At 40.2% G+C, this 288,358-nt stretch overlaps 4 protein-coding genes and 1 long non-coding RNA gene across 17 annotated transcripts in view; 4 read left to right on the top strand and 1 right to left on the bottom strand.

Moving 5' to 3' along the window:
* The window catches only part of arvcfb (ARVCF delta catenin family member b), a 240,004-nt gene extending 165,437 nt beyond the window's left edge, over window positions 1–74,567 (top strand). For 6 of the 7 annotated variants that reach the window (XM_061816537.1, XM_061816532.1, XM_061816531.1 and 3 more), the window contains 14 exons: window positions 4,461–4,966; window positions 23,206–23,389; window positions 30,331–30,448; window positions 30,559–30,730; window positions 32,940–32,957; window positions 36,635–36,706; window positions 63,453–63,580; window positions 64,835–64,985; window positions 65,667–65,859; window positions 67,037–67,148; window positions 67,606–67,693; window positions 68,707–68,798; window positions 70,712–70,824; window positions 74,438–74,567. In XM_061816537.1, coding sequence (XP_061672521.1) covers window positions 4,461–4,966; window positions 23,206–23,389; window positions 30,331–30,448; window positions 30,559–30,730; window positions 32,940–32,957; window positions 36,635–36,706; window positions 63,453–63,580; window positions 64,835–64,985; window positions 65,667–65,859; window positions 67,037–67,148; window positions 67,606–67,693; window positions 68,707–68,798; window positions 70,712–70,813 — 1,936 coding nt within the window. In that variant the 3' untranslated portion in view covers window positions 70,814–70,824; window positions 74,438–74,567. The remainder of the gene's footprint in view (window positions 1–4,460; window positions 4,967–23,205; window positions 23,390–30,330; window positions 30,449–30,558; window positions 30,731–32,939; window positions 32,958–36,634; window positions 36,707–63,452; window positions 63,581–64,834; window positions 64,986–65,666; window positions 65,860–67,036; window positions 67,149–67,605; window positions 67,694–68,706; window positions 68,799–70,711; window positions 70,825–74,437) is intronic. The other variant, XM_061816533.1, reaches the window with a different exon arrangement.
* Window positions 74,568–77,450: 2,883 nt separating this feature from the next.
* On the top strand, window positions 77,451–122,995 carry txnrd2.2 (thioredoxin reductase 2, tandem duplicate 2). Of its 3 annotated transcripts, XM_061816541.1 has the most exons (19): window positions 77,451–77,683; window positions 77,783–77,906; window positions 78,340–78,405; window positions 78,499–78,555; window positions 78,655–78,799; window positions 80,157–80,231; window positions 86,634–86,712; window positions 86,908–86,970; window positions 88,586–88,656; window positions 103,689–103,708; window positions 104,091–104,182; window positions 104,263–104,437; window positions 108,398–108,460; window positions 110,990–111,126; window positions 117,785–117,880; window positions 118,287–118,379; window positions 120,465–120,536; window positions 120,689–120,786; window positions 120,865–122,995. In XM_061816541.1, the coding sequence occupies exons 2-19, from the start codon at window positions 77,831–77,833 to the stop codon at window positions 120,986–120,988; spliced, it is 1,602 nt and encodes a 533-aa protein (XP_061672525.1). In that variant the 5' UTR covers window positions 77,451–77,683; window positions 77,783–77,830; the 3' UTR covers window positions 120,989–122,995. The 3 variants fall into 3 exon arrangements, 2 of the variants coding, with proteins under 2 accessions (XP_061672525.1, XP_061672526.1); XM_061816542.1 differs by lacking the exon at window positions 108,398–108,460; XR_009794528.1 differs by lacking the exons at window positions 108,398–108,460; window positions 117,785–117,880; window positions 118,287–118,379; ... (1 more) ...; window positions 120,689–120,786; window positions 120,865–122,995 and adding an exon at window positions 105,741–106,006 and having other exon boundaries at window positions 110,990–111,110.
* A 3,473-nt stretch (window positions 122,996–126,468) lies between these two features.
* On the top strand, window positions 126,469–126,997 carry LOC133499247 (uncharacterized). Its single transcript, XR_009794602.1, has 3 exons — window positions 126,469–126,570; window positions 126,672–126,719; window positions 126,900–126,997. It is a non-coding gene; the product is annotated as an uncharacterized LOC133499247 (long non-coding RNA).
* A 13,964-nt stretch (window positions 126,998–140,961) lies between these two features.
* On the top strand, window positions 140,962–206,107 carry gnb1l (guanine nucleotide binding protein (G protein), beta polypeptide 1-like). Of its 4 annotated transcripts, XR_009794698.1 has the most exons (9): window positions 140,962–141,100; window positions 164,695–164,849; window positions 169,867–169,992; window positions 170,085–170,247; window positions 177,936–178,028; window positions 190,493–190,708; window positions 202,180–202,375; window positions 204,422–204,467; window positions 205,983–206,107. XR_009794698.1 is itself a non-coding variant. In XM_061817773.1 (8 exons), exons 2-8 carry the CDS (start codon window positions 164,740–164,742, stop codon window positions 197,491–197,493), a joined length of 912 nt encoding a protein of 303 aa, XP_061673757.1. In that variant the 5' UTR covers window positions 140,962–141,100; window positions 164,695–164,739; the 3' UTR covers window positions 197,494–197,627. The 4 variants fall into 4 exon arrangements, 3 of the variants coding, with proteins under 3 accessions (XP_061673757.1, XP_061673758.1, XP_061673756.1); XM_061817773.1 differs by lacking the exons at window positions 202,180–202,375; window positions 204,422–204,467; window positions 205,983–206,107 and adding exons at window positions 197,202–197,352; window positions 197,441–197,627; XM_061817774.1 differs by lacking the exons at window positions 204,422–204,467; window positions 205,983–206,107 and having other exon boundaries at window positions 202,180–202,471.
* tbx1 (T-box transcription factor 1) lies at window positions 202,486–212,512 on the bottom strand. 2 transcript variants are annotated; one of them, XM_061817770.1, is made up of 9 exons: window positions 212,374–212,511; window positions 211,965–212,253; window positions 210,399–210,780; window positions 208,924–209,025; window positions 208,653–208,824; window positions 208,097–208,252; window positions 206,666–206,733; window positions 206,026–206,126; window positions 202,486–205,227 (listed from the first exon to the last, which is right to left on the bottom strand). In XM_061817770.1, the coding sequence occupies exons 2-9, from the start codon at window positions 212,146–212,148 to the stop codon at window positions 204,845–204,847; spliced, it is 1,548 nt and encodes a 515-aa protein (XP_061673754.1). In that variant the 5' UTR covers window positions 212,149–212,253; window positions 212,374–212,511; the 3' UTR covers window positions 202,486–204,844. The 2 variants fall into 2 exon arrangements, with proteins under 2 accessions (XP_061673754.1, XP_061673755.1); XM_061817771.1 differs by having other exon boundaries at window positions 210,399–210,729; window positions 211,965–212,512.
* Window positions 212,513–288,358: the final 75,846 nt, after the last annotated feature.

Genomic DNA, 288,358 nt, shown 5'->3' with positions numbered 1-288,358 from the left:
TTGCCTGATCACCCTCCGGCTCAACCTGAAATGAACAGCATTCGGTGCTGCCAGGGGCTTCTACTCCTAAAAACTACAGCAGGCGTCAGGCACATTCTGGATATTTAACGTCACTACCAAGAATGCACTGTGATTAAAAAACAATGGCGGCCTATTTTGAAATTACTATTTGTAAAAATACATAAATCTGGGAATGATTATCAAATGTATCTTATTGTGTCACTTACTTATTGTGTTATTCTTATTATGTTACTCAATTCGAAAGAGATCATATCTCCCAAGCATGTAGTTGAAAACACCCATCCATCCATTATCCAAGCCACTTAACCTCACAAGAGTCACAGGAAATAGAGTCTATCCCAGCTACCTTTGAGCAAAAGGCAGACTACACTCTGAACTGGTCAGCAGTCAGTCGCAGGGCAGATACCAACATCATCACTGAGTGGGAATCAATCCCACGCTGCTCACACCAAAGGCAGGTGTGTGTACCGCTACACTATCAGTGACTCTTCATTGAAAACAGTTAGCTTTAAATAAAGTTGGTTTCATTAGGCTCAGCTGGGAAAATAATTATGAACCCAGTCTGTGCTTAATATGTATAATAAACTCAACAGAGATGAGAAACAACAGATCCCACAAAGCATGCACATTTATTTAACTTAGTTTCTATATCGTATGCTAATAATTTGGAACCGTGTTTATCCATTTTGCCTGTAAATTGCCACTTGAAGAAGATCACTCATGCATCTGTTGACGAGTCCAGACACAAATAACCTATTTAACAGCCTTATCAACATGAAGAGAATGATCTACTGTAATCATTCTAGAGCCAAAAGCCCACAGCCCTTTCACATCCTGCTGAATACACCCCTGTGTACACACAGTGGCGCCAATTTAAATGCAAATCCTGACATTCCCATCACTCAGCCGCATGATGTCTGCTTTACCAAAAGCCCGGTCATTTCATCCAAGATCTTGGTAAAACTGAGAGCTGTGGAACTGTTCATCTCATCTATGTTTAAAATATGGGGAAACGAAGTTGAAAACGGCGGCGAGCGATATTGTGTGCTCAAAAGACTCGAGTGAATCATGGTTAATTCGTGAGGATCCTGAGAATGTTTTGTGTATTATCTTTCTGAAATAACATCAAAGAAATAAAAACTAATATTTTTTTTATGACCTCTGACAGTGGAAGTGTGGTTCCTCAGGAAACTCTTAGTGGCAGGATGTATTGGAAGGTGTTTTCTAAGTAGCCAACCCACAGAGTTGTAGGCTTTTAAATGATGCATTGCAGTAATTTGAATCAAGTATTACTGGCCCCTCCTGTGGCTACCCTTCTATTTGTGCTCTCTGAGTTTTTTTTTTCAACCTACATGTAAAAGGTTTTGTCATTGTTTTTTTTTTTAATCCATAATAGAATCTCGTGTCTTTGATACGATGACATAAAATGCATTATATGACAAAATTCAACCATACACAACATGCCCTTATCGATCAAAGAGTGCTGCATTTTAACATTGGATGTGATACCCAAATTTGTCCACAAATTTATTCGTCATTCTTTTTTTTTTGGTTCCTTTTGGATGCATTTGAACTGACTTGTATTAGTTTTACCCTCATTATCTGGTAATTCCTTTTTTCCATTGAGCTAAATTGAGGATATACTATTGTGTTTCATTGGTCAACCAATTTGCATCGTATCAATTCCCGCAGCAGTGTAACCATAGAAGCTGGTGTGTTACTGTGGGACTCCCGAGAGAAATATCATCTAGAGGAATACAGATTTTCAGCAAGATGACACATGGAGGTCTTACTTCTTTTTTCCCAGCATGCCAGGGAAGAAGTATGAAAACGCATAACTAACAAATTCATTGAAGCTTGTGATCTCACTGGAATTATGTGCCAACCACGACCGTTGGCCAACATTTTGTCACATAACAAAACCATCACACATCAAAGATATACAAAATGCTGAAAACAGTCAATGGATTATATAATTACAGTCTCAAACTGTGGGATAAGAATCAGAATCAGCTTTATTTGGCCAAGTGTGTAATAAAACACCTTTTTTTTTGCTTCGTTTCCCCACTTTAGTCTCTAAGATCGTCGAACAAATGTAAATATCATACAAATATAACATAACAGTATAATAATGTATAATAGTTTTCGGTGGAACATTGGGGCAACTGGTAAGAGTGTTGGCCTCACAATTCTGAGGACTGGGGTTAAAATCCCAGCCTGCCTGTGTGGTGTTCGCATGTTCTCCCCGTGCCTGGGTGGGTTTTCTCCAGGCACTCCGGTTTACTCCCCCATCCCCAAAACATGCATTCATTGGAGACTAAATTGCCCCGTCGGTGTGATTGTGAATGGGACTGTTGTCTATCCCCATGTGCCCTGGGATTGGCTGGCAACCAGTTCAGGGTGTACCCCGCCTCCTGCCCGTTGACAGCTGGGATGGGCTCCAGCACTCCTCGGACCCTTGTGAGGAAAATTGGCTCAGAAAATGGATGGATGATTAATGATAATACTTTTTACAGCACTGTAAGTCACATGTCACAAAGTTTTCTTCAGCTGTTACACAAACAGTGATATGTTTAGGTGTTTATATGAACCTTTGGATTCAGTGACTGCTCAAGATGTGTCAACCAGTCAAAAGGTTAAATACAGGATGAAAAAATAAAATAACAAAATCAGGCCTGCCCTTTGGAACTGTGATATGAATTGTGATGTGAGACCTTTACCTGTCAAGCCAATAACGCTGAAAATTGGTTTGCTGAAGTCAACATCATAGTCAACATCATATTGATACCTTGTGCCGCTGTGCTTATGGTTTATCAACAGTTAACTTTCCCATATCTCTGCATGTGTTATGTAGGGAACACTCAAACACACACAGTTCCGAGTGCTGTTTTAGCAATGTCAGCGACCAACTAACCTATTTAGCTCCAGCCCACAGATCTGCTAGCTCGTAGACTCGCAGGCTAGTGAATGTAATAAACAAACAACAAAATACATAAATAAATAAAGTTAACTTTGCTTTTGTCCCAGTCATGTGCATATATGGAACAAACGTGACACAAGTGACACGGTGGGTGTTAACATAACACTGAAAGTTTATCGAGTCCAGAAAATACTCTGGTGTCCATTGTATGGAACGATAACCCGTCCTACTCTGTGTCTGATTAACTAGCACCAAAGGCTCATACTTTTGATTTGCTGCATGTGAAAGTTCTCCCCCAACACACATACACGCACACACACACGGGAGGTCTTCAACCACGTGACTATGCACACAAAATGTGTTAATTTGCCCTGCTATTTTTTGTGCATCTCGGACACGGGACACGCATCAAACAAGATTCCTCCTGATAACTCTACTTTGTGACTTTGATGAAGCTCACATTCCATTTCAAAGCAACTCTAAAAGTTTCGCATGCCAGTACATTTTCTTTCAGGTGCATTTAAATGCCGTGACACATTGTGCTAAATACATCATCCACTTTCATCCTTGAACTTGTTGCAGCAATTCAAATACACTATTATTTAAGAGCCTCAAAATTGAAATGCTAGGCAGCAGATAAAAATGTCTGCACATTTCCTTAAAGATGGAAATGGACCCGTTTATTGTTGCTATGTGGAGTCAGTGTGATTGCCATACAAGAACGCTAGAAAATGGTGTGCTTCGTTGAAGGGACCCATCAATGAACCTTCATTGAAAACTCCCTTATTCTTCACCCAGAAGACTACTTTCACCGACATCATGCAGTTATTAGTTCCCTTGCCTTTAGGATATTAATGGTAATGAAGCTAACACTAGCAGTGTAAGCCTGAGAGATGTATTGATTAAAAATGCTGTAATTCTTTTGCATGCCAGTCTGTGCTTTATAATGATTCCTGGAGGACAGTAGCCTTAGTTTCTTCAGCCAAAGAAATCAAATCCCTTCAACTCTGTTAATAGCAAGAGAAAAGGGAAAAGAGAAACTTGATAAGAATACAAATTCAATTTGATGAATCTTATTCTTAGTTCTATAAATACTACTAACACTAAGAGACTGTTTTTGTGTTCACTTGACAATGGACCGACATTCATGTTAGCATACTATTTTCATTCGTCCTTTGTACTAGCAATGGGAGGGGGGAAATATTTTATACATTTCATACTCTTTTAACCGAAGAGTAAAGGATTCACAATCATATGTGCTAACCATTTATTCCCATTATACTTTTCTATTTTCCTTTTAAAACCAACTAATTTCAAACTGTTCTGTCTGTTTCTCTCAATGCACACGAAACCTTCCTAACACCCACATTATTTCACCTTACTTTCACCCCCTCGTTAGTCACTGGTCTCAGTTTCTTTCTTCTGCCGCCACACTAATTCTGGTGTCAGATATACAGTATTACTCTGTATCCTTCCCATCCCTCTGATGATCATTGTCCTTTCTCTCTGCATTTTCCAGAGGATACCCAGATGAACCCATTGATACAGAGCTGATAGATGAACGCCACCCGTACATCCATGGCATATATTCTGCACCACTGGCCCAGCCAGAGCGAGGGAGTATGGCCAGTCTGGATCATATGGGTGGTCGACGTTCACCTTCAATTGACAGTATTCGTAAGGATCCACGCTGGCGTGACCCAGATCTTCCAGAGGTCATTGCCATGTTGGGCCACCCCATTGACCCTGTCAAGTCCAATGCCGCTGCCTATTTGCAGCACTTGTGTTATGAAAACGATAAAATCAAAAAGGATGTGCGTCAGCTGAAGGGAATTCCTGTCCTGGTGGGGCTTCTGGACCACCCCAAGTCTGAGGTCCACCGCAAGGCCTGCGGTGCCTTACGCAACATCTCCTATGGCAAGGACAATGACAATAAGGTGGCAATCAAAAATTGTGATGGTATTCCTGCCCTCATCCGCCTACTGAGGAAGACCAAAGACATGGAGGTTCGAGAGCTTATCACTGGTAAGATACCTATGTACTTTTTCATTAATAATGCAAAAATGTCGAATGATGAATTGTCTTTTACAAACCAAGCAAATCACGTGTCAATGGGCATTTGAAAAGATCCTTCCTCTTTTTAAATAGAGTAATATCTAATATGTGATGTTAACTTTTTGTTGTAACAAGCTGAATAATTGGTTTACATCATTCCCAAATTAGTTATTTGTTTTGGGTGTAGCAGATTACAATGGAGTGACAGATGCTTGCACTTACAAATGAATGAAAGGTTAAATAGTTCATCAAATTGCCAACATTCATTTATTGCCCCTTGGAGAGTTCGCTCTATTCTTAATTCAATTTTGGTCCTTGGCTTGTGAACACAATTTAGATATTTTCTCCAGGTTTCTTAATGCTTCCAGTGAAATGTACAGTAAGTGCAATAAACTGCATCTGTCAATCTGTGTGTTTATATATCTATCCATCCATTTTCTGAGCCGCTTGTCCTCACAAGGGTCGCGGGAGTGCTTGAGCCAATCCCAGCTGTCATTGGGCAGGAGGCAGGGTACATCCTGAACTGGTTTTCAGCCAACCACAGGGCACATGTAGACAGCCAGTAGTCGCATTCACAATCATACCTAGGGGCAATTTAGAGTCCCCAATTAATGTGACATGTTTTTGGGATGTGGGAGGAAGCCGCAGTTCCCAGAGAAAACCCACGCAGGCACGAGGTGAACATGCAAACTCCACACAGGCGGGGGCCGGGATTGAACGGATTAGGCTATTTACAAGTAAAATGTATTTCTACTTACAAAAGTTTCACGTTTGGAAATGACTTCCGGAATGGATTAATTTCATAAGTAGTGGGACCACTGGCGGGGTTAGGTTAGGTTCTCTCTACACTCTACAGCTGCTCCACTGTGCCATTATATATATATATATATATATATAATATATATATATATATAGAGAGAGAGAGAGAGAGAGAGAGAGAGAGAGAGAGAGACGAGAGAGAGAGAGAGAGAGAGAGAGCTCGAGAGAGAGAGAGAGATCTCTCTCTCTCTCTCTCGAGAGAGAGAGAGAGAGAGATCGAGAGAGAGAGAGAGAGAGATGAGTGTGTGTGTGTACGTGTGTAAACAGCATAGAGACAGATAATGCATCAAATCATTTCAATACACACTAAGGAAATTAATCATTGCTCAATGTAGTGGAGCTAATAATCAGAGCCCTCAGAAATTAACTTATTAACTTAATAATTTATTGTGACAGTGTTGTTAGATTTCATTTGCGAATTTACAACACTTAAACTAATTGAAATTAATGTCTGACTGACCTTGTCTGAATGTCTGCGATTTAATCACATTATGATGCTGCCAATTCATAAAGGCATGCATATATTTAATTAGGACAGTGTCTTTTTTTATAAATGTTTTATCTGTAAGTATTGTGATACTTACTGGTAAGTAGTTTCCTGCATGTCAATCCCCATGTTGCCTTCTTCTTTTGTCATGCTTTTCCAGGCTTTCAATGCAGCCTCTTTCAGGTAATTGTTATTTTTAGGGGTTCTTATATTTAGTTTCTACTACCAAGTAAAATGTATGCACTACAGATTTTAATTCTGGACATTAACTTGGCATGTAATATCTTCTACTTCTTTCCCCTAATGAACTCCATTGTTCTTTCAGACATTTAGACATTATCTTGCTGAATGGTGAACAATTGAGCAGTGATTCTGTAGACTACTCACTTTAGTTTTCTGCTGCCATCATGTTGTCAATCAAGGGTAATTAACAAGCCGATCAAGGCCAAACCATGAAATGACATCTGAGTTTCATCAACTTTTATTTTTGGGATCCTGAGCAAGAAAATACTTCTCCAAACATAAGACTTTTCTTTACTTTTGTTTGGGTTAATCTTTGGCTCATTAGTCCATGAAACTTTGTCCAGCAACTGTGAGGCTCATATCTGCACTTTTCTGGAAATACCAGGCTGGCCGTCCTATTCTTCTGAATGATGTGTGGTTTACTTATTGTAGTCTACCATCTGCACATTTGTTCATGTTCATGACCTTCACTCATGCCCTCTGGATGTTGTTCCTGTTATCACTAGCAGTTGTTTTGTTACTGCTCTGAAAATGTCAGAAAATGACATCAATGACTGTAGTTTTCCTTGATATTTCCCTTCTGACAAATGTTACTTGTTATACCAGTATTTTTATTTCTTGTTCAGAACATTCCAGTTTGTTGTATTGGCATCAAGCTATTGTTTCTGATTGATGCCGTATCTTCACAACAACTTACTTTCTTAGCTTCACGAGTTGTTTTTCACCCATTAACAAAGATGGTACTTCTAAGTTGTGTATCTGATTCCAATAGAATGAATGTGGTCGGAGGGGCCGTGGGCACAGAATGGACCTTTTTGACTACCGATCTTAATCTCCGCCCCCTGAGCTACAGTTGCTCACATCCAAAATGGCGACTGAACAAAACAGGTTTGAAGTGGATTCTCTATCTCGAATTCCAGATAATATTGTGGTATCTTTTTTGCCAAATGCATCAGACTTGTCCAAGAGAGTTCTACAGAGAGGTCTCAACTATTCCACGCAATGATATGTACACGGAATTAAGATTTTGGACGGAGCAGGACGGAATGTCAGAGTTGCAAATGGCGATCGATGCAAAAAAGTTTGACAGCTCACAAAGTTCATATTGAAATCCAACAGGAAAAAAATTGTGGAATTGTACTGCACATGTGTACTGCACAGGGTGAGTAGTTTTTACTTCGAAAGACCAAGTAATATCATTGTAGTCTTTATAAATTAGTTAGGTATTGGATCTGGATATTGATCTGTAGGTCCATTTCCCCCAACAAAATGCTGCAATGCATAATATGTTAGTACTTTAATATTTTCATTACATTAGCCTTTTTTGGGGGGCTAAACTCTCTACTCGACAACATTCTGATTTAACTCTTCGTCACCTAGCTTGCACTGGGGTAGACACGAAATTTAGCCCACTCTTTATGCCACGTGTACATTATGCAAATAACTGGATGTATTCATTTGACTTGACTCGTAATTGAACCCAGTACTCTGTCTTAAAAGTCCGTTGTGATACAAATGGGAAATAGACATTTCTCTTGCATCGCACATTTACCCATCACATACTACCTAATCTACTGTATGTTAAAGTTAGGGTCAGATTAAAGCAATCACATCAACACAGTCAGCACATTAGGTACACAAATCACATACTACCTGTGTGAAAATATAAAGGACATGGCAATTTAGGATATGTGGATGGAAGGGAGTCAAACCACAATGGCCCTCACTCTAGTAGCTGAAGGTTGAGTCCACGTTCGATGTTTGGTCCTTGTTGTATACTCTATGTAGGTAATGTTGTTAGCCCGCTAGGCTAACTTGGGCCGAGCAGCTTCAACGCGAACGATGCAGCACAAATTTGGGAACTAAAATGTACTAAGATAAGACTTGTTAAATTTCTTATAAGTCCTCACAGTCCTCGTCGTACAAGTTATGAAGTTACTCACGTTCAATGTTTCTTCAACATCCACAAATTCATCACAAACGCGTCTCTTTGTTAGCAAGCTAAGGAATACTAGGAGATAAGCGAATTTAAGTTTGTAGTTCCACTTGCCCAACCTCTTATGAGTACTCACTATCCTCGTAGTATATGTTATCTAGGTTTTGCAGGACTAGCGTTTGATGTTTTCCTTCTCAGTAAATATTAGAAAACAGACCCGTTTTGTTGTTAGCGGTCTAAGCTAGGCTATCTTAGGCCGAGCACCTCCGACGCGAACGATACGGCTCCAATTTGAGTACTAAAATTCCAGAGATAGTGATTTTAGACCATTGAAGTCGTCGCCAGGAGCGTCCCACGTCGAGTATTCGCAACATTTTGTCCAAATTCAGCATTATTGAATTATAATCGGGCTGGTCAGAGCCTTCAGTTTAAGATGCTACCAGTTTGAAGACCAGAAGCAAGTCATTATTATTATTATTATTATTATTATTAAATAATTACCTGAAATTGAAAGATGAAATTGGTGATCTCTTGTCACATATTCATCTTCATCCATCCATCATTTGATGTGAAATGCATTACTTTACATTTTTTGGTTTACTGCAAAAATAAATAAATTTGGCATCACTGTTCCAATATTTTATTCAGAGTGTCTATATTCAATTCTCACATATTCTCAATATGTTAATCACGCAATCTTGGATGACCCATTCAATGCTCGTAAGTGGTTGTCAGTGGCCCTGTCAGAGTGACAGCTGTTGTCAGCATCATAAAGATACATTTCTCCACCTGTTTGGCAAAAAAAAAATGAATATGGAGAACATAGCTTGGATAGGCTCCAGAACTCCCGTGACCCTTGTGAGGATAATTGGCTCAGATAATGGAGGGATGGACTGATAATTGCAGGCAATATTTTGGCTGAGTGGTGAATACACAGTTCTGAAGTTGTGGATCTGAATCCGGGCTATGGGCTTCCTGAGTTTGCCTGTTCTCTCTTTGGTTTTGTAGGTTTTCTCCCACATAAAAAACAGGCATGTTAGGTTAATTGGATACTCTAAATTGTGTTTAGAATGAATGTGAATGTGAGTGTAAATGTTTGCTTGTGTGTATTTGCTCTGCAACTGGCTGGCAACCAGTCCAGAGAGTACCCAACATTTCTCCCAAAGACAGCAGATAGGTCACCATTGACCCTAACAAAGATAAGATTTAGAAGATATAGAAGGTGGATGAATGGAAGGAAGGAAATAACACAACCACCTCAACTGTGTAATGCCTTCAGTTCAATCAGCATACTGTTAACATTCATTTTGTTGGCTAATATTCATTACCAGGCGGCACGGTTGCGCAGCTGGAAAGCGCTGGCCTCACAGTTTTGAGGACCCGGGTTCAATCCAAGCCCTCCCTCCCTGTGTGGAGTTTGCATGTTCTCCCCATGCTTGTGTGGGTTTTATCCACACGTTCCGGTTTCCTCCCACATCACAAAAACATGCAACATTAATTGGACACACTAAATTGCCCCTCAGTATGATTGTGAGTGTGGCTGTTTGTCTCTATGTGCCCTGCAATTGGTTGGCAACCAGTTGAGGATGTACCCCACTTCCTGCCCATTGACAGCTGGGATAGGCTCCAGCACTCGTGCGACCCTTGTGAGGATAAGCAGCTAAGAAAATAGATGGATGGTTATTCACTGCCAATTCAGTAACAGATGGAGCACATCCTTTATCGCACTATTTCTTTAATTATGAATGTAAGATGCACTTTATTGTTCAACCAAGAGGGACTAAATAAATATTTTTGTGGTGCCATTTTTCCAATAGTTTCCATTGTATTGTTCACACAAGAGACTTGTAGTATCTCATTTTGCCCTTTCAGGATAGTTCCAATGTGTTTGGCAGGCATTCAATATGAGTAGAGCAGAATTGTTGTTTTCTCCATCAATGGTATTTATCTACAATATGTGGTTCAGTTCACTATGATCGGTTCATTTATTTATTAGAAATTGACGTAACGCTCGACTAACCAATGATCAATCGTCTGTAAAAATGCCTCAATTATTGGTCTCTTTTTGGAATTGAAAGAGGAACATTCAGTTAGTTGTCAATAGTGGCATTAACTTTCAACAAAGACTTGGCTAACGTAATCACGACAACTTAATACAGTATGTCACTTCAAGATATCCTTCAGCTCCATTTATTGCACTTAGAAATAGAATAAAATAAAAATAATCCTGTGTAGAAAGATTACGGACAGAAAAATAATTGATGAGATATACAGCAGTTTACTATTTCAAAACGTTGCTTCCTGTCAGGAAATGTTATGTTATAAGTGTACACTTAGTGCATATCAGATTGTGTGTGACTCCATATCTCACTTTTCATTGCTATCTGAAAACAGGTTTTAGTTTTCTGTGTGAGAAATGTGAACCTGATCTTTTCAAATACATTTGAATACAGCAACCATGCAATGAAAATGTTACTGTTCTCTCAACTGTAACATTTCCATTGCAGGAAGGGTTTTTGTTGCGTCCAAATGTATGTTGATTGTGAAGCTGTGTGGAGCTCAAGTGTAGATTGGGGAAAATAATGAATTGAATTGGGATTATTTGCAACTTCCTTCGATCTACAGAGTTGTGGCATGGGTAGTGATATCCAGAAACAGTTGCCTTCTCAAGTGTACAAAGTGTGCATGTGTTTGCACTTTGACAGATGTCATGGTGAGCGATGGCTTTGGAACAGCAGAAATGATTGCCTTTACAACACCGCCATTGCATTTGCTAAAAATAACCCTGCAGCACAAGAAATACTAAAAGGAATACAGTGCAATCTTTTTTCCTTTCTCTCTCAACCCCTTTGTAATACTGCGGTCTTTTTCTACTCCAATTCATTTTTGACACTGTTGAATCCTTGAACTGTATTGATTTTTTTCCCCCCAAACACCCTCTCATTTACTCAGTCTCCATTTTTAGGTTTCTCTGTTCCATTCTCCAGTTTGCTTGTCCCAGTCAAAAAGGCTGGTCACAATGCAAGCTGAGCTCATAGCACCAGCCAATGTGGTGAGCATTCGCCAGGTTTTTCTACAATTACATATAATTGAGGTGTTTTAAATATAGAAACCTTTTTTTAGTTCCCGTTTCATAAGAATTCATAAGAATTCTGTCGGAGTGGTCTGTGACTGTAAAACCACAGAGTTATCCTTTTCCCTGCTGGAGAAAAATGATGATGTGGTTGTTTGTGTATTTTCCGCATTGGAGGAATCTTTTTATTACTGAGTTTTGTCCATCTCATTTATGAAAGTTTTTATCTCCTTAGACTTCTGTTCATTTCATTCCCACCCTATTCTTGTTTTTGGATTTGGGGACAGATGCGGCATCACGGTGGATCAGCTGGTAAAGGCTTGGCCTCGCAGTTCTGAGGTCCCGGGTTCAATCCCAGACCCACCTGTATGGAATTTGGATGTTTTGCCCATGCCTGCGTGTTAATCTATGTAAAATTAATTGGACACTCTAAATTGCCCCTAGGTGTGATTGTGAGTGCGGGTGTTTGTCTCTATGTGCCCTGCAATTGGCTGGCAACCAGTTCAGGGTGTACCCTGCCTCCCGCCCGTTGACAACTGGGATAGGCTGGGACCTCAAAACTGTGAGGCCAATGCTTTCCAGCTACGCCACCGTGCCGCTCAGAACAATTTAAAAAATCCAAAATAATCCCATTCCATACAATAAAAAGAAGACACAAAAACAAGGAGAGAGTTTCATGCTCTGTTAAAGGCAAGGAATAAATGAAGTTTTAAGGTGGTTTATTACAAATTCACAGTGAGGGGCTTGTCGAATGTGCACTAGGAGGTGACTTCATGGTATTGCTCAAGCAACAGTAAAATCTCAATCCCCTCTGTAAATTGGCTTGGAATTTGGTCAGAGCAAATGGCCAGGTGACTTGCAACATCCGGCAGGAGTGTAGGAATGGAACTCGTGATAATGCAGGGTATCGCAAAATCTTTAAATGAACTCTTATGTGCACAGGCAGCCATTCTTTGCTCATTCTTTCCTATTCCAATTAAAAGATGAGCAGAAACATTTTAAAACAACTAGAAATGTTTAATGGAGGACTTGGAGTGCAGAGAGAGAGTGCATTTCAGTTGACTACCCAAGACGTGATGAACCCATCTAATATTCTTTCAAAGTGCTGCCAGGTAAGAATAGGCTTTACCATTTATTTAGTGTCACATGAATCTGGCTGTCAAGAATAGCTATGGAATGCTTTGTCAAGACAGAAACCAGTAGCAGCAAGTGAAAGAGAAAGAGTGGCTCTAAAATAGAACCTTGTGGAACCCCATAATACAGCAGCGTAGATTGTAAATGAAAAGCTAATTAGGCTAACACACATAGTTCTGCCTGTCATATACTGTAGAAACCAATCCAGAAGGCTGTGATCCATAGTATCAAACTGCACATCATTGTCAGAGCCGTTTGCCAACAGTATGTCATTGAAAATTCTTCATAAAGCTGACTGTAAAGTACAGCATATTAACGAGGCTGGAAGACACTATACATTCATGAATGTCTTCAACTGAACGTGCAAAGCGTCTTACAGAGTTTGTCAAATGAAAGGTAATGTTTAGATTTGTCTAAGAATGGCGCGTATACTAAGACCTATGCCATATTTCTGAAGCAGGATTTCCACTGCAGCGTGTTTAAAACTTTGGGGACCAACCCAGATAATAGACTGCTATTAATAATGGGTATGACTGACAGCCCTATATGAGGGGAAAACTCCTTACAAAGTGTGAAAAAAATCATAAGGATATCCCAATGGCTTGATAGCCAATTCCCAGAGATTACTTCTCACATTCACATCCCAATCCTTCTTTCTACACCCTGGAGAAATGTGATGATTACCTCATTACACTGGCAATGATCAACTTTGCACCATCATCACATTCCCAACAATACAGATAATGAAACATGCTTGCTTTTGATTGGCGAGATCATGCTCCAGTGCAGAGTATTTTAATGCATTCACAGAATGTGTTATATGTTTACAAAAGATCTGTAGTTTCCCTTCGTCTACCAGCATGTCTCAGGGCACGAGTGAAAATGTATTTTCCTCCAAGGAGGAATTAAGATATATTTATTCAGAAATTACCTTTGACCCAGAGCTGCCTTTAAATTTACTAAGTACTTCAATAATAAACAGTTAAACATTTTAAAGGCCTCCTGCTTCTTGATCATTTACATGATTCAAACCTAATTCATCATCTTTACTGAGATGGATGATCTTAGCAACACAATTCAACATAATTGCTTTGATACTTATGTTCCAAGATGCTAAAAATGGGACAATCATGAACTGTACCTTCTGTAGGAATCTGGCACCATTGTAACAACATCGTTAAAATGATTATGCAAAGTTCTTAATTATACAAAAAAGGAGAGAACTAACGTGTTTCTCTTAATTCAAATGTCCTAGCCGTAATACTCTAAAAACCTTGAATTTGTTGCAAAAAAAAAAAATGTATTTACATCTAGCCTATCTATCTTGTTTGTAGTATTTGTAGTAATGGGTTCATTTCCTGTTTACCACTGAGATAGAGTCACTTAGGGAATAGGTGGGGGGGGAGAACATTAATAAGCAGGACAAACTTAATAGCCGAGCCAGAAGAGCATAATTTCTGTCTGTGCTCCGCAGATAATGTAATAAGTCGTAATCTCAGCTCCAATTCAGTTCCTTGCCCCATGTTCATGCAAAGACCAGGCATTAAAGACAGTGCAGATGTAAAGAAAAAGAAGTAAACATCTTATGTCCACTTTAGTTTTGCCTTTCTTCCTGTTTACAGTCACGCACACACATGTTGTTTGTATCTAAATTTAAACAAATTATTAAACAGACTGTTTACCCTTACAAGTGTTTTTCCTAAGATAAACCAGAAATGAATAATTAGAGCTTTAAAGGAGTATGTGTAACATACAGAAACTGTATTTCGACCCGTTACTCTATACATGAGAGACTTCTTGTGTGAGATTTTCATCTCTCCTCACCAAAGCTCTAATGATGGCAGATGAAATACAGATTAGTTCATCTAGAAAACACAGCTTGATTCATTAAAAAAGCACTGATAGGTGTAAAGGTAGGAGTGTTGTTGATTTATTTCAAGATAGTATGATTAAATTGTTACAATATGGGGTTTGATTTCAGAATTGACAAATTTTGATTGATTTCACAAAATTTTAGCTTCAGTCAACGTGTTCATGTTTACATTACAGTGTTGTTCACTTATGAGAACATTCATTTATTAAAAATTATTTATGTGATTTCATAATTCCAAGTTGACAAGCTTCAACTGGATACTGAACTACAAGATTACAAAGAGGTACCTGTGACTCGGTAGCCTGTTCAAACAACTCTGCCAAATTTGTCTTTCATTTGTATTTTTCCACACTTTTTATTGTTTAGTGTTTGTTTTGCATAATGCTTAACACTTTTGGACTATTTAGAGCATTTTAGTGGTGACAGTTGTTGATGGAGTCCCTGGATAATGTTGTGTTGGCCTTTTAATCGGCAGCCCATTTCCAACAGCTCTGTTAAGGTTCTTCAGGGATCTCGTTTGATGCGTTACCCAGATCTGAGACCCAGAAAAATGAGCAGTGACGTAGAAAGCACAGTGATTCTGCATCCACAAACGCACAACATTGCTGACCACCATACGCGTGTGTTGCCGAATTGCTTCAATGGATCATTAGCCACTAAAACTATAAGTCTCATCTCAGTGCTAGCCAGTGAAAGGCAGAGGAGGGCTGATTATCGTTCTATAGATATTACTGACATTATAGTTTTTTTTTCTGGACTAGATACATTTTTGTTGTGCTGGTAATAGCCAGCACTCCGCTCATGACTCAAAGAGCCACTAGCGTAACGGCTTTGGGTCTATAGATACACACGTGGGACACCTGAGGGAAAGGTAGCTATTTATTAAGTTCGCTACCTCGAGAGCTAACTGTCTAGCAAGCTAAGGAGCTAAACCGCTCGCTTTGGCTCACTCGATTGCTTCTGGACCTAGAAGTAATCCCATTCATACCCACACTATAACCAAAAAAGAATGATTATGATTCAAGACATTCAGGCCGCCGCAACAGACTATAGGCTTTACATTAGTGTTGAACAATACCAACAAGTTCAGCAACCCCCTTTCGGCAATTAAATCTGTTTCTTAGGTTGTAATCACTGATTGTGTGAAGCCCTGATGCAGATGAGGAAAAACATAGCGGGTAAGGGAGAAAGACACTTAAGGTAGAAGTTGAGTTAAAGAAAAGGAAGTAAACATCCATTTGAACCACTTATCCTTATTAGGGTTGCCAACATGCCAGTGTCTATCTCAGCTGTACAACCTGAATTGGTTGCTCGCCAATCATTGGGCACATATAAACACACAAACACTCAAACTCACATTCAAACCTACGGGCAATTTAGTTTTCAATTAACCTACCATTTTGGGGATATGAGAGAAAACCAGAGTATACTAAGAAAGCCCAGATGACCTAACCAGTTGTCTATTATGCCGCCTCATCAGAACAATTTTAACAATAATTGCAAATGGTAGTACTATAAAATATAAAATCATCCGTCCATTTTCCAAGCCACTTATCCTCTCAAGGGTCGTGGACTATTGGAACCTATCCCAGTTGACTTCATGCGAAAGGTCGACAACATTCTGAACTGGTCGCCAGTCAGTTGCAGGGCACATATCGACACTATCACTGAGCAGGAATTTAACCCACGCTGCCTGCACCAAAGGCAGCCATGTAATATCAGTTCATAATATATTTTTGTTTGTTTTGTATGTTGTCTGCTTCCTGTTAAAAATATTACAGTCAAAAATATCCACCAGTGAAAAATATTTTCGTTTTAGAAACTGGAATGAGATGCGTTTTCATGACTCAGGGTGCTGCCACGTTGACTTGTTTACAGTGTCGTTTGAACAGCGACTCTTTGAAATGGATGTGATGCATTCTGTCAAAAAAACAAGCATGGTTCTTATTGTGGTTTACCTTGAAAAAGTTTGCAGCACATTTTAAAGTGGGTTACATTGCTGTTGTTCACAAAACGTGGACATGGCAGATAGTCTGTTCACAACAGCATGGCAGGTCGTGGTCCATTTAATTTTTAATTGCATTTTAGAACAGTCTTTATCATTGATGTATACCAGTATTTTTAACATTTTACACAAAAACATTTTCACAGGTTTCTCACCGTGCCTGCATGGGTTTTCTCTTGGCACTTCGGTTTCCCCCCACATCCCCAAAACATGCATTAGTTTTACAGTTTAAATTTCCTTTAAGTGTGATTGTCACTGCGAATGCTTGTTTGTTTCTATGTGGCCTGCAATTGACTGGCAACCAGTTTATGCCCGAATTTAGCTGGGATAGGCTCCAGCACTCCCGCGACCATTGTGAGGATAAGCGGCTTAGAAAATGGATGGATATATTTACAGGGTTCTACCTTCGGGACACATGAGGAACATCATTTTCGAATGAGATCCTATACAAAATCAGAAATGCACCCTTTGTATAGATAATGCCCAATTTTTATTGAGAACGTGTAAAGCCAACAAGTTACATGTTAATTACATGTGTATTATAGTACTGCGCTGTAGGTATTCATTTTACTACCTTTTTAACTGCACGATTGGGTAAAAATGTGGTATTTAGTTCAGTTTGTGCTACATATACGCTATGTTCTTGGCAGCTACAACAGCAGCCCAATTTTTTATTTTAGCAATTTTAGCAATTCTTTCCCCCTGTCTGTTTTCAAGTCAGCGATGCACCGAATTTCAGCCACCAAAGGACTTTTGTAGCTGAAACACTACCAGCATGGGCGTGTGCTCCGTGGGCAGTCTCAGTCTAGCTCTTTAGTGGCTGCGACAGTCTATCAGTCTTAAATTAAAACAGTTGTGGACATTCAACGCAAAGTAATATTTTTTATGCCTTTTTCTCAAGCTCACTGTTGACACATGGCATATTTATTCCTCTGAAAGTGGATGCTTCTTATTGCGTCCTCACAGTCCACTTACACGTATTCATGTGTGTACTGTGCGACCTCAGACTCCTGTGAACATCCGACATGTGGATTAACAGGATGGGATACTGCCTCTCTGAGCTAACACTGCAATCCCCAATTGAGCCAAACTAGTTCACATGACTTAAAATTTAAAAGGCAGTCAGCACAGGCTGGGCTGGGTGATAATATGCATTCTCATGTAGAACTTTAGACAGACATGAAACATTTAGATCTAAAGGTTAAAAGCAATAGGGAACATTTAAGGTCCGATTCATATTGTGATACATATCAATATCAACTTATGAGAAAAAAAGATTCACTTTTTTATGTGGGGTGAGTATATAGTAATAAATGCAGTTCTACTAATAATTGGTATAATAATTTCTTTCATTATTTAGATTTTTGGCCTTGGTTACTTCATTTTTTATTTCGGCTAAGAATTTTCATTGAGGTGCATCACTGATTCATGTCATGTCATGTCATGTCTAAATTTCTGTCACGGTATCTGTGACGGGCTGTGGAGGGAAGGGGCTGCTAAGTCCCGCCGGCCCTTACTTGTCCTTCTCATCTTCTTTCACTGCTTTTCTTCCTGAAGCCAATTGGTTGCTCATATGTATACTGCATGTTGAATGGTGCTTGTCATAACTAAAAGTGATGCCAGTGACACGACTGTGGAAGTAATCAAGCCCAGCAGGCAAGGATGAATGTTTGTTTGTCATCATACTGGCAATGCCCACAAGTGCACATTCTTATTTACATTCAAGTTTAGATGATAATGCCCAATAACACACACACCCAAATGCATTTTGAAGAAAATATCAACTTTGACTTCAACACACACACACACACCACACACACACACACACACCACACACACACACACACACAACACACACACACACACACACACACACACCCACGCGCACACATACGCACACACATACGCACACATGCACACACGCACACATACTCCAATGACAATAAGCCACCAATTGTGCAAGTCCTCCCACTTAGAAAGATGAGAGAGGCCTTTAATTTTCAACGTAGATATACCTCAGCTATGAGAGACAGAAAATACCATTTTTTAAAAATTTATATATAATTTATTAGTGCGGCACGATGGAGCTGCTGTAAAGATTGGCCTCACAGTTCTGAGCTCCAGGGTTCAAGCCCAGGCCCCGCATGTGTGGATTTTGCATGTTCTCTCCATGCCAGCGTGGATTTTCTCTGGGCATTATTGTTTCCTCCCAGTTCCCAAAAACATGCAACACTAATTGGACACTCTAAATTGCCCCTAGGTGGGATTGTGAGTACGACTGTTGTCTGTCTCCATGTGCCCTGCGATTGGCTAGCAACCAGTTCAGGGGGTACCCTGCCTCCTGCCAGTTGACAGCTGGGAAAGGCTTCAGCGCTCCCCCGACGCTTGTGTGGATAAGCGCCTAAGAAAACAGATGGCGAGATGGATGAATGGACAATTTATTAGCAAATGGTGGAAAATAAGTATTGTTCAAAAATAAAAGTTCATCTCAATACTGTTAAAGGGCCACTGTCATGAAATACATGATATTTAGTATGTTATTAATGAAAAAAAACGGCAGCTGACATGGACGCATGTGTTTTTTCACCACAAAACATGATTTTGACGTACACGCCTTTTTGTAACTCCTGGCATGAAAATCCTCTCGAGGGATTTGTTTTCGAGAAGAAGCAGGAATTGGCGTACATGGCAGGACCGCCCTTAAGTGGACTCGTTTGTTTCTATTAGTTTTACCTCCGGAAAGGTAGCTCGTTGTTCCTTCGTGTTAGCCAAAATGGCGCCTCATTGCATTGCTGGACATTGCTTGAAAACTCAGGAGGATGGATTTACCCTTCATAAGTTTGCAAGAGACCCAGTTCGTTGTGAAAAATGGATTGCACGGGTGTAATGGACGAGAACTTCGTGGGTTCCAAATGACAGGTAGGTGTTTATAGAGCTACTAAAAATAATAGTTTGGAGCGGACCACGTATTTGGTCTCTCATAACGTAACAAAAGATCCACGCACGTATGACAGCCGTGCTAAATGTGTGGACAGGCGTGCTAAATTTGTCGATGTGCGCGTCGGACAGCGTCAGGCTCGCCAGCGAAGGCTATTGCGTCGCCTCGCGCAGCCTTCGGGCTTGCGGACGGTGGCGGCTCTGAAGAACGCTGCGAACAACGCCGCACTCAGTAGCAGGCGACTACAATGCCGGAAAGCGCCCCGGCTCGACTGTGTTGTTCATCGCGGACGGCGGCTACGACCAATCCTGTAAAGCAGCCCGGCTCGGCTGCGTGATAAGCCACCTCGGCACCAAAAATAAGCCACCGTTGCCGAGGCACCGCGTACGCCGTTCACAGCCTCGGCGAACGCTGCGCGTCGAGCTCGCGGTCGGCGGTGCCTCTGAACAACGCTGCCGACAATGTCGCAATCAGCCGTGTTTGTATTTCAGCCATATATATGGTATGTAAAACGTGCAATAGATGCTTAGTTGAGCCTGAAGAAACCTCAAAAGTGTATCAAACTAGTAGCCCTTCGTAATAGTAACCAAACAGTAGCTGTGTGTGATCACACTTAATTGTTTGTTGTTTTGTTTAATTGCTAAAGAATATATATAAAAAAAAAGAATTATTGGTAAATAAACAGTAATTGGTGGCACGGTGGTTCACCTGGTAAAGCGTTGGCCTCACAGTTCTGAGGTCCTTGGTTGAATCTTGGGCCCACCTGTCCGGAGTTTGCATGTTCTCCCCGTGCCTGTGTGGGTTCTCTCTGGGCACTCCAGTTTCCTCCCACATCCCAAAAACATGCAACATTCATTCAACACTCTAAATTGCCCCGCTGTGTGATTGCGGCTGTTTGTCTCTATGTGCCCTGCGATTGGTCGGCAACCAGTTCGGGTATTCCCCGCCTCCAGCCCGTTGACAGGTGGGATAGGCTCCAGCACTTCCCACAACCCTCATGAGGATAAACGGCAAAGAAAATGAATGGATGGATGGATAAACAGTAATTCTGAAAATAAATAACTTTTAAATTAATTTCAATGCTCAGTATATCTATCTGGTTATTTGATAACTCCAGGGAATAGTCCCTAGAATCATGAATTCTAAAAATATTTGTTCGTGGCAATCCTACTTCATTTTAAGAATTTTTTTACATTTCTGCAAACGTTCCTATTAATAAAGTCAGATTTGCATTTACATTTAGTTCCCCATGGCCACGGCATCACCGTTTGCCTTCAACATATTGCAGTATGCAATATTGGCCATTTTTGTCTCCATGTTTAAGTCTTGTTAGGTCTCAGTTTTCTGCCTGATGGGGCGTGAATGGAAAGCTTGGAGGCTCAACACGTTAGGCCTATGCTCTGGCACTGATGTTACTTGTTCCCCAACTGACCACTTTAATAGGATAATTTTCTTACACGTTATTCATACGCTCTTTGATTATCATCTAGTTGCCAGGTTGCTTGGGAGGTTAGGATCTACAGTATATAAAGAGGGTGTAGTGCTCAGCACTATACTGAGTTCTGAGTATATTGTCGCCGCGATGGGGGTGGTGGTGGCGAGCGCATTGCCACGAATTCCGTGGAGAATGCAAGAGGCAGATGGTAAATAAGATCTCAGTTTGCTAGAACACGCATTTATGTGCACATATGCAGTGACATGTCAAAAACGGCCAGGATTGGTCAAACCTACTGTCAGTCAATCAATGCGCTGATCGACATATTTCTCACAATTGAATGAAGCGACAAGATGGTTGGTTAGCTGATGTCTTTTTTAGGGGCGGTGGGGCACACGGTGATGCGATCAACCAAATCTGGCTCATAGATCAACTGGTAGATAGCGATCATCGCATTGGTTATTCTTGGGTTAGCACATCTGCGTCAAAGTTCTGAGGACTGCAGTACAAATCAAAGCCCACCTGTGTGGAGTTTGCATTTTTCTATCTCGGCCTGCGTGAGTTTCTCCAGGCACTCTGGTTTCCTCTCACACCCCAAAAATGGTAGGTTAATTGAAGGCTCTAAATTTCACGTAGGTGTGAATGTGGGTGTAAATCAGGGGGGCCCAATGGGTCGATCGCAATATACCAGTCTCCGAGGCAGTTGTGGTCGATTGCGAAGGTGCCCCTCCCCCCAAAAAAGGACGTCATCCATATTATCTCTTGAGTCAGGTGTGGCCAATATGTCAAGCACGTGGGTGGATTGATTGACATTCGTTTATTCCAATCCTGGTCTCTTCTGACCTGTCACTGCTTATGTACACATAAAGGCTTGCATGTGCACATACAGTAGGGTTAAAAAAAGTAGCAGTCTGCCATTGACTTTACAAACTCTGAATTATTTCATACAAACCTTTTTGTTTCTAGGATTTACCAATCCTTTGAATCTAATATTTAGTTGTATGGCCACAGTTACACATAAGTAGCATGGAGTCAACTAACTTGTGGCACCTTTCAGCTGTTATTCCACTCAAGATTCCTTAACGGCATTCAACAATTCCTTTACATTTCTTGGTTTTGCTTCAGAAACAGCATTTTTGATGTCACCCCACACGTTCTCGATTGGATTAAGGTTCGGGGATTGGGCTAGCCACTCCATGACATTAACTTTGTTGGTTTGGAACCAAAACTTTGCATGTATACAAACGTGTTTAGTGTCATTGTTTTGTTGAAACACCCATTTCAAGGGCATGTCCTCTTCACCATAAGGAAACATGACATCTTCAAGTATTTTGACATACGCAAACCGATCCATGATCCCTGGTATGCGAAAAATAGGCCCAAAGAAACAACATAGTAGAAGAAATATGCCCATATTGCGATGCTTGCACCACTGTGTGCTGTGGATTGACACAAACTGTCTGCAGCCGCTGGAACCCACCCTTAAAAAAAAAAAAAAAAACATTTTTACTCCCATCAGTGCACAAAATGTCCCTCATTTCTCTCTAGGTCAGTTGATATGTTCTATGGCAAATTATAGCCTCTCCTGCATATGCAGTTTTTTTTTTTTTTAAAGAGGGGCTTTTCTCGCTGTCAAAGCACTTAGAGGTAACTCCAGACTGTCTTTGATCATCATGGACATTGGCTGAGCCTTTGCCATTCTGATTATTTTGCAATCCATTTTGATGGCTGTCTTCTGTTTTCTGCCATGTGTCTCTGGTTTTGCTGTAGACAAAATGTTTTTTCTAGATGGATATTAATACAGACACTGCTGGTTGTATTTTTTTAATTACATTTACTGAACTTTATTATATAAAGATGATATCAAGAAAGTGCAATTTGTCTTCTATGACCCATTATTGATTACAGTGTACTGGTCGGCAGCTAGGATCCCCGGAGGAAAAAAAAAGTAATATAACAGTGTTGTTGTGGAAACAAGGTAACATCACAGCACACTTATGAGCAACCTGTCGTCATGTGTAATTGGATTTTCATGCTTTTGAGTGTGATCATAAAGTTTTCCTTTCTGGACAGCTGTTGTATCAATGTCACTTAGTTTCAGTAAATTCTCCCTAATCTTATTAATATTTTTTCTTTCACTTGCAATCAATTTTTTTATCCTTACATGCAGTCCCTTTAAATTCCATGTTTCATTTGTAATCCTCTATTGTGCATTTCTTTTCACACATCTTTATTATCTGTTTCCTCTCTTGCCCTTCCCACTTAGGGACACTTTGGAACTTGTCCTCCTATGAACCATTGAAGATGGTCATCATCAACCACGGCCTCAAAACAATGACCAATGAGGTTATTATCCCACACTCTGGGTGGGAACATGAACCAAATGAGGACTCAAAGCCACGTGATGCAGAATGGACCACTGTCTTCAAGAACACCTCTGGGTGCTTGAGGTACAGAGAGCAGTTCTTCAAAAATCGGTCTGGTATTTGTTGTTTTGTTCATTTACATTTCTCATTTTTTTAATGATTAATGAAAACTAGTTTGGGCAGTAGATCATCTTTCAGGACTTGGGAAGACGACTGCAGACTAAAATCAAATTCTATGTTGGGAAATGTTGGCTTGTCTACTTCCTGAATACTGTTGAGGTGCCCTCGAGCAAAGTACAAAATCGCTTTATCTATTCCGAACCAGGAAGCAAGGGCTCAGCCTGTTGATCTAATGTAGTTGTAAAAATGTGCACCTGTTGACACAAATCTAATGTGAGTTTTTTGCCTCTTGTGATTTTTTTTTGAGCAACAAATGATTTATCTCGCCCACCCATCTATGGGCATCTGAAATATTTTGGTTGACTGTCTGCAGAAGGTTTACAGGCTGACATTTGAAACTAGGTTTTACACGATCAGAATTTTTGAGGCCGATCAGTTGTGGTTGTCATGGCTGTGGCATTGAGTGTATTCGTCGCATTTCAGTTGACATTATAAAGATGATCGTAAAAGACCAGATGCAGTGGTATCGGAAAACAAAATATGTCACATTGCTGATGATTTTTTTAATAACTTTAATTTGCTCGCTAATATTTACATTACATTGACAAAAGACACATGACAAGGCTAAAATTTAACCAACTTTTAAATTCAAATAAGATGTACCCGGTTGCAACACATAGTAAATGCAGGAACCAATAACGTGACTTGTATTAATGTTTCTTTCCGTGATATGCCAATCTGGCTGTATTTTTATTTATTTTATTTTTTTTTTTTAAATAAAAATCCGTGAAGCACTGATGCCTCAAAAAGTGAAACGCAAAGTAGCGAGTGAACCCTGTACTTTACACATTAATGTCACTTTTTGATACAGTGTCACCTGAGAGATCAAAGGTCACAGGAACACGATGTTGGTTTTTAGCCTTGCCCCTTATATGCAGTGATTTGTCTAGATTTTCTGAACCTTTTGATAATTTTATGGACCCTGGATGATGAAATCCCTAAATTCCTTGCAATTGTATGTTAAGGAACATTGCCCTTAAACTGCTAACTTCTCGCACACTTGTTCACAAAGAGGTGAACATCGCCCCATTTTTACTCCTTTTCTACCCAATCATGGCACCCACCTTTTCTCAATTAGCATATTCACCTGTGGAGTGTGCCAAACTGATGTTTAATGAGCATTCCTCATCTTTCTCAGTCTTTTTTGCCACCTGTCCCAAGTTTTTTGGAATGTGTTACAGCCATAAACATTTTAGGTTAATTATTATTTGCAAAAAACATTATGGTTTATCAGTTTGAATATTATATATCTTGTAGTGTAGTTTGAACATTATATATATTTGTAGTGTATTCAATTAAATATAGGATGAAGATGATTTACAAATCATTGCATTCTTTTTATTTGTTTCACACAGCGTCCCAACATCATTTTAATTGGGTTTGCAAATTTATAAAAACCCACTGGATGTTATCATTAAATTTCACATTTTGTATTGAATCACAATGATATGATTGTTTTCATCTGTTTCTGTCATATAGATTGATTTTGTCAAGTCTGGTCAGTGGGAATGAAGTAGGTGACAGAGTTGACTTTCAATCAGCCAGTATTAACACTTTTCCATCTGAGTGACCACAGGTGTTGACATGAGGATGTGAGTGTGACTGTTTCACTTCATGTACCCTGCCATTGATTGGCAGCTTGTAACTTGCTATTTGCCCATAATCAGCTCGGACTGACTGCAGCTTTCCTGTGACCCTCAACAGATGGCAAAAAGAAATAGATGGGTCTGTTCTAGAAATCACTAAGTGTAGTGGTTCAATTCCCTGATTTACCTCAATTCAGTTCGTCCTCTGTGATGGTGTGAATGTAGTGTGATTATTATTAATATGTATTTTTTTAGTCTCAATATGTGCCCTGTGATAAAGTGGTGATAACTCCGGGAGTTGTCTGCCTATTGTCTAAAGTCCACTTCCCACAACCTTGTTGGATGATAGGGGGAGGAGGGGTTGTATTTTGTATTTATATTCATTTTATTACTGTAAAAAATCTTACAAAAAATAATCTTAAAATTATTTTATTCAGCCTACCTCCTTGTATGCTTGTAAGCAGTTTTCATTATTTAACACAAATGTAAATTGAAACTTTTAAGTAACCATCTCCAAATCACAAATGTGCACGTGTGTTTATCTGGATTATCATGCCTCATGCCTGACTGAAACCTGCATGAGAACATATTCCAGCATTCAATGAATGCTTCAGTTTACTGGTCTAACATTCACGACAGAATAATGTGAATTTTAAGATTAAAAGTACCTTAGTGATCTTTACATTTTGTTTGAGTTTGCTTCTATCAAACAGATGTTTTCACACTGCAGAAAGTGTAATGATAAAAACACAAAAACTCCCTTGCAGTGTCAGAATAAAATATCGAAAATACAGTATATACAATATTTTATAATACAACAGTAGTATTGATAATGAGCAAGGAGGGAATAATTGAAAGTGCAATATTCTAGTTAAAAATTCATGCAGTTGTTATTCCTTTTTAAAATGTATTTATGTGTTTAACATGAATTGTCCTCGCTGCCTTTTTGATGTTTCTATATGTGTCAGCTTCTCTAAGCACAAGCTCTCATCCAACCTGTCCATATGTTACTGCTGGCAGAAAACATAAGTCTTCCTGTCAATCTCACACACTTGACACCGAATGCAGTCAGTGGTGCCGAGAAAATGGCTCCATGGCAACTGGAACCAAGCCTGCAGTTTCCTACATGCAGGTTTTGTGCTTTGGGAAATAGTGCTGACTGGGGAGAGAATTGTTTACTCACACCAGACGAGATGTGACTTACTACTCAATGAGAGTATGCATAGAGTTATTGTGTTAAAAAGCAGCCGCTATTGGTGTGTTTGTGTCGCGTATAACTGTGAAAGGGAAATCAACACCGCGCTTCCATTCTTCTAAGGAGGCTGTCTGCAAGATTTTGGTGTGTTTTAGTAAAGTTTCTGTCCATTCATCCAAATTTTAATGAAATCAGAGATCTTTGATGCCTTAGTCTTTGTTTTAGTTCATCCCAAATATGTTTGTGGTGATGGTGGTGTACTTTGCCAAACTGTTTGCACAATATGAATGCATAGACGTATTAAATGTCTTGGTAAACTGAAGAATTAAGAGTGGAAGGCACCCACGTGTCAATGCAACCCCCTCATCAATCAACTTATTAAGAGTTGTGTCCTTCAAGACTTTTGTCCCTCTACTATCTGATTAAATAAGGGCTGTTTACCTTTAACCAGTTTGCATGAATCACGCATGCAATGTTTTTTGCACATTAACCTAGAGACGGATGGCAAAGGTCCGCAGGCGTTCCATCCATCACAATCAGTCTGCACCGGTGACTCTCGAGTTTATTCCCAGCTGCTGTTGTCTGTAGCAGTTGATAGCATCATAACTCAGAGGGACCTTCACATTTGGATTGCTGGTGAAACTGAGCAGATGAATGGCTTTGCCAGAATTGCAATGGTAAACTGCAGTGTACACTCACTGTCATTAGGTACACAAGCAGGATCTAATAAAATTCAATACCAGTACTTGAAAACCTCTTTTTTTTTCATTTCTCTTATTTTTATGGCACATTCTGAGTGGCATACAATATTTTAAGATTAATAATACAGTATATACTGTATGCATTGTAAATATAGGCTCAGAATGTTCTTTTGTGTGTTTTCTCCCAGTACTCTGGCTTCCCCCCCACATTCCAAAAATGTGCATGTTAGGTTAATTGAAGGCTCTAAATTGTCCACAGATTTAAATGTGAGTGTCCACCTCTCCTAAATGATGACAGAATAGAAATTGGATGGATGGATATCTAGATGGTGTTTTGAGCTTTTGTTGTTCTGCACTCACTGCTCAATATTAAAATAGTAATACATTTTCACTATATTAAAAGAGTAATGTACTTTAAAATCAGAATCAGCTTTAATGGCCAAGTGTGTAGAACACAAGGAATTTTTCTCCAGGAGTCGGTGCTGTCCTGGTACGACATACAGAACAGAGAACAAGGAACAACATAGCAACAAGAACAAAGAACAAGAGACATTTCTGTTTATAGGAATTATTCCTAATAAGACGTGCAAGATGTGAAATCTATATAGAGAAGTGTGTCAATGATGTCAGTTGTGCAAAGGGAGCAGTTTAAGTGATGGGTCATGCGGTCTGCAAAATAAATGAAGTTAAATCAATTAAAATGAAAAATATATATATATATATATATTACTCAAACTAATACTGATTGGACCAGCAGGGTGTGAGTGAATGTCCTAACATAGCACAAGGCAGAAAAATAATAGGTTCGCTGATCAAGAATTTAATGATTTAATTGGCAGAGGGAAAAAAAAATGTTCAAATGCCTGCTACTTTTGACTTTATTGATCTGTAGCGCTTTCCTGACGGGCAATGGCCAGGATGTGGAGGGTCCAAGAGGATCCTGCCTGCTCTGGACCTGGTTTGGTTTTGTGCAAGTCCTCGATAGTGGGTAGCGTGGTGCCGACAAGCCGCTCAGCAGTTTTGATTGTCCTTTGTAGTCTTTGTTTGTCCTTTTTTGTGGCAGCTCCAAACCAGACTGTGATGGAGGTACTTAGAACTGATTGGATAACCGCTGGGTAGAAGTGTCTCAGCAGCTCTTGTGACAGGCCGTGCTCCCTCAGAAGCTGCAAGAAGTACATCCTTTGCTGGGCTTTTTTGAGGATGGAGTTGATGTTCGCCGTCCACTCCAGGTCCTCTGAGACAGTAATGTTTTATAATTACTTGATAGACTCATCTAGCAGCTGTTGCCAAACAAATTTGGAATTTACCAAATGTGGCGCATTGATTTCCAAGTACTCACCAAACTGAAATGTTTGAAATACCTTTAGGTCCTGCCAGAGCTATAGAATCCAGTATGAATTCAGTATAAAGATTTGCAGTCATACCCATTCAGCCATTTTCCAAGCCACTTATCCTCACAAGGGTCACGTGCGTGCTGAAACCTAACCCAGTGACCTCAGGGTGAAATCCAGTCATACCTTTAGATAGAACTGATACAGCAATTTTCTTTTGTTGTTTTTCACAGTTGCACGAGACCAAGCCACTGACAAATGAGCTTTCCAATTGCAGTGAACAGTAAAAATGCTGATCCAGCCAGCTCACAACCTGCTTTGAGTTGGTGAAAAGAATTAAAAGCGTATATCTTTTCATCTGCAGCTGTGCTGCACCAGCTGCCTCATTTGCAGACAATATCTCTCAGATGCTGCACAACATAATGCTGCTGATACTTACTGTGCAATACGACACAATATCTTTAGATTAAACCAATATTTTAGTTTACATATTGAATCAATTCAAAATCACTGCACCCTATTATAAATACAATCAGAAGAAAATATATTGCGAGCGTTGCTTCAAAATGATTGCAGCTACCATATTCTGTGCCAAAATCAATAATCTTGGGTCTCCAAAGACTGATGTAACACCATCAGAACCTACCTCTTGCACCCCCAGGTCATCTCTCCAGGGACAGCAGCATCCTGCTGTCTTAACTGACAGATGCACTTTTCATAATCCTTACAACAAAGACTATGGTCCCCCAAAAGACTCCTGAAAATGAAACAGATGGCAGTAACACTCGATGCCTCTGCTCCCAAACACACTTGTCAAGTAAATCCAAGATGGGTACTCCTCTAATTCTTTTACAGGCGTATTTGAGAACATTGACTGACAGCTGAAGACTGTGCTTCATAGACAATTGAAGACATTGGCAGACACGCTTATACACACTCTGGCTAACAGATCACAGTAACAGATGATGTGGCTGTGATTTGGATTTTTAGAGTTTTGATACTGGAAGATTTTCAACTTTCAACTGCTGGTCTGTTATATACAGCAGAGCATATTTATATTGACCACAAACACACATACAGTGGTGTTGGATGTGATGCACCCTTCTGCTTACCTCTCTAGTACTGCCTGCAATTCTACAAGATTTTCCCGGGTTGGTCTAATGGGATTGTGTGTCTTGGATTCTTTTATAAAAGAAATCTCATTTGAGGAGCTGGGAGCTCAAGATATCCTTAAACTTTTTTCATTGTACCTTTTTTTTACTGCAGAATTGAAAACAACATCTCAGTCAGTATATGAGAGGAGTGGAATGCACCGCAAATTTAACTTTTACTTTCATGTCAGGGAGTATTGAAATGCCTTGCAAACATGACACGAATGACAACAAATATTGGAGTGTACTTGTACTGATAGTTTTTTTTTAAACCCTTATCAACCATCATCTTTTGGATGAAAATAAATTATATTTTCTAGCTATAATCCGTCTCAGACAATTTCAGTTTACACTGCTGTTATTGTGGTGTTATTGTTGTTTTGAAGAATTCAGACATGCAACAAATCTGGGTGAAGGAGGCACCCTTTGAGTTTGGGAGTGGGGATGATGCCTTGCTCAAAAGCACCATGGCAGTAGCCAGCAAGCAGACAAGCATCTCCCAGTTCTACTTTTTTTTTTACCTGTACCAGTTTCATTTCATTTGATTATTGTTTAGGAAACCTCTTTATTGGGATGAAAAAAAAAGTATAGTGTTGCAATTATCTTAAAATGATGAGTTGAGTTAATGAGATTAAAGGAATGTTTTGTGTTAGGAATTTTCATTTATTTTGAGTGTCAATATACAACATACACATTCTCTGTAGTAGTGGTACTTGGTAAAATTCGTAGTTCATGATGATTTCACAAGTATTATAAAACAGATTTATTTGATTATTATTTTAAATTCACAGCAGAGTGACTTTGGGAAATTCTTAACACATGGTAGCTGTATTTTGTTGAGTCCTAAATTTGTAATATTAGACTATGTGTGTGTTCTTCAGAAACGTAAGCTCAGATGGGGCAGAGGCTCGGCGCAGATTGAGAGAGTGTGATGGACTGGTGGACGCCCTGCTCCATGCCCTCCAATCAGCTGTAGGGAAAAAAGATATGGATAATAAGGTTCGACGTCACCCAACTTTTACTCATTACTCTTTTTTGAGGTGGGTTGGTTTTAGTGGGTGCATTTATACTGACAATGTTGCACTGGTTATTTGCCACATCCCTCCTAGTCTGTGGAGAACTGTGTCTGTATTATGAGGAACCTGTCCTACCACGTCCACAAAGAGGTCCCGGGTGCTGAAAGATTTCAAGACCCATCAGCACCACAGACCCCTGGCTCAGCAGGGCCGCAGAGAAAGAAGAAGGATGACGCTGGCTGCTTTGGAGGCAAAAAGGCCAAAGGTGAGGAAGAGAGAGATTTTGGACATCACTGATTAGTCGGCTCTGCTAAGTGCTGTATAGTTTGGTAGATTATTTCTGTTTTGTAACAATACCTGCCAAGACATTTTATACTGATGAAAATTGTTGTCATGTTGAAAAAGAACTGCAATTGTAGGATAATCAGCCCAACTCATTCTGTATTTTGCAGCCATACACAATGTGCAAAAAGTCTTGTCGACCATCGTACTTTATAATTCTGTTACAAATCAACTATTTTTTTGATAAATTAGATGAATCAATTCTGATCAGTGAAAAGTAAAAAAAAAAACATTTTGGCAACTGAACAATTTATTCTTTTAACAAAGTCAGAAACCTTGTTGTCTTGTGGAAGAACCATAGACCGCCACAACAGCCTGCCACCTGCTCCTGTGAACATGCTGGTCTGTGTGGGATGGCATTCCTCTCTGCTCAACAAGGAGTTTTCACAAGTCAGCACAAATAGCACGGTCAAGCTGATCCAACAAGTACACACTTGCGTTGAGGTTAGGACTATTGGCAGCCCGCTCTTTGAAACACTGCTTTTCAGGGGAGAGTTGTTGAAAAATCTTAATTTGATATCTGCCTGCATTAACATTGATTTAAATGACAATTCACGTATCATGACATCCTCCAGTGTCTGAGATCCTGCCATCAAAAGATGTCAGTCTATCCAGGCAGCAATTAGCACACTGCTGTCTCCTCTTTTCCGCACTTGAATCTTACTTCTATGATCCATGTTCCGTCACCATTCTGAACTTATTTCTAAACATATGCGTTCTTCCACATGTTCAGGTTCCAATGCAAGTGGTGCTGATACAAAAAACTACAAAAAAAAAAATAATAATCACTGACAAGCTGTGCATAAGCATAGTGAAGATGTGGCACATTACTCTATACAGTACACGACACATACTGGTATGTTGGGCTGCTCATCACACCAATGTCATTTCCCAAAGTACTACATTTATATCAGTAAGAGGAATTGTTACAACAGAAACTACCAAAAATTATATGTATTTTTTTCCCAAGTATTTTTAACAACTGGATTGCATTCCTTCTATTGTCGTGTTTTCTCTGTCCTTGCACTTGCATAACAGACTGGAAATGTGTTTCCATTTGTTTATAAAAGTCACTTTTGTTTTCTGTTTATTATCTAATCCTTTTATTTACCATCTAAATTTCGGACAATGTCACCAGACACGTACATTTAAATGACTTCAAAATTAGTCTTTGTCAACCTGCTATGTTGGGAACACGTTGTCATAAGCTCCTTGTCAGATATCATGTTCAGATGTGTTGTAAGCAACATCTCCATCTGCGCTCTCCTGAGCTCTCAGCACCACAACACCCTGTTATTTCCCTGCTGTGCAACAATAATGGCCGCCATTAATCAGACGGCCAATGAAGTGTGACTGCACGCTGGTGACCCCTGGTATCTAACGACTCTTTGGATAAATCCCCCCATTTGTGTGTGGAAGAAATGCACCCCTTAAATGTATACAGACTTCTAAAGAAACCAATTATCCACATGAACACTTTGCTGTGAATAATGAATTGTGTGTAGCTGCTGCAGCCCCTCAAGGTGTTCTTTCAAAAGGGAACATTAAACATAGCCATAAAGAAGCACTGAGCAATGCTGTTAAGTGACACTCTCGGCAAAATTGTTGGTAATTTGTTGCTCTAAGTAGGTTGCGTGATGCCTCTTCACTTTAATGTTACATTCTGTAAAAATTAAAATATATCATTACGAACAGTCCTGGCAGAACAGCTCTAGCTTTGATTAGTTAATGAGCAGCATAAAATTTTGATCACATCAGGTTTTTTTTTTCTTTTGAGTTCAAAAGAGCACGTTTATAAATCTTGCAGCTTGCACTGTTTATCTTTTCCACTCTCTCTCCAGTTTGATGATTGAAATTTATCAACACTAATTTTCAGTCTTTCATTTGACAGTTTGTCGCTCAACATTTTTTTCTCTGCCCTCTTAAAAGTACTTCATTTTTTTCACTGCTTAATTCATTCCTTCTTTTGTGAAGATCCTTTAATTACTGTTGACATAACGGTTTTCACAAAATGATTTCTGTTTTCATTTCTACACAGCCCTTTGACATGTGGGCATGGCTTTTTCACCATGCTCCTTTTCTCTTTTGTGTGCTTTGTCTTTTTTGGCTGCTGCTTCCTTGGCTAACTGTAGAGGAATGGTTTAATCAAGGTGAGTGCACCATATGATCTTCTTCGTTACCCTGCTCCAACCCATTTATCCCCGCTGTCACTCCATAGAATATAGTTAGTAATGATGTTGTGTGTACTGGCAAAGCCGGAAATTGGTTACCCCCATTTCACATGTATTGTTCCAATTTTTCACGTGTGTGTGTGTGTTTTTTTAGACCACACTTATTTTACTAGATTTCTCATTTGGGGATGCCAGCTGACGTTTGTCAAGGCGTGATTATCAACTGGGCTGCTAAAGAATCCTATTTGTTTGCCAAGTATGTCAAAAACGCTCAAGGAATTTTTCTCTGGTAGTTGGAGCCGCTCTCAGCGTGGTCAGGAATGTTTGATATTCGGCGAACATTCAGTACTCACATGCGCACGCTCGGCATCATAACTATATTTTCCTCTATACGATGTGTAATATAGTACATGTACACAACTAAATATTAGTTCAGTTAATCAAAGGATTGGTAAATCCTCATAACAAAATGTTTGTACAAAATAGTCTTGAGTTTGTAAAATCACCATCAAATTGCTTTTCAACAAATTGCCCAATTGCACGGGCTTAAGAGTGTGTATAACGTGAATGCTGGGTCTCGTTGGTTTTCTGAGAATTTACTGCACCTACTGGTAACTTGTTTGACATGTAACGATAAAAATATATAAATATACTGAAAACGTGGATTAATGTAGTCACTTACTCTGTACACTGCTGTATATAGAAATTAAAAACACTCATGTGTTAATCTAATGTCTTTTACGGAATTTTAATAATTTTAAGAAACAAGTAAACTTACGAAATCGCTAAGTCATACAGATGTTAGACAATTAACATGCATCAATTGCCAGAAGCTAACTCCACTGCATGGAATTCTCTGCCTCATCCCATGGTATAAATGTCTCAAACTTCCCAACAATTCCTCTGCTATAAAAAATACTTGGGCACATTTGAGTGTTATTTTAAATGCGACACTTGACATTTTCGTAACAAGTAACAAAGATACTAAAAGTACTGAACTTAGGTTGCTTCCGGTTTTCTGGCTTCATCTGACTTTCGATAATGGCGACGGATTCTTGGCAGCAACTGAAATTCTCTGCGTCTGTTGAGGTATACCGCTCACAGTTCATTAAAAACTTAAAGGTGAGGCCCTTGGCAAAATAATGATAACTGTGATTGGCTTTGGACTACTTGAGTTTAAGAGATTATTTCCTGACCAGAAGTTGTAGTTCAGGCTTCAGTTACAGTTCTATGGCTTCCTCCCTCTCCTTCTCTTGTGAAGGGAAATGGTATTTAGTTCTTGTTTCGTGTGCGTGTGTGTGTGTGCGTGTGTGTCTGTGTGTTAATCTCTATCCTGTCTCTTGGGCAATATCATGAACATGCAACATGACCATTAGTTGCGAGCAGTAATCACCACACCCTGTCCATTTCCTCTCATCCTTAGATTAGCTAAGGTGTTTCCTTCTCAGGAAGTGCTAATGTTATTGTTGTTTGCATGTGTATAACAATGAACATATCAATGTCATATTTAAAAGGCCAATGGAATAAAATAGCATAAAACCTTTTTGCTTGGACAAACACATCACATCATATTTAGGCCAATTGATTGTGTCTCATACAAATAATTTTAACATAACTTTTTGTCTAAATGCCACCAGAAATCAAATGGAGTATTAGATGTTCATCAACAAAAAAGTTCAGCAAAATAACAACACAAAAAAAATTTCATTTTTTTTTTTAATGAAATGTAATCGTATACTGGACAAGACTTCCAAAAGGAGAAACGCAAAAATGGATGTGGAAGGACTCAAGAGCACTGACCTCAGCTTTATCAAAGCCTTTTAGGATGAACAAGAACAGAAATAGTAAGTCAGATCCTACAGTCCAACACCAGTGACATATGTTCTTCTGGATAAATAAAATGTTTCCCACAGACCCACTCCCATCATCTTGTAGATCTTGTCCAGAAAAGTGCAAAATATTTTAGCGGCAAATAGGAGACATCCACAAGCTGCAGGGTTTTACATCTATAGTGAGACATTTTACATGCACACTAACAATGTCATCATTATCTGATATCCGTCATAATATGATTATTCAGTTGATCATGTAAATGGCATAACTCAATATGCTTTCTTGTGCTGCATAATGCACTACACTTTTCGTCTAGTTCTTATTATGAAGGTCTCACATTGGGTCTTTATTGGTCTACAGGGTTTGAACATGTATAGCATTAAGAGTTGAGGATAAATGGCCCAAATTTGATATAATACAATAATCAGACTTATGCTCCAGCTCTAGAGGCTGCTTTGTTTTAAACGTGAGTCTCCAATTTCCAAAATCCGTCTGGTTTTGTTTCACTACCCTCAGCCTTTCACTCTTTCAAAAAAAAAAAAAAAAAACAAAGCATTCTCCCACGTCGCAAAAATATGCATTAATTGGAGACTCTAAATTGCCCCGAGGTGTGACTATTAGTGCAACTGTTGTCTGTCTCTCCATGTGCCCTGCGCTTGGCTGGCAGCCAGTTCAGGTTGTACCCTGACACTTGCCCGTTGACAGCTGGGTCAGGCTACAGCACTCCCGTGACCCTTGTGAGGATAAGCGGCTCAGAAAATGGATGGATGGATGTCATATCTAGTGTAACAAAACCCAAGTTAAGATAAAGATCAAATCCTTTACCTAGACGAAGACCCAAAGCACACATGCAAAAACACAGGAATAGTTCAAAGGAAAAAAATGGACAGTTTTAGAATGGGCACCAACTTAGACCTGATCTCAGTCCAATTGAAAATCTTTGTGGGAAGCTTAAATCTGCCAATGGGCGAAAGAACCCTGCAAATCTTCAAGAGATTCAAGAAATTTCAAAGAAAGAGTGTTAGAAAATTCCACCAGGGAAGTATGAAAAACATACAGATAGATAGAATGAACATTTGGAGGCAATCATCACCGCCAGAGGGTGTGGAACCAAATGCTATGGAGGAGTGCCAATATTTCTGCTTTCTTAAAATTTACGATATGTAAGTTTAGAAAAAAACTGCCAGAGTTTCTTTGTTAAATTACTTTGGACCTCCAATGAAACGATCCTAACGATATAAATTGGGTGCATTACATTGACACAATTCCATTTATTTGTGAAGGTTATGAGTGTACAGGTTCTTCAAAAACTGAAGGGATTTCAGTCATGGTGAATAGGACTATATGTCAGATCCAACTGTTACAACTGTCTGATTACTCCACTCGGATGATTTAATGATAATTTAAACAGGTTTATTAGCCCTTTTTCTAACGAAACCAAACCCTGATAGTTCCTGGTAGCAAGAATTCCAGGAAATGGGTTTCTGTAAGCATATCCATTGTACCTCAACGTTCAGTGTAATTGAATTGTGTTTAAACAATCAACATTCATCAGCACAGTCAGCCCATCGAAAATTCCAGGTCTTTCTTAATCAGACACTTTGGAAATGCAGGGGTCGATTTAAAAAATTCTAAGGTAAATGGGAAAAGTTCCTAAAAAAGTTCCTGTGGTGGAAGTGGGGCTATGTCTTCTAGTTTAATTGGCCCAATAGAGTTTTTTCTTGCTACAGTGAGTCAGACTTGAAAGATATGTGTTTTGACTGTATTTAAGGTCTTATTTTCAGTCTTTTGACTGTGTGCCTTGTGCTCTCTCCCTCATTCAGGTAGAAAAAATGGTGAGAATGACAAACACTACGACACATTGGATCTCCCCAAGCGTGCTGAGCCGACAAAAGGTAGGGGCTTCACCATCCAGCAAAACTTCCCAAAACAGAAACTGAACGAGATCTGTTGTTAGATCTGAAACAGATCAATCGTCAAATCTGTGGGATACATTGACATTAATGTTTTGGAGTCCGGTCAAGTCAGCAGAGCGAGGTTTGCCCTGTGCGATACTGTGGTACTCACGCCTGAATTTTGGGCATACAGTGTGGGTTCAGTTCCTACTTAGTGATCATGCCAGTCTAGGGAGGAATGGCTGCCCGTTTGTTTGTGCCCCGTAATTGATTGATGGGTGACCAACTCAGGATACAGAGTGCCTTTTAGCCTGAAATGAGCTGGGCTATGCTTCACGTTTGTGTGTCAGTAAACAGGATAAGCAGTTCCAGAAAATGAATTGCTGGGTATTTTTGTTCAAACCTCACAATAATAAGGGAACTGCAAATAATATAAAATCACCATGTTGTCACATCTTGAGCAGTACTAAAATACCATCAGTATTTGGGGGGAATTATATAATAGTAATAATAGTTCATTTGCTTGTAAATGGGCTTTATGTACTGGATGTTTGTGTTTGGTGATTGCAGTGTTTGAAAACACTTTATTCACCCTATATTTTTAATGTGTTTTAGTAATCTTCAGGTGTGGTTCAATTTGCACTGAATATTATGCCAAAGCACATCAGTATTATTATTTCTTGTCCAGTTTCTTCTAATAGTCCATATTTGCATTGAACCCTTGTAAAAGCAGGTTGCAATGTATTATTGTTCCTTGTCAACGACACCATTGTCCTTTATCAGTCAGTTTGCAATTTTGCTATATAGTAAAGATGACAAATGAGAACTAGAGAACATAATTAACAATATTGTCCTAAATGTCATCAGTATGTACAGTAAGAAGAAATTCAAGTTTTAATGTGCTATTACTGTCAATTCTTCAATATGCGTAACACACAGAGGTTTGAAAATACAGTACTCAAGGCCCCACGGTGCTTGCTTCAAAAGACAATATCAATATTAAAAGCAATATAAAACTATGATATATACACTGTTGTACTACAGTAGCCAACAACAGCACAATGGCATTGTTAATAATGGTGGATTTACAGTGCTTTGTTCAATTGAGAGTTCTGCTTTGCTCTGAAGTGGCACAACGTGGATATGCATCATAGCAGCAAAATGACTATAAGACCACATGGCATAGGAAGTGATTGGGCTTCATCCAAATGTAGTTCAACTTTGTTGCGTATCTGTCTATATGGACACATCACCGTCAGTGCAAGCCGACGTCATCTAAACATACCAATTGATGCCATACACACACCCACATGAACAACTGCACAATTAACTAGTTAAAAAATGTTGTAAATCCAAACAGCAGAAAACATGGAGATTATTCTAGCTAGGACATTAGAGGTGTGTTATGAAACAAGGAAAATATTCCCTGAAGGGAGTAAGCGTAGTAATGTTACCCTCATTTCAGCCATTGAGGTTTCTGCAAATATAAATTCAATCATAGGTTATGTGTACTTTGAAAGTTACATGTAAATGAAGAGTCAAAAGAGATTGGATATAGGTATTTATATACAGTAGATAATGGAATTGGACATTTGGACCTATCATATGAATCTGGTCTAAAGTGTGGTACACATAAAAACAATCGAGCTCTTTTATAAGAATATTCCTTCATGATTATCCTTCCATCTGAGGCGTGTTAAGAGTGGATTTATCTAGTTTATAGCGAGTCATGCTATGAATTGTGACCTGGAAAATCATGTACCCAATCTAGAAACGCCATTACTCAGGGACAACGAAATGACCATTTTAGAAAATGCTTAGCTAATGTTGTATTTTGGTATAAGATTGGGTTCCGCAGATGCAATAATTATTTTCAAAATCAATTCGTTTTTTGATGACTGCCATTTTACACTGGTCCTGACACAGTCGGCAAACATTGGCGCATATGTGGTTATTTTTCTTCTTCCCTGGTTTGTGAGATCACCTGTGATCACATGAGATTTGTGCCTTGGAGGACTTGTTCCTAAATCGGTGGTGGAACAGAATATTTATCTGTTTAAATCATTGGAGCATACCACACAATATGACCGAAATTGTGAAAGCAGTTATTCCCAACCACTTTGGCGTGGCACATTAGTGTGTCAACTGTAGCCTGAGCGATATTCAGGTGTGCCGTGGGACTTTATCAAATTTGACTCAACTGCTCCAAAAATGATTGATTTACAAGAAATAATGTATCTCTATTTCTCCTCTATTTATGCCAGTCGGACATAATGACAGACAGAACAAATAAATGTTCTTCTACTAGATGGCACGAGGTACATACAATAATTACTCTATCTACGGGTTGTGACATTTTTTTGTTGGTGTGCTGTGAGATATTTGATGTGTATAGTCTGTGCTTTGGCGCCATAATGGTTTTTAACTGCCTGATTATTTTTTAAATCTTTGTGTGGTGTCTGTAGCAGATCAACATATTGATGTAAATCAGGCCCCCAAGTCACACTTTCAACGTGCGCTGATTTGTACTGATGAAGTTATATCTGTATTAATCTTAGTGGTTTTTTGTCTGGTACTCACTGTAGTCTGCCAGCATCAGCTTGTCAAGTTTGCAGAATGATTGAGCACACTCCTTATTTTCTCAGATGTTTGCAGGAGATATGGCAGATTTCATGTGTCCAAAGCTCATTTGATATATGAATTCATTTCTGAGGTTCAGCCTGGCAGTGCAAAATATATATTTTTGTACGGTTGTCTTGTCTTGTGAATATGGAATGCAAGCTAAACATGCCAGATTGGATACCCTTTTTTTTTCACAAGAGTTAATGTTATAGACCAGCGGCACGGGGGCGGACCCAAATTCAGGACTTCCAGGCATTGGCATAATGTTCAGAGTGGTTTTATTCCAAAAATAGGTCAATACCAAAAGGCAGTCCAAAACAAGGCAGAGGCGTCATAACGCTAGGCTAGGCAACATTAAAAAAACGTGAAACAATGACTATGAGGCAAACGAAGAAGCATAACAAGACATGATCAAACTAAAATGGCACAGACTCGCTGTGAAAAAGGATTGCTCTACATTAGTTTACCCAAAGTAGCGGAGTATCCCAGACTGCAGTGAAGCATGTACAATGAACTGGCGAATGCCGATGACATATTTACCACTTAAACCCCAACTGACGTGCCTATAAACATTCTAAAACAGATATTGTAATGAAAAATACAAATAACATTATTCACTTCAATGTCTATACAAAAAAATAAATATGAGCGGACACCATGTCATCCATGCGCAAAGTTGCGGTAGTGTCATTCGACGACATCCAAGTGGTAGCCATAGTGCCTGCAACGTCATCAGTAGACGTGACACTGGGACACACGCCATTGAAAACACGTAGTGGCACTTGCTATGGGAGAGGAACAACAGAGACTTTCTTTTGGGCGGCTCCTATTGGGCAGCTACTTGGTCATGCAGTTGGCTGGGTCTGTCTTTTCATGGTTGAACAGTTTTCCTGTGCAATAAAAAAAAATGTATATTCTGCCTGGTTATTCATACTGTAATGGATATTCATTGGAAAGAATTAGGTTTGACAGGGGACAGATGGAGAGGAACATTGGCAATAAAAACAACAGAATAGCGCTGTAACAACGGTACATAGAACTTTTATTCTATCTATATTATGCAAGGAAATGGATTCACACTTACTGTATATTGATGGTACCATTTGGTTTACTAGGCATAATCAACATAAATACAGCTCTAAGTGTATCCTCTATGGTAGAGGTATTCAAAAACTTGGTCTGCAATGGACATACAGTATACCCTTTCTATAAGGACGTATACTTTTTGGTGCTCCATGACTCTTTTGGGTTACAACAGAGACAGAGAATGCAAAGTGCCAAGAGTTATGATGTGTGATAACAAATGCAGCACCACATGAGATGGATTTTTTTTTTTTTGCCACTGTTAATTGAAACCTCATCTAAACTTTCAGGCTGGAGGAAAATTAGAAGAGGTAGGAGATGGACAAAGGAGAGCAACGCAGCATTATGTGCTCTTGCTGCTACTTGCTTTGAAGTGGTTTGAGTTTTGAGCAAATGTAGTATCAGAAACGAGTGGCTTGAAATGCAAAAGGCAAAATAAAACTTTATTTAGCCATCCATCATATTTCTATAAACATATTTCTGCCAATGGAAGTCTACTGTATAAATTCAACTTTTTGTATAGGTTGTTTTGGAAAATGGTTTCTTTCTGTTCTTCTTTTTTTTTTACACGAGGCTACCGCTCTTGACCGTGCTTGTCAAGGCAGAAGTGGTCTAAACAAGGCCAAGTTGTTGTGTGTAATACAATAGTAGATAGTCACATTCCCTTTTTCACATAGCCACATCTTTTTGTCTTTTCACACCCACACATAATGCAAATTTCAGTCCAAGAGGAAAAAACACTGCAGGCCTCAGGGGTCCGCATAACTGGCAATGAACGCCCGCATAAGTTAGACCACCAATTACTGGTATTTGGTTATTTTGAAAAGGGATTACTTTATATATCTCATAAAACAGCACAGCCTAAAAATTCAAATCCATCATTGCAGACAGAGTACATTATGGTAGATTTGTTGAGCAAGCTGTGGTGATTTGTTCTTGTCATTCACGAGTCCTTTGTTTTTATTTTACTGTATTTTTTTAATACCGTATATATGTAGATGGGCGGCACCATGAAGCAGCTGGAAAGCATTGGCCTCACAGTTCTGAGGTCCCAGGTTCAATCCCCGACCCGCCTGTATGGAGTTTGCATGTTCTCCCCGTGCCTGTGTGGGTTGTCTCCAGGCACTCCGGTTTCCTCCCTCGTCCCAAAATCTGCAACATTAATTGGACACTCTAAATTGCCCCTAAGTGTGATTGTGAGTGCGGCCATTTGTCTCCATGTGCCCTGCAATTGGCTGGCTACCAGTTCAGGGTGTAACCCGCTTCCTGCCCGTTGACAGCTGGGATCGGCTCCAGCACTCCCCGTGACCCATGTGAGGATAAGCGGCAAAGAAGATGGATGGATGGACATATGTAGATGTTATTTTTTTTTAAACTAAACCTAATCAAAAAAATCATACTCTACCAGACTAAACCATATAGCACTGGTGCTTCTTTATGGAAACAAGGCTTTAAAGTGTTTTTTTTTTTTCCAGTATTATGTGGTTGTCTTTCAATACAAGGCAGATTGAGTAAATATGGAAATATTGCCAGTCACACCAGCTCTTATAAACTTACTGTATATCTCATTGCAATTTGGTGCATTGGTTTAAAATGAGTGTATGCAGCCAGGATTGAGCATGCATGCTGGAATCCCACAGAAAGTAAAAAGGTATTATGTTAGAAAGGCCTCTGCAAGTTTGCCTTCTTGGTATTTGACTGTCCTCTTGGGCTCTGCCAGTTCAGGATTTTCAATGGTTCTGCTCACAGTCACACACCACTCAAATAAGAAAAACAAGGAGTGTTTTTCTTTTCTTAACAACAGCTGTAATGTATCTCAATGCTTTGTCTGGCAAGACAAGAATATTTAATTTGTGGGGATGTCTTAGCACAAACAAACAGTTATGTGTTTTATTGTACAACCCTTTATGTTATCGTCCTATGGGAGATCTCGATTTGTGGAATAATGAACACTCCTGTGCTACCAAACACTGATGAGCCCTCTGTTGCATTGAAAAGTGTGAGACTCAATTAAATTAAGAAAAAGTGAGTCAAACTTCTATTGTTCCATTCTGTTGCTGTTGCTGCGCAGAGTTAACTAAAAGACTCATTGGTATGAATCAGATTCTTCTGAACAAAATCACCACTCCCCACTCTCCCCCCAAGGCACAAGGAACGTGGTGCAGTGAGACCATTTATTCAAGCAGATCCTTTTTTTTTCAAGATAAAGCATGTTTGGGCCTTTAAATGCTAAGACTCCAGAATGGTACAGTCATAGCTCCAGAGTCTCCAGTTGATGTCATTTAAAAACAGAATATTGTAAATGATATATTGTGCATTGTGGAATGGTGGAACAGCTGTAGAGTGTAGTACTCATAGTTCTGAGGACCCAGGTTCAATCCCGGCCCCACCTCTGTGGGGTTTGCATGTTCTCTTCATGCCTGTGTGGGTTTTCTCCGGGTACTCCGGTTTCCTCCCACATCCCAAAAATATACAACATTAATTGGACACTCTAAATTACCCCTAGATGTGATTGTGATTGCGACTGTTGTAACCATGTGCCCTGCAATGGACCTTTCCGACCTGTCAATCACTTACACAATAATAGCCAATCAGATAGCTGCATTGGCTTAACCCATGGCTTGACCCGCCCCTCTCGCCGTATTGTCCCACAAACAATGCTGGTTTATCGGTTGCGTGGGGTTGGAAAACTTAATGTTACGAAGAAAATGGTCCTCAGATGCGCTTGGGGAACGTGCAATTATGGTGAAAGATATCCGGCTAGGTTACAAGGGGTCCGGTTGATTCATTTTCCAAAGCCTAAAACACAGTTGAGGAAGTCTCTGCGATGGATTAAGGCTCACGGAAGAGCACACGTTTTACAACTAACTGTGGACAATAACAAACACAAGGCTGTATGTTCGAAGGTAAGTGAGGGCGAAGTACCTTCTCTGAGTTTGATTTCATTATTATCAGTGCTTTATACATTGCAGGAGAACAACTTTCACTTTGTTAGTGTATCACTGACCTGCTGAATGAAGTGTGTGATGTTTTTATGCCGACGAGTTGGGTTAGTGATACGTAAATGCGCGATTTCATGCAAGAGAAATGTCTATTTGCCTATTTGACTTTTAAGACAGGGCACTGGGTTCCATTACGAGCCAAGTCAAATGAATACACCCACTCATTTATAAAGATTACAATATTTTACTCATGATCTTTCCAAGTAAAAAGTACTCACCCTGCTTTACATGCGCAGTACGATTCCACAATTTTATCTTGTTAGATTTCAATATAAAGTTTGTGAGACGCCAAACTTTTTTGCATCGATCGCCAACATTTTGCTGGAACTCTGACATTGCGTCCTGTCTGTCCAAAATCTTAATTCCGTCTACATATCCTTGTGTGAAATAGTTGAGTCCTCTCTGTAGAACTCTTTGGACAAGTACCCAAATATTATATGGAATACGTGATAGAGGATCCAGTTCAAACATGTTCTGTTCAATCGCCATTTTGGAAGATTGTGGGGCATGGCAACTGTAGCTAAGGGGGGCAGAGCTGAAGATCACCAGTCGGAAAGGTCCATTGGTTGGCAACCAGTTCAGGGTGTATCCTGCCTCCTGCCTGATGACAGCTGGTATAGGCTCCAGCACTCCTGTGCCCCTCGTGAGGATAAGCAACTAAGAAAATGGATGGATGGATGGATGATGGATGGATGGATGGATGGATGGATGGATGGATGGATGGATGGATATTGTGCATTTTAAATTCAGAGCAGCAGTCCCACATACTGTAGTTTGTGGGTAAACTTTAACACCAAGATGGTAAACACTGACATTGGGTCTTTCAGATGTATTGGTCGCCGCAGTAAGTCTTTCACCCTCTTGTTTAGCCTAAACATGCCACTCGTATATTACCAACGTCTTCCTAAATCCAAGTCTTCCTTCTCACTTTATGCTGTCAAATTTCTTAAAAAGGTGAGACCAAGTTACTACCGCTGCTGCATGAACACACCATACTTGACGTATGGATCAAATAACACAGGGAGCACTTTTTTTGTTGAATTACGTCTCACAGCACTTTTTAACAAATTTCTGGGTGCGGAATCCAAAACCGATGTCAGTTTTTCTCAGTTACGTCAGATTTTTTAACAAAGTGACAATAAAGTGGAACAAAGGAGATATATAGAGTATCTATGTAAATAAAACACTAAGACAGAAAAGTTACAAGCTTTGAAAACTAAAATAACGGTCAAGGAAGAGAGCAAAAGGTAATTACAGTACTTATTCCCAGCACTGTGGTGATGCATAAACTTCACACACTACATACCAGTAATAAACAAGTTCTCCAAACCTTCCCAACTTTCAGTTTTCTGCCCCATTATGGTAGGAATCCACAGTGGTTAAAATTGTATGGCTCTTGGGAGGATAAACCAAGTTTTGCACAGCTTTGTAATGAATATAGCAACAATAGCAGCAAGCATTATGGTTCAATTTGGGCTGCCATTGTATAGTTTAGATCAGCAAACTAACCTTGTGCATCAACTGTGAGTGATTACTATTTTGAACCACAACAGTTTCACATAATTCTAGAATGACAGACCGTTCAGCCATCCGTCCGTCCGTCCATCCGTCAATCCATCCATCCATTCATTTTCTTATCCAATTATCCTCACAAGGGTTGCGGGGAGTGCTGGAGCCTATCCCAGCTGTCAATTTGCAGGAAGCGGGGTACACCCAGAACTGGTTGCCAGCCAATCGCAGGGCACATAGAAACAAACAGCCACACTCACAATCACACCTAGGGGCAATTTAGAATAGCCAATTAATGTTGCATGTTTTTGGAATGTGGGAGGAAACTGGAGTGCCTGGAGTAAAACCACGCAGGCACGGGAGAACATTCAAACTCGCACAGGCGGGGCTGGGATCGAACCCTGGACCCCAGAATTGTGAGGCCAACGCGTCACAGCTGCTCCACCGGGCCACCACAGACTGTTCAATGAATTTTAAAAGGAGAAATTACTACTTCCAGACATTATTCAAGAACATGAAACACATTGATTTGGTGAATTTTGTGTTTTTTCGCTTCCATTCCAGTTTGTTGTCACACAGAAGTAGTGATTCTTTTTCAACAAATCAATGAACAGCGATGTGTCAATGGTGAGGTTCAAAACCCTTGGCAAATAAGTAACTGTGTTCAAACCTTTTTATACCCGGTGCATTTTCTTCCCAAACTTTATTGAACTGTGATGTTGCATGGTCTTTGCACTTGACCACTGTTTGGATTTGCAGTATGTGTTGTGGAATTGTACGAGAAGCCACACAGCACGCTTCTATTTGGCTTAATACATTGCTGTAGTTAAGCCAATGTCCACAGGTGGTCCAAATCTAGGGCTCACAAAATACATAAGGTTGAATTGGAAAATTCATTGTAGCACCCCCCCTGAAAATGGTTTAGGTGGTCTTAACAACAACAACATCCTAACTGTCAATGTTATTGTGGGAGGAGAAGAATTTTGCTACATGGCTGGATGTGCGTGTATAAGGAGAGAACAGCAGAGATTGTCATTCTCTACATAAGAGTTAATCCAAAGTATCCATCACACTTAAGCATGTTGTGGGTTGATGGGGCTGGAGCAAGCATTAAATGAGAGATCGTTGCTGACACCAATCCAGACACAGCAAATCCCTTCACTGTCAGCCAACGCAATAAGTATCATGCATTCTGGATGCTTGTTCTACTCTGAGGCAGCAGGACGAAGGGTCAGGCTGCGGTGCACCAATCCGGTAGCGTCAAGGGGGGATGGGGAACAAGTCTGCTTCTTAATCAGGGTTCAGTGTTTGTCTAGCATAATAATCAGATTCCTGCTGATTTTGTTACTCTAATAGGCATCAAAAGGCACTGTAGACTATAGTTAAACGCGTGTCCTGTTTGGGCACTTTAAAAATCAAACTGGGATTATATTAAATCAAGTAAATGTCTATTAGGGTTAAACTAAAAAAAAAAGGACTAAACATAAAAAAAAAATAGACTGTAAATAGATTGTCGATGTTTCTATGTCTTTCTGCAATTCTGCCAGTCTGTGTCTGGAATACAAATATTAAAGAAGATATTTTGTTGATGAACTTGTACATTTTATTTCTTTTCACATTGTGGACGTGACAACACCCAGCAAAATGTATCACATCAAACCATATTGTTTTTGTTCCCATTTTGGTCAGCAGAAAGCAAAGGGAAAGACTGTTGGACTCGTGAGTAAAATGACAATCTGCTAAGATAGAGTATAACACCAGAGGGTTGAAAAGCTTCTGTCAAAATGTCTGCATCAGACATAGCAGCAAATATTCAGCATTTTCATGATGACATGCTAACTGGATACATACAGTATGTAGGAAACATTTAATATTTAGTAAGTGGTTTCATCTGTTTTCATGTTTTCTGTTTTTACGTCACAGTTGACCAGTTGGATTGGGTCACGTGCTCAGCACAACTAAACAGAGCAGAGTTTTTTTGGACTACTACTGTACTAGTCTTTGACCACACTCAAAAACTCTAACCTACCAAGATTTTGTGTTACTTTCAAGTCATACAAATCACATATAAAATAACTTGGTTTGTGACAAATTTTCCTTGTTTCAAACTCGTTTACTTAATATACTTTTTTTTTAAGATCCCATTAGAGTAAAAAAAAAACCTTAACGGGTAACTTTTTTTTTAGGTAATTACTCTTATTTTAAATGTAATCAGATGAGTTTGAGGCTTTTAACTTGAAATGAGACAAATGTTCTTTCTAAGATTTTGAGTTTTTAGAGTGCCGTTTAATTGGTCCGTACCAGTGTTTGAATACATTGTTCATGTTTGACCATCAAATTGCAAATAAAGGGTCCTTCCACCCCAAGATTTTTTTATGCTTTGCAATTTTCTATCTAGGATTAGTGTTTAAAGGTGAACAAATGCTAAGCAGATCTGCCTCACATTTCTGAGTTTCTGGGTTCAAATCCAACCTTCCTATGTGGAGTCTACATGTTCTTCCCATGCCTGTGTTTGCACTCCATTTGTCCCACGTTTGCAAAACATGCATAATAAGTTAATTGAAGACTAAATAGTCTGTATGTGTGAATGTGATTTTGAATCATTGTTTGTTTATATGTGCCCTGTGATTGGCTGGTGACCAGTCCCGGGTTCACCCCACCTGCTCTCGCCCAGAGTCAAATGTGATAGCACGAGCATCCCTGCAACCCTAGTGAGGGTAGCCGGTATAGAAAATGTATGGATTAATTTGTAGTGTGTATATAATGTTTATTATAGGAATCACCTTGGAATCACAAACTGCAGAGCAAACTGGCATCCATTAAGATCTAGCCCTTGGGCCACATCTGCCACAATAAGGTTACAGTATTATATCTGTCTTCAGTTCCCATTCCATTCACTGCCATATGGCTATTACTTCCGCCCTCATACATACACGCATTCCCTACCCCTTTCTTGCTGTTTCTCAATATCCATCAGAACAGGAGCAAATTAACATATTTTCCACATCAATTGTAGTGCTGTTTTATGCATGTGCTGAAATTTGTTATTGAGAAGATGTGAGATAACACAGTAGTTATGTGATGCAGCAAATATTCTTGGCTGTGTTATTTCATCTGCTGCCAATGTATTTTTACAATCTGTAGTACAGTGTTGTATACGCTGTATTCAGTTGGCAGAAGAGCAGCACACCCCACCTTAGCTTTCAAATGAATAAGCTTCAAGAAATATAGATAATCAATTCAGATAGTTGTAAGTAGTAGTCGGGATTGATTCCTTCCTTTTAAATTTATCTAAATATACCTAAGAAAACAATTACATGGCCACAATACATTTCGGTCAGCACAAAAAGCATAGCAGGATGAGTTGATTGTGTTTGCAACCAAATAAAAGCACCTGCATGCAGTATTTACCATCAAAACATCATAAGATACCGCATATCAGTAGATGCCACAACCTGCCAGCATGGAGGGTGACTTGTTAGACGGTCTGCCTCACAGGTCTGTGAACCAGCGTTCAAATCTCAGCCTCACCACGTTCTCCCTGTGCCTACGTGTTTCCTCTAACATTCCAAACACATGCATTATTTGAAGATTCTAAATTGTGCGTAGGTGTGAATGTGAGTGCAAATGGTTGTTTGCATATATGTGCATGATTGGCTGGCAACCAGTTCAGGTTGTACACCACCTCATGCCTGAAGATACCTGGGATAGGCGCCAGCACTCCCGTGACGCTTGTGAAGATAAGCCTCTCAGAAAATGGATGGACGGATCGATGTATCAACATAAGCAATGACTGGAAATATATCCTTAAATTTCCCCTATTTAGCCTCATGCCATACAAGTCATTTATGATGATCTTAATTGTTGTCTTTACTGCCTTTTAAGGCAAAGTAAAGCAAAGGAAATTTATTTGTATGGCACATTTCACACACAAAGTAACAATCTGCTTTACATGATTGAAAAGGATTTGAATACAAAGATATTAAAAATAAAATAAAAGTACAATTAAAAACAGCGTACAGTGCAAGACATTAAAATTGAATATATTCTAATTAGCATGAGAAAGAAGAAGCGTTTTCAACCGGGATTCAAAAAGGATATAAAAACATTCACAATTTTTGGCTGACGTCGAAAAGTTATAGGCACATTTTACACTAAATATTTTAATAATAATAACAACAATTATATAAATAAAAACTATAATAAACAAACAAATACACAAATCAATAAATACGGTAATTAATTAATATGTGGCATGGTGGGGAAAAAAATAGTTCAAGCGTTGACTGGGGTTTAAATTCTGGCCCCGCCTCTGTGGAGTTTGCATGTTCTCCTCGTACCTTCGGGTTTTTTTTACAGGCACTCCATTTCCTCCCACATTCAAAAAAACTTTCAGCATTAATTGGATGGTTTAAATTGCCCCTAGGTGTGATTGTGAGTGTGACTGTTGTCTGTCTCCATTTGCCCTGCAATTGGTTGGCAACCAGTTCAGGGTGTACCCTGCCTCCTGCCCAATGACAGCTGGGATAGGTTCCAGCAGTCCCGCGACCCTTGTGAGGATAAAAAGATAAAATATATTCATCAGTTTATATCCATTTTCATCCCTAGTGAAATAAAAGATCAGAAAGTGTCATCACATGCCAACCTAATATTGTTTATAACATAAATTAATTAACAGATGAATATCAAGAGCAATCAGACAGTATTGCAGTTCATATACTCATAAACCAGCTCAGGGTACAAAAAATCTATTAAAAATATAAATATTTTTACTTCAGAGGCTTTATTTTACAAGGGTAGTCTTGGACTTCATCAAGGATGTTTGGACCCTCCTGTTAGTTTAAAGTTAACTTGCCAGTGTTTCTTTTGGCTACCTTCAACAATGTGTTCCGCTTGGTTAAAAATGAACTACTAGAATAGTCACCACAGCAACAGCTTGTCCAAATAGTTCCTTTTGTGATAAAATGGTCTTTTTATTGACTGGACATTTTGGTAGAAAATGCAAACGACACCTGATGTTGAAAAGCAGACATGTAGGAAGTCGGAGATAGGGGGTCTGAGCTGTCTATTTCTCTGTTTTGGGACTCTAAAACTCTTCTCCCAACTGTCACTTCCTCTCAACCTCCCCAGCTCACCAGGACATCTTTGTGACTCAAAGCTCATGGGCAGCTGTACAAGACACAAACTCACAGCCGCTTTCTTCTTCCCTTTCTCGCCATCCTACAAACTGAGGCCAACTGCAGTATGGGTATGCTAATGTCCCATGCCTTGGGGCTGGCAGTTGAGGTGCCAGTCAACAGAAGAGTCCAAATAGTTACCACGAGAGATAATGAAACTTCGACTCCTGGCTGCTGTCCATATGAAGGAGGGTGCTTTTGAATACCAACTGTGATTTTTTTTTTTTCAACATAAGCTTCTGTGAGACTTTCCCTCAAACTCTGACTGAGGATACTTGGATGGATGGTCTTAATTCAGCAAACTTGGGCTAAAGAGTTTTTATATAAACTCTGCAATCAAACAAGGAGCTTTACCACAGTAAAAATGATAAAGTCAAAGAGATTTTTGTAATTTAAAAGCACTTTTTTAAAATTCACTTCAAGCCTTAACATACATCTCAACTTTCCCACTCACATTGATTTATTCACACGGAATGGGTGGGTACCGATGCCGGGTATCTGTACCGGACCGATGTCAACCGTATTCCAAGGTATCGAGTACTCGTGAACGCTGCCAATACCAGACACGAATATGTAGGACAATAAAATCTGAGCTCAAGTCCTCCACGCATTTAGTTGATGCTACACTGTAGCAATTTACCACATTGGCGAATCGTCATGTGCTTCAAAAAGAAATGTCAGTCAATTTTCTGTCAATAATTTACTCTAAATTTTATGTCTGAGAAGTACTGCTAGGGGCAGCTGTAGAGCAGCTGTAGAGCATTGGGCTCACATTTCTTAGGACCAAGGTTCAAATCCCGCCCCTACTTGTGTGGCGTTTGCATGTTCTCCCATTGCCTGCGTGGGTTTTCTCCGGACACTCCAGTTTCATCCCACATCCCATAAACATGCAACATTAATTGAACAATCTAAATTGCCCCTAGGTGTGATTGCGACTACGACAATTGTGTGTCTCCTTTAACTAAGTACATCACATCTATTGTACAGTATATGCAGTAAAGATTAGTGCTGCATAGCCTGTTGCAGCATTATGTGCACTACATTGAAGGTTTACAACTATCATTTCGGAAATGCTTTTATACTCTAAAAACCCATAAAAACATCTCTTAAGATCTATGATATATTGAGGATACAAATGATAAACCGCTAAATGGATATGTTTCACGATAGTGGCAATAATTGCAGTATATTCTCTCATGTTCTATCACTGTGATGTATCTCAAGGTGATGTGGGTCAGATAAAAGAGATGAAATCTTTCCAACCCCTCTTCCAATTTACTTGGTTTTGTTTACAGGGTTCCACAGCTGATTGTTTGGTATCCAATGAACCTTGGAGGATCATTTTTAAAAAAGCAGCACATAGCTCCTATAATGACACTATAAATTGTTATATTTCTATGTCTCTGCCTTTCTCGGGTCTTCATCAGTTTTCCTTTGGGGTGCATAAACTGTAAACATAAAAGTGAGTTAATGGGGTCAAATGTGTAAGAGATGCAGATATGGCATGAGAGTGCAGAAACAGCAACTTGAGACTTTCCTACTGTAAGAATGCATAATTTAAAAAAAATGTGTGTGTGGTATGCACTGTTTCCTTTGATGTTGAAGTGTTTTTATTGTCTTTTCCTTCTGCCAAATTGAGAGAAAAAAACGTCTAAGGTTTTAGTTATCTTTAAGTCAGAACTGCAAAAAACAGGTCTGTACCAAGCTAGAAGGCCTATTTTGCGTTCTGTAATTTGTTTTCTATATTTCCACCTGACTCCACTTTGCCCCTCAAAAAAATGGGATTATTTTGTGTCTGAGGCGTATGCTCACTTAATGAGCATCAGTTTTTGACAATGGCCCTGGTGTTTGTGGCCATGTCTGTTTTTGTATTCTTGGAGATGTTTATCCAGGTGTTTTGTAATGCAGGCTCATAAACACTTATTTCCAGAAGAGGGAGGAACATATAGTGACCTACAAGAACGGAGGTAGAATCACGCAGGTGGGTTATATTTTGTGCAGACGATGTAATCTGAAGGAGGTTACTGACTGTAAAGTAGTGGTAGGGGAGAATGCAGCTCGACAACATACGATGGTAGTGTGTAGGATGACTCTGGTGGTGGGTAGGAAGATTAAGAAGACAAAGGTAGAGCAGAGAACCATGTGGTGGAAGCTGAGAAAGGAAGAATGTTGTGCGGCCTTTCGGAAAGAGGTAAAACAGGCTCTCGATGGACAGCAGAAGCTCCCGGAAGACTGGACAACGACAGACAAGTTAATCAGAGAGACAGGCAGGAGAGTACTTGGTGTGTCTTTTGGTAGGAAAGGGGAGAAGGAGACTTGGTGGTGGAACCCCAAAATACAGGGAGTCATACAAGGAAAGAGATTAGCAAAGAAGAAGTGGGACACTGAGAGGACTGAGGAGAGGCGAAATGAATACATCGAAATGTAACATAGGGCAAAGGTAGAGGTGCCAAAGGCTCAACAAGAGGCATATGAAGACATGTACACCAGGTTGGACACGAAAGAAGGAGAAAAAGGATCTCTACAGGTTGGCCAGACAGAGGGATAGAGATGGGAAGGATGTGCAGCATGTTAGGGTGATTAAGGATAGAGATGGAAATGTGTTGACTGGTGCCAGTAGTGTGCTAAATAGATGGAAAGAATACTTTGAGAAGTTGATGAATGAAGAAAATGAGAGAGAAGGAAGAGTTGAAGAGGCAAGTGTGAAGGACCAAGAAGTGGCAATGATTACTAAGGGGGAAATCAGAAAGGCACTACAAAGGATAAAAAATGGAAAGGCAGTTGGTCCTGATGACATACCGGTAGAGGTATGGAAGCAAATTTGGAGAGGTGGCTGTGGAGTTTTTGACAACTTATTCAACAGAATACTAGCGGGCGAAAAGATGCCTGAAGAATGGAGGAAAAGTGTTCTAGTTCCCATTTTTAAGAACAAAGGCGATGTTCAGAGCTGTAGGAATTATAGAGGAATAAAGTTGATGAGCCACACAATGAAGTTATGGGAAAGAGTAGTGGAGGCTAGACTCAGGACAGAAGTAAGTATCTGCGAGCAACAGTATGGTTTCATGCCTAGAAAGAGTACCACAGATGCATTATTTGCCTTGAGGATGCTAGTGGAAAAGTACAGAGAAGGTCAGAAGGAGCTACATTGTGTCTTTGTGGATCTAGAGAAAGCCTATGACAGAGTACCAAGAGAGGAACTGTGGTACTGCATGCGTAAGTCTGGTGTGGCAGAGAAGTATGTTAAAATAGTACAGGACATGTATGATGGCAGCAGAACAACGGTGAGGTGTGCCTTAGGTGTGACAGAGGAATTTAAGGTGGAGGTGGCACTGCATCAGGGATCAGCTCTGAGCCCCTTCCTGTTTGCAGTGGTAATGGATAGGCTGACAGATGAGGTTAGACTGGAATCCCCTTGGACCATGATGTTCGCAGATTATATTGTGATATGCAGTGAAAGCAGGGAGCATGCAGAGGAACAATTAGAAAGATGGAGACATGCACTGAAAAGGAGAGGAATGACGATTACCCGAAGTAAAACAGTATATATGTGCGTAAATGAGAAAAGGGGAAGTGTGAGTGGAGGGGAAAAGAAGTTTGTAATGCAGGCTCATGGGGAGCACAAGTCAATGGAAACTGTAGGTTGGCCCCAAGTGCAGCTAAATGCAGATGGTTGCATCAGGAAGAGCGTCCGTTTTAAAACTTTGCCAGACAAATGTGAGTATTCATCCAAAGAACTCCATATTGGATTGGTTGCGGTCCAGATTAACAACGCCCGCCACGAGAACTAACCTGGAGTTTTCCTTCTTTCTTTCTTTCTTTCTTTCTTTCTTTCTTTCTTTCTTTCTTCTTTCTTTCTTTCTTTCTTTCTTTCTTTCTTTCTTTCTTTCAGCTTGTCCTGTTAGGGGTCGCTACAGCGTGTCATCTCAGATGAATGCTCAGATTTGTTCGGCACAGTTTTTTTATGCCGAATGCCCTTCCTGACGCAACCCATTAAACTGCAGTGCACCGGTGAAAATTCAGCCACTGTGGGTTGACGACCAAAGACAAGTGTTACGCAGGTTTTTATGCATAAAAAGAAGAGGAAAGCATAGAGAACTGAATGTGGGGACTCAAAATGTTGGGACTACGACAGGAAAAGCTCGCGAGTTAGTTGACATGATGGTTAGGAGAAAGTTTAATATATTGTGTGTCCAACAGAACAGGTGGACAAGCAGTATGGCTCGACATTTAGGAGCAGGGTGCAAATTATTTTACCATGGTGTGGGTGGAACCAGAAAAGGAGTAAGGGGTATTTTAAAGGACGTGTTAGAAAGTAATATCTCGGAGGTAAAAAAAAAAAAAAAGAGTGTCAGATCAGTCAGTCTTTGTCAGAGTGATGAGGCTGAAACTTGAAATTGAGGGTGTTATGGCTAATGTGATTAGTGGCTAAGCCCCGCAGGTACGATATGACCGAGAGGTGAAGAAGCAATTCTGGAAGGAGCTAGATGAAGTAGTTCCCAAACAGAAAGATTGTTGCTATTGGTGTAGATTGTAATGGAAATGTTGGTGAAGGAAACCAGGGTGATGAAGACGTGATGCATACGTTTGGTTTCCAGGAAAGGAACTGCAAGAGACAGGTAGTGGTAGATTTTGGGAAAAAAAGGATTGTAAGGGTGTGATAGAAATAAATCCTTAACTTTCCCCTATTTAGCCTCATGCCATACAAGTCATTTATGATGACGATGATGATCTTAATTGTTGTCTTTACCGCCTTTTAAAGCAAAGTAAAGCAAAGGAAATTTATTTGTATGGCACATTTCACACACAAAGTAACAATGTGCTTTGCATGATTAAAAAGGATTTGAATACAAAGACATTAAAAATAAAATAAAAGTATAATTAAAAACTGCGTACAGTGCAAGACATTAAAATTGCAAATATTCTAATTAGCATGAGAAAAAAGAAACGTTTTCAACCGGGATTCAAAAACGTTATAAAAACATTCACAATTTTTGGCACAAAATATTTTAATGACAATAACAACAATTATATAAATAAAAAATAAAATAAACAAACAAATACACAAATAAATAAATACGGTAATTAATTAATTTGTTGCATGGTGGGGAAAAAAATAGTTCAAGCGTTGGCCTCACAGTTCTGAGGACCGGGGTTCAAATTCTGGCCCCGCCTCTGTGGAGTTTGCATGTTCTCCTCGTGCCTTCCGGGTTTTTTTACAGGCACTCCGTTTCCTCCCACATTCAAAAAAACTTTCAGCATTAATTGGATAGTTTAAATTGCCCCTAGGTGTGATTGTGAGTGTGACTGTTGTCTGTCTCCATTTGACCTGCAATTGGTTGGCAACCAGTTCAGGGTGTACCCTGCCTCCTGCCCAATGTCAGCTGGGATAGGTTCCAGCAGTCCCGCGACCCTTGTGAGGATAAAAAGCTCAGAAAATAGATGGCTGAATAATATATTCATCAGTTTATATCCATTTTCATCCCTAGAGAAATAAAAGATCAGAAAGTGTCATCACATGCCAACCTAATATTGTTTATAACATAAAATAATTAACAGATGAATATCAAGAGCAATCGGACAGTATTATATTATATTCTATTATATAGAGGAGAATGTGACTAGACATCATAAGATGTTGTTTTTAAAAGAGAAAAGTAGAGAGAACCATGTGGTGGAAGCAGAGAAAGGAAGAGTGTTGTGCAGCTTTTCAGGAAGAGGTCAGACATCCTCTCAGTAGAAAGGCAGAACTTCCAGAAGACTGGACTACTACAACTAAGGTGATCAGAGAGACAGGGAGGAGAGTACTTGGTGTGTCTTCTGGTAGGAAAGGGGAGAAGGATACTTGGTGGTGGAACCCCAAATTATAGGAAGTCAGACAAGGAAAGAGGTTAGCTCAGAAGTGGGACACTGAGAGGACCGAGGAGAGAACAAAGGAATACATGGAAATGCGACATAGGGAAAAGATAGAGGTTAATAAGAGGCAAATAATGACATGTATGCCAGGTTGAACAAGAAAGAAGGAGAAAAGGATCTCTACAGGTTAGCCAGACCGAGGGAGAAAAATGGGAAGGTATATGTGGCAGGTTAGGGTAATTAAGGATAGAGATAGAAATTTGTTGACTGGTGCCGCTAGTGTGCTGGATAGATGGAAAGAATAATTTGAGGAGTTGATGAAGGAGAATAATGAGAGCCAGAAGGAAGAGTAGAACAGGCAAGTGTGGTGGTCGAAGAAATTTCACTGATAAGTGAGTGGGAAGTTAGAAAGGCATTAAAAAGGATTAAAAATGAGAAGATAGTTGGTCATGATGAAATACCTGTGGAGGTATGGATGTATCTAGGAGAGGTGGCTGTGGAGTTTTTGAGCAGCTTGTTCATCAGAATTCTAGTTGGTGAGAAGATGCCTGAGGAATGGAGGAAGAAAAAGAAGATCCAGGTGTTTTGCAACAAACCTACCCTGTGGGAATGCTGATGGCAGGGTTTGTGTGCTGTGTGTTTATGAGAGAAGAGTCGACTTTCTGAGTGTCTTAACTCCGAGTCAGATAATCTATTACATTTTACCAGCCTGCCTCAATGCTGCACCTTGCAATTTAATTGCAGTCGCTACTAAAACGACATGAATTGTTAATGCAGGAACTTTGTTGTTGTTAGTCACTGTTGTCATATGCTTTCAGAAATTAAGTCAATTATTGTAACTTTTGCATGGTCGATAACCACCAAAAACATTTGATTTTCACAGGAACATTTTTATATAGAAGTTCTGTTCTGTTTTTTTGTTTTGTTTTTTGCCTGTCAGGAGTAGTTATCTTCGTTGAACTGTGTCAATGATACCCTATTGGGATGAGAATGATGGGTGTTTCATATGCTACTGTACATCTGTTTGTAATAGATAATTAAAGTGAAGAACACTGCCATCGTTTCTAATTTCCAACAATTAAATATTTTATGTTTTATGTCTTTCTCTTGGTGGAAGTTTTTTTTGTATTTTTTTCACTACATAGTTCAAGTGATTGATCTGATTTCGTACTATATTGTTCAGATTTCCTCCTCAATTGCGAAAATGTGATTGGCATCATGGTTGCATAAAGAGAAAGAAACAGATAAAATCAGATCTTGTCAGATTGGATTCAGGTCTCTTCTAAAGACTGATACAAATCTGATCTTTATAAGACATTTGACATTTAAATTTGCAAAACATGACCTATACACATCAACATTGTGCAAACACAAATGAAAAATGCAGCAAAAATGGTATATACTGTATAACTCATTAAACTACTGAAAGTACTAATCCAGAGTAAATGTATTTTATTTATCTATCATGCAAATGTACCTAAATTGAAAGAAAACATATTTTAAAAATTCTCAACACAACACACACTAGATCCCACTCGCATGTATGATTGTCTGTGTAGGAAGCCATTTCTGTACTGGGGTTGTCTTTGCGTGACGTCACACGGAAGCAGCTTCAACAGAGCCTGGGTTTGAAACAGATATGGGCGGCATTCTGATTACAAAGAAAACGTGCACTTTGGCGCTAATTTATTTAATTTTCAGTTGTGTTGAGAATTTGTAAAGTATTTTTAATGACATTTTAGCTACATTTGCATGATAGACAAATAAAATACATTTCCTCTCGATTAGTACTTTAAGACAAAGTCTCAAACCCAAGACCCGGAAGCCAGATCTGGGCCGCCACATAATTTTATGTGGCCCGCAAAGGCAAATCGTGTGTATCAACTTCCATGTTTTTTGTTCAATTTTGTTTCAAATTGTCATATCATAAATGACAAATTGATATGTTGGAAGCATTTCTGCATTACCAAAGATCAACAATAGTTTAAAAAGCCATTATCCTTGTTTTCTGATTCCAAAACTAGTTCATAAATTTCAGGTCTAAATATGATTAGGCGATTAAAGATTTTTATGGATTGAAAGTCATAACGGCCCTCTGAGGGCCCGCAAAGGCAAATCATGTGTATCAACTTCCATGTTTTTTGTTCAATTTTGTTTCAAATTGTCATATCATAAATGACAACATTGATATGTTGGAAGCATTTCTGCATTACCAAAGAGCAACAATAGTTTAAAAAGCCATTATCCTTGTTTTCTGATTCCAAAACTAGTTCATAAATTTCAGGTCTAAATATGATTAGGCGATTAAAGATTTTTATGGATTGAAAGTCATAACGGCCCTCTGAGGGAAAGCTTGCTACAATGTGGGTTGCGACAAAAATTACTTTGACACCCCTGAGTTAAACCAATGACAGGAGAGTCAGTTCAGACTCAGTTAATTTTGATTTCTTACTAAATGAACCCTTTTATATCAAAATTTGAGCCGGTTCACTTCCAAAATTAGGTAACCAAGCATAACATTCAACCACTAAAATGCACATGGACAAACCACAAATAATCTCATGCACAGATTCATCCACTTAAGTGAATGAATCAAGGATGGTACGGTGGTGTATCAGCTGGAAAACATTGGCCTCACAGTTCTGAGGTCCCGGGTTCATTCCTGTACGCGCCTGTATGGAGTTTGCATGTTCTCTCTGTGCCTGCGTGGGTTTTTTCCTGGCACTCCGGTTTCCTCCCACATCCCAAACGTATGCAACGTTAATTGGAGACTCTAAATTGCCCCTTGGTGTGATTGTGAGTGCAGCTGTTTGTCTCTATGTGCCCTGCAATTGTCTGGCAACCAGTTCAGGGTGTACCCCACCTCCTGTCCGTTGACAGCTGGGATAGGCTCCAGCACTGCCCGTGACCCTTGTGAGGATAAGTGTCTAAGAAAATGGATGGATGGATAATATCACGTTTTTGCAGCCATTTTCCTGACACATTGATGCATAAAATGTTGGTCATATAACACAAATGATAAAAAAGATCTGGGGTTAGTAGCAATGATGACGTATGATTCACATCCGTAACAATTGATTTAAAAAATTGTTATGATCATTTTAATACACAATGTGGCATGAGGTTAAAAAACTGTAATGTTTGAGGCCGCTATCGCTCACTTTCTTCACTTGTGGGAAAGCAATACAGTATTGTGAATAAGCCCGAAGGCTCAGACTAATATAACATTTTTACAGTTTTAAACTAAGCTAAGTAATGTTAGTTTGCTTGCTGGGTTTTTCAGTGCTAGAAACAAAGCCAATCCTTATTTTCTGCATGAAATTAGTCTTCACTACTTTGCTCATCTTTCATTTCATTTTGTATATACCAATATAAAGATGACTTCCTATCTGTCAGTTAGAACAAGTTAATTGGACTGATAAGTATTTTGTAGTTTTTTTTATTTCCCCCTGTTCACGCACTATTATTCTGGTCTTGAAAAGTACAGTATACAGTACCATTAAAAGTATTTTCCCCATGGCAGGTTGGATTTATTGGAGTCATTAATAAATTGAGTTGTCATTTGAAAACTCCACATTGTATTTCTCTGGGTTTTCTCTGAGTGATATTAAAATTGGTTTGATGATTTGAAACTGGTGATACGGTGGAGCAGCTGTAGAGCGTTGGAGTCACAGTTCTGAGGACCGGGTTTCAAATTTGCATGTTCTCCCCGTGCCTGGATTCTCTCCAGGCACTCCAGTTTCCTCCCTCATCCCAAAACCAAGCATTAAGTGATGACTCTAAATTGCCCCTAGGTGTGATTGTGAATGAGACTGTTGTCTATCTCCATGTGCCCTGCGATGGGCTGGCAACCTGTTCAGGGTGTACCCCGCCTCCTGCCCGTTGTCACCTGGGATAGGCTCGAGAATTCCCACGACCCTTGTGAGAATAAAAAGCTCAGAAAATAGATGGCTGGATAATGAACAATATATTCATCAGTTTATATAAATTTTCATCCATAGAGATATAAAAGATCAGAAAGTGTTATCACATGCCAACTTAATATTGTTTATAATGTAAAATTATTAACAGATAAATATCAAGCGCAATCAGACTCAGGCTCAGAAAATGGATGGATAGATGATTTGAAACCTTTATTTGTGATAGAAACAGACAAACAAAAAACAAAAATATACTTTTCACAGCACTGTATTTTTGAGAATTATTGATCGAGTCTTATTTGTTAAGGCTTTGGTGTACTTCAGAGTATTTTCATATTTTGAGGAGGGTTCTGGTAGTCTAAGTTAGAATGAATGACTGGGTTGGTGTTGGATTCAAACATGTCAGATAATAAACCACAATGTTGATCAACTGTAACAGGTTCAAGCTTATGTCAGTGACTATATATTTTTTGCTTAAAACATGAAGACATTTGCTCCTAAAAGAAGGCTAACCCCTGAACAATTGAACAAAAACACAGAGACAGAAACACTTCTGAAATGATCGCTATGACACTGTGTCTACAAATTGAAAAAACAAAAAGCCAACCAGCAGTGTTGAAGATGAACCAGACGACTGAAGATGACGTTGACACATCAGTAGATTGCTGACAGACTGTAAGCCCAGGCTAAAAAGGTAAAATGTAATAATAATATTTGGCCATGATATTCTCATGGGTCAAAAGGGAAAGAAAAATACTTTACAATAAAGGTCGAGTGGATTTCTCGAGTACTATTATCTATCTTTGTTTAATTGCAAATACAAATTCCTTTGACATTTTCAGGTGGTGCCTGACCAACACATTGCAGGGAGGAAAGAGCAAATATACAAATACACATTGTATTAGTCAGAATTGTATTATATTAAGCAGAATTAGGTGAATATCAGTACTGGTTGTATAATTACAAATTGGAGATGAACAGGATTGTTTTAAAAATGCTTTGCAGCTTGGTGTTTAGGCAGAGAAATGCAGAAAGAAGATAATTATGCATAAGGATTCTGAGGCCTATGCTTTCCACTTTGGTCTACTGCCTGTTAGAGAGTAGATATGATTGATGCTCTTACCTGGTCACAAGGCAGGATCACGTGCAACAATCAAGGTTCTGCTCCTGATTACATTCATTTCATTTTTCAGTTTTTGTGTGTGGTTTTTTTTTTTTGTTGCATGATAGCATCATGCATCAGCCATCTAGTAGTTTTGTATTGGGGTTACTGTTGCCACTGGCATTATCAGTGTTTCATCCGAAAATGATGTCATGAAACAAACAAGTCCAATCCAATTACCAATTAGTTTTGCTTCAACAACAACATTGTTGTCTGCAGTCTGCTATTCCCTAGGAATACCCCTTCCAGTTTTCAAATTACAAGTTTTGATTCAATAAGTCTCGAGCTCTAAAAATACAATTTCCTCTGCGGAAAGGGTAATGGTTAAAAAAAAATAAATAGAATAAAAACACTGTAAATATAAGACATGGGATACAAAAAGTGTTTTTTTTTTCCTGTTTTGAGCCTGGAGACCTACGACAAACGCTCTGTTTCCTCTTGTAAATAAAAGGAGGTTCATATTTGGTCAAATGTTTATTTCATTATATCTGTATCAGCAGTGTGTTGTCTGCACAGGTCTGCTGAAGTCATAGTTTCTTATAGCATTCGTGCCTTGGCCACACTCCAGTTTTTATTAGAGTAAATCCATTTGTTTTTCTCTTTGCTATTGATTCAGCGTCTGCCTCTATGAAACCAGAAACATACTAGATATGGATCTTCTCTGTGCTTTATTGTTGCTGCGGGGGACAGTTATATCCTGAGCATGTACACGTCGTTTCTGCATTTTTTTTTTTTTTTTGTCGTTGCACAGTAAATAATAAAATTGACTTGAAAAGACTAGTGTCATCCCTATAAACATTCTAAAATAGATATTGTAATGAAAAATAGATATATATCATTATTCACTTCAATGAAAAAATAAATGTGAGCAGAGAATGTACCATCCATGCGCAAATTTGCAGAAGTGTCATTCTACGATATCCAAGTGGTCGCCATAATGGCTGCATCCTCTGTAAGTGACGTCACCCGGACATTCGCCAATGAAAACACGTGGAGCTCCCTAACTATGGGAGACAAACATGCCCCTTTTGACACAGAAGCTCTTTTCGAAAAGGAGAACACCAAACAACCGAGTGACGTTACCGAGGCAATATTACACTATTGTTTCGAGCCCTCGGGGCAATATTACACTATTGTTTCGAACCATATTCAGATGATATCTGATCACGGCCAAACCGCATCCCCGTCAGATCCACTTCCGCGGCGGAGATGAGTCATCGTGGATGAGCCAGTGTGGCTTATGACAGAGCCGAGCCGTCCTGCTTTAGGGGGGTGTTCACAGACGCCGCAGTACTGAGCAACACAGTCGAGCCGGGGCGCATTCTCGGCTGGGTTCTTCAGAGCCGCCTCCGTCCCCAAAGCCCGACGCGCAGCCATAGCAGAAGCAGTGACCGCCAAACGCGGCGCCTCAGTCAGTGTGGCTGAATTTCGGTGCCGTGGTGGCATATAATGGAGCCGAGCCGTGCTGCTTTTAGGGGGATGTTCAAAGCCGCCACAGTACTTGTTGAACACCTTCGAGCCGGGGCGCATTACTGCCTACCTGTTATTTGGAACCCACGAAGCTCTCGTCCTCTGCACCCGTGCAATCCATTTTTCACAACGAACCGGGTCTCTTGCAAACTTATGAAGGCTAAATCCATTCTCCTGAGTGTTCAAGCAATGTCCAGGAATGCAATGAGCCGGCATTTTGGCCAACACGAAGGAACAACGAGCTACCTTCCCGGAGGTAAAACTAATGGAAACAAACGAGTCCACTTGGGGGCGCCGCTGTCCTTTACGTCACTTCCTGCTTCTTCTCGAAAACAGATCCCTGGAGAGGATTTTCATGGCGGGAGTTACAAAAAGCTGTATTCGTCAAAATCATGTTTTGTGGTGAAAAAACGCATGGGCCCATATTGGCTGATGTTTTTTTTTTTTAATAAAATACTAAAAATAATCCATTTCATGACAGGAGCCCTTTAAGCTCCCACTCACTAGTGTGATGTTTACTGTTATTGATCATGTCATGTGAACAGTTCAGAATGGCCTTGACAGAACTACTAACACGGTCCAAAATCTCACTTGTGTGTCACTTGGAAAATTACCGCAGGCTTTGTGATTCTGTGCCTTTTCCTGCTTGTGTCTACTTTGTTAAATAGAGCTCATAATGTAATTATGTTTCCATCCCCTAATGATTAACATTGGTGGATGTGTTATGTGCAAGCGAGGCCAAAACATCAAAAACTCTGGACTTCTTGGATCTATAATCTCCTTCTTGTGTTCTCCTTGTTTGTCATTGTCAAGTATTGACTGCCAATAATCTTTAATAATGTTCTTAGGTAGATGTTACATCAAAGAATGATAACTGGCATGTTCTGGGCAAGATCTGATGTCAAGTATGTCTTCAAGTGTCCTAACCAGGTGTGTGTTTCCTTGTAGGTTTTGAACTTCTATATCAACCAGAGGTGGTGAGACTCTATCTTTCTCTATTGACTGAGAGCCAAAACTTCAACACCCTGGAGGCTGCTGCTGGGGCTCTGCAAAACCTTGGTGCTGGGCAATGGACTGTGAGTGCAAGGCTGGGGTGGTACAGCAGTCACCAAGTTTGTCATACTGTATTTATTTTTACAACAGTGATATACAGATGGAGGGATCCTCAATCAATGTTTGGGATGTAACAAAGAGCAAAAGGAATACATGTAACTATTTAAAAAAATATCCCTGTGTATGAGATAAAGATAAACATATCTGAAATACAGAGTGTAATCAAACAATTCTAACAGCACTGGGTGGTTCGGCATGTTGTGGAACTAATGCGTACATCTCTGTTACATTTGCCTCTAATGATAAACGAGATGAGAGAGTCTGCAGTCAGCATCAGACATTTATTTCAATTAAAGCAGCAGGGGATGATATACTGAGAAGCTCTCTGGCTTGAAGGCAACTGTAAATTATCAGTAGGAAAGCCTAGGTTTTACATTCCAGCAAAAAATAAAAAATAAAAAAAACGTAGCTGTTTTTATACATGCTGTTTTGTATTTAGCTCACAGCAGCTATCAGGGCAGTGTGACCTTTCAGTCATTTGATATTGTCATCAGCAGCCACCTCCAGCTTCTATGAAAGAATCACACGAGTGGTTAATTGTATCCAGCCCCTAACACGTTTTATTTTCGCAATAGTTCAGCCGGAGTGTTTTGGTTATTTTGAGGAGGAATCCTATTCTCCTTTAAAACTTTAAATTTATTTTCCTGTGGAAGCTGATCAGTAGGTCCTCGGGCCAGATTCTGTAGCAAGAAGAGCTGCTTATACATTTGTCACATCTGGCTGCTAGACGAAGCCTGTACTTTCTCCTTTGACTTTTGCTCTTTCTCAAACCTTAAAACACCATTCCTTGTTGGTGCCGCTGGGTCTTGTTGAATTTTAAGGTGTACTACTGCCATCTTGTGGCTCCAATATATCTAATCAGTTTATACCTCAAGGATAGAACCCTTTTCATGTCCATGTCCATTGTCCAGAACGCTTATCCCCACAAGGGTCGCAGCACCCTTTCATGTCAAATCTATATTTTATGGAATTATGTCATTTTTATAATAATTATTATAGACAGTTTTGCCCTATGTGAGCCCCTATGTGGTATTTTGAGTTAGAATACTACGCAAGGAGACAGTGTGATTGCATTATTGTAGTGTTGCCAGATATACAGACATGGAATGTGGTCCAATTGTACCAAGTATTTTTTGTGACCCTCTGGCATGCCAAGAAAGAAAATGGTAAATATGTAGAAATGCACTCACACCTGGCCATCTCTCTGTCCCCCACAGTGGTCCAATTACATCAGGGCCACAGTGCGTAAAGAGAAAGGTCTCCCCATCCTGGTGGAACTTTTGCGCTCTGACTCCGACAAGGTGGTCCGAGCTGTGGCCATCGCCTTGCGCAACCTCTCCATCGACCGCCGCAACAAGGACTTAATTGGTATATATTATATACACTCACATTCAATACTGTGGGGATTTTATTTTGTTTTATTTTAATGGTTTTAATGCATCACTATCATCAAGCTGAGTCTCATTATAATAAAGGAATTTCTCTTGTTGTATTTGGCATTTAAAAGTAATGTATTTTGCATGTTAATGTCATGACAACATATGATACTGGGCAGCACGGTGGCACAGCTGTAGTGCATTGGCTTCACAGTTCTGAGGGTCTGGTTCAATCCCACCCAACCTGTGTAAAGTTTGCATTTTGTCCCTGTGCCTGCGTTTGTTTTCACCAGGCACTACGTTTTCCTCCCAGATCCCAAAAACATGCATGCTACGAATCTCAATTTCCCGTAGGTGTGAACGTGAGTGTGAATGGCTGTTTGTTTATATGTGCCCTGTGATTGGTTGGCGACCAGTTCAGGGTGTACCCCACTTCTGGGTCAAGGATAACTGGGATAGGCTCCAGCACACCTGCTCCGAGAGAGGAGAAGCTGTACGGAAAATGAATGAATGAATGATACTCTATATTACTATTTGGAACCACAACTAATTTGGGAAACCCTGTTGTGCACATTGTGCCTTGGGAAGAAGTCTACTGTCGTCCCATTTTCACCCAATTTCAATTATTTTTATTGGTGATAATAACTACTTTGTATTTTTTCTCCGTGAATAGGAAGTTACGCCATGCGGGACTTGGTCAGTAACTTGCCCAGTGGACAGCAGCGACCCGCCAAGAACTTAGAGGAGGACACCGTGGTTGCCATCCTCAACACTATCCACGAGATTGTCACAGACAGCTCTGAAAATGCCCGCTCTCTCATTCAGGCCCAGGCCATTGAGAAGCTAGTCGCTATCAACCGAACCAGGTGCCCCTTACATTTTTTTTTCTGTTCCATGAGTGTGGTGATTTATCACAGGCTAGACAAATTAAGTTGACGAAAATGTTGACAAGGCAACCTGTCAGGTACAATCCCAACTGTGCAATTGCTTTTTTTCCTCAGTCTGCTGTACATTCCATAATAGTCAACAGACTCTATATACTTCCAAGTTTACATTTCAAATTGTACTACTAGTCCATGAAATCAAAAATATTATTTGACACTCTATATTCCAATGGCCATTGGAAATATGATATTTCATTAAATGCTAAAGGGTTAGCATGCCACAACAGTAAATCTCTCTCTCTCTATCTCTCTCTCTATCTCTCTCTCTCTTGCTCTATCTATCATTCAGCTGTCAGGCAATTGATCATTTTGACAATGCTATATTCATTCATTGATCTTCCGTACCCCATATCCTCACAAGGGTCACAGGCGTGCTGGAGCCTATGCCACTTGACACTGGGCAAGAGGCAGGGGACACACTGAACTGGTCGGCAGCCAATCACAGGACACATATAAACAAACAGCCATTCACACTGACATTCACACCTACGAGCAATTTAGAGTTTTCAGTTAACCTACCACGCTTGTTTTGGGAACCTGGGAGGAAACTGGAGTATCTGGAGAAAACTCACAGTGGCACGAGGAGAACTCCACTCAGAAATCTGAGGCAAATGTGCAAACTAATTGTCCACCATGTCAAAAATGTTATATTAAGGGAGATATATTCAAAGCATTGTTTGTAGGTTTCCTATTCTAAACTGTGTAAAAGAAAATTCTGCCCCTCTTTTAATGCTTGCCCTTTTCAAAGTTAAATATTTTTTATGAAGGGTTATTGATCACACAAAGTGACACTCGAAATGATTAGAGAGATAGTTTATTCACAAACAAACTTGTGTGTCCTTTCATGTCTCTTGAGATTGGGTTACTTTCGAGTGAGAGGTTTATCCAGGTGTAATTGATGGGGGTGGTTTTCAAGTAGCTAATAAAAGGAAATGTGCCCGTGAAGTAAAACCAAAGACCCTGAAGCCACTCCAAGAGCGAGCACTATTGCTGCTTGTGCACACTCTCATCACTTGTGTGGAGTTACAGCAGAGGAACGTTTGCACTTTCTAGCATTATTTCAGGATCTATTTCTACTTTTTTGTTGTTGCCCCCGCAGCCAATCCACAAGAGAAACAAAGGCCGCATCTCATGTGCTGCAGACTGTGTGGAGTTATAAGGAATTGAGGAACGCCTTGACTAAGGATGGCTGGAACAAGAGCCATTTCCAGGTGTAGCATATGTCACTGGATGTCGTTTTTCAGTTAGCATGTTCTTGAAAATGAATTTAAGCATAAACCTGCCTAAACAAAATGGAATCTGTTCCAGATGGCACCTTAATGTATCGTTGTATTGACATCTGTAATTGTGGTCATTGCAGTTGGTATAATATATACTGTTTCAAATAATTGCATTACCTTACCATTTACTGTAGCTAAACAATCAAAATTGTGTTTTTATAGGCCGTATGCCCGATAGAGCTCTAGTTTTGGCTTTCATTAGCTTCTGCAGTTGTGCCCAATTAAGAACGGAGTGGGATCATGTGTTGTACATCTGCAAACACCTCCATAGTGAAAGAATTATGATCTCATGACTCCCCAAGGAGTACAATCAATTTACTAAATTTTGTTTAATTTGTCCATAAAATTAGCTGCAATAATGAACTGTTGATCAACAATTCTCTTTCAGCCCACGGTGACAGCAACCCCTAAAGGAACCAAGAACGGCAAACCGGGTTATGATGATACAACTCTGCCCCTTATGGAGAAGAACCAAGGTCGGACAGAACTTTTCATGTGCTTCGAGCTATTTGGCAGAATGAGGGAATGAGAACCACAACATTAGCTGGCAGTATTGAAAAATATATGACAGATTTGAAGGCATTAAGACCACATGATGGTCTCATTTCTAATTTGAAGCATGAATCGATGTTGCTGTACTGTGAGCAAATCCTATTAAGATGTAGAAACTTACAAAGTAAGCAATTTTGTTGTAATTAATACCATGTACTGTTTCTGAACAGGCAATGAATATTAACTTCCATTAAGATTCAATATAAACTGAAGGCCTTCAACAGCACCATAGCAGTTGTAGTTGTAATACTGTAAATGAACTACATTGTTTAATATCCCAAACACAAAGTCTTTACACAGACATTAAATATATATATTTACAGTACTGTATATATTTTATTCCTGATGGTCTGATTTGTTTTGTGGATGCACATGTTTCTGGAAGTATTGCGCCCATACCCTGTGTTCTTAAAACCTTATTTTTAAGCATCAAATTAGACATAAACATGGATAAAGAAGTTATTTTGAAAAAGTGTTCTATTGCTGTTGGACTCAAACTTTCTTTTTTATTATTTGTTCTGTTTTTTCCCCCCTCAAATTTTCAGCTGATCGGGGGTCAAGATGAGGCCATTAATTTGTTTTTTCCAAATTAATTAGTTTTGGTGGCATTTTCAAGTAACCCTGAAAAAAAAAAAACGTATCATTAGAAACAATTGCTTTTTGGAATGAATGAATAAATAAATACATCATTCAAGAGCTGAATAATACGAACAGATCCACAAAAGTTTAAAATAAAAAAAAACCTTGAGTGAAGGGTGTTAGAGACTTCCTACTATTCATTTTTAGAAGCTGCTGTGATGCCCATGAAATCCACAAAAGCCCACGCGAAGCACATGCAAAGTATTGGCTTCACTTGTGCTGTCCACCTTAAAGCAACTTAATGGATCATTTGTTCTTTCCAACAATGGAGTTGACCACCCTTCTCTGACCTCATTAGATGGTTACTCTACCATTGACCAGAGGGACAAGGACTCCAAATACAAGACGGGCGACAGTTCAGTGGACCTGACAGAACGGGAGCCACTAAAGGTACCAGCAGAACTTTTCTTGTCCCTCGGGGTTTGGGGATGGAGAACGATCTAATGATGTCCAATTGAAATATTGTCACATGCCCTCTTCCTTCTCCCCTCTCTCTCCCTTGCTTTTCTCTTCTCTTGGTTCTCTCCATGTTTTCTGTGGCGGTCTTTAGTGGAACATCTTAATCCTATTTATTCTTTAAAGTGGATGGAATTTGTTGTTCCCCTTCATTTACAGTATGTGTCTGTCTGCAGCTCAAGGCTTTGGATGTCATCAGATCTGTGAGCCACCAGTTAATTAAGTGTGAGCCTTTGGAGTCTGTAAAGTAATTTTGCTTGCACTGAATAAAATAGCTGGCGACAATTCCCTCCCTTGGAAACCAAGCCACGCTTTCAATGGCAATGAGAAGACTGAGGCTATTATCTAATGGTCTGCTGCTGATCATACTGACTGTTTTCAGTTAATTAATTTGAGATCTGAGTATTGATACGCCTAGTAGCTTTCAGATTACGCTATACTTCATATAGATATACTCTAATGTTAAATGATTCTAATTCACTCTGTTGTACTGTTAAATTAATGCCACAAACAGCCCTTCCATGTCCATTTAGCATACCCTGGCTGGTGTTTCCCAACCTTTACTTAGCTAAGGCACCCATTTTAAATGAGAAAAGTCTCACAGCATGCTACCAAACAAAAATGTCACAAAGTACTGAATTCTTGATGCTCTCATAATGTTTGAAATGTCTGCTGATAAGGCTGACATACTGCCAGGAAGACATGACATATTTTGTTGAATGAATAGCAAGAGGAGGCTACACACATTTGTTGTTCATTGTGCTATCTAAGGGCTCTCATTTAATTGTTCTGCATGTTGCTATACATCGCTGACAAAGCTAGGTGCACAGAGATAAAGTTAAAATTAATAATTAATAATTGGACAAATTAACTGTAAGTGGGTGATTTCCCACATCTCACAGCACCCTGGTTGGGAGTCACTGTTCTTGGCATCTCTTAGAGTTTAGTGTCTTATATCTTTGAAGCTGTAAAATACTATTTGCAACATTGGTAGAAATGCATAGGGATCATATTTATCACAAAAAAAATACAATGCAGGAAGACGTTTTTTTCTGAGTTACAGAAAGAAAACAACCAACGTAGATTTATTACCGACATTGCTCAATGATACCACTCACACTGAAATGTAATAAATGTAAGCAAATCCAACCTCAAAAGTACTGCTTTTATTCAATTAACATTTAACTCCCACAGGCTGGGAACATACCAACAGTAACATCTGTAATGAGATCTTTTAGGTACAGGTACATTAGAGCAGATTTTACCTTAAGGGCCTTGAAAACAAAAACTACTCCTGTATCCCTTTTTCTGACCACAGACTTGACAACGAAGTACACTAAAGGACTACTGACCTCGGATGTATTGTGAAATGAAAATTAATGTCATTTTAAGTTTTTATACACTGCAGTCTTTGAAAAAAAAAAGTGTGCTTGGTTGAGCAAATAAGGGAAATGGACTTCAACTGGGTTAACCTAACCCTTTTCGGAACTTTTCTTAAACATGCTCGTTTTAGCACAGCACCAGACAGTTGGTTTGACTTTCAAAACAAAGACTGCAATAGTAATCATGTTTACAGTGTTCAATCTTCTAACATTACTTAAAAAAAAATTATTCCATGTCTGCAATCTGTACCTCGCAAAGGTAGTCATAATACAGTACTTTGCTGTCCTTCTGTCTTTTGCATGTTGCTCTGTCTTCTTTGCCTTTATCGTTTATTGACAGTAAAAAAATTAACATTGGCTTCTCTGGACTTGGCTGCATGTCTATGTTTGAATGTATTGGTCCAATGTATTGACCTCCTTTTGTTTTATGCCTTGTGTTTTTTTTAACCCCGTCCTATTGCACAGAATGACACAAGTAGGAAACACTATATCAGGAGTAATAGGCCTGCGGTCAGTCTGGTGGACGCTTGTGATGTTAAGCCACAGCCTGTTGATTCCTGGGTCTAAATGCATGCATGGTAGGTCTGAAAAAGAAAAATCACAAAAAAACCATCCTCATCCCTGAGTTGGACCATAGCAGTCCTGTTCATTCCTCATGCATTGATTCCATCTATTTTCCTTTCATCTCCACACAATGTCATGCAGAGTTTCTGTCACTGAGCACTTGCATCTCATGTGTCACCTGGTTGCACTGCACACACACGCTCCCTTCTGTCCCTCACTGAAATGTATTTTAATCACTTGAAATTTTGATCACTTCCATCTAAAGAAGCTGCAGATAATTCATACTGACCTTGCATGCCAGATTTGATTACTACATATTGATATATAACAATGAGTAGATCTCCAACAACAAATAATAATGTAAACCAAATACTGCTCACATTGAGACCATAATATGTCGCAAAGAAAATTGGATATATAAATCCTCGGTTCAGGATTTCTCTCTTATATATTATATTTTATTGTGTGTACATATATACACTATATACCTGTACAGTGAAGAAAATTAGTATTTGAACACCCAGCTTCAGTATATTGCAGGTTCTCCTACTTAGAAATCATGGAGGGGTCTGAAATTGTCATTTTCACTGTGAGAGAGAAAATCTAAAAAGAAAACTCCAGAAATCACAATGTATGAATTTTTAATGATTTATTTGTGTCATACAGCTGCAAATAAGTATTTGAACACCTGGGAAAACTCTCCTTCTTTTCCTTTTTGGCTTGTCCCCAATGTTAATATATGGTACAGTAGCCTTTGTTTGCAATTACAGAGGTCAAACGTTTCCTGTAGTTGTTCACCAGGTTCGCACACACTGCAGGAGGGATTTTAGCCCACTCCTCCACACAGATCTTCTCTAGGTCAGACAGGTTTCTGGGCTGTTGCTGAGGAACACGGAGTTTCACTCCCTCCCAAGATTTTCTATTGGGTTTAGTTCTGGAGACTGGCTAGGCCACGCCAGAACCTTGATATGCTTCTTATCTTAGGAGCCACTCCTTGGTTTTCCTGGCTGTGTGTTTTGGGTCATTGTCATGTTGAAAGACCCAGCCATGACCTATCTTCAATGCTCTGACTGAGGGAAAGAGGTTCTTCCCCAAAATCTCACAATAAATGGCCGTGGTCCTCCTATCCTTAATACAGTGCAGTCGTCCTGTCCCATGTGCAGAAAAACACCCCGAAAGCATGATACTACCACCCCCATGCTTCACAGTAGGGATAGTGGTCTTGGGCTGGAACTCATCATTCATCTTCCTCTAAACACTTAGTGGAATTATGACCAAAAAGTTCAATTTTGGTCTCATATGACCACAAAACCTTCTCCCATGACTCCTCTGTGTCATCTAAATGGTCATTGGCAAACTTAAGACGGGCCTTGACATGTGCTGAGTTAAGCAGGGGAACCTTCGGTGGCATGCATGATTTCAAACCATGATGTCTTAATGTATTACCAACAGTCACCTTGGAAACGGTGGTCCCAGCTCTTTTCAGGTCATTGACCAAGTCCTGTCGTGTAGTCCTGGGCTGATTCCTCACGTTTGTAAGGATCATTGAGACCCCACGAGGTGATATCTTGCATGGGGCTCCACTCCGATTGATATTGACCATCATGTTAAGCTTCTTGCATTTTCTAATGATTGCTCCAACAGTGGACCTTTTTTCACCAAGCTGCTTGGCAATTTCTCCGTAGACCTTTCCAGCCACGTGGAATTGTACAATTTTGTCTCTGGTCTCTTTGGAACAGCTCTTTGGTTTTGGCCATGTTACAAGTTTGAGTCTTACTAATTGTATGGGGTGGACAGGTGTCTTCATGGAGCTAATGACCTCACACAGGTGCATCTGATTCAGAATAATACATGGACTGGAGGTAGACTTTTAAAGGCGGACTAACAGGTCTTTGAAGGTCAGAATTCTAACTGATAGACAGGTGTTCAAATACTTATTTGCAGCTTTATCACACGAATAAATTGTTAAATTGGATTTTTGGATTTGGATTTTTCTTTTTAGATTATCGCTCTCACAGTGGACATGCACCTGTGATGAGAATTTCAGACTCCTGCATGATTTCTAAGTTGGAGAACTTGCAATATAGCAGGGTGTTCAAATGCTCATTTTCTTCACTGTATACACAGTTTTATAGAGAACCAGCAACAAACTTAAAAGTCCTCCATCTTGATGGACCTTAACTCAATAAATGTATCTTTCAAAATAAATGAAACATCAAAGTTACTGTATTTCCATCGACAATAAGCATATTATTGCTTTTTATCATCATAACAGTCACCAGCCACAACGTTGCGTACACGCGTACAATCTAATGAGAAAGAGGAAAAATGTTAATATTTGGTTTGGAATGAAAATATCTGAGAGGTGTTAATTAGAAAATCTTTGTATTATTGTGGCTGTGGTTTGTAGTTGTGTAGAACTGGTAGACAACTGTATTTTGTTACCTCATAAATTTATTGTATAAGTACTGCATACATAATGTAGTGATTGTCCTAGTGGGTGTCCTTTTTGGTAATGCAGCTTATTCACTGACCTAATTTGACATCTCAGGGAGCAACTCTGCAGCACTGACAAAAAAAAAAGAACTTCTGGGTTGAGAGAAGGTAGAAGAAGTAAACAGGCTTTTAACTGTGAACGCAATTCTGCAGCAGCTCAGTCATTGAAATGTGCACTGAGATCCACTCGTTGGCTCCCTTGACAGCCTTTGCTGAAATTGGTAGCAAATGATGAAGGGGGATCATTTGTCAGCACTCCACACGGATCCTCCTAGGACAGCTTAAATCAAAAGGGCACGAAGGGATAAGACATGCTCATACTAATAACAAGACACACATTATAAATCACTCCTACGTTCTGTCATTGTTCAAATGACGGAAAGATAAGTTATTCATAAACAAATTGGTAAAAATTTGTCAGTCATAAAGTAACATGACACTTTACAAAAAAATGTTTCATCAATAAGGAGATGTATTTAAGATGAAAGAAAATCAAACATTTCTTGTCTTTCATTTAAAAACAAAAAGGCCTGCATATTCAGTGATTGGTTAATTGCATTTTCTTTTCCCAGAGTCCAAGTTGTCCTGATATTGTGGTTTATTGGGCTACACACATTTAAGCTGTTTTCATGGTACAAGTGTGTATTTTATACTTTCAACATTGTCTTTATTTGTGCTCCATTCTGTGTACTGACCACCTCACGTTTGTAACGTCATGTCTGTCATTCATCTTTTTCTCCACGACCTTTTCTCACTGCAAGAAATGAAATATAAAGTAGTGACAATATTGTTATTTAGTCTAAAATGAATAATAACAACAATTCTTGTTATTATATTAATTTAACTATGGGTTTGATCAGATTTGAACCAAAGGATGTGCAATTTATATTTGATTGCTTAAAAATGTATTTGACCAGCATTATCTGTTTTTTTCCTCTAAGACCATCATGGTGAGCTTTAATGCACTTTAATTTGGAATTAAAAATGGATGTTCTCTCATCCCGTTGTCATAAACGAATGTGTTTAATTCATCAGGGTGCCATTTTTTTTAAATCTTTCATTTTTTGTCATTTAAAGTCATCCGTATCTTTCTCCTAATGTGTTTTTTCTCATTTTGTTCATTCACTCTAGGCTTAAAACTGCACCAGAGTAACACCGCGGGAGGATCTCTCACATCACCACTGCCATTTCATACGGAGCTCGTGTTTGGAGTTGAACTTTGTACAGATAGAAGAATTAAAATAAATAGTAACAATTGTGGTCAGAAAAGCGACTACCCAGAAACAGCCAGCAGTTTTGCTTTAAAAAAAAATATGAAAAAAGATATGGAGTGACTATTGCTACTGCTTTTACATTTCTACATTCCCACTGGGCAGCATGTGAATTCTTCAGTGTTGACTCTTGTTGAGATCTACAGGTGACATCAAGGTATTCAAGGTTGACAATGGCAAAGTAATTGAAGTGAGAATAAGAAGGGGGGCCATAAATGGGGAGAGGAATGTGTATTGAAAGGAAACCTGAGGTAAGAAGGAGCACTTTTGTTTTGCCTTTACTTTAAATCTGGGAGGTTTCGTTTTCAAAGCCTATGGAATTTTGTCCGTGTTTTTCAAGTCGTTTAAGTTTTATATCTTTGATGCGGGTTGGTTTGATTGATTAAATGATGAAGTCACTGGATGTTAGTTTTGGTTTGGGTGCGGCTGGTGAAAAAAAAAGGAAGCAGTAGCGTAGTGGATAAACGTACTCCCAAAAGTCAGAAATCCACAGCCAATTTGGTTGTGTGTTTGAAGAAGACTGCACTGAAATGGTTTGGAATAAGAGGTTTATTTTATAAAGTGATTATTCAGCAAGTTGTGCTCTGGACAATAGAAGGTGAAAAGTGAGTGGCCATCGAATGGAGCAACATCTCAACAACTACTTGATGGAAACGAACATCAACGGATGTTCTTCACCATGGTAAAAAAAAAAAAAAAAAAAAAAAAGTAAGCGTGACGTAACAACAATCTCTTGGTTTTCCTGATCAGTGGCTCTTTGTCAGTGATATCTGTTAAATAAAATAGAGTGCAAGGCATTTTGTTCATAAAGATTTTCTTTTTTGATGGTGAAATGGCAGATCGGAACCATTTTTTTATTTTGTCAACTTTTGAATACATGTATAATAGGGTCAAAAAATGAAGAAAAAAAGCCAGGTTGTTAGTTTTGTATTAATATCACGTGTGGACAACACATTGGATTAAGGTTCACCATGTTTGGAAAAAGTAACTACAGTACTGTCATGTACATGTACCAGTTATTGCCAGGTTACTCAGACCACTGCTGACTTGTGTTTTGTAATTCAAAAAGGATGAAAAAAAGTTAGTACATTTTTTTCACAAGGCAAATTTATGTTTTATGACAACTCTTGCAGTGGGGTCAAGGGTCCAAAATCAAGAAATGAAACAGGTTATATATAGAATTTGTAATATTCCTTCATTTTTCTTCCTACTGTGTTTCAATCAGCACACATTATGTGCTTCTTAAAGAAAAATACTCTTGTGAGCATGAAAAATGTACAGATGTTCATATTTTTTTCAAGTGCCATTTTATTTCCTGTTTTTGTGATAACTAATCCATTGACATGCAACAAGAAAAAAAAAGCAGAATGGATAAAAGTTAAGGCAAACTGAATGGTCTCACTGTATAAAGTCAAGTATCAAAGGTCATATAGTATATATTTTTACAAACTTTCAGGGTAGACAACTTTGACTCGGAAAAACAGAGTGAGAGACAAGCTGAAAAGAAATGTACTTTTTATTGTGCTTGGTGAGACCACACACAGACATCTGTGCTCACGTCGGTCTCAGTGTCAGCATATACCGGAGGCGGAAATTCCGTATCACTCATGCGTCATCCTGGTGATTGGCATGTGCCTGCAATGACGTTTTTTTTCTTTGTGACGTGATTTTATAAGAGCTTGCGTTTACACCGTGTTGACAAAGATGTGTGTTGTGGTCAAATTCAATAAACTGCAAATAAATGTATAACTCTTAATTCCAGAGGTTACAACCATATTATAATACCTTGCATCCTTTTTCGTCCCCTGAACTGTGTGTTTTCATTGGACATTACTGAACTATCTGAAAGAAAGTGGGGGGGTCGGGGCAAGACATAACGGGCCGCCTCTGCAGCACCACTACCAAAGGAATATTATTCAAGACAGATTATAGAGTGTGTTGGCTTTCTGTGCATTGATTAAAAGAAAAGCCACACAATTGTGCTGCTAAAATACAAACTGGACACAGAAATACATTGATTCAAACCTACCTGTGTTGATCGAACGGATTCAAGTTTGTCAAAATAAAGTCAGTGTATATCTCAGTAGCCGATCTGTTGTATGCCTATCATGTGCCTTAATCTTTTCCATGGTAAATACAAATGTGTGTTTTGCATAACTTTATTCCTCTCCTCCAACTGCCATCTCTCTAGAATGGATCAGACTTGACTATTCCTGCTTTAATCTCTCACTGGTATCATTCTCCCACAATTTCCCCGAGCTTCAAGTTGTTTGGATTGATGTAGGATTTCTGCCTTGTAATACACTTTTACAAAAGTTAGGCTCATTCAAGATGATTTAATTGCCCCTGCCCTAAGAAGATTAAAATTGCTAATGCTTTAGTAGCCAGCAGAATCGATGCCACAGTGTCAGAATGTATTACTTTAATTTGACTAATACCCACGTGCAAATATTCAGCTTGTTGAACATAATAGAAACATGATGGTTTGTAGAATATAACATTTGGTGTGTGTTTTCAATAAATCATGTCTGGAAAGAATGCTTGTCACTTCTGTGCCTGTCTAGACTACATATTTTCATTCAGTTTATTGCGTTTAAAGTTGCTATTAGAAAGTTCCCAAGATTTTTTTTGGTAATAGAATAAAGGATTACACTTTAAAGAAAACAATAAAAGGTTCATAAAACGTTTAATTTTGAAGGTAAGTCTGGAAATAAAATTAAATAAATAAACAGAACTATACAATTGCTGGGCGAAGCATCTGGTTAGACTCGTTGACCCCACAGTTGTGAGGTCCAGGGTTTAATCCCGGCCCCGCCTGTGTCGAGTTTGCTTGTTTTCTCCGTGCCTGTGTTGGTTTTCTCCGGGCACTCCGGTTTCCTCCCACATTCAAAAAACATGCATTAATTGGAAATTCTAAATTTCCCCGAGTTGTGATTGTGAAGGCGACTGTTGTTGTCTTACCCGATGACAGCTGGGACAGGCTCCAGCACTCCCGAGACCTTTATGAGGATAAGCGGCTCAGACATGGATGGATGAATGCATACAATGGCTGTTCTTTAACTACGATACCAACTACTCTTTCTGGTATTAAAACAAGTTAAAACGGGTGAGGTATTTATTTCTCATGTCAAGGACTTTGATAAAAATAATATCATGCGTTTTGCTCTCAAATTTTATTTTTTTTTCTACGGTTATTCTCTGTCAGGCAAATTTTTGAACACCACAGCTGAAGCCGGGGTCCTTTCATGAAAACATGGCTACCCTTATTCGGATTAGGCACCGTTGGAAACGAATCAATTGGTGTCAAATTTTAACCAGAAACTTGTCAGGTAATGTTTTAATTTGAACTGCCGAGACTGCTAGCGTTATTTTACAGTCCTGACATATATTGTAACTTCTTTATCTTGCGTATTGGCAGGACTCCTTGAGACCCACTGACTGACCTGTCTTGAGACTCCGAATAAAATACATAGAACTCAGTTTTATAATAATTTTGATTTTGGTATTGGAGGGAAGCGCATACATATCAAAGCAAACTTCTCGGATTGAAATTTTGCATTGTGAAGTTTTATTGAAATTCGAAATAATTTTACTTGCATAACAAAATTGTATAACTAAAGCTGTCAAACTAACGAACAAAAACTGTAAAGCGTGTGTGTCTCCAGCCAAAACATAGATTTTGAATAGCGTTATACTTCGTCGATGAAATAATAAAAGGTGTCGTTTTGTATTTATGATCATTTATCCAACCTGTTTGTGCAGGGAAGTATGACTATGATGCTGTCGTTATTGGGGGTGGGTCAGGTGGACTTGCCTTTTCCAAGGAAGGTAAGTTTTGAAAGGAAGAAATGCTCTTACTTGATTTGCACAATTCCTTGTCTAGAAAGGTGCAACTAATTCAATGTGTGCCAATTCCAACAGCTGCACAAGTTGGACAAAAAGTTGCTGTTCTGGACTATGTGGAGCCATCTTTAAAAGGTGAACCTTTATTTACAAAAATCTTACTAATGTACTTACTACTCATTTTCTCCACCAACTCAAGGGCACCCAATTAAAATGTTATATTTCTTGGTCCAGGTACCAAGTGGGGTCTTGGTGGCACATGTGTTAATGTTGGCTGCATACCAAAGAAACTCATGCACCAGGCAGCTTTACTTGGGACTGCAGTTAAAGATGCTAAGAAGTATGGCTGGCAGCTCTCAGAACCAATTTCCCATGAATGGTAAGAACTGAATTTTTCATACATCAGACTTTAGTCCAACAAGCCAATGAATGATTAAACAGTGCCATCTGGAGACGTCTTTGGATTAATACAGAGGCGAGAGAGTGACTGTATTGGTAGAAGGGTGCTGAGGATGGAGCTGGTAGACAAAAGAGCAAGAGGAAAACCAAAGAAAAGGTTGATGGATGTTGTGAAGAAAGATATGAGAACACTGGGTGTTACAGAGGAAGATGCAGAAGATAGGCTTAGATGGAAAAAGATGACACGCTGTGGCAACCCCTAACGGGACAAGCTGAAAGGAAAAGAAGAAGTAGGTAATGGAAAGCTTCCCAAAGGTGTGGATTCTGACCCCTAGGGGGTGTACCAAGCTGAGAGGAGTGTTAATTAGTGATGTTAATTAGTGACCCATAACCGTTGAATACCTGAATGTATTGTGCAACCATGGTTATATAAGTTGTTTTTCACTAACTTGTTTTTTGGTCAAGATGTTTTGACCGTTTCAGTATCTTGTTCGCATAACAAAGAAGAACATTGTTGTGGGATGTCTTGACAGTTATGGCTGCGTAAGATGTTTTTCAGAGCCTGAAGGACACTCTTAAGTGTCAATACTAAATCAGGAAACAAACGTTGCGGCGCCAGGGCGGACGGGTAGGCCACCCGCCCTTCCTCTCGCGCGCAACTGAAAAGTATAACAGAGAGATGCAGAGTACAAACGGGTAGAGTCTGCTGCGGGTTGCGTACGGACGCCCAGCTGGTTGACAAGCGGAGCTCTGCCTGGGTGTGTGGCTCTCCACCTTCTCAGCATAGGTAAGGGGCTCATATGATGATTTCACGCAATGTCAACTGTGTTTTGAGAACTTGCATTTGGTCGAAATAAATATGCCAGTTATTGAGGCTAAATAGCATTTGGGAACGTTGGTCTTTTGTTGAGTGTCGTCTTTGTCTCCTGAGCGCCGACCAGCACCGATCCTTTCAATAAAACACAAGCTGTTGCAGGGTGGACCCAGAAAAACTTGAAAACCTTCATAGACCCTTCATTAATTGTATTAAAGCAAAGATAATAATACACAAAGTAGGATCTGTGAGAAAAATATTCTTCCCAAAGACCAGTTTCCCATGAAAGAATTTATGCTTGATTAGATATTTGACAAACAAAATCATAAATTGTTAAGCAGGACTGTCGTGTGCATTTTTTGTAGCAATTCAGAAAATTAGGTGTTAAAGGCATAAGTGATGCAGTTGTGTTCTTGAATTTATTTGACTGATCCCTTACTGCCACCTCCAAGATTTCATTTTTTGGTAACCACTGTTCTGATTGAGCTTTTGGTTATTGTATATTACTTTTTGTGTGCCGCAGGGTCATCATGGCTGAGGCCGTTCAAAACCATGTCAGGTCTTTGAACTGGGGTCACCGGGTCCAGCTCCAGGACAAGTCAGTGGCTTAAAATGATCAAAAAGTATTGTTTTTGCATATGTGTTACAACAGAACTTCTTTTGAGCTATGATAACTGGAGCTCCTTTCTTACTAACCACTGCCATTGCCCACATCTATGTAATTATCTTAATCCGGAACAGCTATCTGAATCTGCTTGACAGTCACTGCAGTGTTTGATTGTGTGTTCTGTCTGAAAGGTACAGACGAATAATGCCAGTCCTAACATTACCCCTCTAGTGTGTAATTTTGCCAAAAAGGAAAAATGAGCCTTTTGTTATTCAGATCCCTCACATTAAGCATCTCTGCTTTACTTTAATCAACAAATTTTTACTGTTATCCTTGCAAGGTCCAGAAATTCATGTTACCGGTATTAATGCTACATGGTGAAAGGTGGGATTTATTACATTTAGCCTATACTTTTTAAATCAGGAAAAAATACATCAAAAAAACATTTTATTTTCCTGAAGTCCTCAAGCTGAATGATACACCCCCATCCAGGACTCCAAATAGGGTGGGAGCTCTTAACTGCTGTTTGGTACATAGGCACAAATAGCAGTCTGGACCCGTCCCCTCACCTGAAGGCGAGAGGCTACCCTCGTGTCCACCAGGGTGAACCCCAACATACAGGCACCAAGCTGGGGGGCAATAAGTATACCTACACTTGCTCTGCACCTCTCACTGTGGGCAACTCCAGAGTGAAAGAGAGTCTGACCTCTTTTAAGAGGACAGATCCCAGAGCCAAAGTGGTGTGGGGAGGCAAGTCGAACTATATCTAGTCGGGACTTCTCAACTTCACACATCAGCTCGGTCTCCTTCCCTCCCAGGATGTTCCACATAATACTAACGCCGTTACTTTTTTTCAGTGACGGGTAATCTAACTAATTACTCTATCAGTATAACGCCGTTTCCATTATCAACACCCCGTTACTGCACATTACTGAAGCCGCCCAATAAAAAAACCGGAAACGCTGTCATCCGACTTCGCGCACACAGTCACAGGACTGAGGCGCAAGTGTGTGTCTTGTCGTGTGTGTGTGAGTGTTGCAGAGTGATAAGGGAGGGGAGGGTGAGATAATCGCCTAAGCAATGATGATTGGCTAAGGTATAGTAAGATTATAGGTCTTCAGCCAATCGAGAAATTAGGTGGGCAGGTGTTTACAGTGCATAGCGAGACATGGCGAGTGAGGAGGACTCAGACTTCGGTGGGAAGATGGCATTTGCCAAATGGAGATTCAGACACTACTTTAACCTCGTTGAGGTGAAAGGTAAAAATGTGCATGTCAAGTGTGGGGAAGCTGGTCTTCACACCAAAGAGGAAAAGACTCTCAGACCTCAAGTTTGAGAAGCTGCTTCTTCTACGATACATAATGTTGAGATGACTGGGTTGGGTGGGTCGATGTTTGGAGAGAGGAACCCATGCATGTTAAGAGTTGGATTTAACAAATCCATTAATGTTTTCAGTTAATTGTTAACGTGAGTTGCAATAAATTGAAACCTCTGTGGTACAGGTACATGTTTTTTGCTGTCCTGCTCTATGCATCTGGCTTGTGTGTGTGCTGAGGATGTAACGCAATAGTTATTTTTGCTGGTAACTAGTTACTTTTACAGTGGACTATTAGTAACTGTTACTTTTGGGGAGACGTAACTAGAAACTATAACTCATTACTTTTGCAAAGTAACGTGCCCAACCCTGCCGATGATTGGTTTTAGGTTTATCACCTAACTGGCTGGAATAATTGCACAAATAAGGGACAAGAAGTCATCTTTCTTCTGATCAGGAGGACGTGAGAGACAGGCCAGTTACAGTCTCCAAACACGTTCTGAACCAGCCTTTCACGTACTTTTTTTTTTTTTTTTTTTTAATTAGAAAACAAACAAGGTCAAAAGGAAGGGTGAGCAGATGAAATGACCAAAGGTACAGTTTTTGGTGATGATGTGGCACATTCTTTGGTAATGATGGAGTTGTCCTTGGCCACTTCTAGGAAGATACTGTTGCATCTATGTGTAGGCGCTCGTCCTTTGAACAAGACACTTCGAAGCAAGGATGATACTTTGGCTTTGTTGCAAGTCCATAATAAATATATTAACGATAACTCTTAACAATTGGATCGCCAAGATCCCTGCCTTCGGCCACCGCTAAGCTAGTGGGTCACGTGACCCCTATGGCCCCTTCCACAGGTGGTGAGCCCATGGGAAGGGGGACCCGTGTTACCCTTTTGGGCTGTGCCTCCGAGCCCCTCCTCCAGGTCTGGCTCCAGAGGGGGGCTTCGGTGACCCTCATCATGGCATCGGAAATATCTCGTTTTGAATGTCATCAAAACAAAACATGGTTGTGGACTTTCGCCAAAAACAAGCTGTTCTTCCCCACTTTGCATTGAAAGTTCACCTGTTAAGAGAATAAGAATCACAAAGTTTCTGAATGTGCACACTGCACATCTCTGATAGCCTCAACTGGCATGCGAACACCAGCCACATAGTGGGGAAAATATGGAAAACGTTTTCAGTTCCTTTCCAATGCAGCCCCATGGGGGCACAAACCGGTGCAATCTGTAGGCCGGTCCCAAGCCCGGATAAATGCAGAGGGTTGCGTCAGGAAGGGCATCCAACGTAAAAACTGTGCCAAACAAATATGAGCGTTCATCTAAAGAATCCGATACCGGATCCGTTGTGGCCCGGGTTAACAACGCCTGCCCCCGGCACTGCTAACCTGCAGGCCGTCGGTGGAAATTCAGCTACTGTGGGTCGAAGACAAAGAAGAGGAGGAAACTGGATCCATCGTCAGAAGAAAAAGAGGAAGGCACAGAGCCTACAACTGAGTGTAGGGACTTTGAATGTTGGGACTATGACAGGAAAATCTCAGGAGTCTGTTGACATGATGATTAGGAGAAAGGTTGATATTCTGTGCATCCAAGAGAGCAGGTGGAAAGGTAGTAAGGCTAGAAGTTTAAGAGCAGGGTTTAAATTATTCTACCACGGAGTAGATGGGAAGAGAAATGGAGTAGGGGTTATTTTAAAGGAAGAGCTGGCTAAGAATGTCTTGGAGGTGAAAAGCGTATCAGATCGAGTGATGAGACTAAAATTTGAAATTGAGGGTGTTATGTATAATGTGGTTAGCGGCTATGCACCACAGGTAAGATGTGACCTAGAGTTGAAAGAGAAATTCTGGAAGGAACTAGATGAAGTAGTTCTGAGCATCCCAGACAGCGAGAGAGTTGTGATTGGTGCAGATTGTAATGGACATATTGGTAAAGGAAACAGGGGCGATGAAGAAGTGATGGGTAAGTACGGCATCCAAGAAAGGAACTTTGAGGGACAGATGGTGGTGGACTTTGCAAAAAGGATTGAGATGCCTGTAGTACACACTTATTTCCAGAAGAGGGAGGAACATATAGTGACCTACAAGAGCGGAGGTAGAAGCACGCAGGTCGATTATATTTTGTGCAGACGATGTAATCTGAAGGAGGTTACTGACTGTAAAGTAGTGGTAGGGGAGAGTGTAGCTCGACAGCATAGGATGGTAGTATGTAGGATGATTCTGGTGGTGGGTAGGAAGATTAAGAAGACAAAGGTAGAGCAGAGAACCATGTGGTGGAAGCTGAAAAAGGAAGAATGTTGTGCAGCCTTCCGGAAAGAGGTGAGACAGGCTCTCGATGGACAACCGAAGCTCCCGGAAGACTGGACGACGACAGCCAAGGTGATCAGAGAGACAGGCAGGAGAGTACTTGGTGTGTCATCTGGTAGGAAAGGGGAGAAGGAGACTTGGTGGTGGAACCCCAAAATACAGGGAGTCATACAAGGAAAGAGATTAGCGAAGAAGAAGTGGGATACTGAGAGGACTGAGGAGAGGCGAAAGGAGTACGTCGAGATGCGACGTAGGGCAAAGGTAGAGGTGGCAAAGGCTAAACAAGAGGCATATGAAGACATGTACACCAGGTTGGACACGAAAGAAGGAGAAAAGGATCTCTACAGGTTGGCCAGACAGAGGGATAGAGATGGGAAGGATGTGCAGCAGGTTATGGTGATTAAGGATAGAGATGAAAATGTGTTGACTGGTGCCAGTAGTGTGCTAAATAGATGGAAAGAATACTTTGAGAAGTTGATGAATGAAGAAAATGAGAGAGAAGAGTTGAAGAGGCAAGTGTGAAGGACCAAGAAGTGGCAATGATTACTAAGGGGGAAATCAGAAAGGCACTACAAAGGATGAAAAATGCAAATGCAGTTGGTCATGATGACATACCAGTAGAGGTATGGAAGCAATTTGGAGAGGTGGCTGTGGAGTTTTTGACCAACTTATTCAACAGAATACTAGCGGGCGAAAAGATGCCTGAAGAATGGAGGAAAAGTGTTCTAGTTCCCATTTTTAAGAACAAAGGGGATGTTCAGAGCTGTGGGAACTATAGAGGAATAAAGTTGATGAGCCACACAATGAAGTTATGGGAAAGAGTAGTGGAGGCTGGACTCAGGACAGAAGTAAGTATCTGCGAGCAACAGTATGGTTTCATGCCAAGAACGAGTACCACAGAGGCATTATTTGCCTTGAGGATGCTCATGGAAAAGTACAGAGAAGGTCAGAAGGAGCTACATTGTCTCTTTGTGGATCTAGAGAAAGCCTATGACAGAGTACCAAGAGAGGAACTGTGGTACTGCATGCGTAAGTCTGGTGTGGCAGAGAAGTATGTTAAAATAGTACAGGACATGTATGATGGCAGCAGAACAATGGTGAGGTGTGCCTTAGGTGTGATAGAGGAATTTAAGGTGGAGGTGGGACTGCATCAGGGATCAGCTCTGAGCCCCTTCCTGTTTGCAGTGGTAATGGATAGGCTGACAGATGAGGTTAGACTGGAATCCCATTGGACCATGATGTTCGCAGATGATATTGTGATATGCAGTGAAAGCAGGGAGCATGCAGAGGAACAATTAGAAAGATGGAGACATGCACTGGAAAGGAGAGGAATGAAGATTAGCTGAAGTAAAACAGAATATATGTGCGTGAATGAGAAAGGTGGAGGGGGAAGAGTGAGGCTACAGGGAGAAGAGATAGCGAGGGTGGACGACTTCAAATATTTCGGGTCAACAATCCAGAGCAATGGTGAGTGTGGTAAGGAAGTGAAGAAACGGGTCCAAGCAGGTTGGAACAGCTGGCGAAAGGTGTCTGGTGTGTTATGTGACAGAAGAGTCTCTGCTAGGATGAAGGGCAAAGTTTACAAAACAGTGGTGAGGCCGGCCATGATTTATTGATTAGAGACTGTGGGACTGAAGAAACAACAGGAAGCAGAACTGGAGGTGGCAGAAATGAAGATGTTGAGGTTCTCGCTCGGAGTGACCAGGTTGGATCGGATTAGAAAAGAGCTCATTAGAGGGACAGCCAAAGCTGGATGTTTTGGAGACAAGATTCAAGAGAGCAGACTTCGATGGTTTGGACATGTTCAGAGGCGAGAGAGTGAGTATATTGGAAGAAGGATGCTGAGGATGGAGCTGCCAGGCAAAAGAGCGAGAGGAAGACCAAAGAGAAGGTTTATGGATGTGGTGAGGGAAGACATGAGGGCAGTTGGGGTTAGATAGGAAGATGTAGGAGATAGGCTAAGATGGCAAAAGATGACATGCTGTGGCGACCCCTAACGGCACAAGCTGAAAGGAAAAGAAGAAGAGTTTTCAGTTCCATTCCCTTTTTTCCATTCCATTCCATTCCCACCATTTCTGACTAGCTCCCGTCAGTGTGTGTTTTGGGAATTGCAATGCACGTGAACAAAAGTCCCTGCAAAACATAATGTGGAGAGGTGAAAGAATAATTTAAGTCACCAGTTCCACCCTGCAGTCTCTCTTCGTATGTAGTGCATAATCAAGACGTTTACTGCAAGGTCCTACACGAGCTCCTTTCCCCAAGCTGTGGCATCGCATCATAACTGACTGTCACTCAACTTTGATCCTTTTTAATGACACAAGAGAAAAACTCTGCAAGGTCACATTACATTTGTCATTACTCCTTTTAAAATCTACATTAATATCTAGCAAAACTGCTGGCTTGTTGTATTACTGCAGATAAATTGGGTTCTGTCTAAATTGTGTTTTTCTAATGGTCATAGAGACTTTGTGTGAATGTGTGTTGCATAAACTAAAAGCACAACGAGAATTCCGTTCTTGTATCTTGTATTATGTCTGTCATGTAGATAAATGTTTATATGAAAGAAGGCTCCATTTGTATGTGATGAGCGAGTGTAGCTGTTTTAAATGTCCTGTGTTTTTTAGTGTCTAGATCTGTACAGCACATTTCATTCTACTTCATATCAGTGGACTAAGTAATTACAGTAAAGTCCAGTTCTGATACATAAGATGCAGAGTGAATGACAAGTACCCTCAGTTCATTGTGGAGGGTCTTTCAAATAGTGTTTTGTTTTGCAGGAAGGTGAAGTATCTGAACATGAGAGCTAGCCTCGTGGATGAACACACAGTTAAAGCACGAACAAAAGCAGGCAAAGAGGTGGGTTGGCAACTCTTAAAATGCTTTTTTGAGTCTGTATATCCACTTACTGAACTATTTAAAGAACTGTAGTAGAAGACTTTTTGAATGCAATCTTTCCTTAATGTGGTAAAGGTTTTTTAGGCACCTCATGCCTTCATTTGAAATTTCCTTTTCGAACCGTGACTTCACACATCCATATGACCTCTCATGCAGATGACCTTGACTGCCAAGAACATTGTGATTGCTACAGGTGGCCGGCCCAAAATCCCCACAAATGTTAGTATCATTTAATTTGTTGTTACAGTTTGCAAGTATCTTCATTGTTTGCTTCAGTCACTCGCAGGATCTCTTTGTCTCCAGCAAGCTTTGTTCTCTCGTAAAAACAAGCAGAAACCATTGAAGTTGGACATTTTACATCGTTGTTTATGAGCTTTACTATGACGGTAGCACACTAAACAGGTTTTAAAGTGGACAGGTTATGGACAGTTAACATTTATGATTGCTTGTGTATGAGTGTATAGAAATAAAGAGATGGGAGTAAATTGGGACCTTAAATTTTGGGACAGATTTGCAATAGCTCACAGTGTTATTAGCGTTGGCCTCTGTTTTTGGCACATACGTAAATATTCAATAAACTTAAAGGTCCACTCTCATGAAATGCATGATTTTTAGTATGTTATTAATGAAAAAACGACAACCGGTATGGACCCATCCGTTTTTTCACGACTAAACATGATTTTGACGTATATGGCTTTTTGTAACTCCCGCCATGAAAATCCTCCCGAGGGATTTGTTTTCGAGAAGCAGGATGTGACATGCAGGGCAGTAGCACACTCAAGCGGTCTCATCTGTTCATACTAGTTTTACTTGCTGAAAGGTAGCTCGTTGTTCCTTCGTGTTAGCCAAAATGCCTGCTCATTGTATTGCTAACACTCAGGAGGATGGATTCATTCTTCATACTTTTCAAAAAGACCTGGTTTGTCATGAAAAATAGATTGCACGAGTGCAAAGGAAGATAGCTTCGTGGGTTCAAAATGAATGTGTATACAGATACTAAATAAAACAATAGATTAGTGGGGCGTAATCCTCTCAGAATGTAATAAAAGATCTGCACACCTAAGTCAAGGGTGCTAAATGTGGCAATGTACCCATTGGCGCCGAGCACAGCTTCGGCCGAGCCGCCGCTGAAGCCGTGCCTCGTCCGCCGTGATCACTGCTTTGGCCGGGGTGACTCATTCCGGCGCCGAGCTGCAGGTGGATCGAGCGGGGAGGTAGTTTGGCTACATGCGGTTTGGTAATGATCCGCATATCATCTAAATATGCCTCGAAACGATAGGGTAATATTGTCCCAGTCACTTCACTCGGTCGTGAGATGTTCTCTCCTTCGAAAAGAGCTTCCGTGTCAGAAGCAGCGTGTTCGTCTCCCATAGTAGGTGGGACAGCGTGTTTTCACTGGCAAATGTCCCAGTGTGACATCACGGACAGAAGATGGTTATTCTTATCGGTCCCTGAGTTACTTGAGACCAAGTAGCCGCTCACCGCCGGTTGTAGCTTTGTTGCTACATATTAGTAATGAACGTAGTAGTCGCTATTAGCCCTGCTCTTCGGGTGTGGTTAATGTATTCCTCATTCCTCATGTGCATGACACAGGAGTACCACTCAAAAGACACTAATTTCAGATACACTTGAGCAATAGGACAAAAAGAATTATTTAGTTTTGATCGTTGGATATGTTGATGATGCATGGTGGGAGCACAGTGTGTAAATGCACAGGGTGGGTAAAAATGCACATCTCCTTTTACAAGATCTTGAGAAAACTGTTTCAGGGCAGTAGGTTTTTTGTATTCATTAATTTGGTTAATCTGTTTACAGTTATAACACTTTATTCCAGATTCCGGGAGCAATGGAACATGGTATTACCAGTGATGACATATTCTGGATGAAAGAATCTCCTAGAAAAACGTGAGCATCTCTTCTCTCCAACTCAAATGAAATCTTTGTGTAACTACCTAAATTACAACACACTTAACAGCTTTTTTCATAATGTATATATTTTTTTATTTAATTAACACATTATTTTTGTTTGTGTGCACAGGCACACATTGGCAACTCGGACTCGCAAATTAGAATCAATTTGTTAGTCCTTTTACTTTTCCAAAATAAAGATGTCATTGTCCAGCAGATGAAACATCCAAATACATGACTTGGAAAATATGTACAGAGCCCTGGTCACATCTTGGTCGCAGTTTATTTGGGTGTCGTAAATTTAGTCACAGCAGCAGAAAGAGTATGCTGAGGCATTTTGGCTTCATTTTAGTTTAAAATGACTGACTTTAACCAGGATTCCTTGAGATATTGTGGCTGTTTCGTGCCATTCTCGATGCCATAAAATCTCTAAAGCCACGCTGGCAGACTGAACATCTGCTTCCGGTGCCCAATTGGTTAGCTGCTAGCTGCACTTAAATCATCTGCCACAATTTGTTGAATGAATCTTTCTCCCATAGATTCCGATTGTGCTTCCAGTCAGAAGTTTGTTTCACATTTTTTCCTTTTTTTTTTTTTTTTTTTTTTTTTCAATTGAACGGAAGGTTCCACAACGGAATTGGGAAGAACTTTCTGAAAATATTTGTTGTCACCCCAGCCCACGAGCGGGCTAGTATGGAATTCTTTGAATGTAAACACTGAAATATTTGAGAAGGATTTGCAAATCATAGTTGTTTATTTTGTATTTGCATTTTACACGACATCATCAACATCACTACATTAAAGTTTTTATAAGTAATTAATGAAGAATTGCTTAAAAAGGAAAAACACTCTTATTATTCTGGCATTTAGCAAATATTATTATGGCAATCATAACTGACCTAAAATAGTTAGTGTGTGTGTGTGTGTGTGGGGGGGGGTGCGTGCATGTGTGTGTATGAAAATTTTATACCTGCATTTTAAGACTTGAAACAAAAACATGACATTGGTGATCCCTTAATATACGTATTGTGTCGCAGTTGTTGATGCAATACATCCCTCTGTCACGCGCTATCATTCATCAGTAACAGTTTTTTTTCTTTTCTTCCTGTAAGCCTGTCTTCACCTTCACGATTCAAATTAATGGGAAGTATCCTGATTTATGACAAACAAACCCTTTAATCCAACCATATAGCACCTGTCATCGCTTGGTTAATTGGTCTATCTCAGACAGTTCCTCTTAGAAAGTGTGCAGACAGTAACTAGTGGTTGTGGCGTGCAAAGGTCCTTATGCTTGATGATGCACAGTGATGATGATGCTTGATCCATGGTAACAAGTACCGTGAAGTACATTTAGGTGCAGGCGTATTTGGACAATGACAGTTTTATATGATTTTGCTTCATGTGCCACCTCAATGAATGAAAGAAAACACACTTTGTGATTGATCTGTAGAGTTTAGGCTTTTAGTGATTTCACCGAGCTGTCTTTTACCATTTAGGTAATGCAGCTATTTTATGCACATTACATACATTTACAAGAAAAGAACAGTTCTTGGACAAATGCCAGTTGGATTTATTTTACCTTAAATTTGAATACCATAATTTTTGTAATGAACATTGAAGTCCTGAAGACCATGAACATAACCATAGTCTTTCGTCACTGGTGATAACATACAGTGCAAGGCCTTCACTGCATTTTAATTATTAACTGTGGAGTTTTTACATTCAAGGCAAGTTTATTTGTACAGCACAATTCATCCACAAGGCAAATTCAAAGTGCTTGACAGTGGCAAAAAAATTATTCAGCACAGAGCTTTAAAAATAATTCTTAAAAATCTCTCATTTGAGGATTTTGGTAAAGATGCACATACATTCCCCATATTATTCTTGATTTATGTTGATGTAGCGAAGGGGTTTGTCTTCACCAAGGAGCTTCAAAGTGCCATCACACTCTTAAGTATCTGACATGTTTAACACACGTTTGCTTGCTTTTTAAAAAACATTTTTTTTTTTTTTGCAACTTTTTAAACTAAAACTGAGCTACAGATTACAGTTATATCTTTGTGTAGTTCAAATCCATTGTGGCATATAAGGGCAAAATCATAAAACTTAATTTCATCTGTAGTAGTTGCATTTATATAAAGATGTGTAGTATGCTCCTTGGTCACATTTTGTCACGACTGAGGTTCTATGGATCGGTTTTGATTTATTTATTTATTTTTATTTATTTATTTATTTATTTATTTTTACAATAACCGTTATTAACACTTTGTTGTGGTTCATAGTTGTATCTTTTTTTCCCAGATTTACCTTCAGTATATTTTTATGTAATGCATTGTGTTTTTGAGTGTGTGCGCTGTCACCAGTCTTGAGCAATTAGCACCGGGGTATTCAAGTTTCACAAACCTTTTTTTAGGAAACACAATTAACCACTTAGAAATGCCACTTTTAGCTCGGGAAATCCTTTGGAAACCCAATGGATCTTTACTTTCCTCAGGGCTGAAAAATGTAAGAAATACCTTCATTTTCTTTAGAAGATACTAGTATCACGAACGCTACCAAGATGTTTTTCTGCAGAGCTGTCATGTCTGCAGGTGACGTCAGACACGCCCTTTCTGGAGGGAAAGATTTTGTGGGGGTTGAGGGGTGTCCAGGTAACTTATCTGTGTCTAACGGGCCTTGGAACACATTATACACCCAAGTGACAGATCTAGCCTTGCCCGGAAGCTGGCAACGGGAACAACACTAAGCATTTATCGTAATACTTTTTAATCTGCTATTAAAATGTACCTGGACTTCAGATGAATACAGTGATGGACAAACTTTGGTTTCCTATGTTTATTTTTGGTCGACATTAGACTATGAAAATGTGTTACAAATTAGAATTCACACGTTCAGGACTTTTGGGACCAACGAATGATTGAGTTTAAAAACGGATCACCATTCCGATCACAAGATGGAGCAATGGGTCTATTTAGTTCATTTACTATATGTACAAATGTACTAAAATGCTCCAAAAATATATATTTACAACAAATGATGTATCCTTGTCCATCTATATATGCCAGTGAGCCATACTGACAGACATAGCAAAGTAATGGTCTTCTTTTAGATGGCAGTAAATACATAAAGGCATTAATTAATCTATGCCTAAAACTTTTTGCGGCGTTTTTGTTTGTTGTGGTGTAAGTTTGTTCAGCTGTAAAGTATGTGCCTTGGGTCCAAAAAGGTTGGAATTTGCTGCTCTGGTCAGATCATGTGTTCCACAGAACGGCAGCATGCTTACACACGACTCCAAGCCTTAGCACTAAGTTGCTGGGCTACATAAAATTTTGTTGCCTGCTTGCAAGTCATATTGTATTATAAGTACATGAACATAGCTCTTGCAAGCCTTAAATGAACATCCTCCCCTGTCCTAAGCTTCGATGACACATTTTTTTTCCCTATTTTTATAATTCATTCGGTGTGATCCACTAGTGTTGTCGCTGCCATGATAACGAGTGTTTCGGTCATATTTGCGTTGACGAGATGGAGCACAATAATACAGTAGTATTATGGTATAGGAATACAATATTTTATTGCCGTAGTCTGACATAGTGAAAGTGCAAATATGTCATGTAGTCTGATCTGCGACTTACTTGTCACCTCTTAGCCGTCTTGTCTCTCCCATGCAGCTGGCGACTTTTAATTTTTTTTTTAAATAACTATTTGCTGTCAGATATTTAGTTGTATGTCAAGACACATGAACGTGGTAAAATAAAAAAAAATCTTGCTTTTGTATTCAAATATACTGGGCATGGTGGCAACGCAGTGTAAAGCAAAAAAAACTTTGTGTACCACATTTTATACACAAGGTAAAACTCAACGTGCTTTACATGATTAAAAGTATTTAAATACAAAGAAATAAAATATTTTGAACAGGGTGAAAATAAAAATTAAATAATTAAAAATGAAAATAAAAGTATAATTAAAACAACATACAGCCCAAAAAATGTAAATGAAAAGTGGAAATAATCTGAAAAAGCATGAGAGAAAAAAAAGACATTTTTAACCTGGATTTAAAAGCATTCACACTTGGGGCTGATGTCACCTTTGTTGTCAACTTATTCCATTTGTGTGCAGCATAATAGGTATGGTAAATGCAGCTTTACCTTGTTTGTTTTGGACTCTCCACTCCACTATTTGACCTGAGTCCCACTGGGTTTACTACCCTTAGCATTACTTTCATGTATTCAGGACCTAAACAACTTAGTGATTTATAGACTAGTAGCAGAACTTAAATACCTATTCTAAAACTGACTGGAAGCCAGTGTAAAGACTGTATGTGCTCTGACGGGTTTGTTCTGGTCAGAAACCAGGCTGCAACATTCTGAATGAGTTGCAGCTGTTTGATTCTCTTTTAGGGGAGTCCAATCAAAAGACCATTGCAATGGACCTTTCCAACTGCCGATCTCCAGCTACGCCCCCTTAGCTACAGTTGCCATGCCCCACAATCTTCCAAAATGGCGACTGAACAAAATAGCTTTTAACTGGATCCTCTATTGCGTATTCCAGATAATATTTGGGTATGTTTTTTGCCAAATGCGTCAGATTTGTCCAATAGGGTTCTACAGAGAGGTCTCAACTATTTCACACAAGGATATGTACAAAGAATTAATATTTTGGACAGAGCAGGACGCAATGTTAGAGTTACAGTGAAACTTTGGCGATCGATGCAAAAAAACTTTGACGCCTCACAAACTTCATATTGAAAGACAACAGGATAAAATTGTGGAATCGTACTGCACATGTAAAGCAGGGTGAGTACTTTTTACTTAGAAAGCTCACGAGAAATATTATCGTCTTTATAATTAAGTAGGTGTATTCATTTGACTTTACTCGTAATGGAACCCAGTGCTACAGTGAAGAAAACAAGTGTTTGAACATCCTGCGAGATTGCAAGTTCTCCCACGTAGAAATCATGGAGGGGTCTGAAATTTTCATCGGAGGTGCATGTCCGCTGTGAGAGAGATAATCTAAAAAGAAAAATCCAGAAATCACAATGTATGATTATTTAACGATTTGTGGGATTAAGCTGCAAATAAGTATTTGAACACCTGTCTATCAGCTAGAATTCTGATCCTCAAAGACCTGTTAGTCCGCCTTTAAAATTCCACCTCCACTCCATGTATTATCTTGAATCAGATGCACCTGTGTGAGGTCGTTAGCTGCATAAAGACACCTGTCCACCCCATACAATCAGTAAGACTCAAACTTGTAACATAACCAAGACCAAAGAGCTGTCCAAAGACACCAGAGACAAAATTGTACAACTCCACACGGCTGGAAAGGTCTACGGAGAAATTGACCCCTCCGTACAGGGCACTTAACCACGCCTCCTGAAGTGACGTCACGCCACGTGCGCTCACGTAAGACAAACAGTAAAAATGGCAAATACAATACAATACATTCTGAACTGAGACAGACTCTATGCTTCTGATTTCATTCAATCATTCACACATAGCAATGTTATGCTAGCGGAGAACGTCTCGTTCATTTATACGAGACGTGTATTAAAAATCAAATTTAGGGCATATCTTTGTGCAAACACAGTCTGGTTAAGCTTCGGCCGCGACCCAGCAAGAAAGCGACACATTTGTGCAGTCCGATCATCGCTAAATATCGCTCAACAAAGAATAAGTGTGTCAATCGTTCACACGTAGCAGTGTTATGCTAGCGGAGAACGTCTCATTCATTTATACGAGACGTGTATTAAAAATCAAATTTAGGGCATATCTTCGTGCAAACACCGCCTGGTTAAGCTTCTGGCCGCGAGCCAGCAAGAAATCAATACGTTTGTGCAGTCCGATCATCGCTAAATATCGCTCAACAAAGAATAAGTGTGTCAATCGTTCACACGTAGCAGTGTTATGCTAGCGCAGAACGTCTCATTCATTTATATGAGACGTGTATTAAAAATCAAATTTAGGGCATATCTTCGTGCAAACACCGCCTGGTTAAGCTTCTGGCCGCGAGCCAGCAAGAAATCAATACGTTTGTGCAGTCCGATCATCGCTAAATATCGCTCAACAAAGAATAAGTGTGTCAATCGTTCACACGTAGCAGTGTTATGCTAGCGCAGAACGTCTCATTCATTTATATGAGACGTGTATTAAAATCAAATTTAGGGCATATCTTCGTGCAAACACCGTCTGGTTAAGCTTCTGGCCGCGAGCCAGCAAGAAAGGGACACGTTTGTGCAGTCCGATCATCGCTAAATATCGCTCAACAAAGAATAAGTGTGTCAATCGTTCACACGCAGCAGTGTTATGCTAGCGAAGAACTTCGAATTCATTTATACGAGACATGTATTGAAAATCAAATATAGGGCATACCTTCCTGCAAACATATGTGTTCCGGTTGATATTAGATGGATTTAGTTGATGATGCGGTCTTCCACAAAGTTTGATCCATCGAAGGCATTTTACGTACTGGGTCTTCGGTTTTGGAAAGGGTACGAATCGAACTCCACCAACTAGCCTTTCACGATACCTGTCGTCACTATTACAAAGTCCGTGACTACACCTCTTAACCATATTTTTTGTTAAATAACCCAAATACGCGATAAAACGCTAACTAAACCTATACTGGACCATTCAATGTTGTCAGAGAAAATGGCGGGAGCAAAAATGGGCTTTGGTCTATGCAGATCTCTGGCCTCTGATTGGTCAGTGACGCGGATTGCGCAATATCCACGGAGGGGTCAATTGCCAAGCAGCTTGGTGAAAAAAGGTCCACTGTTGGAGCAATCATTAGAAAATGGAAGAAGCCAAACATGACGTTCATTCTTAATTGGAGTGGAGCCCCATGCAAGATATCTTTTCATGGGGTCTCAATGATCCTTAGAATGGTGAGGAATCACCCCAGGACTACACGACAGCCTTGTGAACCCTTTTTTTTAATGAATAAAAGTGCAAAATAACTTTAAACAAGCATGAGGGTGAAAAAAGCAGACGTTTTTTATTTGCACAGAAAGTACATAACGTACAAAAAATTTAACTTGCAAGTAGAGGTAGGATGAATGGAACAAAAGAAAAAAGCAATGCAAAACAACTGTTTCAAATGTCTTCGGTGGAGGTGACTTCCCCCTTTCTAACAAAGAAAGACTCTAATGTAGACCGTTTTTGCCGTCTTTTGAGAACCTTCCTGAAGTGGCTCACAACAACGTCATTGAAATTTTGCAATGCTCTGCAAAATTCTGCTTTGTTAGGGTGATGGAGTTCTACAAAATTATGGATGTCGTTCCACTTGGCGCAGATAGCTTTTATATTGGCACTTGAGACGTCCTTCCTGCCTTCAGCCTCATCTGATCGTCGATTTCGACATCCCATACTTGTTCGATAGCTCAGAAACACGCACACCAGATTCATATTCGGCTATCAAATCTTTCTTGAAGTCGACAGTTTCACACACCACTTTGCTTTTTTCAGCACCAGCAGTTCCACTTGCCTTCTTTGGAGCCATGCTCGGGGGTTAATATTGCTCAATTGGAAGAAAAAAAAGTCACTACCGGGACACATCCATGTGTAGAAGAGAGTGTGGGTCAAATAGTTGCGTCGTGCGCAATTGCGCGCGTTGTCGTTTCTGTTTTTTTCGGGGGTGCATTCGAAAGCACAATTACAAATCGTCGTGGGTCCGCTTGTCAAATCAATTGGGATTACCAACATTGTTTCTATTTGTTAATTCAGGGAATACACACGCGCACACACACTCATAATATAGGTTTTTTTTACAAACATGGACAGTACAGTCACCCCATGTGTGCCCTGGCTGTATTTATTTTATTTTTTTATTTAGATTTTAGTAGTTAAATATAGTATTCTACGTGTTACAGTACTGGTTCTTTTAAGATATACTTAAAGTTGAGTTTTGGTAGTACATAAATACTAAGTTTCAAAATAAATGAATCATTTTTATTATGTTTTTTTAAGTATTCATAACTTTGGATAGATAGAGGGATACTAGATAGATGTCTAATTACTTCATTGATGGATACTAGATTGGTTAGATCTCTCCATATACACAAGTACATATACTGTATATATACATTAGGGCTGCACGTTTTGTTTGAGCATCGTTATTGCAATGTATGATCTGCTGGTGTTCTGTAATATACAGAAAATCAGCTGTAATATTAAAGATGTCCAGCAGAGGGGCGTGTTTGGATCTGCTGTGTTTACCATGTCTCCAGGAAGAAACGACTCAAGCCAGGCTCATGCCAGCTGCGTGAGTGAGAATTCATTGACACCGGTAAATGGTAGTGTATGTATTCTAAATTTAATACATTGCATAATTGTAAATGTTAATTACTCAGAAATTTTGCATGTTCTCCATGTGGTTGCGTGCGTTTTCTCCGGCCACTCTCGTTTCCTCCCACATACCAAAAGCATTCATTTATGAGAGACTCAAAATTGCTCTAAGGTGTGATTGTGAGTGCAAATGGTTTGTTTTTATGTGCTCTGCAATTGGCTGGCTACCAGTTCAGCGTGAACCCTGCCTCCTGCCCATAGATAGCTGGGATAGGCTCCAGCACTCCTGTGACCCTTGTGAGGAGAAGTGGCTCAGATGGATGGATGGATACAATGGCTGTTCTGTCAGTGTGGTAACTTTTGTGTGTGTGTGTGTGTGTGTGTGTGTGTGTGTGTGTGTGTGTGTGTGTGATATAAGATTAAATTTTAATATTGTCTCAGCCAGAACTGCAAGGAATACAAAGTTCTCAATGTCCTTTCACCATTGTTCCTGTCATACGGATGTGTATTTTTGTTTGCACGCTAAATCCACAAGCCCTGTTTTTGTTTTAATTCCTCGTTTAAAAAAAAAAAAATGCCAATCAAAAGTTTTTCCCTCATGGTTTAGAGCTGAAAGCTGCAGCTGTATATTGAAATATATAATGCAGTCATTTGTTTCCAATATCATGCAGCCCTTATATACATGTGTAAAACAGAGGGAGTCAAAGTTTTGGAGACACTTTTTCATTCAGTAGAATGAAAACATTTTTAGCTGACTGGTATTGTATATTTTAAAGAAACATATAGAAAAATAATGGATATGTACAATAAATTACAATGTTAATACCTCTACGATATATGTTCATGCACTCTTGACAGTGCTCTTAGAAACATATACTGTAATTCTGTACTAAAGATGTATGTATTTGGTTGCACATAAAATCCAAGTGTGTGGGATATGACTTTTGTATCAAGGTCTGATTAATACATTTCTGGGAATGTTTACATGAATAATGTTTTTTTTGGTCCAATTTTAATCATTGAATTGAAAGCTATTTCACACAGGTCATTTGGATAAGTACTTACTCTAATGAAACTGAACTGGGAAATTATCTCTAGGATTTTTGAAGGCTTGCCAAAGGTTTTATTGGAACTGATGGAACAATGTTGCAAATCATTGTCATTGTTATTCAACTTTTTCGCTTGTCCCGTTAGGGGTCACCACTCTGTGTCATCTTTTTCCATCTAAGCCTAACTCCTGCATCCTCCTCTCTAACACCAAGTGCCCTCATGTCTTCCCTCACAACATCCATCAACCTTTTCTTTTGTCTTCCTCTCGCTCTTTTGCTTGGCAGCTCCATCCTCAGCACCCTTCTACCAATATATTCACTCTCTCGCCTCTGAACATGTCTTAACCATCGAAGTCTAGAGTCTTAAATCAACCTACCACACATTTTTGAGAAGTGGGAGGAAACCAGAGCACCTGGAGAAAACCCACACAGGCATGGGGAGAACATACAAACTCTACACAGGCAAGGCCAGATTTGAATTCTGGTCCTCAGAAATTTGAGGCAGATGTTTAGTCACCTGTCCTCCATTGTGGCAATGAATTTACAATGAATCGTAATTATTAAATATCTTAACTTGCTGTTCATGTTTGTGCAATGTTAATTATTCTAATATGTAAAATTTCCCCATAGTGAAAATATTTCAGCCTTTGGTTTTAAAAAAAAAAAAGGTAATTGCATGACTGGAATTCCTGGGCTTCATACATTAGTTAAGTGGAATTGACCTGTGTACAGCATGTGTGTCACAATAGCTGAAAAGGGTAAATTAGGTTATATACCTCACAGTAGACAAGCTGTAAAGACTCACAACCAGGAAGGTACAGAATCAGGCACGAGAACAAATACAAATGGGTAGGAAAAATTTGTTTTTCACAGATGAAAGTATCGAATCAAGATAAAGCCTTTTCCCCTGCTCATCTTTAAGCCACTCACAATATGTGAAAAGTGCATCTGAGGATTACACAGACATGGGGCAAGGGGCATTGAGGCTCTTAGAGGTTAGTCTTAGCGTGGACAAGGACAGGATTTGCTGCAGGAATTCTGAACTGTCAAGTACATGGTATACTGGTATAAACAAGTGAGAGCAGGTTCTCCTGTGTGCAGGTGATGGGCTTCACTCAGCAGACTTGTATGTGGATTTGAGCTCTCAACATGGCAGTCCCCATCCACAGGGATTACTTAAAATGATAGCTATTAGGGCTCCTCACTGCAATAGAGTTTAGTGTTGGATTAGATATGTTATTTACCTGGACCACACACTAAATAACCACATTAGCCACCGTACACCAGCACAATATAATACCTTTCAATACAGAAGCTTAAAAACAACAATTTGGAGCTTGACAAAAAAGTTGGAGTGTCAGTATACAGTAGCTACAGGGGAAAAGTATTTGTATCCTTTTGTAAATTAAAGATTGTCAGTACAGTTAACACGCTCATATTTGTGGTATGGCATTCGTGAATTCACCTGCTCTGCGATTTATTTATAAAGAGGACCCTCATTTTTTTATGCTCTTGCCAAACCAAAACCAGTTTTTTTTTTTTGGTGTGATCTGGTAGCTTCTTATTGTCAAAGAAGTATGTCATTGAAGTCAGGACTTTAACATCAAACAATAAGTAGTAACTACGATCTTGTGGCATCCATAAACAACTGCAAACTTTATGGGGGAAATCAATCCGCTAAATGCGGGATTGCACTTGAATGAACCTGGAAAACAGGTTAGTGGACTTCATCTTAAATTGGCTGTAACTAGCATAACTGGTTGATGACATGATGGTTTGAATCTTTCTATCCCACTGAAATGCTTTCTTTGTGGCTGGTGTATCCGGGCAAAAGTAAAAAAATAAGTAGCACATACATATCATGTATCTATACAAATAAATCATACAGTTTAAGCACGAACAAAGCCTAAAATTAGATGCAGTAATCCCTTGTTTTTCAGTTAATGGGGACCAGAACCCCCGTGAAATGTGAAAAAACCGCAAAGTAGGAATTCCCCCCCACTTTACACACCAGGAATTTTCATATAAGTGTGTATCTGGTTACCAGAATGATTAAAATAATTAAACGGTATTTATACTTTATATATTTGAGACCAAGATTACAACAGTACACAGATTTACTTAAATCTTTAATTATAAAACCTTTGTTAATCTTTTGTGCAACAGTCGCCTGACCGTCGTCAGGAAACCCAGGGGAGACGCCTTGGTGGCGGGAACAATAATGGTACGAAACATTGATATGCTGCTCGGAAGGATTTATTTGGTCCTTAAAGCACTCTGATTCAACGTGTCCTCTCTTAAACACTACACATCCCAGGTGCCCTCGCTAAACCTGTAAACTGTACACACTAGCAACTATTCGCAGTGCGTTTCTATCCCTTCTCACCCTCACTACTCCACACGCCCCTTGCAGTCCCGTCTCACTCGCTCTCGCTCTCTCTCTCTCTCTCATCTCTCTCTCTCTCTCTCTCTCTCTCTCTCTCTCTCTCGTCTCTCTCTCTCTCTCTCGTCTCTCTCTCTCTCTCTCTCTCTCTCTCTCTCTCTCTCTCGTCTCTCTCTCTCTCTCTCTCTCTCTCTCTCTCAGGAGAAGCTCATAGAGGCTTTAAGTTCCCTCACTTGCAGTATTGCAACATAGTAATCGTTAACACGGTTCCTGAAGTATGCAAAGCCGTCCTCTTCTAAAAAAGGCCTGTTTCATCCATGTTAAAAACTTCCCGCCATCTTTCACTAAATGAGGTTAGGAAACTCTTCCTCCACGTAATGACGAGCAGTGCCATAAAGAGGCACGTTCCTGAGGCCGTATCTTTTTTTGAAATTTTTCAAACCACCCTTTGCTGGCCAAAAAGCTTTGTCCTCTAGGTGGCAAACCACAATGCAGCACAATCCAAAAAGGAAAAAAGTGCCCTGGACGACATCCCATTTGGTACCACAGTGCCCATGTCATTAGCTCCACAAGGTGGTTGATTCTTCCCGCTGCATCCCAAAAAGGATAAAAATGCTCAGGTCACGGAATAAAGCCATTCATGCTCTCATTGGAGCCGGTAACCAATCACGCACCTTGTATCAACGTGTCGTTCTGCAATATGCCGATCTGGCTATATTTTTCAGTTTTGTTTTGTTTTTTTTTTTTTTCAATAAAAACCGGCGAAGCACTGAAGCTGCAAAAAGTCAAGCGCTAAGTAGCGAGGAAACCTTGTATTGTCATCTTTAGTACCTCTTGAAGGCATCCTGTGTACAACAAAATACTACTATTAATAGTGAATTATTTAATATTTCTGCAGGTGCTGTATCTCACTCTCCTGCGACAGGGCTCCACCAGTCACCTGAACCATAACAAACTGCTTTGACCTGTTTTGCTGAATGCAGTAGTTTGTTGTGCACACCCCCTCTTACTCTCAGTTTTGCAGCAGAGACACAGACACACAGGATACATTTGGAGAACGTTGTTGGTACCACTGTGTTGTTTAAAGAAAACCCCACAGTAGTCCTGAGTGGTGCCATGTGATCTGACACTGATTTAGCTTGACCTTTGAGTTCACTTTTTATTGCTGCCCATGTGTCCATGTCCATGGAGGTTGGCTACATTCCCGTGTATCTTAATTTCCTGAATAATATTGTATACGCAACAGGTACAGGTAGATTTAGCAAATAGACATTTAGTAACCATAATTGATCTATTGGAGGCATCGTAACCGACTGGTGAGAGCATCTGCCTCACAGTTCTGAGGACTGGAGTTATAATCCCAGCATAGCCTGTATGGAGTTTGTATGTCTAAAAACTGCGTGTCCACCTGCATGGGTTTTCTCCAGGCACTCCAATTTCCTCTCGGAGCCTAAAAACATGCATCGTAAATTAATTGAAGACTCTAAATTGCCCATAGGTGTGAATGTCAATGCAGATGGTTGTTTGTTTTATATGTGCCCTGCTGGCAACAGGTTCAGGGTGCACCCCGCCTCCAGCCCAAAGACAACTGAGGTAGGCTCCAGGACTCCTGTAACCCTTATGAGGATTAGCGGCTCAGAAAATGGATGCAGAGATGCAACTGTAGTCACAGGAACATCAAGCTGCTTGAAGATGGTCTAGTAGTCTTTACCTTTAACATGCTTGCCAATAATTTTATTTCTAATCTCATGAGAAAACTCTTTCTTTCATCAGGTATATTTAGTGTGATGCACATTGTGTCACCAAACAGCACAGTGATTACTTGTCACCTGTTAAATAAACGGACGGAATGATCACAAATTTGAAGATACGTGATAAGAATTAGAATAGACCCCTTGTTTGAACATGTCCTTATGGTCAAATTATTTTCTTTTCAAAGGTTACCATAATTTTTGTCCAGGCCTCTTTCACACGAAGTAGCTGAGCCTTGTGACCCTAGTGACCATAAGTGATTCAGAAATTGGGTGGAGAAATGATTCTGTTGAGCCACAATTCAAACACAATGTCTGATTTTCATTGGTTCATTTTCATGTATTTTTTGTGTGTATTATTACTTTTGTTGGCATCACGGTGGGCAACTGGTTAGCACGCCACTTACTTCACTGTTTTGAGGATCTGGATTCAAATCCGGCTCGCCTCTATGGAATTTGTATGTTCTCCCATGCCTGTGTGGGTTTTCTCCAGCTACGCCGATTTCCTCCCACATCCCAAAACACGCATGGTAGATTAATTGAAGATTCAAAATTTTCTGTAGATATGAATATTGCCTTTTGTTTTGTTTATATGTGCCCTGCGATTGGCTGCTGACCAGCTCAGGTTGTACCCTGCTTCTCATCCAGAGTCATCTGGAAGAAGTTCCAGCAAGCCCTTGACCCTAGTGAGGATAAGCACTACGGAAGATAATTACTTTTGTCAGCTTCAAGTTCTTTCTGTGACTACTATGAGTTTCTCTTTCCTTAACAGAGGGGTACCAACAATTTTGTCCATGTGCCTTGTGGGTTTTCACTGTTTATTCATTCAGCTTCCTTTCAGAAATGCAACAAACCCCCATGCCCAAAAACTAACCCTGTGACACTGTTGAGCAATCCTGCTACTCTTGTTTCTCTCCTCTGCTTGCTCAAATATGCTTTTTTTAATGCAGTGTTGTAGAACACTGGTGTATATGATTCAGATGGCTTTCTAATATTTTGTTTGTCCTTTCAATGGCAATACAAAAAATCCAATACAAATAAAATTTAAAGCAATGTAAAAAAAAAAAAAAAATGATGGTGTAGAAGTGATTAAGTGCCACTGCCTCATAGGTTTGGTGTTCAAATTTTGCCTTTTCATTTCCTGTGTGGAGTTTGCATGTGCTTTCTCCTACCTCTCAAAACATGATTTATAGTTAATTCAAGAGAGTTAATTGTACATCAGTGTGAGTGAGTATTAATGGTTGATTTTATCAGTAAAGATAGTACATTACGCTGTCCCTTGCTCAGTCAGCTGGCGTTGTCTCCAGCTTACCCACAACTCTCAACTAACCTAAATTGACTGTGCGAAGACAGAATATTTCATACAGATCTCTGTATTACATTTTATTAGATATTGGTGGTGTATCATATGTTGTTGCAAATGAATCAAACGCAAATCAGCTTTATGAAATTCAAAAAAAGAAAGTGACCCACAGTTCACTGTACAACCTTACTACAAAACACATATTCTGAATTTCTTATCATAATTATGCTAAATATTTTTTTCCCCCTTTTTTTCCAGGCTTGTGGTTGGCGCGAGCTGTATCCTTTCTTGCCCACTAATGTTGCTTCCTTATAATGATTGAACGTCAGTTAAGAAATTGTGCAGCTGTAAACTTAACTTTGATTTACCACTTGGCATCAGGCCAGTGTTGCATGAATAACGTAGTGTTTGTTTTAAGGTGAATGCACAGTAATGGAGAGCCTTTTAGTATTTTTTAGAATTTAAAACACATGCTAGCATATATGAAGCAGGTGGAAAATAAAATGACATTTTTGCAAATACTGTTATATAATTTGCTATGGTTTGATGCTATTTAGGCTACCATCTTAAAATGCATGAATATTGGCCTGTATGATTTTCACCAACTTTGGTATTACTTAGTATGGATGAAAAACAACAATTCCCTAACCCATTGCTCAGATGTAGCTCTGGAGTGTGCAGGCTTCCTCACAGGCATTGGCTTGGACACGACGGTGATGGTTCGCAGCATCGCCCTCCGAGGTTTTGATCAGGTATTTTTCTTTTTACAAAAGGCCATTGTCATGATGGAAATTCATGGGTTTCCATGGTTTAATCCTTTTGTCTGAAATAGCAAATGGCAGGATTAGTGACAGACTACATGGAATCTTATGGAACCAAATTTGCATGGAGGTGTGTCCCCAAGAGAGTGGACAAACTTCCATCAGGAGCCCTGAAAGTGACCTGGAATGATGCCCTCACAGGCAACGAACACAGTGACACATACGATACTGTTTTGTGGGCAGTTGGTAAGTGTGTGAATAAGTCGAACATTTCATATTTAATGCAGCCAGAGATCAACCAGTATGAAACCAGGATTCCCTTATAGAGGCGCCTGATAATACTGTACACTGATTAGTGACGACATTAGCACAAGCTCCTCCATTACAAGAGCTGTATCATACATTCAGTCTTAACATCCAGTTTTTTAACCACTTATCCTCACAAGGGTGGCACGAGTGCTGGAGCCTCTCCCAGCTATCATCTGCCAGGAGGTGGGATACATCCTGGACTGGTCAACAGCCAATTACAGGGCATATATAAAGAGAGAGAGAACAATTGCACTCACAATCACACCTAAGTACAATTTAGGGTCTCCAATTATTGCATGTTTTTACGATGTGGGAGGAAACCAGAGTGCCCAGAGAAAACCCACGCAGGTACGGGTATAACATGCAAACTCCACAGAGGCAGGCCTGAACCCTGGTCCTCAGAACTGTGAGGCCAATGCTGTAGCCAGTTGCTCCACTATGCCACCTCAGTCTTTACAAAGACACTTTATACAGTTCTGTGAAAAATATTCGGCTCCCTTCCTGATTTTTTCTTTTTTTTTTTTTTTTGGATATCTATCACACACAAAGATTTCAAATCCATCCATCCATCCATTAATCCATTTTCTTTGCCACTGATCCTCTCAAGGGTTGCGGGGAGTGCTGGAGCCTATCCCAGCTATCAACGGGCAGGAGGCGGGGTACACCCTGAACTGGTTGCCAGCCAAGCACAGGGCACATTGAGACAAACAAGCGCACTCACAATCACACATAGGGGCAAGTTAGAGTCTCCAATTAATGTTCCGTATTTTTGGGATGTGGGAGGAAACCGGAGTGCCCAGAGAAATCCACGCAGGCACGGGGAGAACATGCAAACTCCACACTGGCGGGTCCGGGATTGAACCCGGGACCTCAGAACTATCAGGCCAATACTTTCCAGCTGACGCACCATGTCGCCAGGTTTCAAATCATCAAACCAATTTTAATATCATTCAGAGAAGAAATACAAAATGCATTTTCAAATTACAATTCAAATTATTAAGGCACAAAAAAAAAAAAATACTAAACTTTCTGATCCTCTGTGAAGAGATAATTGTGTAATTGTGAAATCACATAGTCACTGTGACTAACCACAAATTTGGGAAAGCTGAGTTAAATTTCACAGGCCATATCCAAACCTGATTACCACCATACTTGTTAAATCAATAAAATTGCTGAAATAGAATCTGTCAGAGAATGTGAAGTACGCTACAAGAGCTCAAGAACCAATGCATCATTCCAGGAATCCAAGATATTCAGGAAGAAAAGAGATAAAAAGTGATTGGAATCCATCTGACTGGAAAAGGTTACAAAGCCATTTCCAAGGCTTTAGGTCCCCAGCGAACCACTGTCAGAGCAAGAGAAAACTGGGAATAGTGGCAAACCTTCCCTGGCGTGGATGACCAACTAAAATTACTCCCAAGAGTGTGACGACGACTCATCCAGGATTTCACAAACGAACCTCAAACAACAAACAAGGAACTGCAGGCCTCGCTGGCCTCAATTAAGGTCAGTGTTCATGACTCTAACATAAGAAAGACACTAACCAAAACTTGCCATCCATAGGAGAGTTCCCAGTCAAAACCCTTGCTGTAAACAAAGAATAAAAACCCTTGTCTCACATTTTACATAAAACATCTTGATGATCCTCAGGACTTTTGGAGGAAACATTCTGTCGACTGAGTCAAAAATATAACTTTTTGGAAGGTGTGTAGCCCGTTACATTTGACGTGAAAATGATATGGTATTTGATAAAAAGAATATTATGCAGACAGTGATGCACAGTGGTGGGAGTGAGAAGGTCTGGGGCTCCTTTGCTGCCTCAAGACCAAGACAACTTGCTGTGATTAGAACAATGAATTCTGTGTACCAGAAAATCCTGAAGGAGAATGTCTAGTTCATGACCTCAAGCACTCTTGGATCAGCAGGACAACGATCTGAAACACACAAGCAACTCCACCTCTGGATGGCTCAAAAAAATAAAAAATTAACGTTTTGGAGTAGCTACGTCATCGTCCAAATTTAAATCCAGTTAGATGCTGTGACGTGACCTTAAACTGGCAGTTCATGCTAAAAAAAAAACCTCCAATATGGCGGAGTTCAAACAATTCTGCAAAGAAGAGTGGGACAAAATTCCTCCAGATCAATGTGAAAGACGCATCAACTATTATCCCAAATGCTTGATTTCAGTTATTGGTGCCAAGGGTGGCATAACCCGTTATTAGGTTCAGGAGCAATTAGTTTTTCACTGAAGGTCAGAAAGGTTTGAAATCTTTTGTGCCTTAATCAATTTGTTATTTGAAAACTGCAATTTGTATTTCTTTGGGTTGTCCCTGAATGATATTACAATTGGTTTGATGATTTAAAAAAATGTGTGTGATTGATGAGAAAAAATAAATCAATAAACGTAGTGAATACTTTTTCCACTGCACTGCAACTAGTTCAGCATGTACCCCGCCTCCGGCCCGTTGATGACTGGGATAGGCTCCAGCGCTCCCTGTGACACTTGTTAGGATAAGTGGCTAAGAAAATGGATGGATTTTATTGTTGTCATTTGTAGTGATAAAACACTCCACTATCATACAGATTGTTGTAGCTAATATATCAGCTATATACTGTAAGATGAAACCACATCACAATCAAAATATCTGACTGCATTTAAAAATGCAAAAGGATAAATAGATGTTTTGTGCCATGATTTGACTTTTACCTTATATTTAGCTTTCAACCACACCACACAAGCAAGAGGATATTTTTTCTCGTTTGCTATACAAGAGAATCTGTGAAAAAGAGTGCTGGTTTCCCTGTCCTCTCATTGCATTTATCCAAGTTCAGTGTTTTCCTCAATAGAGTGCAGTCTCAGCAAATGATGGTGGAATCAAAGGCTGAAAACAAAGTAATAAAGACTAAATAATGGGGATAACCAGGGGAAGTGTTAATCACCCTCCAACGGCCTAGTGGCTGGCTGGGTGGAGAGGGACAGCACCAGGCAGGATGAACCAGACACAGGGTCACTGTATTCCCCTCTTTGTTCTCCTTCTCCGGGTCTTCCTGTCTGTGCCAACCTTGCGGAAACCAACCCGCATCTGTCTGCCATCCCTACCCGTGGACTTTAACACACCACATTTAACAGCCATTTTACTCTGCTTTATCCATTTTATAATCTCCTACTTCACATAACCCACACTGCCAGCCTGAAAATGAACAACCGACACGGACAATATCACAACCATTGTCTCCGCTTTATAGGCGTGGAAACCCTTTAAAACTGCCAGGTATCTCGTGACCTAGCTTTTCGAGTTCTGTCTCTGTAATGAGTATTTTTTGTGCGTGATGAGAGAGTGCTTCGGTCATATGCGTGTGACAGTAACAAGGATGTGCGTGACCCTGCAGCCGCACTGACGTTTGCCATTTCCTCTTCTGGTAAAATTCCCACATCTCAGCGTGGGACCACTGGTGTGAGTGATGTTTGCAATGAATTCTGGAAACTATTGTCACATGCGTGAGATGCAAGTAAACCTTATATTTTCTTTTTTCTTTTTGACTAGATTAAATGCAGCCAAGTGCTATCCTCCTTTTGTTCCCGTGAAATAGTCAACCAGGCAACTTAAGTGTTAAGTGTTTCAAACTGCACATATATATATTTTTTTTGACATATGATGCACCACGGAATGGTATCAGTGTCAAAGTTGAAAAGCTTGATAGGGATCAATGTACCAGAGATGGCACTTATTATGCGATAGGAAAAGGTGTACACACGCTATTTGTCCATACATGGAAACTTGCACTTTACATATTTATGAAATGGTGGCATTATTCTTCCAATTAAAATGAAGTGTGCACATGCACACCCGACCTGTGCCCTATCCCCACTGTGTCTCACTTGGTCTGTAATAACAGGGCCACCATTGACTGCCATCATGGGATTGGATATAGTGATGGACCATGCACCGCAACCCACAGGTGTGGCATCCTTGAGCACGGCACCAAAACCATTGAACTTCTCTGAAATATGCATACATTGTGTGAATTCCACCATATTGTAGGAAGCCTTCCCAGCAGAGTGGAAGCACTTGTTGCTCTGAAGGAAAGTCCAACTCCGTATTTTCATCCATTTTAATTAACTAAAGTTGTAATGGCCATGTGTCCCATTACTTCTGATTTTAATTGTTGTGGGCTGCTAGATCCATCGATCCAGTCTTTTATCTTTCTGCTTTAGTGAGAAAACAATTAGCGCATGGGTTAGGTCTTTGATCCCTGTATGTCGGATTTATGATTGCGAGGCCACTTCCGTTTACTGTGACCTTACACTATAGAGGGCAGGCAGGGTCAGGCCTCAGCGGGGTTATTAAAGGCCTGACGGGTCTGAGGAACTGTATCACCACTGTCTAACATCCTTCTCCTCAGCCATGCATCCCTCCACCTTTCCTCTGTTCCTTCCTGCATACATGGGCACTCCCCTGTCCAGGTGCAATAGACCAGGAAACAGAACATTTCCACTTCCTTTGGACAGGCAGACGGTGGACATTGCTTTTCCGCCTCAGTGCACCCGACAGTATTCTGGAATATTATTTAAAGTAAAGCCCCATGTTGTGCAGGACATTTGATGTTGCAGCAGTTTATTTGTAAGATAGATGAATAAATAAATAAAGCAGCTTTAAAAATCCAGTCATAGTTGAGCTTTTAAAAATGAAAATAATGTTAATGCTGTAAAAATATTAATTTATGTTGGAAAAAAAAATCTGTATTTCCCAAAGTTGCGCTAAAAATCCAAAGAATTTCAATTCTAAAGCCTGTAATGTTGAATTACAATCTGCACCTCTTGAGCACCTTTGTGTGCTGTAGTGGAACAATCTTTACCACAAGCTAAAATTATGGTATTGTATTTGATTAACTTTGTTTGTTTGTCTTTTTTCCTTTCCTGCTTTGGACCATGTCATTGTGCATTTTTTTTAAGTACCCTGTTAGTTTCATTCACAAAATGTATAAATGTACGTGATATGCAATACATTCATTTTGCAGTCCCTTCTTCATAAATTTTATCTTAAATTGTTTTGTGGTCTTCACTTGGAAATTTGCTTTTAGGACCCAGTATAATCTGCTCTCCCAAGAGAAAACAATGGCATACTTCCAATTTGTCTTTGTTCGTTTAATTGATCAGATAAGTGTTCATTTTTTATTTTACTTGTGAAGGTTTGTTGTTGCTAATTAACCTAGCCATCTGGAAGCTTCCTCAGAATGTCACAACAAGCATTATTCATGATTGTGTGTGTGCATGTGTGGTTATGTCTGCATCGGCATGCTCTCCAAGTCCCTTATCAATGTTGTGTCCTCTGCATACAATGTTGTCACTCTTTGGTGGAGTTACAGACAGGAAGGCCCACTATGTAAGGGAAAAGTCTTAGCAATTTTGAATATTTTTAGACTTCGCCTTATTGAATACAAGAAAGGATGACGTAAATATTTTAGTGGCTTGCATACATAAACATTTGGAAGATTTAAGACTTTACAAAAGGGTACAAAAAAGTTACCCGAATGAGAATATAGCACTGCAGTTTTAAAATAATAATAATAAATAAATGGAAACGACATCAATTCAGCATACACACCATTTCAAGTACTGTATATCTTGAGCTGCCTGGAAAATTGAAAGTTGTATATTTAGGAATAATGTCTTGCTCCCTTCATTTGTTCGCCCACCACCCCACCCCCGCCTCCCACTCCCCCAAAAACACACACTTTTTTTTCCTTCTTTTTTCCATTTCTGCCACCCATGTTGTGGAGTAGACAGGTCCCTGTTGTCCCCCGGTCGGTCTGGGGAAAGAACGTTGTTCTTTGGCTCCAGCCAGGAAAAGGGTCTCGGGGTTTGTTATTTTTTTGCTTTTCGATAGTATCTACATGTACCTCAGGGTTTGGTGTTTATTATGCTGCCTAGACTAGTTTGAGTACCTACGCTGAGGAGGAGGGTGGTGGGCGATTATGTGGTCATTTCTCAATCACCATGGGGATTCCGTATCGACAGAATCAGTCAAATGTCCCAAGGGATTGTTACACATCAAAACCTTAATTTGAGTATTGTGCTTATTTTATGGGTCCTTTTGCTTTCATTTAGGTTTACGTTACAATTGTGCATTTTTCTTCATTTATTTTTGTAAAAAAATTTCACGGCAGTATTAAGATGCTGCAAGCGGACCTTGGAGACTATAACTAGAAACATAGACTGTCCTAAATATTTACTATACTGCACTTTGGCTGGTTATTAATGATGCACAGTGTGACTTATGTTTCAACTCTTGTTTTTTTTCATGTTTGATTTTTGTTAAGAAAATCAAATTTACACACATGCATTAATAAAGGGACAAAGTGAGGTGACATACATGTTTGGAAGTTATACGACATTGTATTGATGCTTACCTTTAACCAAAATTCACAGCAGCATTTGTTGGGCAATGTGAAGAGTTTGTAATGAAGATTTCTTTATGTTTACTGCAGGTAGAGCTCCTGAAACTAAAGCTCTTGGTCTCAACAACCTTGGTGTACAAGTCAACAAGGAGACGGGGAAAATAATTGTGGGAGTAGATGAATCTACCTCTGTGCCAAACATCTATGCTTTTGGGGATATAGGACAGGTATGCATCCCCACCACATCCTATGACAGTACGCTTCAGAGTTTTAAAAATATATTTTTAATCCTGATTTGGTTTCTGACATTTACACCCATTCACCATGCATTGCTTTCTTCCACTTAAAATTGTCTAATTAATCTGATTGCAGCTTCTTAACTGTAAATATTATATACTCATTGTAGTCCTCCATAATGGCAGCTTTGACTGATGAACTGGGGAAAAAAAACAGCATTTGCTGACTAACTAAAGGCATATATTGTAAAACAGTGATTCTTAACTGATGTGGGTCAGTTAGCCAAAGTGGGTTGTGGAATGATTTTTAGCAAACAGCTCATTAAAAAATATATTACCGTGAAGAAAATAACAATTTGAACACCCTGCTACATTGCAAGTTCTCCCACTTAGACATCATGGAGGGGTCTGAAATTTTCATCGTAGGTGCATATCCACTGTGAGAGAGATAATCTAAAAAGAAAAATCCAGAAATCACAATGTATGATTTTTTTTTTTTTTTAAACGATTTGTGATACAGCTGCAAATAAGTATTTGAACACCTGAGAAAACCAACGTTAATAATTGGTACAGTACCCTTCATTTGCAATTACAGAGGTCAAATGTTTCCTGTAGTTGTTCACCAGGTTTGCACACACTGCAGGTGGGATTTTGGCCCACTCCTCCACACAGATCTTCTCTAGATCAGACAGGTTTCTGGGCTGTCGCTGAGAAACACGGAGTTCCAGCTTCCGCCAAAGATTTTCTATTGGGTTTTGGTCTGGAGACTGAGTAGGCCACGACAGAACCTTGATATGCTTCTTATCTTAGGAGCCACTCCTTGGTTTTCCTGGCTGTGTGCTTCGGGTTATTGTGTTGAAAGACCCAGCCATGACCTATCTTCAATGCTCTGACTGAGGGTTCCCCAAAATCAAACAATAAATGGCCCCGGTCATCCTCTCCTTAAAACAGGGCAGTCGTCCTGTCCCATGTGCAGAAAAACACCACCAAAGCATGATGCTACCACCCCCATGCCTCACAGTAGGGATGGTGTTCTTGGGATGGAACTCATCATTCGTCTTCCTCCAAACACGGTTAGTGAAATTATGACCAAACAGTTCAATTTTGGTCTCATCTGACCACAAAACGTTCTCCAATGATTCCTCTGTTTCCAAATGGTCATTGGCAAACTTAAGAGGGGTCTTGACATGTGCTGGTTTAAGCAGGGGAACCTTCTGTGCCGTGCATGATTTCAAACCATGACGTCTTAGTGTATTACCAAGAGTCACCTTGGAAACGGTGGTCCCAGCTCTTTTCAGGTCATTGACCAAGTCCTCTCGTGTAGTCCTGGGCTGATTCCTCACCTTTCTAAGGATCATTGAGACTCCATGAGGTGATATCTTGCATGGGTCTCCATTCCAATTTAGATTGACCGTGATGTTAAGCTTCTTGCATTTTGTAATCATTGCTCCAACACTGGACCTTTTTTCACCAAGCTCCTTGGCAATTTCTCTGTAGCCCTTTCCAGCTGTGTGGAGTTGTACAATTTTGTCTCTGGTGTCTTTGGACAGCTCTTTGGTCTTGGCCATGTTACAAGTTTGAGTCTTACTGATTGTATGGGGTGGACAGGTGTCATTTCAATCGTTCTTTTTTTCAGTGTTCTCAAACGCGGATGACACATGTGGCGTGTGATTAACGTGTGTCTAACGCATGACTTAACGTGTTTGTAATGCACGAAACGAGTGTAAGAGCGACCAAATTAGATACCCCTAAAAACCATTAGCGTGTGCAAACGCGTCATTGGGGCGCGACAAGGGATTTGTCAATGTAAGACGAGTGTGTTGAGCGTGTGACCAATGGGTGAAAAACGACAGAAAAGTGTTTTGCTGGCGTGTAATTTTTACTGTGGAACCGGCACTAAAACGTTGGAAAGTTCATGGTCACTTCAGTTGTTGTCGTGAGTTAGAACAGTGAGCATCATGCCGCCGAGAAGAAAAAAAGGGCGCGGACTTCAGCAACTAGCGCTGCTAGTAAGAAAGCTAAGCCTCTTTCATCACGAGCAATGTGTTAGGAGGAAAAACAACAGCAGGAGGAAGAGCACGTCCGCGAAGTCACGCACCATGTGACACCCCCTGGGGACCCTAAACACCTTGCAAACCCCAGTGAGGATGGTCCGACAAAGAGACAAAAGAAGCAGAGAAAGGATTGCAGGATCCTGGACCGGGCTGTTGAGGATAGTCTGGTGGAGTTTTTCCGCGAAAACGAACTGCTGCTTTCTGGATCTTCCATAGCAGGTGCTCTCTACTGTAGCTTAATATTAAATGGACCTTGCTTTTACAAAGCATCGGTTTATATACCCATATGCATGGAAGTTCGGGAAACGCTCGAATGACGCTCAATGGACACCGACGACGTTCGTTTCACTTTGGTTACACGCTGTCTACGCTAGGGGATTGTTCAGTGGGCGTAGACAGGTTGCCAGTGAGTCGTTCACTGCAAAGCAAACGATTAAGTAACAACCAAGTAAAGCTAAAGTTACGACTGACTAACGATAGGCAAACGCGTGCAACACTCGGCGAACCTTAGTAAAACGTTCCATGGATGTGCTTGAACGTTCTGCAGCATTTAAAATTAAATGTTGATGAACGCTGGTCTCGGTGATAACTTTTGTGCATGTTCAAAACTTTTTTTTCGGACCGGCGTTCTCCGCCGATTCCCAGCGATCATTGACGTTCACTGGCGTGGAAACAACGCTACTCTGGAGCTATCCCGGCGACCATGGGCGACTACCAACGTTTCCTCAAATGCTATAGGACGCTGGCCAGAACGTCATGGTGTGAGGGGGCCATGTATCAGACAAATAAATCGTGAAAAAAATCATACGTTATTTCTGGATTTTTCTTTTTAGATTATCTCAATAGTGGACATGCCCCTACAATGAAAATTTCAGACCCCTCCATGATTTATAAGTGGGAGAACTTGCAATATAGCAGGGTGTTCAAATACTAATTTACTTCACTGTTTAGTTAAATAAAAATGTTGCCTATTTGACTTTATTTTTAGAATTACATATATGTCTAAATAATGGAAAAATGGGAGTTCCACGAAACCAATTCTTTTGAAGTTGGGCTGTTATGTTAAATAAAAAGCTGAATATAATCATTTGCAAATCATGTTCAACGTATATTTAGTTGAATACTGTTCAAAGACAAGATATTTTTTCACACAGAAACTTTATTGTGTTTAACAAATAATCATCAACTGTTGGATGATTTTCTCACGCACTTGTTCACAAAGAGGTGAACATCACCAATGAAGCTTCTTTTCTACCCAATCATGGCATCCACCTGTTCCCAATTAGCTTGTTCCCATGTGGAGTGTTCCAAACGTTTTTTTGATGACCTTTCCTCATCTTTCTCTGTCTTTTTTGCCACCTGTTCCAGCTTTTTTTGGAACGTGTTACAGCCATTAAATTTTAGGTTAATTATCATCATTTGCTAAAAACAATAAATTTTATTAGTTTAACATAAATATCTTGTCTTGTGTATTTAACTAAATATAGGTTGAACAAGATTTGCAAATCTTTGTATTCTGCTTATTATTTAACAACATCCCAGCTTCATTGAATTGGGTTCGTAGAACTCTGATTTTTCCACTAGATAGATATGTAATTCTAAAATCATACTAAACTGAAAATATGGATGCAACCTCAGTCACTCACATTTGACGAGTGGGTTCGCGTGCCATCGCACTCGCAAATCTGCAGTCGAGCACAAAAAATCACGCACGTAAAATTTGTTACGAGTAGAAAAAATAGATATTGAAAGAAGTTGCTTATATTGTGTAGTCTTGACATTAATGTACGTGTTTATTTCATAAACGTTAACAAAACAAGCCTGCTCCTAAACAATCAGTATTCACCTGGAAAGTGATACCAAAACCCCATGTTCCGAGCTGCTTCACGTACTGCGAGCGCATTTATGTCAAAAGTCATCAACATAATGAGCCATGTCAAAGGAAATTCAGTTAAACTGGGGGTCCTGAATGCGTCGAATGCGAGGCAGTTTTGGTTGATCGTGTGACGGTGTGCCCCCCACAAAAAACAAAACAAAACAAAACAAAAAAAATTACTATCATACACCTCGTCGCTTGATTCAGGTGTGGCCACTACGTTGATCGCACACACATGAAGGCACGTTCTAGTAAAATGGCCTCCTATTTACAGGTGTCGCTGCGATGCGCGCGTGCACCCGTACCCCCCCCCCTTTTCCCTCGCCTCCCTGTTATATATCTAAATGCAAATGGTCATTTTCCCCGTTGTACGCGTTGTCTTAAAGTTGAAAACTTTTCCCCTCTCCATGCTTTTTGAAAATTTAGATCTACTTCTAGCTTTCATCAATGGATTGACAATAAATACAGCCATAAAATGCGCTAGACTATAACAATACATCACAAATGTCGACAGTTACAATGGATAGCTTGTTGCCGCTAACGCCCATTATGTTGAACTAAATTTTCAGTATTTTCAGAACATTGCGGGTATAGACCATTCGTGTTCATTCCTTGACAGGCCACTGCATTTAACTTTTCTTCAGATAAAGTTTGTCAGATCTAGAATTTTTATTGATGAAAAATTTTAAATACAGTTTTATATCATGTTCTACTAATATCAATTGAAATTGGAAATGATCATTTCTGAGTTTGAAATTTTTGTTTTCTATTTTAGATTCTATGTATTTGTTTATCCATCCATCCATTTTCTTTGTCGCTTATCCTCATGGGGGTCGCGGGGAGTGCTGGGGCCTATCCCAGCTGTTAACAGGCAGGAGGCAGGGTACATCCTGAACTGGTTGCCAACCAATCGCAGGGCACATGGAGACAAACAGCCGCACTCACAATCACAGCTAGGGGCATTTTAGAGTGTCCAATTAATCTTGCATGTTTTCTGGGATGTGGGAGGAAACCGGAGTGCCCAGAGAAAACCCACGCAAGTATGGGGAGAACATGCAAACTCCACACAGGCGGGCGAAGAAAATGGATGGATGGATGGATGGATGGATGTTATTTTAAGGTCTTGAGATTCCATCCCTAATCACACCCACAACTTTATCTACGAGCATGACTGAACACACCCGTCCATTTTTTTAAATGTGAAGGACTGCAACCTGATTACCTGAATCACACTAAAACTTTAGCACCAAAGTATAATATGTAAATTAAAGTTCCCAGTGAGGGATTCTAATCAGTATAATTAGTTAGTTAATTAAAGGTCAGAGGACGTTCAAAATTTTCTTTAACTCTAGAAATACCCCAGCCATTTTGAAGCAATTATACAGATATACGGCAGTTAAACTGATAAATATGATTCAAACTCTTCCTCCTGCTATTTGCATTGTGCACCTTACAGTCCTCCACTCTATCCGGTCCTGTGACATAACATGAAGCCTGTTCATTTGACCTTTTGTGCTGTTGTTCCCATCCTTGTATATTTGTTGTCCTATGATTTAGCGATGTCACAATAGTTTATTCTGTGGCATTTTGTTGTACAAATGATTCAGGCAGTGGCAAGAGTTTCTTGGGCTTTCCAAGTGAAAAAGAAAAACGGGACCAGTGGATAGGGAAAGTCAATCAACAGGGGAAGAAACATGGTCCACTATGGTTGCCAAGGAAGCATTCCAAACTCTGCTGATTGTTTTGAACCGGATTGTTTTGAGAGAGACTTAGCAGAAAGCATAAGATACATAGGTAGAGGCTGAAATCAGCTCTGGTGCCAACTTTTTTTTCTCTCCTACGGCCATCAGGACCTCAACCAACAATATGGTGTGACATTATTCAATCTTTGCTTTTCAGTCATTAAAATATGACCGCTGCAGCGCAGGAACAAACAACCAGCAACATCAAAATAATGGAATAATAAATAAAGGCAACTAAAAGAGAGCTTGAGCCCCTTAACTGTAATTTCTCAACATGGGCCTCGAGTGGTGCTGTACTGTTTTCAAGCTGCACCATGTAAATACTGGTTACTTGTAACTGCTGTAAATTTCGGTGTGGCATTCACCCCCCCCCTCCCCACAACAACACAAACAGCTGTGGGTTTCCTTCCTGTCTCCCAGGACTCATGATGACACACACACACACCCACACACACTCAAAGTCTGCTCTGACTGACAGCTTGCTTTGATGAGCCGGGCTTCACACCAATGTGTCTGTCATCTTGTCAACGTACCAGGCTTTTTTTTTTCTTAAGCAGGAGGTTTGATATCTTGCTCAAGTTGTCCACTGCATGCCTTGTTTTGTTTTCTTCTTATTACCAAATGAAGTGCCAAGAAATGCATTAAAATTACGAAAGCTATCTGGTAGTAAAAACAGTTTGCACATTAGAAACCACATTGTAGAGGTGGAGAAAATGTTTATGACAACAGGATGTCTAGCAGAAATTTAACAGGTTTAAGTCATGCCTTTAAAATTGCCCCGCAGCACTACTATTTCCTGCAGTACTCAGATGTGTGTCTGTGTGTGCATCCGCGTCTGTATTTTATTTTCTTTGGCTCACACTCAGAAAAATGTGCCAGTAACCTTGGATAAGAGAAATGTGTATCTGTCTGTGTCACAATTTACAATGGGAAGTTTACGCGTACATTGAAGTAAGTAAGGCTGTCTTCTGTTACAGGGTCGTCCTGAATTGACACCTACTGCTATTAAAGCAGGGAAACTCCTCGCTCGGAGGCTTGCTGGCCACAGCAGAGAGATCATGAACTATGACAACGTGAGATATAAAAAAAAAAAATACTGCACATCTCTCACCTTTTGTCAACTTTACATTGAACCAGCTAATGGTATCCACACTGTGTTGCATATTTGTGATATTAAAAAGTCTACCCTGTAAGAAGTATTGCTTATTAGTTTTTTATTGGCAACTGTCATTAAATTATGGTTGTATTTTCCAGTTAGCTCGAACATAATTGCATCACACTGCAAGGTTTAGATTGTAATTAATCCTCTTCTTGATTGAAAGAAATGGTGAATAAGATCTGAAAATTAGCTTTCCCTTTCTTTTATCTGTGTGTGTGTGTGTGTGTGTGTGTGTGTGTGTGTGTGTGTGTGTGTGTGTGTGTGTGTGTGTGTGTGCGCGCATGTGCGCGCGCGTGTATGCGTGCTTGGATACCCTGCAGGTTCCAACCACTGTGTTCACTCCTCTTGAATACAGCTGTGTGGGCCTATCAGAGCAGGAGGCTGAAATCAGGCATGGCAAAGACAACATTGAGGTAAAGATGGAATGGCATTCACAGCCTGTCACATAGGGTTCGAACACTCAACCCCCCCCCCCCCTTTATTTTTTTACATTGAAAATCAAGCTGGAGGTTATATAAAAAGGTTCATTAAAACTGAAAAACAACATGCAGTTGAGAATTCCACAAAAAGGCAGTCTCTAGACTTTAACCCCATTGAATTGGTTTGCCACACATTTGTGGGAATTTTTGCAACAAAACCATATACTTAAGCAAAGACTTGTGTCTTCTATTATTCAGAATTTCGCAATCACATTTAAAATCAACACATACCTGTCACAATTTAAAGTTCCACAGATGTACCCCAAATAAATTAAGATGGAAGCATATCTACAATTCTTTCAAGGACTCAAATAAATGCCCCTCAAATATTACCGGGAAAACAAAAACATCAAAACGGGATGTGATGAGAGAGCGCGAGAGAAGTTGTTTTTGTTTGTAATATATGAATGGTGGGCATCATCCAGGGCAAAGCAGTTTGTTTTTGCTAAACGTTGCTGCCGTTGGATATGTTATCTTTGCAAGATAAGGTTGCTGCTCCTGCTTCTTCTTTTATTCAAATTCTTAGCTTAGGGATGAGAAAATAATATTTGCTCCTTAATTACTCGTTTTACTATATTACAGTTTTGTTCTCCAGTTGTTTCACATGAGTAGTGTGACTTAATAGTGTGCAACATATCTCACTTGGCAAACTAACAGATCTGTCTGTGCTTGATCACATTTATATTAAAAGAAGAAAAAAAAAAGAAATTCGGCACACTTGGAAAAACTAAAAAGCTTGGATGGTTGCATTTTGTAACCTGCATATCATTTCCTAAATATTATGGATGGGACTCTGTGTATTGTTCCAGCCACTCCTATTGCAATCTCTTCTAGACTGTAAATTTGATTAGGACCAGGGGTTGTCATGGAAACCTGGCACGCATTACTAATGAGCACATGCCAGGATTGTCAATCGGTGCTTACGTCAACCAAGATAAAAAAACAAAAAACGAGAGAGAATATCCTGATGAACACATGCAGTCTAAAAGCAAACAAACATATGCTTTTTGTGCTTGTGTATTAAGTAGTTTGCCAGATGCTAGCCAACACCTGCGCAAGGCCACAGATAAACGGTTTAGCTGGTAAGGTGTGGCTTTTGGCAGTGAGTGACAGGTGAGCAGGAGGCCTGATTGAGGTGTGTGTGTGAGGTGATGACAAGCACCCTTAGATCTTAGGAGGAGCTGCTCTACTGGCCCTCTCAGCTGCATGCTCCTTGAAACTTGTGGTGGCACGCTTGCCCATTGTTTGAAACATTAAACACACATTGTCAGCCCAGAGTTTCAAATATATCAACAATAATGAGCAACTGGAATTTGTTTTCCAGTGATTACTTTTCAGTTAGCTATAATCATAAAATCCCATTAAGGTTAAGTTTCCTTTCAGTGAATAATTATTTCATTTATGTACCATCACATTGTAAACCTTTTTCTTGCAATATAGTTTGGCTACAGCACTCAGTACCTAAGCAATAAAGACATTTATAAAAGCTAAGAACGTCAGTTAATTTTTTTTCTCCTTTTCGACTTGTGGGGATATGCTGAAAACATTGAAAACAGGGATTGGCTCTAATGGGAAAAGAGATAAGATAATGAATGTAATGACATCCTGCATCACTTCTCCAATTTATTGTATTGTTTCTTTTTGCACTGGTATGTAGCGATTTTCATCTTTAATCCTGACTATAAATAGAGAGCAATAAAAAAAAACTGATTCTGCTTTAGGGTGCACAAATGGGCAACAGATGGGTAAAATGCTGTCACAACACATGATTCAAGTGTTTCAAGGTATTCACCTTTATCTTAAGGGACCGTGATTAAGGGTTGATAAATGGTTCATAGGCTAATAACAAAATTGGAAATCATTTGCAAGCCACAAATGATCTCTTATAAATACAGTATTTCTGCCAATTATTTACTTAGACAGATGGTTAAATTGCGCCCTAATATTTACCTCACTATGAGATCGTAACAATCTGCATTATCTTGAACATTTATTTGAATTGTGGTTATGTCTCTGCAGGTTTACCATGCCTTCTACAAGCCTCTGGAATTCACTGTAGCAGAACGTGATGCAAGCCAGTGTTACTTAAAGGTAGGATTTAGCTGCTGAAAATACTTTGGAAAGGAGTTGTTCAGCTAGGACCACAGAATCACAGCTTCAACACAGGCTTCAAGACTTCTCAATCCAAATTATAATGGCTTTTTAGCAAAACAACCATTGACATATATTCTCTGCCATCTCAGGTGATATGCAAGCGGGATGAAGAACAGAAGATATTGGGTCTGCACTTTACTGGTCCAAATGCAGGAGAAGTCACGCAGGGTTTTGCAATGGGCCTTCAGTGAGTCAAATACTGTTGTTTAGAATGTGACCTCTGAAGTGAATCAAATAAATAACTTGATGTCTGTGCTTGTCTTAGGTGTGGAGCAACGTACTCACACCTGTTGAGGACAGTAGGAATCCACCCGACCTCCGCTGAGGAGCTAACGAAGGTCAACATCACAAAACGTTCAGGATTGAATGCTACAGTCACCGGTTGCTGAGGTTAAAGCCCCGGTCTCTGAACACTGAGCACACAGGGCAGAAAAGGGTAGTCGTGTCCAAATAACGGTGATGGTTTAGCCTGCGCTTTCTTTTGGGTCCACTTCCTCACCACATAATTCTTCATCATTTATTTGATCAAAAAATATTACAAACGTGTTAAATGCATCCAACTTGAATCAGCATATTCAATATAGAGCAAAGTTTATAAATCAGGTGTGTGAGCATTTTGAAGGAAGGGGCTCATAAATCAGGATTAAATCCTGTTCTTAGTGCGTTGTTGAAATAATGCTAGAAACAGATAGGGTTCTAACATTTTTCTGAAAATATATTCTACAAATATTGTTGTTACTGTGTTTCTACTTCCTGTCCATTAGTCTTGAAATTGACACATACCATAACCCTCCCCCTACACGGACCCGCCCCCACCCCTCCCATGACACTGATGGATGGCCCTTGGGCCGTCGCCGCAGCGACAGCACCTCATTTCCCATGGACAGACACAAACAGTCATTGGTCAGTCAGTCAGTCACCCTGGAAAGACGGGCCTCCGTGATGGTCGGGAATGGTCCAGATATACCTTCCCCTATCCTACAAAACTCTCTGGCACAACATTAAACTATACCGCAGAATGGTAAATATCTGCAGGCTGAGCACACAGTACTCTGAGGGCATCACTTCACGAGCAACTCTGGAAGAGCAGTATTACTCAGTGTTACCCAAAGGTGGCACTATTGCCTGCTAATTTTATCGGATGGAAAAGATACAAATAGACATTTGTCTAGCACGTTTATGTCCCTCAATCCCCACAAGTGATGATGCTTTTTTTTTTTTTTTTTTTTTTTTTTTTTTTAGCTGAAGTTGGATAGTACACTGGATTTATTGGTGCCCCAATTGCTAAACTTTATCTTTTGTCTGTTTACATCAATGGGCGTTTTATATTCAGTAGTCATCACCCTCTAAGATAAGATGAGTTGTTTATATCAATAGCCATAATAGCAGATAAAAGAGTTTGAAAGATTGCCCAATGTTCAACCTGCTGACTGAACCGGGCATCCTCAACCTAGCTTTTTAGGCAGAAGAGGGAGAGAGCCCGAATGGGGTTGCGACACAGGTTTGGTGACTGAAATGGTGAGTGTAGTTTATTTTTGATCTGCCCAATCTGATTAATGATTCCGATGAGGGGAGTGACAGGATGCCTGGTGATGGGGAAAAAAAAGAGAGCGCAGGCTACCAGGTTTATTTGGTCCTGGTCTTGGATAGTATGAGCTGAGATTCAGCTGGGTTGGGAAAGGATGGGGTTGGGGGGGGGATTCCTGTGTGCTCTGTTCAGGCCCGAAGTGCTGACTGAAGCACCCTGACCTCTGCTCAGCAGGAACAGCTTGACTCGATCACACTGAGGACAGAGGGCTCACATGGTCTGGTGCCACACGGCAGGGGCCGAGTGTGTTTCGGATGAAGGGGGTAACGATGGCCACTGGCCTAAGCAAAGCAACACGGCACTGAGCGGTAATTGAGTCTTTATTCCTGTGCTTAACGAGGCACTTGAGAGACCTCAGGTTAGGACAAAAGCAACTGAAGGGAAGTCATTCATTCCATCAGTGTAATGATAACGTCTGCTTGCTTTTATACCATCCACTTCCCCTGTCCATGCTCGGTCCCTTCAGTATCCACATACCACTAGTCTCACAAAGCATGACAAAATACTTCACTTTTATATGTAATATATCATTTTAAATTTGTTCATTTGCCTTTGTTAGTTGTGAGCGGTCTCTGAGCAGCACGGGGGGAATCAGGGTTCAATTTTCAGGTAACCAGCTAATGATGACCTGCACAAAAACCCAAAACTGGGGAGTGCCGGGCTGATATCTCCTGGCTGCCAATTTAAACATTAAAAGTTGTAAAAAAGAAAAGCCTAATTTTCAATGAAAGCTTGAATGTCTGTTAAATATGTAAAATAATAGCACTGGAATGCACATTGTCTGTATTAAAGTTGTGCTCTCCACTGATCCTGTTCTTTTGCGTCCATGCGTTTGTGTGCGTTTTACATTAAGATACATATATTCAAACCCCAGTTCCAATGAACTTGGTATGTTATGTAAAAACATAAAAACAAAAAAAATTTAAAAAGAGCCACCATTTCTGGAATGTTTTGCAGCCCTTAAATTAAAAATAAATGACTATTTGCACGAAAATGAAGTGTCACTTTGAACATTTTACATAGACTGTGCAAGAACACATTTCATTTTTTATCTCACTGTCTAAAGTCAACTCAGACGACCATTATTTTTGCAACCATAAAGCGCATCATATTTAAAGGCGCAGTCTCGGTTGCAGGTGTAATCTCGCATTTAACACTGCGCACCGTGTTATTGCGCACAGGCATCGTGGCGGTCACGAGACAGTGAGGCACAATTGCACCTTTATTTTTGTAAGCAGCAGAACAAGCTTATACTTGTTTTCCCACTATGGCCGGTGCAAGCAATTCACCAGTCAACACACCATCCTCACCCATAGTCTCATACAAGCCAAAATCATTACACCACAGCAAACAGAACAGTGCAACCAGCAGACAACAAAACAACCAAAACGAAAACGCAAAGTGAAGAAATAATTAGGCTTCCTCAAGTTCTTCAAAGACATTGTAATTTTTGTGTATGTAAACTGAAGAAAATAATGTAAAATTCTCTGAGAAATTCTCTCATTATTGTGGCATTTAACAAATTTAAATAATTATGGTGATCCCGACTGACCTTAAACAGGAGACATTTCATCTGATTTGACTTTAGACAATGAGATAGAAAATGAAATGTTTATGCACAATGTATCTAAACTTCTGGGTTCAACTGCACATGCATATAGTACTTCCAGTGTGCTTTTGTTTAAATGATTTAACTGTGCAAATACAATCATTCATCCATCCATTTCAATCTGCTTCTCCTCACTAGGGTTGTGGGTGTTGACGCTTATCCCAGTTTACCAATCACAGTATACATATAAATACGCAACTCTTTAAACTCACATACACACCTACAGGCAATTTACAGTCTTCAGTCAAGCTACCATGCATGTTTTTGAGACGTGGGAGGAAACCAAAGTACGTGGAAAAAAAACCACGTAGATACAGGGAGAGCATGCAAACCACACAGGTGAGACCGGATTTTAACACAGTTGGTCTCTATGCTGCCATACCATAATCTGTAAATATAGAAAATGGCCATAAATAATAACAATGCCAATAAAGCATGCGGGAAGATAATAATCCAGTATACTGTAATTTATGTCAGATGCATTTCCAAAAGTAGATAAAGTATACTGTAAGTACACAGGGAAAAAAAATGCATTGCAATCATCGTACATGCAAATGTTTTTTCATTTCACAAGTTTAACAACTCATAAAAATTCATATGTTAAAACATGGACCCAGAGAGAGCCCACATAAAACACACAGGTTTCTTAATCACATTATTGTATGAACTAAGGAAAGAAGAACTAACTTTTTGGCATAGGGGGGTAAAAGCTCACAACAATACATTGTCTCTGTTACATTAAATTAAGCACCATTTTGGATAAATTGTCCTTCCCAGTGTAGTCTCAAAAAGCTGATCTGAAAAGCTTATACTCTATCAATAAATCTGGTCAACAATTAATTGTCATTCAGCAGTTCTAGGTAAAGCAAATGATCTTTTTGTAAGGCGTTATGTATGGATTGTTGTTTTGGCACGTGAAACACTGGCAGACGTGTGCGGCCTCTCATTGAGCGTGAGTTGAAATGTGTTTGGTTAATCCTGAACAGGTAAGATTGTGCACCTGACTAGGTAAAAGAACACTTGAGACACAATATCTCTTTTGTATTGCTGACCTGGCCAAAAAGGCAGCAAATTAAACATCATTTCAAGTTGATCACATACAAGAATATTTCAATTGTTTACTTTCACCTCCCCTCTCAAAAAGAGTTCCTGGTTACATTAATGATGGAAAGTTTGAAAATGAAATATCTTGGTCAAGATTCTTTTGCATCATAAAAACCTGGCAGTCCATTTTAACAGGGGTGTGTAGACTTTGTATACACACTGCAGCCTTGTTCCTCAATGTCTGGTGAGCCTCTTATTTAACAAGTGGAAATAAAATCATAAAAGACCATATCTTGGAGTTGAATTTGCCATAATTTGTTAGTTTAGAAACATTTTCTGTTTAGGCTAATGTTCAGCAATATCTGAATTTGGGCATGCATACTTTTTTTTTTTTAATTCATGTTGTGATGTAAAAAAAAATGTAATCAGAAGTTACTCAAAGCTTCAATATTTTTTTCTCAGTACTTTCTTATGCTTAAGTATTTTGAGGAATACATTTTACTTTTACTGGAGTCATATTATTCAAAGGTAACAGTACACTTACTTGAGTACAATATTTGGCTACTACTCCTGCCTCTGCTCTTTGGTAAAATTACTTTTTTCTGGGAAAAAAATCATTAATAATCATTTGGATAAGAGGTTATCGAAGTGCTGTAATAGTATGATGTGGACACTGCGGATGGGTAAATAGCTTGCATGAGGGTGAATCCAAATGTGATTTAAAAAAAAAAAAAAAAAGCTGATACTCGCAGTACTGTTTCATTATTAGACAGCCAAGAAAAGTGTTGGCAAGAATTACTTCCCTCCCCATAATTCCCACTAAAACTACCAGACATTGGTTCAGTTTGATGAGTAATTACACAAGAAAAACAACAAATAACTTTAAATTTGCTTTTTATTTCATGAGCATGATGTGAGAATCTTTTGAAATATACGTTATGTGTTGCTCGTCATTCTGTAGCTTGTAACTGCATGATTTCAATCACATCAAGTCTGCAAAATGAATTGGGCAATGATGAAAAATGTCACCACTATGAATGAAAAACATGTCATCCAAGGAATCGTCCAGGTAGTGTTCTTAATTTATGCTACATGGTTTTGCCTTCATATGAAGCTGTGTCACCAGGGGTGGTCACACTTCGACCCCGACTCGTCTCTGCTGACAAGTTCCTCTGCTATGCTGCCCTGTCACTCAACCCTGTGCACCAACAATAGCAGAAATTCCAGTATGTTTGTTTGGTTAAGGATGGCTCTCTGAAACCCCTGAACCTCTTCGGGATCCACAGCAGCCTCAGTCACCTAGTGTCAGTTCAAATCCAGACGTCAGGAGTAAAGTTCACCCTGTGTCTCAAGAATGGCAACCCATTTAGCATTTGTATCGCTTATGTTCCTCTACAATGGAGCAAACAGGCTAAATCCACCCTGAAATGCACTTAGTAGAACATGTCAACATGTCAGTCTCTACTGGGTACTACGTTCCGTCTTAATCCAGCCCATTGAATGTTGACAGTTGTCTTGTGAGTCAGACATTCACTAGGTCTTTGTCATCTCAGCTTTTGAGTCGTGGCAACCCCAGTGAGGAGCAGAAACCTCAGACACGCGTTCAAACACACATGCCAGGTATTAAGCTCCATAACGACGCAAAAGACTAGCAGGGAGGAGATGCGATGCACACCTTTTGTAAACACAGGAGCCAAAATGAAGCAAAGAATAGAAAAAGCTCGACCAAGGTGAGGATTATGCTTGACAAATGAATAGGGACCAATTATGAGTGCTCTGTTGTGCTGCCAATATCTGACTCAAGGTGTGTCCGTGTCTGTGATCCCTCCAGGGCCCAGACAGGCTGTGGTGCCTCAGAATGGGGTCCTCGGGTTGCTTGGTAAAGATTGGGCTTGGAACGTGAACTTAATTTAAAAAATAAAAAATCTATGGTAACAAGCGTGTTGAGTTGACTCCTGAGTCCAAGGAAACAATCTTAATATCAGGGTTGTAGGGTTAGCTTGGACAACTACCCTTGAAAATAATGAAAGTTGTCTCGTTTGTGTTTCTCTGATCTAAGGGCTACACAATAGAAGGTGCTACAAACAGTTGCTTCTGGAAAGATCCAGTCAACAACTAACACCCCTTCTTGACTCTCCTTCAACCACAAACACTGAGGGAAAAAAGGTCAGCTCGTGTCAGCACATGGTCCCACTGGTAGCCTAGTGGAGGTGGTTGAGGGCTTGTGAAATGAGCTTATCTGACCCCTGATAAGAACAGGATACCCTCAGGAATGGTCTAAATTCAATACACATGGCCGTCGCTGTAGCTTTTATCAGAGGGGCTGCGGGTGTTTGGAAAAACTGTTCGTTGTAGCACTGTGGTTGAATTCAGCCTATCGTGAATGGTCCAACACACCACAGCCTTGTGCAGAACACAAACACCCCAACTAGAAAAGGATGTGCAACTATTTCATACGTTGCCGTTTTGATCCCAAGATATCTCTGTCCAAGCAATTCGGATGCCAGCCTTACCTATCTGGCACTTGTGAAGTTGTTTTATTACTTCTGAACAGAGATTTAGTTAAAGCCCAAGTGTCATCCCTATAAACATTTTAAAATAGATGAAAAATACATATATCATTATTCACTTCAATGTCCATACAAAAAAATAAATGTGAGCGGAGAGCTCGTCATCCATGCGCAAATTTGGAGAAGTGTCATTCTACGATATCCAAGTGGTCGCCATATTGGCTGCATCCTCTGTAAGTGACGTCACCTGGACATTCGCCAATGAAAACACGCGGTGCACCCTAACTGTGGGAGACGAACACGTCCCTTCTGACACGGAAGCTCTTTTCGAAAAGAACAACACCACGCAACCGAGTGAAGTTACCGGGCAATATCACACGATTGTTTCGAGCCCTCAGGGCAATATTACACTATTGTTTCGAGCCATATTCAGATGATATGCGATCACGGCCTAACCGCATCGCCGTCTGATCCACTTCCGCGGCTGCGATGAGCCATAGCGGCTCATCGCAGCCGGCTGGTGTGCTGCTTTAGGGGGGTGTTCATAGACGCCGCAGTGCGATGAACAACACAGTCAGCCGGTGCGCTTTACTGTGGGCACGCAGCTGAGTGACGCATTCTCGGCTGGGTTTTTCAGAGCCGCCCCCGTCCGCAAAGCCCAACGCGCAGCCTTCGCAGAAGCTGTGACCGCCGAACGTGGCGCCTCAGCCAGTGTGGCTGATTTTTGGCGCCGTGGTGGCATATAATGGAGCCGAGGCGTGCTGCGTTTAGAGGGTTGTTCACAGCCTCCGCAGTACGCAGTACACGATGAACACTATCGAGCCGGGGCGCATTACTGCGCCGCTATCCTTTACGTCACGTCCTGCTTTTTATCGAAAACAAATCCCTCGAGAGGATTTTCATGGCGGGAGTTACAAAAAGCTGTATTCGTAAAAATTATGTTTTGTGGTGAAAAAACGCATGGGCCCATATTGGCTGATGTTTTTTCATTAATAACGTACTAAAAATCATCCATTTCATGACACTTGACCTTTAAGAATATCAAACTGATGTGTGGACCAAACCGTAGTCCCCGGGTTGTCTTTATTCTCATTGCATCAACACAACCAGCATTATTTTGTATTTTTTGCATGGCACATAGATTATGATGCAATATTACTGAATCATAGCAAGATTCCTTCAATGCCATTATTTTCAAAAACCGCCCACACATGAATTAGTCTAACAAACAACTGAGATTAAGATGCTGCAGTGATTCTTAAAGTGTGGTACAAGTATCACAAGTGGTATGTGGGCTCCTTATGGTGGTACGCAAAACCATCACTGAATGAAACAAACCAAAAATAACGTGAAATATAATCAATCATATTAGATTAATCATTAAACTAACAAAATCCATTGGAGTGTGTTTTTTTTCTGGCATGCACCTTTTTTTCCTGTTGAAATACAATTCAGTTGTATTTGACTTTTCACTAACTTTGCATTTAATCTTTAACTGCTGTAACAAAAATAAATGCATTTTTTCACTTTCGTGTGCAACACATTTCTAATTGATATACCCATCCATTTTCTGTACAGCTTATCATCACTAGGGTCGTGGCCGTGCTGGATCTTATCCCACCTGACTTTGGATGAGAGGCGATGTATACCTTGATCTGATCGGCAGCAAATCAGCCAATATATGTATATATATATATATATATATATGTATATATTTTTTTATTTTTTTATTTTCATTTTATTATTATTATTATTTATATATTAGAAGTAGTGTTAGTGTTCAAACTGCAGAATGAAGATTACAGTGGTTTTCCAAAATAAATATACCAGTACTTCTTTTTTAATGAACACGGGCTTTTTTTGTGACTGCATTTAAAAGTTGGTCAGTATGGTAATGCTTTTTGAGTCTTTTTAATTCTTTTTTTTCCCCTTCAAGTTAATATTTGGGTTCGGCATGGTGAGGAATGGTTAGTATATCCGCTTTCACAATTCTGAGGGACCCGGATTAAAACCAGGCTCTGGGTTCAAATCCAGTTCTTCCCCTGCCTCTCGAGGTACTCCAATTTCCATGCCCGTTCCAAAAACATGCATAGTAGGCCGATTGAAGAGTCTAAATTGGCCGTAGATATGCATGTGAGTGCAAATGGTTGTTTATTTTTGTGTTCCCTGCGATTGCCTGGCAACCAGTTCAGGGGTACCCCGCTTCCTACCCGCAGATAGTTGGGATCAGCTCCAGTACTCCTGCGACCCCAGTGAGGATAAGCGGTGTAGAGAATGAATGAATGGGTGAATGGCAGTACCGTACTTGGTGTAAAAAGATAATTACTGCTTCAGACATTATATTGCCAGTCTGTCAAAGCTGTTTTATATGAGCAAGGCCTTCGAGAGCGAAGATTTTTATCACTACAATGTTTTGAAATATAAATTACACAAATACTGTTGGGGAATTTATTTAAACTTTCTCTGGATGACTATCTTGATACAAGGGAGCCGTTTAAGTTTGCCAGGGTGCCAGAAATTTGGGTACAGTCTGGCAGGGTTTATCATGGGAGCTTTCCATGGAATGCTTCAACAACTGTGGGATGGATGACATTTGGAGTGTGCATTGTTGGGGATCTCTTAACTTATCATCCATCACTGTCATCAGTAGGGTGAACCAGATGCAAAAATAATGCATAGCCGATCCAGCCTCAGTGAGACTTGGACTCGGTTGAGCTTTTTAAGAAGAAACTAATCACAGTCTTTACATGATTGGAATAATGTATGGTTGGTATAAAATAAGTTAAAACAGCAAACAAACAAATATCCCTTGTGAATGATTCGTTGCGTATTTAGCGGTAGATTAATGATAGCAGATGCTTAATAATTTGGAAAATGATACAGTTTGGTTATTAATAAACAGATTAGGATTGGACATATTGGCACCATTCTGCAGACAGGCTGCTAAACATTGTGTGTTTGTTTGCTCAGACCTGCTGTGTCATGGCTTCAGTGCAAATTCTCCCTCAACTGGCCGTCTCGGGCCCGTACATGGAGGGGGATCACCATTACTCACTCTTTGGTTTCTCAGAAAAGAATAAATGTCACGGGGATTGGTCCTCTGCAGTCGCACATTGTAAGAATACACAGTGGCTAAGATGCAAGCTTGTGCTGTTATGTGATGCAGATGGACTGCAAGCAGCAATCGCCCCCTGGCTGCTGTCATTGCCTCTCTGATTGATTCTGTCCCGCTTGTTTACAATACAATCTTTATGGGATGGGACAAGTTGCTTGTAAATTAATCACAATCACACACTCTGCAGTGCAGAGCCATGTCTGGAGATCACTGCTGGCTCTCCCCATTTCTTATTCGTTGAGAGCCGCCTTGTGTATGTGAGAGAGTCGTAGCAACAGGCATGTGGTGTAAAAGTCGGGTGTACACAGATAATCTGGCCGATTTTGCCTTGATTCTCCCCTTCTGCCTGAAGCCAGTGTGAAATGAACCAGAACAGGCTGCTACATAAGTTCAGTCATTTCTTTGTCTTAACTGTAAGCTGAAATACTGTACATTCATCATTACGAGGTGACTCAGTGTTTTGGAAATATGAGATCTCAACTCTAGGTCTGAAGACCTTACGTACTGCATTCTGTGCATATGATCTCTGTGGCTTTTTTTATGCAAGGAATAAATGACAAAAACAACACCTGGGGTTGCATTGTGCATGCAAAGATTGACACAAACTTGATTGCTCATGCAAAAACCAGGTGCACCTGGTGTTGTATCTGACAAATAGACAAAAGTGCTGTGCACTTGATTTTGCACGTACTGGGAGGAGAAGATGGTTGATGCTGAGTTATCAAACCTGAAATATAGTAAATGTTGGTGGTTGATATTGCAGCATTAAATACTACACCTAAATGGTAGGTGCAAACTCACACAATGCTGTATGTATTGATGATCGTTATTTGGCAGAGGTGGACGCAAGGCCAAAATGAAGAGATGTGGAAAACAGATCTTTTGTTATTGTCTAAACATTTTTAAAATTCCAGAAATAAAGCAATCATACAAAAAACACAAATCTGGCACAATTTATTTCAACATTTCCTTACATGTGAATGGGTCATTTTAGTGCACAGTGACAGTGCTGGCCTCCTCCAGAGCAGTCTTTCAGGTGTGCTGTCTCAAATTTTTAAAAGCAATGTTGCACAAGATGGCAAGATGCATCTACTTGCTATGCACTCGAGATGAGTTGAATCAAACGAACATGGCTTTTTGTGCGGTTACTAGCTTCCCCCAAATTATTGGCACAATCAATTTCATTTTTATGCAACACAGTGATATGTTTGTTTACTTCTTCCACGAACACTTACAATTCCATTACTTCAAATTATTTTTGCATTTGCGGCACTCCCTTAAATGTTCAATGAAAATCAGTGCTGGTTTCCATCACTTGTTGCCAACTGTGTGAGCAATCTATTTTCATAAGATCACAGGAAAAGATCAATCTTAGCAGATCATGCACAGCACTTGTTCTTAGTACATCAGGTGCTTGGTGTTTTCCAGTTTTTATGTACAGTACATAATGCCTTTGTCTGGAAAGATGCAAAATACAACATGGAAATATTTGCGCATATTATTTTTATGACAAAGCCCATTTAGTACCTGTCAATTTAACTAAAAAATTTGACTTTTGATTTCAAAAAGTGACATTTAACAGAGGAGATCATTGACCACATTTTCCACTAAATTTATTGTTTTGTTTGGACACTCTGTTCAGTTTTGTTAATAGTTTTCCAGTGATAGAAGAGACCACATCAGTTGCTTGAATTTGGCATGCCGGCATATCTCGGGCCAACAAAATCTTGGATTTGGACTAATTAGAAAAACTGATAAATACTGTACTCCAATACTGACAGCAATTCATCTGTACCATCCCCTAGTCTGGAACTAAAAAAAAAAAAAAAAATATATATATATATATATATATATTTATATATAGTGTCACACCATGTAAGTACAATAACAGAATAGGGATTTAACACAGAATGCCACTTTCAAAGGAACCAAATCAAGTTAAACAGGAGGGTTAAGAAAAAAAGTTGATAAGAGTATTAACCCAAGTTTCTAGGTTGCCTCCCTCATTACTATTCCAAAGGAGGATGTTAGAGCCATGCTGATAATGCTGTGTATAAACCGTTTCCTTCCTTGCATATTTTATATTTATTAAAGTTGTGTGATTATCTCCTCCTTCTCACTGCGATGGGGAGGCCAGTCACTCCTCGCTCTCCCAGTACTCTTCATTCACACCTGAAAAGTTCCCCAGTGAAAAGAGGAAAGGGAGTGTTTGAAAATCACGAGATGATACAATATTCATCCAACACATACTCCAACGCAAGCTATCCTCTCCCCCTATTGTGATATCGCAACACAGACACACACAAACATCCAGAGAGAGGCAGGATGAAGGTCACTTTGTTACAGTATATTACAGTGTATGTGATTATCTTTATCAGCGTAATTTAGAGTTCCTGTTACCGAGATGATACAAGACCTCACGTTTATTCTCATACATGTGCTTTCAAATGTAAAGGCAAGTTGTATTATCTGTTATCTTTGGAGCAAGCAAAAGATCTCTGCATGTGAGTAAACAATGAGAATAATTACACCTTAACACATACTGAAGAAAATATTCACGTTCATTTTGACTGACTCTTAACACGTCAGGCTGTTTTACTCTTGACCAAGCAGATGTAAATGTATGTATAATAAATACAGTGAAGAAAATGAGGATTTGAACACCCTGCTATATTGCAAGTTCTTACACTTAGAAATCATGGGGGGGAGGGTCTGAAATTTTTGTCATAGGTGCATGTCCACTGTGAGAGAGAGAATCTAATATGAAAACTCCAGAAATCTCAATGTATGATTTATTTAACGATTTGTGTGATACAGCTGCAAATAAGTATTTGAACATCTGTCTACCAACTAGAATTCTGACCCTCAAAGACCTGTTAGTCCGCCTTTAAAAGTCCACCTCCAATCCATGTATTATCCTGAATCAGATGCTAAACATGACGGTCATTCTCAATCGAAGTGGAGCCCCATGCAAGATATCACCTCGTGGGGTCTCAGTGATCCTTAGAAAGGTGAGGAATCAGCCCAGGACTACACGACAGGACTTGGTCAATGACCTGAAAAGAGCTGGGACCACCGTTTCCAAGGTGACTGTTGGTAATACACTAAGACGTCATGGTTTGAAATCATGCATGGCATGGAAGGTTCCCCTGCTTAAACCAGCACATGTCAAGGCCCGTCTTAAGTTTGCCAATGACCATTTGGATTGTAAAGAGAAGTCATGGGAGAAAGTTTTGTGCTCAGATGAGACACAGATAACACGTGTAAAATTTGTTACGAGTAGAAAAAATAGATATTGAAAGACGTCACTTATTTTGTGTAGTCTTGACATTAATTTACGTGTTTATTTCATAAACGTTAACAAAACAAGCCTGCTCCTAAACAATCAGTATTCACCCGGAAACAGGAAATGCAAGTTAACAGTTCTGATCATGTACGGACGTGATGCCAAAAGCACATGTTCCGAGCTGCTTCATGTACTGCGAAAGTCTTCAAAATAATGAGCCATGTCAAAGGAAATTCCATCCCACCAGCAGTGATCAATGCATCGATCGCGAGGCAGTTTTGGTTGATCGTGTAACGATGGGCCCCAAGAAAAAAAGACTATCATCCACCTCGTCACTTGATTCAGGTGTGGCCAATACATCGAGCACACGCACATAAAAAGAGCATTCTAGCAAGCCGGGCTCCTATTTACAGCAGTCGCAGCGATATTGTTGACCCCAAGTATTTGAAGTCGTCCACCTTCGCTATCTCTTCTCCCTGGAGTTTCACTCGTCCTCCTCCGCCCCTCTCATTCACGTACATATATTCTGTTTTATTACAGCTAATCTTCATTCCACTCCTTTCCAGTGCGTGCCTCTAATTGTTTCTCCGCCTGCTCCCTGCTTTCACTGCAGATCACGGAATCATCTGCGAACATCATGGTCCAAAGGCATCCCAGTCTAACCTCATCTGTCAGCCTATCGATTACTACCGCAAACAGGAAGGGTCTCACCACAGAACCCTGATGCAGTCCCACCTCTACCTTAAATTCTTCTGACACACCAATGGCACATCTCACCGCAGTTCTGTTACCCTCATAAATGTCCTGTACTATTCTAACATATTTCTCCACTACACCAGACTTGCGCATGCAGTACCACAGTTCCTCTCTTGGTACTCTGTCAGAGGCTTTCTCTAGATCCACAAAGATACAATCTAACTCCTTCTGACCTTCTCTGTACTTTTCCACGAGCATCCTCAAAGCAAATAGTGCATCTGTGGTACTCTTTCTAGGCATGAAACCATACTGTTGCTCGCAGATGCTTACTTCTGTCCTGAGTCTAGCCTCCATTACTCTTTCCCGTAACTTCATTGTGTGGCTCATCATGTTTATTCCTCTGTAGTTTCCACAGTTCTGAATATTGGCTTTGTTCTTAAAATGGGGACTAACACACTTTTCCTCCATTCTTCTAGCATCTTCTCTCCCGCTAGTATTCTATTGAATAAATTGGTCAAAAACCCCACAACCAACTCTCCAAACTCCACTGGTATGTCATCAGGACCAACTGTCTTTCCATTTTTCATCCTGTTCAGTGCCTTTCTAACCTCCCCTTACTAATCATTGCTACTTCCCGATCATTCACGCTTGCCTCCTCTACTCAACCTTCTCTCCCATTTTCTTCATTCATTAACTTCTTAAAGTACTCTTTCCATCTACTTAGGACACTACTGGCACAAGTCAACATATTTCCATCGCTATTCTTAATCACCTTTACTTCCTTCACATCCTTCCCATCTCTATCCCTCTAGAGTTCCAACCAGTAGAGCTCCTTTTCTCCTTCTTTTGTATCCAACCTGGAGTACATGTCGTCATATGCCACTTGTTCAGCCTTCGCCACCTCTACCTTTGCCCTACAACACATCTCAATGTATTCTTTACGCCTCTCCTCAGTCCGCTCCGTGTCCCACTTCTTCTTCGCTAATCTCTTACCTTGGATGACTTCTTGTATTTTGGGGTTCCACCCCCAAGACTCCTTCTCCCCTTTCCTACCAGAAGACACCCAAAGTACTCTCCTGCCTGCCTCTCTGAATACCTTGGCAGTAGTATTCGTCTTCTGGAAGCTCTTCCTGTCCACCAAGAGCCTGTCTCACCTCTTTCAGGAAGGCCACACAACAATCTTCCATCATTATTATTATCATGTTCTACTAATATCAGTTAAAATTGGAAATGATCATTTTTAGTTAGATTTTTTTTCCATTTTAGTTATGTTTATTTTATTTTTTAATTTACAGTTATGTTATATTAATCCAGTAAATTAATTTAAGGGGCTTGAAATTCCATCCCTAATCACACTTGCAACTTTATCTGTGAGCATCACTGGCCACACCAGTACATTTTTTTAAATGTGAGTGACTGAGTTCCATCCCAAGAACACCATCCCTACTTGAAGAACAGGGTGATAATAATATGCTTTTGGGGATGTTTTTCTGCATATGGGACAGGACGACTGCACTGTATTAAGGAGAGGATGACCGCGGCCATGTATTGTGAGATTTTGGGGAACAACCTCTTTCCCTCAGTCAGAGCATTGAAGATGTGTCGTGGCTGAGTCTTTCAACATTACAATGACTCGAAGCACACAGCCAGGAAAACCAAGGATGGGCTCCATAAGAAGCATATCAAGGTTCTGGCGGGGCCTAGCCAGTCTCCAGACAAAATCCCACCTGCAGTGTGTGCAAACCTGGTGAACAACTACAGGATAAGTTTGACCTCTGTAATTGCAAACAAAGGCTACTGTACTAAATATTAACACTGGTTTTCTCAGGTGTTCAAATACTTATTTGCAGCTGTATCACACAAATAAATCGTTAAAAAAAATCATTGTGATTTCTGGATTTTTCTTTTTGGATTATCTCTCTCACAGTGGACGTGCACCTGCGATGAAAATTTCAGACCCCTCCATGATTTCTAAGTGGGAGAAATTGCAATATAGCAGTGTGTTCAAATACTCATTTTCTTCACTGTATGTACTGTATATAAAAACCATAATTTTATACTCAACCGCATTTGTTCTTTACACAAATAATAAACTGATAATGATTAAATGTAAATACATTATAAAAATGTTTGTTTCTCTGTACAGCATGTGGAAAACCACTATACCATGCATTCTTAACTGAATGACAAATGTGCAATGACAGTACCCCTTATATGGAAAGCCAGATATTTGAATTTTTCACAAAAAATGTCCACAATTGTACAGTCAATGAAATTGTTCAAAAGATAAAGCTCAAGTGTCATCCCTATAAACATTCTAAAATAGATATTGTAATGAAAAATACATTCATTTCAATGTCTAAACCAAAAAATAAATGTGAGCGGAGAGTGCGTCATCCATGGGCAAAGTTGCAGAAGTGTCATTCTATGACATCCAAGTGGTCACCATATTAGCTGCCTCCTGTGTACGTGACGTCACCCCGACATTCGTCAATGAAAACACGCTAAGCACCCTAACTTCTGACACGGAAGCTCTTTTAGAAAAGGAGAACACCACTCAACCGAATGAAGTTATCGGGGAAATATTATACTTTTTTTTTTCGAGCCCTCGGGCAATATTACACTATTGTTTCGAGCCATATTCAGATGATATGCGATCACGGCCAAACCGCATCCCCGTCCGATCCAGTTCCGCGGCGGAGATGAGCCATCGCGGCTCATCGCAGCCAGCCGGTGTGGCATATGATGGAGCCGAGCCGTGGTGCTTTAGGGTGTTGTTCATAGCCGCCACAGTACGCGATGAACAACACTGTCGAGCCGGTGCGCTTTACTGCACGCACGCAGCTGAGTGAGGCATTCTTGGCTGGGTTCTTCGGAGCCGCCGTCGTCCGCGAGCCTGAAGCGCAGCCTTCGCTGGCGTAGCAACCCAGCAGCCCGACGGCGTCCGACACGCACATCGACATATTTCGCACGCGAATCTTTTGTTACATTATGAGAGACCGATGACGTGGTCTGCCCCAAACTATTATTTTTTTAGTTGCTGTATACACACCTACCTGTTATTTGGAACCCACGAAGCCCTCGTCCTCTGCACCCGTGCAATCCATTTTTCACAACGAACCGGGTCTCTTGCAAACTTATGAAGGCTAAATCCATTCTCCTGAGTGTTCAAGCAATATCCAGCAATGCAACAAGCTGGCATTTTGGCTAACACGAAGGAACAACGAGCGACCTTCCCGGAGGTAAAACTAATGGAAACAAAGGAGTCCACTTGGGGGTGCCTCTGTCCTTACGTCACTTCCTGCTTCTTCTCGAAAACAAATCCCTGGAGAGGATTTTCATGGAAGGGGGTTACAAAAAGCTGTATACGTCAAACTCATGTTTTGTGGTGAAAAAACACATGGGCCCATATTGGCTGCCGTTTTTTCATTAATAACTTACTAAAAATCATCCATTTCATGACAGTAGCCCTTTAATGTTCTTTTATGTATACGCCCAAAGGTGTAACTTTTCAATATCTCGGACACACCAATAGAATTTGCTGCAAGGTGGTACTAAAATATGTCATGTTTGAGGGTGGGACGGTGGAGCAGCTGGGGAGCGCTGGCCTCTTCTTAGGACCGGGGTTCAAATCCCACCGCTGTCTGTGTGGAACTTGCAGGTTCTCCGCGTGCCTGTGTGGGTTTTCTCTGGGCCCTCCGGTTTCCCCCCACATCCCCAAAACATGCATTAATTGTAGACCCTAAATTGCTCCTAGCTGTGATTTTGAGTGTGACTGTTGTCTCTCTCTACCACGCCTTTTGTTTTTGTGTTTCCACTTTCGTTTTTGTGTTTGCACTTTGCAGCAACCATAGTTCAGGCTGCCTCCTGCCCGATGACAGCTGGGATTGGCTCTAGCACTCCCACGACCCTCGTGAGGATAAGCAGTTCAGAAAATGGATCGATATTTAAATCAAAAGCTAAGATATTCAAAATTTGAATTTTTTAAAAATTCAATGTTTGATAGTAAGGTCACATCACCTGAATGACAGTGTTTCCATTTGTGTAACCTATTTATAAACAATATCGTAATTATTCATGTCTTATTACAAAGTCATGTCATATCCAATAATCAATTTTCATTTCAATCACTGTAGTTACTTTAAAAATGACTTCATCTCATCTGCCTCATATTTGTAGTATAGTTAAATTATAAAATATCTGAAGTATAGAAGCACAGTGTCGCTTTCTTACTTGGACTTGTTCCTACGCCAACGTTGAATGTTTTAATACCAAATTGCCAATGCCACTGGCTGAAATGCAGCTTGGCCGTCTAAATGTATCAGACTGTGGTCCAGCTGCTAGTCAAGCTGATCCATAGCCTTCTAATTCGATGATGAGCTGTAAAATGACCTGTGTCAGACTGTGTGACTTTGTGAAGGAGAGTGCCATTCCAGGGATTTCCTTACACACATTCCTGGGGGGTGAATATTTATACACATCCCAATCCCTGAACCTCAACACCAGTGGCTCCGCAGACCCTTTAAGGGTCCAACCTGACATCGTAAGTATCATCTCCAGCCTCGGGTAAACTGAGATGGGAAGAATAATTGACGATGATCTCGGCTATGCAATCTGTCCTTGCAGGCCTGCACACTTCCTCTTGCTCAGGAGTTATGGTGCTCATAACTCAATTTGCACTGATTGACTAATGACAGAAGTGGTCCGAAAGTAGAATCTAGTTTTATGTGGCATGATGTATTGCATGCATTACGTTAGACAACTGTTTTGACAAATACTCAACATCTCGAAAATGATCAACCTGTTGCTCACTAAGCAGAAAATAAGTTTTGCCCATTTCAATATCATTCAACTTCTCGCCTCCTTCTGGTTTTCAGTTTGCATATTTCCAATGATTCTGTTGCTTTTGAATGCTTCTTGGAATAATACCTTCAGGGCTTGAAGCTGTCAATGGCTTTGCACAATCTATCAACAATCCACCCATAGCCTTTTCTTTTTTCATTTTGCAGTACAGGGGACTGACTTACTCTAATCCATGGCCACAGAAGAGGTTTAAAACACTCTGGTTTCATCTAATCTTCCAGCTCAAACCAATCCAAGCTGAAACCCTCCTTTCTCTGGGGGTAGAATGGCCAAATAAAGGTCTCTCCCAGAACTCTTGTGAAAGGGTTCTGTGTGCTCTGTGGATTATGGCTGTGTGTGTTTTCTCTGTCTCTCTTTCTCAATTAGACTGAAAAGAACAGAAAATTACTCACCTGTTCATGGAGTGTGACTGTTACCACTCAGCTCATTTCAAGAGCTTCTGTACCGTATTAACGAAGTAATGTGAATATCAAGTCATAATTCACCGAATCCTGAAGTTTGGGAAGTTGGTCATTTAATAAGCCAATATGATACTGGAAGGCAATAGATAGGAATTAGAAGACAGATTGATGTTATACATTTGAATGTTCATCTATCAATTTTCTCATCCATCGGTTTATGCTTTATGCTCGAAGCAGGGGTTTTGTCAGAGGACACACACACACACATGCACACGTGCTGTCAAAATTGATTCATTTTTATTAATTACAGTTTATATTTGTTTCAATATTGTACTCTGATGACTGACCTGGGACAAAAGCTGCAAATTAATGAAAGCTAGACATTGACATAGATTCATGATATTAACCAACATTTTTTTTTTTAACCGGAATGATTTTCTGGACTTTGTAATAGTAGTTTGTTGGTTCTGATTCCCTCTTGCTATATGGATGGTAATGTTGTGCTTGGGTTTTGAACAAAACAACACACCAAAGGCCTCTTTATACTTTCACGTGTGGTGACTGTGCTGACGTCGCTGCAGGCATCCCACACGTAGTTTGCCATTATCCTCACTCATGTGTATCGCCTGACTTTGGCAAAGGCAGCATGGGTTCTGTTCCCACTCATTGATGGTGTCGATATGTGCCTGGTGATGAATGGCGACCAGTTTGGGGTGTAACCTACCTTTCGCCCGGAGTTGGCTGGGATAGGCTTCAGGACTCTTGTGACCCTTGTGAGGATAAGCAATTTGGAAGATGGATAGATGGATGGATGGATGGATGGATGGTAAGTCTAGGTTGTGCTCTGTGTTATGGTGCATGAGTTGCTGATGTTGCAGTCTGAGTTCATATCGTACTGTGTGTTAACTGTATGGAGGTGCACCACAGGAAGGACCAGGAATAGCGGAAACAGGGCACAGCCCCCTCCCCCAAACTGCCTTGAACCGACACTGGACAAAACCGTGGTACTGTGCTGGTGGCAAAATACAAAATAAACATTCAGACTCAACTTTCAAGATCAGGTTAATTAAATTTCAAAACATTTGTTATATTTTACCATTGTGGTTATGGAAATTCTCTCTCTCTCTTCTCTCTCTCTCTCTGTCTCTCTCTCTCTCTCTCTCTCTCTCACTCACCCGTTCGCTCTGGTACCCACTCACACGCACGCACCCACACCCACACACTGGAGCGACAGGCCAGAGAAGCGCGGAGAGAATTTTGTACAGGCATTGCAAGGACAGCTCATCTGATGTAAACAAGGGTCCTTTGCGAAGCCGCGGATGTTTTGTATCTCGACCATGCTGGGTCTTGTCTTCACAACTCGCAAAACATGACTCTATCCTACGAATGGTAGTGTGCTAAACTTTCTTTGCTATCTTCATATTTGGGCTGTGTATTGTCTTCTGTGCTTTTAAGACGTCCGTATTAATGGTCCACTAAAACCCTTCTCTGAAATACGTCGTGCATTAACAGTTCCTCTGAGAACTACTACTGCATTTTTTTCATTACAGTCGTTGTAATAATAGTTATATAAAAAAGTCGGGAGGCTCACACTTTGCAGTATGTTTGTGTTGCACACCATATTGAACCGAATCACATTCATGGAGGCATGCAACGAGGTGTCAGAGTGAAGGTGGTGTACACAATCATGCCTTATGACTCGAGGAATGGTGCTTTTTTTTTTCTTTTCTTTCCAAGAGTATCCCAACTGTAGCCAGGAAGCAGAGTAGCATCACTCCAAAAATTATTTTCATGTATGATTATGTAAAGAACCCAACTGTCAACACCATGTGACATTTGGATTCGTTTGACTCCTAATTCGCAGGATTTCAGACATTTATCTTGTGACTAAGTCCGTAAATGGTTCAGACCAGATTCAGTTATTTTGTAACAATGGGTAGTGAACAATCTAATTGAATGGCAATACCCTATGGCAGGAGTCTGTATGTAACCGATGGCTTGCGATCCATACCTGGCTGTTTTGATGGTTGCATATGGCTCGCAGATCCCTCATAACGATATACTGTACATGTGATTTCTGTTGTGCAGGCAATGCAAATGATGCAGAGACAGTTTGTAATAGTGGGGCTGCAGTAGTTTGGTGTGGCAGTCAATCTGAGCAGGCGCAGAAGGGTCGAACGCCAATCGGGTCGGAACAACTAATTACGCTGTTGACAAAGGTCGCTCCCCAAAAAAATATGAGGAGTACTGAAATTTTCAACAGGAATAAACAGCCTTTGTGGAGTGAGAGGGTTCTGCTGTATGTCTAATTTCACAGATTGGGAGTTTACCAAAGCATTCATACTTGATGTTGCCAATAAACATTTTGACAACTTTGCATAGAGACAAGATAATCAAACGAATAAAAGACATACCTTTGTCAACAAGAACTGTTCACCATCGTACCATTTTGATGGCTAATCAAATTGAATTACGTTCACGGATGGAAGTCTCAATACCGGCATGAATCTTAATCCAACGACATATGAAACGGACTATAAAGCCAACAGAAAAACCATGCAGCACCAGAAGTCGCATCAATGGTAAATAAAAAGTACTTTTGTCATCATTGGTTACCAACAGCGTAACAATGTTATTTGAAAGAATTCAGACACTTATTGTAAAAGTGTTGTTGTTACATAAATGCGCAAATACACTTGTTCTTAATTTTTAAAATACTGTATAGCTCTTTTGAAATTACATTTTAAAACATTTGGCATTTATGGCTCTCTCAGTCGAAAAGGTTCCTGACCCCTCCCCTATGTGGTCCCTTAAGGAAATGAATAGAACTAATATTTGATATACAGTATATGCAAAACATAAAATTTCCAACTCAGTCAATTCTTGGATCCCTCAAGTTCAGCCTGTATATGTTATCCTTGGGTCAAATTCTTCATAACCTTAATGCTGACTATCATACCTATCCTGATAACAGTTATATTTAGCAGTGTCTCCAGGGGTTACAGGTGAAGTCTTGTGTCAGAGTGACCTACAAGAGCAGAGGTAGAAGCATGCAGGTGGATTATATTTTGTGCAGTCGATGTAATCTGAAGGAGGTTACTGACTGTAAGGTATTGGTGGGGGAGAGTGTGGCTCGACAGCATAGGATGGTGGTGTGTAGGATGACTCTTGTAGCGGGTAGGAAGATTAAGAAGACAAAGGTAGAGCAGAGAATCAGGTGGTAGAAGTTGAGAAAGGAAGAATGTTGTGTGGCCTTTCGAAAAGAGGTGAGACAGGCTCTAGATGGTCAGGAAGAGCTCCCAGAAGACTGGAATACTACTTCCAAGATATTCAGAGAGGCAGGCAGGAGAGAAGGGGAGGAGACTTGGTGGTGGAACCCCAAAATACAGGAAGTCATCCAAGGAAAGAGATTAGCAAAGAAGAAGTGGGACAGAGAGGACTGAGGAGAGGTGTAAGGAATACATTGAGATGGGTCGTAGGGCAAAGCTAGAGGTGGCGTAGGCTGAACAAGTGGCATATGACGACATGTACTCCAGGTTGGATACGAAAAAAGGAGCAAAGGATCTCTACAGGTTGACCAGACAGAGGGCTAGAGATAGGAAGAATGTGCAGCAAGTAAAGGTGAACCAGGATGTGGCAATGATAGGTAAGGTAGAAGTTAAAAAGGCACTAAACAGGATGAAAAATGGAAAGACAGTTGGACCCGATGCTATACCAGTGGAGGTATGGAAACAATTTGGTGAGGTGGCTGTGGTGATTTTGACCAACTTATTCAATAGAATACTAGCGGGAGAGAAGATGCCAGAAGAATGGCGGAAAAGTGTGCTAGTCCCCATTTTTAAGAACAAAGATGATGTTCAGAACTGTGGAAACTACAGCGAAATAAAGATGATGAGCCACACAATGAAGTTATGTGATTTAGAGTAGTGGAGCCGAGACTCTGGACGGAAGTAAGTATCTGCGAGAAACAGTATGGTTTCATGCCAAGAAAGAGTACCACAAGGGCACTATTTGCCTTGAGGATGCTCATGGAAAAGTACACAGAAGATCAGAAGGAGCTACATTGCGTCTTTCTAGACCTAGAGAAAGCCTACGACAGAGTACCAAGAAAGGAATTGTGGTACTGCATGCGCAAGTCTGATGTGGCGGAGAAATATATTAGAATAGTACAGGACATGTATGAGGGCAAGCAGAACAGTGGTGAGATGTGCCGTAGGTGTGTCAGAAGAATTTAAGGTGGAGGTGGGACTGCATCAGGGTTCCGTGCTGAGCCCCTTACTGTTTGCGGTAGTCATAGATAGGCTGACAGATGAGGTTTGACTGGAATCCCCTTGGACCATGATATTCGCAGATGATATTGTGATCTGCTGTGAAAGCAGGGAACAGGCGGAGGAACAGTTACAAAGATGGAGGTACGCACTGAAAAGGAGAGGAATGAAGATTAGCTGAAGTAAAACAGACTATATGTGCGTGAATGAGAGGGGCGGAGGAAGAAGAGTAAAGCTCCAGGGAGAAGAGATAGCAAAGGTGGACGACTTCAAATACTTGGGGTCAACAATACAGAGCAATGGAGAGTGTGGTAAGGAAGTGAAGAAATGGGTCCAAGTGGGATGGAACAGTTGGCGGAAGGTGTCTGGTAGGGATCGCAAACGGTTACAATTAATCGGTTATAACCGGTTTTCGATTGTTTAAAACCGAAACCGTAATCGGACTTTCGAAATCGGTTAAAATTTCCAATAATTTCTTCCGGTTCCGGTATTCCACATTGCGCTATTTTTTTCAATATCATTTCCACTTTTTTCAAGAATGTTAATGTTAAAACATTTTTCCAAAAAAAAGAACAAAAATTTTACTTACACAAGTGCGTTGTTGAAAGCCACATTCAACAAGCTTGTTTGTCAATATTGTATACAAACTACCCCATTACCGCGGAGTAAATTAACGATCGATGGTGTAGCGCCGGAGAAAAGGAGTCGGAGGCGGAGTGTCGGACACAGGAACAAAACTTGTTTTATTGGCAGACATCAAAACACTACTCGCATAGCGGCGGGAACTCTGTGAACTCGTCACTCCGGAAAAGCAACAACAAAAACAGTCCGTGCGGAACCCCGCACCCCAACTAGAGGTCCCGCGGGTAAATTATGTAAACACTACAATGGTACCGATTTTAAAACCGGTTAATCGTTTTTTTGCTACAGGTGTTCGGTTAAAACCGATTATGAAAGTAAGTGTTTTTTTTTGCGATCCCTAGTGTCTGGTGTTCTATGTGACAGAAGAGTCTCCGCTAGGATGAAGGGCAAAGTCTATAAAAACAGTGGTGAGGCTTGCCATGATGTACGGATTAGACACGGTGGCACTGAGGAAACAACAGGAAGCAGAACTGGAGGTAGCAGAAATGAAGATGCTGAGGTTCTCGATTGGTGTGAACAGGGTGGATAGGATTAGAAATTAGCTCATTAGAAGGACAGCCAAAGTTGGATGTTTTGGAGACAAGGTTAGAGAGAGCAGACATGTTTTCACATGTTCAGAGGCGTGAGAGTGAGTATATTGGTAGAAGGGTGCTGAGGATGGAGCTGCTAGGCAAAAGAGCGAGAGGAAGACCAAAGAAAAGACTGATGGATGTTGTGAGAGAGGACATGAGGACAGTGGGTGTTAAAGAGGAGGATGCACATGATCGGCCTAGATGGAAAAAGATGACATGCTGTGGCGACCCCTAACAGGACAAGCCGAAAGAAGAAGAAGTCATGCTTTTTTTCCTTTACACCCTCCTGCTGCACACGCCTGTGCAGTCCTGTTTCACTCACCCATCGACACACTCATCCACACACACTGAGGTTTTTCTCGCGATACCCAAAACAACTGTAATAAACTCAAGTAATGTGTTCACGCCAATATCGTAATAAGCACAAGCACAGCGCACTCGCAACTCCTGTTATTAACGCAAGCAAACCGCACGCACATTAACAAAACAGAACTTCAATATGATTTTGCGGCTTTACGAGAGCCCCATTAAAGGAGGCAAAGAGCTGCATGGAGCTTGAGAGGGAGGCATTGGCCACCCCTGTTAATTCCAAGAACAAAATGGAGGAAAATCTGTGATTTGGTCACCAGTGTTGGGCAGAGGATGTCCTTTTTTAGGATTGCTTGAGGTATGTTCATAATATACATCTCGCAAGGAGGCAACAAAATGTTATGTAGCCTAGCAAGCTTGTCCTAGTACTTATGATTGTACGAAAACATGGCAGCGTTTTTTCTAATCTTGTTCTGAAGTATTGGTGCGTGAAGTAATTTAATTGCAGTAAATTAGCACCCCTTTTTTCTGTTATGTTGTCATTGTGGTCTTACCTGACTGAGTATAATACATTAACTTACTCGTGAATACTTTTCAAGATACTCCGTACACAAGGAAATACAGTAAATGAACAAGTCATTTAAATCAGGGATGAGAATTTTCTCCGATCGGCGGATTTCCGATTTCTCGAGATAAGCGCAAATCCGTTGAGAAAATTTCAGGGGTAGGGTATCGTGCGCCTGCCTCTCGGTGGTGGGCTCTGAGCTGCAAGTTCAGCTTAGTGCTAGCACAAGCACGACTATCATATGCCGTTCTAACTTGCTCGGTAGTGTAAATATTTGCATTTTGCGACATAAACATTAAAACTTGTTTGCGGATTGGACAACAGAGTTATACGGTAGAACGATCCAATTGTGTTAGTGGTTAATCGAGTTTCTCCATTGCCATGTACATGTGTTCTCGGTTCTCAGAACTCGCAGTGTAACTTGTTAGTTAGCCAAGTAATGGCGCGTGGGACTTAGATATCGCGAACTGAGCGACGGTGTGTTCAAAGTTTTACGATGGCCAAAGTGTTAGAAAAAAAGGATGAAGATCGAGCGAACTATTCATTGAAATACTAAAAACTTTGAATTGATTAAATTCTTGAAGAGAAATATGGATAAAGCAGCCTACAGCACATATGTGGTAAGGTAATTTTTATTCATATTGGTCTAAAAACTTGTGCTTCATCTCTACACTATACTAATTCTATGAATAACTGACTGCATATCGAAAAGAAAATATAATTGTGTCCATATTAAACAGTGAAAGAAATGGAAAATTCATTCTGAAGTTTGGCAAATGGTGAAACTCTTATGTAATGTGCTTCAAATAAGTACAATAATTCAAGCATTGAAGAAATGAAACTGATATTTCAATTTTTGCTGTATTGGTAGAGCACCAAACAAGGGACATTTTTTCCACAAATACAGTTAAATTCAGTATTGAAATTAATGGTTTTGGGGCTAACAAATTGCTAAAATCGCTGAGCTTCCGGGGGCTTCGCGGCCCCCAGATCCCTGGCTAATACTCAGACTTTTTTCTCATTTGGCATTCTCATCCCTATTTAAATAGTCAGATTGATCCATCTAGGATTGGTGATCAATTATCATCCCCAAAATTTCCTAATCGTGTAAATCTCAATAGTCTTACATCTTTGAGTCTTGTTTGAATTGCAGATGTGTGTGTGTCCATATATATATATATATATATATATATATATATATATATGGGGGTACATCCTTGCTGATCTTTAGGCCATCACACTGAATAAAGTGTTGATGTATGACACTTAAGCTATTGACCCTCTTGTGTTCCTCTGTCCTTTAGTGTCCAGTTAAATGAATTTGTGGAGGAAATGGGTGATAATGCAAACAGATAAGCACTCAGGTACCTGTTGACCACTGACAGAATCTGCTAATTCAGGACCCTATGACACGGTGCTCCATCAGTGCTTGCCTCAATGACACCCACAAGGCATTGAGGCCTTATCTGCTATGGCCCCTGCTTAGCATTTACGCCATTCACGCAAACAATGCCACCTCTTACCGTTCACTGGATCTGTGACTGACAGTGGGTGTTGGTGCACTTGTGTCTGACTTCAACCTCTATCTGACGCGGGTCTGTTTATCCATTCCAGATCTCCCCACCAAGACACAATAATGGGTGTGTGGCTTCCTAACCACTTCCCATACTGTTTGTCTAACTGGACTTTAATAATGGACCTGCTTCTCCTTTCTGCAAGTTGGTTTCCTCCTCAGAACTATCTATGGTGGGAGGCCATGGCAGGAAAAACTGTACAACAACAGATCAAGCAATGCAAAAGTGCTCCCTGATCAAGACAATCCAAAAATGTAAACATATTTAAGAAGAACAAATTGTTGCAGTTAGGTAATTTGACAACAAACTTAAAAACCAAACTATTTGATTGCAACCTAATTTCCTCTCACGTGTATGTACACTTTGCTCAGTGAACAAGTGTGGTGGAAAAATAGCTGACACGAACTTGTGTTTAGACTGAAATAAATAATCCTTCGTGATGAGGGAGTTCTTTGAATTGAAATAAGTCAGTATTGTATGTGGATGGAAGAAAAAAATACAGTAACTGTAAAATAAGAATGACATTTAAAAAATTGCACAGGTAAACAATATTTTTAACTGTGCCCCTCATAACCCTACTGACGTGGTATTGTGTTATAAGTTAGTGTTGTCCACGAGATGCACTACAATCACTATAATCAATCTTCATTTAGTCTTAAGAATGTGTTTACACAATTAAAAAAATTATCAGAATATAGCATAAGTATTTAAAGTAGGACTGTCATCCCCATAAACATTCTAAAATAGATATTGTAATGAAAAATACACATAACAGTCTTCACTTCAATGTCTATACGAAAAAAAAAAGTGAGCGGAGAGCGCGTCATCTATGGACAAAGTTGAGCAATTGAGTGGCCCTCGACATCCAAGTGGTCGCCATATTAGTCGCGTCCTCTGTCTTTGACGTCATCGTCACTTCCGCCGTTGAAAACGCGCAGCGCCTGCTACTATGGAAGCCGAACAACAGAGATATTTGGATTTTTCCGACGCTCCTTCTGACACCAAAGCTCTTTTCGAAAAAGACAACACCACACAACCGAGTGAAGTTACCGGGGCAATATTACACTATTGTTTCGAGCCCTCAGGGCACTATTACACTATTGTTTTGAGCCATATCCAGATGATATCCGATCACGGCCAAACCGCATCATGTCCGATCCACTTCTGCGGCGGAGATGAGCCATTGCGTGTCATCACAGCCAGCCGGTGTGGCTTATGACAGAGCCGAGCGGTGCTGCTTCCTCTCGAAAACAAATCCTTCGAGAGGATTTTCATGGCGGGAGTTACAAAAAGCTGTATAGGTCAAAATCATGTTTTGTGGTGAAAAAACACATGGGACCATATTGGCTGTGGGGTTTTCATTAATAATATACCAAAAATCATCCGTTTGACGACACTTGACCTTTAAATTACTCTTATTTTCATCAACCATTGTGGATTGGCATTCAGAAACAAAAGGACCTCCGTTGCCGTGTCAAAAATAGTGACACACTTTTGCACGATTGTTTTTTTTTTCTTAGCCTGAGTAATAACCAGTCACGCATGCAGATTTTCTTTGTGCAAAAAGTAAAACACATGCATACATCTAAGTTTTATAGTGCAATAAAGATACGCTGTATTTTTAACCAAATGACTTGTAGCAAATAAAAAGTTATCAACAAGTTAATATTACTCACTAAACCACTGTGGCTTAAAATGAAAGGAGCATCATCCCCATCAGACCGTTTGTGGAAAGAATATCTGATTGCATTGAGTGTAATTTAATCTGAAGAGAAAAAAAAGATGATAGAAGGAACCATTTGAGTATTCCCAGTAATTTGGGCATGCAAACTTACTCACAGCAGGAAAAATCTGGTTGGCACACAGCACAAATAAATTCATAAAATAAATAAAAATAGATAAGTAAAATTGAATGCATAAAATGTATTGGACGAGATGTTAAAATCAGCGTGCCTTCAGATATTTAGTAATAGCATGGATTGAGTTAAAATAAGAGTTCAGTACAGTGATGGCTCTCTGAAAAAAAATGTTCTTCAGCCTGTTAGTCCTAGCTTTTGTGCATCCGTACCGCCTTCCAGATGGCAGAAGGTCAAACAGTTGAGAACCTGTGTGTAATATCCTTATTAATGTTCCGAGCTCTGATGAGGCGTAAATTGAAATCAAAAGGAGTAAATTTCTGCCAAGAGGGGGGGAAGGCATCCAACAATCTTCTATGGTGCTCCTTTGAAGCTTTGCTCTGTCTGCCTCAGTGCAGCTCCCGTATGAGATGGAGAGATAGGACGTCATCTGGCTCTAATTGGATTAGCGATAGAACTACACTTGCAACTTTGTATCAAGGTTGTCTTTCCTGAGGATTCTCAGAAAGTGGAGATGCTGTTGAGCCTTCTTGATGACCGCAGAGAGGTTGTCTGTCTCGGATAGGTCCTCAGAGATTAGGACTCCCAGAAACGTGAATGTACGGACTCTCTCCACACATTTGCCATTGATGAAGAGTAGAGGCGGTTCAATTCTCCTTTGTTGTTGTTGTTGTGTTCCGTGCCAGATTGTTGTAGGTTGTGAGCTTCTGGACCTCCTGTAGGTTGCTTTGGCTCACTTCGATATCAGTCTGACCACTGTTGTGTCATCAATGAACTTGATTATGATGTTATTATTGTTGGTTGGGATGGAGTTGAACGTTCAGAAGCAGTACAGGAGAGGGGCTCAGCATGCATTCCTGTGGTGAGCCGGTGCTCAGTGTGGGGGTGGAGGAAAAGTCTAAGCCGAATCTCACAGTCTGAGGTCTATTGGTAAAAAATGTCCTTTATCTATGTGCATGAGAGATGAGGGAAGCCCAGGATGTCTAGTTTGGTTATCAGAATGTCCGGTATGATTCTGTTAAAGGCTGAGCTCCTGGTGTCACATCACAGTCTCTGAAGTTTGTGAGGGTTTGTAAACCCTGCAACATTCTCCCAAGGTCTGTTGCTGGCAAGGTGGGACTCTATCCTCCTCCTGTAGTCTGTCTCAGCATTTTTAATGGCTTTTTTTTTCCAGTTCATCTTGAGCCATGCCATAAAGAGCTCTCACCTGACCTGAAGGCAGTGTAATTGCAGATCGTCCTTTTTGTTGGCAAAGCATCTGGTGTTAGTGAAGTATAGGCTTGGAAGAGGTGGTCTCCCTCCTCTGCCTGCGCCGCTCCCCTGGCCCGACAACAATCCACGGCGAGCCTGGCGGTCTCGCTAGCTTGTCAGGGATGTTATAATTGGATTGGAAGTCACTTGAAAGTGTTATTTTGTGTCGGTATGCGAGGTCCGAAAGTTCCTGGTGGATATAGCACTATCGTGCTGAGGTGAATGTGAGTAATTTGCCCCCAACAAACAAAGCCAATGTAGAAGTAAAAGGTATTTTAGGGAGGCGTAATTTTTTGGACTGTAGCTTTTTAATTTTTTTTTAAAGCGTATAAATGCGCATTATGTTCTGCTTCCTGATTTTCTCAGTGAAAACCCGCATTGTGTTCTGCGTCCCGATTGGCTAAGGGACTTTAAACCATTGTCAATCCTCCATTGACATCTCCATACGATGTGACCTTTAAATATACAGAATGCTGAATCTTGCTTAATTTAAATAATTGTTCAATGCTAGCAGTGTGGCTCTTTAGTGCTGTATCTTTAAAAGTTTTCTCCCAAACAATCTCAAAATGTTGCTGACTAATGGAGACCTGGCACAGATGATAAAGCCAGCAAGTGAGGATGAGGCAGAAAAGGACACAAGTGTTGAAAAGACGAGGAGGATACACTAACATTTGATCACTTTACAACCATGGAGAGAATGGCCAATGAACTTCAGTGAGCTGCACAAGAACGGGACCTGTTTCATTCATTAGAGTTCTCAAACCTAATTGAAGGACACGTCTGTTTCTAAGAATATTCTCACCCAGAAGAAAAATGAGCACCAACAATGACTCATAACTATTCTCATCACTCTCAAAAAGACATGCACTCTAAGGTCTTCAGCGGACGCGACACCAAAGTCGTGCCAGGACGAAGAGGCACGGCCAGAGGAACTGTAAAATATCTGTAAATCACTATTAGTAATTTCATGTTTGTCCAATCTCATCGATTGATCATTAAAAGTTAATTTGGTAATGTAAAAAAACACATTTTTCTTAAAGCAGTTTGAATGCCAAAAAGGTAGAAAAGCTCCAGACAACTGCAGCTTATTTGAGTTAGCAGTAAATGATTACTTGTGATTAGATTTTTTTTTGTTGTTTTCATTTTTTAAAATTTTATTTATACAAACGATTTATATTTGTCTGATAAGTCATAAATGTCCTTTTTGGAAACCCTTTATTGAATGCATTTAAATGTAATATACTCTATCATGTAGCTCAGATCTATTGGATTCAACTAATACCAGAGCAGCGAATCTAGGAATCCAGTGCCTTCATAATGGTGCCTGTGATGCAGGGCCATAATGAAGTTTCTGGTAAGTTCCTGTGATCAGCATCCCCCTCCTGCCCGCTGTTATTTATGAAAAACAGATTTTGACAAGGCAGCAGTTCAGGTGCGGAGCTGCTGATTACGTGATACCAGCACCTTAGTCAAACAAGGAATGTGGTCAGTACTCTCCCATCACTTCAACCTCCCAACCCACCCGCTCCAAAAAAATATATAAAAAATTTGCCCCTGGCACCATAACTCCCTTATGTGGTGAGGAGAAGAAAGGGTGGGACAGGCTCACAGAGATAGTGGCAATGTTTGATCTGAAGGTCGCCAGCCCCTTGCTGGTGTTGAGAGACTCTTGGCAGATGAGGCAGGTTCTTATTTAATAACATGAAGGGGAAGCGGACCTTTTTCCTCATAATTAGGCCTAATTACACAGTAGGTGTGGACAGACAGCCCAAGAAGAGACAAACTGCCTTTATCCAACGACTTCGACTCAGATTACTCAGAGCTGTCTTATCTGTTACAAGCTGCAGGAGCCTTAACCCTCCTCTACAAGCTTCAGCCCATTTCTGACGTTTTTATGAGGATATCTTTAATGAGATGAGCAGACGTACCAGATGACTTTCATATTTATGAAATTAATACAATGCGATTGATCTTTGAAATGATGGCTGTCAAAAATAATTGCTTGGCTTCTGTTTGCATTTGCAGGCTTAAAGTTATTTTGCATTAAACAATTCTTACCTCTCATTATTCGTCTGGGGCAGTCGAAATATTTCTGAGTGACATCTTGTTACCTTTTTGTTTACAAATGTAGAGCTGCTAGCCAGAGTTGTTTGTATTTGGGTTTGTGAGTGACTGGACCTGGCACCACAACAGGGTCATTGTTCAGCGATGCTAAGCAAATAGAAATACTGACGCCTGGTTAAACAGAAGAAGCAGTACTTCGGGAAGTCATGGCTGGGAAAAGCAGCCATTGTACTCATCATATGAACATAGTTTGGTTTGGCAGCTCACAGGCCCAACACAGTGACACCTCCATCACTGTCCCCTGGAGTTGTGTTTATTTTAACGGCAGCAGGAATTGTCAGTGGAAAGTTGAACCCCTCAGTCTTTAGACAGTGATAACAGGCCACACTGTCCATGAGTCACAGCTACATGCGGCCCTTCTGCAAGGAGGACAATGAGTAAAGCCAAATCCACCTGTTATCAGGATGAGGCTCCCACTGTCACACACACAAGACTGGCTTGGAATGCAGATTTAACCTCCGATCATCTTGAGCGGTAAACTCTTACAAAAACAATGTCATTGGGTCTTGCCATTTTTGTCATAGTACACAAAAAAACAAGTTTGTAAAAAAATGAAACAGTTATTGTTGAGTTCTCTCAAAAGAGATCCCTGCCTTTTGCAAAGTTGTCATCATTTGGAAATTGTAATTACTAGATAATTTATAATTGTGATACTAGTGAATTGTTGTGGAAAGTAAACAAGAAACTTTAGGGCCCTACAAAACTATGGAAAAAATATCATGCTTTAATGCCAGATGTCAAAAGAAAAAAAACAAAGCTGTTTATTAAGCTATGCGAGAAGCTTGGTTGTGGGGTTTGAATATAGGGTTGGGCATCAAAAATTAAGAATGGAACTGGGACTAACTTTGCGGTTCTCCTGGAATCTCTCAAATGGAGAAATTTCGGTTCCCAGCTTTGCCTCGTACTCCAGCCACGAAGAACTGGCTGGAGAAGTGGCGTAAACCAACAAAGAAGAACGGGCATGATCACGTGTTTGTGCCCAACACCAGTGGTGGTAAATAAACTGTCTTAACTTTTTTACATTGAATGACCAGTCGTCTCAGTGCAATACTTGAAATATAATTACATTGTACAAGGAGGGTTCACGATATGTAGTGTCTGATGTGTTCAAAGCCTCAGCCTACAATCCGCGGTGCTTCAGTGAAGTCAACTGCTAGTCAGTTGGGTGACTGGTGCCATGTGAAGTTACTTTTTGTGCCAAAATGCTATGGTCAGGTGCGTTCTCACTTCAAAATAATGTGCGACAAGCTTAAAACAAGAAGTCAATTTAAAAGTTGCACATATAACCCTGTGTCGTGATGAAACTGAATACAGGCCAGCTATACAGCATTGTTAAGTTAACAATTTTAACATTGCTATGACAGTGAAGTTTACTCAGTCAATTGCAAATATATGCCTCTGTTTTGTAAGATTATAGAGATATTCAAAGGCAGAGTGGGAAAAAAAATCTAACTTATGCGTGTGCTCATTGCATGCAAACAACAAAGAGAGGGGATCCGTAGAAAAATGCAACTGCAGTAGTTGTGTCCACTCTTTCCAAATGGGACTTAATGAAATTGAGGTATAGTGTAGAAAATAAGTATTTGAACACACTGCTATATTGCAATTTCTCCCACTTAGAAATCATGGAGGGGTCTGAAATTTTCGTCGTAGGTGCATGTCCACTGTGAGAGAGATAATCCAAAAAGAAAAATCCAGAAATCACAATGTATGATTTTTTTTTTAACATTTTATTTGTGTGATACAGCCGCAAATAAGTATTTGAACGCCTGTCTATCAGCTAGAATTCTGACCCTCAAATACCTGTTAGTCCGCTTTCAAAAGTCCACCTCCACTCCATGTATTATCCTCAATCAGATCCACCTGTGTGAGGTCGTTAGCTGCATAAAGACACCTGTCCTCCCCATACAATCAGTAAGACTCAAACTTGTAACATGCCCAAAACCAAAGAGCTGTCCAAAGACATCAGAGACAAAATTGTACAACTCCACTCGGCTGGAAAGAGCAACGGAGAAATTGCCAAACAGCTTGGTGACAAAAGGTCCACTGTTGGAGCAATCATTAGAAAATGGAAGAAGCTAAACATGACTGTCAATCTCAGTCTGAGTGGATCCCCATGCAAGATGCCACCTCGTGGGGTCTCAACGATCCTTAGAAAGGTGAGGAATCAGCCCAGGACTACACGACAGGACTTGGTCAATGACCTGAAAAGAGCTGGAACCACCGTTTTCAAGGTGCGTGTTGGTAATACACTAAGACATCATGGTTAGAAATCATGCATGGCCCGGAAGGTTCCCCTGCTTAAACCAGCACATGTCAAGGCCCGTCTTAAGTTTGCCAATGACCATTTGGATGACACAGAGGAGTCATGGGAGAATGTTTTGTGGTCAGATGAGACCAAAATGGAACTTTTTGATCACAATTCCACGAACCGTATTTGGAGGAAGATGAATGATGAGTTCCATCCCAAGAATACCATCCCTACTGTGAAGCACGGGGGTTGGAGCATCATGCTTTGGGGATGTTTTTCTGCACATGGGACAGGACCACTGCAGTGTATTAAGGATAGGAGGACCGCGGCCATGTATTGTGAGATTTTGGAGAACAACCTCTTTCCCTCAGTCTGAGCATTGAAAATGGGTTGTGGCTGGGTCTTTCAACATGACACACAGCACACAGCCAGGAAAACCAAGGAGTGGCTCCGTAAGAAGCATATCAAGGTTCTGGCATGGCCTAGCCAGTTTCCAGACATAAACCCAATGAAAGTCTTTGGTGAGAGGTGAAACTCCGTGTTTCTCAGTGACAGCCCAGAAACCTGTCTGATCTAGAGAAGATCTGTCTGGAATAGACAAAATCCCTCCTGCAGTGCGTGCAAACCTGGTGAACAACTAGAGGAAACGTTTGACCTCTGTAATTGCAAACAAAGGCTACTGTACCAATTAATAACATTGTTTTTCTGAGGTGTTCAAATGCTTATTTGCAGCTGTATCACACAAATAAATTCTCATCCCTGGTACCTAAACTTTGGGACTACCTATACATTTGTTAACTTTAACAAATTACCATAATCCAGATAATGTGTATAAATCTCGAGAACTTGATTAAAACTACATTTTGAGCTGATAATATTCTATCTCATAAATTACAGTTGGCAAATTTGGTTTTTAATGGGCTTGTTGTCAAATCAAACACATAATTCAGGTGTAAACCGTTCCTGCTGGAGGCTCTAATCTACATGGAGCTCTGTCACCTACTTACAACTGAGGTCAAAGATACAGTGAAGAAAATAAGTATTTGAGCACCCTGCTATATTGCAAGTTCTCCCACTTAGAAATCATGGAGGGGTCTGAAATTATCGTAGGTGCGTGTCCACTGTGAGACAGATAATCTAAAAAGAAAAATCCAGAAAACACAATGTATGATTTTTTTTTAACGATTTGTGTGATATAGCTCCAAATAGGTATTTGAACACCTGAGAAAACCAATGTTAATATTTGGTACAGTAGCCTTTGTTTGCAATTACAGAGCTCAAACGTTTCCTATAGTTGTTCACCAGGTTTGTACACACTGCAGGAGGGATTTTGGCCCACTCCTTCACACAGATCTTGTCCAGATCAGACAGGTTTCTAGGCTGTCGCTGAGAAACAAGGAGTTTTAGCTCCCTCCAAAGATTTGCCATTGGATTTAGGTATGGAGACTGTCTAGGCCACGCCAGAACCTTGATATGCATCTTACAGAGCCACTCCTTGTTTTTCCTGGCTGTGTGCTTCGGGTCATTGTCATGTAGAAAGACCCAGCCATGACCCATCTTCAATGCTCTGACTGAGGGAAAAAGTTAGTTCCCCAAAATCTCACAATACATGGCCGCGGTCATCCTCTCCTTAATACAATGCAGCCGTCCCAGTCCTCCCGTGACTCCTCTATATCATCCAAATGGTCATTTGCAAACTTAAGACGGGCCGTGATATGTGCTGGTTTAAGCAGGGGACCCTTCCATGCCATGCATAGTTTCAAACCATGACGTCTTAGTGTATTACCAACAGTCACCTAGGAAACGGTGGTCCCAGCTCTTTTCAGGTCATTGACCAAGTCCTGTCTTGTAGTCCTGGGCTGGCTTTCTAAGGATCGTTGAGACCCCACGAGGTGATATCTTGAATGGGGCTCCACTCCGATTAAGATTGACCGTCATGTTTAGCGTCTTCCATTTGCTAATGATTTCTCTTAACAATGGACCTTTTTTCACCAAGCTGTTTGCCAATTGACCCCTCCGTACAGGGCACTTAACCACGCCTCCTGAAGTGACATCACGCCACGTGCGCTGACGTCAGACAAACAATTCGCAAAAAGGGCGGCGCAGCAAGACAAGAATAGAGCAAAACTGTCCGATTTACCGGCTGATTTCTCACTCGCATTCTTAGCTAACAGTGAAATATCGTTGAAAAGCAGACAGCAGTGCTTCAAGTATTTCAGCGAGGGGTATTTCAATGGTATTTACATGCATATCGACGGAGAAACCATTGATATTAGCGTGAGATCTTTCCAGAGTCAGAGGAAGACCGAGAAGCCACATAATATAATATATTATACCCAAAGACGAATTCGTCATTGACAGTTTCCTATTTTCGTGTTACATATCACATTTGTGTGCAGAATCTGTATATGTATCTGTATAGCCGTTTGTGAACTGCCGTATGAAGGAAAAGAAGGCGAGGCTTGATTTACGAGTTGTTTGTCTCGTTTTCTTTGTGTAACGTCACGCGCTCCCCTCAATAAGTATTCTTGAATTAGTGCCGAACCTACGTAAGTCCAGACCGAGTACGACAATGAAAATTTCAGACCCCTCCATGATTTCTACGTGGGAGAACTTGCAATCTCGCACCATGTTCAAATACTTACTTTCTTCATTGTACGTCGTTGGGAACATTATCATGTACACAAGGCAGCACTTGAGCAATGCCGCGTGAGCTTAAAAAAATGACAGGAAAACACAAATGGACGGAAACTCTGGACAACACCCTTCCATATATTGGGACTGTGAGAAAGTTGGAGTAAGCGTGCCATTAACGGTATTTGTTAAAATAATTTAATTACAATAAGTTAGCACCTATTATTTCTGTCATGTTGTAATGTTGATTTGACCTAACCTTATATCAGTGGCGAATCCTTGAATGGGGCGGCATGGTGTTGCAGCTGTAAAGCGTTGGCCTCACATTTCTGAGGACCGGGTTCAATCCCTGTCCCACGTGTGTGGCGTTTGCATATTCTCCCCGTGCTTGTGTGGGTTTTTTCCAGGCACTCCGGTTTCCTCCCTCATCCAAAAAACATGCATTAAATGGACACTCTAAAGGTGTGATTGTGAGTGTGACTGTTGTCTGTCTTGATGTACCTTGCGATTGGCTGGCACCTAGTTCATGGTGTACCCTGTTTCCTGCTCAATGAAAGCTGCGAGAGGCTCCAGCACTCCTGCAACCCTTGTGAGGATAAGTGGCTTAGAAAATAGATGAATGGATGGATGGACCCTTGAATGCCCCCGAGAGGTCATTGATGTTTGAACTTTTTGATGGAGAATAATTTAACCTCTAGCACGCCTGGGACCCTATTGAGGATAAGTGGTACAGAAAATGAAGGGATGGATGGATGAATACAGTTCTTATACAAGTATAGACAATAAATGAACAAGTTATACAGTACAGAAGTACATACAATAAATGTACATGTCATATAAATGCACACATTGCTCCATCTCTTGATTGGATCGGTGGTCAGTTATCATGTTTTTTGAACTTCCTGATCCGTGATCGGCCCCAAAAATTCTGATCACGTAAAGCCCATTTAAAATTGTCCAAAATCCTCAGACTTTCAGCCTCTCTACAATAAATGTCAGATTTTTGTCATCCTCTCTGAAAACTGAAATTTATCAAAACAAGACATCAATTAGGGAACTTCTACTTGTACTTTGGAAAATTATTGTCAAGAGTTTTGCTTTTTTCCTGACATTTTATGGACCAAAGCAGTACCTACATCCATTATAGTCCATTTCTGCACTGTCAATTTAAAATATTGTCCTCTTTTTTTCCAATAAAGGAAAAGAAATTTAAAATGTATTTCAATGCGATTAAATGAAAATGTATTCATCAAATTAATTAATTAATGAAATTTTTTACTGCAATAATGCAAAATATTTATATTCCATATAATGGGATTAACGAGAGCTTCTCATTGAAATATGATCAATTTTAATATAGTTCCACCACTATTAAATCTATCACCTGAAATCATATCGCCACATATTTTATGGGTCAAGGGTCACAGTTTTTAGTGGATATTACATTTTTAGAGGTCAGACAGCAACACGACCAATTTCTGCTGTTTTGTGCATTGTGAAAGACGGCGACACTATTGAGATTTTATTTGTGCATTGTGCCTCTCATTACAGATTTATATTTCACTTTTTAATATGATGTTTTCTTCCACTTCTTCATGGAAGATAATCCACGTATCCAATTATTTACATTTGCTCTCTTCTATGAATATTGAAAGATGCATTTGTGATCCCACTGCAATTTATAGTTTTCTGGCCGATTACCTGTGGTCGGATGGGTTTCCTCAGCTCCCCAGCTGACAGACGATAAAAGCCTCAACTCTTACATGTGCCTCTAGGAGTGAGAAGCCTGAATCTGTTTACTGTAATTAACCTGTCACAAGTTGTGATTCATGACGTACTGAGTAAGAGAGTTGTTGTCCTATAGACTGGAAAAAGGAAGTCGACATGAACAAGAGCCTGTGGAGAAAATAGCTGCGGGGTTTGCAGTCACAAAAATAGGGGAAAAATGGGCAGTAAATGAAACTGTCTAGTGTGACAAGAAAAAACTTTAAACTCTATTCTAAAAGTTGTACTTATGACCAGATAAAACTACAGGATTTTAATCCCAATATTGACCCGATTAACTATTGCGGCAGATTTCCCGTACTGGGCCCGACATATTTTGTCGTGTGAGATAATCCACAACCAACGGTTTGGCCCTGCAATACCCATATGACGCCAAAGTGAAAAGTCAAGCAAGTTTGATTTTTGGGAGCTCTTCTGTGTAGTGAGACATATCAATGACAACTCTCTTGACAGTGCACCTGACGTTGCCCAATAGAATTGCAATTGCGACCAGCTCTTAACTTTCCATCCTTGTTATTGTCAACAAACTTGGCGCTGTTGTCAACATTAATTCATGCGCACAAACCAATGTTTAATGACGCTTTCGAGCTTGATCAGACAGAATTCCAGTATATTTACGTCAAACTGTAGTCCTACCAGAAGATGGCTTGGCTACATAACATTTTTGCCTGCTTTAACGCGGTATCGTATTAAAGGTACATGAACATAGTTCAAGCTCTACTTCAATAGACAGGCCACTCCAAACACCAGTGATGACCACTCTCCCCCTCTTCACAACACAAAACAATACATTGGTCCATTATTGTTATCATCAACATGGTCATCTGTGTGTCCAGCTGCATTGACCGATGACACATTTTCCGGTCTGTCCTCCGCAACAGAAGGGTTACATTGGGAAATTTACTCCAAGTGTGCGCTCTATACTGCGGAGTATTGAGAAGCTCAAGAGGGTTGTTGGAGTGTGCCGTTTGGTTATTCAGCGTGCCAAACACTCCGGCGCTGTGACTGAGGAGACAGCGGCTGGAGTCTCAAGCACGATGAGATCTTTGCAGTGAGAATTGACACATTCAAGATGCTGGGGGCACTTCTGCCAATGGCCAGTACACTTGTTTGTCAATTCATACCAAATACAGCAAGTTTTGCCTCTCTGAACACTGCACTTAAAGGGCAATGAGAGCGTCAGATTGCATTTTGCAGTGGCGTCTCTAACATGAAAAGTTGAGTGGGGCACCAAATTATATTGAAATTATATTTCAATTCAAGAACATAATCCTTTTTTTATTCATAGCTTTACAAATTAAGAATATAAATAAAAGCTTGAAAAGATTCCAAATGAAAGTATCACTCACCAGAGCTTTTCACTTTTTGAATAGAAAGGATACACATCGATCTTTCATCCGGGCAAACTTGTCAATAACCCGTTTGTCAAAGTCCAGGAATCCATGAATTAATTTATTTTCAATGGACAACATAGCTAGTGCATTTAATCTCTGCTGGCCCATTGTGTTTCTTGTAAATGTCTTGATCCTTTTTAGTGTTGAAAAGATTCTTTTGGACACCTGCTTTATAACTTCTTCCTGATATACATTAAACATACATTGGAGAAGTTAATTTTGAGTAGCCGCTGAGATTCCCTTGAAGTACGGTTGGGATTCATAATCCCTTTTGAATCTGGAATCACCTTCACACATACTCCCAAAAATGTTGTGGAAAATGCCCCGATTCAAAGAGGCAGCTGATTTAGCACGGCCCTGTAAGGCGATTTTGCATTTACCACCGTTTTAAACAAGTAATAATTCTTCCAAGCACATACTTTGTTTTCCTCAGTTTGCTGATTGTGTTTTCAATGGCACGTTTATGAGCGGAATTCAACTGTGCAGGAATGTTAGCAGTCCAAGTAACCCACTTTCAGAGAATTCTTGACATATAAGCGACTGCTCTCAGGTTTGGCCAGACATTCTGAAAGATGTTTCAAGTCTTTGAATCCCATTGTAGTCCATTGTAGTGTAAAGTAGAACAGTGATTTTTATTTTTTTTTATTTTAATTTTTTTTTTTTTATTTTTGGATCATGCATCCAGTTAGCCATGTTTTCTTCTGGAACCATTCATGGTTGCAGGTTCAGGTTTTGTCCTTTCCTGCTTGAACGATGTTATAGTCCACCGTCTGATGCGGTCCCAAACGTTTAATTAGTAATTTTTTGCTCAAGTGGCAAAGTGCCAAATTTAGTCTTTATTGAAGTATCTACATCATTCATATTGATGGGTTGCTTTCATTCATCCTTTAGCTTGTAATGAAACCAAAGCTTGCTGCCGCTATCCCCCAAAACTGAACGTTGGTTACGTCTTGACATACATCACTCCAATACTGTATTTTAATTGGGTCACGTTAACTGGGCCCCATGGCTGTCTACAGAGAGCAGTTAAAGACACTTCCACTCCGATTTTAGTGGCTCATCACTTCAATGCTCATAGGCTGCCGTATTTGAGTCGAAATTGTGCTTGGCTTTCGCAAAGCCTTTAGATATGCAAAATGTTTACAATTGAATTGCCTTGGTAACATAATTCGGATTCATAATTATGGATGTTATTATTCATGATAAAATAGTATTTATAGCTTATTACGCCATAAAGAGATGACAATTATTTTGAGCCCGAATAGTGCTCCACCAGCGTCATCTGCATTTCTAAAAAAAAGATGAAGCCCATTAATTGTAAAAGAGTGTATAAAGTGGTGTTGTAATAAATGTCATGTAATGTTGCTGATGGTTTACCAAGCTAGGGCAAGATTTTATGGTGGTATTCTGACATAGTACCATCATGAAAGACCACAAATTTGTCGTGTAATATGATTCAGGCATTCTTGACTTTTTTTGACCAAGTTGTATTGGTTGCTTCAGTTTGCTATGAGACACGTATTCCTTCCATCATTAACTGTGTGTACCAACTGAGGTGCACCAAGATGCCAAGATAACTGATCCATGCTTTATGCATATTTGATAGACTTCTTTTTGGACACGTTTCACAGTAGGGCTTGAGAAGCTGCTTTCAGCTTATTGACAAAGATATTACGAGACTTTACGCAAATTTGATCAGTGAGCTCGGTATCAGCCAATCATGAGCATTTTATGCTGATCAGTTGATTGGCTTCATTGTCATCATTTGCCAACGTTGTCTGCATGGGAGCGACAAGATGGAGAGACAGCACGTAATGCGGATCAGCCTACAGGACAAATTTGCTCTTTCACGATTACATTATCAGTCACTGTGATATGACGGGCGCATATGCTCCCGCGTGCCCTTGCAGGCGCAAATCTCTACAGTTGAGCACAAAAAATCACAAGGGTAAAATTTGTTACGGGTAGAAATACATAGATATTGAAAGACGTCACTTATTTTGTGTAGCCTTGACATTAATTTACGTATTTATTTCATAAATGTTGGTAACAAGACAAGCCTGATCCTAAACAATCAGTATTCACCTGGAAACAGGAAATGCAAGTTAACCGTATTGAGCATGTTTAGAAGTTATGCCAAAAGCACATGTTCCTAGCTTTTTCACGTACTGCGAGCACATTTACGTCAAAAATCATCAACATCATGAGCCATTTCAAAGGAAATTCAGTTACACTGAAAACATTTCAACACAGGTAATGTTTCAGTATCCAACTATAATAAATATGAGATTGTGATTTACTTTGACTACTCTGTCCTTATATCTAAATGCGAACGGTCTATATTTAGTTATGAAATTTAATGTCTATTGACCTCTTTAAAAATGTCTGTCTCAGTCTGTGCAGTGTTAATAATTTATGATTATGTTATTAGGTAAGAACTACATGCTCGGGTATAACAACTCAGTTGAGTATTTTAAGGTCTTGAGATTCCATCCCTAATCACACCCGCAAGTTTATATCTGCGGGCATTACTGAGCACACCCGTACATTTTTCAAATGTGAGTGACTGCATTATTTCAGTTTACTCCAATAAAATCTTGTATTCCTACCCCACCACATCCTGTGTTTTGTAATAATTGGACTTTATCTTGTGAACTCAAATGCAACTGGATACACACATTACTGTGGGGTTGACAGCACAAGTGGATCGCGCTGACTGTGTTATAAGGAGAAAATAGGGGGTGGGGTGGTGGACGTGTTGGTGATCACCATTGCTCAGGACGGGAGGACTTTGGTGTAAGGCTTGCTTGAGGTATGTTCACGTACTTTTAATATAAAAAAACATTATGTAGCCTAGCAAAGTAGTGCTTCTGCTTTCTGTTGGCAGAAAGTGTAATAATTGGGGTTCAGGTGGCTGTGATGGTTTGTTACCATAGAAAATATGGGAGAGCACGGCAAGCGCAAAATGAAGTTTGAAGTGGTGAAATTGAAAGTGCTAGTGGATGAAAATACGTCTTCTGCGTGAGTAATTTTGGGGACGCCAGCAACTTCCTAAAATCCATGTTTGGTTTTGCTTAACTCACCCCATGTGCTTATGAATTCTACACATCTGCCTGTGCTGCATGAAATTGCATTTAAAAGTTAGGAAACACATCCGAAAAACTGCGTTGGGAGAGCGCAACACTAAGTGAAATGATCCAGACACAAGGTAATGCTGCGTAGAAAAGTGTTGTGCCATACGTGATATGACATGACTGCTTCATATGATTAGCTCCTGGTCTGTTCCATTAGATCATTCAGAAGCTCAGAAATCACATTGTTTGTATAGTTATTTTAAGTTTCTGGTGTTTCATCAATACTGTATTTATAGGAGCTGAAACCTTCGCCCTGCTACCTTCCATTTTTCACATTGGCTCTACATTTGGATGCACCTGCAACAGCAATTTTGGGCATTTGGCAAATGCAATTCTGAGTGTGCATTTAGTAGATCAACTTTCACATCTCTTTGGGTAACCAATCATGTTTGTAGTCATTTTTTAAATCAGGCCCTTTCTATTTCTTTTGAAAAACTCTCACAATATTACTACCGACTATATGACTTGAAATTTTCCATCCATCTATTTTCTGAGCTGATTATCCTCACAAGGGTCACGGAAGTGCTGGAGCCCATCCCAGCCATCTTTAGGCAGGAAGCGTGGTACGCCCTGAACTGGTTGTCAGCCAGACTTGTAAGTTTGTTTTTGCATTTTTTGTTTCAGTGGACATCAGGGTCCGGCTTTGTTGTGACTTCATGAATTGTGGTGATGTCACGGCCAACTCCGTCCCCAATCTACACCCTAAGGGGTGCCAGTGGACCCTTCAACACCCTCCATTTCAGTTGCCATGGAGGGGACACTCCCCTCCTCTTCTCCGGGTAAGGCATTCAACTCATTTCTTCCCCACAAATAGAAAAAAAAAAGTGAATTACTTGCCTTAGAATCTGCCTGAGTAACCAGCTGTTGTGGTGTACACATTGTTGCTTTTTGAAGTAATAACAGAAAGCAAGGACCAGATATAGGTATTTAACACTTCTCCCATTCCACTGTTTTGAAAGTGATTGTTGCTGTTCAAAATGTGTTGCATTTGTCACACCAGATGTTTGTATGGGGATTGCCATGTTTAGTGATCTATTCACGGTACGGTTGCTGTTGGATTAGGCCATTATACAATACAACAATAGATATGAAATAAAACCACCAAAATTGTATTGAAGTGTTGTTTCTGTTTTGAAATATTTCACAAAGATATAGGGTATATTATTCGAGTATATAACATATTAGGGGGGAAAAAAGGTTTATTATATAGTCAAACCGCTTTACAAGAACTGGATTCAAAAAGAAAATGACACATGGCTAATCTATCATAAATGTTGAAATAAATCTTAGATCTTAGATCGAAGATGAATGAATTAATGAAAAGAAAAAACAATTTGTATCTCATTGGCTGGCTGCTGGCTGTTTTGCCTTATATATCTTTTTCGAACTTGTCCAAAATTTTTACATTTAAAACTAACCCTAACCCTTTTCTGAAATTTTTAACAAAGCTTGACATTGGTACAGTTTTGGCAAATCTTTTTCTGACAGGATAATTAAGGAGGCAATCGTGTCTATGTGGATTTTCCTTACAAAAAGGGTCAGTTGGGAATTTATTGAGTTAGTCAGAGAATTTCCATGCAAATAGAGGAAAAGGTACCCTTAAGAGTTGTCACCCCTTACTGAAGCCCAGACAATAAGCCCCTTCGTGATATCTAAGTGAGAGAGAGAAGAAAAGCAAACAGCTCTAGAAGTCACAACATAACTAGAAACAAGTGCTATGCACACAGAGCTAATAGTTATAACATAACAATGAGCCCTGTAAAGTTTGTATAAAACAAATTGAAGTCATATTTGGTATATATAAAACACATTTTCCAAGACAACATTTTCTTAAAATCAGGTATTGTAGTGTGTTCCTTAAGAACCCTGTGTGGAAACGCTAAGATTTTATATTATAACGGACTCAAATTCCAATGCAGTTGTGCCCTTGTGTTACTGTAATTTCTTGTGTGTAATGCATCCTGAAGTATAATGCACACCCCCAAGGTTGACCTAAAAAAATCAGGAAAACCCTTCTACCGATGTACAATGCCCACTACCATTTTGCTGCTGTCCATATGGTCAAATATTGGGAATTATTTGTATTTCTATTCTGCTAGGTTAGTACTTTTAACCCTATCTACTTGTATTGGTTTTTTAAAAGTTGTCTATCTGATCCTTGTGCATGTGCTGATGCAGTCGTAATATATATCTCAGGACAGGCCACAGTACATGCCTGTCCTGGTCCCTGTCATTGTCAAAACAGAATCATTCAACCAATTAAAATAAATGCTCAATGATGGCACAACATTTTATTAATGCTGTTGATAACACATATTACAGTCTTAAATCAACAATTTAACATTGTTTATCTTAAAGTGGACCCCTCCCACTTGTACAATCTGTGGATGAACATTTGTCGAGGCTCCGTCAATTGAATAGGTGGTTAGGCAAGGTGTGCACTGCACTCTGCGTGCGTTTCATTGACAATTTCTGCCTTTTTTGGGATCGTAAAAATCTTTACAAAGAAGACTGTTTCTGTCTAAATAGACAAGGGGTTAAGCGATTAGCTGCCAACATTTTCTACTGTGTACGTCAGCCACCGCCCTGTAAAGAAAATGTTTACAAAAACCAAGGACAAAAGGATCCAGTTGTTCCCAAACAATCAGAGGAACAAGAGGTAAGGCAAGACAAGGTGCACACAGATTCATTTGCGTCATCCAAACAATGTGATGAGCAAATGACAAATGGAATGTGCCAGTGCTTTAAATCTCCCACACGTATTCCTGCCCCATTGGAGCCATCCATACCTCTGAATCTCCCCTTTATGACTACAACAACCATACAATCTGCAGTAGATTTTGGCTCCCCCTCTCCCAGCCTGAATGCAATTTTGGGTCTGATGGATAGGATGAAGACTATTGTCAACAAGCCCATACCACGTCAAGATCTTCCTCCCATCCCCCCTCGCCTAAAACCACCGTCCACTAAGCGAAAGGCCCCTCCTCCACCCATGAAGACTATTTGTAAATCTGACTGATATTTACCGGGTCTTTTCCAGAATAACTCAGACCCGTATGGAGATCAGGCATTTTTCATCCCTGAAATTTCAAGGGACAGAAAATTGGTCAAAAAGATATGGCACCAAAAAAGTAGAACTTCCAACTTAGTGAGGATAAAATGTGAGTCAATCAAACCATTCTCTCCAGCCATCTCTGCGAGACTATCTCTTTTTAATATTAGGTCAATGGGTAACAAATCAATGTTGATCAATTACATCATTGGTCTGGACTTTTTGTTATTAAAGGAAACGTGGTTAACGAATACTAGACACATTTGACTTCTCTCAACATATTAAGAGGCCAACTCACACTCAAGGTCACATCTTAGACCTGGTCATCTCTAAGGATGTTGAAGTTCTATCGATTGACATTAAGGATATGTCTATTTCTGACCATATTTGTGTCTTTTTTGAATTACAGATTCTTCCAAAAGTTCAGACAACCTCTATCTCTATTAGGAAAAGGTACATAAATGAAAGTACTGCCACAAAGTTTATGGAGACTGCGGCTGTGCCACTGACTGTGAATGCTCAGATAGTTGATGAACTTTTGGACAATTTCACCTAGAAAATCACAAATGCTATGAATGCTGTCGCTCCTGTTAAAACTAAGACTATCCTGAGGCGACCTAGAACACCGTGGAGGAGCACAATGATGGTGAAGCAATCTAAATTGGAGTGTAGGAAAGCGGAGCACAAGTCGAGAAAAAATAAACTCCAAATTGACTATGACCTCTACAGACAGTGTCTATGTAATTTTAACCAAGAGTTAGTTCGAGCTAGACAACAAAACTTTTCTGAAATCATCAATAATAACCTCAACAATACTTGTGCTCTATTTGCTGTGGTTGACAAGCTTACACCCCCCCTCCTCCACGGATCTGATAGATCCAGAACTCGTAACAGCTGACAAAATGCAATGAGTTTGCCTGTTATTTTAGTGAAAAAAATACAATTCATCAGGTCAAATGTCAGCACAAATCATCAAAAAAATGGAATGATCTCACATATGAAGCCACCCAGAGAAAACTCTATTAACTTGTCAGAATTTGGTACAGTTGACCAAAAAACTGTAGAGAAAACTGTTCAGTAGTTGAAACCATCAACGAGCTGTCTCGACTCAATACCATCTGACTTTTTCAAAACTATTGTGAAGTCAGTGCTGCCTGATTTGCAGCAAATAATCAATTGCTCACTTCAGTCTGGCGAGTTTCCCAAAGCTCTCAAATTAGCTGCTTTTAAGCCTCTTTTAAAAAACAGAGCACTGGATGATTCCATGTTAGCATGCTATAGACCCATCTCAAATCTCCCGTTCATAGTCAAGATTCTTGAGAAAGTTATTTTTAATCAACTCAGAAATTTCTTGAATTTAAATGGACTTTTTGACAAATTTCAATCACGTTTCTGAACTCATCACAGTACCGAATCTGCTCTTATCAAAGTGCTAAATGACACAAGGTTGAATACTGACTCAGGAAAGGTGTCAATTTTGGTCTTGTTGGATCTCAGCGCAGCTTTTTATACGGTAGATCAAAATATACTGGTAACAGGTTGGAAACGTCGATAGGACTAAATGGAATGGTCCTTAAATGGTTTAGGTCCGATGTCGAGGAAAGGAGCTACTTTGTGACCATTGGAGGTGCTCGGTCACAGCGAATGGCAGGGACGTATGGGGTCCCTCAAGGGTCAGTTCTTGGACCTCTCCTGTTCAGCCTGTATATCCTACCCTTGGGTCATATTCTTCAGAACTTTAATTTTGACTACCATAGCTGTGCAGATGACACACAATTATATTTAGCAGTGTCTCCAGATGACTACAGTTCAATTGAGGTATTGTCCCACTGTCTAAATCAGATAAATAACTGGATGAGCCAAAATTTTCTTCAACTAACTCACAGCAAAACTGAGACAATTGTTTTTGGCAATAAAGAAAATAGAATTGCTGTTAGTAAGCACCTGGACTCTCCATCTTTAAAAACCAAGGATCAAGTCCAAAAACTTTGTGTTCTGATTGATTCCGACCTGACTTTCAACAATCATATCAAATCAGTCACAAAAACTGCCTTCTACCATCTGAAAAACATATCTAGAGTCAAGTCTTGTATGTATTAAGGAGACCAGGAAAAGCTTATCCATGCTTTTATCTCAAGTAGACTTGACTACTGTACTGTCTTCTGACTGGACGCTGCAGCTCGCGTTCTGACCAAAACAATGCGGTCAGAGCATATAACTCCAATCCTAAAGTCCTTGCACTGGCTTCCAGTCAGCTTTGGAATAGATTTTAAAATTCTGCTACTGGTCTATAAATAACAAAATGATTTAGATCCTGAATACATGAAAGAAATGCTTTTGGAATACAAACCCAGTAGAGCTCTGAGATGGACTGACTCAGGTCAAATAGTGCAGCGCAGAGTCCAAGGCAAACATGGTGAAGCAGCATTTGCCTATTATACTGCACACAAATGGAATAAGTTGCCAACAGAGGTGAGGTCAGCCCCAAGTATGAATGTTTTTAAATGCAGGTCGAAAACTCTTCTTTTTTCTCATGCTTTCTAGAATATATCCACTTTTTGGTCAGATTACTTGCACTGTATGCGGTTTTAATTGTCTTTTTTTTTAAATATTGTGTTTGTCATTCTATCGATCTAGTCTGTCTTTCAGTCTGTCTAAAACTGGAAACTCACTGTATCTCAATGTGTCGAGGAGGTACATTTAGATTTTACAGTTTTTATTTTTCAGCTTTTCATTTTTTGCAGATCAGGGAAGGGTGCCATCCATATGTGGAATCTTAACACCAGGAGGGCAGACAGAATTATAGAAGGTCATTCTGGTAGTTCTGTCATCTGGGTCAGTGCACTTCCCTCAACAGATACACTCATTAGGTTAGTGTGCTGTTGTTGGTCATATGGTTCTGGTTCCCATCACATTAATTGATGAAACATCTATCTCTTTTCTTTTTGTCCTGATGGATAAGTCAAGGACGGGACATGAGAGTCTGTCTTTGGGATTTAAGCAAAGGTTCCAATGAGCTGATGGACTCTCTCACAACAGGAAGTGTTGGATTCTGTCAGTGCTCCTTACTGGAGACAGGGCAGCGGACATGCCTACTCGCCTTTGGAGGACAACAAACTGAGGAGGTTAGTTCTCATGGTATTATGCTGTGATCACTCCCTAATTTATTCAGGACAGATTGAATGATTTTTCAGAGTTGCCAAATATTACGGAATGCCCTTAAACAGCTTAAAACGTGTTTCATACAGTGACACTACACAACATCACTGCACCCCATTCTTTACGATCACAGTCTTTGTCTTTATCTTTTCAAATCAAACACTGTCAGAAAGGTGGAACCAGAATATGTGACTGGTCTATGCAACCGGAAAAATTTGTTACCATGGCAATGACAACAACAATGGATCACACCAATATATTTTTTTGTCTGGACATGTGTGAGTGAGTGGGCTGAACAAAATTGAGAAAAATGTTTGGTGGTTGTCGCTGGTACTTGGGAGAGACCAGTGTCCAATTTCTATTGGAATTTTTTCCTATGGAATGACATAAAAAGCCTAAAGAAACAGTTACATACATGAGATTTGCCTTCATTGAAGCCCTGCGTGGTGCAGCCTGAGGCCCGGCGCACGTCAGATGCTACACATCATAAAAGTCTCCTTTCCGCAATATAATGTTATTCCAAGTGTTGCACTGCTGTCACTGGTCATTCATTTGCACGAAGTGAAGACACTTGTTTTCCGCCACCGTCATTGGGGACAAGCTTGTCTTGGTGCGGCTTCTTTATTGGCTTTTGCGTTTTCTTTGTTGGTTTTCTCCATGTCCTCTTTGGGTTTGGCAGACTCGGCATCAAAACTGGGATCTGAAATGTTTTAATTTGAACCATTCTGGGAGAACCGTAATGTTAGTCCCGGTTCCAATCGGTTCTCAATTCTCTATGCCAGTTTTCAAACTGGGGGGGAAGGATTGTTTCAGCACCCCCACCTACGCTTGACAATCCCTCACTGGTTTTAAATTGTTTTTTTACAATTTTCAACGCTCGCAACATACGCCCCACCCCTATTGGAGGAAATTTCAAGCGGCTGTGGAAAAAGTTCATCTCCCAAGAGGGGAGCGTGTCCAAAAAAGTTGGAAAACTGCTGCTTGATGCCAAACCCTAGCTGTTTAAAGTATAAGATGACCTTTATTAGTCCTTTAATGGGGACAATTGAACTGTGCTGCGATAGTGGACCCAGGCAATAAAAAATTCACATGCAAGAGAAGACCTCTTTATAAGAGGTAGATTCCACGAAATAGAAACCTACCTACGTATCCTATACAATCCACCAATGTTATGCTTGTTTTCCAAATGGAGTGTTCAGTAGGGCTTCAACAACAAATCGAGAGAAATAGAAAATTAAAAGTGTTGGCAACGAATTTCATTATTGATTAGTTTTGTTGCAAGATCATCATCAGTCAACTGGTGCATTGTGTAATTACTATGTCAATCATTCGCTCTGTTACAGGCCACAGAGCAGAGTGGCGTGTTACTGAGCGAGAAAGCAAAGCCATATTGACATTATGGATGCATTCTGTAGTGTCTTTTTTTAAAGAAACATGGCTTGGGCAGAGAAATACAGCAAAATCTTGGAAGCATTTTACTCTCCACAAAGATAGGGAATGAGTTGCATGAAGTGAGGTGGATTTGAGCTCAGACTAAAGGGTAAGTCACTAATCTGATGAGCTCAGTATGGTAGCCATACTGAATGGTCCAGTCAGTTCTACAATCAGGTTGCAAAATGTTTGTGCTTCATCTTGCTGACGACGACAGCATTCTGGAACAAAAAAAAAAAAGGTCTTCCAAAAAAAAAAAAAAAAAGTGTGTGTGTGTGTGTGTATATATATATATATATATATATATATATATATATACACACACATCCATTTTCTTAGCCGCTTATCCTCACGAGGGTCGTGGGAGTGCTGGAGCCTATCCCGGCTGTCAACGGGCAGGAGGCCAATCGCAGGCAGGTCACATGGCAAACAAAGAGACTAACAAAAGACCAACAGCCGCACTCACAATCACATCTAGGGGCAATTTAGAGTCTCCAATTAATGCATGATTTTGGCATGTGGGAGGAAAATGGAGTGCCCGGAGAAAACCCACGCAGGCACAGGGAGAATGTGCAAAGTCCACACAGGTGGGGCCGTGATTGAACCCAGGACCTCAGAACTGTGAGATGGAATGAATAGAAGTTGACCCAAATGATTTGTTTTTTCAGCCACATGATGTGGTGGTCTGGATTTGGCCCTGGGCCTTGAGTTTGAGACCTGTTTTAGTCTCATCTGTGCTTTTGTTCACATTCATGGTCTTCACTCCTGCCCTCTTAAGGTTGTAACTGATGTCACTCGCAGTTGTTTTAAGCTCTTTCTTTACACCTCTCAAAAGGGTTACTCCACTTTTGTTTATTACATTTTGTACCAGTGGTTATTCTCCTCCTTGGAACATTCCAAATGGTTGTATTGGCTATGGTCAATGTTTGTACATTGACTAATTCTTTTCGCCACTTTGCATTTGCTCATTTTTCACCCAACACAGAGTTCTCTGGTTTTCACTTCGGTTACACCTATAACTCCTGGGATATAAATATGGTTTTATGAGAATAACCCAAATCTGGAGACATTAATCAATATTAATTATTAACCAATGCAACAGGACTCACCTGGGCAACACACTGCACCTATAATTTCCATAGTCCAATACTTTATTACATTTGAAATGTTTGAGTTCAATTAAAAGTTGTTGAAACTGTATCAACCCTGAAAAGAAATCTGAATGTTTTATATCTTGCCTCGTGGTTATCTTTTGATCAAGCTATAAATACAAATTCCAATCAAATAAAGTTCCGATGGCAACACAGTGGAGCAGCTATAGAGGGTTGGTCTCACAGTTCTGAGGACCTGGGTTCAAATCCCGGCCCCACCTGTGTGGAGTTTGCATGTTCTCCCCGTGCCTGTGTAGGTTTTTTCCGGGCACTCCGGTTTCCTCCTATATCCCAAAAACATGCAACATTAATTGGACGCTCTAAATTTGCCACTAAGTGTGATTGTGAGTGCGACTCTTGTCTGTCTTCATGTGCCCTGTGATTGGCTGGCAACCAGTCCAGGGTGTACCCTGCCTCCTGCCCGTTGACAGCTGGGATAGGCTCCAGCACACATGTGACACTTGTGAGGAGAAGCGGCTAAGAAAAATGGATGGATGTTCCAATGGTTTTAGAGCGGAGTAGATGAGTAATGTAAGGAGATGTTGTTAATTGACTTGTCAGAATTAGCATCCTGGGCCAAATGAGATTGAGTGCTTGATTAAAATCTTTGTTTCTGGTCATTTGTTTTTGTCATGTGTCATGCTCAACACTCACTGGCCTGTAATGTCTAGTGCTGAGCCAGTGTTAATGGAGGTAGAGGGCTGTTTGCTATCCAGGCATCTTTTATTACATTCAGATTCATGTTACTTGTACTGTGGAGGAGCCACACTTGAAAGGGACAGAAGAGTCACCTGATCCAACCAAATGCACCTTTGCTAACCCCCATCCCGTGGGCTAGGCACTAGGGCGCCTTGGACTCCACAGTACCTCAATAATACCATTGTACTAACAGACACAGACAGAAAACACAACGCATGTAACATCCCAGACCAAGAAGGAGACAATTGTTGATTGAGCTTTTTTGTTTCTCCACTCAATTACACAGGCATAACTGGTGCAGACAGATTCTTATCATGCTCAAATTTGACATCCACGATTAAAGGCTATGATTAATACGCACTTGCCAGTATCAGTGATGAAAGTCCTTCGGATTTTCACGGTATTCCGGATTTTTTAATTTTCATTAAAATTGCTCCTGAAAATTGAGGAGAAATTGCCTAAAATTAATCCGGATATGAGTTCACAACATTGAGCAAAAATGCATTTCAGTTGTTTTGCTTTCACGAGCATAGCCATGTTGAGGCACTAACACTAGTAACAGTAACGTCCCTCCCCACGCATTATCTCAAGACTTCGCGTATTTTGTGTGGTCTTGACATGAATTTACGTGTTTATTTCATAAATGTTGTTAACTAAACGAGCCTGCTCCAAAACAACTGGTAGTAACCCGGAAATAGGAAATGGAAGTTAACCGTACTGAGCGTGTACAGAGCATGTAGGAAAGTGCATGTTCAGAACTGCTTCGCGTAATGCAAGCGCATTTACGTCGAAAGTCATCAACATTATGAGCCATGTCAAAGGAAATTCAGTTAGACTAGGGTGCTCCTTGCATCCATCATGAGGCAGTGTGACGGCGTAAAAAACAAAACAAAACAAAAAAAACATAAGACCACCTCGCGCCGATAATGTTGAGCTAAACTTTCTGCATTTTCAAAACACTGCGAGTACAGACCGTTCATGTTTATTCCTTGACCGGCCAGTGCATTTAACTTTTCTTCAGATAAAGTTTGTCAGATCAAGAATTTTTATTGATGAAAAATTTTAAATACCGTTTTATATAATCTTCTACTAATATCAATAGAAATTGGAAATTATCATTTCTGAGTTTTACATTTTAGTTTTACATTTTAGTTATGTATTTGTTTATTTTATTTTTAATTCACAGTTATGTTATATTAATCTAGTAAATTATTTAAGGCCATCCCTAATTACACCCAAAACTTTATCTGCGAGCATGACTGACCACACGTACATTTTTCAAATGTGAGTGACTGGAGATATATATATATATATATATATATATATATATATATATATCCTATCTAACCTGCTCACTCCGAGCGAGAACCTCAACATCTTCATTTCTGCCACCTCCAGTTCTGCTTCCTGTTGTTTCTTCAGTGCCACTGTCTTCTAATCCGTACATCATGGCCGGCCTCACCACTTTTCTCATTCACGCACATATATTCTGTTTTACTTCGGCTAATCTTCATTTCTCTCCTTTCCACTGCATGTCTCCATCTTTCTAATTGTTCCTCTGCATGCTCCCAGCTTTCACTGCATATCACAATATGATTCCAGTCTAACCTCATCTGTCAGCCTATCCATTACCACTGCAAACAGGAAGGGGCTCAGAGCTGATCCCTGATGCAGTCCCACCTCCACCTTAAATTCCTCTGTCACACCTAAGGCACACCTCACCTTTGTTCTGCTGCTATCATACATGTCCTGTACTATTTTAACATACTTCTCTGCCACACCAGACTTACGCATGCAGTACCACAGTTCCTCTCTTGGTACTCTGTCGTAGGCTTTCTCTAGATCCGCAAAGACACAATGTAGCTCCTTCTGACCTTCTCTGTACTTTTCCACTAGCATCCTCAAGGCAAATAATGCATCTGTGGTACTCTTTCTTGGCATGAAACCATACTGTTGCTCCCAGATACTTACTTCTTCATTGTGTGGCTCATCAACTATATACTATAATATGTATAATGTGGGGAAAAGGACAATTTTAGATGTCTTTTTACGGAATAGTTCACTTAATTCATTTGTCTTGAGATAAGATGGCATATTTTAATGACAAATGTCATTTTGTGCTATCCAGTGATAGGGGAATGGGGGGCAAAAAAATCTGGGCTTGGCCCTTGGGGAACTTCTGGCCAATTTTTTTTTTTTGGTCAGGACTTGGAAATGTTACTTTCAATTTTTGTCTGAATTTTGTTCACAGCCATCCATTTTTTCAAAAATTTCCCGGGGATATATGCCCCTGTACCCCCCTAGCAGGACTTCACACCTTCAATGGTCACGTTTGTATTTTGAGGAATTTTGACAAAACTCCACTTTCATCTCTACAGTATGCAACAACTTTGATTTGGATTTTCACAGCCATGGCTGTAATGTAGGTCATAGGCTTTACTATTGACTATTGAAAGTGTGGAAAAGTATGGTATTTGATTTAATAAATATTTAGGTCTGCAAAACTATGGAAAATGGAAACTTCTTCTTTTCCTTTCGGCTTGTCCCGTTAGGGGTAGCCACAGCATGTCATCTTTTTCTATCTAAGCCTATCTTGTGTATGTTCCTCTCTAACACCCACTGTCCTCATGTCTTCCCTAACAACATCCATCAACCTTTTCTTTGGTGTTCCTCTTGCTCTTTTGCCTGGTAGCTCTATCCCCAGCACCCTTCTCCCAATATACTGAATATGTGTCAAACCAGACTTTTCCATCACACATGTGGTCGTTTAAAATGGTCAAACTAGAAAATGTACAGCATTTGCTAGATTACTGAAATGTTCACATTTCCTTTGAAAATTTGTATATATGAATGACTGTTCAAAGTCAAGCCTTCGAGGATTACAAGGGGAAAAAAAAATATTAGTAAAACTTTCTATTTTGACAGCATGTTTTAAGTCTGGACATTTTGGTGTGGAAAAAGTATGGAATTTTGTAATCTCAAATGTGTAGGGACCCTGAGTTCAGTTGTGTAAATGATAATAATGTATATACACCAATAGTTACTGTAAACATATTAGTAAGACTTGTTTCTTAGCTGCTGATTGTAGCAGAGAGCAATTAATTAATCCCGTGGATGTTTTATTTATGGTCAAGGTGATGAAGCAAATGAACAGCAGATATCCTGGAGCAATGGTATCTCCTTTAAGGCCCAAATTATTAGACATGTATGTAAACAAGCTGGTCAGAGAAATAGATTGATCGCCTCAAGGGCTATTGAGTGTGAGGGCTAATGAGAATAAATATGCAAATCAACACGTACAAAGTAGGAAGGACGTTTTGTCGGGATCTAGGTACGCTGGCATAGCTACAAACTTCACTCAACCTATTTAGAATTAGTGCCAGTATGTGCCGGAAAAGACCATTCATGACATGGGATGTGTCAACTACAGCCGGATTTATTATAGACTGTGGTGGCTGCTGTGTGATGATGAATGGTGCTACGCTGCGTGTTGCAGAACCTCTGATCTGCGGAGGTCCTGAAACCACAGTGACAGCTTCAGGTTACAGACTTCCTTTTGTTGTTTTATATTTGAAATTCAGGCAGTCAAATTAAACGTTTTACAGGATCTTTGATGTACACACATACAGCTGTGTATAAATGAGTCTGAATTATGAAAACAAACATGCAAGCTGCAGTTATGACATTGCTTACTCGCTGAAGAACGTGAAATTATTGTCTCACCCTGTAAAGGAAAAAGTTTTTTTCTTTTTCAGTCGTCTCCATTACAGTTCTCGGCAGCTGTATGTTTTTGCCTAAATAGATGTAACAGAGAAAAACGGAAAGCTCGACTGCTTACAAATTATTTATTATACAATTACCAGTGTTCACGTTTGCAAGCGTTTACAAAACAATTAAAAAATGAACTTATTGTGTATGTTACGGGCCTCAAGTTGAATAATATTATTTTTTTGTCGTTGCTTTGAACTGACCTCTCCTACCTCACCTCTTGGAACCCTGAAAAGCGGAAGTGGAGGGAAGAAGACAGCCAGTTGTTGCTTCTTCCGCGGAAAGCATATTCTGGAATAAGAAGGGAGATTCCCGTCGCCTTTATGCTTGCTGTGGACAAATCCCGGTCAACTATTGGCTCCGCCCCCCATCACAATAACCCTTAAGCTCCACATTTGTGTATATCACACTTAAGCTTCACAATTGTGTATATCACATATGATGTATATGGGTTCGAGATATGCATCCTTTCACCACAAACATTTTATAGCATGATGTAGACACAAAACTATTGTTCTGAGTTGCTTTTTATTTCTGTATTTTTTGCGGGGGAGGGGGTGTGAGTTAAACGTCACTTATTAGTGACTTCCTCCTGTTTTCTGCAGCTCAAGATTGTTGAACTACCCAGTAAGACACTGGTGTGCAGCCTGGTACCAGATTCAAAATTGGGGTTGGTCATGTGTGTCAAACTCTGGCAGGTAAGCATGAACCAGTCCTTCTTTCAGCTCACCATTAGTATCAGTTAGGTGTGTAACAGTAGCTGTATTTGTATTTCGATTTTTCTCAGCGGGAATTAACCTCTATTATTTTACCATTTTATTACAGGAAATATGTTCCTGTTTCCAGAAAAAAAAATCTGTTTTATCTTTTGCATTTTATTCTCTTACTGTACCAAGTGTGACCATAACTGTAGTCTTAATCCAAGGTACAAACTCAAATATGATTTTTGGTGTATTATCAAAAAATAGAAATAACTGCATTCATGGCAAAATGTCTGGGTTCTTGGGGTTCACCCAGTCCACTTTTGAGGTACAATAGATTCTGCTCTCTTTCTCTTTCCTCGCTACACATTTTTTATGCATATGTGCTTCAGTCTGATTGGCTAGCAAACCATAACAAGGGGCACTTTCAGGAAAGTCAACAAAAATTCACACGCAAGACATAGCACATAATTTAGAGCCCGACAGCTCGTCCTGGGCCATTTTTCCAAGAGTTTCTTCTAGAGTTGGAGAGTCCCAACACTGTAATTAGAGTGTTTGGAATGGCTGGGGGTTCTCACTCATATATCAGCCTGCAGCTGTACATCCAATCTTATCCCAGCACAAGTTCTTTCTGTTTTTTAAATTAACGAGTCCCTGTAATTATTTTTATGGCTAATAATTAATGTGTTGAGTTTTGAGCTTTGTGTGTGTGTGTGGGGGGGGTGCTTTAAAAATTGCTTTAATAAACAGAACAGATTTCCTCACATTGATTGTTATTTTTTTGTTCTTCACACATTTGTTTGCATTGCATTACTGTATGATTTATCTATTTTTACATTTTCCCTATGATTATCGTACGTTCATCTGATTTATAATTGTGAAAAACTAGTTGATTCAAAGCTTAACCTCACGAGGGTCGCAGGAATGTTAAATTATGTGTGTTTCTTTCGGCTTGTCCCTTTCGGGGACGCCACAGCGTATCATCTCAGATGAACGCATATATATGTTTTGCACAGTTTTTGCACCGGATGCCCTTCCTGACGCAACCCTTATCAGGGTGTGGAGGCCCCAGTGGGATACGAACCCACAACCCCTGGTTTACCAAACCAGTGCTCTAACCACTGAATTATATTATAACAAATTATACCATAACGTGTTGCCACTTAACATCAAAGTTTTAAAGGCCCTAGAGATTCATAATCATTTCAGGCTCATGCTTGATGCAACATATTCTTTTTTGCTTCCTCAGACACAGGATTTCCTAATAATTTTATTCTATTCAATTGTAGCGCATCCTTTTTTTATTTACCCTATTTAAGTTATTGGTTAATAATGTCATTTTTTCTTCATCCCTTCTGTTGCTGATTATTATTGAATTATCATCAACGGTTTTCTAACGTACTGTACTGCAAAATAAGTAAAGTATGTATGATTATTGCTTATATCTGACCCGACCAATATCAACACCGGCTAAAATTCAAGGCTGCAATATCGATCTCGATACTAAGTGAAAAAGTAGGACCGAGTCATCACTATTATAAACCCCTGCATTAAATGATTGATTATGCGGTGACAATGAAAGATGTCTTCCCCCCCACGATTTCAAGATAAAGAATAAAACTTTGTTCTGACTTCTGCATCCCTCCAAGCCTTAATTAGAAACTCCCCGCCACATATTAGGCCTGAAAGAACTTACTCTGTAAGTCGGATTTGCTCGAAAGCGACCGCTTTGAAAAGTGTGGGAAGAAAGTGCCTCCACATGTGGGTTTGACTTCACTTCTGATGTAGGGCTGAGCCTGGGGAACAGTGGTGATGTATGATCTGCAAGGCTTTTGTAGTGAACAGAGGCTGGCGAGGAAAAGGAAAAGTTCCTATACAGATATCCATCACTCTCAGCTCATCATCTTGATGCTTCGTAGCCATGACAACATGGTGGACACAAACCCAAGGATTAGTTCCTTATGTTGGAACAGTGCCATACAGGGCCTCAACTAGCCTCAATAGTAAACAGGCTGTTGCTCACGTGATTGTTGATTATTGATAGTAACCGCAGCAGCAGGATTAAATGATCCAGAGGTGTTACCTGACTGAAGTTTAAATGTTTTGTATTATTTACAGTTACTGGGCAATTGAGGCAGGGCTGCATTGATAGTAAGCAGATATTGAGGAAGTTTATTGGCATTGATCATTTGCAATTGGCAGACAGAAATACAGGTGAGGGATGGATTATGCATTATTATAAAAAAAAGAAGTAAATATAATTTTTTTTTAATGAATGGATGGAAAGAAAACATTTGCTTGAAAAGTGGGGTAACAACTATGAAATAGTGGTACCTTGAGATATGAGTTTAATTTGGCCCATGAGTGAGTGCTCACCTAAAATTGTTCTTATCTCAAACCGGATTTTCCCATTGAAAATAATCATGTAAATGTTATTAATCCATTCCGACCCCCAAAATTACACCCCATTTTTATTTTTCCACATTTTAAAATTAGAAAAGTGCATTTTTAAATAACAAATATTGTATTGTATTGTATTGTATAAAAACAAAAAAGAAAATGGAAAGAAAGGAACTGCTTTTGCAAAGTGTACTTTCCTTGGAGATGAGACGAATTTTGGAAACAGAAGATACTGGTGGAGGTGGAGGGTGGAGAAGGCACATGGAGGATGTTTGTGGAGGATGTGCTTTCTCTGTCACTTTTGCTCAGTCTCTTCTTCACACTTAATTGCAACATGTTTGTTTTCTTCACTTTTGTTGACCTTAATTTGTATCATTTCACTTATCTACCATGTGCTATTTTCAAAAAAAGGAGGACTATGTTCAAAATTCATACGTACAAATAACACTCCAATGTGAAGTCATATTATTATTAGATATTCAGTGGTACCTCGGTTTCCAAACGTCTCTGTTTCGAGATTTTTTTGCTTTGGTTTTCAAACGTAAATCGGTATACGAACGCCCCGACCAGCTGACCCACGATGATTTGTTATTGTGCTTTCGAATGTACCCCCGAAATCCCCGCACCCCACGCAACGCAACCAGTTGACCCACACACTCCTCTGCACGAGGATGTGTCTCAGTAGTGAGTTTTTCCTTCAAATTGAGCAACATTAACCCCCGGTCATGGCTCCAAAGAAGGCAAAAGGAACTGCTAGTGCTGAAAAAAGGAAAGTGGTGCATAAAACTGTCGACTTCAAGAAGGATTTGATAGCCGAATACGAATCTGGTGTGCGTGTTTCTGAGCTATCGAAGAAGTATGACATGGCGAAATTGACGATCACCACCATTCTGAAACACAAGGATGCCATCAAAGCAAGTGATGTTGCTAAAGGAGCACCCGTGTTGACCAAGCAGAGGCCACAGATCTTGGAGGAAGTCGAAAAGTCGCTTCTTATTTTCCTAAATGAGCAGGAGTTAGCTGGGAATAGTATTGCAAAGAAGGGAGGAGATGTTGCCTCATGAGGCTGAAGGCAGGAAGGATGTCTCAAGTGCCGATATAAAAGCTCTCTGTGCTAAACGGAACGACATCCATAATTTTGTACAACTCCATCACCCTAACAAAGCAAAATGTTGTAGAGCACTGCAAAATTTCAATGACGTTGTTATGAGCCACTTCAGGAAGGTGCTCAAAAGACGCCAGAAACAGTCTACATTAGATTCTGTCTTTGTTAAAAAGGGGCAAGTCACCCCCATCAAAGACATTTGAAACAGTTGTTTTGCATTGCTTTTTTTTCTTTTGTTCCATTAACCCTACCTCTCGTTGCAACTAAATGTTTTTTGTATGTTGTGTACTTTTTGTGCAAATAAAAGTATATAAAAATAAATAATAATAAATAAATAAAGTCTGTTTTTTCCCCCTCATTATTGCATTTATTTTAAGCAAAAAATAAATATATTTCTTAATTTAATTATATAAAGTATTTAAACTATACATATATTTTCTTCTATGCAGTTTATTATCAGGAAAAGCTAAAAAAAAAAAAAACGCTTTAAAAAATATTTTTTTGACTTGGAACGCATTATTTCATTTTCTATTCATTGTAATGGGAAAACGCGCTTCAGTTTTCGAACGTTTCACTTTTCAACCGGCCTTCTGAAACAGATTGTTATCAAGAACTGAGGCACCACTGTATTTTGGATATTAATTGAAAAAAAAAATTGAAAATAAAGAACATTTTTGTTTTGAAATCCAAGCAAAATCTGGATATGTGCCGGCTTTCACAGCCAAACACGCAAGAAACTTCCTTGACCCCACCCCTGATGTCTCCATCTTTAAATGTCTTTGTCTTTAAATCAATAGATGAATCAGATTAAAAATAAATGCATGAATTTGCTTCCTGTTATTACAAAACAGGAGATTTTTTTTAAATTGAGACAGAAAATCCACAACCATAAATTGATAATGATTCAGTTACTGGTTTGGGTTGTTAAAAAAATGGCTAAAAATGTTGACCAATGTTTTCCAAAGTTAGAAAAGAATACGTGTGCTTTCATGGAAGACTACAGAAATCTGAGAATATTTACTGAGAGGCTGAAATCCCAAGAATTTGGAAAATTTTAAGTTAATGTCTCAAAACAAATAATTTATCCAAACAATTATCAATTCATTTGATAACAATTAGTAGTTGAATAATAATCGCACCTCTGCAGACAAGTGTCAAGAAATATCATTAACTTGATTAATGGGTGCAGTTTGTCATTGTCAGTGTTGCAAATACTACTTCAACCTTCTTCTCTGTAATAGTTTTCAGTCGAACTTCAAAATCAAAGACCTCAAAAGACAAACTTGTATTTCAAACAATCATTGTGCACAGGTGTATTACCTAATTACGTACTCCCATCTAGTAATAAGACTGTGTTAATCATCTAGTGGCATAACTAGGCACCACCTAGAGAGGGGTGATGAACATCTATAGAAAACTTGCAAATGAGAGAGGAGGACAACTCAGCAAAAACCTCTGACAAATGGGAAGACAGATTTTAGAAATTCTGTCTATTGAGGGGCGGTAGGTTCATAGGCCACCACATGGTCTAAATGAAAACACTGGTGCTTGACCATTTCATGATTTCGTTCTTTTTGTTTTTTCAAGAAGGTTATGTACTCAAGACAGTACTGTAAAAATAAAAAATATATTTATAATTTCCTTGGTCTAGTTAGTACCTCAGCAGCAGAAAAAAAGATTATTAACATCTTTAGAGACTTAGTGGAGTGGCATGTTAAGTGAGTTACATTAATCCTGCCGAAAGGTCACGAAAGCATAAACTAGTTTTTCAGTGTCAGCCATGGCAGGATTTTTGTTTTTCATATTACGCAAGTTAATAATAAAAATAATGTCCTTGGCATTTGTTGGATGTGGGAGTTGAAGAATAAAACCAGATCAAATGGAAGGCCAAGCTCCCTTAATGGAGCCAAAAACAATAATCACAGTTGTAGAATTTATTAGTAAAAAGTCATCCAATTCTTCATTTTTCTGTGTTTCACCATATATCAGTAATATTGTGCTACATAACTGTTATATATTTTAAAATGTAAAGTATGAAAATGACTCAGAGATCGACTATGAATGGGCCTGCCACGATAATTACTATGTATATCGACTTATCGTTCAGTAAATAAGATAGACACGATCTTCTTTTCGAACCTGTTAAATTATCATTGTTGTGGTGAGTCAGCACACACATCACGCAGTGAGGCAGCAGAGTTGGACGGCTGTGTCATTAGCCACTTCTGAGCTCTTTGAAACCCAGCGGACCGTTAGTCTTGCTGGTGCTGGCTCTTTCCGAAACTCCACAACCTTATTCTAAATGCAGCATGTAGATCCACACATCAGAGACTCTTAAAGGAAAGTCAATTATACTTTATTATGTTTACATGTAGGGACAGAAGGGACAATGTGAATAGGGGTGTAAATGACAGCAGAGCTATCATTGTACAGTATAGATATTTGACAAGTAACGTTGCAAAGTCAAATCATTTTCTTATTTATAGATGGGGCGGCACATGGTGAAGACATGCAACAACTAATCAATAGGACAAGATGAGAGAGGACCAAAAAGTGGCAGGGCAGGCCAGGATAAGATGTGGGAATTGAGCAAGGCTGTGTGAATGCTGAGTGGTGCGGTGGGATATTCTAGTGTTCAAAGACCTGAAAGAATCTGTGACTTCATACTGTATCTTAATGCAACCTGTATCATTAGTGATCCCAGCACACGCAAGTTAAGCCTATAGCGTGTCTATGGATCTTATCAGTAAATGAACACCATATCACATCCAGCTGGTGTACTGAATTGCTGTACCGGCACATTGAGGAACAGTGGGTGGGTTCAGGAATTGCCACCTACCAACTTACTTTCACAGCTCCTATCAGCTGCCTCAACAATGGAAACGCAGAACATGGTCCTCTCGGACTCAATATCTCCTGCCTGCCTCGGGAGCTGGGCAAAGTTGCGTCGAAGGTGGGAGTACAAGCTCATTCTGACAGAGGACTCTGCCAGACATTCTCAACAGACCCTCAAAATACGTTTTCCCTGACGAGCACAGCTGCCCAGCCCCACTCGAGTTGTTGTCGGCAGGCCGGTCGTCCCTCCCAGTCACGCCCCTCGAGGTCTTAATGTCATTTCCCATATGAGCATTGGACTCTCCCAGCCAAGTGAGGGATCCCCCTCATTCCAAAGACTCCAAAAAGGGAAAAAGCGTGGCTACTCTAAACTGCTGTTTGGTGCATAGGGATAAACAACACTCAGGAACTGTCCCCTCACCCAAAGGCGAATGGAGACTACCCTCTCGTTCACTAAGATGACCCAATGTACAGACACCAATCAAAGGGGCATAAACTATGGTCACAACTGCTCATCGCCTCTCACCGTGGTCAACTCTGGAGTGGAAGAGATTCCAATCAATCTCAAGAGGACTGGTACCATAGACCCAATTGTGTGATGAAGTGAGCCTGTCTATATCTAGTTAGAACTTTTCAAGCTCACACACCAGCACACTCCCTCAATGGCAGAGAGGTGATATTCCACGTCCATAGAGTGAGCTTCTGTAGCTGGGTGTGGCACTGTTCCTTGCTTTTGATCGCCACCAAGCTCACAGTGCACCCAGAGGGAAACCTACTCTAGATCCATTCATTTTATTCATCATGATGGTTGTCTGTACTGTACTTTATCTGGTCACACATCTAGGACCTGTTTCCCATTGGTGACCCTACCAAGTGTGTGAAGCCCCTGAAACATACCTTCTGCTATCATTAGACACACACACACACTTCCAGCAGGATAACATCATGGCACATAGAGAGGAAAACTTCTTTTTATTTAGATTTGTACATTTTAGAGATTTTAAATACTTTAACACTCTTACCATGGTATTTGTTTTCTCAATGCAAACCATTCCATGCCAAGCGCTTCAAGAGCCAATGTCAAAGTTCCTGTTTTACTCTGGAACTTAGCCAGTTTATATGATCATGTCATTGACTGAGTAACTCTGTGTGGGGGTGGTAATTATGTTAAAGTAGATCGTTGAATTAACAATGTATCAGATAGGTCATGTCATATGTACTGTACCTTGAAAATTTGAGGTTAATCCGTGATCATTTAATGGTGTTCAGCAGTTACGAATTTTTATGGACGCAGCTATTTTGGTGATTCCCATGACCTACGTGCGCGGATGTGACAGATTATGTTCGCAAACAAAGGCTCGCTTATGTTGTGACACAATTATGGCCAGCGCTGATCTCTCGGATTTTATCCTCATCTGATGAAGAAATAGCTATATCGGTTGATCGGGATGAAGGAGGAATACTTACAAATCTTCTTCTTCTTTTCCTTTTGGCTTGTCCTGTTAGGGGTCGCCACAGCGTGTCATCTTTTTCCATCTTAGCCTATCTCCTGCATCTTCCTCTCTAACCCAACTGCCCTCATGTCTTCCCTCACCACATCCATAAACCTTCTCTTTGGTCTTCCTCTCGCTCATTTGCCTGGCGGCTTCCACCAATATACTCACTCTCTCGCCTCTGAACATTTCCAAACCATCGAATTCTGCTCTCTCGAATCTTCTCTCCAAAACATCCAACTTTGGCTGTCCCTCTAATGAGGTCATTTCTAATCCTATCCAACCTCCGAGCGAGAACCTCAATATCTTCATTTCTGCTACCTCCAGTTCTGCTTCCTGTTGTTTCTTCACTGCCACCGTCTCTAATCCATACATCATGGCCAGCCTCACCACTGTTTTGTAAACTTTGCCCTTCATCCTAGCAAAGACTCTTCTGTCACATAACACACCAGACACCTTTCGCCAGCTGTTCCAACCTGCTTGGACCCGTTTCTTCACTTCCTTACCACATTTACCATTGCTCTGGATTGTCGACCCTAAATATTTGAAGTCCTCCACCCTCGCTATCTCTTCCCCCTCCACTTTTCTCATTCACGCACGTATAATCTGTTTTACTTCGGCTAATCTTCATTCCTCTCCTTTCCAGTGCATGTCTCCGTCTTTCTAATTGTTCCTCTGCATGGTCCCTGCTTTCACTGCATATCACAATATCATCTGCGAACATCATGGTCCAATGGGATTCCAGTCTAACCTCATCTGTCAGCCTATCTATTACCACTGCAAACAGGAAGGGGCTCAGAGCTGATCCCTGATGCAGTCTCACCTCCACCTTAAATTCCTCTGTCACACCTAAGGCACACCTCACCATTGTTCTGCTGCCATCATACATGTCCTGTACTATTTTAACATACTTCTCTGCCACACCAGACTTACGCATGCAGTACCACAGTTCCTCTCTTGGTACTCTGTCATAGGCTTTCTCTCGATCCACAAAGACACAATGTAGCTCCTTCTGACCGTCTCTGTACTTTTCCACGAGCATCCTCAAGGCAAATAATCCATCTGTGGTACTCTTTCTTTCTGAAACCATACTGTTGCTCGCAGATACTTACTTCTGTCCTGAGTCTAGCCTCCACTACTCTTTGCTATAACTTCATTGTGTGGCTCATCAACGTTATTCCTCTATAATTCCCACAGCTCTGCACATCACCTTTGTTCTTGAAAATGGGAACTAGAACACTTTTCCTCCATTCTTCTGGCTTCTTTTCGCCCACTAGTATTCTGTTGAATAAGTTGGTCAAAAACTCCACATCCATCTCTCCAAATTGCTTCCATACCTCCACCGGTATGTCATCAGGACCAACTGCCTTTCCATTTTTCATCCTTTGTAGTGCCTTTCTGACTTCCCCCTTACTAATCATTGCCACCTCCTGGTCCTTCACACTTGCCTCTTCAACTCTTCCTTCTCTCCCATTTTCTTCATTCATTAACTTCTTAAAGTACTCTTTCCATCTATTTAGCACACTACTGGCACCAGTCAACACATTTCCATCTCTATCCTTAATCACCCGTACCTGCTGCACATCCTTCCCATCTCTATCCCTCTGTCTGGCCAACCTGTAAAGATCCTTTTCTCCTCCTTTCGTGTCCAAACTGGTGTACAGGTCTTCATATGCCTCTTGTTTAGCCTTTGCCACCTCTACCTTTGCCCTATGTCACATCTCGACGGAGGAATACTTCCAAATAAGTTCCTCAATACTGAAATACTTTATTCCTTTACCTAGAATTTAGACAGTGAATTTTATACAACAAATTGTAGCCGGTTGAATTTCAGAAAGCGAATTGTCGCCACTTCAATCTCAGGAGACTGAATATATTGCGTTTGAATTTTAAATGTTGAATTTTTTTACATATATACAACCTTTCCCACCTCCCTAAGAGGGGTTGCGTCAGCAGGGGCATCCGGCGTAAAAAGAGTGCCAAACAAATATGAGCGTTCATCTGAGATGACACGCTGTGGCCACCCCTAACGGGACAAGCCAAAAGAAAGTATAAACAACCTTTCCCACAATATAAGGCCCACCTTTCACTAATAAGTTCTACCAGAGTTGCCTTTTTCACATCCTTCATCATCACGATGGCTGTCCTCAGTGCAGGCTTCCAGAGGACAATGCCATGAAACTCGCTATGGAGGGAAATGCAATCCAGCTCCTTTGGAACTCTATTTCCTTCTACTTCGTCAAGTTCCTGACAACAAAGGTTCATCAGAGGATTGTCCATGGCTACGCATCGGGCACATATGCACCATTGATCCGTTTGCTGGCCTAAACGTACTCCAAAATTGATAAGATGGATGGATGGCATACGCACGTCGGCCTCCGAAAGTCAGACTCCGCGTCATTCCCGTCTGAAGTGCCATCCGGAAATTCTACATTATTTACACTCACAGGTTCAACTCAGTATGGAAGTATTCATCCGTCTTTCCAATCAACCGATACTGCTATTTCTTCATCAGATGAGGATAAGTCTGAGAAATTAGCGCTGGACATAATTGTCATAACGTAAGCGAGCCTTTGTTGGCACACATAATACATCACATCCGTGCACGCAGTGCATGTGACTCGCCAAAATGGCGCCTCCCATGAAAATTCATAATTGCCAATAAAAACCTTCTCAAAACACCATTGAATGATATCGGATTAACCTCAAATTTTCAAGGTACAGTACATTTGGCATGACCTATCTGATACATTGTCAATTCAACAACCAAACTTCCCCTTTAAATTATACCCCCATTGTTCGGTAACAGTAAGGCGGAGATGTCTCCCTCGCAGACACATTTTAGAACACACACTTTTGCATGTCCCCTAACTGTAATATACACACTGGATAGAAGAAGCCAAAAGACACCTGCTGCGCTCAGAGATGAAAACAGAAGTAGCTTTTACCAAATAATATTGATTAAATAACTAATGATCAAACCCACCAAAAATCATCATTTCAAACATAACATTTTAAAATGCTTGGCACTTGGATATGAATATCAAATGCATTCAGCATTTGCTAAAAACATTGACACATTCTGTAAATGCCATTTTACAGAAATTCATTGTAACTTTGTTATGCATCTCTCACCAGTCACCATCAATCCATCTTTCCAGTTGTTGTGCAATGATGAATCTTCTCCCATAGGCTCAGCCCCATTCCAGCAGAGAACCCTCATGTAGAAAAGCCTGTGTAGGATATAATGAATTAGGTGTCTACCCAGGGTTCCCTGACCTCTGACCCATAACATCGTCAATCAAAGAGGTCCTACATATAAGTGAAATGGTGGGCCCCACGCCTGGAACGCTTAGCCCAGACCCTTGTGGCAAGTCGGGGCCACTGATTTTCTCTTGTTTTTATTTTTTTTTCTTAATCCCGTAGTGTTCATCCCAGATGATGTGTTTGGAGGGTATACAGGACTCTTGCTCTAATTTGTTTAAAAGTTGAAGAAGAGAAATATATTGTGTTAAGTGAGAGGAGGACTTGAAGATGGATGAAAATATCTTCCCCTTCTGGCACATATGGAAAAGATTTGCTTCTCTCCTTATTTCTGGTCATTTAAAGGCACACATTTGTGCTGTGAAGTACTCATATATCTAATATGTATTATTATGTAAATGTGTCTTTCTTTGTTTTTGTGGCATTTCAAGAAAATTAGTTAACAGTGAAACGCACAAGTTGTACCTCCCTCCTCTATTGCCATTCATTTTCTACTTCCACTCTTTCATTTCCTTTCCTCCCACCGTAAGAGATATGAATCCCAGCTTTTTATCAGCTCACCTGTATATTCTCTTTCATTGAACTAATTTACAAGCTTCGTGCGTTGGCAACCATGCACCACACTTGTGCCTGCCTAATCCTACTCACATTATTTATGAGAAGGCAGGAGGCCCTGAAAGGTTATCACTCCCTGCCAACTACAGAGGAACATAGCTTCATCATCCTCTCGGGCTTTGCTTATTATGTCTCTTACATTTTTGCTCATTCTATAATATTTTGTCTTCAAAATGTCGTAGAGATTTCACAATTTGTGAGTTTTGTATGTGGATTGTGTGTAATAAAATACTGAACAAAGATAATTGCAGGTACTTATGATCATCTCTTCTAATATGTTGAAATTTGGCTGTTTCTACATGAAGACTACTTTTACTGCAAGAATACAAATTGACAGTTTAAGAGCCACATATTTTCAAATTAAATTCTTCAGAATTGTGGTTAACTGAATGTTTTTGATTAAAAGGAAGTATTCTCAAATATTTGGCAACTAAAAAAAATGCCTTTGGTAAAACAGTACTTTAGAATAAAGTATTTGTCCATACCAAGCCCTAATGTCTCCGTAATATAGACGAGGAGTAAAGTGAGTAGTAGGGTAATGGAGTGCTGTTTAGAGAGAACAGCAGCCTGATGAATGAAGCCCACTCCGACTCTGCGGGTGTCAGCAAGAGCTTCCAGAAAGATAACCTCTGCTCTTCTCAGCTTCCACTATACCGCAGCGGTTAAGTCCATTTTGGCAATAAAGTTCTCTTAATGCTGAATCCTCACTGGCTTTCCTTATTTCTGTTATCATCCTCTCTCACCTTTAGCCACAGTCAGGTCGTGGACCTCTCTTGCTGGCTGGATATGAGGACGGTTCACTTTTGTTATGGGACATAACCCAGAGGTCCATTCTGAGTCAAGCCAAAGTCCACCCAGATCCTGTCATGTGCCTGACCTTTGACACAGAAATTCTGAGGGGCATATCGGCTTCTTCAGACAATATACTCTCCTCATGGATCCTGGACGGGCAGAATAACTTGCAGGTTCGTGGATACTGAAATTACAGGAAGTAGTTATATTTCTAGTTATTGCTTCCATAACAGGGATTGGCTATAAAAAAAAAAGGCATTATGAGATTATTCCGATGCAGGATGAAGAGCATTGCCCAATTTTAGGGGTTGGAGAACTATTCAGTTACTTCATGCATCCCTATGCCAATGTAAATGATATTGAAACCATCTCTCTTCTATACCCCTTATCCTCAAGGTCGCGGGTGAGTTAGATCCTCTCCCAGCAGACTTCAGGTGAGAAGCAGGGCAAACCTTAGATCGTTTGCCAAGCAATTCCAGAAGATACTGAATCCATCAATAAATGTCAATGATTGGTTGACAAAACCGCTTAAAAAAAAAAAAATATATATATATATATATATATTTTAAAAAAATATAAATATATTTTATATATATACATATATATATATATTTTTTTTTTTGTATTTATTATTATTTTTTAATGGAACTTGAAATGCATGCAAAGGCCCAAGCTAAAAATTAGTTGTTGTCTACACAGATTTTGTGGGGCAAGAGGCCAAGTGCAGGAGGGCCTATTGATGTCATTCACGAATACAACCTTCCTCATCGCTTCACATAGTCCTTCACTAGGCATGAATAATAATATTAGAATGCCATCCAATCTAAAACAGGTTAAAAAAAAACAGGTTGCAATAAGAAATTCCTTTCTGCCTACAGTACATCATTTACATACATGCAAAACAGTTGCTTTTTGATTAATTTAGCCATTTGCACTCAAAATAGGCCTTTCGCGTGAATCATAGATCCGATGAGTTTTTCGTGGGGGGTCGCTGTCATCATAGAGTGTTTCGTACACCTTGAACACTGGCTGTTAGATCCATTGCACACATGCAAGTACATTGATCTGAGGTTCCGCTTGTGCACTCAGGACCCGCTTTGGATTAAGTCACATGAGGTGAGGAGACCAGGAAAAAAAACAATTCTACTGCGTCTGCTTTTAAGTTTTCTTAAAACTTTTCTTTTCTTTCAGTCAATTATAATAAATGTCACTTAACACTTTCTTCATCAATTATTTCTCATTTATCAACTACTCTATTTCATGCACGAGACTGAAGTATTGGTGATGTTAAAGTCGAGTTCACCAATCAAACGGCACATGAAAGTCACATGACATCAGACAAAATCGACTATTGGCCTTCCCAGGCATAGGTATTAAATGGAGATAAGATAGCCCAGCTGATCGTCATGCCTACATTTGCACCATGTTGGGAAGTTCATCGTTACCATGAAGGCAATGGTGAACTACTTGTGTTTACATTTAGAAGTACAAAAATAGCAGCATTCATGTATTGTAGTATTTGTGTGGCACTTTCTGCACAAATGTGGATATTTATACTAACAAAAATAACTCAGAAGTTAATCTACACAATAATTGTAATTATTTCAGTTAACTTTTTACTCAAGTAATTTTTTGGGGGACTACTTTATACTTTTCATGAATCACATTATTGTCTAGCAACAGTACTTGAGTACAATATTTGCTGACTCCACCTACCTGTGGAAGCGACATCCTCTATTGCTACTCTTAGGTTTAAGCAATATTTTTGTTCATCAGATCAGCCAGTGTCGTATTTGTTGCACTGGTCTTTTGTATTTTCGCACTGAGGTGTGTGCGTCTTGACCCTGGTTGTGGTCCCAGCGGAACCACGAAGCATATGTAACATCGGCGACGAGAGTCGATCCACTAGTACATGTTATATTAATAAGGAAGTGCACCCAGATTTATAAAATTAGTTCATGGATATGAATATTAAATGTATTAAGCGGCGGAGCAATGTTAAGGATTATGTCACGATACAGAATGAACTAACTCACATTCAGAAATGGCCAATAAAATGAGGAAATTATTGACCTGAATATTTTCCTTGTGCATTTGAAATCAGGCGTTGAAGTTCTAAATAGTGATCAATTAAGTGAAACAGATTGATTTTAGTCACTCCTTTACCAGCATGAGGGGGTTTAAAAAGGCGCATGCTATACATTTGGTACAGCTTAATCAGTTGGTGTGGAGATGCGTCTGGTCCAAGTTGGAGGCCAAAACAAAAAAGCAAAGAAAATGGGCAAATTTTATTTTAATCATAAATGTGTACATAAACAAGTACACACAAGCATGCATTGTAAATGTTTTTTTTTCTGTGTGAAGAGTTGTTTATTCTTTTAATGTTTTTGCCTTATTGTAAAATAATAATAATAATTCTCCACAGACCCACCATTTCAATGTCTTTTTTGGTCACCGTTGTCATGCCTTTGGTGTTCGCATATCTACTAATTTAACATTTAAAGTAAACTTGAAATACATTCCAACAGTACATACATCGACTCTCACACAGACTCCCACACTTTTCACTAATACAATATCTACGAAAATTCATCAAAAAGATCCCTCGAGTTTAGCATGTCCAGTTAATTTTTAGAGCCAACCCCTAAGAATCAGAATTGGTGAGGAACCTGGCGCTGATCAGTACACTGAAGTGTGTTTTTCAGAAATGAATGCATGAATTAGAAATATTTTATGAACCCTTGTTTTTGTTTCACATTCAAAATGTGTCTGTAACTCTACTATTGTGGATTGTATTTGCTATACCAAATGAGAAAAAGAATGATGATTTTGTTTATTTTGTTTAAGGAACAAAATATTGATTCAGTATGTAATCCAGAATGAAGATGACAGGGAGAAAGCACATGGAGAGCAAAAGAAACCATAAGGGGCTTTTAAATTACAGCGAAGTGCAGCTCAGTGTGAAGTCCAGACAGCAATGCTCAGTTCCTCCCACAGAAGTATTTTTGTGTGGCAGTATTTGGAGGGTGGGCAGTGAGGGAACTGCTGGGTGGTGCACCCGGGCCTCAGGTCCTGACGGACGACCCCTGAGAGGTAATAAAAATATCAAAACCTCGGAGGCCCCTTAACCAAACAAAAAACACATCTGCAGTAAAGGGAACAGTAGACACAGTGGGAAGCTGCAATAAAGGTTTAGGAGGCTGTAAGTGCCACAGTATCCCACTCCCCATGAATTTACTGCTTCGACGTGGCCCCTATTGGCTGGCAGGGCAGATAAATGTTGCGAGTTGTGAAATGAAGAGAAAACTAAATGAGACAAAACACAGTGCAGTTGTGATTTAGTGCAGCCAAATGTTTTTTGAAAGTAACCTTATCAAACCTAGATAGAGACGGATATCTTCAGGAATTGAGGTTAATGTCATACACATGGTTCTCAGCTGCCTTTATCTGCTGCATGACCTGACCGCCCTAAAATATACTTGTAGTAATGAAGCATCATCTTCAGCTCTTTTTTTCCTCCCACTGCTTTCTTGTGAGTTTGTTGTATTGGAATGGACCATACAGGTGTGTGTGTGTGTGTGTGTGTGTGTGTGTGTGTGTGTGTGTGTGTGTGTGTGTGTGCCAGGATTTACTAGCTGTTAAGTTGGATAGACATATGTTGAGGCGGTGAAAGGTTCCTCTCGAAGGAAGAAAAAGAAAAAGGTTGCCGACTGGAAAGAGAAAACGGGAAGCAATGGGAATATTAGCAGTATAAATCAAGCGTAGCTGACAACAAATCGTTTTCTGAGACGCTTGACAGTTCACTACAGGTGCAACCCCACACCTTTTTTATCAATTCAATGTTTCTCTAGTAGTCTCCCTATTTTACATGACAAAATCGGACAGCGCCTGAACAAAAATGTCACAAAGGGTATCATTGAACACAACCTTGATATTCTTGCAGAAATTTAAGTAAGACAGAGAGCTTAATGATTTCTGGACCAATTGAATGAAACTGGTGTTTCCCACGGCACGCCTGCTCGGTCTAGTGTCTTCTGTGAAATTGAAGTTCATTCGTCTGACAATAGGTCGCAGAGAGGCCTGTCATAAAAATTACAGGTCTTATTGAGAATCATTCTGTCGTTTTCTAAAGGGAAGTGCTCAGTTTGACAACCACCTCTTGTCAGGCAGAGTTGAGCTCTGACAGGCAAGGTGACAAGAGGCTGTAATCTGCTTCGTGAATGTGATTCAGGGCGAGGGTGTGTCAGATATGCCTCTGAAAAGCCTTCCAGTCGATAGGCTTGAGTGAGTGAGCGATGATGTGATGTTTCACTGGAACAGCATGAACGACAAGACTGAAGTTAAAATGAGTGAGGAAATTGGAGCAAGGTTCGAGTGATGTTTGCCAAGTGAATGCTTCAGAAAGTGTCTTATGTCCATACAATGATACAAAGCCATCATAAAGAGTGAGTTTATGATTGTTCTATTCGGCCCCAAGGGATGTTTCTAAGCAGAACTGATAGCCTCAAGAAAAGCGTGGAATCCAACTTTGCAGCCCTTTCCGTCTTCAAAATAATGATGAAGTCCAATGTTTCTATCATCAATGACACTAAAAGACTAAAAAGAAAATACTTGGACTAATTCAGCACAATTGATGGCGGAGGCATTGTCATTTTTATGATGAAACGGCACACTTTGATACATTAAATACAACGGTAAAAATAATCAAAGGGAGTAGATTGTGTATTTATATCTGGATTAAATCATAAAGCACGATTAACCTGACTGCTCAAATGCCAAATTATATCTTGACAATGATATGCTAATTTAAGAAAAATTTATCTTGTAACGATGATTCTTTTACGCTTCTGTCAGAGAAGCAATACTTACAGATCATTTTGGGGACCTCTCATCTCTGCCAAATGGTCAAAATAATGTTAGATTCCTCCATTTTATGGTAGTCTTACATTTGTTCTAACCCAAAACAAAACACTGGACTCATCTGTAAATCACAGTCTTCCATTCTCTCTGAGAAATGACATAAAATCAATGTCCATTACTGTATCATTGGAACTTAGTTTACAATTAACCGTTTACTAAAGCCAATGCCCTTTCGTTACTCAAATTTTGGGATGGAAAAACAAACACAAACAGACACTTTAACCCATCATTATCAGGCCTCTAATTCAAACCAGATGGAGAGAGGTCGTGGCATACCAACTTCTTGAGGTAATAACAAACCTCCAAACAATCTGTCACCCCAAAGTTTTCTCTACATCAGTGCGCCTTGGCTTGTTTGGTCAAAGCAGCCACACACGGACACTGTTGGTACTGGTGATGATGGCTTGATTAATATTACCCCCCCCCAAAAAAAGGGAAATCCCTCTTCTGACCAAAGCTTTCGTTTTCTGATCAGTGGAATTCCTCTCTGCTCTCTTTCATTTGCATTCCTCTTTATCCACTTTGGCAGTGAGACCTGGCTTATATCTTCCACGTGCAGCTTGTGTATAGTTCCAACCCGGAACAGGAGCAGATAAAATCGGCAACATATCTTTCTATGCAAGGCCATTAGTCTCCTTAGACACAACCCATGAAGTCAATTTTACGCTGTCCATTTGAATTTCAAGCCCCAAATCCAGATGTGTGTGCTTCATGGAGTGATCCAGCTGAGATCCCCAGCTAGCAAGAAGAGCACGTTTCTCTTCCAAGGAATGCCCATATCCAAAAGGTCCTTCAGATTGGGATCATTTATTATAGGATGTCAAGACTTCTTGAAATACTGAAGTTCATGGAGGGAAAGAGCTGTGGCTAATCATTAGCAGGCAGACATTACCAAATCCCTATTACTCAGTTCTCTCCTTTTGCTGACCAGGCCTATCAGTGCAAATTAAATTTGTCAGAGGCGCTTAGAGCAACAACTCGTCTACAAACAAGCATTTCACCAAAATGGCTTCTTTCTTGCTTGCAAACTGCGACAAGGGTAATTCAAGCCCTATCGTGCTTTCAGTGCAGCCCCTTTTTAACACCAAAGCAAATAAAGGGACGTGGAGAGATTTGGTCATGACCCTCATGCCGTAATGTCTAATGCTTCACGTTTGAGACTCGTGAGCTAACGGGCCCCAGCCTGTAATTCAGTTGAAATAAATGTATTTACATTAAATCAAATTACATGTTGAAAAAAAAAAAGTTTTTACACCATACAAATTGAGTAGACGTCTAATCTCACTCCTGGACCTCTGTCATCAGATAATGTCCGTTATTGTTGGTGTCATTTATATCTTGCTGGAAATCAGTAATTGATTTACTTACCAAATTTTTTTTCAATTTTCATGTTTTTTACTGACTTTATTCTTAATCCCAGAATGGACAATTCAATTTACAATAGAGTATTTTGGTTCTTATTTGCATTGTAAGGCCAATTTGCTTTTTGAATTTTTGCAATGTCTATTATAATCTAATATATTTTATTATTATTACAGGAAAATCAGTTGTGTGACAAAATTTGAGAAAACCCATCATTTAATTTTTTTTTTCACAGACGTCTGAAAACAGTCATTATTTAATGTTGTAAAATTCATCGCATTGTTGATGACTTTTCAGTCCTTACATATCCATCCATTAACTGAGCTGCTTATCCTCACAAGAGTCCTGTGAGTGCTTGAGCCTATTCCAGCTGTCATCCGGCAGGAGGCGGGGTACACCCTGAGCTGGTTGCCAGCCAATCGCAGGTCCTTAAACGGATTTGTTTTTCATGGACTCGAGGAGGGAATGAAGAGCTATGGGAATAAACACTCCAAATGTTCTCAAAATTGTAATAGAATGAAAAACGTAGTGACAGGTGAAATTCATTTCCATTTTTTCATATTCCTAAATGCATATTTGAATGAAAAGTAATGAGATTTCTTTACTTTCTTTGTTCTTGGTAGGTCCAAAACTGTGTGACTCTCACCAACCCCGGCATTTCCCAGATGAGTATTAGAGGAGATGGTAAACTTTTAGCAGCAGCAGGCTGGGACCACCGGGTACGGATATTTGGCTGGAAGAGGCTGCGACCTCTGGCAGTCCTGCAGTACCACAGTGACATGGTCCTCAGCGTTGCATTCTCCGACCATAGTGACCCCGGGCAAAGACTTCTGGCTGCTGGATCCAAAGACCAACGCATCAGTCTGTGGTCAATCTACAATGAGGGACGGTCTGAAAATAATTAATTTTCAGCAGCAATGGTGAATATAAGAAAGGTGTCACCAACATGGTGCCCGCTGACAACAGGTCGCCTCCAAGGACCACATGAGTAGCCCTTGGGTCTCTTTCAAAAATTGCTCACCAGTGATGGGCCAATATGATTTCCTAGGAAATTAAATATTGGAGAAATTATCATTTAAAAATGTAATCACTTGTCCAAGAAATAAATAGTTTCACATTGATATTTATGTTTCCTACCTTGTGAAAATCGATCCACCCATTTTCTGCACAAGGAGACAGACAACAGTTGCACTCCCTATTACACCAAGGGGCAATTTAGAGTCTCCAATTAAGGCATATTTTGGGATGTGGGATGAAACTGGAGTGCCCTGAGAAAACCCATGCAGGCACAGGGAGAACATGGAAACTTGACACAGGCAAGGTTGGGATTCGAACCCTGGTCCTCAGAACTGTGAGGCCAAAGCCCCAGTGTTAGATGAGATTCACCAGTAGTTCCCCAAGACTCTGGGTGCTGTGGGGCTTTCCTGGATGACACTCTCTGAAACATTGAGTGGACATAGGAGTGCCTCTGGGTCGTCAGGTTGGGGTGGTGGTACCAGGACTGGCGGGTGTGCTCCATCTACAAGGGTATCATAATCCTCAGCCTCCCTGGTAAGGTCTATTCAGGAGTGCTGGAGAGGAGTGTCTGTCGGGAAGTCAAATCTCATGTTTGAGTATGGGGGGCTGAACCCTCTAATATGGAGTGTTCGGTCCCTATACGACCAATGTCAGAGTTTGGTTCACATTCCCGGTTAGTAAGTCAGATTTCTTTCCAGTGAGGGATGGACTCCGCCAAGGCGGCCTTTTGTTATAGATTCTGTTCATTAATTTTATGGACACAATTTATAGGCACTGCCAGGCATTGAGGGGTCCGGTTTGGTGTCCTCAGTATTGCATCTTTGCTTTTTGCAGATGATGTGGCTTTGTTGGTTTCATCAAGCCCTGATCTCCAACCCTCACTGGAGCTTCTGGTTTGTAGCCAAGTGTGAAGCAGCTGGGATGAGAATCGGCCCCTTCTAATTTGAGACCATCGACATCAGTCGATAAAGGCTGGAGTCTCCTGTCTGGGTCAGGGCAGCGATCCTGCCCCAAGTAAAGGAGTTCAAATATCTTGGTGTCTTGTTCATGAGTGAGGGAGGAATAGAACAGGAGATCGACTGCCAGATCAGTGCAGCATCTGCAGTTATGCGGTATATATATTGGTCTGTTGTGATGAAGAGGAAGCTAAGTCAATCCCAGTCTCAAAGCTCTCAATTTACCGGTCGATATACGTTCCTACCCTTCCCAATGATCACTCGCTGTGGGTCGTGACCAAAAGAACAAGATCCCACATACAAGCCGCCGAAATGAGATTCCTCCGCAGGTTGTCCGGCTCTACGTTCGAGATCGAGTGAGAAGCTCAATAATCTGGGAGGGGGTCAGAGTAGAGCCACTGCCCCTCCAAATTGAGGGGAGCCAGATTAGATGGCTCAGGCATCTGATTAGGATCCCTCCTGGTAGCCTCCCTGGTGAGGTGTTCCAGGCACGTCCCACTGGGATGAGACCCCAGGGACGACCCAGGACACGCTGGAGAGACTATGTCTCTCGGTTGGCTTGGGAATGACTTGAGATCCCCTTGGAAGGGCTGGAGGAAGTGGCTATGGAGAGTGAAATCTGGGCTTCTTGCTAAAGCTTCTGCCCCCGCGACCTGACCTAAATGGAACAAAATGGGTGTTCAAAGTCAAAGGTCAAAGTTCTTTTATGTTTTATGCAAAGAGGAAAATTTAATGTTTAACACATGAAATACACTCATCTAACTATGTGACTATGATTAAATGAATATTAAAAGTTTCTGAAAATATTAGTTTATTGGAGATGCAGACAAATTGTGTTTAATCATTTTGTTATTTTTTTCCCTCTTCATGATGCAGGTGCAGCTTTGTCTCCTCTGTCTGTGCTAGTTTCCCAAAACAGATTAAACTGTGATTTTGTTGACTTACCTGATGTGAGCTATGCTCCAGTGAACTTGAATAATGAGGTGTACGATACACCTGAGCAGATATGTAATCCTGCCTTGTTATTTTAGCAGGACTTTGCTTAACATAGATGCCAGCGGCCTGACTTAAGCCATATTTGTCAAACAAGGTTAATCACAGCAGGCCTGGAGATCAGAGTGCTGTCGGTTTCAACTGTCACGCTGTCATCTGTAACCATTACCTGTTCACGATTGGTTATTTTTCTCTTCGGTAAAGATAAGAAAGTGTTCTTTTTCCTTCCAAAGTCTAATAATATCATGATTAAATGAGCACGTTGAGAGCTGATGTGTTTGAGAACCACACGTTCGTGGCTTCAATAGCTGGTCATTCAGCTTCATTGAAGATGTCTCTCCTGGTTTGGCTGAGAATTGAGAGTCTGATCACAGTGTACACAAAAGGCCTGGAAACCAAGAGCCAGACCAGCATAATGACCACAGGTCAGTATTGAGGAGCGAAAATACAGTTTTCATACACACGTGACCTCATTCCACACGATTAAAATACTTTAATTGTAAAACTGCATTGTAATGTTGAACGTTTTTGATATATATTTGTGTGTTGCATCATTGCACCATTTTATCGAAATCACTTGGAGCAGTCGACATAAAGGAATTTTTTGCAACCTTACAACAGTTTTATGGATATTGATAAACTTTATGCCAACTGTAGTTGGCAGTGGTATAACTGCTAAATGTTTTATATTTTTTACCTTTTTTTTCACAAAATAAGATAACCAAACTTGTTTTTCTTTGGGTTTCATTTAGTGCGTGTTTATGTCCATCAGCAAGTGTAAATATAAAGGATATGGTAACTTCTCCCCCCCTTTTCAGGACATGTTTTCCTTGCACCCCGTGGAGGTTCGTGGATGCCTTTTGTCCCTGACCTCAATGTTGACATCTCCCATTCATAATAGCTTCCTAAGTCTCGTGTTGTCTTTGAACAAACACCAGTGGCGGCGTGGGCCAGCTTCCGTCTTTGGTCTGATAAATCAGATGGCAGGTCTATTGGTGCAGATGTTCTGTGAATGGAAGCAGACAGCAACCTGCTGGTCCAAGCGCTGGTGGTGGACCTCATAAATCACTTCATAATGGATCTTTTAGGAAGTCAATAAATGGACAAGGACACCCCCCGCACCCCACTACAACAGTAGTAGAAGCTTGTACTTGACTTATCACCCAATGTGTATCTTTGAAGGGTAAAGTTCAGCTTGAGTATGGAATAGGATGTAGTTATGTGGGGGGTTTTGGTGTTTTTGGCACACGTTCAAACCACGTTTCGGTATGTAATACTATTTAGGAAAAACTGAAAGCTAATCAGCGCTATTGTATTCATGAACCATGTTCCATAATGTTACAGGCCAAAAGGAGGACTTACCTGACCTCGTTTTTAAATAACAGTCCCCAGATAATGCGGTCCCTGATAGAGGCGGCATACAACAGAACTTCCACATGTAGATACGTGTGACATGATACTTTACGTTACATCGTCATCCGTCATCAATCTGCTCGTATTTCAATGGCACATCTTTGGCATCATGTCACCGGGAAGTCGAAAAATCCCAGCTCTCTTTTCTAGTCAAGATTTCCTTGATTGATTAATAACATCAAATAACTCAACTATGAACAAATGCTAATTTATGTACTGTAAATTTAAAACATGGGACTTACAAAAAGCAATTCTTGTACAGTGTAGCGTACCGGTTGCATTAAGTTCTAAAAAAGGGAGGGGCAACATACGACATTTCAAGGTTAGGAATTACATATAGTCTTAAAACAGTAAATCGTCATGCTCAGTTTCAGCTTTCTGTTTTTCATTTAATTTTATTTACTGTTGTGAAATGACTTGAGTGGAAGCATTCAGTTTTTTCATTTAACCATGACTTTCCATGCAAGTATTCTGTATTTCTGAATTTTAAAAAGTGTTCATGTAGGTTGGTGATGGACATGTAGAAATTCAAATTTGGGATATAATCTCCATTTCTAACCTAGCATAATGTTGAATTCCTTTACTTTATCAAATTATTTTTTTTAGTATTTTTGAAACACTTCAAGATGTTTTTATGTTTGCATTTTCTTGAAAAAAAATCTAACGATTTTTCTGTATTTTATTTATATTTGTATAGTCCAGGCAAAACAAATGTATTGGCTAATTTGTACAGTCAAAAACAAAGTCCTTAATTGACTTAATTGGAACGTACACATACAGTACGATTATATTTTATTATCTTTTAGCAAAAAGGGGACATTACATCAGTTTACCACATTGTCATCATGCCCACCTAAAAATTAAGTACTTTTTGGGGTCAATATACTGACTCAACGTCCTTAAATCGAGCGGTAACTTGATTTATGCGTGCTATGAATTTTTTGAATTATGAGTTATTTCTTTTTGTTGCGAGTGTGTTTCAGATTTTGACACGTAGCTTCGTTGAGAGGTGTCCTTCCCGAGAGGCATCGTTTGTCGTCTTTGAGCTTCATTGTCCGCCACCCCGCTGCACCATCCGGCCGCAGTCGCCTCTGCACTGAGCTGCAGGCCGGCGGCAGCGCGCACCGGGCGGCCGACTCTTCCCAGACGACCGCTTCCTGATCAGAGCAAACAAACACGGTAGACGAGCTGCTGTCAGTAGCGTGCATGTGGGATGCAAGGCGACGCTGGTAACTGACAATGGTTAAAAATAACCTTTTTTAAAATCAACACGTAAAATATATATATATATATTTTAAATTCAAACGTTTCAAAATGTTCTTTTTTTAAGATTATTGTTAAAAGGTGAAGCTTGTAAATCAATGTTAAAAGTTGCATTCATTAAAATATTTTTGCATGCAAAGTGGAAGCAATCCAGAACAAATCAGAAACTTATACAGTCAATTAGTCCCCGTTTAAATGAGTGGAAACATTATTTAACCTCTGACACATTTACAAGCCATTAAACAGTCAGAGGTCATGATCCCTCAGGCATTCTTTCACGCTGCTTCCCCTTCAATGGCAACTGCTTTCAAGGCAAAATAATAAATAAGATAAAATACACGATTAAATGAAACATTTGAATGAGTTTCCCTTTGTATCATGACAGGCACAAATCCTGAAGCAAGGCTTTTCTCCCCAAGTAAGATTAACCTTGCCCCCCCCCCCCAAAAAAAAAAAAAAAAAAAACCATTCATCATACGTAGATGAGGAAATGGCTGAATTAGATAACACCAAACTGGAAATATCACCAAACTATCCCATTAAACATGAACAATGGGATCCTTTTTAGGGCACATATGGGGGAATGTACAACAACATGTTTCCTTTGGTGAAAGCACCAATTTACAGTACAATTTGTACTATACAGTATTTTGAGTGTAAGGAAGATTACTTTGGAAATATAGTTGGTTATAATTACTGCTAGTTACCCGCTTGACTTCTTCATCTGGAATTAACACATCAATCCTGGGATGTTTCTTTGAAAAAAGAGGATTAAAACCATACATCATTGTTTTGGATTTTACATTTTTGTTCTTTACCCAAAGTGATAACAAAACATGAGATATAAATGCATCATCCATCCATCCATTTTCTTTGCCACTTACCCTCACGAGGTTCGGGGGGAGTGCTGGAGCCTATCCCAGCTGGCAACGGGCAGGAGGCGGGGTACACCTTGAACTGGTTGCCAGCCAATCGCAGGGCACATCGAGACAACCAGCCACAATCACACCTAGGGGCGATTTAGAGTGTGCAATGAATGTTGCATGTTTTTGGGATGTGGGGGGAAACCGGAGTGCCCGGAGAAACCCCACGCAGGCACGGGGAGAACATGCAAACTCCACACAGGCAGGACTGGGATTGAACCCGGGTCCTCAGAGCTGTGAGGTCAACACTTTACCAGCTGATCCACCATGCCACCTTAAATGCAGCATAAAAACTGTATTCGTGTTGCATGTTGCATTATTGTATACATGTTCATCATATGAAAACCCTCCGTATTGTATCACATTGTCCTTCCAATCATTTTGAAAATGTCATTTCATATGACAAACCAAATGTGATTTTCCCATTAAAAAAACTGTCTATGTGTAACGATGGCTCTTGCCTTTTCACAATCTCAGATATAATAATAGATTGCACCATAAGGTAGTTCTTCAAAGTTATATTTGGAAAAATACGTCTTGTTTGAGACTACTGAAGAATGCCATCGGACCAGAGAGAGCCAATCACACGCATCGGCTTTAGAAGGAAGAAGTCATATAGGATGGGGGGGGGGGCTTTTTTCCCCTGTTTTTCAAACGAAACTGAAATTGTAATCATAGAAAATTCCAAAATCAGCTCTTACTTAATTAGACATTTTCTATAATCAGTGATTACAGTTACAAACATTTTGAAATTGAATCATCTAATTTTCTCAATCCTGATACTACATCATGTTTTTGTCTTGATCTTTTCAATGGAAGCGCCACACACAAATGTGAATAGAATAATTGGAATTTAATATTCACTTTACAGACACAGAACAGTCATTCTGCTTCATTTAGTTTTTCTTTGAATTGCTGCAAGTCAGCGCCACGCTACAAGCTTGTCAGAGAGGCTAAAAATGTTCACGTTTGATGAGCAAACTTGTTTTTTTCTTCCTCACCTCCTCAAACTAAAACATTTTTTGATGTGTTTCCACAGCCTTTCCGATGAGCACAACATGCAAACGTGTCACCAACCTTCAAGGGTGAGAGATTACATAATGTATGGCTTTTTTGAAAGCATGAGAGACAAAAGGCAAATCAAAAAGTGCATTCAACACAAGAACAAGAAAAAAAAATCAATTCCAGTCTGTGATCAAACGTGTTCTCAGTCTGCTGGCTGAGTGATTGTATTGCTCGGACTGGCTGATGCAGAACAATGATTGTTGGGTTCAAAGGTCACAGGAGACCTTAACGCAGGTGCCCTTGCTTCCTGTAGAACATCTTTAAATAAATACAGCATGTTTTATTTCGCAGAAAGGAGTTTCAGTCTGTGAACGCACCATGCAGGTTGCGTGTGGCATCAAAAGTTTCAAGGCTTGCCCGGCCCCATTCCCACAATGCAGTGCGCTGTTAGCAGTCATTATCTGGGCCCGTAGTCATAGTTTGCTGGTCCACTGGTGGCTGAGTACATGTTCGCTGTGGCTGGGTTCATGTGGTGGTGGTACGTGTGTCCTCTGATGCCGGGTAACGGATAAGGCGACGGCCTGGTCTTGGCTCCCAAGTAGTGTTCATAGGTGGTGGGGTACTTGTAAGGGTGGTGGTGCAGAGTGTCCGGGGGTAGGTTGTGAGGGTCCGTCCTGAGGTCATGTGGAGGACTCGGGCGGCCACCGCTGAGCGGCACGGCGTGAAGGCCTCCCGGGACCGGGAGGGCGGGACTGAGGACTCGGGACATCAGCTGGTGAGCCGGGTCGGCGTGCATGGGCGTGCCACCGGGCTCTCGCTCGTATTCCCGCCTGCTGTCATCTGAAGAAGAAGAACAGCATGTGTTACAATCATACACTATTTACAGAATGTTACAATGTACAGTACTGCACTGCATTTAGAGTTTAAAAGTATTTAAGCATTGAAAAGAGTAAGCCAGAGGTTAATAGGAGTAGGGGGAATATTTTAATAAAAGTCTGGGGAGGTTCAAACAGCCTTAAAATATGTATACAATATATAATTTGAAAAATGTATGTGGCCACTGCTTTGTGGATTTCATTGATTGCGGCAGTAGTCTGGAACCAAAACCATGATGAAGGAGGGATTACTGAACTGTATGATTGTCATTTTCCTAAATGGTTCAGTATATTTCATTCATGGGGTGTTTACATTTGAGTTGAATGTTGCACAACATGTCAGGATCATGTAATTGTTGGGGCGCCTGAGGAAACTTTGACCCATTGAAATAAATTGATTGACGGGGGATGTTGACAGACTTTTTGCCCAATCATGAACATTTGTTGGCAGGGTTTGGAAGTGGGGGGACATCCTAATGCCCACCAAAACATTTGGATCCCATGAGTCGGATGTTCAGGGTCACCGTCCTCTCCACCCAATAGTAATAATAACTACTACAAAGTATTTTTTAAATTCATTTTCCGTCAGAGCAACTGCCTCTTCTTTGTTTAATTAAAGGCCAGCATTATGTACATCCTCCAAATGTACCACTTTCTTAAAGTGTCAATTGGATGGACCACAATGACAGATGTCCGCCTCGATTTTCATATGTTGGCTAGTGGACTGGCTGCGCTGGATCGGAACGAAGAGCGAGCTGCAGACCTTTCTCTGTGCCGTTCTGCTGAGGAGGAGACGACATTGGGTTTCTTGTTCTGGCAAAAGCGCTCATTATTGGCAGCGAGCCTGGCCTGTGATTCCTGGGCCTGCGGAAAGGAAGACGAGAGTCATTGAATGAACACCGAGCCCACGTTTTCTTGTACTCAAATAGTATGCAAGTGTGTTATAACAGCAGCGTGTGCACTTTTCAGTCTTTCTACAATGGCCCCTCGTCCATTTACATGAATAAAAGTCAAGTCAGTCAGTCATTAATAAGGCTTACGCTTCAGAGTAATCTGTTTAGTTAAAGCTTGGAAGGGGAAAAATGAACAGCATTTGGAAGAAATTGAGTCACTTGTTTCCGTAGCAGATGTGCGGACTTTTGTGTGCGGGGAAATGTTGCCAATCTATCATTGACAGAAAAGCAGCCGATAATCTTTGAAACAATATCCAGTGTTTTCCAAAGCTCGCAGCCTTCATTGTGTACTTTGCGCATGCAAGTTACACCAATCACGTACGCTAAAACAAAGTACTAAATTATTTTCCCAATGCTTGCAAAAGTTCCCGTTCCTTTGCTGCACCTCATAACACGTCAAAAGGACTTTTTGTAAAAGTGTAAACAAAAAAAAACAAAAAAATGAATTACCAATCTTCTGGGTCGCAGTCCCGGAAGCCCTTTGCAAAAGGGTTACTGGCTATTTTCAGCTGGGTGATCTGAAATCACAAGAAAAACAAAACAAGCTCCTTAATGCAATTTACAATGACACTAAAAAGTCTTTTGAATCGACTTCATATCCACATGTAAATTGGTTGCACATTTAACTATTTTACACAAACTATTTTTAAAAATTATTTTCAAATTACAGCACTTTGCCGCAATTGATGTAGATGATCAAATGAAGTCCGTTTACTCTGTTTTCAGTTTTTGTGGAACGGTGGGAAAAAAAATCACATGTGTTCTAAGGTCTCGGGTTCAAACCCGGCCTTCCTGTGTGGACGTTGCACGTTTGCATTGTTCCTCCAGTTTCTTCCCACATCCCAAAAACATGCTGCTGACCGGTTCAGGTTGCTCAAAATCAGCTGGGATAGGCTCCATTATGCGGCATGAGGATAAGCGGCGCAATGTATTTGAGCATATGTTTACATAACAGTTACTTCTGAATTGACAGAAGTTCAACATGCAGATGATGGATTGCACATCATTTTTTATTTCTTCTTTTCCTCGAAAGTATACTTTAGTTTACTGCATTTTAATCATGTGCAACTTTGAGTAAATTCGAATGACTTTTTTTTTGTTCAGAGAACATCAACTGTTCCATCATAATTCATGCTGCATATGGATTGAATTATTTTACTTTATTAGGACACAATCCCTGTACTTAAACAATCTTAATGTGCACCCCTGATAACAAGTGTTAAAAGAAACTAAAGAAATCCAGATGTTTACAAAAATGACATTTTAAGGCATTCTAAGTTGAGCTCATACTTTTCCACACAGAATTTGTGAGCTGTCAGCCTTTTTTGATTAATTGATTTTAGAAATATGACTGGTGACTGAATTTAGAGCATCTCATTGTTTTCTTCATTGCTACATTTAGTTGTCCGATTGCGCTTTACAGAATTTTTTTTAAATATTTAAAACCCATTTCAAATTAAATTAATGTTTTGTTGAATGCTAATGGTTTTTTTTATATATATATAATGCTACATATCTTTAAAAAATGCCTGGTATGTACATTCTTGTGTGAGAGTTCAATTATTATTGCTCTTTTAAATTAGATAATTATTTGTAAGTCAAGTAAAGCAATATTATCCGGTTTTTGTTTATACAACTATGGCTCGGAAGCTAATAATAATATAAAATAATAAAATTAATAATAATAATGATAATAATATGAAGAAGAAGAAAGAAAGAGAAAGAAAGAAAGAAAGAAAGTTTTCTCGGATGAAAAAGTATATGCCTACATGTTATTTTTTTTCCTGGCTGTGTGTTGTTTACAGATAGAACAAGTTAATCACGTTTGTTTGAGCTTTAGAACCAGTTCCAGACGCTCATGATTTGCGAGGACGTTATTACCCGATGATTCTGGTACGCCGTGACCGCCGTGAAGCGAGTTTCTTCGAACACGAAAGTTTTGTAGTTCTCCTCCGCGTATTTCTCGCTGTCCTTGCGAGGGTCCACGTAGACCACGTGGAACCTGGGCTGGTAGCGGTGCATTGAGTTGAGAATGATCTGCGGGGAGGGGGTGGGGGGGGGGGGGGTTAAAAGATTTTTTTTTAAAAAAAGCATTAGCCCCCTTACTGATAAGAAGGCTCTGATGATAAAGAATAAGAAGGGATCTTTAATCAGTTGTATAGCCCTAACATAATTTGGATATCTGAGATAGTTCTAAATGTCAAATTGAAATCCGGGAGAAAAAAAACTTGCATGTTGACATTTTGATGCGTAATAAATTACGGTAGACTGGAAGTTTTTTTTAATGTAATTTTTATTTGTCACTCAATCTTAAATCGCAAATTGTCCAATAAAATCATTTCCTGATAAATTGGATAATGTCTTATGTTATTCTGCTGCTGCCATAAGAAGATCTAATAATGTAGATATAGCTGGCTAGATCTTCCCCCCGACTCACATGTCCGTTATCGTCCAGGAGGTTGTTCGTCAGCTTGAGTTTGTCAAAAGAAACAATTTGCTTCATCCACTGGGCGCCTTTGGCCGGGGAGTCCGGGTGGTAGTGGACCCTGCCGGGGGTGGCGGGGTCAGCTTTGCCCGCCACCAGCCACGAAGAACTGTGGAAGGCATACCTGCACGCAGGGGGGTGACTCAATGTTACATCTGCAGTCATATCAAAAAGATTTTTTTTTTTTTTGCAAATGATGTTGGAGTGAAGTCAGGAGGTCTACCTGTAACGTTTGTCGTCGACTGGCAAGAAGTCCATGAGGAGCATGTAGTCCGCCATTGGATCCATCCCGAATATTTTCACTTGGAAAGTTGGGAACATTCTCCTGGAAGGATCCCACAAAGTCCACATTAAATTCTCGACTTGCTCTTTTCGCTTGCTTCAAGGTAAACAAAAATCAGAGCATGTTTCCACAGAATAGAAAAAAAACAAGACATAGAAAAAGAAGCCAACAAATTCGTATAACACATATATTTGTTTGCGTTTGAACAATAGTCTAGAGAACATTAAAACTCCGAGCCTTCAAGCTGAATTGGAAATTACTTTCGTAATGGTGTTTATATTTTTTCAATTTGCTCTTGTGCAATAATCTTGAAATTAATTTTTCTGTTCCCCCCCCTTTTTTTTCCCCCGAAGTGATATTTTCCACACACGTCCAGCCCTATCAAAGCGGGCCAACTTTTCACTTGCTTTGCATTGACATTTTCCCCTCTCGACGCACGACGACGCGTGTACTTTTATGACATAATTGCACCATCAGAAGCAGCCTCAACTGCACATTACAGCGCCAGTGCATGCAGTTGTTGATGAACTTGAAATCCAATTCTTGCCGGTCCTCCTCGAGCCGTTGAGCCATCTGACAAATGTGCACGTCAGTGAAAGGGAACCCGAAAAGAAACGCTCAATTAACGCCAGTGAAGGAAGGTTGGAGGAATTTCGAAAGTGCTGCTTAATTATCACAACTGCACCAGCAGTTTGTCGACCCTTTTTAATATTAATGACACGCTTATCATTGATTCCCCGCAAGAGTTTGGGAGTCAGAATGAGGGGGGGGGGGTAGGATAAATGCGTTATACTGCATTAATGTGAAAATAGTACAGTATAGCAACACTGCGTGAAATCTAATTATTTCCGAACATGAGACCAAATAAAAACTCACATTGTGAGGCCAATAAAAAAATGAAAAAATGGTTGGGAATGTCAAAAGTGATACTTACAAAACCTGCACAAAAATAGATAAAACATTTAACGGTAATCGATGGTAAATTTTACTAAATTAATCAGGTACACCCGTACGTAAAAATGAGAAGGAACACAACGCACTAGTCAGCAAGCACATACACGCACATGCTCTACAGAGATTAAAATGAAAATAAACACTACGATCACAAATTAGGAGTGCGGGGACTTTAAATAATGTGTTCGTGAAAATCAAGAGTCATTTAAATGAATAGCAACGTTTTGTTTTGAAACAAAACACCAAACCTTTATAACTAGTGTTGTTTTTTTCCAAGTATGGTATTTGTAGAATACCTCCATTTATGACTCAAACCATTCAAACACTAAATTGTGATGAAACAAAAACATGGCGAGGTAACAAAATGGATTTGAGGCGACAGTCCAATCCCGAGTAATTATGCTGTAATATCATAGTAATCGTGAGTGGTACACATGTACTTTGCGCACATTGAGTCTCACCTCCCGGCTTTGGTGACGATCATCTCCGTGCCCAGCTGATTAAACTCGTCCCACAAGGCCTTCATCTCCAGCTGCACGCTGATGTTGGCCACCTTGGGGTTTTTCTTGACCATGGTCTTGCTGTTTGGGGTGGACGAGGACGAGGACGACGAGCAAGGGGTCCCGGCGGGGTCGCTCTGTGGCGGGGCCTGGGCCGGGTAGCCGTAGCCGGGCTGGGCGGCCGGGCAGGGCTCAAAGTGGGCCTCGTGCTGACTGTAAGGGTCCCCGGGGGAGGGGGACAGGTGGTAGCCCCCCGGGGTGTTGAGGCTGCTCAGGCTGCTGGTCGTGAAGGCTGCAACATCGCAAAAATGGGACAGCTGCGTCAGCCACGGGCTGGAAATGGCTGAAATCATTCCAAAAAAGACTGGGTTTACTCGAGAGGTCTTGCGGCGAAGGGGACACAGAAAAGTCAAAAATTCAGCGCGATTAAGGATGTCAAGCTCGCTTTCAAAGTTTCTCCTTAAATCCCCGAGGTCGCGCCCACAGGCAGCCCAAATGTCCAAGCACGCAAACGCACGTCCGAAATGAAGTCGATCCCGGGGAATCCTGCAATGTTTTCTTCTCTGTGTGGATCGTGCGCTTCAGTGAAGTTGCGCGCGTGTGAGAGTGTGTGTGCGCGGGCGCGCGCGTGTCTATGTGTTCCAATGCAAGGCAGCCTCCTCGCTCTTATCAGGCCAGGAGGGCCTCCCCTTTGCGATAAAACCGGTTCTTATTTCTATTTAGATAAGGAACTGCAGGTAATGTGGCTTTTCCTCGCTTTCTGAAGAGACTGATTGACACAGAAGTGCGCCAGTTCTTTTTCACGCGCTTTTACATCAGGGCCGCGTCGCCGATGTTGACCAAAAAAAGAAAAAAAAAGAAGAGGGGGTATAGGCGGTATTAACGAGCGACTGATTCAACACACAGTGATTTACATGGATAAACAAACAGTAGTTGAATGTTGCTCTCGAGGGCAAATCATTAAAATGAATAGATAACACATATTTTGTTTTGACTATCTAGCAAAGCATGCACGTTCCCCCCTTGCTTTGTTTTACTTTTATTTCTGATTTTTGATCCAAATCGAAAATGCACAGGATAGCATTGTTTTCGTGTCATCTTTTCTTAAATATAAATCGACATCTTTATGATCGCTCAATAAATAAGGTCATGTACTATCAGATAGGTTTTTTTTAAATCCATTTTTACAAAACTCACTTCAGTGGGTACGCGTTGTCGCTGGGAAACAAATGGGAATGTACCAGATTTATTTATTTATTTATGTTCCTAAATTAGAGTGATCGATTCTGATTATACAGTATATCTCCCTACACGTTTTTAATCGGCACGCTGAAAGGGATTCGTGCGAAGGCGCTGCTCGGAAATTTTGTAATCACCTTCTGCGTGCTATCGCCGTACAGTACGTGTAATTCCACTTGAACAACAGGCCTGCAGTAGTTGCGGTTTTGTGCTCGAAACAGGTTCGCGGCTGCGAATGTGACGTTCGGTCACGCGCGATAAGCCCCACCAACAAAGTGCGTTCTTTACCTTCCATTTCTCGGGTGACGGTGCTGTAGTGCATGGTGCGGCAGCCGCGCTTGTTCGCGTCTGGTTTGTCCAGGCCGGCGCGACGCCTTTCCGACGCAGCGTTTCCTGCTTGCTCTGCAGCGCAAATCAGAGAGGCAATACTGAAAGCATTTGCCCTGGGAGACAGGGGACCACCGTCGTCCATAGGCAGGGGGCTCCGGATAGGGGAAGGTCGAGCCTACTCCTCCTCCTCCTTCACCGCGGCCACCGCCGCCGCCGCTTACCCCCTTCTCCAGAAGGCAGGAGAAGGCTACGCGAAAAGCCGAAGAACATGCGCAAAAAAAAAAAAAAAAAAAAAAAAAAAAAGGAAACCTTTCTCACATGCCCGCACTGGCCAAAGTCTGCTTGGAAAAGTATTCCCTTTGCTTACGGTGAACACGCCCAAACTCCGGAGCAGGTCGGGCGCTTCATTGAAAGAACCTCGAAAGGGCTTCGGAGGGCTCCAGCTGGCAAACCATCGCTGATCCGCGTTCCGTATTGTCACACGAGGGCTGCCCGCCCTGCCTACCCGCCCGCTTGCCTTCACCAGAATGTCAGAAGGCAGCCACTGAGTCAGCCACATCCACGTCCACGCCTCCCCTGTACCCGAGACGCGTGCGCGCTGTAGCTCGCGCGCAGCGGCCGAGTTTTATTTTAATAAGAGCTTGTCACTCATTTGGCTGGCGTCCACGGCCCTGCAAAGTCCAGCTGAATGCACGCGCGCCTCTTTAGTACAGTAGGGGGGAAAAGCACGTTTTCTGTCTGATGGAGTGTTGGAAAACCTTTTGAATATATTTATCATATAGTTATAAGATATTTTTTGAAACTATACTTTGCCCTTGACAAAGCACAAATTCGATAATTAAATGTTTTCATCTCAGGGGACTTGAGTAAATTTCTATTCACTTTTTTTTTAATTACATATTACAAATGAAGAGGTCCTCCATTTATTTATTTCGAATACCCACGTTAGCTGCACATGGAAAATTAGTCGACGTTTTTTGATGAAAAGAGGGGAAAATAGTTTTACGTTTTACACAATTCAATCACATGCCAGTGAAAATGAAGTACCGGTACTAGTTCTTTAAAGTAGAGTTGTGCGCGCCACGTTTTAATCATTTGCAAAAGAATAAAAACGACGTTTTCTGTTTCTTTTTCTTTTCTTTCTTTTTTGGGGGTGGAGGGGTAGTATCGGGAGGTGCGTGGCAGTACATAATTGCACATAATATTGTTGATTTTTTTTATATGGGCTGGAGTCTTCTTTGAAAAATGAATGTTTTCTCACATCCTCATATAAAATTGTTACATTTCACAGCACAACTATTTTTCCCCTCAATTAATAATTTCAACGTTTCAAATGAATTTGCTCCAAAATGCTAATTTGGCGCTATATAAGTGCCTGAATTTTTGATTTTCTAATCAAGAAGAAATATATCGATAGTTAACAAAAAAGCCAAAAGTAACCAAATGCTATATCACTCTTCCATAGTTGCAAGGATATTAAAAATATTTATAGCTAACTAACAAACACACAAAACGTTTCTCAGGTGGCTCAACTACAGTTTGATTTGTTTTTATTCCTGCACTGCTCACAAATCAATAAATGATAAAGCTCTGGCATTTCATAGTCATTCAAGATTTTCTTGTGGCAGTCAGTAAAACCTTTTTTTTTTTTTTTTAATTTTATTTTTCTCCCTCAAACACGCGCGTCCCATTGGAGGGAGCTGGACTTGACCTCTTGCACCCGTCGTGTCGCCTTTATGTCTTCTCAGTTCGTCCGCGTTCATCCTCAGCGTCCGACGTGAGATGCGTCCGGTCGGATATCAACCGGATCGAGTCCCATTTACACTCGAGGTCACCAAATGCAGCGCGGAGGCGCCAGCGGGGGTCTAATGGGAAAAAGCAGTTGGAGGATTAGCGCTATTTATTTTGGATGCTTCTCCGTAGGAGGCTGCGGGGAGCATCAACAAAATACTGCACTCCGTCGGATTGACAGATAAAAAGATACATTGACGAGATAGATTGCGCATTCAAAGAAAAAGTCAATTCTGATCGTTTTTATTGGGCACATTTTTTTTGCCATCATTATTCCAGGAAACAGTAACATTAATAATAATGGGGGAAAAACGCCTGGTTAGTAACGTTTACACAGTTTTTTTTTTCGTCGAAATAGTAATACATTTGTAATAGAGAATGACATGACGTTTTATATTATTCAATATTTTCATTTGAATCATTAACGATTTTCTCTGTTCTTCGATGACGTTGAAGCGTTGACGTCGGTTTATAGCTATCAATTCCGTTTCAAATTCATTCTCGTTTTCTATGGATCCACTCGTTATTGTTGTTGTTTGTATCCCTACAGTGGTGAAACTTTAGCAAAATCATATCAAAACCAAATATACCCCCCACCAAAAGCCCATAATCCTGCTTTCGTAATGATTTCAATTCCCCAGTATTCAGTGAAAAATGGGAGTTTTCACTTTTCATTTATTAATCCAAAACTCGATTTGCACAATCCTGCCACAGTAAACAATTTGGATGCAGACGACTAACCTGTGTCTTATTTATCTTGTTGTTGTCGTGCGCAACTAAGCACGAAAATGATTGAAGCCTACAGTATTAAAACTGAAAGAAAAAAAAACAACGTTTTGAATATTTTTCCAGTTTCTTTGCATCTGTGACGAGCCGCTGCCCATCCTCACGTTGTCTTTTACTAGACGGCCCGGTACAGGTTCGGGTCTAACCTGACAGATCCCATTCAATGCCACGTTAAATGGTAAACATCTCCTCCTCAACGCCAAGTTTCGTCGGCAACTCGTTTTCATTTTTATTCAACAGAATTGTCTCATGAAAGACAGTGACTAGGATTTACTCCTCTCTCGCAATTAAAACACTCATTTTATCGTCTTCACTTTTTTAAATGAACGTGTGTCCATTTGACGCCGATCAGCTAATAAAGGTTATCATTTTGATGATGATGATGATGATGATGATGATAATGATGATCCCCTCTCAGAAAGCGAGGCGACGTGCTCCACAGATATAACCCGAGCCTATCCAAATATTAGTCCACATCCCCGAATTAGCAGGAGAGGAAGTGAACAGTTGACCGCTGACTTTCGGTGGTCCTGGGGTGTCCCCCTCTCCCTCCCCGCAGGGATGGATGAAATATACGCAGCTAAATATCTGGCGCCCCATCGGGCGAGCAGCTTGGAAAACAACCAAGTCCAGTGAAAGGGAGGCCACTTTCTACCAATCCACTGACTCTCTTTGGAGGAAAATAATCCGATTCGCAAAGGTTCGTTCAAGGCATTTTTATTATCACCTGAGAAAAAAAACTTCTACTTCACAAATGTTTGTTTCTCAAAATAACTGCATTAGGAACATTTTAATTTGCCAACAAAATAAAGAAAAGCGTAAATCAACACACATCGGATAAATGTGCACGTCGTCATTATTTTTTTTTACACCTGTCATGAAAACATTTTTTTCCTTTATTTGCTTTTTTATTTTTTTTTCAATTTTCACGCTAATATTCCCCGAACTCTGCTCTTCTGTAAATTAGTCCTAATTTCTAAATATATTCGTGCACAAACTCAAATGATCGTTACTTCAGTGTAAAAAAACTACGCGCAAACTTGAGTCAGACAAAGAAAGATTGTGACAATATTGCAGGTTGTCTACTGCAGTACAGATAATATTTGAAATCCGACGCACGATAAAAATAACTGAATATAATCTAGTTTTCGATGTTCCGGGAAAACTGGAGGTCCCGCCCGTCCTGTTTGGGAAAACAGTTTATCGTCATTTCAGTGGAAAACGAGAACAGAAATGAAACGGGGGGGGGGGGGGGGGTGTAGTGGCCTGAAACACATTTCCTTGTTGGCATATGAAGATGGCTTTCCTGTTCAGCTAGTTCTCTTTGTATTTTTTTTTTTTTTGGGGGGGGGGGGGGTCATCATACAAGGACACGTGCATCAAAAACACACAATGGAAATGAAAACAACGGCTGAACAAAGGTTAAAATCATCTTTCCCTCGTGCCCGCTCCAGGCAAATTCCATCGTATTTTCCCACACATCGATATGATGCCGATCCTATTTGGGTCATTTCTACATCATTTGTTAAATAACGATGCAGCACATGTAAATGTGAAAAAAAAACAATACAAAAATCCAATTTTGCAATTTTTTTTTATACAACTTGGTTTTAAATATGTACCAAGTCTGTCTCCAGTGCTGAAACAAACATTTTGAACACGTTATTGATGATTTAAAATCTTGGGCATTCAAAGTAAAAGCAATCACTTATTGAAAACGTGGTGGCCTGCTTGAATACCTCCTTTATTTTTTATAAAGGTAGAGACAACAAAACACAACAGGAAATACATTTGCACGATTTACATTTGTTACCCTTCAAATTCTGCGGCTACAAGTGAATCCTCAATACTCAATAAATCCATTACGCACCTGACTTTCTACAATCGTAATAGTGATAAAAATGGGCAATAATATTGAGATATTTACAAATATTTATGCATATCTCAGAAATACCATTTCTTTTTCTGTCTGCTATGATGTGAATGAAAAATAGCTATCTCATACTAACACTTCAGCTCACAGATCCCTCTGGTGTATTGCAACAACAAAATGAGGCTCTCTCCAGTGGTTTGAGAAGTAAAGACAGCTTGAGTCACAAAGAAGGATCGATTATAAATGACCCCCTCTCCCCAAAAAAGAACTCTTAAAACACAAAGGTGCGTTTGTGTTAGTTGTCATGAAAAAAATCCTACATGTCCAAAAAGGTCACTGTAGTCTCTTATGTCATTTATCATCCGAAATCCTAAAACTTAATTTCAGACACCTAACGATGAAGACAAAATGGCATAAAATGTTTGAAAAACATTATTTTGAAATATGTCTTTTCTTAGAAACAATTATGACAATTGTGCTGATGTTTAACAACTGCCAATAATTCAAACATTCATTTCAATAAAACTAAATGAGTTTCAAAACAAAAATCAGTGTATCAACATACTTGAAAATTGCCCATATAACTTAAATAAGTCTAGTCCAACACAAAAAAGACTTCATACTGCCTGTATGAACTCTACCTTCCCCAGCGATTTCTTTGACTCAAACAAAGACATTAATAAGAAAATGTGCAAAATGTTAACATTGCACTTTTCAGATACCTGGCCTCCTGGGGATGTTTTTTTTTTTTTTTTTTTTAGGGTCCAGGCTTGTCCTCTTTCCACACGTATCATCCCTGACAGCTGCCAAGTGTGCCCTTCAACAAGCTTCAAGCTGGCCCCTCCTGCTTCTGTACCCGATACCACACTTGGACCCCACAACTCAGTTTATATCCATTTAGGCTAAAGTTAGGATCATGTAAAAGACTCGTTTAGACTAAAGTGTTTTCTTTAGTGGTTTCAAGCAGGACACAGAAAGGCACATTTTTAAAAGAATACAGCACCTACTTTGCTGTAGGTTGTATGTGTATATGTGTGTGTGTGTGTGTGTGTGGGGGGGGTGTCTTGAGTGAGCTCACTTTTCACAGTCAGTCCTTCTCTTTCCCCTTCCCTCTTTGTTTTAAAACTGGGAAGCTCTAAGCTTTTGAAAAAGTATCCTTTTCCTATCTCCAGCCCCAGACGTCATCACCTGGCGTCTTTCGGCAGCCCAATTGGAACACCGGTAAATAGCTGGCATTCCTGTCGCAAAGGGCTGATGATTTGGGGCCCAGAGTCTCCGTGATCGCTCCAAATTAATTCGGGTCTTTCTTGTGCCTACGCAAGGTCCGGGGGGCCTTTGTCTCTCTAATACGTCTTAAGACAGTATTCAGAGCACCAGCAGAGTCGACATTTATTTATAAATGTATCACGGCGAGCTTTGCTCTTTCTTGCTCATGCCCATGATCCTAAATAGACTCAAGTGGAGGAAAGAAACGGACCTCCAGTTTTGCCCTCCCTCCTTATCTGCTCCCCACTGGCCTGGTATTTATTTGAATATGAGAAGGCCCGCTTGCTGTTCCTGGCCGAGGGGGCTCGGGGGGCTGAGAAACCTCCCGTTCTACACCCCCACCCCTCATGTCTCTCAACCCCCGTCAAGTTCTTCCATCCCACCATTCCTGAATCACTCGCTCCATCTCTCCTTGCTGGGCCATCCTGGCTTGTTCACTCCTCACCAGCCTCTCCCTTGGTGAACTTGAACTGCAGACCTCTGATCAGACGCCAGCAAAGCCTGGCAGACTCTGCATATGTATGAGTACTGTACATATCCTATTAAGTTCTGGCCCTCCGTGGCTGAAGTTAATAACCGTTTTAGATGCAGCCAAGCCAGAAAGGTGGTTGGCGCTTGTAAGTTTCCTTCCAAATACTTGAGAGAGTGAGTGAATATTTCCTTTAAAACCACTGCTGTCTCTAAGCATTCCTTTCAAGAACCAACCATATTTGCCTGCTCAGTGGATTCCTTCGGCCCAATTGAATAGAGGCTTAGGATTCCCCCTGCAGTAAAACTCCACTTCTTTAAATACTGAAGGTGTTCTAACATGCCAATTTTCTTACTGACGTCAGTCTGTTCCCAGCAGAAGGAAGTGGCTAACATGTCCATTTGAGTGGGCCCCCAAACCCAGACGGTGAAATCGGGGGATCAGTAGCGTGTAGAGATTTAACCTTGAGGAATGCCAACTCCAAAGCCCCGGATGGAAATGCAGAGGGGACAGGAAAGTGAGCTATAAGGCAACTTTTTGTCGGCGCGTATAGAAGATTTGAGTTGTGAGCGGGGGTTGGGGTGGCAGCGTTGGTTCTTTCTTGGCTCGTCTTCTTAGCAGGAAGTCCCAGAGGAGGCAAACAATGCGCAGGATGGAGTCGGTACCAAATCTTGGAATGTACACCCACATAATCATACGGAGCTCAGCCCTTGATGATAATGTACAAGGACACTGTTTCCTTTGAAAGAAATGATACACTGGGTTGTTTGATGAGAACATAGTGGAGGTCTGAAATGTTTTTGAAGGAGGGATGAGGTCTTACTTTAGTCATGGACATGAGCACATGTGCTACAATAGCGCAAGTATAACAAAAACAACAGACGGCAAAATGGAGCTCTTGTGCATGATGATACTTTGTAACACTGGGTGATTTAACTCTTCTCGTTTCCAAATACAATTCTGCAATATATTTCAACAGCAGACTTTCCAAAGCCCCCCCTTCACTCATGCTTATATTTACATGCATACACATTTCCTTTTTTAGCTCTCTCATCACCATGCATACCACTACCCACACTCTGTTCCAGCAGTTAAATTTGCCTCTGTGATCTAATGCATGTATATTGTAATGTATTATGTAAATATGTGTCTATATCACGCTGTAATTTGTTGTGCGCGTATTTATGTTTGATTTTATTTTGCTTTATTTGCTTTGATGTCTGCAGCCAGGTTAGCATTGCAAGTGGGAATTTCTTTTCAATGCGTCACCTTGATACAAATAAACAAAGATTAAGTAAATGAAAAATACACATTTGCATATCTGTGTGTGCATTCACAATTCCAACAAGGTGTTTAAATATGGATTGGTGTCTTTTCTTTTTTATAAAAGTCTTGCGACCTTCAAAAGTCTTCATATTCATCCAAAGTGTGCGAAAACAGAAAATCTTGGCTTTGTTTAGACGGGGTTGAAGGCCTGCTTTAGCTCACGCAAGTGTTGTTCTACGGCATGTCTTGTCCTCGAAATATTTGCAGCGTCAACCAATCAGAGCGCATGCTGCGCTGCCCGATGCTGATTACTGCGATTCATCATGTTAGCCGCTCCATGCCACCGCATGTTTGTTTTGATCTCTTCATGTCCAGCTCGGTGACAGTGAAAGATGAGGGAGCATGTGGCCAAGAAGGCACTCCGCCACGGAGAGCCGCACTCCGAGGACCGCTTGGAAGTCCTAGCGTGGATGTAAGCACAATGGATCTTGCCCAGCTTGGAACTTCATGTCAGGGCTGAGAAAGAGCCAGCTCAAGTAGGCGGGGGTTGGTGGTGGTTGGGGGGAACTTGACTTAGCTAATTGCAGACCCAAAAGTGTAACTCTAGGTGATGCGGGGATTAAGGCATGTTGACTTGTGTTCACTGGGGGACTAAATTGACACTCGGTTCCCCCAGAGCGGACAGTTCCTGAAACCTCCTGGAGTTGGCTGGGGGGGTCCGGGTCACATTCGGGGGCCAGACCACATGACCGGCTCCTCTAAAACAAGCACTGCTGTGTCCGCAATGTCAAACACTTCCTCCATCGGCATCCATTAGCCTGTTCTCGGGGTGCCGAGGAACATTAGAGGAAAACCAAGGAAAACAAAGGATCCGGAGATTATGTGACTTGTGCATAATGAAAACGTTCCTTCTCCTATCACTCTCTTGCCGGAAAAAAAAAAAAAACAAAACAAAAAAAAAAAAAACTGAAGGACTCCATAAGGATATAGTGAATATTTTTTCACTTTAAGCGAAATATTGCTAGTTATTAGAAAATATGTTAAACGCATTTTGTTGTAATTTCTGCAGAGTATTTGATGTTGTGGATATTTTCCAATTGTGAAATAAAACTTTTCATTTGGACATTACATGAACTGAAAAGGAAAGAAATATGTGTTGTGAATGTAATGCATAGCGTCTGTGAAAATGGTTTTGAGGCATTTAAAGCAATCCGACGGCAGATACTTAAACATGAAAAAGATCTTTTTAGGCATTATAAATGAAACATTTTTATAGAGACAGACCATCTATTGCAAACAAACAAAATTGTATGATGGAAAATGACCTTAACTAAACACAAAAACACCTATATGTGTAAAGTAATTGTTATTGAATGAAACCATACCCTAGATTTCTTGCTTCATGTACCTGTGGTAGAGCACCACGACTGAAGGCAAAGTGTCTGAAAAGTGTGTGTGTAAAATGAAGGCCTTGTAAAAAGCTGTAGCACCCCTTTGTGGTTTTCTGGTGTAAGAGCAGAGCAGAGAGGTCCATATCTGGGCACGAGAAACAAAAATACCCTTTGGACCAACTTCTTTAATTGCTGCTATTGGCCCAATTCCAGATTGTGTCAAATGTCAGACCCAGTTCTTCCCTGCTTACTGTGTCTACAGAGCCAAGACATGGGAGGAGATCACAAGACACCAGACTGTTCACAGAATAGTGAAGCAGTCATAGAGCAACAATGAGAAATACCTTGTGAATTTCCTAAATTGTTGAGGTCATTTGGCTGAAGGCTTTTTGGTGCAAGCTTGTGTTTTGGGTGAACTGTAGTGCTGCGTCGCTTCAGAGGCAGTCGAACCCAGGATTAGGTGTCTGCGTCCATAACAAATGCTTGGTTGGAGTGCATGGGGAGCTTCAGATGGCATGTGCCCCCCCTCCGGCCCGACACTTCATCGCCCGTCTCCCTTGAAATATTTAACTGACATTTCTCTGTGGGTGGTAGCACGGAAACATGAACACATGCAATCAGACTGATGAATTTATAGCATACTGGCCACAATATTGAACACACTTTCTCTAATGAGATTGGCTCGCTACAAGTGTTGCATCATGGCTACCCGAAATGATTGAAGATAAAAATGCTCAGTGTTGTCATTATCAGATGGAGATTATTTGCTGAAGGATAAGATTAAGTCCCTGTAAAGTAAAAATGTCTTATACATTTGACACATCACAGAGAATAATGTTGTGAACAGGCCTGCCAAATTTGAATAAAAAAAAAAAAATCCAGGTATATAAACTCCGAGCTCTAAAAGGTAAAAAAAAAAATAATAATAATAATCTTTCGGGTATCAGAAGCTGTGGCTGTGTCTGCTAAATACAATGAAAACACACTCCACTAAACTTTCATCTTTCGGTCAAATTTGTAGCATATGCCTGCACATCGCCATATGTTTGAGCTGTGAAAATACTGTACAGTATATCCACATAAAGCATTAGAATATACTGTATCTCAATGAGTACTTGTGGTTGTGGTGTGCAAAAGGCCTGTTGCAAAAGGTGGCAGCTGCTAGCTAGCTCACATGCTAACAGGCCTCTGGACGTTGTGAACTGGCGGTCGAGTCGTTTGATGTGTCACCGGCTCTCTTGGTGCTGTTTCATGTGTGGGTCCACAAAACTGAGACACTTCTGGGAAAGTTGACCTTTTATTTATTTATTTATAACACAGCAGCACATATTACTCAGCTGAGGCTCATTCCAAAGACATTTGAGCTTGTCGTGTCAAATTATCGTGTTAACTGCAATTGAGGAATTATAATCATATTTAGTGTATGTTTTTTAATCATATTAATCTACTTTTTAATCTATGTCCTTTTTCCTGTACGCATGTCAGGGTAGTTTTTTTCCAGTCTGCACCAAAACCGTGCAATGATTGATTGAAGATATGCTACCATATGAAGCAGGTTGAACCTACCACATCAACACCTACAAAGATAATGTTAGCACCAAAGACGTAGTCATCCCAGAAATCGTCACCCAACTAAACTTGAGACCTCGTATATGAGTAAGCCTGAGACTGACAGGCGGACCAATGTGCTTTTTGATGTAGAATTTTTTTTTTTCAACTTAGCAATGAAAGCAATGTAATTCATATTGGGCTTTTTTAATTAAAAAAAAAAGAAAGAAAAGCAACATCAGTCTTTGACACTTGTTTTAATAAAGTTTTGAATATGTTAACTTCAGGACCTGATTTTATTTTTTTCATATTCTAATTATATGGAGACTGACAAAAGTTTTTCGGCTGGTGGGCGAAACAAAAGTTTGTAGACAAGACTTTAAGATTAGTCTCACTCTCAAATGCAGTGGAGAATGTAAATGAATAGGACTCCATGTGCTTTAAGTCTCTTAAAAACAAAGAAAATGACTATAAAACTACTTTTATTTTGCTTGTACATATTATATTTGCCCAGCCACAATAATTTAAAATCAAAATGAAATGAAAACTAAATCATTCAAAAAATATCTTGAATTAAGGTCTGTTTGTATTTTTTGGGGAGATTAAAAAAAGAGATGAATTAGATCAATAAATTACATGATGTCTCTTTGGGGTGAGGACATCGCGTACATTATGTATTTATTATTTTTATGGTTTTCATCGGTATTGAAATACAGCATACAAATGTTGTTAATACTTTGCCATTATTTAATCATTGAGGATATCAGGTGGCAAATAATATATGATTGAAATAACAAGAACATACTAAATTGTCTCATTTGAATTGGGACATTTTTGGCATGGTAAATAGCATTACGTCACATACGCACGCAGATCAGAGATTTTTGGTGATGACTCTTTGTAGCTGTTGCTGCTTATTTACCGACATAAATTAGCGGTAGCCAGCCTTTGGAGGAGCGCAGAGCGCAGCAGTCTTTGAAAGAGTTCTTCACTTATTTCTCTTCCTCCCTACTTTCATGCATTTAGGCACAAAGAAGAAGTGCTTACAGAGTACTTAAAATACAGTGACTGGCCAAATTGATATGGGTAGGATTTTTCATGCATTTATTTGTTAGATGGGTTGCACATTGGACAAGGAAGAACCTACCACTATTCAATTTTGGTAAGAGTCTTAAAAAGGGAATTTATTACATGACACCAAGAGTACTGGAAGGGCTCAACCCCTGATTCATAACATCATTTCCTGTCTGCTCGTACCTTGCTAACTAACAAATTGATGGACAAATTAACCAACTAACACAGATGTGTTATAGATCATCCACGAAAATCACAGAAATTCAATAGCATAATGCGGCTTAGGTTCTGGTCAGCATGGGCACTTCTACAAATCACACCCTTCCAGGTCTCACTGTCATTCCCCATGTGAGCACTGAAGTCACCCAGCAGAAAGAATGAGCAGCAGTGTCCTCCAACAAATTCTAATCTCCACCCTCACCTTGTCAGTCTGAAACAACAAAAATAGCATAGTTATTGCTTGATTATCTCTTCAAAAGAACTATTTGAATATACAAGCAGCATAAATGCAACTTCCATGAAGGAAAACCCCTTTACGTTTAAGGATTTGCCTAGTGAGGCTACTATAGAATCATTTCACTCTCACTACCCCAAAATAAATAGCCTGCCACATTCAGTTTTGTGAGACAAATGCCTTGTATAGTAGATGCCATGGAAGGTACTTGCAGCTTGTAGGGAGCACCTCAGCATTCAGTGCATGTTTGCTATGTGGTAGCAAGCTGCTGTGGTTAGCAAACACACCTGCACGACATTATGTGTTATTTCTTTCCAACACAATTATTGTTCATTGTGGTAAGGAGATACTGTATATGTGACATGAACTAAGAATGCAAAAAGCCGTTAATCACAGTAATTCCTTTCATCAGGACATGTAATAAACCTCAATGGGTTCCTTCCTTAAGTGGTGTGAGAAGTGGTTTAACAATTTTTTTGTAATCTACAAAGCCACTAAGGGGGCAATGAAGTTTAAAAAGGAAAATTTCTTTTTATTTGATTGCAAAATCTATCCTATTGAAGAGACTGTAAAAAAAAAAAAAACACAAACAATGGAGCCCACTCCCCTATGTGGCTCATTGGGTAAAAAGATAATTTTACATCCACAATGGCCTAAAACGCAAAGACATCAAATCAATGATTGGCAGTAAACATTACAAAAAAAAAAAAAAAACAGTAAGAGACATATGTAGCAATTCCTAAAAAAACAAAACAAAACAAAAAAAGGCACACTTTTTCAAAAAACACACTTTAGGGTTGAGGTCTTGGTGGAATTTCTTAGCAACCAAAAATAAGTTATTTTTTCTGCCTCTGACTTTTCCCCTTTTCACATTTACAGTATTTACTGACTTTGTAGCTGTGTTTACTGTTAAGCGCTGATTGGATGTTTTTCTGTTTTAGGCCAATCAAAGTAAAATTCTGACTCTCCACCACGAGTGAATGCACTCCATCATTCTTCTATTTGTTTACATTTGACATTTATTTTTGGTATTGAGGGTCTTTGGTTAATCCTTCTCAGCACCGAAGAGGGTATGAACACGTAAACTCCTTGGAAGAGTAAAAGACATGTATTATCCCATTTCGGTCAGCTAATACCATTAAGTCTACATTTTGAATATATGTGTCTATAGTGGTTGAGTTTACTTTTAAGCTTTGAAGGTAGCTCGTTACTCCATGGCTGTGGACATGCATTATTTGTGATTACCACACCAAAGTTAGCCACCATCACTAGACACTGTGTACCCCCATTTCCTTGTAACAGCCATGACTGTCACTCACTTAGAAAAGTGTGTGTGTGTTTCTGCATGTGCATTCGTGACTGTTTGTATTAGAGTAAGTAAACAGGGTTCAGGTTACTTCTCAAGGCTTATCTGTAATATTTATTTCAATTTAAATGTGGAAATATGCCATATGGTTAACATATGCTTGGGAGCACCAGAGTGGTTCGTTTTCATGAACAGTTAGGGATCAACTTGTATTTTGTTACATGATAATGCTCAGAATTGTGCATCGGCATTTCATGCATGTGGCCATTTATCAAGCAAGGAACCCTGGAACATTGGGTAACTTAAAGAGCAACTGACACCAAAATAGACATTTTAAAATAGATATTGTTATGAAAACCACATATAATATTATTCACTTTAATGTCCATACGAAAAGAAAAAATGGGCGTAGAGCATGTCATTAATGCGTAAGGTTGCGGGAGGTCTCGCTCGACATCCCATATTGCCTGCGACGTCATTTACAGATGTCACACTGGGACAGTCGCCATAGAAAACATGCTGTGCCACTTGCTATTGCAGATGAACAAGAGAAATTTTTGGATTTTTCTGATGCCCTTCTGAGACTGAAGATCTTTTTGAAGAAAAGAACATCTCAGAAGCAAGTTAAGTGACCAGGGCCATATTACCTTATCGTTTTGAGCCGTATTAGACGATATGCGGATCATTTCTAACTGACAATACTCCATGAACCCGATCAAATATTCAAAATGACTTGTGTATGTAGCATACTCAGGAGCACCTATGCCGGGCGGACGTCAGGGGGTTCCCAGACACCGGTAGCTAGTGGGGGGGAGATCTCCTTTCTCCTTCCTGCACGTGGCCGCCCACCTCTACGCTGACCCACCTCCGTGTCTGCGGGACGCTGCGGAGGCTAACGGTGGACTGCCGCGGAGGTTAATGCCGGGCTGAGGTGGAAGCTAACGGCGTGTCGCCGGCTAAAGGCCATAATGCCTTCCTGGAACATTCGCTGGAAATAACATTTGTTTGAGTTTGGTGACTACGTCATTTGGCCAGTTATTTAGCTCGTGTTACATGCTACCAAACTGTCTTTGTACTTTTATTTTGTTGTTGTTTTGTGTTGTGTTGTATTGTATTGTGCGTGTTTAAATTATCTTAAATGCAATACAAGTGATTTGTTATATTTTGCTGGTTTGACCAAGGGTATTTATTCTAAATTCACACACAACATATGCTATAAACTGTGAGACAATTTAGTCCCGTCCCCCTCCAACTATTATTTTTTTTTTGGAACACACACACACAGCGCTCGTCCTTTGCACCTGTGCAATCCAATTTTCATTAAGAACCGGGTCTTTTGGAAACGTGTGAAGAGTGAATCCATCCTCCTGAGAATTCAAGCAAAATCCAGCAATAAAACAAGCCGGCATTTTGGCTAAAACACAGAAACAAAACAGCTAATTTCTCGCTGGTAAAACAGGTATAAACACACGAACCCGCCAGTGTGCGTGTCTGTAAAAAACATCACTTCCTGGTTCTTCTCCAACACAAATGCCTTGAGAGGATTTTCATGGCGGGAGATGCAAAAGTCCATATATGGCAATACGTGCTGTGAAGAAAGGGATAGGTCCATTCCGGCTTATTTGTTTTTTTAATAACAAATTATTTTTTTACGTGTCAGTGGCCCTTTAAATTTTGTGTGCTTAAAATGGATCCCATTTGATTCCCTATGAGCTGTTGGATTATATGAGTTCTTGCAATGTATAAAAAGGGAGAAAAAAAGGATTAATAATGATGTTTTTTCATTTTAATGATTCAAATGGGTGGAATCACTGGTTAGAGTCTGCCTCACAGTTCTGATGGCCGGGGTTCAAATCTTGGTCCAACCTGTGTGGGGTTTGCATGTTCTTTTCGTGCCTGCATGGGTTTTCTCTGGGCACTCTGGTTTTCTCCCACATCCCAAACACATCCATTAATTGGATTGGATGATATTGCCCAAAAGTGTGATTGTGAGTGCGAATGGTTGTTTGCTTCTTTGTGCCCTGGGATTGGCTGGAAACCAGTACAGAGTGTAGCCTTGCCGAAGATGACTGGGATAGCCCCCGGCACTTCCACTACCCTGGTGCGCATGAGTGGCTTAGATGGATGGATGGATGGACTATTCAAACGAAGCAATTTGTATCATTTTGTATTACCTGAGCATTGAAAAGTGTCAAACAGGATGAACAGCTATTTTTTATGAATCTTTGAAAAGGTACATTGACCGATCATATCTGTCACTGGCTGCCTTGGTGAAATTGCCTCAAAGCATTGGAAATATTGAGCAGAGTTAAAAAGAGAAATAAAGATCTCAGTTCTAGTAAAAAAAAAAGTCATCCATCCATTTTTATTTTTGTTTGCACTACTTATCTAGAGTCGGGTTATGGGCATTCTGTAATTTAATTGCAAAATTTATGAACACGTTGATTATCTTTTATTATTACTCAATTTTCAATTACACTCTCTGTAACATGCAAATTATGCTGATTTGGTTTAATGTCACTGAAATGTATAGGGTCTATAGAGTCTACTGCCCCCCCTCTTTTTAAGAATGCTCACTTTTAGGCTCCTTCTCTTTTTCTTTCTCCCTGTCCCCCACTTAGTTGATTTATCCCATGTTCTGTTTTCCCTGGCCCACATGCCTTGGCCGTTTGCCCTAGTTCCAGTCACCCAGAGCTGATGTCATTCAGATCCAGCTAAAAAAGACTGCAAATTCATTCCAATAATAAGCCTGAAGGAGGGAACCTGCGCTAAATCATCCTCTGGGCGAGGGCAGTGAAAATCCATGCAAACCTTAAGACAACTGTGGCCAGTGCGAGAACGTGTGGCTCCCGAGCGGAAGAACAAGGTTGAGTACGCGTGTGTCTGCTTGAAGAGTGTTGTGGGCGGGATGGTGCTGTCATAGAGAAGGATGCAGAGAACCTGGATTCCAGGCTGCTGTGTGTCTCTCTACCTGGAATGAGACCTTGGGGACACTTTAGGTCAGCCCACCCAGAGGCAGAGACACCAATCAACCTTCTGTCAGATCATGTCGAGTATGTTGCATCCATGTCTGTATCACTGCGTGCGGTTTTCAAAGAGAGGCCTTAGGCAGGCAAACTTGAGAAAATAAGTAGTGGGCCATGATACAAGCTTTTCATTCAGCATGCTTGTACTCTGTTAGCACTAAAGGAGCCTGTGAGGATTTGTCCTAGCATGTGACCAGGTATGATTTTAAAAAGGATAAAATGGAAGCAAAATATGGCCCATTGGGAATGGGAGGGTTGGCTCGTAGAAAATATACAAATAAAGCAATTGTGTCAGGTAATCCTCCAATCAGATTGTGCTGAAGTCACCCATATACTGCCACACTGCTGGGATCGGATACAAACGGTGTCAGCGCATCGATGGATTTTCAATACGTTGAGATAATCCCATCCATGACACAAAGGCCCAAAACCAGGAAGAATCTCCACAATTTGGCTCCAAACGTGTTCCTCCTCCTCATTACTGGCAAAGGGTTGGTGGCAAACAAACTACATTTATTTGGTTCTATTTACCCAGGAATCTTATTGGATGAATTGAATTTGGTTTAGTTTTTGTTTAGTTTAGTTTAGTACATTTTGTTTAACTGCAATTTACTTTGCATTTTTACTGGATTATTTCTGCTAAGAAGAAACAACTTTTTACTCTGTTAGTGAAATACATTATGCTCACTACATTTATTTTCATTTTATTTCACTTATTTATTGGGTGGCATGGTGGAGCAACTAGTGTTGGCCTCACAGTTCTGAGGAACGGAGTTAAAGTTCTGGACCCGCATGTGTGGAATTAGCATGTTCTCCTCATGCTTGCGTAGGTTTTCTCCGGGCACACCGGTTTCATGCAACATCCCCAAAACATGCAACATGAATTGCCCCGAGGTGTGATTGTGAGTGTGACTGTTGTCTGTCTGCTTGCGATTGGGTGGCAGCCAGTTCAGGGTGCACCCCGCCTCTTGCCTGAAGATAGCTGGGATTGGCTCCAGCACTCACTCGACCCTCATGAGGTTAAGGGGCTCAGAAAATGGATGGATAAAAATGTTACCATTTCAGTCTACAAGAACTGCACTCTGAATTTGAGGTTGTCTTGGTCTGCATTTGCAAAACACAATCCTTTGTGGAATGAAACCAGCAGCTCAACCACAGCATGATAATTCAATTAATTCAAGACCATTTATTGTGACTGGGTTTTCCCTATTTTATGTAAAAAAAAACAAACAAAAAAAAAAAACAGGTATTGTTGGTATCTTTGAATTAGCCTCTTCCTATTTGATATTTTTGCCTGTCTGATATACATCTAAATAGATGAATCAGTAGTTATGCACTTTACTCAGTAATTAAGTAGTTTTAATTTTCAAAGAATACTTTTTCAAGTAATTATTTAGAGGACATCTTACTTTTACTTGAGTCCTATTCTTCTAAAGTAACACTACTATTGCTTGTGTCAATATTTTTATTAACTCTATCCACTTCTGCAGTCAGGTCACACAATTCTCTTTGTATTGAGCCAACATTTTATTTGTTGTTTAGCAATAACAAATTCATGTTTACATTGATTTTCGATTTGCTGGTGAACTCACATTAAAAGTTTGCGGTTTTCTTCTGCAGTTTAGCTCATCCATCTCATCTGTCATAATTTTAAAATTATTCCGAGAGAAGCAGTTTACCTCCTAAAAGTACAATTTGACAAACACGCAAGCCTCACACTGGTCTTGGTCTGAATTAGCCTTGGAATTGTTCTTGTCTTTGTAAACGACCCTCTTCAATCCCCCCTGGTACTAACAGCCCAGTTTCTTGAAAAACAAAGGTATTGGCGCTGGCCTTGAGTAGGCATTGTTTAGAAAAGGAGCGAGATGGAATTTCCACAGTCATAGGAGTTCTGAAGCAATGTTGTGACTGCGTAATGCTTGAAATGTGTGACTCCCACGCCCTATCCTAATCCCAATCCTTCCAGCCTGTCCAGCTTCAGAGTCGAATGACTCGACCAGTATGTGACACTAGTGACCCAAAACCCATTTATTGCCTTAAATCACTGCACCTCGTCTGCCCTGTCATATCGCCGCTCCTCCACCGCACTCCCTTGCACCATCACCAAAACACATGTTTGTTACTGGTTAAAAGAATGACAAATCACCTGCTTTTCCATGAACGGGGCCCATGTTCCCTCATGGCCATGGTTGCCTGCCTTTAGCCTGCCCTGCCTGCTTAAAGAAGGGATTTCTCATTTTGCAATTATCTAGTGGACCAGTTCAGCCTCATCTGTTAATGTCCTCTGAACCCCTTCAATTTATGAGCGCCACGGCTTACTAGAGCCACGAGTTTAACAAATCTACATGGCAAACATAAATATTGTTTGAGTGTTATGGGGACAGATTGTCTGGAAATATGACTGCTGGACATAATGGATGTATACAATAATTGTGAATTTGTATCTAGGAAACTGGATCTTTTTTCTATATGTGTTATGTCACAGTCCTGTTGCATGAAATAGTTTCTCTGAACGTGTGTTTGCATATCTGTAACTGTGACGCTTGTGTTTGCATACCTGAAGCATGAATTGGTCTATTTGTGTGTGCCCTCACTAGAGAACTGCCTGCCTGCCCGTGAGGGAGTAAATCTATCATTCATAGAGCGTTTACCTACCACTTCACAGAGCTGTATGTTCAGCGTAAACAACGTTTATCACTACATGCAAATGAGGCTGCACGTCACAACCTCAACAAAGAGCCCTTTCAATGCGTGTGTGGCCTTGAACCATCATACTGAATTCGATATCTTAGATTACAGGCTAATTCCCAGGCATTATGTGCCACTTCACTATCCCTCACATACATAGCTGCTATTTCACAGCCTCATCCTGCGGGATTTTCAAAAGCCATTAGTGATTTTTTTTTTTTTTTGTACAAATAGAAGGGTTTTTTTTCATCTTTACTTTGTCTGTTTTCCCAATCTCCTGGAATAGTCCTTTCCTTTTCCGTTTCTACATGCACAAAAATGATCAAACACTCGATGTTTAGAGGTCGCGTTAGTACAATGCAGATTTATCATAGAAATATCAAAGCCACAAACAGTTAGCAGACAGCATGCTAAATTTCAAACAATAACTCAAGATGACTTTACAGCCCTGAAAAAACTTTTTGTACCTTTTCTTCATGTGAAATCATTTCCCAGTAAGTACAACCTTGGTTCTCGACCACAATCCATTCCAGAAGGCGGTTCGAGAAGTGATTTGTTCGAAAACCAAATCGATATAGAAATAATGCGTTCAAACCCTAAAATATTGGGCTTTTAAAGTTTTTTTTTTTTTTAGCTTTTCCTGATAACAAACTGCATAGTAGAAATACATGTATATTTTAAATATTTTATATAGTAAAATAATTTAAGAAATATATTTATTTTTTGGTTAGTAGGCTGGGCTGGGAGTGCATTGGCGTATCTGTAGCGACTCGGCCCCCAGGCTTGTAAACTTTTTTTTTTTATTAACAAAAGTGCAAAATAATTTTAAAAGCAATAATGAAGGGAAAAAAAGCTTTTTTTTTATTTTTACAAAAAGTAACATACAAAAACATTAACTCGTAACTTTGAAACAAAACAAAATTGCAGAAATGCTAATGGAACAAAGCATTATTAAAGTTCACAAGAAAAATCAAAGCAAAACTATCAACTATTGTATCAAATCTCTTTGGTGGGGGTGACTCGCCCCCTTTTCACAAAGAACTTATCTGATGTCACTTGTTTATGCCGTCTTATAAGCACTTTTCGTTCATCACAACATCATTCAAGTTTTGCAGTGCTCCGCTACATACGGCTTTACTGGGGTGATGAAGTTCTACGAAATTATGGATTTCATTTCAATTGGCACGGATGGCTTTGATATCAGCACTCCTTTTTGCCTTCAGCCTCATCAGATGACATCTCCTCCAAACTCTTCTTCTGCTCCTGCTGAAGGTGCAGGAGTTTTTCGGAGGTGAGCTCGACACGATGCGATTTGGCTATCAATTCATTCTTAAGGTTTCCTTTTTTTCAGCACCAGCAGCCTTACTACTTCCACTTGTCTTCATTGGAGCCATGATTGGGAGTTAATAGTCCTCAATAGGAAAAAAACAGTCACTACCAGGACACGTCTGCGTATAGAGGCTGCGTTATACACAATAACAAAGCGCGTCGTGGGTCAGCTGGTCGGGCCACGCTTTATGTTATTTACGGGTTTTTCAGGGCGTTCAAGTACGGGATTTTCATTCAAAAACAGAAACTAAAAAAATCTTTATATTTTCATTCCAAAACTGATTTGCTCGAGAACGGGGAGGTTTGAGAACTGAGTATTCACTGTACTTAATTTTCCCCCCTCAGCTTTAAACACTAGGACTCAAAGACTGATATGCTTTAATATGGGGGTTTGCCCATCCTCAAAGCGTCAAGTTCTCGTCTATTCTTAGCTTCTCTTTGACTCAATAAAATCATGTTAACTGTTCATGCCTTTTTCAGTGAGATCCATATTGAAGTGTTAACTGTTCACATTTTGAAACCAAATCTGCACACACTCAAGAATTTGGATTGGCATTCTGCTCTGCTCAAGCATGATCGTCGTTTTCGTCTTCACCACAGCTGCCCCTGACGCTGTCCAACTGTCTTGTGTCAACCATCGAGACATTCAAGTTCTTGGGAATTACAGTCTCATAGGACCTGAAGTGGGGGACGAACATCAAGTCCATCCTCAAAAAAGCCAAGCAAAGGATGTACTTCTTGGAGCTTCTGAGGAAGCACGGCCTGTCAACAGATCTGCTCAGACAGTTCTACACAGGGGCTATCCAATCAGTACTGTGTACCTCCATCACAGTCTGTTTTGAGGCCACCACAAACTCAGATTGTGACGGACAATCAAAACCGCTGAACGGATTGTCGGCACCATGCTACCCACTATCGAGGACTTGCCCCCAATGCAAACCAGGTCCAGGGCAGCCAGGATCCTCTCGGATCCTCCACATCCTGGTCATTTCCCGTTGGGAAAGCGCTACAGATCAATGAAAGCCAAAAGTAGCAGGCATTCGAATTTTTTTTTCCTCTGGCAATTAAGTCATTGAATTCTTGATCAATGAACCTATTATTATTACTATTTTTCTGCTTTGTGCCATTTTAGGACGCTCACATTGTGCTGGTCAAATCAGTATTAGTAATAATATATATATATATATATATATATATATATATATATATATATATATATGTGATTGGCCTGTTGCAGATGAGCTTGGATTCAATTAGTTGATTGATGCTTTCATATTTGTATATGTATTATGCTGATTAACCATTCCATAGATCACAGGTGTGAAACTCAAGGCCCGGGGGCCAGATCCGGCCCGCCACATGATTTTACGTGTTCTGTGAAGGCAAATCATGTGTGTCAACTTCCATGATTCTTGTTAAAAGCTGGACCAAAAATTTAAATAGTCATATCATTGATGATAACGTTGCGTTATTGCAAGCATTTTTGTTTTAACAAACATCAGCAATAGTTAAAAAATGCATTCCAACACTAGTTAAACCATTTTATGTGTAAATATGATGAGGTGATTAAGGATTTTTATGGTTTCACAGTCATAACAACCCTCTGAGGGAAACTGGAACTACAATGTGGCCCGTGACAAAAATGAGTTTGACAACCCTGACTATTGACTATTATGGTGCTGTTCAAAACTTCATACTTTTGTGCTTCAGAGCTGTTACAATTTTTTTTGGACCGTTTTCATCATCCTGCCATAACTTCAGTGATTATACTTCACCTGAGAACCTAAAGGGTGAGCTAAGCAACTATTCAGCAACCATCGCTTGCCACTTTCATACATACGATTCATATGTCACCCTTCATCAAAAGTTAAGTAGCTTCATTTTATTCTGTACACTGATACTTTACAGTATCGGCTAAATTATGCTAAACAATTTCGATCGGCAACTAATTATTTCGATTTCTGTTATTTTCAGTTTTTTTAATGTCCAACATCGTGTCAAACTTTGATTGAAAATAGTGGGGTTGGCACCCTGGCGGCCTTTTTGACCAGATGCCACTGGTTGGAACGGGAGTCCTGAGGTCACATGTGACCTTGAGGCAGTTACTGAGTTTTTTTCCCGTGAAGTTAACTTACCTGAAGACATCTCAATATCAGGGCTATGTAACTCCATCAAAGGGTCCCTTAAAATCAAAATCAAGAACATGAAAGATAATTCTCTCAGAATGTGTCAGGAAATGATTATGTGAGGGACTAAGATACTCTGCCTTCCTCTGCGACTCCCTCTGTCGTTCCAAAGGTCTCTTTGACAGTAAGACCAGTAAGTGTATCCAGATAAACTGGAAGATTTAAGGAACCAAAAGTTCCTTAATTCTGACTTCTGAACAATTAAAAATGTGTGGAGAACTGCCCTGAAGTTCCACTGACTCTCCGCTGCGAGAACACAAAACTCACGCATAATAATATAAAAATAATATTCAGACACCATGCATCTGCCGCGTCGAAGCATGTCGATAGTCTGAGCAGCATCATGACCACTGGAGGTGTGCCGAAAAGGATTTCTGTTCTCCTAAAGGTAGTGAAAAAAATGCTAATTTTAGGCTCCATTCCACTATTGGCCTGCCTTCTGCAAGACCAATCAGATGAGCAATGATGCATGAAGCTTGGATGGTCGAAATGACAAGAATCCCTTAAAAGCTTTCTTGAGTGGGTGAACTGTGAGCAAGGTGCCATGGTAGTGCCTGAAGGCAGTGTGACATCTAGTGTGTAAAGGCACAACTAAGCCCATATTTGCTTTCATTTGTTGCATGTGTGTGTCTCTCTCTGGTAGTGTGTGTTCACCTGCAACTAAGGCTATTCATCAAGGTGAAGTGAGCTCATGACAGGACTTCACGAATGTATAGGCTTTTAGTCCATTTTAAATCCAAGTTAAATCCCTTCAGTGCTTGAAATATTCACTTTACGTGACATGTTCACATTCACTCTTGAGTCAAGGATACTTTACAAGTCTGCAGCTGAGATCAAAGTTGAAGTCAAAGTTGCACTAAAAATGCATTCACATGTCTTGCCCAAACTCCCACCTGAGGAACAACTGCAGCTCTTTTTGCTGATAACACACACACACACACACACACACACACACACACACACACACACACACACTGAGCATCTCATGAAATAATTGGATCGGAGTCATGAAGGAAGATTAAGGCCAGTTTTGGTATTACACAGAATCCAGCCAATGCCCAATTTTTTATACAGTCTGATAGATGTGTGCGGTCAGCATCACACCCTTGTCTCGCTCCTCTGGAATTCCCTTTTACACAGGAGTTTCGGTTACGGCATAGACAATGATTCTGAAGGTGCAGTATTGGTGCGATGAATTTTTGCCCCTTTTCATTGTCAGTGCAGTGGAAACAGAACCGTGGCCGAGAAGATATGTGTAAAAATGGGCTATGTTTCTTTATTTGTTTCACAATGCGTCCTCCCTCACTGGTACAGGTCATGGTGCATTAAAATGATCCACAGAAGAGTTTTGCTACTGATAAACTTTTAATTCTTCCTGGTTTCAGCTCAAACATGTACATCCATCCATCCATTTTATTAAGCGATTATCCTGCTGCCAGCCAATCGCAGGGCCTGTCGAGACAGACAACAGTTGCACTCACAATCACACCTCACACTCCACACAGACAGGGCCGGGATTCAAAAACCCGGTCCTCAGGACTAATTAAAACATTAATTAGTTGTACATCACATTATAAAACAAATATTGGGATATGTGATACTCTAAATATATTATAAGAAAAAGAGAGTTGGCCCCTGATTGTGGTAATAACTAGTATGAGTTCTTCTTCTATCCATCACTGAGTCGGAATTGAGACCACACTCTCAGGCGAGTGAAAAGCTAAATTGTGACTTCATACTAAATCACATTTAAACAAATTTGTATCCAAACATAAGCCACAAAAGGAAGTTTTCCCCAGAGTCCACGACCTCCTACATTAGGATCCAGAATTTCAGTGCAGCAGTCAAGAAATCTTGGCCCAAACAATACATTCTCTGGAGTAGTCTCACCATGCTGCACCATCTGCACATCTGTTATTGACTTCTTCACTTGGACATTGTCAATGAACATTGATTACTGGACCAACGGGTTACTTTAAACTGGATACATTCCTTGAAGTCTTCACCCCCATTGCACAATGGTCATTGCATTGAATTATTGGTATAGTAGGCACTCTAACTGCTCCAAATGCTAGAGGACTCTGCACCCTTTGCACGATTGTCCAAAACAAAAAAAAAGTGTTCCATCATTGCCAGATTACTAGCAGCTTTTATTGCTCCGTGACTGTTACCTCAATGTCTTTATGTCTCAATAGACTGTCTGTCTGTTGCGTCATTTATATTGTACAACAGCTCCTCCAACTCCAGGAGACAAATTCCTTGTATCGCCAAGGAATCATACTTGGTGATACGTATAAAGATGAATCTGATTCTGATGAGTTAGGGAAAGTGTGAACTTGTCTCTGCACTGAACGTGTAGTCATCAGAAGGTTTACATACTGAGATGTGACATTTTTTTTTTGGCAGTGTTAAAATGTCATCAACGAATAAATCTTCTAGGTAGCTTGTAGTCATAGCTAGGCTCATGAATCACCCTGGAGTAATATTCTCCTTATCTGCAACTACCTGCCACGTGCTTGTGAGTTATAGTAAGTGAAGTACATTTTAGTTCATTCTTAGATGACTTTAAGCATGGGAAAATGTGAGAGGTCGAAAATATGTCCACTCCAAATGTTTCAGTTTCTAAGTTGTTGTCATGATCAACATTAAGCACCCTTGAGCAATTTACTAAAATACAATTCAAGGGCTATACAACATATTCTGCTTTTCCAAAGACAGTGAAAGTATTTGAGGTCTTTAATTTAGGTATAGAAGCAAAATATGAGTAAAACCAGCCTTCCAGTCTGTACAAACACGATTGATGAGCGTACAATACGTACATAATAAAGTGACATTGGATCGTTGGGGATGGGCTGATCATTTAATTTCTTTAAGAAAAACAACAATAACAAAAGAGAAGTGTTGCATGTAATATGAACAACACAAGACATTTCAATTGGATCAGAACATTTCTGAAGACTATACAGTATAAGACAGTCTGTGCCCTCAGGATTACACATCATATTCCTCCTTCAGGAATTACATTTCTGTATTCTGTTCTTGTGTTATGTAGTGTGTGCTGTATCTGTGTGTAGGATCCTCTCTTAAATTAGATGATTAATCTCAAGGGGCAATTCTAAAACAATAAAGGTACAGCATATAGTGTACAGCATTTAATGTCATGGGCATGCTCATTCCCTCTGCTTCGTGCACACTGGCTCCCGAGAGCAGCCTCCCCACCTGTACGGTGTTCCTCTGGGAGAGGTGGGTACTGTGTTTGTCAGATGGCAATTCTAAACCATCCTAATGATTCTGTCTGTTTCTTATGCATTTTTGAGTGTCAGTCTTATTATGTCAGTAGAGTCTCATTTAAAAAAGAATTTTTTCCGACTGTTGAGGATCACAGGGATGACTGTGACAAGCTGAACAAACTTCCAGATTGCCCATTTCATCTGTATTTTGTTTGTGTAGGAGATCGAGCAGACAATCTAAATTTATTCAGACGTTTTTCTGTTATTCCATCAGAATAAAAGGAGATCGTCTCCAAAAAGGTCCTGGTGTCACATTTTCCTTGAAACCGACACAACGCAAATGTCACATGTCTCGTGCCATTATTTGCCAGTTCATTGTACCTTGATGTCACATTCTAGCATTCCTCATTCCGCATTTTATACTCACAGTAATCTGACCATGCCTTGTGAGGATAAACAGCTCTGAATATGGATGGATGTATTTACTGAGTTGTGGTAAAAGCAGGAGAGCTTCTTGCAGTATACCTTTACTCATGCACCGTGCATATGCAAAAACTACTTCCTGATTTTCTCAATGTAAGGTACCTACTGTGTTCGAGGAATTTTTATGTATTTATGGTGTGAAAGACATGAATCTGCTTTCCCTATTTCTGGCCCTCTGGGACTGTAAAATGATCATATTTGAGTGAGTAAAATACAAAATGAATCATATAAAAATTATTACAATAATTATTATTATTAATGCATCAATTTTCTAACAATAGCAACGTGGGTGAGCTGGAACCTATTACAAATGACTTTGGGGGAGAGGCAGTGTGCACCCTGGACTAGTTGCCAGGCTATTGCAGGGGACGTACAACTAACAACTATTCCCAATGACTTTCACACTGATGGACATTTTAGTCTTCAATGACATAAAATGCCACACAGAAACATCTGGGTAGTGAATCAAATCCAGATCCCAATATGTGGAATGGGAAAGGAGCTCTACAGGGTTTTCTGCTCAGAAAGTGTCCAATTTTCCTGCAATGGAATCTTTTTGAGTATCTGCATTTGAGATTTACTGGTCCACTGGGTCTCATCTGGCTTCCTGTAGGTTAAACTGGAGTCCTGTACAACCCCAGAGGATTCAGGGGGAAGCCTATTGGCAGGGGCTCCCCTCTATGTGTTCTACTTCTAACTCCCCCTCCATCTGGCCCTCAACATAACAGGAGATCCGTCTTGGCCTGGCAGTCCATCAAAAACGCCCTTCTTATACTTCATCTCCCTCGGGAATCAAGGCCTCCATTTATGCAAAGCCAATTCCTAATTGTAGGATCAGTTTACAAGATAAATTCCACTTGAGCCCATTAACAACTGCAGTTAATTGTAAGTCAAGCAGAGGTGAGTGTGATACAGGAACCCGGCGGGATCTTGGGGCTTGACGCGTCAGTCAGACTGCTTACTTCGTGGCTAATACACACACATTCATTCATGTGGACCTCCCACACAAAAGTAAATCTCCTTTTTGTTGGGCTTTGTGTCCCGGATTTTTGCTAATCCAGTAGAAGATCAGAGTGTTCAAGCATTGCCCGCTGATGTTCCTCAGGCAAGGCAAAAGTGAAAGTGCGTGTCAGTTATGGAAATCTGAATTAATTATCAACAGTGCTTATTCACCTAAAACAAAGTTGTCAGGTGGCAAACACAGACGAAGAGTCACTGGATGAACACGATTGGCAGAAGTGGTTTGTCTTTAGAAATATTAAATACATACATTTATACATGGTTAATTAATTAAGGATGGATGAATAGTGACATGGGTAGGGTGAACAGAGACAGCGTCGGGTCTCGTGGCTCTAAGCTTGCTTTATTGAATTCTCTGTTTTCTTTATTAGGCTCAGGGTAAGACGGGGCAGACAGGTGGTAGTCTGCAATGAGATGATCATTAGGACTTTCCCTTTGACCTGTGAGGAAGCTTGGACAGCTGCAATGCCTTTGAATGGATGGGGACTGACTGGATAGCTAAAGTTAATCTGGTCACAAACAGGTCAGTAAAGGCAATGTGCAAGCCAAAGTTTGACACGTAGATGATTGATCATACACTCAGATAATAGGAACAGAAATGCGGCGCTGCCGTGCCTCTATGCCATGCCATATTTATTTGACTGTAAATGGGAGAAAAAGCTTGCATCCTTTCATATGTGTCACGTCCGATCGGAACGAGAGTAGGACCCAAATGCAGGACTCGGAAGATGCAAGGTAGGTCAAGGAGACACGTTTATTATATGCAGAGGTAGGGGATCGAGCAGGCAGTCCGGTGCAACAGCGGTAGTTGGGATGTCGGGCGAAGAGAGCAGGTGAGCGGACAGGCAGGAGTCGGTACACAGGAGAACAATCAAAGCAGGCAGAAGTAACGAAGGAGTCGGGCTTACAAGGTTGGTCGGAGAACGGACGAAGGTCGGTACACACAGGTTCGATCAGGGATACCGGAGCACACGAACGGGACATGAAGATCAACGAACTGGCGCCGGCCAGTTGTCATCGCGGTCATATAAATCCACAGCATAATCAGGCTGCATGAGGCGCAGGTGTTGTTGAACAATATTATTTTAATGTACCGCTGCCTTGGCTGAGGTCTACTGTTAGCTGTTAGCATGATATCAATGAAAATGTTACTGGTTTGTGTTGCGACACGGTGAGAACAATGACATGACGTTATGTACATCAGGGTTTTCCAAGTTCAGCCACAGACAGCTGTCTATGTATAGAAAAGCAATCATCGATGTATATCTGTACCCTTGAATTGAAGTTGGCTCAATTCCTTCTTTTTAACTTTTGTTGCTAACCGGATTTATATAATGCAGCCGAGAAACTGTAAATGTCTAGTCTGTGTGAGTCAACAGTACTCCCTCTGCACAGTGGTGGTGTGCAAATGATTTACCGACTATTTAGTCACACCTGTCTCTGAAGTGTTTGGTGTTGAGTTTTAAAATATTAATTGAAATTAAATGAGAGTCATTATATGGGGAGGCGGCACAATGACACAGCTGTAAAGCAGTGGCTTTACAGTTGTGAGGACCGGGTTTCAGATCCCTGCCTCACCTGTGAGGAGTTTGCATGTTCTCCCCCTGTTTACGGGGGTTTCCTCGCACATCTAAAAATATACATTGTTTGGAGACTCTGAATTACCTCTAGGTGTAATTGTGACTGCGACTGTTGTTTGTCTCTATGTGCCCTGCGGTTCTCTGGCACACAATTGACCCCTCCGTACAGGGCACTTAAGCACGCCTCCTGAAGTGACGTCACGCCACGTGCGCTGACGTCAGACAAACAATTAGGAAAAATATCGGCGCAGCAAGAAAGGAATAGAGCGAAACTGTCCAATTTACCGGTTGTTTTCTCACTTGCTTCCTTAGCTAACAATGAAATATCGTTGAAAAGCATACAGCAGGGCTTCAAGTATTTCAGCGAGCAGTATTTCAATGATATTTACATGCATATCGACGGAGAAACCATTGATATTAGTGCGAGATCTTTCCAGAGTCAGAGGAAGACCGAGAAGCCACATAATATAATATATTCTAACTCAAAGACGAATTCGTCATTGACAGTTTCCTATTTTCGTGTTACATATCACACTTGTGTGCAGAATCTGTATATGTATCTGTATAGCCGTTTGTGAACCACCGTATGAAGGAAAAGAAGACGAGGCTTGATTTACGAGTTGTTTCTCTCGTTTTCTTTGTGTAACGTCACCCGCTCCCCTCAATAATTATTCTTGAATTAGTGCTGAACCTACGCAAGTCCCGACCGAGTACGACAATCACTACTTTAGTGTCCTCAAACATCCTTCCTTCAGTCTTGGTGTCTCGGTGCACGTCGAAGGCTTTTAGGACTGCTAGTCCGGTTTAGCTTAGCTAATTAGCCGCCAACAATGGGACACGTTTGTGCAGTCAGATCATCGCAAAATATCACTCAACACAGATCAAGTGTGAAAATCATTCACACGTAGCTACATTATGCAAGCGAAGAACTGCTAATTCATTTATATGAGACATGTATTGAAAATCAAATATAGGACTTACCTTCGTGCAAACATATCTGTTCCGGTTGATGGATTCAGTTGATCATGCAGTCTTCCTCAAAGTTTTATCCATCAAAGACATTTTTCGTACTCGGTCTTCTGTTCCGGTTGATTTTAGATGGATTCAGTTGATGATGCAGTCTTACACAAAGTTTGATCCATCAAAGACATTTTTCGTTTTGGGTCTTCGGTTTTGAAAGGGTACAAATTGAACTCCACCAACTAGCCTTTCAGGATACCTGTCGTCACTATTATAAAGTCCGTGACTACACCTCTTAACCATATCTATTGTTAAAGAACCCAAATACGCGATAAAACACCAACAGAAGCTATACTGGACCATCCAGCGTTGTCTGAGATTTGAGTCTGAGATTATGCAAATCTCTGGCCTCTGATTGGTCAGCGACGCGCATTGCGCAACATCCACAGAGGGGTCAATTCAGAGTGGACCCTATCTACTACCCGATGACAACTGGGATTGGCTCCAGCACTCCCGCAACCCTCGTAAGGTTAAGTGGCTTAGAAAATGGATGGATGGATGGATGGGGCCAGAGAGGGATGAGATTGCTAAAGGTCATTTTCAATAATACTCTATTATCAGGTCAAACTGTTTTTTTTTTTATACACGAAAAGATTTTTTTTTTTTTAAATGCAAACCCATTCTTTAATTGGTGAAATATTTTTTTAAAGTGCTATTTAATATAAATCTTGGCTTGGCAGGTTTTGTACCACACACCCTGAATGAAACCAGAAACAAAGGAATAGTATAATCGAATGTAGCAATATTGGTATATATGATGAAATTATTCCCAATAGTGATATAAATACTGTAACAGTGAATTTATTCATAGTATTATTACTCCTATTGGTCATAAACAACAATAAATAAAGTTGATTTAGTATCATGGTTAGCTGCAGCTGTGACAACAGGAGTATTGGCGCCTGCAAAGAGATCTGAAGATTTGTTTGACTAGTGTGTTCTGTACCGTGCTCAAAGCATATAATTGATCCCTTTCCTTCTGCTGTAGCTGTAAATACTAATCTTTTTTTTTTGCGTTCAGCTGGACTAAATAATAATGGCCTCCTTACAAAGTTGAACGAAACAGTATGAACTTCAAATATGCAACAAAGTTGACAAAACCTTCAGTAATGATTTAACATTGTGCAGACCCCAAGGATACGTCATGATATTCGTAAAAAAGTTTACTTTGCTTTTGTGGTCAAGTGTTTCCCTTCAATATTGCTTTCATTGTTGCCGCTTCCGCTATGTCTCAGATTTTTTTCTCAAGTGGGAAAGGACACCTACAGTGACTGATACACTTTCAGCTCTTTCTTGATTGCTGGCAGAACAGTAATTAGTACACTCATGCAGGAGCTAGTAACTGCAGTTCGTGCCCAGACACACAATTGTAAGGTGGATGGGGAATTGTTCAGGGGTAAACAGACTTTAATGAACAAATTATTATACTTTCACATTCGAATGCTAGTCTCTGGAGAATGTAATTGTCGTTGAGGTCATTTAAATGCCCCTCCCGACAGAGGACACGAAATTTGACTAATACGTCATTTTGACAGCAATCTTATTGTGCACAAAATGGAAAGGAAGTGAAAATGTACTGAACCATTTTTGTAATTATTATTTTGGAGTCTAAATCCTCTGATTTAGCTTCTCAAATGTGAAAACTTTTGGATGTCCATTGTTCTCCATGAAAGCAAAATAATAATATTTGCATTTTAAGGTATTTACGTACATCTTCTTATTTGGGAAAAGCAATCACTAATTTGTTCCATTTTATGGCTTGTTTCAAATAAAATGCAAACCCATTCATTTCAAAATCAAGAATACAGAGGCCCAACTTGAAATCTATAAAAAAACAAACAAACCTTGAATCATAATAGGTGAAGGATCCAGCATGTCTGAAAAACTCACAGGAGTACACATCCCTCTTCTAATGTCAATTACTACAGTAATGCAGTCATGATTGACACTTTCAGAGATCTGATATAAAGGTTTATTAGTGAAGGAGTATGATGTGGCTATAAACTTCATATGGACTAAAAACGGTTGAAAAGAAGGTCAGTCTTACTCATTCTTACTTTTTACTTCTCCATGTCTTATGACAAATGTGACATGCACCTCATATCGCCAAATTGTGCATGTTTCCCTTCAGTGATGTCACCTAAAATTCAGTCTCAATAAGATCCTGTAGATAAAGTACAGTATAATGCATGCATGCCATGATCTGCCTATGCGGATGAAAACTGATACAATTGTATTGCTCCTGTAGGGAATTTTCGACAATGTATTCAGACTACATCTCACACACAATGCTGTTGTTGGTATGTAAAAATGCAAACTGCATAATGCATTGTTAATGCACCAGAACGAGCTAATATAAAAGTTAAGACACTATTTGTTCACCAGAGATGGTCTATCCATGATATGAGTTAATAACAATGGTTGTTAGCTAAAGAATATGTTTTAAAATACCAACTTTAATCTAATTATACTGTACGGTACATATTACTGTAGCTTTATTGAAAATAAAGACCATCCATCCTCTACCAATTCCCTGGGTCGGGTCGCGGTGGCAGCAGCTTTGGCAGGGATACCCAGACTTCCCTTTCCCTAGCCACTTCATCCAGAGGCGTTCCCAGACCAGCCAGGAGACATACTGTCTCCAGCATGTCCTGGGTCGTCGCCAGAGTCTCTTTCAGGCGGGACATGCCTGAAACACCTCACCAGGGAGGCGCCCAGGAAGCATCCGGATCAGATGCCCCAGCCACCTCCTCTGGCTCCTCTCATTGCGGAGGATCAGCGGCTCGACACTGAGCCCCTCCCGGATGACCGAGCTTCTCACCCTCTCTCAGGGAGAGCCCAAACACTCTGCGCAGGAAACTCATTTCGGCTGCTTGTATCTGGGATTTTGTTCTTTCGGTCACGACCCACAGCTCGTGACCATAGGTGAGGGTAGGAATGCAGATTGACTGGTAAATTGAGAGCTTTGCCTTTCAACTTAGCTCCCTCTTCTATTGAAAATAAAGTCAACTCTGCATTTTACAAAGGTGGGCTTGAACATTAGCACACTAGCACCATAGAGGCATCAAATCTTTGCAGGAATCATAAAACAAAGCCTTAATGAACCTCATGAGCCTGAATGCAGAAAACCACAATTTTTGTCATTTTTATTGTGTGTAACAGGATTCCTTGTCAGTAGACAAATGAAATAAAAATAGCAACGGGTTATATTTCAAACCCATAATTCATGCCTCAATCTTTCCATCTATCTACCGAGCCCGAGGTATGTTGTGGCATGCTTGGTGTGAAAAATTCTGCCTTGGCCATTTTCCAAGACGCTCCAAGAATTGACGCACTGCCCTCTGGGCTTTTCCTGCCTGTTTTTACATAGATGAGCATGGAAGCTACAAAGCCAAGAATGATTACATGTCTTTTTCAATAGATAACTGCGACTAAAACAACAAAGTTTGAGTTGAGAGTTTGATGGTCGACGGGAGAGGCCACTTTGTAAGCAACACAAACACAGTCTGAAAAGTCATTTTGTACGGACGGTACTGTTTTCACATGATGAATCAGATATAGAATGTGTTGTAGGGCTGACAAATTCAGGTATCTGGAGTGGGTTTGGATGAATGGCTCAAGGCCATTTACCAAGTGAGAGACTTAGCTTTGACTGACAGCTACACCTGACCGTGCACAATCTTTGAGACCAGCCACTGTTACCAAAAGCCTCAGCTGTCTAGCAATGAAAAGGAATGTATATGTATGATATCCCACCCCGATCACCATCTTTCCAATCGTGATGACGCTTTATAAGGATCATCTATTCATTTTTATGCTTCCTATAAGCTTCTATAATAAGAAGATGAAGGATGTGGTATCTCCCAGCAGGATGGCCACATATGCAAGGTACTTTCGAGGACTTACACTGTTACAACCACATTATAGGGTTATATGACCCTCTAGTGTACTGTCGTGTGGTCTGTTATATGTTATATGTTATCTTTGCATAAGTCTGACTTTTGTGCTACATGTATTGTGGAATTTCTGAAGTAGAGAATTAATTTATTTAGCTCAGTAAATTCAAGGAGCAAAATACAGGAGTGTTACAGTACCAACCATTTCACACAACAATTCCTCGCCAGCATGGTCTCCCCACTCAGGTTTTTCAGGATATCGTTTATGATGTCTAAGGTGGCAAAGGGTACACTTTGCATGTTCTCCCTGTGCCTGCATGTTTTTTTCTCCAGGAACTCCGGTTTCTTCCCACATCTCCAAAACATGATTGGAGACTATATATTTCTTCTTTAGTGTGTGAGGATAAGTGGCTCGGAAAATGAATGGATGGATCATTCCGATGTTACAGTATATGCCCAGTTTATGCAAGAGCAAGCAATACACCAAACAATCCTTCAACACACCTTTGGATAGGAACCTGTGTGACTCAAGACAGTTACTCCCCATAATTCCAATTGTGATTCCAATTGTGATATTGTGTAAAATATACCTAAAAACAGAATACAGTATGATGATTTGCTAATCACTTGCACTTGATTGTAGTTACCCATTTCCAAAACACTCTCGCATGTTTTCAAGCAACAGATTTTTTTTTAAAAATACCTTTTAGTTTTGGAGCTACATTTGACAGTTCCTGGTGATATATGACAAGCGACAGATTACACTTTGGATTTATGACCAGCCAAGAAATCAATCAATATGTCAGACACATTAGACTTGTCCATGTGATACAGTTCAATTCACCATGATACAAGTGGAATGAGGCAGCCCCTGATTAGTCATGTATTTTGACCACATGGAGTACTGGTGGGATGACGTTAGCTGCATCAGCTACACGACCCTCTGGCTTTACTGTGTTTTTATCCTCTGTTATTATGCTTGACTGTATGTCAGGAACTGGTAATGTGCTCTTTTTTGTGCTACCATCAAATAAAATTAAATCATCAAACCATACCAATGAGAGCTTTATTGGACAAGAAAGAAAAAAAAATGACACAGTGCAGCATATGTAACTTGCTGATAGAACTGTAAAGTTTGCTTTGACTCCACTTTCTATTGTAGTCTCCATTGCTTTTTTTTTTAAATAGTTTTTGTTTTTCTTCTTTCTTTACATTTATTGTTGTACTGACAATGTAACACAGAGGACAATTCTCCGTTGACCAATCAACTGACAGCATGTCCACAAGCAATTGGCCTGGGCCTGTTATATATGTACATGTACAGTACATTCAATAAACACTGTTCCTCATTAAATAAATAGTGAAACTGACACCATGGATAATGGAAACAACAACAATAACTAAAAAATAATCCACAAGCTCCAAGCCAACAATTGCTAGATCTTGTGCACTAGCAAAGACAACAAAAATGTGTCAGAGAAATAATGGGATCTCCTGGTTTCCCAGATTAAACCTCTCTGAACCAAATTAAATTTTGCAGGGAGAAATATCTGATATGTTCAAAAAGTGATACTCTGGACTTAAAATGTTCAATTATATTAAACCTGTTGCAAATCTTCAACCCCTGTCCGGAAAGGGTTAAGGGCCTAGTTAAAAAATATACGATTTTGATCTCATAATGACAATATAGCATGTCAAAAATAGTATTTTTTATGCTTAATCTCAGTCATGGTTCCTTAGAGTCATCATAATGTTTGTCCTCCTTCTGGCCCTATATTGATAACCAATACGTCACTCAATAGATCTTAGCAGATGAACTGTAAATAAGTCTGAAAGTTGGCAATGCCCTGATGTGTACCAGGGGCAGCAAACATAAACATGGTGTTGAGAATGTCAGTACAACACAACATGTGTGATGTGTCTGCGCACATACTCACGCACATACTTCCACACAGATGCACATACAGTTCAAGTGAACACAAAATAATACATCCCCTATGTGCTACTTTACATCTGAGTGCTGAGTGCGGCTCTGTCAAATGTATAAACCAGAGATGTGCAAGTCTGACCCGCATGGTAATAGCCTCTTCCCGATTCAACATCCCAAACGGACCACCCATTGTGAAGTAAGTGTGCATTTTAATAAAGCGTGTCATTATCTCCCCGTGTGTTATGTGTAACTGCAACCCTTAAAAACACATGTTGTAATAACCTCTAATATATATATATATATATATATATATATATATATATATATATATGTGTGTTTACATGGGATATATTTAGACCAGACTGTTTTCTGGGACTGGCCCTGCAGGTTTGGCAGCCATAGGCAAGATTTGGGGGAATTGCATGCCTGGATGCAGGCGGTGCTCGATGAAAAGATTTTCCTCATTCTCTTGTCAAATTCTGCTTTTGGTCCCAAGTTCCTCCCCTGTGCCAAGGCTTGCTGTGAGGGGTCTGAGTTAAACCAACAACTGGAATACTTGATGAAAGGGTGGAGCAGCAGGGGGGGGGAGACATGAAACCAGAGTCATCACAAAATCCTGATGACTCTATCCCAGGTTCCCCTTTCACTGGTGTACTATTTCGGTCGAAAATCCAAACTTGTGCTGTTGATCTTCAGCTATTATTGAGCTAAGTAGCAGAACTGTCAGGAACTGGGCTGGTCAGTGTAGCGCACATCACGGGAATTACAGCCAATGATGTCATTAAAAAGGCTTTTTATTGTGTGAGTAAATAGCGTGCATGCACGTTTTTCAACTTGCAGATGCAAGTCGCCTGCGTACCTCTTTGTGTGGAAATCTCGTTTGTCTCATTTTTCATCTGTGATGTGTGTCAAAAAACAAGATGGATTTCCCCCCGCAGCTTGAGTGACCCAGAACTTGACAGTCAACTGTGAAAATGTGGGTGGGACTTGGTTTCTGTCTTGCAGATGTAGTATGACATGAATGTATTTCTATAGTGAGAGACAGAAGGAGTGATATTACAGACATTGTCCAACTTGTAAAAAAAACTACGATATTGACCGTGAGCAGCACCATTTCAAAAAGTGACGACTCAGTATGGGAAGAACATAACCTATGACCAGGAGAGATTCTGGCCTCTCACATGTCCCTGTAGCTTCCTTAACATTAAGTTAAAGTATTCCAGCAATCTATCATGAAATAAATAACCAACTGAATGAAAGCTTAGATTTTTAGCTGCTTCAATGGCGACTTTTGCGCATGCGATTCCCATTAAAGCAGCAGCCACAAACACTGTGTGTTCAGACACTATTTGTTTTCTTTCAAGTGGACCACCATATTGTACTCCACCACACTAAGTGAGGCATGACATTCATATGATTTTATTTCTCTGATCAGGGGTTCTTTTTTTTTTACCCCTTTGACTTGATTGTATTTTTGCATATGGATCTCATCAAAGCTGAATGACATGTTAATGTGGGAATTGCTCAGCTGGAAAGTTGTTTTCAAGTACTAGGGCAGTCAAGAAGACTATTGTAACAAAACACCGGCCTGTGCTGATCCACAAGGAACTCTCAATGGCGTTTGCCTATGGAGCAGAGTGTTGGAAAGCCTTTACGAGCAGGCTTGCTTCCGTTTTGCTCAGATAAGAATAAGATAAGAATCAGAAAGTATGATTGGACCAAGAGTTCTGTACCATTAAAGTGGATGGAGGAAAGGGGTGTATTGATTTGCTCCCAAACATGTTTAACACCACACTGCACGTCATGGTGGTCTCCATCTAGCCTCAAAAAGTTCATGTCCAATGGCCAATGGAGATGCATTTGCTGGTTGCATCTATTTCTCTTAGCAGTTGCCACATTTAAACCCCTGAATAGGTTTGCAAGCCTTTCAGTATATCCAGAGAATCAGTTTTTCAGTTTGACTAAGGATTTAAGAGGAGTAAAATGTGCCAGATAGAAACTGCAGTATGTGTCCAGTATTATTTGACTGTATAAAATACTGCTGGATGTGTACGTCTGGATGATATGAATAAACCAGAACATACAATCAGTCTTTTTATCTTTACATCTTAAATACGCAATGTAACTGAATGTATAGTGGTGGCACGGGTATTTCATCTACGTCAGAGGAACAAAACTTCTACATAGAGGCAACCAATCAGAGGTCATGGATTAGGAATGGGATGTCACTTAAAGGTGCCATATTTTGGCTATTGAGACCTCCATAGAGTTACTCTCTAACATGGAATTAGAACAAAGATCACAATTTCATTTAAAAATAAAATAATTTTGTCATACAAGCATTCGTAAAAGGCCTCTAATCCTGTTTGGCCCTGTTTTGAATCGCTTTATCAATATTGATTCAGAACGTCCCCTCTACTTTAACTGGTTGCCTCTGTGTAGAAGACCGACTTGTGAGAGCACACATATTTGTTATGTCAACATTGCTGACACAGGAAAGGAAAGGAAAGGGAAGTTTCAGATCTATGCAAGTTATATAGAGAAAAAATTCGAGTGACCTGATTTCAGGCAGAACATCTTGAACATGGGAATGTGAGCACAATTTTTATTAATATTTCATATTTAAAATAGAGCCAATATCACATCACAAATACTGGAAAAAATGGGTTTGGTAAAATATGGCATTGTTAAACTCATATGTGAGTCAGAGTAGGTGAGCAAATACTTTTTGTAATACAGTTTATCATGACTTTCATATTACTTACCAATTTTGACTTGAATCTGACTATACTTTGGCCAAGAACAAAAAATTATCAAGCTCTAATCATTTTAATTCAATCTAGTGTGTGTGTGTGGCGATATGATTTTGTGACAGGTAAAGTTACTTTAATTCATTTCAGTCATCTAAAGCGCGGGAGGCACATGTAATTTATATTGATGAAGCACCAAACATGTTTTCAGCCATAAGCACAGTGTTCTGATTTAATTACTTTTATTAGAATTATATCATACAGAATTAAAAAAAAATGTCTGACCATTAGTTGGTGCCCTCAAACTCAAGCGCTCTTGGCTCACGCAGCAGGACTGCGATCCAAAAATCATCACCAAGGCCCCCTCTGAATGGCTAAACATAAAATAAAATGAAATAATAAAAAAAAAAAGAGGAGGTTTTGGAGTGGCCAAGTCAAAGTCCAGATTTAAGTCCAATTAAGATGCAGTGGTCTAACATTAAATGCGGAATGCGGAGTTCATGCTAGACCCCCCCAATATGACGTTGAAACAATTCTGCAAAGAAGAGTGGGACAAATTTCCTCCAGAGTGACGTGAAAGACTCATCACCAATTATCGCAATCTGCTGCCAATGGTGGCACAACCAGTTGTTAGGCTCAGGGGGCATTTACATTTTCACAGAGAATCAGAAAGGTTTGGATTTTTTTTTTTTTGTAGCTTAATCAATTTAACTATCATTTGAAAACTGTATTTTGTATTTCCTTGAGTTGTCTCTGAGTGATTGATTTGATGATTTGAAACCTTTGTGTGTGATGTTCAAAATACAGAAATCAGGAGTGGGGCAAATACCTTTGAATGGCACTCTATTACATTTTAAAGCGCCATTCGCTGAATCTTGAAGCTGTAATTTTTTTTGTTTAGCCAGGCATTCTAAAGTGAAGCAAAATATACAAATGTAAAAATGGGAGTGGCGAAAAACAGAGGTTGGATTACTTCACTATACTCTTACATACACTTACACTAGTGCCCAGCCAAGCGTTCCTGTTTGGCAAGATCACAAGCACTGACTTATGCACTTACAAAAGCCAATACACGCACACACACAATGGATGTTTATTGTAGTAACGTGTTCACTTTGGACCAACCCAACATCATATGCAGAAGGAAAAAAATGGGGAATATTTAGTTTATGAGCTTTGAAATGTTCCTCCAGGAATCTCTTGGTCCAATGTGTACTACGCCAGTTTAAACACATTACTGTAAGTTTGCTGCGAGAACACATTCCCTGAGATCTCTTCCAGGTTTGTTGAAATTCAGCACTGAACAACAGTGTCCTTACTTAGTTTTGTTTCAGAGGATATGCATTCATTTATTGTAATGCACATATGCTAAGAAACAGCTTCTTTTCTTCTGGATAGTGAAGAAGATTTGCTTGGGAGGCGCAAAAATTATTCGATTAATTTTCCTTCCCATTTCTTTTTCTTGATATTTATCGGAATATTTGCTAGTTGACTTAGAACATTGGTCTGATTCATTCCCATTCACAACATGATAATAATTGTGTGGACCTCACCTAACTAGATGAATGACAGCTCCTACCGGCAAGAGTGCAATTAATGTGAACAAAGCCATGCTATTTTTTTCTGACACCCTTGATAGATTGAGGAAGTTGCTCAAGACGGAGTTATGACTGTCATTTGGAATGTATGAAACGAGCCGGTGGCAGTGCACTGTACGTGTGATTGATAACACAGGTGGTAATGGCTATTTGTCGTCTTTTCTGGAATGTGCCGGCCTGCAGCACAATGGTTATTCACGCCTATGGAGTTGTCTACTTTGTCTGAAGGAGCATTAATAGCTAATTTAAAGGCAAAGGTTTCCTTCCTTTTTTTTCTCCAATAAGCTGCAGCTGACCAGCCATGACATGAAGACCACTTTCACATCTTCAACTCAATAGCTGCATCAAATAGTTTAAAAAAAAAAAAAAAAAGCTACATTTTGATTTACACAAAGAAAGATGCAATAATATCCAGGATTATTATGTTTTGCCATGTGGTAGAATTGCAATAAATCATATGAGGTCTACATCTAATATTTTGAATCCCTCTACACTGTGCAAGTGGTCAAAAAGTTTTTGGTGTCATAAATTTCAGAAAGCGCAGTTATGCAAACAAAAGTGATCTTTGTGATGTCCTCCAGATGTCTTTGTCAAGAAGGATTGGGCCACTCAAACTACATGTACCTGGGAAGAAAATAAGTCCCATCTCCTTTGTGGACTCAGTCTGAAAATAACTTGGGCTCACACTATTGCCCGTGTGAGTAAACTTTTTATCCTGCAATTTATGACTCTGTTCTCTGGTGGTGTTGGGTGCGTGGTAGGAGGAACATGGTGGGATGGGTTCCAGCAAGAGACTGCTCCTTGCCAAAGTTAACAAGGAGCTGAGTTATCGCACCATCTGCTGTCTGTGAGATGTGACTCATGACTGTTGGATGGCTGCCAGTAACTAACCTGCTGGCTGGTGTGCCTGTTTGCTTCCTTCTCAACACCTTACAAAAGGGAATACATTTCAAAAGACACACATAAGATAAGCACGTCGTGTTAGCCAAGGAAGCACTATTATGCGTAAAAGGGCTGTGCAAAAGGCTGCCTGCAAAGAGAGCAATGCTGTGCATTTCTCTTCACACTGTTTGCATGTAATGTTTCATCAGAAATCATATTTACCAAGGATATATGTTTGCTCAGCTGCTCCGGGTGACTGCATGCAAACACGCTGGTAGAGTTGCAGTGAGAAAACAAAAGAACAAACACCCCAGATGAAATGTCAGGTATATGTGTAAAGTGACACATAGATTAATGACTTAAGAACTTTCTGAACTCAAATAAAACTCGAGTACATCACAGCCAATATTTAAAGTGACTAATCAAGTGATCTTGTGTATTGTCCTGAACGACTTGACTGTGGACCCTCAGAACTTGAAAAAGTATTTAGATTTTGAAAAGGTTTTTGTTCAATGTTAAATCACTAAAACGTAATTAACTTTTGACATACATAAATCTTCTAAATACCGTCCATGTAAAGTTTCAGGCTAAGTTTATTTGCCTAGCAAAAAAAATTCCATTTAAAATTCTGTTGTCATCAGGACTATTTCACTGTTTGACCAATCATTATTGGTACATTTTTGATAGGAGATTGAAATCCAACAAATGTGAAAAACTGCTGTGATTCAGAAGGAAAAGGAGCAAATACAGTCATGTTATTAAGTGACTTTTTTTTTTTACCATCTCATTTGTGAACACTTCAGATTGCTTTCCAAATTAGTAAATAGATGGGACTGGACCTATTTGGATTTTGGGGCAGGGGAATTAATTCGTTGTGGCTTATTGTAAAACATTCATCATCATTTTAACACAGATATGCACAAAAACTGACTTTGTTCTTCATCGGTTCAGATGTTGCTTCCTCTCACATTCCAAAAACATTCTTCTTAGGTTAAATGAAGATCCTAAATTGGCTACAGGCGTGAATGTGAGTATAAAGTTTGTCAATATGTGCCCTCTGATTGGTTGACACCCAGCTTAGCATTGTACAGCCCTTTTCGCCAATAGGGCCGCTGGAATATGCTCGAGCTCCCTTAGTTCAGCTCATTGGTACAGAAATGGAATGGGTGGCTATGTTACAAAAGTTCAAAGTTACACAATAGTTCCAAGAAAACCCTTTATTGATCCCCTGTGGGGAAATCCAAGAGAGAATTGTGCGCAATTTTCTTCTAAAGATGGAATGTGACTATTCTATATATAGTCTCTTCTATTCCTGTATAAATAGTGCTATTTACTGTAATTGAGCTACTTCCTTAAACAGAACAAAGGACATGGCATCATCCCGCTGTCCTTTGATGCCAACAGGATCGCCGTGGTCAGAACATTTCATAGCAAAAGGTTCTATTTTTGCAGGTGATCTGCTTACATCAATCAGGAATTTAATACTTTCTTTTTATTTTTAACATTTTTTTAACATTTTGGCCATCCAACAACAACAGAGCATTACACCATCGTAATTAATACAAGCATGAATAAGCTTTAAGTCTTGTTCAACATGTCTGGTTAGGTTCAACAGTCCACCCAATAAAACCTGATCTCAATTTACCGACAGTGTAAACCTGACGCTAGAGGCAACTGCACACACTTTGCTTCTAATTACTACTGTCATACTGTCACAGTCATGCTGTAGTTTGCAATGACTGTTCACAGTGGTCTTAACAAAAACAAAAGATTTTTAAGAATTGAATTCAATTTTATCTGTACGTCTAATCGATGACAAATTATAATAATGAAAGATGAATGAATGAATGAAAGAATTTAAGTTCATTTGAAACTAGTTCAGTAGTCTTGAAAAAAACCTAAATTTTCCAAAACGTTTCCACTTTAGTGTTGATGACAAAAGAAAATAATACCTGTGCGTCTTTAAATGTCATATCACCTGAGGTCTGCACCATACGCTGATGTACTTTGTATGATGTCTGGGCATGAATTCAAAGCAAATACAGTCCTAGCAATTAAGACAAGACACGTGGATCTTAAACTATACATTTTGGACCATTTAGCACCCAGAATAATTTCCTAGTTCTGACATGGACATACCTGCTTGTCTAAACAAGCCAGGATATATATTTCACATCAAGAAAGTCTGAAGAAATTTAGAGAACTGATCCAATGCAGCACAGGCAGTAACATTTGTTTTCACCTCTTTTGTCTCTTCTACTGAGAAGTAGAATGCACATCTAAAATATCTGGTCAATGGTACGATAAATGTATTAGGGAAGTGGCATCAAAATCTTACTCTTTGGTTGCGTCTTTGCAGGTGATTGGAGAATGTGTTGTAATTTGTCTTGTCTTGAAAATGGGTGCAGTGTCTGCTTTAACAGCTTCATTTATTGGTTTACTGTATGCCGTAAATCATCCGTAATGACAGTCTTTAACAGACAGGAATCTGACTGTCAGAGACTCCAACGCTGAGAAGGAATTAGGCTGAAACCGCAGATATGATGGAAATAGCTTGCAGGAAACAGTAGACAGCTTTTTCTTGGTCAAGTCTCTGAAGGGAACACTAACGTAAATAATCGTGTAGATTTGCAAATTGTACCAATTCTAGTCAACACTTCCACAGTTCTTGTGATAGTTAAAGATATCAGCTTCATGTTACATAAAAAGACAAATTAATACAATACAAATCTGAAATATGCAACGGCATATTTGATTTGTTCACATTCTGCACTTAATAAATATTACAACGTAGGTATGATTAGAGAAATTAAATCCATCAGTAACTCATTGCGTAGTGGTGGACATGCTTGACTTTGGAGCCAGCACCGTGGAGGTTCAGTTCCTACTCAGTGACGGTGCTGAATTGTTATCTATGTCAATATGTACCCTGCGAGTGACTGGCGACCAGTTCAGGATGTAGTCCCCCTTTTGCCCAGTCAACTGGGTTAGGCTCCAGCGTTCGTGACCCTAACCATGATAAATTGTGTTGAGGATGAATCCTTTAATCACAGATGGACTTTGAAATATTCCAGACATTGAAGTTTTGTTTTCTTGCCTGCAATGTAATTCTCTGCATGTGTGAGATGGCCAATCACTCACTGAGCCTCCGTGTTTTTTGATGCTGGGACTGTGACAACAGCGGTTTTATGAAAGCATTGGTATCTTAAATCACCTTTTGCCATTGTAATATTTGGAAATGCCAATAATCCGCTCCAGCCCCCCCCCGCCCTCCACAAACACACACAAAAAAACTAAATTCCAAACAAACAAACAAAAAACGAGTAATAACATTATTGAATAGAATTAAAATGACGAACACTTTTGTCACAAAGCTTCAATTAAATTCTGGTCCTTCTGGTATGCCTGCATTGGCAACCTAGGTGCAGTATATGCCAGAGACATGGATATACTGTACTTTATAATATTCATTGAGCATTTGTATGAAGCTCCTTTGAGTTCTATGCAGTCCTTCCCTCTCTCTTTGGAGCAGTCAATCATATTGCAGCAGGGTGAATCCTGCCTAGAAGTGGGTTTCATAATAACATCCATCTCCTTTCTGAGCTTGTCAGTATGACACCAATACATGTTTTTCTATGCATAGGATAAAGAGTATGATTGTGAGTACTGTTACCTGTAAATTGTCTGTGTGCACGTTGTTGCTGAATCATTTGTGTTCAAACTGATGCTTAAAGGTTTGAAGAAATTTGTGTTTTAGAGTTCATATAAAGGTAGTCAGGCTTTTCTTGAGACATTTGCTTGGCTGTTATACATACAAAAGCTGTAATTGTCTTGCTGTTATATTTAATTTAACAGTAAATTTGAACTTGAAGTGGCAATAAAAATCTGCTGTTTTTTGCTAAGTGTATCAAATGATGGGTCATATATTGAGAAACGTGTATTTCAAGGCAGTCCTGTGTATGTAAATCTCTGTTCTGTTTTATTGTGATTGATGGGTTTGTTTTATCATTAAGTGTAGTCGATGCTTTTTTGTATTGTATGAGAAGCGGCTGTTACACAAGGATATCTCAATATTTTACCACAATGATGAACTATGTGTGTGAGAACACAACAAAAATGGAAAATGTTTGGATTACTAATTCTTATTGTCTTCTCTTTGTTGCCTTCTTTGTCCTGCTTCTGTGTACAAAACCCATCATTAGCACAAACTTCAGACATCACACAGCACCTACGTTAGAGAATAACAAGAAAACTTTCTATGTTGGTACCTTCTAGTGTAAGTTGCCTACAAGTAAACTATGTTTATTTGTATGATTCATGTGATACAGTGAAGAAAATAAGTATTTGAACACACTGCTATATGTCAATTTCTCTCACTTAGAAATCATGGAGGGGTCTGAAATTTTCATCCTAGGTGCATGTCCACTGTGAGAGAGATCATTTAAAAAGAAAAATCCAGAAACCACAATGTATGATTTTTTAAAATGATTTATTTGTGTGATACAGCTGCAAATAAATCTTTGAACACCTGTCTATCAGTTAGAATCCTGACCCTCAAAGACCTGTTCGTCTGCCTTTAAAAGTCCACCTCCACATGATGTATTATCCTGAATCACATGCATCTGTGTGAGGTCCTTAGCTTCATAAAGACACCTGTCCACCCCATACAATCAGTAAGACTCAAACTTGTAACATGGCCAAGACCAAAGAGCTGTCCAAAGACACCAGAGATAAAATTGTACAACTCCACACGGCTGGAAAGGGCTATGGACAAATTGCCAAACAGCTTGGTGAAAAAAGGTCCTCTGTTGGAGCAATCATTAGAAAATGGAAGGAGCTCAACATGATGGTCAATCTCAATTGGAGTGGAGACCCATGCAAGATATCACCCCGTTGGGTCTCAACGATCCTTAGAAAGATGAGGAATCAGCCAAGAGGATTTGGTCAATGATCTGAAAAGAGCTGGGACCACATTTTCCAAGGTGACAGTTGGTAATACACTAAGGCATCATGGTTTCAAATCATGCATGGGATGGATGGTTCCCCTGCTTAAAGAAGCAGATGTCAAGGCCCATCTTAAGTTTGCCAATGACCATTTAGATATTAGAGATTGTGGTCAGATGAGATGAGATGAGAAAATTGAACTTTTTGGTCATAATTCCACTAACCGTGTTTGGAGGAAGACAAATGATGAGTTCCATCCCAAGAACATCATTCCTACTGTGAAGCATGGGGGTGGTAGCATCATGCTTTGGGGGTGTTTTTCTGCACATGGGACAGGAGGACTGCACTGTATTAAGGAGAGGATGACCGCAGCTATGTATCGTGAGATTTTGGGGAACAACCTCTTTCCCTCATTCAGAGCATTGAAGATGGGTCATGGGTGGGTCTTTCAACATGACAATGACCCGAAGCACACAGCCAGGAAAACCAAGGAGTGGCTTCGTAAGAAGCATATCAAGGTTCTGGCATGGCCTAGCCAGTCTCGAGACCTAAACCCAATAGAAAATCTTTGCAGGGAGCTGAAACTCCGTGTTTCTCAGTGACAGCCCAGAAACCTGTCTGATCTCGAGAAGATCTGTGTGGAGGAGTGGGCCAAAATCCCTCCTGCAGTGTGTGCAAATCTGGTGAACAACTACATGGAACGTTTGACCTCTGTAATTGCAAACAAAGGCTACTGTACCAAAGATTAAGATTGATTTTCTCAGGTGTTCAAATACTTATTTGCGGCTGTATAACACAAATAAATTGTTAAGAAATCATCCATGGGGATTTATGGATTTTTGTTTTTAGATTATCTCTCTCACAGTGGACATGCACCTACTATGAAAATTTCAGACCCCTCCATGATTTCTAAGTGGGAGTACTTGCAATATAACAGGGTGTTCAAATTCTTATATTCTTCACTGTCCATCTACAATGGATGTCAATTGAGGAAAAAAAACAGGCTTCAGGATGATTTGATGGATTGCTAAGAGGAGCTTGTGCTCTTTCAGTCCAAAAAACACTAAATCAAATTTCAGAATTTAACAAGCATCCTGAATTCTAAGAAAAGACAAACAAAATCCATTAGGAGCTGGTTCTACTTAAAGGAAATTATTAAATGTATGATGAGGATAAGAGAAAGTTTTAGCAAGCCAAATAACTAAAACACGGTTGGTGCAAACACGAGAAAATATGAGAAGAAAGTCTTAAAATTATTGGTAAATTTTACATAAAGTTGGGACTAATTAATTCAGTGCTGCTTTGTGAATTTCTGTGGATTACTGCTGCCCAAACCAGAAATATTTCTGCTATGCAGCTGATTCTCCCCTAGAAGAAGCAAGGCGTCAAGTGGACATGACTGCTGAAAAATGATCAATGTGTTTTTGGTCACAGGTTCACAGAGGTCAAGTCAGCGCTCCTCCAGCAGATTTATAATCCATGCGGGGATTGTGGGTCTACTCAAGACGTCAGACTGGCTTTATTTTCACTACAATAGAATTTATGATGAAGAACATGCAAGACTTTACAGATTTAATACATCAACCAATGCACATCTATTTCCCACTCAATATAACTTAGAAGAATTTGTCATTGTTAATAAATGTAAAGTAAAAGACATTTTCTTGAATGTAATTGTGGTATTTTATCAACTGTATACAGCGAATGTTCATGTTGGAAAATGAGACATTTTAAGTGTTCAAAGCTTGGGAAAAACACTTGAAAAAGTACAATGGCATAATTTGACACATAAATATAGTTTACAACTGCACAGTTGAAAAGATCATGTGTTCACTTGAAATATGCATTTTTATTGACTTATTATTTAAAATCTAGGTGGACATTGTCAGACTGCGTTTTTTTTCTAGATACTTGAATTTTCCTTGATTGCATGTTACACATAAAACAAGGTTTCGCTTTTGCTGTATTCACCAAAAATTGCCAGAAAGTTTTGCAGCGTGTTAGGGTTGCAACTCTTTTATCTTCCTGTGTAAACAATAGCAAGGGGGGAAAAAAAGAACATGAAAATCCAAAGGACTATTTAAAAAAGATCTTTATTTACGCATTCTTCAATTAATATTTGTATTATATGTGCAATAATTTCTGATACTACAAAAGTACATCAGAATAAATCTCTGCTATTCTCTACCTTTTCTTTTCCTGCACACTAATAAATAATTGATTATTACTATCTACAGTATTTGCAGCATCTTTGAATATATGAAGAGAGTCAGTTTATAATTGTATGCACTTCTGATGATATCATAGAGAGGACAGGGTACAGATATGATGAAACTTTCAAAGTGTTTCTTTCAAATTTTCAAAGCTAAGGTTCTGTCCAGTCCACCTGGAGCCTATCACGGCCACCACTGCAGACCTGGCAGCTGCACTGCACTCTGGGATACTGGACACCCTGAGCTGACGACTCAGATGAATCTGTCTGCTGCCTGCCCTGTGGCCTCTATCAGATCCATCCTTCTGGGAAACAAGTGTGTCTGACTGACTTAAACCAAACACAGTCACTTAAATACACGCACACACATGCACACACACTTCTTGTGGCCTCAAGTGCATGCCACACCATTAATACCGATTGGCCTTTCTTTATGGCTACAAATATTTTTCACATGCCCCCGGCCTCCTCAAAAATCATCTTGACTCTCTGTCGCCACAACAAAAGCTCACGAGTCCTTGTACTTGGTCGTGCCAAACCACAAGATACTCCAACAGAGGTATTTGTTACCATTATTGGTAAAAGATTTATCACCACAAAACAAGTTTTTATTGTGTGGGTGGAAATAGTAGGTTAGCATTTTTTATGCAATATTTGATTATGCCTTTATTGTGTCTAGGACATTGGCAGCATGACAGATTTGAAGCCCATTTAAAGCCAATGCCCCGCCCACACACACACACACACACACACACACAATACACACACACACACACACACACACAATACACACAAGAAAATGGAAAAACTTACAGTATCTGTCCCCAAACACAGTGGTTGGGTTGATTGAACAATGAGATTTTTATCAGGAAGATGTTTATGAAATGGGTCTGTAGATACCAGAACAAGCTATTATATTACAGTAGTAATACCTATGGAATATACTCTGTAACAAAAAAGCTGAAAATAAGTTTTGATACTTTAAGAGATGTTAAGTAAGAATGCTGATTATTGCATCTGAAAGTTACAGTAGTGTAGACTCCCACTGCATCATGAGAATAGAGTAGTAGAAGAGTAGAGGAGTCGCTTGTTTTGGAAATGGAATTTGCGGTGATTTCAGAAGTAAGGTGGAAGTTAAAAATTCACTGGTGAAGATGAAAAAATGGAAAAGCAATTGGTTGTGATGGCATATAGTACCTGTGGCGGTACGGATGCACCTGGAAGAGGTGACTAAGGAGGTTTTCACCAGGTTGGTGAGGAGAATTCTGGAGGGTAAGAAGATGCTTTAGGAAGGGAGGAGGAATATACTTGCAGCCATTTTCAAGAACAAGGGAGATGTGCAAAATTGTGGGAACAGAATACAACTGATGAGGGATACCCGGAAAGCCACAAGATCCCAACCTGCTCGAGGCCTTGAGGCAGCTGTCCCCCTTTTCCCTTAAGGTCGACGCCCAAGTACACAGATACTGGACATACAGACAAGCACGTGCAAACATAGACACACACACACACACTCAGTCAGTGGGAAACCCTGATGCTGTAGTACTGTTTACTTTTCACTCAGCGCCTGAAATACTCACTCTACCCTGATGCTGGTATCAGGTGGGCATGTGTACTTGCACGTGGGTGGACGTGTGTGAGATGTTTTGTCTGCCTCTGCAAATGTCTGTAATGCCTTTCTGGGCTGGTGGGCCATTTCCCATGTCATACTATATCATGCTATTCTTGAGTCTCCATTTTTCATCCTCATTTCTGTTCTTCCAACTTGCATAACTCTGACTCAATTCACAAAGCAATGTCTATAAAGGTCAAGCTGGATCAAAATTGGTGTAAATGAACTTGAAAGCCCTGAGCTCAAGACAATCTAACATCTTTAGAGTAATCTGGAACAAACGTGAGGTAGCCCTTCAACATCTGTGACTTTTGACAATAAATGTTCTTTTGGATATATGGACCACAAGTTTCACACTCCAAATTCTTTTAGAAAATACTGTCACTATTCTGCTATAGATGCCTTGACAGTATCGCAATTAATATCCATCGATCCGATTTCTATACCTCTTATCCTATTCAAAGTTATATAGAGCTAGACATGATTCCAGTAAACATTAAGCAAATTGCGGACTAACCCCCGGACTGGTTGCCTGTCAATCACATGTGGAGACAGGACCATAGACACGGTCAGTGAGTGGGAAATGAACGTACGCTTCCTTCATGAAGTCAGGCGAATGGACAATGACACCGTCACTAAGCAATTGAATAATTAATATCTATCCATCCATTTTCTGAGAGAGTCCAGGACTGCTGGAGGCAATCCCACCTGTCATCAGGCAGGAAGCGGGGTACACCCTGAACTGGTTGCCAGTCAATTACAGGGCACATGGAGACAGACACACTCACATTCAGACTTTAAGGGCAATTTAGAACCTCCAAATAGTGCATGTTTTTGTGGGAGGAAACCGGAATGCCCAGAGAAAACCCACGTAGGTATGGGAAGAGCATGCAAAGTCCACACAGGGATTTCAACCCCAGTCCTTTGAACAGTAACGCCAATGCTCTACAACTGCTCCACTGCGCCTCCCTGAATAATGAATATAGAATCGGATCATATACAGTGGACCCACACTCTTTGTGGGAGACAGAGACCGACACCCCAGTTAAAGCTTTTAACCCTAACCCAGTAATTCCAAAATATTTTTATACCATTTCTGATCCTTGTAAACATCTTCAAATATTGATGTACACTTTAAAATATGCTCCAGTAAACAGTTTACAGATAAAAGTGCAAATTCACAATATATAGAACCTGTACTTCAACAATTTTGACGATGATAATACATATTCACTGTCGAAGTGTAGTGAGGTGTAAAATAATGAGCGTTTTGAAATCTCGCAGACCAGAGGACTTGTCTGCCCGAATACCCTTGTGTCTTTCACAAGTGACAATCAGTTGGCATGGAGTTGGACTGCGACCACGATAAGAAGAGAGGGGGAGAGAGGAAGGGGAAAAAAATAGTCTTAAGTGTCATTCCGCTCACCGAACTCCTGCTCCTGGTGAGGGCGCCTTGAAGTTTGTTATGTTCAGGCTACTGGAGCGGCACAGGGAGCCGCAGTTCTTTTTTGCACAATAAATGCATCATACTGAACAAGTACTCGACTTTAAACATCTGTAGTGTTGCCTGTGTTCATTGTAACATCTTCTAAATAGTTTTTGCAGACTACAGCTGTTTGTTCCATATTATTTTGCCCTTAACAAAACGATTTCCAAATGATAATTATGTGCCCTCTCTTTGGAACTATTTCTGACTCACCAAAATTGCATCCTGCACGTTGTCTCCACGCAAAAGGCAGAAGTCAAAATTTTACAAAGTACATATGGTAAAATTGGTGATTCCCTTTCAATGTCGAGCATTAATGAAGTATCAGCGTTGTTTTCGCTTCAGAAGAACAAATCTTTTTAGTGTAACAACTGAACTGAATCAGAGGATTCTGTGAGTAATGGATGACTCGCCGATTCAGAAGAAAATAAATTCTAATGCTGTGACTTTACATGTGATATTGTGGGGGGTCTCTCCTAGGGTTGCAGAGCTGTAGCTGAAGGCTGCCTACCAAGGTGTCCAGGCCAAAGGAATCTAATGGGTGCGCATGAGATGTGGTCAGGGGATGAGATAATCGAGGGGCAAACAGAGGGTGTTCTGGGAGATTTTTTTTCCTGTAATAACAGCGTACTGGGCAGCTGGATCCTGTTGTCTGATGCGACCAGGGTGCCTAGCGGCCTACGGACAGCTCTGTCTGTGGGCCCTCTGTTCATTAGTGGAGCAGCAACGCAGCTCTGGCGGGATTCACAAGCATATCATGTTAAAAAGGAATGCCTGGCCACAGAGGGATTTTCCTCCTAGGATAAGACTGTGCCTGTGTGTGGGGGAAGAGGTGAAGTTCTGGATCAAGGGAATGGAATTAGTAAACTTCGGTTGAAAAACTTCCCTTCAATTGAAGAAACCTTTTACATTAATTTCCAAACCACTACAGACAAACACTTTGTCTGTGATCTTTCTTTTTTTTACTTGGAAAGAGGCCAAATTGTTAGGTTTGAGTTAGGAGCATCTGCCCCCGTTGCCGCATTAGGTAGTTGTCGGTAAAGGCTTGGTGCCAATCGGTTTGGTTTCATTCCTTCCTTCCCTGCTCTGCCTGACAGAAACAGCAAAAAACATAACTATGTGCTCATTTTACTTCAAGTTATTTATTTTTCCTGATATTTTTCAGCATTGCTTTCATTCTTGTGATTACTCTTTGCTGTTCTTTGGTTGAAATGTCACCCAGAGTTGAGATGAGGCTTCTGTGTAATGATGGAACTAGATCGGTTCTTGTGTTGCATCAAGCCTTAGCACCCCGTATATCTTTAGTGAGATCACACAGTGTTTTTTTGGGTGGTTGCCTACTATTTGAGCCCAGGCCACCTTCTGCTGATTATTTAAATATGGACATATCTCAATTTTTTAAATGGTGACTTGCTCTGTCTCCCACCCTCATTTTCCTTTGTTTCATGTGGTTAGTAACTGTGGCAAGGCACATGTGGCTCACATTACTCTGCTCACAAGTTGACCTCCATCAGACCTGTTATTGGAATCCAAAATGCTTGCTTCGGCAAATTAAACTGCAAGGTGTCTTGATAGCATGGTTGATGTAGCACAGTTGACCTTGTATTGTAAATACATTTCAAAGTGGTTGTAATTTAGCATGAGAAAGAGCTTTTCGCTTTCAAAAACAGCCTTTGCTGAGTGGTTATTTTCTCACACAGACAGACCCTTTTATTTATTTTATTTATTATTCACCACTTTTCTTTCATTAAGGACAAACTCATTAAACTATGGCTCAAATATGAAGAAAAGATATCTGTGTCCTGGATCTCACTCTTGTATGTTAATGTACAGTACATGTTTACAGTTTTGCAAGAACAATGTGAAAATGTGTGAGCAGTGGCTGTGGAATCATTGGACTTCCAAGTGGCAACATTAGGAAAGAAGATATGACTCATGAGAAAAGGTTCTGGTTACAATCTGTCATGTGATTAGCAGCATGATTTGCTGTGATGAGATGAAGTTTGTATTTTTTTTCAGTGCAAAAGATTTTTATCTCATTCCATTATCAGTCCTAACGATATGCCGCCATGCCTCCACCGTGACATAATCACTCTGAACGTCGCTTTGACAATACAGAGCCACGGATGTGAAAAATGTTCACGTGTGAAATGATTCCCAGCACAAACATACATACAGTTAAAAACTACAATGAAAATATGACCTATACCAGTTGGACCAGTTGTTCTGTATGACATCTAACACAAAGAGTGTAAAATATGGAAACAGGATGTGGGAACACAAATATCTGACAGTGTCATAAAGTACAGGATGTCCAGGGTGTCCCAAAAAACTATACACATTTTAAATAATAATATTTGCAAATGTATTTATATATTAAAAATTATTCTAATTATAATAAACAATACATTTACAATTATTTAAAGGGTCTATACATTTTTTTGGGGGCACCCTATACTTATTTAGCAGGATGTATGCAACTACTGTCTTTTGCACTTACAGTACATTGTGTGGACTTTCTGCATCAAACAATCTACAAAGCAACTTTATTATGTTAACTAATTCCTGCATATTGGGATGAATGGACATACATTATTTTCATACGTTCTCCAAGATCTTCATTTATGCATTTTTTTGTGCTCATTATTTACTTGAACTTCTCTCTTAAACGCTTTCCTTTTCTGTACAAAAAGCCCCATAAATCACTTTCCTATAAACAGTAGTGACGTACAGCCCGATGTGTACTTCGATATATATTTAGGCGGCCACAAGGCTTGAAATTTGAGCCTGGCCATGTTTGAGCGACTCACGTATGTTTTGGGTGCAACCTCATCGCTCTGCATGTGTGTTTCAGTCTGCTCACCACGATTTAAGTTTATTGTACATGGATGTCATCAAACAGATTTGCTCTTCTTCTTACGGATTCGATGTTGTCACACTTAAAAGTCATGATGTTACCGCTAACATAGATTGAAGCCTGGTAGCGGACAAAGGAGCTGCATGATTGACATGGCTGGCTGTTCCAAATTACCCAGTTGTAAGACTTAATTGTGTCAACAGACGGTGTAGCACATATGGAGTGGCAGAAAACAAACCTACCGGAACGCCAATCAAACAATTCACCTCATAGCACGTAACTATAGCTAGTTATATTTTGCTAAACTCCAAAATACATCAGACACAGCATTAACATTTAGATCTGGTTTTAGCCAAAGATTAAATAGGTATTATAAAGGCAGAATACACACTACAAGTGATACAGTATAACCAGGGAAGCATTTTATATAAAGGACCGTAGACTTTGTTTAGTTGAATTCACTATACTTATGTTTTCACAAAGGGAAACTTATCTAACAAACAGAGTTAAAAAACAAACTAGACAAGACAGTTGACATGCATACATATGGAAGCCTCAAGAATAATCTATGTTTAAGGCGTCTACAAGTTACACAAAATGTTTTGTATTGTTTACAATTCTCCTGAATGATCACTTGTTGATAAAAGTAATAAGCAAAGAATGCACACAGGATATTCACATTTCTAGCTTGAATTAGTCATCCGAGTGCATTCAAGTCAATCAATCAACTTGCTGAAGGCTGTTTGGTTGGCAAATCCGTCATCAGTTGATGCAAACACACTGTTCAAAATTCAGAATATTCAAAGGACAAAGTGAATCCTTAAGTATACAGTGAAGAACATAAGTATTTGAACACCCTGCTATGAAATTTTTATCGTAGTTGCATGTCCCCTGTGAGAGAGATGATCTAAAAAGAAAAATCCAGAAATCACAATGTATCATTTTTTTAAATGATTTATTTGTGTGATACAGCTGCAAATAAGTATTTGAACATCGGTCAATCAGCTAGAATTCTGACCCTCAAAGACCTGTTAGTCCGCATTTAAAAGTCCACCACCACTCCATGTATTATCCTGAATATGATGCACCTGTGTGATGTCCCAATCTCCATAAAGACACCTGTCCACCCCATACAATCAGTAAGACTCAAACTTTTAACATGGCCAAGACCAGAGAGCTGTCCAAAGACACCAGAGACAAAATTCTTGAAGAGCTGGGACCACCGTTTCCAAGGTGGGTGTTGGTAATACACTAAGACGTCATGGTTTGAAATCATGCATGGCATGGAAGGTTCCCCTGCTTAAACCAGCTATTGTCAAGGCCCGTCTTAAGTTTGTAAATGACCATTTGGATAATACAGAGGAGTCATGGGAGAAAGTTTTTCGGTCGGATGAGATCAAAATTGAACTTTTTGGTCATAATTCCACAAACCGTATTTGGAGGAAGACGAATGATGAGTTCCATCCCAAGAATACCATCCCTACTGTGAAGCATGGGGGTTGCAGCATCATGCTTTGGGGATGTTATTCTGCATATGGGACAGGACGACTGCACTGTATTAAGGATAGGAGGACCACGGCCATTTATTGTGAGATTTTAGGGAACAACCTCTTTCCCTCAATCAGAGGATTGAAGATGGGTAGTGGGTGGATTTTTCAACATGACAATGACCCGAAGCACACAGCCAGGAAAACCAAGGAGTGGCTCCGTAAGAAGTATATCAAGGTTCTGGCATGGCCTAGGCAGTCTCCAGACCTAAACCCAATTGAAAATCTTTGGAGGGAGCTAAAACGTCTTGTTTCTCAGCGACAGCCTAGAAACCTGTCTGATCTGGACAAGATCTGTGTGGAGGAGAGGGCCAAAATCCCTCCTGCAGTGTGTGCAAACCTGGTGAACAACAACAGGAAACGTTTGAGCTCTGTAATTGCAAAAAAAGGCTACTGTACCAAATATTATCATTGGATTTCTCAGTTGTTCAAATACTTATTTGCAGCTGTATCACACAAATACATCGTGAAAAAAATCATCCATTGTGATTTCTGGATTTTATTTTTTCGATCATCTCTCTCACAGTAGATATGCACCTACGATGCAAATTTCAGATCCCTCCATGATTTCTAAGTGGGAGAACTTCCAATATAGCAGGGTGTTCAAATACTTATTTTCTTCACTGTATGTAAAAGGTGTAAGTCAAAGGCTGCAGAGATAACAGAATGGAATTAAGATGGGAGTAGGATACGCAATGTAAATTGCCCATAGGTGAGATTGTGAATGCAACTATTGTCTGTCTCCATGTGTTCTGCGATTGGCTGGCAACCACTGCAGACTGTACCCCGCCTCCTGCCCAATTACAGTTGGAATAGGCTCCAGCACTCCCACGACCCTCGTGAGGATAAGCGGCTAAGAAAATGGATGGATAATAATAATAGTTATTATTATTATGATGAATAATAATAATGACAATAGGATACATGCAGGTTACGGGTTGGTCCCCTAATAATAATGATAATAATAATGAAACAAAATCATCATCATCATCATCATCATCATCCTCATCATAATCCTTCCATTATCTATACCGTTTACCCTGTATGATATGACAGACAGACGTACCTGAACGAGTCAATGGAACAGCGTACTAAACGAACCGGTTTTTGAACTTTTTCATCACCATAGATTAGATAGATACAGTGAAGGAAATAAGTATTTGAACAATCTGCTATATTGCAAGTTATCCCACTTAAAAATCATGGAGGGGTCTAAAATTCCCCAAATCTCACAATACATGACCGCGGTCATCCTCTCCTCACTCCACTGCAGTCGTCCTGTCTCATCTGGAGAAAAACACCCCCAAAGCATGATGCTACCACCCCCATGCTTCACAGTAGGGATGGTGTTCTTGGGATGGAACTCATCATTCATCTTCCTCCAAATACAGTTCAAGGAATTATGACCAAAAAGTTTAATTTTGTTCTCATCTGTCCATAAAACTTTCTCCCATGACTCCTCTGTATCATCCAAATGGTCATTGGTAAGTTTAAGATGGGCCTTGACATGTGCTGGTTTAAGCAGGGGAACCTTCCATGCCATGCATGATTCCAAACCATGACTTATCATACTTGGACATACAGGGAAGAAAATAAGTATTTGAACACCCTGCTATATTGGAAGTGCTCCCACTGAGAAATCATGGAGGGGTCTGAATTTTCATTGTAGGTTTATGTCCACTGTGAGAGATAATCTAAAAAGAAAAATCCAGAAATTACAATGTATGATTTTTCAATTATTTATTTGTGTATTACAGCTGCAAATACATATTCGAACACCTGAGAAAACCAATGATAATATCTGGTACAGTAGCCTTTGTTTGTAATTACAGAGGTCAAATATTTCCTGTAGTTGTTCAACAGATTTGCACATACTGCAGGAGGGATTTTGGCTCACTCCTTGACACAGATCTTTTCTAGATCAGACGGTTTCTGGGCTGTCGCTGAGAAACACGGAGTTTCAGCTCCCTCCAAAGATTTTCTATTGGGTTTAGGTCTGGAGACTGGCTATTCCACGGCAGAACCTTGATTTGCTTCTTACGGAGCCACTCCTTGAATTTCCTGGGTGTGTGCTTCGGGTCATTGTCATGTTGAAAAATCCAGCCACGATTCATCTGCAATGCTCTCACTGAGGGAAAGTGGTTGTTCCCCAAAATCTCACGATACATGGCTGCGGTCATCCTATCCTTAATGCAGTGCAGTGGTCCTGTCCCATGTGCAGGAAAACATCCCCAAAGCATGATGCTCCAACCCCCGTGCTTCACAGTAGGGAGGGTATTCTTGGGATGGAACTCATCATTCGTCTTCCTCCAAATACGGTTCATGGAATTGTGATCAAAAAGTTCAAATTTGGTCTCATCCGACCGAAAAACTTTCTCCCATGACTCCTCTGTATCATCCAAATGGTCATTGGCAAACTTAAGATAGGCCTTGACATGTGCTGGTTTCAGCAGGGGAACCTTCCATGCCATGCATGATTCCAAACCATGACGTCTTAGTGTATTACCAACAAACACCTTGGAAACAGTGGTCCCAGCTCTTTTCAGGTCATTGACCAAGTCTTGTCATGTAGTCCTCGGCTGATTCCTACCTTTCTAAGGATCATTGAGACCCCACGAAGTGATATCTTGCATGGGGCTCCACTCCGATTGAGATTGACCGTCATGTTTAGCTTCTTCCATTTTCTAATGATTGCTCCAACAGTGGACCTTTTTTCACCAAGCCGCTTGCCAATTTCTCTGTAGCCCTTTCCAGCCGTGTGGAGTTGTACAATTTTGTCTCTGATGTCTTTGGACAGCTCTTTGGTCTTAGCCATGTTCCAAGTTTAAGTCTTACTGATTGTATGGGTTGGACAGGTTTCTTTATGCAGCTAACGACCTCACACAGGTGCATCTGATTCAGGATCATACATGGAGTGGAGGTGGACTTTTAAAGGCGGACTAACAGGTCCTTGACGGTCAGAATTCTATCTGATAGACAGATGTTCAAATACTTATTTGCAGCTGAATCAGACAAATAAATAATTAAAAAATCATACATTGTCATTTTTGGATTTTTCTTTTTCGATTATTTCTCTCACAGTGGACATGCACCTATGATGAAAATTTCAGGCCCCTCCATGATTTTTAAGTGGGAGAACTTATTTATGCAATATAGCAAGGTGATCAAATACTGTACTTATTTTCTTCATTGGAGATAGATAGATAGATAGATAGATAGATAGATAGATAGATAGATAGATAGATAGATAGATAGATAGATAGATAGATAGATAGATAGATAGATAGATAGATAGATAGATAGATAGAATATTTCAAGGGACTCGAGGACTCTTAAAAGGAAACATTTTGCTCAGTTTTTTCACATTGCAAAACTTAGTATCCTGTTTTTTCACTTCTATCTCATCCTTTTCCTGTCTGTACTAGCTCATTATTGTGGCGCTGAGTTTGACCCCAAATGAAAGAAAGCGTAGAACAAAGGGGAAGGATGCATACGTGGTGGGTAAGTGGTTGGAGACAGATTTAAGGGCCTGGCTGGCAGTGCATGTTAGTGGTGACCATGAGATGGTTCCCCAAGGATTGGTCTTGGGCCCAGGTGCAGTCTATTAATGAAGATGCTGGACTTAAAAACCAAAGTCCCCATGTGAAATCTCAATCAACACCATGACCCTCTTTAACCCTGGATTAGCTTCCTTTTGCAGCTTCAGGAGCTGATCCCGACCCCCCTTCCACTACCTATCTTAGAGATAGACCTTTCCCTGGGGATCGCATCGCAGTTGTTACTAGAACAGAGGCAGCTTGGATTCATCACGACACCAAAGATGCCCATTTGGCAGGGCTAAACGCAAGCCCATCTTACCAATTGAAATGATTGATGTTCATCACGCTATTGTTTTTATTGATTTTTCTTGTAGATAAATTAGTTTGTATAAATGTAGATTTTGTTACATAACAAACACAACTACAGCGTGTAGCCTCAGAAAGTTTTCACGCTACGCTTTTTTCGGATGCTCTAAGCAGCAAGGTCAGAGCTGTGTCCCTTTTACAGTTCTACTGTCATCATCACATTTTTCCTCTGTGGCTTGCCATCACTTGTACTATTTTGGCACGTATATTTAAGGTAAAGTAATACCTTGAAAAATATGTATACGTTGAATAGACAGGTAATCAATTTTCAGTTGTGGCTTGAATATATGACAGTTTAAAGTAAGTCTTTCCTACGTCCCATAAATCAAGATTTCATTGTAGTTGTTTGAGAAAAACAAAATCACGCATCAGGTGATCCAAACATTAATGAAGCGAGTGAAAAAACGAGTCATTTTCTCAACATTTTAACTTTCAACGTTTACTTCCCGCTGCAAAGGTTACTGTCATCCTTGTCAAAATTAGCATTAAGTGAGCTACATAAATGCAACAGGGAATTTTGGAATACAAACAACCAGAGGCTCACTGTTCCTGTCAAGAAAAGGCCAATTTGTATTCGGAGAAGGAGTGCTAGGCTCTTCCTTAGGCACAACAGGGCAGCCGTGGCTGATGACCAGGAGCAGAATGTGTGCTGAAAAGTTTAGAGAAAGAGAGTTGGAGAGATTGCAGCAATGGACCATCTACTACCACAACGGCTGTGCCTGACCAAGGCATCGAAACACAGAATTGTTTTCTGGGCACGGCATAAGATGGCCCCTCATTAACAATTCTTGGTTGTCGTTAAACTAAATTCATTCATTATTCGAGCTGCTTATCCACATGAGGTTTGCGGGAGCCCATCCCAGCTAACTTTGGGGAGGAGGCGTGGTACAACCTGAACCAGTGGGCAGCTGATCGCAGGGTAGATAGAAATAAAAAAGCATCACAATTAATTTATCATTCCATCCATTTTCTTCGCCGCTTATCCTCACAACTGTTGGGGGAATGCTAAAGCCTATCCTAGCAGTCAATGGGCAGGAGGCAGGGTACACCCTGAACTGGTTGCTAGCCAATCGCAGGGCACATACAGGCAAACAGCCGCACTTGGAATCATACCTAGGGGCAATTTAGATTTTCCAATTAATGTTGTATTTTTTGGGGATGTGGGATGAAACTGGAGTGCCCAGAGAAAACCCACGCAGGCATGGGGAGAACACGCAAACCCACACAGGGAGGACTGGGATTGAACCTGGGTCTTCAGAACTGTGAGGCCAACGCTTTCCAGCTGTTCCACCATCCCACCAATCCCAAATATTTTGAATGTAATTAATTTTTATATGAACAACGTGCCTGATAAAAGGCCTTGATTCTCAGGCACGTGCAGAAAAGAAAAAAGCTCAATGCTGCTAAACGACACAAAACAGCAACCAATCATCATGAAAATGTTTGCAGACATCTGTCATAATACCCACCTCAACATCGGAAAGGATCAGAATGAAATCCCAAATATTTTGGCTTTTGTACGTCTCGGGAACCCCTTGGAAAAGCCAGAGTGGCTAGGTAGTGGGAGTGCTGGGCTTCCCTCCTGAACCGGCTGCCACCATGACCCGACCTCAGATACTGTAAGCAGAGGAAAATGGATAAATGGGATTTTTCTATATCAAAAATGGGCCTTGATTCTGGGTGAATTGTGAACATGTAATGTCATTTGTATCCATTTTTAACATTAGACACACCATATCAAATTGAAATGAAAGTAGTAAAGCTAGGTAAAAGTATGCCTTTGCCAGCCTTTCTAAGTTGACCTCAAAGTGTGAAGAGGCTGTATCGCTTCTCGTTTGCGTCACCGTGGTTTGTTCCAGTTAACTGCAATGTTTTGGAACCATACACGTGTTAAAGAGCATGTCTTCCACTAATTATAGCTGAGCTCCGACTTGTGCGTCTGTGTGTGGGGGGTAGAAGCGTGTTGAAAGAATGTTTTCAGGTTCTGAATGCAGCTGTGGTAGGGCACACTCCTTGTCTGCGGTTCTCTCTTCTTGTCCTTCTCGCTTGCTGGCCCACACCTGCCTGCGCTATCTCTCCTCATATCGTCATTGGCTTCCTCACACCTGTTGATAAAAGACCTCCTCACCTGTCAGCAGTCATTTGTGCAGGAGAGGAAACCACACTGACTGTCTCTCTCCCTCTCTCCGTCTGCAGCTGTTTCCTTGGCTCACTCACTCATACACACTAATACGACAACACTATTATCGAAAATGAGAAAATATGAAATTTGGATCCGTTGATGAGAGTCCATGAGAATTCAAGGGACTACCAGTAAACACATAGAAACAGCTGTAATTTTTCACATTTTCATGGCACAATGTCTTGTAAATCATAGTAAAATGCATAATCGAATTTGGGCTCATAAATATCAGTGGCCAAGTCTTATGTTAAATTAGTGCCAAGTATAAATGCTTTTCTTCATTTTGCAGGAGTAGAGATTTTCATTCAATAATTTTTGCCTTAGCTTTTTCTGTACTACGTATATACCGTGTACAATGGTATCTCATCACTCCATCAGGTCATCTCATCACAAGCAGTTCTAATAAAACCTGAGGTTCGCTTTAAATTTTTATTCTTTAGTTTTACTGCCAACAAGTTACATGTATACATAATTACATCCTTTGCTTTTATCAGTATTATTTTAACTTATTATACAATACTTCTCACAATTTGGAAGCCGGTCTGCAATATATATTGCTGATTTTTATTTACCTCACAGTTGTAACCACTAACCATAAAATTATTGCTACCATTGTATTGTTGTAATGTACCTGAGAATATGTAAAATGTATTCATAACTTGTTGGAAATAAAATTAAGACCTCATTTATCGCCAACATTTGAATTTTTATTAAGTCCTGATAGTTCATCTAAAATATTCCAAGATTATGTAACAAATGTATTTGTTGTCAGTGTTAAGACAGTCTTGAATTAAAATACATATAGAGCAAACTAAAGGTGACATGGTTATAAGCCTGATTGTCCCTTCATCTATTGTCACGTGTTTTCTTTCTTCCACTCTTCTGTTTCGATGACATAACACTATTTTACTGCACTACTCCTTGGTAAAAGAAACATTCTGTGCAAAAAAGACAACAAGAGCTGTCATTAGATCACTCTTTGATAAGTCGAGAGCCATTGGTGCCGTGGATATGTGTAGAAGTCGGTGTATTCTCCAGACAACAGCGCGTTAAAGATGAGTGTGTCACAGTACTGAATGGAGGTGGCAGGGTGTGAACAGCTGGAGACAAGATGGAAAGCAGTGAGGTTACAATTGGTGCTAATAGATGCCTTCCTAAAGTGTGCTTCACAATACACGTTGAAACTGCCAGCGAGCCACTTCCCTGCTTGTGAAGTTGTGTTTGCCACCGTCAGCAACAAATAAGTCCATTAAGATTTTATCAGGATACTCTCCAGATTTGTAGTCGATTTTAAGGAAGCAGAAGCATGGCTCTTAAGAAGTTTAACAATCATTCAATTTACAGACACACGGACCAAAACCTTTGATTAAGAGAAAGTTATATTAAACTGAAAGATTTAAAATGATTTGCTATCGTGGAGAAAAATGCTGGAGTCATTTACAATTCTGGACAGAAAAGAGGAATTTCAAACTGAATTCCCCTTTTTCATAATTTAGGAAGGTTCACTTGAGTTCTCTGAGAAGCAAAACATTCAACGACGAAAACAAAATATTCTGAGCATGACAGATAGCAAATGACTATAATTTGACCTTTTGATGTAATGCTTGTACAATATACTCTGACATGTTCTTCTTCTAACCTCGCAAGGCATTATTTTACTATACAATAAGCAAAAGTCATTGTCAGATAAGTCAGTCCCAGGAGCCTCTGGGAGTAAACGAATGGAAAAAAAAATTTGTGACAATGAATGTAGTACAATTACTCAAAGTAACAAATGTTACTAATGATTTATGCACAGCTCAAGTTGCTTTATTTTTTCCTGGGCAGGATTTTTCAGGAGGACAGTGGTGCTAGTGGCGCGAACCCTGGGGCTGCTCTGCGTTGATGTTCAGACAGCGAGCAGGAGACGTTGACTAATGTGCTATGTGAGACCACCGCCATTGATATTTACCTCATTTCTCCTCGCCTGAGTTGTGTCTCAACAATGTCAAGGCTGGTAACCGTGTTGTGTTTCCACCCCCCCACACCTCCTTTCACACATAGTAGAGGTATGGGCAATGCCAGGGGCTTTTCCTACAGGCCCACCTATCGGTGCCCGCCGGCTGAAGGGGGAGAGGAGAATGGGAGTGAGTGGGAGGGGACGAGGTCAGACTTCATGCTTCAGGCAATTAAAAAAAAAAATCTGTTTTCACTTGCCTGCCTGATAAACGATCATACTTGGCTGACAAAGACAAATGATGCAGGGAATTATTTAATTTTCCTGACCTGTGTGATGTAAGGAAAGTGCATGCCATATACTGTAGACATGAATACATAAACAATGGTCCTGTTTTTTTTGTCACGTTTTACAACTAATAATTGTTTGTATTATACTCATTACCCAGATTTGCATACACAGATCTCTTTATTTATCACAGGGGATAAGATTAGCTTTTTATCCAAGTTCATGTATCAGGAGAGTGGTAGATAGTGATCAGTTCAAACACTACATGAATTTGCTGAATAATTTTAGTTTAACACACAATGTAGTCTTTTTAAAGGTCAGACCTTATCCATTGTTGTGGAAAAAAATATAGTTAAAAAGAGGCCTCATCAGAGGTGTGACAAAATAACACTATTGATTTCTCATGAGACCATAAATAAATAAATAAATCCATAAATCCAAAAGTCACACTGATTTTCATGGCTCACAAAATTGATTTTCTGTTTGTCTAAAAGTTAACTGAACCAATTTTTTAAAGCTGCGAGAACAGATTGTCTACATCAGCATGAGTGAAAACACGGGACTGTGGTCAATATTCTAATCATGGAATGAGAAATAAATAGGATAATTCATCAACCCAAGGGGAGACCCATATTGGGGGTAAGCATTCTCAGCTGGAGACCAGAAGTGGGGTTGAAACACAAGTACCTCCAAATTCAGAGAGCTGTTGGACTGAAATGGCGGGATGTATTTAACCTTTTGATCCTCTGTACACCAGACAGGTTGGGAGAAGGAAAGCATCAGAGGAAGCATAATGAAGGGTAAAACCATCTCCTGGATTTTTGGACAAGGGTGAGTAATCCAGATCTCTGTAAATTCCATTAAATCATAGGTGTTAAACTCGTGGCCTGAGAGCCAGATCTGGCCTGCCGCATCATTTTATGTGGCTCACAAAAGCGAATCAAAATTCCTAATCATGTTTCAATGTAACTGCCACTTCCGCTCACTTGTCCTGATATTTTGGTGGCACGGCAACTGGTTAGACCATGGGCCTCACAGTTCTGAGGACCAGCGTTCACATCACGGCCCTCCCTGGTTTTCTCCGGAAACTCCGGTTTCCTCCCACATCCCAAAAATATACGTTTATTGGAGACTCTAAATCACCCCTAGGTGTGATTGTGAGTGTTACGATTTGTTTCTTTGTGCCCTGCGATTGGATGTCACCCAATTCAGTGTGTACCCCCCGTCCTTCTTGATGATAACTGGGATAGGCTCCAGCACTCCCGCGACCCTTGTGAGGATAAGTGGCTCAGAAAATGGAAGGATGGATGTTCCAATGTGATAGCATTGAGATATTGGAAATATTTTTTTTCACCAATCCTGCTTTGAAAAGAAATGTAGTAGTTAACAACGTTGTTTTTTTAATGGACATCTGAATTGACAACTAGCTATTCATAAATTAGTTGTATAATTTATAAGTATTTCAACACCGTGCTACATTGCAAGTTTTCCCACTTAGAAATCATGGAGGGGTCTGAAATTTTCATCGTAAGTGCATGTCCACTGTGAGAGAGATAAAAAGTAAAATCCAGAAATCACAATGTATGATTTTTTTCACAATGTATTTGTGTGATACAGCTGCAAATAAGTATTGGAACACCTGAGAAAACCAATGTTAATATTTGGTACAGTAGCTTTTGTTTGCAATTACAAAGGTCAAACATTTCCTGTACTTGTTCACCAGGTTTGCACAAACTGCAGGAGGGATTTTGGTCCATCCTCCACACAAATCTTCTCTAGATCAGACAGGTTTCTAGGCTGTCGACGAGAAACACGGAGTTTCAGCTCCTTCCAAAGATTTTCTATTCGGTTTAGGTCTGGAAACTGGCTAGGCCAGGGCAGAACCTTGATATGGGTCTTATGGAGCCACTCCTTGGTTTTCCTAGCTGTGTACTTCGGGTCATTGTCATGTTGAAAGACCCACCCACGACCCATCTTCATTGCTCTGACTGAGGGAAAGAGGTTGGTCCCCAAAATCTCACAATACATGACCGCGGTCATCCTCTCCTCACTCCACTGCAGTCGTCCTGTCTCATCTGGAGAAAAACACCCCCAAAGCATGATGCTCCAACCCCCGTGCTTCACAGTAGGGAGGGTATTCTTGGGATGGAACTCATCATTCGTCTTCCTCCAAATACGGTTTGTGGAATTATGACCAAAAAGTTCAATTTTGATCTCATCCGACCGAAAAACTTTCTCCCATGACTCCTCTGTATTATCCAAATGGTCATTTACAAACTTAAGACGGGCCTTGACAATAGCTGGTTTAAGCAGGGGAACCTTCCATGCCATGCATGATTTCAAACCATGACGTCTTAGTGTATTACCAACACCCACCTTGGAAACGGTGGTCCCAGCTCTTCAAGAATTTTGTCTCTGGTGTCTTCCTCCAAATATGGTTCGTGGAATTGTGATCAAAAAATTCAAATTTGGTCTCATCTGACCACAAGATTGTCATGTTGAAAGACCCAGCCACGACTCATCTGCAATGCTCTCACTGAGGGAAAGTGGTTGTTCCCCAAAATGTCACGATACATGGCTGCGGTCATCCTATCCTTAATGCAGTGCAGTGGTCCTGTCCCACGTGCAGGAAAACATCCCCAAAGCATGATGCTCCAACCCCCGTGCTTCACAGTAGGGAGGGTATTCTTGGGATGGAACTCATCATTCGTCTTCCTCCAAATACGGTTCGTGGAATTGTGATCAAAAAGTTCAAATTTGGTCTCATCTGACCACAAGATTTTCTCCCATGACTCCTCTGTATCATCCAAATGGTCATTGGCAAACTTAAGATAGGCCTTGACATTTGCTGGTTTAAGCAGGGGAACCTTCCATGCCATGCATGATTCCAAACCATGACGTCTTAGTGTATTACCAACAGTCACCTTGGAAACGGTGGTCAAAGCTCTTTTCAAGTCATTGACCAAGTCCTGCCATGTAGTCCTGGGCTGATTCCTCACCTTTCTAAGGATCATTAAGACCCCACGAGGTGATATCTTGCATGGGGCTCCGCTCCGATTGATATTGACAGTCATGTTTAGCTTCTTCCATTTTCTAATGATTTCTCCAACAGTGGACGTTTTTTCACCAAGCTGCTTGGGAATTTCTCCGCAGCCCTTTCCAGCCGTGTGGAATCGTACAATTTTGTCTCTGGTGACTTTGGACACTTCTTTGGTCTTGGCATGTTACAAGTTTGAGCCTTACTGATTGTATGGGGTGTACAGGTTTCTTTATGCAGATAACGACCTCACACAGATGCATGTGATTCAGGATAATACATGGAGTAACGGTGGACTTTAAAGGCGGACTAACAGGTCTTTGAGGGTCAGAATTCTATCTGATAGACATATGTTCAAATACTTATTTGCAGCTGTATCACACAAAATTGTTTAATAATCATACATTGTGATTTCTGGATTTTTCTTTTTAGATTATCTCTCTCACAGTGGATATGCACCTACGATGAAGATTTCAGACCCCTCCATGATTTCTAAGTGGGAGAACTTGCAATATAGCAAGGTGTTCAAATACTAATTTTCTTCACTGGAATTATTTGAGTTGATAATTCCTTCAGATGGGTTCACAGTCATAAATCCCATCAAGGGAAGTCATAACTACGATGTGGCCTTTGACAAAAACAAGTTTGACACCCCTGCTTTAGATGATGATATTTCAATCAAGATTTCTAAGGGATCTGTTGTATCTACAATGAAAATTAATATTTACAGAAGCTTGCAGAATATTTACTATGGTTTCTTGTGGAAGTGAAGACCTAAAATGGCTGTGTAGTGGAGTAGATGTAATGTTTGGTTAGCCTCACAGTTCTGTGCAAGGTTTGCATGTTCTCCTCGTGCCTGCACGGGTTTTCTCCGAGCACTCGGGTTTCCACCCACAACCCAAAAACATGCAACATTAATTGGACACTCTCAATCGCCCACAGGATTGGTTGACAACCAGTTCAGGATGAACCCTGCCTCCACACATGAAAGAAGATCAATTCAACCCTAGTCTCCCCCATCCTCTTTATTGGTCCATTTCTACTCGCAATCCAAATCCATCCCTAGTATCAGACTCATAAATGAGGACAAATGTATGGCGGTGAACACACATGCACACAACATGGATATTAGACTCGTTCCTTATGCAGAGAAATGCAATGTAGAAATGCGTTCTTTCAAAGACCACAAAACATTGGACCAGTATGGTGTGTTTCATTTCCAGAGTCTGCTGATGCATAGCAGCTGCAGTCCTGCTCATCCTGATTTCGTCTGCCATCCCTGGGTCCTGCACGTCAGACACACCTGCTGTCCAGAGCAGCGTGCCCGTGTCTGCCTTACAGAAAGGACTTTGTAGTACTCCACATGACATCTGGAGCACTAAGGCCAAACATAGTGAAGCACTGCCACAAATAATAATAATATGGTTCATTTCTCAGCAATCACCCACTGAAGAGAATGTAGTTCTTTGAAATGTTCTTCATGAGGTGACGGAAGATAAAATGATGAAAGATTCAACTACAAAAGAATGGCTTTATTGCAAGTTGTTATTGTTTTATTTCAGCATAAGGAAACAGATTGAACATGCTTGCTTTGATAATTTTTGACAGGCTAGTTTCCAACAGTGTCCTAAAATGTCTCTCTTTTCACTTTTCCTTTCGTTCTTCCTCCCACTTTCTCTGAGCTTTAATTTAAGAATCTGATGTGAGTATTCCAACCACTGTTTGGACTGCAGACCATGTTGTTGTAGGTTGTTATGTGTTTACCCAACTTTAGTTCCAGAAACAACATTCTGGCATTCAGGGCCAGCCCTAGGATTTGGTGGGCCCTAAATGAGATTTTGTATGTGGCACAAAATGCAACCCCAATTTCAATGTCCATAACGGAGCCTCCTGTGTTGAGTTTGGATGTTCTTCTTGTCTTTTCCAGGCACTGTGGTTTTCTCTCACATCCCAAAAACATGCATTATTTGGAATTTAAATTGCCCTTAGGTGTGATTGTGAGTGTGACTGTTGTTTGTCTCCATGTGCCCTGCAACTGGCTGGCAACCAGTTCAGGGTGTACCCCACCTCCTGCCCGAAGATGGCTGGGATAGGCTGCGGTACTCCTGCGACCCTTGTGAGGATAGGCAGCATAAAAAATGGATGGAGGATTCATTTGTACTTAATTTAAAATGAAATTCGAAATAATTACCCAATTAAAACAAATACAACCTTACAAAATAGTGGATGTAATTTGTTTTAATATTCAACCAAGTTTTTAATGAATGAAGACAAACTTCATCAAATAATAAAAACTTTACATTTAATCAACTAATTCTAAGAAAATTATCTAAGGGAATTCATCAAATATTTGTGACACTTGACGATGTCAAATCTTGATGAGATTTAATAAAATGTAAAATGTGAAAATTTACTCTGCATTTACGCAAAACTGACTTTCCCAGAACAAAAAAAAATTCTATGCATAAAATTTACCTCGATATCAACACATGTCGGGGGAGATTTGAGAAACTAGTGGGAGAATGTTATAAAGATACAGCAAATTTAGTTCGTGGCTAATTAATAACATACATCAGCAGCTTTTGGATGGTTTCCACCAGAGATAGGCAACCTTTTTGGTCGTGCTGCAGGTGGCGCTCTGTGGCATAAACACTGGCATCGTGGCTGTGATGACAATCGTCATTTTATGTGTGGCTTGATTTATTTGGCTTGATTGACAGTTCCTGCGATGTAGCCACGGTCCTGCCCACATTCCCAAAGACCTGCACATTATAAATGTCAACAATGGCAACATCGGCTGCTAAAAAGGCAAAAACTAGGGCATTCCAGTCTTCAAGGAAACAAGAGTTGCTGTGTACTTTTGAAAGAAGGTGCCGTGCACACTTTTTTTTGTGGTTATTATTGTAAAATATCTGTGAGTTTGCTGAATGTCAGGTGTTCAGTGGCATTTTGAAATGAAGCACGAGAAGTCTTTCAAAGACCATATAGCATAGTCAACGGAGCGTGTTACAGTGAATAAAATAAGTATTTAAATACCCTAGTATATTGCAAGTTCTCCCACTTGGAAATCATGGAGGGGAGAGAGATAATCTAAAAAGAAAAATCCAGAAATCCCAATGTATGATTTTTTGATACAGCTCCAAATAAGTATTTGAACACCTGTCCATCAGCTAGAATTCTGACCCCCAAAGACCTGTTAGTCCGCCTTTAAAAGTCCACCTCCACTCCATGTATTATCTTGAATCAGATGCACCTGTGTGAGGTCGTTAGCTGCATAAAGACACCTGTCCACCCCATACAATCAGTAAGACTCAAACTTGTAACATGGCCGAGACCAAAGAGCTGTCCAAAGATATCAGAGACAAAATTGTACAACTCCACACAACTGGAAAGGGTTATGGAGAAATTGCCAAACAGCTTGGTGAAAAAAGGTCCACTGTTGAAGCAGTCATTAGAAAATGGAAGAAGTTGAACATGATGCTCAATCTCAATAGGAGTGGAGCCCCATGCAAGATATCACTTTGTGGGGTCTCAATGATCCTTAGAAAGGTAGGAATCAGCCCAGGACTACATGACAGGACTTGGTCAATGACCTGAAAAGAGCTGGGACCACTGTTTCCAAGGTGATTGTTGGTAATACACTAAGACGTCATGGTTTGGAATCATGCATGATAAGTGGACATAACCCTCGACTTTCTTCACTCCTGCCGTTTGAAACACTGCAGGGACATTGAGGTTTGAATTTCTTCTATATATTTTTCAGCCCTGAGCATAGGTTAGCATAGCTTATCTCATGTGGGCATTGTGTACCTGTTGTGTTGACTTTGTTATTTGAATGAGTGTTTTTTTGTAAACATATTTGATTTTTCAACCTTTATTTTGATATTAAATATTCAAACTTTTTGTTACATAACCAGGTCTATTAATTGACGATCTGCAAGACAGTTAAAAAAATGAGGAGTTTATTTGGTAATTTGGTTATTTAAATTAGGAGAGCCTTGACTCCTAAGGGGAAATACTATTTCAGAGACCTTTTGAAAGGGAATAAGAGTAAGTTGCAAGAGTAAAGTTGTTATAGAAATTTAGAATAATTACCATTAAGTTAATTGATTAGTTCCAAGTTCTGATTGAGGAAAGAACTCAGGTTAGTGACCTCTCTCACACTAGAGAGGCGCTACATATGCATGTTGGAAACGGTTTTGTATTTGCGCCATAACTCAAGTTTGCGTTAAAGTTGGAAATGGCACACTTACTGACAAGAAAATGTTCAACTTCCTATCACAAACGTTGCCTACCCATTGTTTACACCAACATACAAAATAATGTAGCCTCATTGGCCATTGTGTCCACAAACAACCGCGTAAACTGTTTATGTGAGGCGCCCACCCTTCTTGCATTCTCCAAAGCAGGTTACACGCATAATAAAATTTGAGCCTATTTGGAGCTCTTTTGATCAGAGCCAGCGAAAGCCCAATTCTAAGATGTCTATGAAAGATTATCCTGAATGATTTCCTTGTGCTTTGGGTTGTATTAAAGGGGACATATTCTCCATTTTGTCACAGATTTAAACATTCCCAGGTGTCAAAATAACATCATGTTATGTCCCACAATCTTTGTTGGGTTGTTTTTGTGTAAATATCATTAAGATTCACAATTTGTGGACATGCTTTTACAACACATTTCTTGCCATGGTTAGGCAGCAACCGATGGGCTGGATCAAGTTGATGTGTTCCTTGCGACCTTTAGCAATCTCCTCTTACGTCTTCCTAGGTACCGAGCATTCGCGGTAGCCGGCTGCTTGCGTCTATTAGTGGAAACACACCCCTGAGTGTGAAATACAAGACAACGCTTAGGACAAAGCATTTTTGTGGAGCATATAGCCTTTTGGCCATGCAGCCTCATAGACTTCAGTCTTTGTACACATGGAAGACTACTATGGCAAACATAGTCATGCATGTGTTGTGCTATGTTGCTCATCTCAAGTACATCACATACTTTCTGTTTTTGGCCTGTGTTGAGTTTCAGACTTAACTTTTTACTGCAACATAAAAAAAAAAATGATGCTCATGTTGCTTATGCTTCCGAAAAGCCTGCAAATTAGTTGACAGAGTGTGTTAATGTGTAGCTACTGTATAGCTCCTCAGAGCTTGAAGTGGGGGACAAGTGTGGTCTTTTAAAAAATAACGTATTCCTTTCTTATTCAACTTTTGTTACTCAACTTTTGGCTTCAGAAATATTGACATGTATAACGAGTTAATGTTTGCTGAAGGACATCAGGATATAAAATTTGAGATGTTGAAGATGTAATTAACCAGATTGAGCAATGAGTATTCTATGCTAAGGGCATTTGGTAGGTCTTTTTTTTCTTTTCAAGCATTGGATCACTTTGAAATTAAAAACTTCTCTCCCCCAGGGAAAACTCATTCAATTCCTGTAAGAATAAATAACAGAACATGCAGTAAAGACAAAATAGCAATTATCCTAGATTGATGGGAGGGAGAGGGAGCAACTGAGCACACACACCAATACAGTTTATCAGTGGTCACTGATGCTCTGGTTTTACATGCTGTGCCTTTGGTTTTATGGCAGACCAAAGACGTGATTTCTCAAACTGATAAACGTGATCAGATATGACCCGTAAACATCTCTTTGCAGAATGCTGTGTTTGCATAAAGACTGCAGTGTGTCACACTTTGATGGGCACAAGCTTTTTAATGCACTGATCTCTTGGAAGGGAGACTGCTATTATAACACGAGAAAAAAAAGAGGTCACAATAAGTTCTGTTGACACTAAAGTCTGAGCTGAAGACTGCGTCTGTGCATTTGATTGAAGCTCTGTCTTACTAAGTAGGCCAGGTACAAATGCAGGCATGTTTCTCCACAAACGCAAGAGTGTATAAACTAACTTAGCTAAGCCCATATGACAGAACAATTTGATTTTTTTAAGATGACCCGCATAAAAGCCTCTCCTACCCGTTTTAAGTGATAAGAGATCACAGGTAATCTCACAGTAATGACAATTTGCCATTTAAGAACAGCAAGCACCTCTGACCTCTACTAGCATAACAAGTCTCTTCTCAATCTCTTTTTTTTTTTTTTACATCTCACTAGTGCTTGGGCTTGTCCATGGTCAATGAGGTAAAAAAAATCCATCTATCTATCTATCTATCTATCTATCTATCTATCTATCTATCTATCTATCTATCTATCTATCTATCTATCTATCTATCTATCTATCTATCTATCTATCTATCTATCTATCTATCTATCTATCTATCTATCTATCTATCTATCTATCTATCTATCTATCTATCTATCTATCTATCTATCTATCTATCTATCTATCTATCTATCTATCTATCTATCTATCTATCTATCTATCTGTCATGCTCCTGGATTCCAGCCAGGGCTGGGCGTGGCCAGCTAATCAGAAGGTGCACACCTGCGCCTCATGAACACTGAGTAGACCCAGTACATATAGGACCCGGGGGACGACAAATACTCCGCTAGATCGTTGCTCTTCATGCCTCGTTCCCGCACTCCTGCTTTCCTGACTTCTGATCTCCGTGCACCGACCCGCGCCTGTCCACTGACCACCCTCGTAAGCCCATTCGTACTGGTACTTCGGATTGTTTGGACTGTCTGCCTGATCTCAGACCTCGGACCGAATAAAGGTTTCCTCTGTACTGTCTGCTGTCTCTGGAGTCGTGCATTTGGGTCCACCCTTGAGCCCCGCATCGTGACTCTATCTATCTATCTATCTATCTATCTATCTATCTATCTATCTATCTATCTATCTATCTATCTATCTATCTATCTATCTATCTATCTATCTATCTATCTATCTATCTATCTATCTATCTATCTATCTATCTATCTATCTATCTATCTATCTATCTCTATCTATCTATCTATCTATTCGCTACACCCACTCCACATGTGTGTGTTGGTGAAGAGCTTCCAAGCAGAGCGAATCAAATGCACAACGCCCGTCTTGATGGTAGCCAATCGAATGCACGATCATCAAGTTCCACACAATCAATATGGGAGTTTTATCTGGAGTTGATACATTTTAATTGTAGTAACATCTGCCACACCACTTGTGACGCAGCACGCCACTAGCAGAACGATATTTGCTTCATAGATGCACAAAACTGGATCAAATGGAGAGGACTCTTTCCAGTTTTTCCCAATTGATGACACATTTTTTTTAAAAACCATCCATTGATGTCTCTATGATGTGAAGGTCACCTCACTTTCAAGTTAAATCCACAAACCCTCAGACTCAGTACTCCACATCCCCGTCCGATCCACTTTCGCGGCGGAGATGAGCCATTGCGGCTATCCGCGGCTTATGACGCAGCCGAGTGGTGCTGGTTTAGGGGGTTGTTCATAGACGCCGCAGTTCGCGATGAACAACACAGTTGAGCCGGGGCGCTTTACTGCGCGCACGCGGGTGAATGAGGCATTCTCGACTGAGTTCTTCAGAGCCGCCCCCATCCGCAAAGCTCGACGCGCAGCCTTCACAGAAGCCGTGACCGCCGAACGCGGCACCTCAGTGGCTGATTTTGGGCGCCGTGGTGGCATATAATGGAGCCAAGTCATACTGCTTTTAGGGGGTTTTTCATAGCCACCGCAGTACTCGCATTACTGCGCGCACGCATGAGTGAGGCATTCTTGACTGGGTTCTTCAGATTCGCCGGCGTCCGCGCAGCATCCCGATGCCGTCCGACGCACACATATTTCGTATGCGGATTATGAGAGACCGATTACGTGGTCCGCCCCAAACTATTATTTTTTTTAGTAACTGTATACACACCTACCTGTTATTTGAAACCCACGAAGCTCTCATTCTCAGCACCTGTGCAATCCATTTTTAACAACGAACCGGGTCTCTTGCAAACTTATGAAGGGTAAATCTATTCTCACGAGTGTTCAAGCAATGTCCAGCAATGCAATGAGCCGACATTTTGGCTAACACGAAGGAACAACGAGCTAAACTTCCTGGAGGTAAAACTAATGGAAACAAACGAGTCCACTTGGGGGTGCCGCTGTCCTTTACGTCACTTCCTGCTTCTTCTCGAAAGCAAATCCCTCGAGAGGATTTTCATGGCGGGTGTTACAAAAACCTATATATGTCAAAGTCATGTTTTGTGGTGAAAAAACGCATGGGCCCATATTGGGTGACGTTTTTTCATTAATAACATACTAAAAATCATTCATTTCATGACAGGAGCCCTTTAATGTTGCATGTTTTAGGGATGTGGGAGGAAACCGGAGTGCCCAGAGAAAACCCACAGAGGCACGGGAAGAACATGCAAAGTCCACACAGGCAGGTCTGCGATTGAACCCGGGACCTCAGAACTGTGAGGCCAACACTTTACCAGCCACCGTGCCGTCCAAATGTATCTCATGGAAAACAAAAAATTAGGGCTATACTACACTCTTTGAACTACGGTGGACACAATGAATCTTCTTAGGATGGCTGCACTCGCTCGGAAACACCCGAAGGAAGTGGCTGCCTTCCTGGAACTTGAAGTCGATTGAACAATGCGATTCTCTGGCTACAACAACAACAGAAATACAACTATTGACAATGTGATCACATCACATTTAAAATTAAAATCCAGTTTTCTGTGGCATTTCAAATTCAAATCCTGGTGGCACTAATTTACTTCCATAATTTACGTCCATGCTGTAGGTTCTACCAAAAGAGTGACAAATTCATGGAGTGGGTTCAGGTCTTGGAGGATTTGGTTCAAACAATAGAGTTTTGTGTTTTAGCAGTTGAGAGATACTGTAAAGATAATCTTGAATGTGAACGAGCCCTCCATTACTCCTTTTCAGGGTGCTGGTGCCATTGGTGTGTGTTTGAGTAGTGGTTAAAATGTCAGTTTGGTTAAAGTTTTGCACCTTCAAACTGACAAAGAGCCAGCACTGCAATGTCACTATAACCCATTTAAACCAATGTCTCTGTTGACAATGTACAATATTTGTAAGGGTAATTGTTCATAATATACTATATGTTCCATGAAAAACAGGCAAATAATTTAAATTTGAAATTACTTCACATTTAAACCAAACAATATACTCTATGGTTTTAAAAAACATTCGTTCAGTTTCAGTGCAGGGGTTGTGTTTAATTTTATGGATGTAAATATGAACTTTGTGACAGTGCGAGTAAGACTGTTTGCTTCTGAGACCTCAAATACAACTCTCCATGGGAAAATGGCAAATGCAGTGCACATATATAGCACTTTAACTACACCATAACGGTGCCCAAAGAGCTTTGCAGAAGCTCACATTTACCCACTAACGGACACATGCATACAGTATGCGCCAATGGCTGGCTGCTGCCACGCCCACTGGCACTGGTTTAGGGTTCAGTGTCTTACCCAAGGAGACTTCGATGGCGGACAGTTGGAGGCGGGATTCCAAGTGGTGATCCTTTGATTATGGAACGACCTGTCCTACCAACTGAGCATTCCAACTGGACCCTAATTT

Source organism: Syngnathoides biaculeatus, chromosome 4 (genome assembly GCF_019802595.1).
Source record: "Syngnathoides biaculeatus isolate LvHL_M chromosome 4, ASM1980259v1, whole genome shotgun sequence".
Classification (NCBI taxonomy): domain Eukaryota; kingdom Metazoa; phylum Chordata; class Actinopteri; order Syngnathiformes; family Syngnathidae; genus Syngnathoides; species Syngnathoides biaculeatus.
The sequence above is the reverse complement of the archived record's forward strand: the minus strand, read 5'-3'. Positions and strand labels throughout refer to the sequence as shown.

Coding starts and splice junctions, on each gene's coding strand:
- txnrd2.2 (XM_061816541.1), top strand. CDS start 77,831: ATGGCTACCCTTATTCGGATTAGGCACCGTTGGAAACGAATCAATTGG. Junction 86,971..88,585: donor GGCCCAAAATCCCCACAAAT/GTTAGTATCATT, acceptor ACTTTATTCCAG/ATTCCGGGAGCAATGGAACA. Junction 88,657..103,688: donor AAAGAATCTCCTAGAAAAAC/GTGAGCATCTCT, acceptor CTTTTTTTCCAG/GCTTGTGGTTGGCGCGAGCT.
- tbx1 (XM_061817770.1), bottom strand. CDS start 212,148: ATGGACGACGGTGGTCCCCTGTCTCCCAGGGCAAATGCTTTCAGTATT. Junction 208,253..208,652: donor TCCTGGACGATAACGGACAT/GTGAGTCGGGGG, acceptor CCCTCCCCGCAG/ATCATTCTCAACTCAATGCA. Junction 205,228..206,025: donor GCAGAACGGCACAGAGAAAG/GTCTGCAGCTCG, acceptor CTTCTTCTTCAG/ATGACAGCAGGCGGGAATAC.
- gnb1l (XM_061817772.1), top strand. CDS start 164,740: ATGTCACGGCCAACTCCGTCCCCAATCTACACCCTAAGGGGTGCCAGT. Junction 164,850..169,866: donor ACTCCCCTCCTCTTCTCCGG/GTAAGGCATTCA, acceptor CATTTTTTGCAG/ATCAGGGAAGGGTGCCATCC. Junction 190,709..197,440: donor ACGGGCAGAATAACTTGCAG/GTTCGTGGATAC, acceptor TGTTCTTGGTAG/GTCCAAAACTGTGTGACTCT.